The sequence below is a fragment of the Leguminivora glycinivorella genome, chromosome 14 (genome assembly GCF_023078275.1).
Source record: "Leguminivora glycinivorella isolate SPB_JAAS2020 chromosome 14, LegGlyc_1.1, whole genome shotgun sequence".
NCBI classification, from domain to species: Eukaryota; Metazoa; Arthropoda; class Insecta; order Lepidoptera; family Tortricidae; genus Leguminivora; species Leguminivora glycinivorella.
This window is the reverse complement of record NC_062984.1, coordinates 21,979,280-22,267,637: the sequence shown is the minus strand read 5'-3', so window position 1 is coordinate 22,267,637 and position 288,358 is coordinate 21,979,280. Positions and strand designations below refer to the sequence as shown.

General features: G+C 38.6%; 5 protein-coding genes and 1 non-coding gene across 18 annotated transcripts in view; 3 read left to right on the top strand and 3 right to left on the bottom strand.

Moving 5' to 3' along the window:
* Positions 1-81,709, bottom strand: part of LOC125233398 (G protein-activated inward rectifier potassium channel 3-like) — an 84,218-nt gene extending 2,509 nt beyond the window's left edge. The window contains exons 1-6 of one of the 7 annotated variants that reach the window (XM_048139397.1): positions 81,261-81,709; positions 43,736-44,271; positions 8,348-8,789; positions 7,051-7,230; positions 4,212-4,401; positions 1,084-1,208 (exon numbers count right to left, since the gene is read on the bottom strand). In XM_048139397.1, the coding sequence (XP_047995354.1) occupies positions 1,084-1,208; positions 4,212-4,401; positions 7,051-7,230; positions 8,348-8,789; positions 43,736-44,121 (1,323 nt within the window). In that variant the 5' untranslated portion in view covers positions 44,122-44,271; positions 81,261-81,709. Of the gene's footprint in view, positions 1-1,083; positions 1,209-4,211; positions 4,402-7,050; positions 7,231-7,391; positions 7,572-8,347; positions 8,790-17,407; positions 17,894-43,735; positions 44,272-81,260 lie in introns of those variants that run through there. The other 6 variants (XM_048139396.1, XM_048139398.1, XM_048139399.1 and 3 more) reach the window with 6 other exon arrangements.
* An 8,996-nt stretch (positions 81,710-90,705) lies between these two features.
* On the bottom strand, positions 90,706-90,777 carry Trnae-uuc. Its single transcript has one exon. It is a non-coding gene; the product is annotated as a tRNA-Glu (tRNA).
* A 23,507-nt stretch (positions 90,778-114,284) lies between these two features.
* Positions 114,285-116,219, top strand: LOC125233426 (protein yellow-like). The gene is given in 2 exon segments (XM_048139442.1): positions 114,285-115,145; positions 115,148-116,219. Coding segments are annotated over 2 exon segments (1,323 nt in total). The 5' UTR covers positions 114,285-114,361; the 3' UTR covers positions 115,687-116,219.
* A 43,765-nt stretch (positions 116,220-159,984) lies between these two features.
* Positions 159,985-267,685, bottom strand: LOC125233155 (cytohesin-1). 4 transcript variants are annotated; one of them, XM_048139041.1, is made up of 9 exons: positions 267,546-267,685; positions 267,358-267,431; positions 192,398-192,530; positions 172,969-173,167; positions 170,471-170,732; positions 167,686-167,804; positions 167,028-167,139; positions 165,580-165,710; positions 159,985-162,644 (listed from the first exon to the last, which is right to left on the bottom strand). In XM_048139041.1, the coding sequence occupies exons 1-9, from the start codon at positions 267,622-267,624 to the stop codon at positions 162,506-162,508; spliced, it is 1,248 nt and encodes a 415-aa protein (XP_047994998.1). In that variant the 5' UTR covers positions 267,625-267,685; the 3' UTR covers positions 159,985-162,505. The 4 variants fall into 4 exon arrangements, with proteins under 4 accessions (XP_047994998.1, XP_047994997.1, XP_047994999.1 ...); XM_048139040.1 differs by lacking the exons at positions 267,358-267,431; positions 267,546-267,685 and adding exons at positions 260,159-260,387; positions 264,409-264,557; XM_048139042.1 differs by lacking the exons at positions 267,358-267,431; positions 267,546-267,685 and adding exons at positions 260,724-260,922; positions 264,409-264,556.
* On the top strand, positions 209,065-213,378 carry LOC125233154 (uncharacterized protein K02A2.6-like). Of its 3 annotated transcripts, none has more exons than XM_048139038.1 (2): positions 209,065-209,884; positions 213,231-213,378. In XM_048139038.1, exons 1-2 carry the CDS (start codon positions 209,067-209,069, stop codon positions 213,241-213,243), a joined length of 831 nt encoding a protein of 276 aa, XP_047994995.1. In that variant the 5' UTR covers positions 209,065-209,066; the 3' UTR covers positions 213,244-213,378. The 3 variants fall into 3 exon arrangements, with proteins under 3 accessions (XP_047994995.1, XP_047994994.1, XP_047994993.1); XM_048139037.1 differs by lacking the exon at positions 209,065-209,884 and adding an exon at positions 209,909-210,900; XM_048139036.1 differs by lacking the exon at positions 209,065-209,884 and adding an exon at positions 209,909-212,151.
* Positions 267,686-269,158: 1,473 nt separating the features above from the next.
* On the top strand, positions 269,159-287,120 carry LOC125233600 (ubiquitin carboxyl-terminal hydrolase nonstop). Of its 2 annotated transcripts, XM_048139661.1 has the most exons (7): positions 269,159-269,658; positions 270,056-270,291; positions 271,727-271,892; positions 276,373-276,483; positions 276,977-277,116; positions 282,938-283,585; positions 286,934-287,120. In XM_048139661.1, the coding sequence occupies exons 1-7, from the start codon at positions 269,539-269,541 to the stop codon at positions 286,986-286,988; spliced, it is 1,476 nt and encodes a 491-aa protein (XP_047995618.1). In that variant the 5' UTR covers positions 269,159-269,538; the 3' UTR covers positions 286,989-287,120. The 2 variants fall into 2 exon arrangements, with proteins under 2 accessions (XP_047995618.1, XP_047995616.1); XM_048139659.1 differs by lacking the exon at positions 286,934-287,120 and having other exon boundaries at positions 282,938-283,691.
* The last annotated feature ends 1,238 nt before the right edge of the window (positions 287,121-288,358 follow it).

The window sequence follows — 288,358 nt, the reverse complement described above, 5'->3', positions numbered from 1 at the left end:
TACAGCTAAACGTGTTTCGCTTTATGTGTTTGATCGTGGTTCTTGAAATGCTTAAATTATTGGCATCTTTTAAGCTTAGAAATGCTTAAATTATTTGCATCACAACACATATAGGTACCTAATAAATAACTATTTATATTTCGAACATCTCGTTCTTTGCTGATTTCACGTCTCATTATTTGACTACCAAAGCATAATATACGAAGTCGCACAGCGCCATCTATATTTTGTAAGCCGACTTTGCACACCGAATAGACACAATAAAATCGTTGCTGTAGTGCAAAACCAATTGGTCAAAGTTCAAAGTCACCAAATTTTACAGTCTTCGTAAAATACAGAAAATGATTTGCGTGTAATTTTATGGATGGATTGATTCAATAAATGCAAATAGCGTACCAGTACCACACACATACACGTGACATTGATTACGCTATAAATGGTTTAGGGACAATTTGACTTATCGCACCATACTGTACGGCAAAACCAACGTCATTCGTCATGATTCACGTTCATGTGTTATTGTATACTCCATCGAGTTTCATAGAAGGATATGTTTGTTTTACGGATCCTTGTAACTAGTAAATCACTAGTGGTAAGTCACGTTTTCTGATATAGGTATATTTACATACGATAAAAACAAAGTAGCTAGCAACTACGCTGGAAGTTCCCCTTTCAGTTTTTTCTCAACACAATGGGTGGAAGGTCAACCGGAGAGTAATTAGTCATAAATAATTATGTATTATGGGGTATTGGCAACTTGTGTGAAGGAGTGGCGCCATTGCCATTTGTCACAAAAATATTATCTGTAGCGGCGACAGTTGGAACTAATGTGGCTCCATAAGATTTAACATTACGCCTACAAATTGAGGTCTTATATTACAAGTGTGTTTCCATGGAAACCCATACGATTTGACAGTTCGCGCACTTGTAATACAAGGCTTGTACCTTTCGAGAAACGGGCCCCAGGCAGGATCTACGATATTTTCAGAGGCGATGCATTGCAAATATTTTCGGCTTCTACTAAGGAAATTTTATTCCTCGTTGAGGAGTGCATAGGGTAGGTCACAGTTTAAAGCTACAAACCTCATACTCCCCAGTGTCCTTTCTGAAGGACACCATGGTCTCGAAGCGGTGTCCCCACAGGATCTCCGACGGGAGGAAACTGCTGCGAGCCTGCGTCGTCATCCCCGTTGACTCGATCACACCCTCTGCAAACAATTATTATTTAACATTATTTTCTTACAACGTATATATTCCGACCTGTATTCCCATAAGGGGTAGGCTGAGCATATGGAAATATACAAATTTCAGTGCCACTCTTAACAATTGATAGGTTGTATGAAAACTAACACTTTCTTTACACATTTAAAAAAAAAATAAATGGGCTTACTCTTGGCCACAGACCAGCCAAAGTATGTAGCCAACGATGGATTGAGCTCGCCCAGAAGATGCCTGTTCACCCTAGATTTGTTTATAATTTACACTATGTTTGTCGCAAAATTTTAATTGAATTTCTAATTGTATTGTATTGTATTGTATTCCTTGTTCTACATCGTGCCATTCACGATGACGCTGGTTTGAACTGTATGATTTCATGATATTAAAGGTTAGATTTCAGAATTCTGCCTCAATATATTAGCAGCATCTTTAAAGCCTGCAGTGCAGCAGAAGAAGATATTGATACCTACAGGGTACGTACCCAAATGCACGAACGCTTACCATAATATAGTCGTGTGACAGTGCCAGATTGCGTTTCGTTCGGCATCTAGCGTCAATGATTGTCATTTCGGCTAGGTCGGCTGATATCAATTTCTTCACGCTCGTACTGTACTTTACAGTAATAGTAAATCAATAAAACTCTTAACCAGTATAGGTACTCCAGAAGAAAACCGTAATACATATCAAAGACATATATAACTCCGTATAGACAGATAAAGTTTAAGAAAAAAACGTACCTCAGTACCATACAGAAAAAGGTACGGTGGCATAGATGGCATTACACCTTTGGGGTACGCTCAGCTAGATGGCGCTAATATTAATATTGACATTTTAACACAACAAGCTAAGAATATGGGCCAAATTGTCAAAACTGAGGTTCAAAAGTTTTAAGCCTGTGTCAAGAGATGGCAGTCTATACACTGTGATTACACATTTTACTTCAACAGTAACTCTTTATAATACTCGATCCTCTTTGTACATACTCATATAATGAAATCTTACGTCATAAAGATACGACATAAACCCATCTCCAATACGGGATTATTTTTGGCTCATGATATGAGTCATTATAATTAGCTAGCACTAGCGCTGGTAGCACTGACCTTCGCGCATTTATAGCAGAAGCAAATCATTGACTTCTGTATGAAAGGAAAGAACACTGTAGAAAAGTAATAGGTACTTATAGAGTGTATAAGTACCTACCTAGCAGTGGCGGCTGGTGAAAATTTCTACTAGGCAACACTGAGCAAAAAGGAACCTACCTTAACATTAGGTATTAGTAATCAATTTTAGGCAAGCCGGTGGGAATCGTCATGTATGGACCAGCCGCTGCTGCTACCTAGTATGAATATTTATGACCAGACATCGTAATTGCTAGAAGCCATTTTGGTGCAACATTGTCGTGTTACAGGAATATATATTACCGATGCCAGCTGGAATAGTTAATTAGGATTAATAACAGTAATAATTCAGCTCTCAAACAAAAAAAACTAAATCTAAATCGGTGAATCCGTTCGAAAGGTACGATGTCAAAGTTTATAACACCCCGTCGTTAATGCGTCTGGGGTTAATGAGCCTTAATTGATCATCTACATACCAAGAAAACATATATTTATGTATGAATTCCTTCTTCCATGTTGCACCGAAATTGCCGGAAAAGTTACGAAGTCTGATATCTGTAGATGATGCTTCTGGTGATGATGATACTTTGTTGATGATGATGATGAACATAGAAAATGCGACATTTTCGATTGGAGCCTGTATTTGTATTGATACCTGCAGGCTGACGTTGCAATCGGCATGCAGTTTCCATAAAACTTCCATTTCAGTTGCAGTCCCTCTGTATTGTCCCTAATTTTTTGGGTCCGTACCAAAAAGGTATGAAAGGAACCCTTATGGTGCCGCTCTGTTTAAACTAGGAATGCTTTCTATATTTTGTAAACATGGATAAATTTTGTAAACATGCACGTCATAATTTAGATTCAACAGTTATGTTTTGAATTTCAAGCCAAAATTCTATGTTTGAAAACAATAATCGTGATGATGCCACACGTATGTTAGCTATACAATTTACGTTATTTAAGTAGGTAAAGTTCAGGGCAAACGACTAAAACAGTATAAGGAAGTGCCAAAACAAAAACAAAGAAAAACGTTATGTCATGCCACTAAGTATTATTTTGCGACATTTAGGTTCTGAAATTCTTTAATGTAGATGTGACGTGTAATTGGCTAGATCACACACAATCACAATGCTATCCGTAGTATACATACATATATGTGTATATATATATATATATAGGTAGACTACCATTTTTTTCGATCAATTGGTACAGTAGGGTACTCGTACTCCTATCCTGTCCAATCCAATCCTAAATTATTATAAACTTGTCTTCTATTGATGTAGGGAACAAATCAAATAATTTTATTAAATATTGTTTTATTTGTTTTTTTGTCTTCTTTTCTTAATCTAACGGAAAAGTAAGCTATAAATTTGTAATTAGGAATTACGTATAGTTTAAAGAGGGAAGCCCTCCAATAAAAACAAGGGGAATTACATTGTTTTCCTCCCAACAGCCTAGATAATTAAAATAAACAACCGTAAATAGTACAATAAATTCTCAGAACCATCCGAACAACATGTTCTAGGGCGAGATTGAAGTCCACAGGTGATAGGGCGTCCCCTTGCTTTAGGCCGGTCATAACCGTGAACTCTTTCGACAGTTCATTCCTTACTATGACTCGCATTCTACTTTCCCTGGTTGCTGCGGTAATTATGGCTAACAAGTTTTTTTTTGGGGTAATAAAGTTGATAAAAATGGAGTATAGAGTTAGATTATCTCTGTCGATACTGTCGTAGGCCTTTGTGAAGTCCACAATTATCAGTGACTGGCAAGAGGCTGCGCAGGATCGGGACATGTGGCGATTCGAAGGCCAAGATTCACTTTGAATCACTGAGCCAAAATGGTTAGTTAGTTTTATAAATAAATTCTCACCTAACATGACCACGATCTCGAACCTCTCCCTCAGCATATCAGCAGCAGACAGGTTGTACAGCGGCGACTTCTCATTGATCTTGTGGACTATGGTCATGGGCCAGATGAACATCAGCCGGTCCTCCTCCCCATCGGCGCCGACCTTCAGCTCCTGCTGGTAGAAGGGCAGCACCTCGCCTTCTCTGGTGATCTAAAGGTAGACCAAAAGGTTTAGAGTACCTATAATGTTTTACGGATTGCCTCAGAATTTTTTGAATGTTACTTTCGAGGGCTCGCGAAAATTACAGGCCTTTATAGAAAACGTAGGAACTTAAATTTCGATTGATATTTGTTGGATTGGTCAATGATTGATCATCATCCAGATATACAGGGTGAAATAAAAAGGACCAGCTATACAGTGTGTAGTGACTTATGAGGTTATAATTAATAACTTTTAAAACTTTACTTCTAAAAAATGAACTGTTTCATAAATTCCGACTGACGTGATGGTGCTCATTTTTATGGACCAGACAATTTTTTTTCGCTATGCAAAGTATGGCTTCCTTTTTATATCACGTGTATTATTTAAAGATACTATACTCACGAGTAAAGACCCATTTCAAGATTTTTTTACGATGAAAGATCTGAAGATTGGCGAATGTAAAATATATTTTCACCACACCAACTGATAAAGGCTTACTTTGCTATTCGAAAACAGATAGCAAAATTGCATTTTATCCACAAGAGTGCAAAGTAATTTCATACAAATTTTAACTTCATATCTTAAGCTGGCTGGTAGATATTACCTATAAAAGATGATTTTGAATTATAAACATTGAACAAATTGATAAATTTGATTTAGATGTTTTATAGCCAGTATTTTGTTCGTTGTTGGTGTGGTGAAAAATGTTGTGTTTCACTCGGCGGCAAAGTTTGTTTAACCTTCGTGCCTTGAAACCCTCGCAACGCTCAAGATTCCACTTTTTGAACCACTCGCTACGCTCGCGGTTCAATATTGGAATCTTTCGCTTGCTCTGGCTTCAATATTGGCACGTGCGGTTAAACAACAACTTTGCCCCCTTGTAAAACAAATAACTATTCTTGGTAAATGGTGGAATTGTAATCATAATTCATGCAATTTACTGTATTTACAAGTGCATCTAATTCTAGATCAGCTGTTTACGTTATCAAAAGCCAGATCTAAACAATATTTTCCACCAATGAACAATGAATGGGAATGAATATAAATTGTTTTAAATTTAATCCAAGCCTTACGATTATTTGTGTTGTAGGAAGCTTTTCTATCCATTCCCATCCATTTGTTAATGAAAGGGTGCATTTATCGGGAGCCGATCATAAGATCCGGCAGATCGTGAAATTCCTAGGCATATTCAGAACCGAACTTTTTTCGGGCATCTAAAACAAATTGGCTTAATAGGTATAGCGACTATAACATCAAAGTATTACTCAGAAACTTTATGATATGCCAGGTCTTAAGACTCTTAGGATCAGCCGCCGACATATCTGAAGCGTAGGTAAAACAAAGCAACAAATACTGCAACATGCAAATTTAAATCGTGCATTATTTACTGACAAGATAGAATAAATAAGTTGTATTCGGGTAATTGCCATAGAGGGTTATAATCCTCCGTACTCCATAAGTAATTTCACTATTCAAAAATCTATGTTAGGAATTATCAGACAACCTGGGTGCGTAGCCGAATGGCACAAACGCTCACGATACGAAACGCTCGTAGATCTCTATCGCTCTTGCGTATTGGCGCGACAGAGCCAGACTAACTTTCGCGGCGTTTCGTTTTCGTTTCGCGTCAGAGAAATGCCATTCGGCTACGGCACCTGACATGTTTGGAATTGCCCGAATTCTCCTTACTTACAGAAGAACTGAGAAGCAGCACGAAAATTTCCTGTGATTGTACCGCACACCATATTCGTGTTAACGCCAATTCATTGTTCGTGTGGGCTTGGGCAAACACAACTTTACGTCAATTACCATTTGTTTGCTCCATCTGTTGTTATTCGTATTTAAGTCTGTCCATCGTTTACACACGTCTGGAAAATCGGAATGTAGTTTGATCTTTGATTTTGACTGCGAACATATATTTGAAAATTATTTATTGATACTGTATAATGTCTCTACAGACAAATAAATAGAAAATTAGATTGGCTTTATTTTTGGCTCAATATGAAGCTATATGCAAGGAATTCTATTTTGTATTTTAGAAACACTGTGAAAATGCCCCTCTTAAATATATCAGAGAGCCCGAAGCGCTCACAAATATCTGAACCCGCATCTAATGGAAAAACATAGAGACGTTTTCAGATATATCTATTGTACCTATTTTGGGACAGGTAAATGTGCTAAACTAAGTCCACTAAGTTATTTATTGTGGTACCTACGTAAATCAGTCGATTCAATATTTCGATTCTATAAGTGCTGGCTATCGTAACCACTTGAATTATTTGAATTCTTGCGCGTCATATATCATAATTGTTTGATTAGTTCCAGAGCCCGTTGGTATTGCCGACAAAAACAACGCAAATGGTTGTTCGACGTATTAAAAATCCATTAGGTTCGGACTCCAATCATGGCTCTATCGTTTTCGCTTAACCGGAATGAATCTACCGCACAATCACATCGCTAAAACTAGAAGCGAAAATAGCAGTACACATAAGCGTAGGTTAACTTGTTAAGCGGCAAAAGAGAAGCGAGCATGCAGCATGCGACACGAACAAGTCTATAGATGGGTCTAACAAAACACAAGTAAATAAAGTGGTTAAACGCCCAAATTAGACATCAAATGCACATTTACAGCGTTAACTTATACAGTCATGTAGATACCTTCTTCCGAATAATCTGAGCACGGACGTGTGCTTCGAGAATGTGAGACTTGCGAATGTCACCCACTCGGAACAGGAGACAGAACTCGCCGTCTCTCAAACAAATCACCGCGTTCCTCGAGAACAGAAGCGTGGTGTTACGCTTTTTGGCTCGAGCCAGCTTCGCGAATATTAGACCCACCTAAAGACAAGAAAATTACATGAGACTTGGCAAAAGAAGTGGGAGTCGTTTGAACAGTCAAATGACCCGACGTTAAAGAGTGGAGACAGTGCTAATATGCAAGCGTGCGAACTGAAATCCCCAATCACTAACCAGTCTCCGTTTTTGTTGAAATAATATACCTTGCGGCGGATTATCTGAGCTCTTATATGGGCTTCGACAATATGCGATTTCCTCATGTCGCCCACGCGGAACATCAGGCACAGCTGCCCGTCCCGCAAGCAAATGACAGCGTTTCGGGAGTAAAGGAGGGTCTGGGCTCGCTTTTTGGGTCTAGAGAGCTTTGCGAACACGATGCCCACCTAGAATAGAACAACCTTGCTGTTACTGTCGCGTCGCTCGGCGGCGAGGGTCACAGCCTCATGCCTTTCAATTTTATATTTTCCAATGACTGTTGCACTGAAATTACTCTGCAACCACCTTGACTACTCATACTATATTTCTAGAACACATTGAAGTTACTATGCTAATTGCTAAATCGTTAAATTAACGACATCATTTCCACGTGGGATGGTCTCTATAAATCTGTAATAATTTTTAAGAGATCGTCTGCATCACTTGATACGTTTGCAAAACTGGCAATGTGCCAAGTTTATTTTAAATTATCATATTGGCTTTAAATCAGGCAGATTTCTAAATACACACTGCGCAACCGCTATGCTGACGGACACTAATTTACTCTAAAACATGATGTTCAACATCTCTATATGTTGGTTTTCAAAGGAAATTAATGTCTGGTAAAGAATGTCCTTAATCATCATCCTCCTTGCGTTATCTCGGCATTTTCCCATGGCACACGGGAGCCTGAGGTCTGCTTTGACAACTAATCCCAAGATTTGGTGTACATATGTACGCAGCACTAATCATTTTATGAAAGCGACTGCCATCTGACCTTCCAAACCGAAGAGTAACCAGTTCGTCTTATTGGGATTAGCCCGGTTTCCTCGCAATGTTTTCTTTCTCGGAAAAGCGACTGGCAAATGTCGTCAATAAATGTTGAAATATGACATCGTTGTCCAGACATCTTGGCAAAACTGAATCAATAACTACACATAGGGAGTAAATAAATTTAAATTACCATAAATGCTTGAATGAAGACTCCAACAATACTCTGCAGGCACATAACGAAGATGGCCTCCGGGCACTCCTCGTTGGTGGTCCGGGAGCCGTAGCCGATGGTGTGCTGCGTCTCTACGGAGAAGAGGAAGCAGCCGGTGAAGGTGTTGACGTTGTTGAGGCAGGGCACCACGGGCGCCGTGTTGTTGGCCGGCGGGTTCAGGTCCCCGTGCGTGAAGATGATCAGCCACCAGATGAGCGCGAACAGCAGCCAGGAGAGGATGAAGGAAAGCGCAAACACCATGAGCGTCCAGCGCCACTGCGCGTCCACGAGGGTCGTGAAGATGTCCTGGAGGTACCGGCGCCTGCGCTTCGCCACGTTCCATTGCACGACATTGCAATCGCCGTGTTTGAAGATGACGCGCTTTCTCACGCGTCTCGCTGCATAACGGGCTTGACGGTATCTGCAAAACAAACATGATTTCTATTTATTTAGCACAAACCTAGAGACGGGATTACGTCACAGCTTTTGTTAATCGTGATTTGTGTGTTTACTGCCGTTAATTAACCGTGTTACGTCATTTCAAACGAAATTTAAGGTGTTTAGGAAGCAATGACTTAGAACAAACGTCGAAACACCTACATACATCAATGCGAAATTTCGGGGAACCGCTAATTACAGCAGCTTTGATCAAATAAATATTTGTAAATCCCAATAAATGATTTCAGCATACAGGGAATCGCGTTTCAGCCTTCGCAATGTGACTAAATGTTTGCGCAAATCATTAATCATTATCGAAACAACGGAGTACGCTCTGATTGGACGAGTACAGTGATCCGACTGCAATCAGGACGGATGCTGTGTGCGGCGTAGCTAATCGTGAGAGCAAAATATAACACGGTAATTGTTGCACAATAAATAACCATACATATGAGGATATTGTTCGTTTAAAAACCATGAATAATTTCAATTAGATGCAAGCATTATTTATTCACCCAGTAAATATGATGGCGGACTAAGAATCTCAACAGCTCACCACTCCCTTTGCTGGATGTCGTAGAAGTCGACTCCAACAGTTGGGATCTCGTTTTGTTTCGAAATACAGGCGTGCCTTTATAAATTTATTATTACCGCATTAACAGATATCTTTTTATAGGAAACGATGTGTTTTTTGTAAACTGCTGAATGTAAATAGTTGTTGATACGAGTACTACAAAAATTACTGCAACGTGGATACACTTCTGCGGATGTACAATGAGCTGCAAAAGTGTGAATCTATCAATGAATTCATTCATTATTTCTCCATGCAATTTTGCATCTCACTGTACTTAATTGTGAGAAACATTGTTACGATGTAGGTAGTATTAGCCTACAAAACCATATATACTGTACTATTTGAATATAAGTATGTATAGGCAAGATTGGCAAGATAGATTTAATACTGGACTGACAAAGCCCATACAACAAAGCGTACCCCTGAAATGTATGGGCCTTAAAACTCGATGGCGCTGTTTCGCAGCCTGGAAGTGGCCAAAATCATATTTTCCCGAAATATTTTTCTTTATTTTTTTATAGAACAAATGACATGCTTCTTTATTTTTTTTAATATCATGATATCACGTCAATACACATTTTGAAGAAAATAATTTGTAGGCATCATCAGTGTAGTCATGATAGTATTTAATAGGTGGCGCTAAAAAATCGAGGTACGATCTTAGTATGAAGTATGTAAATCCTGCGTAAATAGTCCTTGGTATAGGTTTTCAATTAATATATACAACATACATACATACAATCACGCCTGTATCCCATGAAGGGGCAGGCAGAGCACATGAAACTACTCAAGTTTTCAATTAATACTGCGTAAAAGTAGGGAGCTTAGGTAGATTATTCATAAAGCAGCAAAACGTTTAATGTAAGTGTATGAATACAGGGTGATTCATGAGTCGTGAGCAGGAGTGAACAGGGTACTGGGGAGGGTCACACTGAGCAACTTTCATAATGGGGCAACACTAAATTGTGATATTTTTTTTCTCTTAACTATGACTTAATTGATAGTTAATCATCAATTAAGTCATAATTAGAACGTAATTGATAATTAGCTATCAATTAAGTACTTATCAATTAAGTCATATTAAGAAAAATAATCACAATTCAGTGTTGCCCCATTATGAAAGTTGCTCAGCGTGACCCTCCCCAGTACCCTGTTCACTCCTGCTCACGACTCATGAATCAGCCTGTATATAAAGTGAGGTACTTTAGATTATTTTATCGCGATCAATTCCACTCAGCCCTTCCATATGGCAGAGTGCTTGCATTTTAACGTTATCAGTAGAAAAGCTTTTTAGATAAATAAATATGTATAATGCTTTCTGCAAATGTTATAAAGAAGAAGTTTTATTAAACATAACATAAGTGATGCGAAGGGGTGAAATGAAAAGTTATGTGACGAGAAAGGTATTACAAATGAATGTGGAAGGAATTAAGTAGGTAGCTGGAGAGAAATTTGAAAGGGCCATAATACACGTCGTACGATACACGTGCGAAAAGGCAGTTCGTAACTCGTGTCGATTTAAAACACTCCCCCTGTTCATCATGGTCATGTTTTAATCACTTGTTTCGGACTTCCTTTTTCCGCACTTGTATCGTAATGTACTATTTCACCAGCCAACATACATTACTACTCTGGTGAATTTGTATAAAATTCTTAATTTATGATAAACAAACCTTTAGAAGCTGATGTGGACAAAAAAATTAGGGAAGTAATCTAGTCTGTTAAAACTCTAATTTCAAGAATTTTAGCTAAAATCAAAGATTATAGATTTAGCTAAAATACAAAAGTTAAATTTTAATAAACTGTGAAAATAGATATTGGCTCAAATAGTAGAAACTCAAGGCAAGATATATTTGCTTGAGCAAGTCGCCGGTTGCAAACCTGCAGCCGGTGCCAGCCGACTCCGGTTTTACATTTGTTTACATTCCACAGTCACATTCCGTGGACCTGGAGGCATTCGAGCGAGGCACAATCTTATATTTGTTCCCTTCGTATTTAGACTTAACGCTATTGCTATTGCCGGCCTTTTTTTTTTTACGAAGTGGGAATGCTGTTACGCACGATATGTGGGACTCTCCGTTTCTTTCCCCTTCTCTAGCGAGAGGGGGGAAACTTGGCCCTACCCACTAAACCCACTCCGGCGTTTCATCCTCTGCCGTTCTTGAGGGCGCGCTGGGAGCCATTGACGATCTAGCCGAAATGACAAATGTTGACGCTAGATTAATAATATACTATCAGCTGCAAAAGTGCATGGAGAAATTATGATTGAATTCATTGATACATTCGCCATCCACTTTTGCAGTTGATAGTACAAGTTGCAGGACGTTCTCAAAATTCCGTAAATTAGAATTTTAGAATTCTAGAAATTTTCAGATAATTCTCGTGCAATTTTCCATTGAGAACATTATCTTAAAGATGTATTACGCAATGTTCTCAACAGTTGACAATCGCTTCATTTGCAGTTTATTTACGCACTGGCGTTTATTATCAACTCATTACAATTTGACCCTAAAGCTTGACAATAAATGTACGAAGAACAATATCAAGAATATTCCATGAGAACATTCGCAATTTTGGGCATTTCTGAACTACGCTACATGCTGATCGACACGCAATCTAGCTTTGTCGCTCGAATACGATATCATCGTGAGCGTTTAGTGCATTTGGCTTCGTACCCTGATGGTGCTGCCCTCAATTTGTCGGTTGTTCGTTGTTCTATGTTAAATCTTTTGGATTTTAATTAGTTCCAACCAAATACATATATAACTCCGTATAGACAGATAAAGTCTAAGAAAAAAACGTACCTCAGTACCATACAGAAAAAAGGTACGGTAGCCTAGATGGCATTACACCTTTGGGGTACGCTCAGCTAGATGGCGCTAATATTAATATTTGACATTTTAACACATCAATCTAAGAATATGGGCCAAATTGTCAAAATTGAGGTTAAAAGTTCTAAGCCTGTGTCAAGAGATGGCAGTCTATGCACTGTGATTACACATTTTACTTCGACAGTACCTCTCTATAATACTCGATCCTCTTTGGTTCCAATCCAACTCCAATATGATTAATGTTGGTCATGCCCATTAAGAGGATATGGTAGCGAAAATGCTAAAATGGAAAGGAGCCCCCCTCTCAACTTGGGAATTTTAGTTAAATTACAAGTGCATTTTCGAAAAAAAATTGTCCATTAAGAACAACTCAGTCAAAAGATATTTCAAAAAAATCTTTAAAATCGCCACTCGACTCTTTCCTCCTTCAAAACTTAATCAATCGAACACGAATCGAATAACAATGAAATAATCATTCGGACGTTAATTACCAATCTTGAGTATCACACCCGAAAAAGACCGAATGGCATTTCAGAATATCAAAAAAATCAAAACGGTCCGACACAGATAAAAATAATAATAATCTGTGTTGAAAAAATCATTGCTCTATCTTCAAAAACGAAAACGAAACCGTATCGCCGCGATTAATTTGTGGTAGTCTGGCTCGAATGTGCGACGCGAAACGAAAACGCGCCAATCGCGCGCAATACGCAAGAGCGATAGAGATAGGTATCTACGAGCGTTTCGATTCGTGAGCGTTGGTGCATTCGGCTACCGCACTTTTCCAGCAAGTTTGATTCAGCACGTTAAAGGAATACATTATGTCCTAAGCCAGCTGGCATAGTTAATTAGGATTAGAGCAGTTCCCGGCAACTTTGTACATAGCCACGTCAGCAAATTTTAATTGATCCTATTTTGTTACCAAAATTTAGTAATATAAGTCGACTTTCGTAATATATATACAGGTTAATTGTCATAATTAAGAAAATATAGATACTAGAGAACCTTAATAACGAAATAAAACTTAATAAAATTTCAATTCATCAACAAAATCTTGGTAACAAAATAGGAATTAATAAAAACAAATTTAACTTTTTCCTTAATTTTTGTACAAACTTTTCGAGAACTGCTGATTAGGTGATAACAGCAAAATGTGCCTTAATTGATCATCTACCTAGAAAACACATGTGTATGAATTACTGCTGCACCGAAATTGCTGGAAAAGTTACTGTGATACATCATGGAATCATGATCAGACATGTCTGATCATTACTGCAGCGCCATGCAGGCTGCGCAGGAGGAGGCCAAGATTCATTTTGGAGCACTGCACCAAAACACTTACCCCTTTATTCATAAAAAAGTTACTGAACTGATTATTTAAAGCGTTTTGTTCGATTCTGTCATGTTGACTTATGATTTAACGGTTATTTTTGAAATAATTAAAAATGTAATTAAGACGCTACGGGAGCGAAAATGCTAAAATGGAAAGGAGGCCCCCTTTCAATTTGAGAATTTCAGTTATATATACTAGTGTTATTAACTAGATTTATCGAAAAAAAATTGTCCATTAAGAACAACTCAGTTAAAAGATATTGCGAAAAAATCTTTAAAATCGAGGTTCCGCTCTTGACTGTTTCCTCCTTCAAAACTTATTTAAACAAATTACAGTCAGAAATTTGAGAATCTGAATAACAATGAAATAATCTGTGTCAGACCGTTTAGATTTTTTGGCTAATTGTTACCGATCTTGAGTATCACACCTTTTTTTGAGCTATATTTAAAAAGGCTGATTTCAGAAAGGGTCTGGCCGGACTGCCATGGTAAAATCGCCCCTGGCTAAATATGAAATATTGATATGCAGGATTATTCGTATTGTTACTACATGTACTACTACTGGATATTATGCCTCAAACTATTTCCGTTTACGAAAAAAATTAAAAAAAAAGAAATTTTGTTTTTTTATTTTTTCTTTAAAACCGCGTATCCGATTGACTTGTTCTTTGGATATTTTATAGATATATTAGGGATACATCAATTAAAAAAAATTAACTTCCTGACTTTTTGTTAAGTACATTTTTTTTTTTAATTTATGTTTTAAATATTTTTTTTTTTACCACATACGAGTTAGCGACACCTACTATATTTTCATATAATAATCGCCATTTTATACTCTATTACATATATTTTTATCAAAAATATTAGTTTGGATCAACAATGTCAAAATAAGTTATTTATATATTACTAGTATTACCCTTTAGTACGTTGCTCCTGGAAAGTGATGTATGAAAATTTTGGCATAATTAATGGAAGATTTTTTTTAAATTGGGATATGTAGATTATAGGCCGAAGTTATTTTTCATCAACCCTCCCCACCCCCCCCCCCTCTGCGTCACCCCTCTACCCCCCTTAAAGAGCCGAAAATGCGATTTTTCTCGATTTCTGACAAAACCGATGAAGATACAGAAAAAGCGTGTAGGAACGAAGTAATCCTAAATGAATTTACTATAAATCTCTCATAAACACTTTAGTGCTAGCACTTATAGTTTTCGCGCAATCCGTCACGAAAGTTGCTCCTTTCTGCAATTTTCTTTAAAGAATATTAAAGTGTTCTCCCAAAATGCTTACGAAATTTGTTTGATAGGACTAAAATATTGTAAACTCATGACTATAATAAAATCGGTTTTAAAGAAAAAAATAAAAAACAAAATTTCTTTTTTTTAATTTTTTTCGTAAAGGGAAATAGTTTGAGGCATAATATCCAGTAGTAGTACATGTAGTAACAATACGAATAATCCTGCATATCAATATTTCATATTTAGCCAGGGGCAATTTTACCATGGCAGTCCGGCCAGGCCCTTTTTGATTGGCTCTAGCGTCTTTTAAAATGAAAATATCAAAAAAATCAAAACGGTCCGACACAGATTAAAATAATAATAATCTGTGTTGAAAAAAATCAATGCTCTATCTTAAAAAACCAGGGAGGAAATAGTCGAGAGCGTTTGTATGGAGAATTGACCTCCTCTTAATGTTTAACCTAAACTTTGGTTATTAAATTATTTCTAAATGACGGAAGGTTTTGCTGAACTCTAGCCACTAGCTATTGAATGCACATAAAACTCATAAAGCCGCAATATCTGTAATTTATCAAGTTACGCAATAAAATCGTAAAATTGAAGGAAAGCCGCAAGACATGTTTATTGCGTGCCAGAAAATTATGTGGAATTATTTAATTCGCATTGACAGGTTGCTTTAATGGGTGAATGTAAAGGCGGTTAAGTCTTGATTACTTTAGTAATTGACGCAAAAGTACATATACAGGGTGCCCGGTAATTAATGGACAACCTTTTAACCACCAAGAGGGCACCTTATACTGGTCCAGTAAATCGATCATTCACACTTCTTAAAATTTTAGGTAGTATTAGAATTTTAAAAAGTGTGAAAATCTCGAAAACCAGGCGACTTTTACTAAACCTTAAAGTCGATTTTTCTGGACCAGTATAAGGTGCCCTATTCGTGGTTAAAAGGTTGTCCATGTAATTACCGGGACTTTTACTAAACCTTAAAGTCGATTTTTCTGGACCAGTATAATTGTTTTTATGTATTATAGTTTTCAATTCATAATAGGTACAGTGCGCTGCAAAAGTGCATGGCGAATTTATCAATGAATCAATAGGTACTAATATTATGAGAAATTGTGTGCGTCTGTTTATTTGTCCGTCTTTATCGGCAAAACGGAGCTTTAAGTGGTTTTTTTTTTTTCGTTATAAGAAAAGGAAACTTACAATAAAATTTTGTACTTATCTGCCAAACTGCACAGCACTTATTTTGTATTTCATACAATGATAAAAAAGTATGTAATTTAAACATGCAAGTATGTCCTACCCAAGGTATCCAAGCACTAATCTTATAAAAGTAAAAATAATCAACGACAACAACTTTAATGTTGGGTTTGGAGTAAATAAAAATTTATCAATGTTTTTTTTTATACACCACCTTTGACATGTTTTTGCACGATCTTAACTGATCTGGTACTTTATTTAGAATCGTGGGCACTAAGTATTTTCGAGTACGTTTTCCATAATAGTTACAGACTTTAGGTACAAACAATCTGCGATGACTTGATTCTTTGGTAACGCTTCTTGTTTGAATTTTATGATTTATTGGTCTTTTGTAATCATTAAGTTGATATTGTTCCAAAGCTATGAGCATTGACCGCTTTTCATGCACTGGCAGTATGTTGCAAATCGGAAATAGTTTATTATAGATATTTCTACATGACTGCTTTGTTTTTTTATCGACTAAATATTTTGGAAATCGTACTTAGTAGCTTTGATTCGGTCTAGATATGTAGGAAATGTTTCTATATTTCTCTGTTATATAATATTTTCTTGCTTCGTGATAATTTCATGATATTGTAACTTAATTTATTAATTTTATTTAGCTTGGCATGTGTATTTTCTTTCTTTGTAAATGACGATCCTCATTTGGGAGACACAATAATTTTTATTTGGAATTTATTATGTAATTTTTGACGATCATGATGAGAAGATAAACATAATTTTGACATGTAGCAAATTTACGAGTATAGTGTAATTGTTATCATGAAATAAAGAAATCTAATCTAATCTAATCTAATGTGCGGCCATAACTACTGTTAAGAAAGGTTAAGAAAGTTTTAAGTGGAGATAATTGAAGGGAAGAAGAGTGACACAGGCTACTTTTTGTCTCTTTTTAACCCCCCACTTCCCTAAAATGAGGGGTGGAAGTTTGTATGGAGCATTCAGCCATTTTCGAGTTTAACTCGAGCGACGCCGCGGTCAAAAGCTAGTTCATTCATAATTTCTCCATGCAATGTCGTTCACTGTACCTATTATTTTGAACGATAAATATTTAGAACTTTCATTTATAAGTAAGTACCTACGTAGGCAAACAACTCATCTGTTATTTCTTATAACTACGTAACAAGATAGACGTTTCAATATTTTCAGTAAACAGTTGCCAAACACTTGAGACAGCCTAAAGTGTATTGCTGGCAGCGCTTTGTCTATGATTACTCAGAGGTTTATATATCTACCTACGTATATCTACATAACTTCCAGCTATTTTGACTCTGCCCAATATTTTTGCATCAACACATATAGTGGTATTAGTAAGTAAGAATATGTTTCAGAATGTTTTAGTCATAGAGTAACTCACTTGTTTAATTCTTCTCTCCAAGCAGATTCTGACGAGTTCACTGGTTTCCCAGTCATAAACATAGACACTTGACTTATACATCTTTTCAGTCCTGACATTCTTTCTTCCATCTTGAAATACACTTTCTTTATACCAGGCGACGTGATTTACTCAAAGATTCAAACACTCTTTAAAGCAGTCTTTATAAATACTGTACGTTAAGCTATTTTATCACAATCGGTAGCGAAACCAGCGCTTTGTAATGGCGTATTAACCTAAAACGTTTTATCACACGGGTAAATATGAGCGGCAAATGCTTGCACTAACAGACCGTCTCCACTCTGTCTTTCAGCAGAACATTTATTAGCGATTCACTGAACACTTCCTTGATATCGAACAAGAGAGCCACGTATTTCCGCACCATTGTCCTGAGGGGGATGGCTCGAGAGACTGTCATCAAATGGTGACGCAGTTGTCCTGAGAAAACGTGCAGTTGACTTTCCACTCGGCGCGATTGTGAGGGAATTAGTCCAATAGTGAGCGGATGTTTGATGAAACAGATGCGAAGACGTTCCCAAACAAACAGGCGTCCCGTGCCAACCTGCCGGCGGCGCGCGACGCGCGACGCTTCGGCGCGCCGCGACGTCGCTCTATTTTTTGTGAAGTACTATATCGTTAATAGTACGTAAATGTACTATTAGGTAAATCCATATTTACCTAATAGTACATTGTGTATTAAGGGCGGAAAGTGAAGAATTACGAACGAGAGGTTTGTGTTTGAAGGCCGACGCCGAAGGGCTTTAATAACTCGAGTGTGTAATCCTTCAGCCGCCCGTGATATACACAATGTTTTTCATCACACTCAGTACTAACTACTAACCAAATTTTTAACTAAATGTATTGAAACCTACGCTAACATTTCGAGCATTCGTCAGTCATCTTGTAATTTTTGACAGGTCGTGGACGGCTCCACCCAGATATTCACTTTACCGTCCTAGGGCGGTGAAATAGCTCATTACGTATCAGTATGCAGGCCTGTAATAACACCGTTTACGAGCAAGTGTGATGAAAAAATACTTATTACTTTATTAATCCGTGACATAGCAACGTGCTAACCTTACCCATCAATGTAAATGAGCGGATGGCGGGCTTGGCGTTAATTTGTATGTCAAAATACGCAAGCGAATATAACGCGAACTTGGAACCGTTTGGCTAGGACCATACACTTTAAATTCTCGCATTTTGTACACATTTTTAAGGTCGAACACGGGACCATTATAGGACCCCATTATTTCTATGATTTTAACTATAAAACTCCCGTGAGACTCAAACATATTTAAAAATATTTTAAGCGGGTTACTCACGTGTTAAGTCGATATAGCGTTCGACATGTGTATGCGTAACATGCGTCGCGCTCTCGACATGTAAAGGCAGGGTCGCTACTCTTGAGGAAGATCCTCGAAAATGGATCGAAACATGTCGAACGCTATATCGACTTAACACGTGAGTAACCCGCTTAAAATATTTTTAAATATTTCTATGATTAGTCAAAAGTTTTGTTTTCGTCTCCACTTTTTCGCCAATCTTGATTATTCCATCCTATTTTACTATTCACTATAGCATAAATATCAGCGTTCTGAAGAGGAGCAAAATATTTATCTGTAAAAGATTTACGAGTACATGATCAGAATAAAAAGAAATGTCTTAATGCCTTGGCGCGGGTTCGCACGCGTAGTACTACGTGATTATTAAAATAGCTACGGAAACGTTGAAGTGTTTCGGATAAGAATTTGCTGCCGTCTTAGCTGATTAGTCTCGTGCCAGAGGCATTAGACAATTGAAAAGTTCGATAGCGAATTGTTCGGTTTTAGAACAAGTGTGTTTGAGCATTTTCGCGAGAACAATCACCAAAAATAGTTTTTCTAAGGTCAGGTAAATTGTCATGGTAAGAATCTCGAGCCCTTTCGATCTAGGACAAACAAAAAACAAGAGACAATTTTTTTTTCTGTTATTTTGCATACTTTCCGCTTCGTAACTGTTGTACAAAGTGTTTGGAATATGGTAACGAAATGGAAAAATTAAATTTGGGACGCTTTATTTTACCTAGTAGGATCAAAAGGGCTCGTGATTATAAGTTGAAAAAAAAATTAAATTTACCTATTATTTTAGAAAAAAAGTGTATAATCTTTTTTCGCGAAAATGCCCCTTTAAGACCCTATGCCACGTGGTAAAATTAAAAAACCTGAAAAGAGACCTGTCAAGTTCTTACTTCACTCATCTCATCCTTTTCTAACTATGTTTACTGGAAAACTGTATCTAGCCTAGCATGCGAGTGAAGTGAGATGACGTCACGTCACGGTGCACCCGTGCTAAGCCTGCTAATAAGCTGTAACTGTCTACATCATAAACTCCTCTACCCAAAACCAAACTTGTAGCTAGCTTCTAGTAATTCGTTGAGATATCCTAAAAAAAACCATACATTTCCTACTCCTCTGATTTTTCCACTAAAGGACCACATTTTGACAGGGGAGAGTCTGGCTAACAGCAATCCTGCGTAGGAACTTTGCTTCTGTGGCGACACTGGCGACTATGACGCCGCGCAAGCGCAGGTGTATAGTGCGCATGCGTGTAAATTCGATACAGTACAGTAGCCACGTGAGAAACGTGCTGGTGGTTAGCTGCAGCATGCGGTGCAATTGAACTAAACACACGTGATTACAACCGAGTTTGCGGCTTTGTTTTAATATCACAATGCAATAGAGCTAAAGCTTTAATAGTTATCTTTTTAACTGTTAACTTTTAATAGGATCTAAAACTAAATTTGGTGTACAGTGTACCTACGCGTAATAAGTCTGACACCATGGAACATAACACAAGAGAAATAATTCTAATAAATGAATAGCATTACATTATTTAATGCATTTGTTTTGAAGCGAACACCTAGAAAAACAAATGACGTTCCAAGGGCGTTGAACTTGAAACAAATCGGACTAATAGTCACTCCAGAGCGTAAATAATATGGCGGCCAAATTAATGGAACCACAGCGACGTTCATTTGTTCGACCTTGGGCCGGGATGTTCAGAGTCACCCCCATACTTGACAGAGGCAGGTGCCTTGCAGCGCCTAACTTCAGTGTTTGGCAGTAAGCGCCGGACTGTCTTGGCATTTCGAAATGTTTATTCTGTTATTTCACTCACACACACACACACACACACACATCACATATTATAGCATTTATTCATATGGAATTCTCATATTAAACTCAGTGCTTGCTCAGTGAAGATATTAATACCTAATTCAGATACCTAAGGGACCATCTACACAGGCGACGCACGCGTCGCTCGAGGCGCGCGCCGCGTCGCTTGGGGCGCGTCTTACGTCTTTCCTATACAAAATGTACTGAGGAGACGTTTTTTTTAAATTACACTCGGGAACGCGCGGCGCTGGCGTCCGTTTCCGCTAAGGTTTTTTTTCAATAACACATTTAGAACTAAATAGGTACTACATATCGTCACTACTTTTAAAAAATCTCGTATCTCACGCTGTTCCTCAAAGTTAAAACGCAGTAAGTCTATATGCATTCCATACATACCTACTTACTACAATTTTCTTTTCATTGACAGACGAAGATACAAGTTTTTTTTAAAAGTAGTGACGATATACATACCTAATCTAAGCTGTCAGAGATGGTACATTTAATATATAGGGTATCGGTCCAAATCCGATATCGGACCCGATAGACAATGTGAAAACGCACTTAGAGTCGACAGCGAGCTTGTAAAACCACTGGAATTGCGGGCTACGGAAAATGCTTACCATCAATTAGAAAGGAAGAAAGAAAGAAAGAAGAAATTTATTCACAAAACGCTTAAATTTAGGAGTTACATAGACAGTACGACTAATTTACGCCGTGGATTGCGTGGGCGACGGTCGCGCGATGGTCGCGCGACGGCGATGCGACGCATACGAAATCAAACCTTATCGATATGGAAGTATGAGACGCGACGGCGACGATCGCGCGACGGTCGCGCGACCGTCACCCACGCAAGACACGGCGTTATTGTTAAGCGTCCCTGAAAGGGTCTCCACTCAGCTTAATGTCAAGATACCACTTAAGGATCTCGACGCTGGTCTTCCGTGGAAACCCTTCCGAGAGAGTCAATTATGCAGTCGGTTATCATAACCAGATAAAGAGTCAAACTCTAAAGTGGTTCTTTATTTGGCCAACTCTAAAAGTAGGAGTCTAATAGCAACAAAATTGTTGCCAAAATGAAACGTCATGAGTACTAAGTCCAAACTACTTTCAGTTTCTTTTAATTAGTCGTTACATCCGCAGCTGATTTTCATAATTTTATAGCTGTTTCAGCTTCCGGCAGAATACACGAGAATATTGCACGTAACTACCTAATTTGCAAGATCAAGAGATAAATCGTACGCCTGAGAAAGATTACTATCAAAAACCAATGATTAATAAAGACTGACAGTTCTATAAAAACTCAATATTTTATAGCATAGCAAGACATATTTCAATAGACTGTGTGAGGTGCTTGGATCTCTATTGGGTCCCAAAAAGTCTAAGACATAATGTATCGTGTGTCCATATTTTCTTTAGTCCTAATTTAGTTTTTCTCAGAAACGCGAATCTTTTCAGAAATGCTATAAAACAAACCTAACCTAAACTATCTCACCTACCTTAACGAAAACCCCTTTAACGAAAACCCAAATCAAGAGTGAACAGGCATCTTCTGGGCTAGCTCACTCCATCGTAGGCCACGTCTTTGCCTTTGGCTATAGTCTGTGGTCAAGAGTAAGCCCATTTATATAAAAAAAAAACGACGAAACCGAAGCCAGTCTCTAACAGAAGACAATGTCACCAATGTGAGAAGCACCTAATCGCTGACTGTACATTATCCATACTCATATTATAAAATGGGCAAGTGTGTGTGTCTGTTTGTTTGTCCGTCTTTCACGGTAAAACGGAGCGACGAATTAAAGTGATTTTTTAAGTGGAGATAGTTGAAAGGATGGAGAGTGACATAGGCTACTTTTTGTCTTTTTCTAACGCGAGCGAAGCCGCGGGCAAAAGCTAGTAATTTATATATTTAAATGTGAATGGTGACAAGTAGGACAGCAATGAGGATCGTAGGTAACGTAAATTCCATTTATTTTTGTCTCTCGTACACCAGGAAGTACTCGTATATCTAAAGAATTGCGAGACTCATGACGCAACCAGATTTCCATTGAAATTAGAATATTGATATAATTCTGCCAGTTATTCTTAAAACCGAACTTCGCTCAATGAAATGGACACCAAGAGCTGTTGCCAAGCCGCGTTGACACGTGAGTTTGAAATAGCCGTTCGTAATCTTGGGATCGTCTTTCCGGCGAGTGCGGTGTGAAGTTTCTTGCACGTGAAGTTATCCGTTTTCAGGAATGAAGGTTGCCGCTACTCGCCGGCAGATGGTGTAACTGCAGTTAACCGTAATAAGCTTTTTTTGTGGATAACATAACAACTACTTATTATGTTTAAGAGTTTAAATAGGTATAAAAATGTAATTATTTACTTAATTATGAGAGATGAGCATCAAACTTATAACGACTGTTAATCGCATACAGGAAAGAAAAACGATGAATCTAAAGTTTTCATTTCAGAGATAAATATCTTTAGTAAAAATAAATTCACACATAGTTTATTCGTGATTTGCAGTGATGTGTAATTTAGTATTATTTTAATGTTATTGTTTTACTAAAGAAACAGCAGGATGTTTTAAATCCTAGATGAGAAGTGAAGAACTAAGTAAGGAACCGCAGAAACGGATAGATTAAACTTACTGACAAGGAAAATGTAAAAAAAAAATACATAACACAATATTTCCTATAGTCTGTGCTATAGTTTTATACATACTAATGCATGTTTGGCGGGAGACGAAAGACATTAGTCAATCGCCGATGAGCGCACTTCTTAAAATACGTGCAAAAGATATAAGAATTAGAAAAACACTTTGGGACCACAAGTTCAGACGGTTCAATGTAACCTAAGGGGGTTATATGAGTCATAACGATTCTAAAAAGCCAGGTAGAGATCGGCAAAAAACGGGCACGATGGTAACGGCCAGTCCGATTATTATAGCAGTTAATGGTTTAAATTAAATGTGCGATTTGTTTTATCCATACTAATATTATAAATGGGAGAGTGTGTGTGTCTGTTTGTTTGTCCGTCTTTCACGGCAAAACGAAGCGACGAATTGATGTGATTTTTTAAGTGGAGAACAAAATCTAACCTCTTTATTTACATGAACATATTTACATAATTACCTATATAAGAAACTAAGACTAGTGGAGATAGTTGAAGGGATGGAAATTGGAAAGTGACCTACTTGGAGAGTGAGCTACTTTTTGTCTTTTTCTAACGCGAGCGAATCCGCAGGCAAAAGCTAGTGTACCATAAATACAATAGATAAGGTAACAGTTTAGTTGAGTACAGTTCAACCAAAAAGAGTAAAATTAAAATTGGCAACATTGTAATGTCATCCCGTTCCAATCAATATGTGTGAGAAAACGTGAGAACACTACGATGTTGCCACTTTTCAATTTTTGCTCTTTTTGGTCAGACTGTATAGTCATAGGGCTTACGGAAAAAAACTGCATTATATGCAGAAAGCAAGCCACTTTGCACAGTGATACTAGGGACCAATACAAACGTTTTCATCCGAGGAAACACGATTTTCATCCACTAGAATTCAAGATGGCGGACATTTTCCAAAATGGCGGCCGCATATTTTTAAAAATTTATAGAATCGTAACGGCTGCACCGATTTTGATGAATGGGGTGTCTATCGCATTGTATTGGAGCGTTCATTGATATAAAAAAATAAAGTCATAAAAAAAATTAAGATGGCGGCCGAATAATAAGAAAAATATAAAAATTTCAAACTTTTTTTTTCATTCTCGTGCAATTTTCCAATAAATTTTCTATGATATGGCCACATTTTTATGTATTTAAATTAAACCTGATAATATTATCTACATAATAAAATAAAAATCATGAAAATCCGTTGAGTAGTTTTTGAACTATACTCATTTGAAATGGAGCGCGCGGATTTGAAAGACGTTTTCGCACGTGATGTAAACAATTTTGGAATCATAACGGCTGCACCGATTTTAATGGTTGGGGTAGCTATCAGTTTTTATTAAAACATTTATTTATATAAAAATTGAAATCATTTAAAAAATAAAGATGGCGGCCGAATAATAAAAAAATATGAAATTTTCAAATTTTTTTTTTATTCTCACGAAATTTACAAATAGTTTTTCTACCATATGGTCACATTTTTACGCCGCGCAGGGTATTTAGACCCACAACACGTACAGCGTATTGTTTCGCAGCCTTTTTCACAACCGCAATAAAATTGTCCAAGTATACCATATCTCCCTGTTTTCAGACCACTGCAGTACCCAACTATCATTGTACGTCTTCCAACCCCAGGATGATGGCATAGGCACAGAAGTAATATCCAGAATATGGGGCGTTGTTATACGACACGGAGTGCTGCCGATGTTGGTTAGGTACTAATTTATTTTTGGTGGTAAATAGTTTCTTGCTCACCAAGTTCAGGTGAACTTTTCTAGCATGGCGATTATTCCTCCAGGAAGACTTTGTAGTTACTGCGATGTTTCTATCAAAGCTAGTATAACTTCAGTGTGTGTGCAAACAATGTTTTAGAACATGATTTTTTCCTTTTGTATTGAAAAAAGAAGTGGTATCAGACGTAAAAGCGTAAAAACCACCAATAGCAGTAGTACCTTATACTCCGGTCGGTTATTCTCATTTGAAGTCTTAAGAAAGTATACTAGATAAGAATTGGAAATTTCCCAATATAATTAGCTCCATAGATCACATGCTTAAATGCCAAATTGGGACCGTTCTTAACAGATATTTTACTGAGCAAGCATGGACTCAGGCCTGTTTACCGGTATGGTTTGGCGGCTGAGGCACTCGTAAAGTGTCGTTTTGCCGTCATTCCTGCCTCCATTTACATCACGTCCGATCTCGCACGTAACGCCCTGAAAGCCTCCACGGCTACAAACTGCGAGATAAACTCAACGAAGGGCATGGGACACTCTAGCATCCGTTACCACCCTGAACTCACTCGAGGTCTCACATGAGGCAAAGACCTTTCGAGGCTCTAAGCTAGGTCCAAACCCGAATCTGGCCACTGACTTTACGTCTATCCTTCACCCGAAGACTCCAGTGGTTGATTTAAATACCAAGACATCTGTATCGGAAGATGTGATGATACGCGTGAGTCCCCGTTCCGCCATATCTTTTGCGCGAGGTACAATGAGGCTATCAGCTTCTTCCGGTTACGTTCCTATGGTTTACCCTGAAATAGCAGAGCAAATGTTCTCTGATGAAGTAAATTGTTTAGAAAAAAACCGGCCAAGAGCGTGTCGGGCCACGCTCAGTGTAGGGTTCCGTAGTTTTCCGTATTTTTCTCAAAAACTACTGAACCTATCAAGTTCAAAGCAATTTTCCTAGAAAGTCTTTATAAAGTTCTACTTTTGTGATTTTTTTCATATTATTTAAACATATGGTTCAAAAGTTAGAGGGGGGGGGACGCACTTTTTTTTTCCTTTAGGAGCGATTATTTCCGAAAATATTAGTATTATCAAAAAACGATCTTAGTAAACCCTTATTCATTTTTAAATACCTATCTAACAATATATCACACGTTAGGGTTGGAATGAAAAAAAAATCAGCCCCCACTTTACATGTAGGGGGGCTACCCTAATAAAACATTTTTTTCCATTTTTTATTTTTGCACTTTGTTGGCGTGATTGATATACATATTGGTACCAAATTTCAGCTTTCTAGTGCTTACAGTTACTGAGATTATCCGCGGACGGACGGACGGACGGACAGACAGACATGGCGAAACTATAAGGGTTCCTAGTTGACTACGGAACCCTAAAAATAATCACCACACTTATAACATCAACAGGCAAAACACACAGTTTCTGGAAAAAGTCTTGTTGATTGTCATACTGAACAGTGTCTTCCTGGAGGAATAATGGCCAAGCTTGAAAACTTGATCCGCAGACTCAACATTTATCGGTTAACTTGGTGCGCAAGGAACTGTTTCCAACCAAAATTAATAACCAGCATCCCACCAACATCGCCAGCACTACAAAAACATACGCTCCTTGTCGCAGAAAACAAGTTATTTTATACATAGATATTTCTGAAGCCCCATACAGAAGTTGTCGAAAATTATCTCTGGAGTCCTCGGAAAGAACAATTGCTATTAATACAAATGTTATGTTATGTGCATTTAAGTTCTTTTACGTATTAAAATAAAAATTATGTGATGGTCAAGTTTACGGGGGTTGTCTAAATATACCTAAACTAGGAATAAAAAACCGGCCAAGTGCGAGTCGGGCTCGCGCACAAAGGGTTCCGTAGCAGCAAATATAATAAACCAATAACTTAACCAAAATTACAGTTAAATCAACCTATCTCAAAAACTATAAGAGATACTTTGATCAAACCAAAAATCGTTGAAAGAGTTAATTAGCATGCATCACCTCTATTTTTTTTAGAATTTTATACCCCGTAGTTATAAAAATAGAGGGGGGGGGACATACTTTTTACGACTTTGAGAGCTGATATCTCAAAAACCGTTCACTTTAAGAAAAATGTTTTTTAGAAAACTTTATATCATTTTAAAAGACCTTTCCATTGATACCCCACACGGGTATGTACATCGAAAAAAAAATTTTCATCCCTCAGTTACATGTATGGGGGCCCCACCCCCAATTCTTTTTTTTACTATTTAGTGTCATAATTTTGTAGCGGTTCATACAACACATATTCCCATCAAATTTCATCACTGTAGTACTTATAGTTTCCGAGTAAATCGGCTGTGACAGACGGACAGACGGACAGACGGACAGACGGACAGACGGACATGACGAAACTATAAGGGTTCCGTTTTTGCCATTTTGGCTACGGAACCCTAAAAACTAATAATGTATATAAATACTAAAAACATTGATTCTGAATAGTAATATAGTAAGTTGTGACCAAAATAAATAATCAGTCTTGCGTGTATAGCGGTACCAAACGATACGATTCATCACATATCAAGTGCAAAGACGTCTTTCAAACCCGCGCGCTTCATTTTCAATGCGTATAGTTCAAAAACTACTGAACGGATTTTAATGTTTTTTTGTTTTATTTTCCAGATGTTAATATCAGATTTTATTTAAATAAATAAAAATGTGACCATATGGTAGAAAAACTATTTGTAAATTTCGTGAGAATAAAAAAAAAATTGAAAATTTCATATTTTTTTATTATTCGGCCGCCATCTTTATTTTTTAAATGATTTCAATTTTTATATAAATAAATGTTTTAATAAAAACTGATAGCTACCCCAACCATTAAAATCGGTGCAGCCGTTATGATTCCAAAATTGTTTACATCACGTGCAAAAACGTCTTTCAAATCCGCGCGCTCCATTTCAAATGAGTATAGTTCAAAAACTACTCAACGGATTTTCATGATTTTTATTTTATTATGTAGATAATATTATCAGGTTTAATTTAAATACATAAAAATGTGGCCATATCATAGAAAATTTATTGGAAAATTGCACGAGAATGAAAAAAAAAGTTTGAAATTTTCATATTTTTCTTATTATTCGGCCGCCATCTTAAGTGGATGAAAATCGTGTTTCCTCGGATGAAAATGTTTGTATTGGTCCCTAGTATCACTGTACAAAGTGGCTTGCTTTCTGCATAAAGTGCAGCTTTTGCCCATAATTTCGCCGTAAGCCCTATGACTAGTAGGCAAGAAAAGCATTTAGGAGTATGTGTATGTACAGTGCCTACTTTTATTATTATCACAATTGAAATTTGCGGTTGATATTTAATTAAATGTATTTTGATCGTCAGTTCCGCCCTAGATAATGCTATAAAAACTACACACAAGTTACATTGTACATTGTACCTACAAAAAATAAAATATTTGATGTAATTCTGTTAATTGGACTTGCTGTATTTTGTGAAAACTGTTGTGTGTTAATTTTGGAACTGTATTTTATATCATATCATATTTATTAGAGAAAAATAACCCGTTTAAGAGAATTCGCATTATGTCTCTCTTGTCCTGAGCATAATAAACATAATTTTCATCACACCCGCACTCTAAATGTGCTATTGCACGCAGGCGGAGCGTGAGTTATAGAAAAATCGTCCTCCAAGGGAATAATGAAATTTCTTGTACCGTACTTAACTTTTTTACATCTATTTACATATTTTTTACATTGCGAGTGTGATGAAAAACATTGTGTGTAACTCGGGGAGTATGAAAATTACTAACGAGTCTTTAACTTACTCTCGTTAGTAATATTCAACTTCCTCCCCTTGTTGCACAATGTACTAGCTATTATCATCCTTTTCATATTCCTTTACGCCTTACGGGATACCGGTTTAAAAAAAATATCATCCTGCCCTATAATAATACCATCTATAGATTATGAAATGTATGAATTTTCAGGACATCTAGGACGGCGATGGGGCGACTGAATTTACGATTTTTTGAGTCGTGCCCATTAAATTACCGATATAAAAACCCAATACAAACAATTATACCAATACAAAAAGCCTTCATCGTCAATTTATGTCAATAATTATACTCGTACAAATAAATTGTATCTACATATATATAGTATTTGACTGTTTTGCGGCCGCCAATTCTCGTAGCTGTAGTAGCTACAATAGCTACATACAGCTAGTCCATGTATTTTTTACAGTAAGTAGCACACATGCAAGTATATAAAATAATTGCACTAATTATGTGCTGAGTTCCACGCGTAAAGGATCCTTGGTTACGTTTCAAATGAAGTAAGGACCGTTTTATCAGAATTTCTGTTGAAGTTTTTTTTTTATGGGATAGCAGGAAAACGAGCATGGTTTAAGCGATCACTGCCGCCCATGGACACCTGAAACACCAGAGGTACATACATACATACAATCACGCCTGTATCCCATAAAGGGGTAGGCAGAACACATGAAACTACTAAAGCTTCAGTGCCACTTTTGGCAAATAAGGGGTTGAAAGAAAACGAAACTGTGACATTGCAGTGACAGGTTGCCAGCCTCTCGCCTACGCCACAATTTATATCCCACAGTCGCCTTCTAGGACACCCACGGGAAGAAAGGGGGTGGTGAAATTTTTAACCCGTCACCACACAGGAACACCAGAGGTGTTGGTGCGTTGCCGGCCTTTAAGATGGGTGTACACTCGTTTCTTGAAGATTTGAAGGTCATATCAAATAGAATGGACTTTATTACACTCAAGGACCCTTCAGGCATAGAGAGCCGCATATATACTACTGCTGGCCTAGTCAAAGTGACAGTTGTTGACGTTACGTGGCTATCGAAACGAAGTGTGGCTCTGTCGCGCCACTACATAAGAGCGGTAGGGAGGGCTACGATACCTTACGAATCGCAAGCGGTTATGGTGGCTAGTTACCCCAGGGTGCGTAGCCGAATGGCACAAACGCTCACGAAACGAAACGCTCGTAGATATCTATCTCTATCGCTCTTGCGTATTGGCACGACAGAGCCAGACTACCTTTCGCGGCGTTTCGTTTTCGTTTCGCGTCGTAGAAATGCCGCCCCGTAGCCGAATGGCATTTCTGCGACGCGAACGAAACGCCACCGAAACGCCGCAGAAATGTAGTCTGCCGGCCTAGCCGAATGACAATCGTTGACGCTAAACGCTGATCGAAATGCAGTCTGGCTCTGTCGCGCAAATACGGAAGAGCGATAGAGATATCGTCACTACTTTTTAAAAAACTTGTATCTTCGTCTGTAAATGAAAAGAAAATTGTAGTAAGTATTAAGTATGTACTCGTATGGAATGCATATAGACTTACTGCGTTTTAACTTTGAGAAGTAGCGTGAGATACGAGATTTTTTCAAAGTAGTGACGATATATTGCATTTCTGTGGCGTTTGGCGTCGCAGAAATGCCATTCGGCTACGGGGCCTGGCTCTGTCGCGCCAATATATTGGCGTATACGCAAGAGCGATAGAGATAGATAGTTGCGAAAGAGCATTTCGTGAGCGTCTGTGCATTCGGCTGCGTTCACTGTTAACATAGTAATAGTACCACTCGTGACCATGACTCACCGTTACGTAACAATTAGTAATAGTTTATTCGTAGTTGTCTCATTGTTGTCTGTACGTATCGCACCCATCTCATAAGGAATCAACGGTCGGCGACATCCTTGATCTTACCTCTGAGTGTGACTTTGATATACGCAACTACTACTTATACATATTATATTCATATGTAGAGTCTTTGTGCATACTGCCTTTGTGTTTTTCTTTTAGTTTTCTTGCCATCCATCTGAACCACACAAACAATAACCTAACCAATCTTGAAAAACCCCCGACGATAGTGTACCGATTTTCATGAAACATGGCTAAGAGCACTCCCGACTAACTCAGCTTTTAAACAAACAAAAAAAAATCTAAATCGGTTCATCCGTTCGGGAGCTACGATGCCACAGACAGACACACACATAGACAGACAGACAGATATGTCAAACTTATAACACCCCGTCGTTTTTGCGTCGGGGGCTAATTGGACGGTGTTATGGAATAGCGAACTAAGCGCCAAAATCCGAAAAAAAAGTTATGAATGCAGTTCGGATATAAATGTGATAATCTATAGTATTGATTATTTCTTTGTTGAAAAATCATGCTTACAGCCTTATTTTAAGGAGTAGAATCAAGCGACACGTTAAAATTTGTATGGCCCTGTGTACTAAGTCGTTACGTAAAAACGAATTGAACGCCAAATTTACTTTTACAAATTATAATAAGCGTATATTCTAAATCGCAAAATCGAGTTAAACGCCATAAAGATTTTATTAATTCGTTTTGGTTTAAAGTTTTGATGATTTATAAACGCAATATCGATTTAACCGCCCTATTGGTGTCGTTTAATTCGTTGTTACATATTTGAAATTGCAGGATATTTCGCTTAATGAGAACTAAGTATCAAGAGGTTTTGTTATATCATAATATCTTATGTGTGTAATCCTGGCTAGTACTAATGAATTATTGTTAGTTATAATGCCAATTTTGCCATATATATGTTGATTTGTTTGATATTTATTAAAAAAAGTTGATTGCAGAACAAAACTAAATTGTTAGACGGATTAGTCCTAATCATTGTGAAGGAAAACATTGTTGTTAATTTATTTACAATAGCACTATTTACTCAAATATATGGAATTTTATTTTATTCCAGTATTCACTTTACCTCTAACAATTAGCATTTCAGAATCAAGCGACAAAATATGTCTCATAGTACGCTATGGCAAAATAAATTAACGTCATCGCAGTATTAGTTCAATAAAGAATCAAGCGGAAAAACGTTAATAACTTCGAAACTTGAATAGGTATGGTGTTATTTTTTTATCAATTTAAATTATGAACACTTTTATAGGTTCAATGTCAAAATTAACTTTTTTGCTTCATAAATGAACTTACAACAACTGATTCAAATTTCAAATCTTTCTAGCTCATTTTCTCGATTTCAACTAACTGTCGCTTGATCACTTATTCCATAACACTGTCCAATTCGTAGCTTTTCCAGCAATTCGGTGCAGCATGGTAGAAATAAAGGAATTCATACATGTGTTTTCTAGGAAGATGATTAATTGAGGCTCATTTTACTGTTATTAATCCTAATAAACTATCCCAGTGGCTTCGGACATAGATAGGTACCTATAGAAGAATATATTGTTTTAACGCGGCAATGCTGCACCAATTTTGCTGGAAAAGTTACGATGTCTGGCTGATGAATTGATGATGCGACTGAAAAGTTGAAAACCTACCACCGACATTACATTACATTTTTTTTTTCAGACTGAAATGTAAAATATGTCACTTGTCATTTACATGACCACAAGTCACAAAAAGAAGGCTGCACTTATGGCTTTAGAAATAAGATTATGTTATTTATGTTGTTGCCGTTACTCCTTTTTAACCCCCGACGCAAAAACGACGGGGTGTTATAAGTTTGACGTGTCTGTCTGTCTGTCTGTCTGTCTGTCTATCTGTCTATCTGTCTGTCTGTTTGCCTGTCTGTATGTCTGTGGCATCGTAGCTTCTGAACAACCGATTTAGATTTAGTTTTTTTTGTCTGAAAGCTGATTTAGTCGGGAGTGTTCTTAGCCATGTTTCATGAAAATCGGTCTACTATATCGCGGTCGGGGGTTTTTTCAAAATTTTAATTTTGTGGTTAGGTTATTGTGCAATGTTATTGCCGGTGCCATCATGCCACAACCATTTGAGGAAAACTCAACATTTTGTTATTAATTCCTGAACTTCCAAGAATATTTTAGTATTTGTTAGCAGCTGTTGATAATTTGTCGTCTTGTCTTGTCTTGAGGACAATGTATTTTATAGGTATCGACAATGTTGCTTATTTGTACAGATGATATTGCGTGTCTGTAGTACCTATTGTATTACGTCAGAACTTCCATTGAGGTTTCTTTGTAAGCAAAAATGAATAAAAATAGGTACCTACTGTGTTAAAGGTATTGGTGTTATGAGTTTACGACATAAGCAATATTAACATGCGTGGACGGATGCCACACATAAAACCAATGCCTTCACACATACACGAATGGGCAGAACAAAAATAAACAGACGAGTAATGTAACTATTCGACCTATTCGTAACGTCAAATAAATTCATTTTTAACACTGTGACATATCCGATCCATATCGAATCTAGAGCAAATTTTTGACGTATATTAAAGTTCAAATTAGGTAGAAATTACAAATTTAAAATATAACGATCAATAGAAATTGTCAACCAATGCCTAAACAAACTATTGCTAGTTTAAAATATCAATATTTCAGCTTCAATTTTATTATTTTAAAGGTTGATGGAATCTATGAAAATGAGGAGTGAGATGAATTGATTAAATACTTTATGGATTTAGCCAGTATTGATGAGTTAGAATGGAAATTAAAGACATTTTGACTACAAGGTTTGTTTACATTGTTCATAAATTCTATTGACGGCGACTTTAAGTATATAACGATAGAGACAACGATCAAGTCTAGCGGCCTATTGAACCCGGGTATTCAGCTTACGCGGCTAACGTCTTTACCTCTAGACCACCCGCTTTTGACTAACGCTACGGGCGAACAGTGTATATTATGCTTGCACCTCCCTCCTAAATGATTTAGGCAGAAATTATAATGTAAAGAGATAGCTAAAACTATGTGGCGTATGAAATGAACTTTATGACCAGATTCCAGATACAATTATCAAGACTCATGCAGTTATATACGAGAAATAATATAATGACTTCACGATGACAATATTAGTCATGCTTTAATAATAACACTGAGTAAAGGTAAATATTACACAACTTATTCATGTAAGTCATGTACAATGTCACAAAAAGTATGAGTAATGATTAATGATATTGATGATTTCGTAAGTGTACAACTTCTCGGGCTTAACTTTCTCAAAAAAAAAATCTGACCTTTTTTCACTTAAGGCTAAAGGTAAGTGGTTATAAGCGAAGCACGTTAATGTCCAAAGTAAGAGAACAGGTTTTTGGTCGTTGCAATCTTCGAAATTAATGGTTTTCATTTTTTGACTGTTGACTCGCAAGCCTGAAGGCAATCGGTATATAGATGCTCTGTGACTTTAGACAAACTATCTGTGTTTAGAAGTTTAATTTATGATACAAAGTACCTAATCCCATCATATTCTGGAAGTGTACGTTATTAAAATTTAATATATGCCTGAAGGGACAATTTGTTAAATCTTTGAATATTTGCAAGTCTTGCAACGCTCAAAATTCCAACTTTCGAACCGCGGTTCAATATTTGAATCTTTCGCTTGCTCGGATGGCATTTAAACACAACTTTGTCCCCCTTGCGAAATAAATAACCATAAATCGGCTCTTAGCTACAGACTTACCATTCTACAATGCTCTAATCTTTCCCAAGTATACAACATATAGGTAAGGTAACCCGTCGTGTTATCACGTTGGGTTCGTTGAAGGAAGTGAATGGCCTCGCTGAGTTCGTGCCAGGAATCCGAACCGCGAACAAGGTGCAAATTAATTGTTTAATTAAAATAGAAAGCTGTAAGGTGACAAGTTTTTATTTGACCTTCGCCATGTTGCAGATTTTCAGTTGAACTAAATTTCTTATACTGGCAAGAAGCTCTTTGACAACAGACATCAAAAGTCATCGAACGTCAGTGATGTAAACAAGAAGTAAATATTTTAATTATCCTTATGGGTTTGTCACAAATATGCCCAAACGAATCCAACAGAAGTTAATCAAAGTAATACTGAACGCTACAAATTACTTACAACATTATATGTAGGAATGCGAATATTTCTGGTTCGTGCAATTTCAATGCGTGAATTGACTGGGCATTGCTAAGTACAGCACGAGATTATTTCTTTGCATATTTGCTGAATATTTGAGTTCAAATTACAGTCATATTTTAATAGCGAAAGACACGCAAATGTAGCCTCTTCTTCTTTAACCCTGATCCCACAGAAGATTCTCTGTTCACGTTCACGTTAAAGAATTTGTTAGCATAGAATAGAATAAAATAGAAAATGATTTATTATTTACTTTGTACATATGTATAATGGATTACAAGTACGCAGTTTAAAAATAAATAAATAAATAAATATTATAGGACATTCTTACACAGATTGACTGAGGCCCACGGTAAGCTCAAGAAGGCTTGTGTTGTGGGTACTCAGACAACGATATATATAATACATAAATACTTATATACATAGAAAACATCCATGACTCAGGAACAAATATCTGTGCTCATCACACAAATAAATGCCCTTACCGGGATTCGAACCCGGAACCGTGGCGCAGCAGGCAGGGTCACTACCGACTGCGCCAGACCGGTCGTCAAGTTTGTATGGAGCGTTCCCAATTTTCGAATTTTATATGTTAGGTATACATATTTGTATTGTGATATCACATTATCACGTTGTTCAGAGAATGAAAAGTTACATTTATTGCTGTTTGAAGTGATTTTATGGTTAGTCAAGTGTAATTCATCGTCACATTAAGAAAACTTTACCTTTGTACCATTGAGCACGGTAAATAGCTCAAGCCTTCGTGCACATTGTGCACATTGATGTAAATTGCCAACAAAGTAACCTACTCTTCTTAGAATAACCAACATAAAATCTAACCTTTAAACGAGCAATTCTTGTATAGATATTTATTGATTTATATACAAACTTTAACCAGACCAAGATTTTAGTGCCAAAAATACATACAACAAACAGTTATAAGTCTGGTCCTAACTGCATTATGTATTTAAAAAAATATTGAGCAGCAATGTATTGCGTGCACCTAAGTATTTGACATCTCGAAGACGCGGAACTAATTGACAGTTTATACGTCAAGTCCGCTAACAAACAGCATTCATTGCGTGCTGAATTATTTTGTATGAAAAAATAAAAGTAGTATTTTTTAATTAAATTATATGAAGATTTGCTTCGTAGGGCTTATATTATACTAATAAATCTTTAAATATGAGGTAATATCAAAAATACAACCTGCATTATATTACCGGCGATCTCGGATACAGCTCTAACGATTTCGCTGTATTTTGTGGTGGTTTTCGGGGGTGAAAAATCGATTTTCATGCGTTTTTCTTTCGCATTAGTAAACGCAAAACGGAAGATAATAAAATGGAACTGCGAGCGATGCTACAAATCATATACACATAACATCCAATCTGCGATGTCATAATTAAAAGAAGCATATTTTCTTGATGTTTTCGAGGTACCTACTTTTTTATTAAACTCCTGATGATGGTCAGAATGGAACTCCTCAAATCTGAACGGCACACTTATAGTGACTTTGGTATTTTTATAAGAACAGCATACTTACGTCCAGAACAGTGACATTTGGTTTTTATCCATATATTAATATATACTTTGTATTTTTATAAGGCAAAGTGTGTTTGTCTGCTGATTGCCCCTGGTTGTTCCGTTCGATAATCATTCTCATCTGTAAGTACTTCACTGCAGAAAACAGAGCGACGAATTGACGTCATTTATCACCAGAACCCCAAAGGAAGGCGGTTTTTTTTCTTAAAAATTATCCATATATTTTTTGGGAAAGTGTGTTTGTCTGTTTGTTTGTCCGGAGATACGAATTGACGTCATTTTTTAAGTGGAGATAGTCGAAGGGATGGAGAGTGACATAGGCTACTTTTTGTCTCTAACGCGAGCGAAACCGCGGGCAAAAGCTAGTATTAAATATATCTTTGAGTAAAGTAGGTAAATAAACAGTGCGAGATCATAATATTTAAAACTGGCTTTTCTATATTCCTCTGTATGCCAGTCGAATACAACCACTGGTCCAGCATTCAAGTTGATTCAAGTAGGTAATGTCTTTGACGTCATTGGATCATTGCAACATCGTGTCTCATTACCATATCTCTGACATTACGGACTCAACTCTGTATCAGATCTAATCTGTTCGGATAACTCTACGTCATCAAGTGGACGTGTAAAATATAAAATTTATAATCCCAATGATGCATAAAGATTTCGTCATAATATGTGTTTTCTGGGTCATTATCATAAATATCATAATATACACCGTGTTTTTATTGAATTCCGTTAACTTAAAAAAAAACAAGGCTAAATAATAAGGCTTCGGCCCCACGCACGCCTCCCAAAAGTCTGGGACCCCATGGTCCCGAGAAGAGGAAAGGACATAAAACAAAATAAAAAATCTTTATTTCAGGCAGAGCCCACTTTAAGAAAAGGTTTTTAGATCAAATACAATTAATGTCTTTAAGAAACTAGCGTCTTAACTCTTACGGTTATCGAGTTATTAAGAAAATATTGGGTTGGTAAGAAAGTAATGAGCGAATCATAACCAATATTGTAATTTTTATTTAATTTATTATTTTAATCATTTATCAAAAATATAACGGCCTTCGTAATCTACTACTTGTCTCCATCGTTCTGGTAAAGAATGAATAGCATCGGCGAAGAAGTTCTTAGGTTTAGATTCAAAAAACTCAGCTATGTACTGTCGTAGATGGGCTTGATCATCGAACTTTTTTTCATTCAAGGCATTGCTTAGCGATCTGAACAATGCGTAATCCGTAGGTGCGAAGTCTGGAGAGTACGGTGGATGAAGTATCACTTTCCAACCTAGCTCCAATAGCTTTAGCCGAGTCACTTTTGCAATGTGTGGGCGAGCATTGTCGTGTAAGAAAAAAACTTTAGCATGCTGTGGACGATTCTGACAGATTTTTTGGTTTAAATTTTCAAGCTGATTACAGTATACTGATGCGGTAACAATCATTCCACTTGGTAGGAGTTCCCAGTGAATAATACCATGAATATCCCACCAAACGGACAGCATAACTTTTTCGGGTGAGGCTCTGTTTTTGGTGCCTCTATTCCTTTTTCGTTTGGAGCTAGCCACTGACGTTTGCGTGTGTGATTTATATATAAGACCCATTTTTCATCTCCAGTGATAAGATGGTCCAACCAGTTGAATGTGCGGCGAAAAGACAGAAGTTGTATGCAGATATCGGCACGGCGGTTTAGTTGATCTCTATCAAGTTCGTGCGGTATCCAAACACTGTATTTGTAGTATTTTCCCAACTCGTGTAAATGTGTTTCTATGGTGACATGAGAGCAGCCTAACTTGGTAGCAAGAGTACGACTCGTTAGCCTCGGATCTCCTTCAATTAAGGTTTTTAATTTGGCTACATCAATCTTCACCGGTCGACCAGACTTAGGTTGATCTGATAATGAAAAGTCGCCACTACGAAACCGCTGGAACCATCGTTTCGCCGTGGCCTCAGACACAACTTCAGGTGCAACACGCTGACATATATTACGCACTGCTTCGGCGGCTGAATGGCCAGACTGAAATTCATATAGTAAGCAATGCCTTACATGCACTTTTAATTCGTCCATTTTCTTCCTTATATTAGCTCGGCGACAGCTAGTGAATGACTGACGAGAAACTGTGCGACTCGCCCTTTATATACTTTCGGCCATAGAAGATTCTAGAACTCTCTCAAAAATTTTATGTGGAATTCAATCGATCGCTCATTACTTTCTTACCAACCCAATAAAAATAATTACTGAACACGTCTGTGACAGCCTTTACCACTTCCCAGTGTTACATGTGCCGTCAACTTGACACTAACTTGAATGTTATTCTTAAGGGTCTCTGACACTAATTAATTCATTTATTATGTATGAAAACGATTAATATTATTTTCTGATAATGAACCTAACGACGTGTCGAATTTAACGGAAAACAAACGCGTAAAAAACATGGTGTAGATTATTTCGTCTATTGTATATGGAATGAGGTTAAATAGCTGATAGTTTATGGGGACGGCTAACTGTGATAATATTATCAAGTGGCAGACGAGATAGAACAATTAATGTGAAAACTGGCACACGGATAAAGCTGGTTACACACTTATGTGTCCAATCGTTGCTATCAACGACATTCGACCTTCATGTATTCGCCACGTGGTGCTGCCGTCACTTTCAATGCCATATATTATGTAACTGTTATAGAAACAAAAGAAGGTCCCAAAATTAAAAATGGGAAGAATTGACCCTAGTCTTAAAAAGTTAATGTCATCGCCCCTCCACCACGCACGTTGCCAATATTGATTAGAGTCTGTTCGGAATGGCACAAACTCTCACGACCCGGCCACGACATTGGTCTAAGCGCGACAGCGGTGAGCGGCGGCCATACATTGGAGCCACAGAACACCCCACTAGAAGCCAAATGCAAGCGATATTGTTCGAGACGCAAATCACCAATCCTTGCGGGGTGAGGCGGGCGCGCACGGTGCTGCCATTGGTCGTTTCAAATAATGGCGCGCCTTTATGATTAGCAGTAGGGATGGGAATGGGACATGTCTATTATAGACAATGGTACCGGTACCAGTACTGTGGTGAATTTGTTTTGCAACAAATTATAATATTATAATTAAATTATTTTAAGGCCTAGTTACCCTTCGGGTTGGAAGGTCAGATGGCAGTCGCTTTCATAAAACTAGTGCCTACGCCAAATCTTGGTAGTAGTTTCCAAAGCGGACCCCAGGCTCCCATGAGCCGTGGCGAATGCCGATGCCGGGATAACGCAAGGAGGATGATAATTGTGATTGCATCTCAATAAAAATCATTCTAGTAACTAATAACTAAACTGTGCATTTTTACTTACGTTTACTAAGTTAAATAACCAACTAAATATTCTAAACTAATCAATGAACTAAATACCACTACAGACTCTACAGATTCTAGATAATTATTCACTATTACAAATCTGCTTTCTTTTATATTTCATAAAATGGTAGCACATGGTACGAACGGCAGTACGAAGTTCCCGCAACAGACATAAACTAACATGGCCCCATGCCTAGTCGTTTACGTGAAAGGGATAGCATATCACATTGTTAACTCGGTAAAGAGGGATGGACGCGCCTCGGCGCCGCTCAGCACAACCATATTGACCAGTATAAATGAACTCCGCGGACAATAAACAATATTCAACAAAATAATTAATTTGACTTAACTGTGGAATGTTGTTCCATCTTTTTTACATGTAGAAGTGTTAGAAGACTTGCCACACCACTTTATGCTGTAAGAGACCATTGTTTGCAACCAAAATTGATTATTTAAGATTTTTTCCCGAGCGGACACGGACACTGTTAGCGGGTCGTATACTTGGGCGCTACTGATCGGTGTCGCACGCGTTCAAACTTTTATAAACCTGATTTGTCGTATGCTTGGTGACCGCGAGTCGCCCTGTAAGGGCCATCTTGTTGTATTGATCTGTGATTGGAGCTAGACACAGCGATGGGACTTTTCATTCGCACGTATGGCTGCCGCTCACCGCTGCCGCGCTTAGACCAATGTCGTGGCCGGGCCGTAACGAAACGAAACGCTCGTTAGATATCTATCTCTATCGCTCTTGCGTGTTGGCGCGACAGAGCCAGACTACCTTTCGCGGCGTTTCGTTTTCGTTTCGCGTCGGCTACGGGGTCAGGTGCCGTAGCCGAATGGCATTTCGTTCGAGCGTTTCGTTTCGTGAGCGTTTGTGCCATTCGGCTACGTACCCAGACTATAATGATTCTTAGGTATCTACTTTGTTTAGTTTGGATCCACAATCTAAGAAGGAAAAATATAGTAAAAATTACAATATCTAATAACTAAACACTAATAACAATAAAAACTTAGAAATATCAAAATAAACTATTCCCTGTCGTTCCCGGTGCAAAAGTGCCCATGACGCTCGCAGCGTTTCCGCGTTGAATTACAATGGATAGCTTTTGCACCAGGAACGACTCGGAGCGGGGGCGTTCTCCTTTTTGCCTGAGTCGACGGCCTAATTCGCGTGCAAAGCACTTCGCGTCTGTTCCCCAGCTCCCCGCCGTCTCTACCGCGAATGGGACAAATATGTAGCCCGGGCCAATGGGAAGATATTTTAGGCGTTTCAAGCCCGCTTGCGATTGAGCCGCCGCTCCGGCCGCGTGCGAGGTGCGGGAGATGTGGTAGGCAGCGAAGGTACTGACACACGTAGCGTCCCATACCAAACACCGCCCCCGTTCCCACGGTATTAAAGTCAGGCCATCAGGACGTTTACCATCAGTGCGGCTAAGTCCTGGTGGCTCAACATGGCTCAAGTACCGAAGGGACACCAGCCGACCTTAGGGCTCTCTGGATGGTCTCATCGAGGGCAAAATGTCGCGGATGTCTTCCTGCGCAGCGACGGCAACACAGAGCGTGGTGGCCGTCTAAGAAGTATTATTGAAAAAGGCCAAGTGGCCCTGAGGTCTATGCCAATTAGAATATTGTCAATGAGGCATTGTTTTCGGCTAGCCACGTTTCCTGCATTCGGCTGTTTGTGTGAGGACATCCGTTTCCTTTGCACAAATCTGCATGCGAGTACGGTGCGTGAAAGCGATTGGTGCTTTCCTGGCGCCATTTTGATGGCGCATAATATGTGAGAGGTCTCGATATTTAAAATAAAAACATTTTTCATCACACCAACGTAAAGGCTCTCTTGATTCTTAGAAAACAGATAGCAAAATTTCATTTTATCCACAAGAGTGCAAAGTAATTTCATTTAAATTTTTACTTGATACCCAATGTTTAAAAAATCGCCTTAGTTTCATGTTTTACAGTTAATATTTTCCTTTTTTTGGTATGTTGGACATTTTTGTGTTTCACTCGGTGACAAAATTTGTTTAAACCCTCGCAAGTCTCGCAACGCTCAAGATTCTACTTTTTGATTGTATAAGTCAAGTGTTCTTAATAGTTATTTGTTATACAAGGGGGCAAAGTTGTATTTTAACGCCGAGTGTCGAATTGAAAAACGAGCAAGTGAAAGGATTCTATAGGACAAAACACGTGTTTCCGAGCTAGTGAGGGGAAAAATAATTTAAATAACCATTAGGTATCCTTCCCTCTTCCTTCATAAAATTGTTATAACTCCCAAATAATAAATTATTCTAGAATATAATCTGTAGGTACTTCCTTCGGTTTTCATATTAAGTTTAAAGTCACTTACGATACGAATCAAACGCGATTAATTTACATTACTTACTTCAATTTTTAAGGTACAATTAAAATATTCACGAGAATTTAAAGTGTCTTAAGCTACGGTAAAATACTGGTGATATTGATTTAAAACTAATAAAATTTTAATTTTCTTTGCTGAATATAAATCAGGCATCTCAATAATGCTGAAGTAGCTAATAAATCAGTAGTAAGGCGTTTCAATTAGTTCCAGTGGGTCGAAGTAATAAACGCGACGGCCTTGCGAAGCCTGCTAAGTTCTGGCATGTTCTGGCGAATTTCTACTATGTAGTCAATAGACCTACATATATTAAGAAACTAACTAACTAAATATGGCTTTGCGATCCAAAGAGAATCTTGGCCTCCAAAACGAGAGCACGCCACCTATCCCGATCCTGTGCAGCTTCTTGCCAATCATCGGCTTGTAGCTGACACAGATCCTCCATCACACTGGTAAACTATTTAAGTGACATTAGAATGAGATCTAAATGCCGAATAGAATGATAAGTCCATGGAGAAAATTCCACACGGACGAACAATAATGCACGATTGTCGATTAGGTAATAATGGGTGCCCTGAAAAACCAGTGCCGATGGCGTGTCTATTATGTCGATAGTTAAAAGTAAAAAAAAAAAAAGTTTAAATTAGTATTAAGTTACAAACATTAAATATTAATCTTAGAGTATTAAGTTACGTTTTTGTTTTATATCAAAACTGTATTTAAGTAACTAATGTCTAAAACAATGAGCGCCTCTCGCCATCAAACGTTATGTACAGTTTGGCGAGGATTTCTGTAAACTGTTAATTATAAGTTTATTTTTGTGAATAATAAATTTAAAAAAAAAAGACACGGTCTACGCTGAGCGGCATCCTACATATAGCAGTGATATAGGAACTTGTTCTCTTGTATATGTTGTTATAGCCAATATATATTTTTCCTTTCTTTCTTTCAGAATTCGGCACCAGGCTGTTCTGGACCTGTATTGAATTACAAGTGCATGGAGAAGTCTCTGACACGCCCGACCTATTATATAACCGGCCGACCGACCCGGTATATAACCTCCATAATGACGTCACCAAAAATAAGGATTTCAATTTCAATTAGCGGCAGTAGGCAAGTAATAAAGGCGGCCTCAGCGAAGTCGAATAGGCGCCAGCGTGCTCTTGACCTGTCTACAATGACAAGTGCATGGAGAAATTTCTGACTCGCTTGACCTATATAACCTCCATAATTATGTCACAAAACATAAGGATTTTAATTTCAATTAGCGACAGTAGGCAAGTAATAAACCTGTCTACAATTCAGAGAAAATTCGGACACGCTGACCTAGTAAGTTATTTGTGTACTAGTAAAACCAATTGTTTTTTTATGTCAACGATATTGTACTTAATTTGGAAAAAGTAAATGTAAATGTTTATACCTATTATGTGATACCCACAGTGAAACTTGGTTAAACGGAACAATTTTATTATGCATTCTTAATTTCTTATCTCACTCATTAACCAAATTTCACGTAAGTGCGTTTTCACACTATCTGATACGATATCGGATTTAAATATCCTATAATTAGAGACGCCATCTTTGACATTTGCCTTTGATATCCTGCGTTCATCCGATATCGGATCGGATAATGTAAAAACGCTGTCAGGTAGCCAAATGTAAAACTCACCTAAGTAGAAGGTTAAGGGAGCTGTCATTCCTCGTAGTAGGCACGTCTTTGACGCTGGACGGTTCACTATGGACCCCCCTCAAGGAGAAGGAGTTCCTCAACTGCCGCGGGATCGCCGCCAGAAGTCCACTGCTGTTCCTCCTCTGATGCACGAGACTCTTCGACCGCGTCAGCTTGTTCGACTCCAAGTCCATAGCTTGGGGATGTAAAGAAACTTCTTCGCCGCTTCTAGAAGTGGTGCTCGACGCTTCAGTCTTAATGATAATAGGAACAGTACTCTTCTCGTCTCCTAACAGCTTGTCCCAGGGCGAACCGTCCTGCCCGTCCTCCTCGGAAATAGTCTCGAAGCTTCTCGGACCGACCGACGATGTGGTCTTGTCCGACATGGTTACAAGTTACAGATGAGGCAGCGGAACGTAGCACTACAGACACCAAATGGCACTTCGTCACTTTGGGTTTTTAGTTTCTTGGCAACACTTCACTCTTATCATAATATCCATTTGTAAATCATAATGTTTGGGGTAGAAATGTTGACACTGAAACAATAGAAATATTTTGTTTATTAGAGAGTGACACATGCGATGAAATAAAATTCATAATATCTGTAAGAAAGTATCCCTTAGGCCGTTTTCACATTATCCGATCCGATATCGGATGTCGGAAAGATTTCAATGGAAAAAATCCAATATGGCGCCAGTAATGTATGGGATATCGGTCCGACATCCGATATCGGATCGGATAATGTGAAAACGCACTTATGCAAATATGCAGAATAGTACGTTAGGTACAATATAAGTGAAGAAAAAAGGAAATTCATAACTCGCGTTGACTGAAAACATTCCCTTCGGTCGTGTTTTAATTTATCGCCACTCGTTTCGAACTTCCGGGTGAATCCACGTAAAAGTAACGTGAGTCACGACTTCATTGATTGTTTATTTGAACTACAGCTGCAAATAAAACGATCTATGCATACATATATCGGGAAAGTAACACTTATTTAGAGATAGATTATCATTTGAACTTACATCGTGAATAAATTGAACATGTCATAAAATCGTGACTCATGTTACTCTTGCCGCGGATTGACCCTTCCTCTTTTCCGCACTTGTATCATAATGTACTATAAATGACTGTGTTGTGAACAAACTTCAAAATACATAATATTACGCGCCATACTATGTCATTGTACTTTAATAACGGCAATAGCCGTATTCGCAAATTACGAGCTAAATCGTAATAAGAAACCGTTCTGCTTGAAAGCTGATACATTTATTTTCGTGAGTGAAACCCCCACTTTTACTTTCTGAAAGGCGTTTGCTGAAAAATGTGTTCCGTTAAGAGGCTTTCTATCCATTTCTGTGTTACCTACTAATTAGTTTGTTTAAAGAGAAAGGCACAAAACAGGCATCGCTAATAAGTAAACACCTCAGCTAGGCTTAGCCATTTAATACCTATTTACTCTGTTGTTATTTGTAAGAGGAACCGCTTCATATCCTATTCGAAAACCAAATAAAACCGAACTGGACTTAACTATTTGTTTTATAACGTACTAGCTTTTGCCCGCGGCTTCGCTCGCGTTATATTCGAAAATTGCGGAATGCTCCATACAAACTTCCACCCCCCATTTTAGGGAAGTGGGAGGTTAGAAAGAGACAAAAAGTAGCCTATGTCACTCTCCATCCCTTCAACTATCTCCACTTAACACTTTCGCTACCAAGAACCCGACTGTATGCTCGTAGAAGCGTAGCCGATTACATGGGTTTCCCCGTATGTAGCGAAAATGTCGTAGCGCCGCGTAGAGCCCGGTTTCGAAAGTGTTAAAAAATCACGCCAATTCGTCACTCCGTTTTGCCGTGAAAGACGGACAAACCAACAGACACACACACTTTCCCATTTATTTATATTACTAACTTACTAAGGCCACAGCGGCACAAATTGGTATCGATAGTACTTATACATCATGTACAAAAGTATATTTTACAAAATGAGCTTAATTAATAGTGATACTACTTACAGGCATCTCTCTCTCAATATTATTAGTAAGTAATTAAGTATGGATTCGGAAGCACACTGAGAGCGGCAACAAAACAAAATTGCTAGAACACATATTTCGCAACGCATATTGTGTGGACGAGACTAGTAATCAAATTTCTAGGTAATCACATTTTAACGTTCACCAACATTAAAAATAACAAGCAAAATTTCATATTAGAACGTGAAAGTCATTTCGCAACTCTTTCATAATACCCGCTTCTGCAAAGTCATTGTTATCTCGGTTCATTATAGACTATTTTCTAATCTTATTTCATGTTATAGTATAGGCTTAAGTAGGTTTTAATTGCCGGATAGCCACCGGCATATTTGCGAAAGTGACTCATGTTTCTGCCGATTTCAACTTTGCTTGATGATATCTCGTGACTTGCGGACCTCTGTTTCACGAAACATTTGTCGGGGACAACTGTCACAATTTTTCTATGAGATTGTCACATGTCGGCGACAATGTGTTGGATTGTCAGCCGACATTTGTCACGATGGAGAAATAGCGGCCAGTACTTCACCTGAATAAAAAAAGTCAACCAAAAGTTTAAATTTAAATTCCGTGTCATGACAATATTAAGAGAACCTTTAGTAGGTACAGAACAGAACAGAACAGAGGCCTTTAGCAGGTACGTAGGAGCGATCATGGTTAGCCGTTCACGGTAGCGCAATGTCACTAAAACAGGGCGGCTAGGTACGAAAAGTACGGAAATATATTAAAATAAAATAGAAAGATGCATTATTTGTGCAATATGTTTCGTTAGTGTTTTAGATATGTATATTTCTGTTATTGTTATTATAATTTTATTAAAGTCAACTAAGTGAATTTATAATTGAACACCATAAAACCGTTTAATGACCAACTCGAGACCAAACTTTGCATTTTTTTTTCTATCGAGCCGATTTCATTAAATCGAGTATCGAGTACGTCTATGTTCGTTCGTACGTGTGTGCCCGCGAAAGGATTGTGTATCCGGCCCGCCACCACACCGTGCACCGGTCCTTCAGAATAGTGTGTGATATGCCAGCACTACTGTAGTTAAAATGCATTTTTGGTGTAAATCTGGCCCGCCTCTAAAATTCCTGTATATTTTGGCCCCCAATGAAAAAAGTGAAGTCCTAAGAGCTTACAAATTTCACTGTGTTTACACGGCTTTGCAGGGCCTTCAGCATCACTAGAATTGGCTGTGTTTGCACGGCTACCATACTTAAACTTCTAGTGCAGCGCTGATGTATCACATTTTAAATTACTAACGGAGGACGCGTTTCTTGATACATAAAAAAAGTATTGTTTCGAAGATATGGGGGCGACACTGGCGACGTCAGAAGTTTACATAGCAATGTCACTTACTATAAAAATACTATAATTATACCGACTCTTGAGATCTGCGCAAGGGATCACTCAGGAAAATGACTTGGGAAAAGTGAAAGCATTAAGTAAACATGACATGAGTCACTAGCAAGACATGGAAAAAACTTATTTAATTCAGGTTAGGCAAACTGACTGATTCGGTGCAGCTGGTGGGTTAATAAAATACTTTCGGTAATTATTAGATATTTAAGTATAAGTAGTAATTATTTTAAATTACGTACCTACTGCAACGTTTGTCTCTCATAAAGGACTTGCAAATTTTAGAACACAATACATATACTGTTTAATGCAGTAAGTATACACAGCAACTAACTATACTAACTAGAATGTAGCTAAGAGAAATAAAAAATATATTGTTCAGCTTATCTTTAGTTACAGTTCGGGTAAAAATTTACATTTTATGAAAATTTCCACATGATTCAACGCGGAACGAAATATTTCGAAACACATTTGTAATATGAACCATTATTCTCGGTTGTGACTAATAAAGTCTTTCATATAGACAAAAAGCGACCTTCTTATGCTCACATCGAAATTAGCATTCGGTTTTCTTTCAGACAGTGACACTTCACGTGGTAAAATGTAATTATGCATCTTCTATCTTCTTTTGGCACATTAAATAGATGGCACAAACAGAATACATGATGCCTATCGCCAATGACTAATACGTAAAGTGTTTTCCCGAGCCTCGTTTGAAGACCACCAATCAACATAATTATGTATTATTTAATTTATAAAATATGAAAATAACCTAATCACAAAATTAAAATTTTGAAAAAACTCCCGACCGCGACATAGTGTACCGATTTTCATGAAACATGGCTAAGAAAAGAACACACCCGACTAATTCAGCTTTCATAAAAAAAACTAAATCTAAATCGGTTCATCCGTTCGGGAGCTACGATGCCACAGACAGACACACACACAAACAGACAGACAGACAGACAGTCAAACAGACAGACAAGTCAAACTTATAACACCCCGTCGTTTTTGCGTCGGGGGTTAAAAATAGAGAAATATGGTGGATAGTGGTGGTGGTGGTGAATAGTGCAATTTTCTTTTGTATATCCCGGATGTTTTTCTCTACAGGTCGTGTTTAGGAAATTCATTTCACAGCCAGACTATTTGTGGCAAAAACTTCGTCAGGAACTGACGATTTAAAAGTGTTAATATATATCAACACATCCTCAGGAACTGTTGTATACTCCTAATTTAGATTTTGAAGGCATCTTATCTTACTAATACTGGATCAGAATACCTATGGTCTTTAAATCAGTACACACTAACAAACTTCAAGACATACATAGTATATGAATTACATTCATATTTGCTTTTATGTATATGAATCTACGCAGAAATAGTTACTACAGTTAGCCAGACTACATAAATTAAGTTTTAGACGGAAAATCTAAAACATACATCGATAGGTCAATGGGTAGACTCTATATATATTGCAAATGCATGTTTTCATAGATGAATAGGCCGGATTTAATACTCGTAAACCGGCAGTAACAAATGAGGTATTCGGCATGCATGAAAGAATAATATGAATACATACATACATACATACATACAATCACGCCTGTATCCCGTATAATATGAATGTAGACCGGAAAGCGTCAGAATTAGTAACTTTATACTGGCATATCTCTTCTTTGACCTGGTTGTACATTCCTATCGCAGACAAAAACCATTGTATCTAACACCTAGAGTTTCTTAATATCTATACGTGTTTAAAGATCAGGGTATACTGGTTGATGTGTCTGGTTTGTTAGTTGGAATAACCCTTGGCTCGTCGTATTTTAGATCGGCGCGTCTGCCAAATGTACCGACCGCTCAATCTGGGTCAATGCTCCAGAGACCGCTGACTCGTGGACTCGCAAAAAGGTGTCTGATACTCTTACATGAATTATTATTCGCAAAAAGCGATTAACCGGAAGATTGCGGAGACCATTACCGTGACCGATCTCAATGACTCACTTCGAAAATGGCGATTTGAGCTTCGATGCCATGGTTTTTGAGTCGCTACATGGCTAAAAGACCTCGTGACTTGGCAGACAAAAAAAGACACTAGAAAACGTTTTTTTGAGTAGTACTATGATCGTGGATTCACTTCCTATTAAAGGTTATATGATTTATATTATACCAATGCGGTAATTACCAATTACTTATATAATATAATTGAAGGCAGCGATTTAAAAAACAAACAACTGAATAAATATCTAATGAAACATTGCGAAGTGGGTAGATAATAATACTCAGCCACAATTAATTGCCATACCTAATCAATTGAACTATAAACCAACAGTCATTAACGTTATAAACACTTTAATGGCGCCAATAGCTAAATAACTAGCCTAGAGGATTTATACCGACACTTATCAAGTTATCGTTTCAGTTAAACCAGTATCATGCATGTTTAAAGAGTCTGTTCCGAAAAAAAATACCTACCCAAATATCGTCCTCTCGTCCAAATATCGACTCTCTTTCCACACAGATTCTGTAAACAACCTGAGGCCAACATATCTTGAATTTTACCTATATACATATACCTATATTTAACTAGATCCATCAAGATCTGATATAGATGGAAAATTATTCCTTGTTAGACTATGGGAAGCTGGAAACAATGCCCTCATCAATAATCTCTACAATTATCCACCTTATTCACGATGATTATATCTGCACCTTCAGTACTATTATGTAAGAAATGCTAGAACTTGAATTAATAATATCTAGAAGCTAGAATTAATAATACCGATAAAAACCGCAGTCCACAGACGCAATGTAAGAAAATTGCCATTTTGCGAAATGTCTATAAAATGTGATTTAAGAGGAAAATCTTTGCATAGCTATTTTCTGGAAAACTCGTAAAAATAAATGATTTCTCTTATTACTTATTCATTGTTCTAAGGTTCTAAGTAGCTGCGAATCACGTACGAGAGAAAATTCTAGGTCAAACGTTCAAGTTTACAGCTTACGTAGCCAAATGCACAAACGCTTACGAGGAGGCCGGCAGCGGCCGAAGTAAAAATCGTGATGCTACTGCGAATGCTACACAGTCTTCTCTGTCGTGTAGCAACACAAGAGCGATAGAGAGAACTATCTTCGATACGCCTACGAAGCATACGCCATTGTGAAGTTGGCTAGGTATTGTTTACACTAAAAATAAACTTTGCACTGTGACATATGTGACTATACGTCGATTGCGATTATTGACTAATTTTCCATTTGTGATACAGATACACGTGTCTTGAATATGACTTTTAAAAATTTCTATAATACATACTTATAATCACGCCTGTATCCCAGAAAGGGGTAGGCAGAGCACATGAAGTACTAAAGTTTCAGTGCCACTCTTGGCAAAAAGGGGTTGAAAGAAATCCAAATTGTGACATTGCAGTGACAGGTTGCCAGCCTCTCGCCCACGCTACAATTTAACCCATATCCCACAGTCGACTTCTACGACACCCACGGGAAGAAAGGGGGTGGTGAAATTCTTAACCCGTCACCACAAATGTCTATAATGTAAACTCATTTTAGGTGCCAACTTTATAAACAACATTTACTTTTTTATGTGAAACTAGCTTTTCCTCGCAGCTTCGTTAAATTCGAAAATTGTGGAATGCTCCCTACAAACTGCCACCCCTCATTTTGGGGAAGTGGGGGGTTAGAAAGATTAAAAAAATAAATAATTAAAAAATTAAAAACACGACTGCAGTTTTAAAGCGAACTGAAAAGATGAAAATAATCTTTAGATATGCTGGTCAGTCAACTTGATTAATATAAAATGGAATAATGAGTGTTTAGTCAGGTTCAAAATTAGCTAAATCAAAAGTTAATCTCATGGAGGATATCGTGACCGTACCTGGATATTTTATTTCGATTGCAGTCGGGGGACAATGGACAAAACCTGACATGAAGGTCCCCCGACTGCAATCGAAATAAAATATCCAGGTACGGTCACGATATCCTCCATGTAATGTAAGCAGGTTCAAAATTAGCTAAATCAAAAGTTAATCTCATGGAGGATATCGTGACCGTACCTGGATATTTTATTTCGATTGCAGTCGGGGGACAATGGACAAAACCTGACATGAAGGTCCCCCGACTGCAATCGAAATAAAATATCCAGGTACGGTCACGATATCCTCCATGAGATTAACTTTTGATTTAGCTAATTTTGAACCTGACTAAACACTCATTATTCCATTTTATATTAATCAAGTTGACTGACCAGCATATCTAAAGATTATTTTCATCTTTTCAGTTCGCTTTAAAACTGCAGTCGTGTTTTTAATTTTTTAATTATTTATTTTATTTCTTACATTTTAGTGACCACACAAAACATCCATAATTTTATTTTAATATTTTCTTTACGTCATGGAGTTGGCTCTTGATATTTTAGCATGAAACATGTAGATAACTTTAACGGCGTTCGCTTTTAGTCACTTGTGTTGTGTGTGTTACTTTTGTTCTGTGCTTAAGCACTGACAACATAATATCTATTGCATTGCCATAACTCGGCTACGGAGGGCAGACAGAATGGCACACCGTAACACCAACACTCTTTCTCTGCGCCCCTACAAAATCGGCGCCCGGCGTTGGACTGCGTACGTGGCTTCACCCGACTATGAGGTATGAGGATGATTCCGGCGCCCGGCCTTCTAGCGCGTGACTCTTAATATGATGGGGCCTTCGGTTCCCGGCCTTGGACCGCGGATGTCGAGTTTCACCCGACTCAAAATATGAGGGCGCCTTGGGCGCCCGGCCGTGGATTGCGTGCGTCGGGCTCCGCCCGACTATCTACGAGGGCGCCTTCCGCGCCCGGCCTTCGACCGCATACGTCGGGCTTCGCCGGCTCTATGTATGACCTTAGACCGCGTGCGTCGGGCTCCGCCCGACTATGTATGGGCCGCCTTCCGCGCCCGGCCTTCGACCGCATACGTCGGGCTTCGCCGACTCTATGTATGAGGGCGCCTTTGGCCCCCTGCCTTGGGCCGTGTACGTCGGGCTCTGCCCGACTCTAAGTGTGAGGGCGCCTTCGGCGCCCGGCCTTGGACCACGTGCGTCGCGTTTTGCTCGACTCTCAATATGAGGCCTTTGGAGGCCGCCGGGGCCGGCCTTCAACCGCGCGCGTCGGGCTTCGCCCGACTCTATGTATGAGGGTGCCTTCGGCGCCCGGTTTTTGACCGCATGCGTCGTGCTTAACCGGCTCGAAGTATGAGGGCGCCTTCGACGCCCGGCCATGGACTGCGTGCGTCAGGATTCACCCGAGTCTAAGTATGAGGGCGCCTTCAACCGCGTGCGTCGGGCTTCGCCCGACTCTAAGTATGAGGGCGCTTTCAACCGCGTGCGTCGGGCTTCGCCCGACTCTAAGTATGAGGGCGCTTTCAACCGCGTGCGTCGGGCTTCGCCCGACTCTAAGTATGAGGGCGCTTTCAACCGCGTGCGTCGGGCTTCGCCCGACTCTAAGTATGAGGGCGCTTTCAACCGCGTGCGTCGGGCTTCGCCCGACTCTAAGTATGAGGGCGCTTTCAACCGCGTGCGTCGGGCTTCGCCCGACTCTAAGTATGAGGGCGCTTTCAACCGCGTGCGTCGGGCTTCGCCCGACTCTAAGTATGAGGGCGCCTTCGGCGCCCGGCCAAGGAACGCGTGCTCTGGGCTTCGCCCGACTCTAAGTATGAGGGCGCCTTCGACGCCCGGCCATGGACGGCGTGCGTCGGGCTTCGCCCGACTCTAAGTATGAGGGCGCCTTCGACGCCCGGCCATGGACGGCGTGCGTCGGGCTTCGCCCGACTCTAAGTATGAGGGCGCCTTCGGCGCCCAGCCATGGACGGCGTGCGTCGGGCTTCGCCCGTCTCTAAGTATGAGGGCGCCGTCGACGCCCGGCCATGGACGGCGTGCGTCGGGCTTCGCCCGACTCTAAGTATGATCAGCCTTCGGCGCCCGGCCTTCAACCGCGTGCGTCGGACTTCGCCCGACTCTAAATATTTATGAGGGCACCTTCGGCGCCCGGCCATGGACCCCGTGCGTCAGGCTTCACCCGAGTCTAAGCATGAAGGCGCCTTCAACCGCGTGCGTCGGGCTTGGCCCAACTCTAAGTATGAGGGCGCCTTCAACCACGTGCGTCGGGCTTCGCCCAGCTCTAAGTATGAGGGCGCCATCGACCACGTGCGTCGGGCTTCGCCCGATTCTAAGTATGAGGGCGCCTTCGGGGCCCGGCCTTGGAACGCGTGCGCTGGGCTTCACTCGAATCTTTAAGTCTAGGTAGATATAGCTTAGACGGGGCTTTATGATCGTATTGGCTAATAAATAGTAATGTAGACAATGATTTTCTAAATCTGCCCTTGACGGAGCCCCATGTTGTGGGACTCCTATTCCTGTGCAGTTTGCCCATCGGGCATTTGAATATACCTAACGAACCTAAGCTACCTAATATACGTCGAAATATGCGTTTGGTTATTATGCGTATTTTTTACATTGCTTGTTATAGTTAGTTAATGTTTCAGCGTATAGGGCCATTTGCCATTTTAAATTGGTCAATATGCTCTCTCAGGCTCAGAATCAATAACTTTGAATGTAGAATTCTCACATATTTATAATCTTTTTAGAAAAGTTTAAAGTACCAGCTTCTTGAATCCATACAACAAAATATACGCGAATCCCAGAAAACTACCAATAAGTACCTAATGCCAAATGATCTCCACTTACGAATGAGTATTATGCTATGCGTAATGAGACTCGTCTAATAGTTATTCGGCCAAAGAAGCGGTCGGCGAACCGCTGTTGGCGTGCCGAAAATCACCGTATTTTTCCTCGGAAAATCAGTCGGTACCTGCTTTGATCTGTAAATCGACGCATATTTCTTTTATCTTTATAGTAGTAAGTTTCCTAATAAACAGACGTAGATGTAGATTAAGTTTTCACGTTTTCGACTCTGTTCGCGCGATTCATAATCTATTAACTAGGTCCCAGAATAACACTAGTACCTATTGTTATACCGGATACTTATATGTTTTCTAGTGTCCTCTATCTAAAGTCTTCATTCTAATGTCTCATTCAATAATATTTGTTCTTATTACATTTATTTAAGTTACATATTTTGAAAACTCTTAATCTCTCAAAAAAAGATATAAACGCATATAATGTGTATATATTATTAATTGCCTTTCAAAGCTCTTCATTTTGATACCCCACTCGATAGGTTTGCAAAAAATTTTTTTCAAAACTTTGCGTATTATGACGTAATACGTCCGCCATATTGAATTTTAAGTGACGTCACATATCCTATGTTCATTGGGGTGACGTAAGGATTCCAATGATATATCATTCATTTAAATCGGTTAAGGCATTCAGAAGTTATGGTGGAACAAAGAAACTCACATACATACATACATACAAACATGAACCCTGAAAACAATACACTCTTTTTTTGGGGCAGTCGTGTAAAAAGTAGCCTGTGTCACTCTCCATCCCTTCAATTATCTCCACTTAAAAAATCACGTCAATGTCAGTCAGTTTTGCGGTGAAAGACGGACAAACAAACGAACACACACACTTTCCCATTTATAATATTAGTATGGATGTTATTTTTAGCAAAATTTGCTTAAATTCATATAACATTTTTTTCTTTCTTTTGGCCCCAGAAACGCGTGGTTAAAGTTATGCGGGTTTCTCGCGAGCCACCCTTGTATGTTAAATTTAAAGCCAAAACATTCTTCGGTATCCGGTAAGTCTGTCTCTTCATGGCAAATGATCGTACCGTAAATAGTTAGACTTGATAAGACACACGACTGTCATTAAATCATAATAAACATCAACAAAATCATACCAGCGATGCATAAACTAGATCAACAAGATTAATATGTTTATATTGTTTATACAGGAAAATTCTCATCCGTTACCAGTATCGGGATAGATCGAGCGTTGATAAATCGTTTGTTTACCGAAGAATTACCAGTCGGTCATAAACGATGCAATTATATTATCATAGCTATCAGATGGAACTGCTCGTGGGGTTTCATTCCCATCAATTAACAAAAGATTTTTACCCTGTAAAAACCAATGTACGGATCTGTATGTAGTTGTTCACACTTGGAGGTCGTGTTACGCTGGTTTTTGTAGGAACTGTTCACACCAGCGCGAACGCAACGTCCGCTTGAAACGTACGGAGGAAAACGTGAGGTGTCACACAATGCTTACAGTGTATGGACAAGGGATCTACTCACGGATGAGCGGATTGATTTGTTTTTAATCGCAAATTATTAATTTTGCTAAGTTTACTAGTGCAATACAGGGTGCAAATGATAATATACTATCTCTTACATCAAAAATATTCAATACCAAACAAATTTTCTTTCTCGCACACGTCAACAATAAGTATAGTGACAACACCCAGCAACAGAGGAAAAACAACAGGCGATCTTATCGTTAAAAATAAAAATTAAAAATTAAGTTAAGTGTAAAAATTTAGCATAATCATCAATAGCCGTACCGGCTATTAATGATTTAAAATTACTTTCTTTTGAGATCAGATTACCCAAATGTTTAAGTTTTATTAGATGTTCAGTACTTACAATGTACAAAAAAACCCCCGACCGCGACATAGTAGACCGATTTTCATGAAACATGGCTAAGAACACTCCCGACTAACTCAACTTTCAAACAAAAAAAACTAAATCGAAATCGGTTCATCCGTTCGGAAGCTACGATGCCACAGACAGACACACACACAGACAGACATACAGACAAACAGACAGACAGACAGACACACACACAGACAGACACGTCAAACTTATAACACCCCGTCGTTTTTGCGTCGGGGGTTAAAAAGATTGGATTGATTTTCAATATTTTATTTATTTATTTAATCTTTACACAAAGAAAATACAATTGTACACAAGGCGGACTTAATGCTATAAGGCATTCTCTACCAGTCAACCGTCGGGTAAAACAGAGAAATTGTAGGCGGTGCAACATTAAATTATATTAATTACAATGAATACTCAAGTCAGACTTTTAAAAATGCCTATTAAAATAGCTTTACTAGTTTTACCGGAAAACTCCTTAAAATTGTAGGTAATAAAAACAAATATTAACACGTAGGTAATTTGGAACGTACGCCAGACGTGATTTTGACGCAAAGTCGTGTGAGCTGATTTTTATTGGCAAATAAAGTTTTATGGCCCACTCATGATCACACCAATCGCTTCTTTAAAGTTTAATTTGATATCTTTTTCCCCTCACTAGCTCGGAAACACGTGTTTTGTCCTTTAATACCAGCTGGTAAAAACGCATTTTATCCACTAGTGGTTAAAGTAATTTGACCTTGAATAAAGTCAAATTAACTGCTTTAAAATTGATAAAAGTAGGTGAATCTAGTAATAAAGATGATTTACCACCTGTGGAACTACTGGAAGCAGTGACAAACGCATTTTTTGCGTTGTAGTTTCCTCGCTATAGTGAGGGGAAAAGTTTTGTGTTACACTCGGGTGCAAATGTATTTTACTTTTCGTGTGTTAAAAAACTCGCAAGTTCAGGATTCTATTCTCGAACCACTCGCTTCGCTCGTGGTTCAACTATAGAATCCTTTCACTTGCTCGTTTTTCAATTCCACACTCGGCGTTAAAATACAACTTTGCCCCCTTGTATAACAAATAACTATAACATATCTAATATTAGGGATTTACACAAAACTAAATTATAAAAATATCTCGGAAGTCGAAGTGGATTGCTAAATAAGAAGGGCCGTATGCCGTATGCTTATTGTTTGCCATCGACACATTATAAAAACAAGTAAAATATAAAAGCTATTGATACTTAAGGTATCGTCAACTGTTGAGAACATTGCGTAATTACATCCTTATCATCACTACTACCTACTACCACTACTTATCTAACTACTACTCCTACAACCAAACTACTTATCTTCATTAGCTTAACTGGAAGAGATCCCTATCAGGGATAAGTTCGCCTTTGTACTTCCTCCTTCTTTCTTTATATTTGATGTCTTGTATATTTTTTACTACTTACCTTATCTTAAAAATAATGTTCTCAATAGTATTTTGCATGATAATTTTTCTCATGAAAATTTCCGGATTTTTTGAGAATATTTTGCACAGCTTGTACATTGCTAGTCCGACTCACTGCATTGTCCTGCCACTCCAAAATTAGAGCACCAACGCGGAAAACAACGCACGTATAATATCGTACATTCACAATGAACACGTGAACACTCTGGATCAAGAGTATTTCCGTATATTTGTGAAATGATTTCAACAGATCCAGAACATTGGCCGTTCATTCACCGGAGATAAAACGGACTTTTCGCTGACCCTGTGGCTTCATTGTGCTCGTTGTTGATGTCGCCAAAAATACCGTCTCAGTAGGTATATGGCCTAATATGGCCGTTATAAAATGATGATAAAAATAAAGTAGGTAGGTACACTAGGTATCGGGCTTAGCACACTACTTGGATAAAGTTTATCGCATCGGTGCGTCCCTATCGCACTTACAAATAGTGTAAAAAGGACGGCCTGACGTTATATCGCTTATCGAGCGACCGTGGTTTTATAAATAAATTTTATAAATATTGGGGGACACCTTACACAGATCAACTTAGCCCCAAACTAAGCAAAGCTTGTATAATTATACTATGGGGTGCTAAGCGACGATATACATGGGTGAATCAACTTTTTCTTGTTTGTTATTGCCATGGTTACGGTCCCCTGGGTCACCCTGGTTTTATGCAAAATTATGGTACTTAAACTATGCAAACCTGCAATCCTGCATGTAGAGTAGTGGCAAATTAAATAAAGGGGTTGGTGGCACCAGAAAACTGCATGTTTGCATAGTTTAAATAGCATTATTTTGCATATAATCAGGGTGACCCAGGGGACCGTAACCATAGCAATAACAAACAAGAAAAAGTTGATTCACTCACATACTTAAATAGATAAATACATACTTATATACATAGAAAACATCCATGACTCAGGAACAAATATCTGTGCTCATCACACAAATAAATGCCCTTACCGGGATTTGAACCCAGGACCGCGGCTCAGCAGGCAGGGTCACTACCGACTGAGCCAGACCGGTCGTCAAGTCAGGTTGCCTGCTAGATACAAGTAGTTGTAGTTATACAGTAGGCGATTAGTAATTCAACACCTGAAATTTTCCCCTTGGATTGGATTTGTATCGAAAATAACAGCTTTGTGAAGGAAGTAAAATCTAGATATTATGTACTGCAACTTCTTCGTCGTTTACTGTGATTATTTCTGGAGAAAGTGGGTCAGTTCCTAATTGGGTCATTCTACCTAACTTTTTCTGACCGTACTTTGTCCAGAAAAACTAAGATATTGTATACGAAAATAGCTGAACCAAATCGTAAGAATTTGATGACAAATATTCAGAAGTGAACAATAATCTATGTAAAATGTAATAGCGCAATTTAAATCATCCTGTACATGAACCAATCAATTGGTAAGATGCCTACTCTCTAAAATGTCAGGTAAAATAAGTCCTGCATTGTCCGTCTTTAGCCAAGCGTAAACGTTAGGTAAATTGATCATTATATAGTCCAGTTGGCAACAATTTAGCTAGCACGCAGATTTCTTGTTGCCAAGGTGTCACCTGACCCGAGAAACTTAGAGAAACCTAGGTATCTACAACAGTATTTCGCAACTGTGTGGTTTGCAAACAAAATAAGATACGTAAATACTTGCACGAAACTGTTTATTTAGGGAAGCATGAATGCTGGCTCGTAAGACTGTCAGTTGCATTAATTTATTACGCTGATATCTTGGTGTGATTATTTATTTATCAGACGTTCAGCTTGTCATGATAAAGCTGTCTTTGAAAATATACAGTAGTGTGTACCGTGAGACAAAACAATTGCTGGAAATTGGATGTTTGAACGGTTTTCCCCAAAAATATTTACGCACAGATATCAAAGCGTATGTCTCTTTTCACATCCTGCACTCAAATATTCTATTAAAATAGCGGACATTATAACACAAACGATTTTTCACCGCAGTCAGTCATCGTGGGCACGATGGTGCATGTCAGTTAGTTCTGATATTTCTGACGTACGAACAGAGAAATCGCAACATTTGTTCAATGTTCTTGTACTTGTCTTAGATGTAGATCGAGTAAACAGTATGCTTCCTTGATGATTGCCAATTTCATTGTGAAATAACATACATACATACATATAATCACGCCTGTATCCCATAGAGGGGTAGGCAGAGCACATGAACTACTAAGTTTCAGTGCCACTCTTGGCAAAAAGGGGTTGAAAGAAATCCAATTGTGACATTGCAGTGACAGGTTGCCAGCCTCTCGCCTACGCCACAATTTAACCCATATCCCACAGTCGACTTCTACGACACCCACAGGAAGAAAGGGGGTGGTGAAATTCTTAACCCGTCACCACACGGGCATTGTGAAATAAACACTGGAATATTGGGAAATAATCCAAACATTAGTTGGGTATTTGATTAATCGTAGCTTTACTGAAGAGGCAATGTAAAAATTGCAGAACAATCTCAAAATTTCCGTAAATTACTGGAAATTTACATGAGCAAATTTTCATGCAAGTTGGAATTTGAGAATATTCTCTTTAAGATTAGAATGTACGAGTACATATTACGCAATGTTCTCAACAGTTGCCGATCGCTTCATTTGATGTTTGAGTTACACACAGGCGTTAATTACTCGTATCAACATCAAATGTCATAGAAATTGACCCTAAAGATTGTCAATAAATGTGCAAAGATAAATATCGAGAACCTTTTATGAGAACATTCGCAATTTTGGAAACTTCTCTTCGGTTCATTGCTATACGGATGGCGTTTGTTGTGTAATATAAAATAATTAAAAGTATTAAGACGATACAAGAGGAGTCAACTCTCCATACAAACGCTCTCACTATTTCCTCCCTGGTTTTTTAAAATAGAGCAATGATTTTTTCAATACAGATTATTAATCTCTTTATTCATTTCAATTCTTAGGCTAGGTATTATTCCTCTTTATTTCTTTCAAATCTTAGGCTAGGTTATTTATAATACGAATATAAAAGTAAAATACAAAACCACTTACAAAACAATAAAAAAATATAAACATATTATAAAAAACCTAACCTAGGGTGCCGCCAGCAGCGGGGCAGGGCCCAAGCTGCCGGTGGTTAGGGCTGCAGAGAGAGGAACCGTCGGACTATCCGCGCTGTGTCCAAAATCACCGCCTTCTGCATCTGACCCTTGATCCAACCACCGAGCGAGAGTCTCTTAAGATGTTGGTCGAGACTCTTCGCTATGAGACCGTTCGCTGAAACGACTATCGGGACAATGATCGTTGAATCAACATCCCACATGGTGGTTATCTCGTGAGCCAAGTCTAGGTACTTACTGGACTTGTTCTTCTCGGCTTTCACGAGATTCTCATCATGGGGGATGGTGATGTCAACGAGCACGGCCCGGCGTTGCGGTCGATCTATTATCACAATGTCAGGCTTATTGGCTACAATAGTCCTGTCAGTGATAATAGATCGATCCCAATAGAGCGTGGCACGGCCATTTTCAAGAACTGGCGCAGGTAAGTACTTGTAGTACGGTACTTCGCGGTCCACAAGGCCGTATTGAAGAGCAAGCTGCTGGTGAATGATCCGGGCTACGAGATTATGCCTGTGCAAGTACTCACCGTTAGCAAGATGAGAACAACCGGAAATGATATGCCTGAGTGATTCTCCGGGACGGCGGCATGCCCGACAAATGTCGACCGTGCCGTCCTTCAGGATATATTTCCGGTAGTTGTTCGTCATCATAACTTCGTCCGCAATTGCACAGGCAAAACCCTCAGTTTCTCCGAAGAGGTCCCCGAATCTTAACCAGTTCACCGATGCGAGCAGGTCTACATGGGGTCCCGTGAGGGCCTTGTAGAACCGCCCGTGTAGCTGCTTGCTCTCCCATACCGCCTTGCGGTCCGCAGCACTTAGTACCACAGGTTTGCGCCAGTTCTCTTTCGCCAAGGAGAGCGGCGTGAGGTTTCCGTCCACTGCCACCTCATCACGATGCATCCCACACTCGTTGTTAAGGAAGTAATTCCTGAGATTGTACACCTCACGGTTGTGGAGATTTTTGGCGTTTAGGAAGCCTCGACCTCCGCACTTCCGTGGGATGTACAATCTCATAACAGACGAGCGCGGGTGTAACATACGGTGTGTGGTAAGCAGTGACCGGACCCTCCGATCCAGGGCGTCCAGCTCGGTCTGTGTCCACCTTAGTATGCCAAAGGAGTATGTGAGTAGAGGCATTACCCAGGCGTTAAAGGCGCGCACTTTGTTGCCTCCTGACAAAAGACTGTTAAGGACTTTTGTCAGCCGACTGAAAAAGCGCTCCTTCACCGACCGTCTAATGCCAACATCCTCAATACCCAACGACTGTGACATACCAAGGTACTTATAGGTTTCTGATTCAGAGATAGATCTGAACGACATCGTCTCAGAAAGTTGTAAATTTTCTGAATTTACAACCTCCCCCGCTGTACATGCATAACCGCACACTTATCGACACCAAACTCCATTCTGATGGCGGTACTGAAAACTTCTGTGGTTTTCAATAGCACCATCAGGTCTTGGGTGTTCGGTGCAAATAGTTTGAGATCGTCCATGTACAGAAGGTGAGAGATGACTTCACCCTCTCTCCGAAGCCGGCAACCTAGCCCTGAATCCTTCAGCAGGATGCTGAGGGGATTCAGAGCTAGGCAGAACCATAATGGACTCAGACTGTCACCCTGGAATATTCCTCGCTCAATCCTTATGAAGTCCTGCGGGCCAGTGGGGTCATCTCTGCCTCCTGGTTGACGAAGGACTGTGGTCCACTGCCTCATACATGCAGCCAGGAAGGATATTAAAGCTGCATCAAGTTTATACAGCTCCAATACCCTTCCCAGCCATGAATGAGGCACTGAATCATAGGCCTTCTTATAGTCAATCCAAGCGGCCGAGATGGCCCCCTTGTTCCGCCGAACTTGTTGGCAAATGGTCATGTCTATGAGGAGGAGCTCTTTAGTACCACGGGACCCAACCCTACATCCATTTTGAGCGGGGGCCAGAATGTTGTTAGCGACAATATGCGCGTTAATTTTTGCTCTCAAAATGGATGTAAGGAGCTTGTAGAGTGTAGGCAAGCACGTGATGATAGGCAGATTATTATTATTTTTATCTGTATTGGACCGTTTTGATTTTTTTGATATTCTTATTATTAAAGACGCTAGAGCCCATCGAAAATTTCCAAAAACAGCCTTATTGATTATGGCACAAAAAAGGTGTGGTATCTAAAATTGGTAACAATTAGCCAAAAAATCAAAACGGTCCGACACAGATTAAATAAATAAATAAATAAATATTATAGGACATTCTCACACAGATTGACTGAATCCCACGGTAAGCTCAAGAAGGCTTGTGTTGTGGGTACTCGGACAACGATATATATAATATATAAATACTTATATATTTCATTGTTATTCAGATTCTCAAATTTAGTTACGATTTATTAAGTTTGGAAGGAGGAAACAGTCGAGAGCGAACCTGGATTTTAAAGATTTTTTCGCAATTTCTTTTAACTGAGTTGTTCTGAATGGACAATTTTTTTTCGATAAATCTAGTTAATAACACTAGTATATTTAACTAAAATTTCCAAATTGAAAGGGCGGCTCCTTTCTATTTTAGCATTTTCGCTCCTGTAGCGTCTTAAATATATAATTATATATCTGCGGTGGTTTATCACAAACCGGTCAATGTCATAGCTAAGTTAATGCAACAATTTGCCTGTTAGCTGGAGCTGTTTTAAATCATTTACCTGCACACGCCAAAAACTTACATCATCGCCCATGTTTCCGTTTAGATCATATAGTAACAGTTTTTTCTCGAATTTATCACGAATTCCAGGTAGATACAGTCGAGTTCATAAATATGTGTACACTTTTTCACCTTATTGCAACGTGTTAAGGTGACGAAATGTACACATAATTTATGAACTCGAATGTACTAAACAACTTGACATTCTGCCAGCAACGCCAAGTTCCTCAGATTCATGTCACTTCTAAGAACGAATTTTCATTTTTATGAACAATAGTATATTATTATCTATCACATATAATGTCGTGAGCAGAATACTTATGAGGGAGCATTACCCTGAATGCTTACCGAGTTTCTTCAAAACATATTCGACCTTGTATTGTTTGAATAAAGCCCAGTAGGTATAAATATTTCTGCACGATACTGGAACTCTAATTAAATCAGTTCTAATTATCATTAATTATCATTCGAGTGATCTCAGAATAGAAGAACTTGTTTAAGGGCCGACCGATACGGAACTTAACGCAATGTATAGAGAAGCATGGGAGAAAACAACTACTGGGGTAAGACTAACATTATAATCCTTATATTGTGTTCTTGTCTCGAGTAATAGTTTATTTTACATTGTGTTTTAGCCGGGGTATGAGTATGCACAAAAGGAGTCTTAATTTTTTTACGATTTTGATGGGAAATTGGGTTACGTCGAAGCGTCGAACGCGATTAATTAACATTATTTTACCTTTATTCGGACGTTAAATAGACTAAGCCAGTTCTGCCACTAGTTTGACTGGCAGCCAGTACTGACGCCGATATGGATTACCTTTTTCCTGCCAATGCTGGCAGTGAGCTGTTCATACGAGGCCAATAACAGTATTGTGCTGGCTGCCAGCTCTGGTTTCGTTTAAACCTTGCTACACCAGGGAAAGTGTTGTGAGTAGGCAAGTGTTTCCCCAACATATCGACGCAGAATTGGCTTGCGTCGACCAAACATCGCTCGTTAGAATGAACATGCGTACGGCTGTGTTCAGCGACGACGCGTAAGCGTCTTCATTTTTGGTCAGCTAGGGTGGATTCTGCGTCCGTACTGTCGGTAGGTTTAGGGAAACCCTAAGATGAGAATCTACGCCCTTATCTTGAAGGATTGAAGTTAAGAGGTCGATTCTGGGTCGGTACTGTCGGTAGGTTTGGGGAAACCGGCATCTTCTGGGCGAGCTCACTCCATCGTAGGCCACGTCTTTGCCTTTGGCTAGTCTGTGGTCAAGAGTAAGCCCATTTATAATAAAAAAAAAAACCCTAAGGTGAGAATCTACGCCCTTATCTTGAAGGATTGAAGTTAAGAAGGTCAATTACGGTATTTCCGGACAGATACCTATAGTCCTACTTATTTGTATCTAAACATATCTAAATTTTTGCATTTTTCGGCCATATTGTACTTTGCCCAGACTTACTTGTCTCGACATAATGGAAAATCCATGAATCAATACGCAATTCGACACACCTTCTAGAATTACATTGAAAACAACAGTTTTTATCTATTTGTCTTTCGGTCGACTCGCGTTCCAGTCATCCGATATCCATTCTTGTTGGCAGCTGTGTACTTAAACTTACTTTTTTTTTTTCAAAACAAATTACACAGTATTACAGTGAGACACTAAGGCACTGTGCAATGCATAAAACATGATACTATATTGTTAATACTTAGTGTTATAACGTTAACATAATAAACTTAATAACTAACTAAGACACCCGATCATCCATCGCTTCGCATAACCTCACACATTCATCACATAAGACCTTCCATCTACTGGCAAAAACGTCACAGTCAGGTGCTGATTTGAGAAGCGCATTAAGGTACTTTAAAACGCGAACTAAGGGTGAGTTCCTGTACGCTACAGTGCGCGCTTTGGGAACTGCTAGCAAGTCACTAGTACTTGAATTGAAGTACGTCATTAAGAAAAATAAATGCTTTTTTCATCCTTTTGTATGAATGAACAGCTGAGATAAAACTTCGAGATCTGTATATCAGCAGTATGACCCGGCCCGAACACTGGATCAGGGTAGATATATTTTTGACGCCCCTGTTTTAAAAACTTTTTCTCTAAAAAAAAAAACACTTTTTTACCATTTAGGTTTTTGGCGCCCCGCCCCTGCTACCATTTGGCGCCGTTCTATTCCTCTACCCTTAATCCGGCCCTGCGTGCGTAGCCGAATGGCATTTCTCCGACGCGAAACGAAAACGAAACGCCGCGAAAGGTAGTCTGCCAATACGCAAGAGCGATAGAGATAGATATCTACGAGCGTTTCGTTTCGTGAGCGTTTGTGCCATTCGGCTACGCACCCTGGCTGGCAGCAGTTTGACACTGACATGTCTGATCCATTTCGTACCGGTAGCACACCTCGGACAATGGCGAATAAATATATGAAAGAGGCGCGTTCCTACGCACACAGTCTAAGCTCGTGTAGGTGAACGAGTACCATGCTTGTATGAGAGATATGACAGGTCGAGTGGTCGCGTTCTTGACAGGCGGTAATTGAGGTAAACGAGAGCGGTTGGGCGGCTCTTTCAGCGGGCAGCGGGAGTGGCCATACTGTACAATAGTACTCTTTATTATACTGCCGGTAGCCGCAAGGTTGGGTGGGTTAAGATTTTTTTACTCGAGGACAGGGCAAGTATCATGTAAATCATGTTTCCCTATAAATGTCCAAATTCTCGAATCTGGCCGATTGGAGCGCTTGTAATCTATCTATTTATATATAAAATATGATTGTAGGTAAGTACCCGTATCAGTTGATTACGTCAAAGCCCGTCACCCCACCCGGCGCCACTCACTCGCAGCTAATCGCAAACACATTTGCGATAAACTTTATACCTTTTCAACGATTCTATAGTTTTTTACACTCATTGAGATTGAATGATGTAATTCGCAATTTTATGTATAATCATGGTATAAATAACTTAAAACAGGAGATTTATTATACATATAGATAGACGACAAGACGACAAAATGACTACAGGTACAGAAACTAACCAGGCGGTACTTGGATCTAAATAATTATTATGAAAAATCACTCAGTTTTGAGGGTTTTGATAAGACAACGACGATCGTTTGCACAATCAAACAAAACGCCAGTTTCACAAGATGACTGTTAATTATGTACTTTACTATAGTGCGTTGTATAATTGTCATTTTGGGTTCCTGATATCATGTGTGCGGTGTGCGTCTAGTAATTTCCTGTACGGTTTGTTGGTAATTCTGTCTGTTCTTACTGCCTCATCTTAGTCCTCACGACACAGGCTTGACCTAGTGTGAAGACTACTGTTAAACTAAGTAATATATTGTAATGTATGTACCCAAACCCACTTATGTAAATCTTGCTTGCTCCAATTGTCAATAAAGAAAAGAAATTTTTTGTATTTGTATTTTGGTTAATTTTTCCTCCTCTTATTATTTAGAGCCAATTACCGCTTTTTATGATTTGATCGTGTTGTATATAAACCTACTTAAGGTATGGACCTATGTACTTATATAACCTATATTTATATATTTGTGTTCATGAAGTCACAGACAACATATGTGATCGTAGTGTTGGTAAACAAGTTTCCACGTGGCTAGTCTTTATGTGGTCGACCAATCGCATCAAGATCGCATTGAATTGCCTTCTTCTAGTAGTTCTAGTGCGTAGTATGTATAAAATCTAAATCGTAACATTTCTGCAAGACGCAAAAAGCCAGAGTTCTAAAGATCCTCGGCGTATTTTCTCTGGCCGAGCAAATCCTGAAGAAAGTCCAGGGTACGTAGCCGAATGGCACAAACACAAACGCTCATGAAACGAAACGCTCGTAGATATTTATCTCGAGCCAGACTACCTTTCGCGGCGTTTCGTTTTCGTTTCGCGTCGCAGAAATGCCATTCGGCTACGGAACAGGTCAGACTTTAACCGGCGAGCGTGTAATCGTGTATGAGCTATTATGCTATGTTATGAAAGTGCAAGAAGCGAAAGAGGTATGTCAGGAACGTATAGTAGAGCGGCGAGAGGGTCTCGGAAAAAGTTGATGTGACTGGAGAGTATACTGCTGACAAGTGGTATCGTTGTGATCGGTAGACTTTACTGAGTACGAAATAATGACTTGTCGCATTCTCAGACTGTGGTTAACTATGACGTCACAAAAAGATCGCGGTCCCGGGTTTCAATTTTTTGCCAATTTGTCTAGAACCCCTTATCCAATTTTGAAAAATGAGGTGTCGATTGAAAGCGTATAACATGCTGATTAAGATTTCTTATAAGTGAAAAGTATAGGTTTGTTAGTTATTTTTTAATTAACAATAATGCAAAAAATACTTTTTTTTACTCTCTTTTTTGATTTTTGTGACTCAAAAAAGCAATGAAAACGGCCACTTAGCTAAAAAATATGTTTTTATGAATCATTTAACTACATTATTAAGCTATCTGTTGCTTTTGAAATTTCTACGATCGGATAATAAATAAGCAAACTACAAGCACATACCTGTAGGCGGGGAGTACCGCTTGACGCGCGTTCCCATACATTCGGCGTCTACCAAATTACACCTCGCACAAAATTCGTTTCAAGCAGATATACCTCTAATCTTATTCATTGTAACCTATCAATATTGGTATCATTTGAAAGTACAATTAAAGTACTTTAAGAAACAATGTCAATCATTTTCTTAAAATCAATAATCACCAGTCTGCGGTGGTTACAAAGGAAAAAAGTGGGTATGTAATTTGACTGGTTTCCTAGATTTGATACCCTAGACGAGTTTAAAAGGGGAGGTAAAGGTGACATATGGGTTGTTCTCTGGCCTAAAAGCTACACAGAGGGCCAGGGGAGAAAAAACTAGGGTTTAAGTTTAGTTTTAAGTTATTTTTTCTTTTATTTGTTGATTTTATTGTGTTTAATTTTTTTTGTAATTTTATCAAGGATACACGTTGGTTTCTTTTGCTGAAAATTCACTTTTTTATGAGAAATGTGATGAATTTCATGGCATTTTCCGATAGAGACTAAAATTCACTTTCAAATAAGGCCACATATACATACTTTTACTTATATAATATTAAGGGTAATACCAAATAAATACCGTTTGAACTCAAACGACTTAGAGGTGCGGTTTTTTGACAAAGTAGGTATTAAAAAGTAATCTTAAAATCAAAACGATTAGACTTCGGTCGTTATACACATTAAATCACTAAAATGAAGTTATAATGTTTTAGTAATTATAATCATTACTTTTAGCCACTTTTCTCAGAACATAATTATTCGACAGAAGTCAAGATAACAATAATGCGTTATAAATATGAAATAGTTGTTGGGGTACACTTGTTAAGTACATGCAGCTCCTGCAAATACACTCAGTGTCAAAAAAATCACACATCTCAATCGTTTGCGTTGAAGCAGTATTGACCACATATTAGAGAGCAGGGCGCGCAGGGCACCTCGTAAGACTATGTGTGGCACTGAGGAACCAGTGAAGTCAGGTCTATGGATTGCTACACTGCTGTCCCGCTTGCACTACTCCGCCGGGGCTATTACCCTATATATTATAAGTAAAAGTATGACTATGTGGCCCTATTTGAAAGTTAATTTTAGTCTCTATCGGAAAATGCCATGAAATTCATCGATTTTCTCATAAAAAAGGGCATTTTCACAAAAAGAAACCAGCGTGTATTCTTGATAAAATTACAAAAAAATTAAACACAATATTATCAACAAATAAAAGAAAAAATAACTTAAAACTAAACTTAAACCCTAGTTTTTCTTCCCCTGGCCCTCTGTGTAGCTTTCAGGCCAGAGAACAACCCATATGTCACCTTTACCTCCCCTTTTAAACTCGTCTAGGGTATCAAACCTAGGGAACCAGTCAAATTACATCCCCGCTTTTTTTCTTTGTAACCACCGTAGACTGGCGATTATTGATTTTAAGAAAACGGTTGATATTGTTTCTTAAAGGGCTTTAATTGTACTTTCAAATGATACCAATATTGATAGGTTACGATGAATAAGATTAGAGGTATATCTGCTTGAAACGAATTTTGCGCGAGGTGTAATTTGGTAGACGCCGAATGTATGGGAACGCGTATCAAGCGGTACTCCCCGCCTACAGGTATGTGCTTGTAGTTTGCTTATTTATTATCCGATCGTAGAAATTTTAAAAGAAACAGATAGCATAATAATGTAGCTAAATGATTTATATAACATATTTTTTAGCTAAGTGGCCGTTTTCATTGCCTTTTTGAGTGACAAAAATAAAAAAAAAGAGTAAAAAAAAAGTATTTTTTGCATTATTGTTAATTAAAAATTAACTAACAAAACTATACTTTTCACTTATAAGAAATCTTAATCAGCATGTTATACGCTTTCAATCGACACCTCATTTTTCAAAATTGGATAAGGGGTTCTAGAGCTAGACAAATTGGCAAAAAATTGAAACCCGGGACCGCGATCTTTGTGACGTCATAGTTAACCCCCCCACAGTCTGAGAATGCGACAAGTCATTATTTCGTACTCAGTAAAGTCTACCGATCACAACGATAGCACTTGTCAGCAGTATACTCTCCAGTCACATCAACTTTAAAACTAGACGACTTTTTTCAATTCCGCCGCCTTACTAGTAGTGGAAACCCGAGGTTTCTCCTACAGGAAACAGGCTGAGTGAAGTGACTGTATGTATGTATGAAGTTATCAGATTTAATACGAACATTCCCTGGAACAGTCCCTGTTACACATGTAAATGTTATAAAGATGCCAAAAAGATAGAAAGCATTGGAGTCTCCCACAATCTATCGACGCGGAGTTGACTTTCGCCGATCAAAAATCGTTCGTTTAGTATGAACATGCGTTCAGCGACGAGCGTAAGCGTCTTCATACCAACGAGCGTATTTTGGTCGGCTAGAGCCGATTCTGTGTCGATAGGTTTGGGGAAACCCTACCATGCCCTACGTGCGAATGAAAAGTCCCATCGCTGTGTCTCGCTCCAATGTACGGCCGCCGCTCACCGCTGTCGCGCTTAGACCAATGTCGTGGCTGAGCCGTTAGTCTTGGATACTTGAATAGGTAAGATGGAATGTAGTCGCACTTTGTTGACGGCACAGCATCTTTGTTGCTGGGTAGTTTATTAATCATATACAACTTCCGTACAAAACAGATAAGCAAACTAACTGTGCTTACAAATTACCATTATTCGCTCATTTTACTGGCATATTTTATTACTTAGATCATCAGGAAATGGTTTAAAGTCCGAAGTATTGACGACGATTAAATAGCTAGGATTTTGTAGACCTATGAGAGAGAGTCAATTTCGCCTCACATAGTGTTAAGTGTTATATCTCAAACGGCTTGAAACCGCACTGTAATTCGTTCTGTATTTTTCGAGTTTATCGCGAACATACGCACAAAAAAACAATCAAACACATTTTACTTTTGTTTTAGGTGTTAGTTAAGTGTTGTAAACATGTAGGTATAAGTTGCAGTTGGGTTGAGGTCCGTCTGTGCTGGCCTAGTCTTAGGCCTGAGTGGACGCTTGGAGCGGAGCATGCAGCGTGGCGGGCGAGAGTGCGTCCACCCCATGCTGCGTCGACTCAGTACACTTGTATGAGCTCATATTGTTTGACTTGCACGCCGCATGCCCCGCCCCGCTGCGCGCCCGATGTGAGTAGGCACTAGGCACTCCTCAGACCAGGGAATCGATTTTTGAATTTCCAACGCACGAATTCGCCGTTCGAAAGTCTATGGAAAACGACGTAACGGCTCAGCCACGACATTGGTCTAAGCGCGACAGCGGTAAGCGGCAGCCATACGTGCGAATGAAAAATCCCATCGCTGTGTCTCGCTCCAATGTATGGCCGCCGCTCACCGCTGTCACGCTTAGACCAATGTCGTGGCTGAGCCGTAATGCTATTTTTGAAAAAGGACGGCTAGTAATTTTATAACCAGTGGTAATGACGACTCGTTTTCGATTCTGCTAGTAGAATTTAAATCGCTAGTAGTGGAGATATTATTGAACGAATTTCACGAAATCGAATGGCCGAGATTCAAACATCGGCCTCCAGGCCGCATGAAACAAATGTTTTGTCACAATGGTGACGTAGATCACATACTGAGCTCGAACAACTGAGGTGACCATTGACGCCATTTATTTACTCGTCTATTTAATTACCGCTAACAATTTCCTGGTATATTACATACATTTTAATCATACGTGAATGCCTAGGCGCTATTATAAATATTCAATAGAATAAAATAATAAAATTCTAATAAATTATACTTAATTACACAAAGACTAAAACGTCGTACGATACATGCGAAAAGGAAATTCGTAACACGTGTCGTTTTAAAACACTCTTCTTTTAATTTATCACCACTCGTTTCGAACTTCCTTTATTCCGCATTTGTATCGTAATGTACTATTTAGTAGGTATACGAGTAAGAAATCTTATCGCAAGTACGATTGGGACTTGAGACGATCGTTTTTCATTTTAATGAGTTGTAACTCATCGCAAGAGACATTGCATGTCGTCTACTAGGTCTAGGCCTTTAATGTAGGTCATTTGACTACGTATTTAAGCAAAGCAACAATAAAAATAATAAAAACTTTTTACAAAAAAATACACCCGACTTCAAAAAGAACAATTATCATCAAGAGGAACACTTATCATCAAGAGGTTCACTTTATGAAAGTGCTAGTTTTCGAGAGAAACTACTCGAGCTACTTAAGAAAACACCATACATGTGCCTTTAAAAATTGAGGAGTTCCCTCAATTTTTCATGGATTCCATCATCAGAACAGCTTCAGATTAATATGGGACCACCTTGGAGGTAGCTCCTTCCAAACAAAAAAAGAATTATGAAATCGGACCACGGGTCTCGGAGTAATCAGGTAACATACATAAAATTAACCCGAATATATAACCTCCTTCTTCTTTATTTTCAGTAAAGAAGTCGGTTAAAAAGTAAAATATTACAACCATTCTTTTATATAATATATATGTGTAATTGTGTAAGTAGTTGCAGGTGATTTCGAGTACCCTAATCTTATTTTTTTTTCTTTAAGGCTCTTTTAAACGACGGGAACTCGCACGCGATAGTCATCAAATCTCACACCAAGTATATATGTAGACGATCAACCAAATCATGGCACTAAAAACGCGAAATTCAAATTTTCTATGACAATTAAACCTTTGCACGTGCATTTTCAATCAATTTTTAAGTGTTATGGTATGGCTGGTCAATGATTCCGCCAATGTCACAAAAAATAGCCGTAAGCCCTACATTTTCAAATTTGCCGCCTTTTTAGTGCCATGATTTGGTTGACCTTATATGAGTAGTTTTGAAGTAAAAATTTAAATATTTACTGTTGACTGTACCATGTCGCGTGCGGACATCCATACATAATAAATGCATATCATTGCATAATCGGAATAAATCTCATTCGGTTCATAGAATTATTAGCGCCGCCGTCTGGTATGAGGTAACTGATTTATTAAGTGTGGCCTATTTGAGTAGCAAGAATCTCTTCTTCTTTGTCGTATCCTCATGGCTGAGACACGTGACGAATGTGGACACTCTTCACCAGTTGTCTCCACGCCACTCGATCCTGGGCCTGCAATGTGGTCTTTGTCACAGACGTTATTCTATCTGCCCAAAGTGTGCCCATGCTTCCACTTCTTCGCTTCCTTGTCATGCGTCCCGTGATTGCAAGAATACAATTCATAAAGTCAATTCATTCCTAAAGTGGATACGCACTTTTGTACCTCGACGTACTATTAATAGGGAGCATATTGTTTCCATGCGTCAACCATAATGTAACGAGCATGAGAATATAGTTCACACCACACAACGGATGTTCTTACAATGCCGTATTTTTGGGCCCAAATTACCATAATCACGTTGATTGTGCTGGCTGCCGGTATTTGTGATTCCAATCCGATTCAATATAGAATTATAATATAAGAAATGTCACACGTATCTGACAGGCATTACTTAATATTGTCGATTCATAATAAAGTTCACATAATTCAAGTTTATTGAAAATGGATCATTAGGTAAGTAATGAAACAAATGTTTTGTCACAATGGTGACGTAGATCTCATACTGAGCTCGAACAACTGAGGTGACCATTGACGCCATTTATTTACTCGTCTATTTAATTACCGCTAACAATTTCCTGGTATATTACATACATTTTAATCATACGTGAATACCTAGGCGCTATTATAAATATTCAATAGAATAAAATAATAAAATTCTAATAAATTATACTTAAGTACACAAAGACTAAAACGTCGTACGATACATGCGAAAAGGAAATTCGTAACTAGTGTCGTTTTAAAACACTCTTCTTTTAATTTATCACCACTCGTTTCGAACTTCCTTTATTCCGCATTTGTATCGTAATGTACTATTTAGTAGGTATACGAGTAAGAAATCTTATCGCGAGTACGATTGGGACTTGAGACGATCGTTTTTCATTTTAATGAGTTGTAACTCATCGCAAGAGACATTGCATGTCGTCTACTAGGTCTAGGCCTTTAATATAGGTCATTTGACTACGTATTTAAGCAAAGCAACAATAAAAATAATAAAAACTTTTTACAAAAAAATACATCCGACTTCAAAAAGAACAATTATCATCAAGAGGAACACTTATCATCAAGAGGTTCACTTTATGAAAGTGCTAGTTTTCGAGAGAAACTACTCGAGCTACTTAAGAAAACACCATACATGTGCCTTTAAAAATTGAGGAGTTCCCTCAATTTTTCATGGATTCCATCATCAGAACAGCTTCAGATTAATATGGGACCACCTTGGAGTAGCTCCTTCCAAACAAAAAAAGAATTATGAAATCGGACCACGGGTCTCGGAGTAATCAGGTAACATACGTAAAATTAACCCGAATATATAACCTCCTTCTTCTTTATTTTCAGTAAAGAAGTCGGTTAAAAAGTAAAATATTACAACCATTCTTTTAAATAATATATATGTGTAATTGTGTAAGTAGTTGCAGGTGATTTCGAGTACCCTAATCTTATTTTTTTTCTTTAAGGCTCTTTTAAACGACGGGAACTCGCACGCGATAGTCATCAAATCTCACACCAAGTATATAGACGATCAACCAAATCATGGCACTAAAAAACGCGAAATTCAAATTTTCTATGACAATTAAACCTTTGCACGTGCATTTTCAATCAATTTTTAAGTGTTATGGTATGGCTGGTTAATGATTCCGCCAATGTCACAAAAAATAGCCGTAAGCCCTACATTTTCAAATTTGCCGCCTTTCTAGTGCCATGATTTGGTTGACCTTATATGAGTAGTTTTGAAGTAAAAATTTAAATATTTACTGTTGACTGTACCATGTCGCGTGCGGACATCCATACATAATAAATGCATATCATTGCATAATCGGAATAAATCTCATTCGATTCATAGAATTAATTATTAGCGCCGCCGTCTGGTATGAGGTAACTGATTTATTAAGTGTGGCCTATTTGAGTAGCAAGAATCTCTTCTTCTTTGTCGTATCCTCATGGCTGAGACACGTGACGAATGTGGACACTCTTCACCAGTTGTCTCCACGCCACTCGATCCTGGGCCTGCAATGTGGTCTTTGTCACAGACGTTATTCTATCTGCCCAAAGTGTGCCCATGCTTCCACTTCTTCGCTTCCTTGTCATGCGTCCCGTGATTGCAAGAATACAATTCATAAAGTCAATTCATTCCTAAAGTGGATACGCACTTTTGTACCTCGACGTACTATTAATAGGGAGCATATTGTTTCCATGCGTCAACCATAATGTAACGAGCTTGAGAATATAGTTCACACCACACAACGGATGTTCTTACAATGCCGTATTTTTGGGCCCAAATTACCATAATCACGTTGATTGTGCTGGCTGCCGGTATTTGTGATTCCAATCCGATTCAATATAGAATTATAATATAAGAAATGTCACACGTATCTGACAGGCATTACTTAATATTGTCGATTCATAGTAAAGTTCACATAATTCAAGTTTATTGAAAATGGATCATTAGGTAAGCACATACTTACTTCGGCGAGCTCTTATGAATCGTATGTTACATGTCGATATTGATATGGATAGGCGAGGCCACCTGCGTAATATCTTCCTGATATACAGGCATGGTACCTATTTCTCATATATGAAACACCGAAGTTGCTAGAAAAATTACGATGTCTGATCATAATATATGAGTGAAAACATTCTCCAAAAGAGGAAATTGACAAATTAGGCTGTTCATTGATCGAAAATCTGTGCACAGTGTTAGGCACAAATTATTTGTGTTTCCATTTTCCAACAGTCAAACCAAAATGTTTTTTTAAAGTATTTGATACTGTAGTCTAGGCATTATGAAGTAAGCCGTACAATGTATTTGTGTGTATGACTACAATAGTAGGCGGACGCCAAATGTGAACGGAACTGTAAATTATTCAGCGTCCTTTTGACACTAATAGGTTTAAGGAGACACATTAATTTAAACATTATGAAATTCCATGCGGTGACTAATACCTATATAAAATGATTATTACGATGCAAGTGTAACATTATTAAATCCCCAAGTCCCCACGATTTCATATTCATTCCATATTAGCAAATCGTTTTGACAGTTCTTAAAATAAAGCTGATTTGAAATTCATAATTTGTTACTTTTACTGAATACTTAGAATGGGTCTTTTTTAACAATGAGTTCACCTACGTCGACATTTCAAGGTAAGATTGTACCATCTCGCTGACACCAGTCGTGTCAATCTTCACACGTTTATAGTTTATACAAACAATAGGCAACCAGATAATAAATAGCGACTAAATTGGTGGCAACACTAACAGACTTGTTACGTGGTCCTATTAACTCGGGGTCAAATGGGGCCGACATCAGTCCAACTATTACAATAAATAAAACAATTGAGTAATCATTAGTATCATTACAGATGAAGATAATTAAAAATACTTAGTGACATGTGATATTTTTGACATAAACTGCTGATAGCTAGGTTTATCCGTAGGCAAGGCATCTTTTTTTATGATGTAGGCAGCAAACGAGCAGGCGATTCGCCTGACGGGATGCAGTTATCGCCGCCCATGGACATAAAGCAACATCAGGGGAGTCACTCATGCGTTGGCGACCTTTTGAAAACCTTCTTGAAGCACCCCATCGCCCAATATCATAGCGCAAGGAAAACACCTCAGAAGGTAGCTCAATCCACAACTTATACGTTCTGGGCAAAAACGAGCGAGACCCCTGTTTGTTCTTGGTTTGCCACGTCTCCAGAAAGTGAGGATGAACTTTGTTTGTTTGGCGGGAGGTGCAGTGATAAAAGCGCGACGGTGGCACCAAGTCAATCAGAACATTCCCCTTCTTTTAGTTGGGATTTGATACTGAATTTGTCTAATCTGATGAATAGACACCCATCTCTTGTTTAACGGTTACAAAATGGTCGTTACTTCTGAAGCGTCGTTGTTTCATTCGCTACTTTTGATGCTAACTGTACGTAAAAGGCAAATTCAAATTGAATTAGTTCATTACCCGACTTATTGTTACCATATGTCCCTCCCAAGTTCAATGACTCCTATATTTTTGGCCAAGAACAAAATAACCCCGTTTAAAGAAGACCGATTAAAATGCTTTAGGAAAATTTGTAACCGTCGATGTCCATGGGCAGCAGTGATCACTTACCATCAGGCGATCTGTCTGCTCGTCTGCCTCTTATCTCGTAAAAAATATTTATGGCACCATATTTGTTGCCAGGAGAAATACGTAGGTATAGTATTCGTACCTACTTATTTCTGTTATTACATACATTTGTTTTGGTATTGTACGCCAATAGTACTGATTAAATCAATTTGACCTTATTGAGGTTAAGCATTCGATTCACTCGGCCATTTTAAAAACATGGTAAGAAACGAGATTCTTAACCGATTTTAACGAACATGTTTTGGAAGTGTTGCTAAATTCGGAGAACGATTGGATAATTCTGAATCAGCACAAAAACTTTAAACTAGGTAAGTCACTGAATAGTTATCTATTTATATCTAAGCTGCCAAACATGACTGTATAACTATATCATTGACTTATTTAAGACTTCGTAAAGACGTGCTTCGACAGTACACTAGTGGTATGTTTGAGTTTTAGATAATGCTTTTCGGCCTTACGAACGCCTTTTGTATTGTAGCATTTTCTCTTTGTACAAAAAAGCTTAAACAGATGCGCGTTATGCGAACTCATCGACTAATCGCGAACGTAGCATTCCATCAAAACAAAAACGTTCACCGTTCCTTATCCTCATTTGTATGATCTTTGGTATGATATTAATGACCCTCGGCCAGACGCCGGATGAGTCAGAGGTCCAAAATCTTAAGAAACACCCACCGTTGGGTAACCGTTTTTATACCTCAGACGTGACGCAAAAACGTGACCAACTACAGGTTAATTTTAATTGTTAACGTAACCCAAATAACTGCATAGTCATGTCTACGTAAATAATACCTGTGTAAAAAAAGTATGAAAACTATAATGAATTTATAATACATCCCGACCGACGTTTCGAACTCTTTACAGCGTTCGTGGTCAACGGGTGACGCGATATAATCCGTTTTCATAGTTTTATTTCATGAGTAACTATCGTGAAAACTGAAGAATGTAATACGCATGTTTTTCATCATAGGTATTTCAATATAATTAGTACTACTTAAGTAACAAAAATACTTAGTTTAAAGTTTTAATAATGTACATATTTATGCAAAAAATTGTGCTTTGGGTTTCGGCTATGTTAATGGCAAGAAAGACTGGAAAGTGTGGGACTGAAAATCAGCAGAACCAAAACTGAACAGATGTTCTGCGATTTCGGTGGTCTATCCAGTTTTTCCCCTATTGCCTTAGATGGTGTATACCTACCAGTCTGCTCCGACTTCCGGTACCTTGGGTCATTATTCCAAAATGACGGAAGCATCGACCGTGACGTGAAAAATAGAATAAATGCGGGATGGATGAAATGGCGACAGGTCTCAGGAACAACATGCGATCGACGGATGCCCCTTAAACTTAAGGGGAAAATCTATAAGACGATTGTAAGGCCTGTTGTATTGTATGGATCTGAATGCTGGGCGACAAAGGTGGAGGATGAAAGGAGAGTGCACGTAGCGGAAATGAGAATGTTGAGATGGATGTGTGGAGTGACCAGAATGGATCGGATCAGGAATGAGTATATTAGGGGAAGTTTGAAAGTTGCGCCTATAACGGAAAAGATGAGGAGTGGCAGGTTGACGTGGTACGGTCATGTAATGAGGAGGGATGAGTGTCATATAGGCAAAAGAATGTTGGAGATGAATGTTGATGGATGGAGAGGGAGGGGTAAACCCAAACAACGATGGATGGATTGTGTGAAAGAGGACATGAGAAAGAAAGATGTGAGTGTTGAGATGACGAAAGATAGGGGAGAATGGAAGAGGAAGACATGTTGTACCGACCCCACATAACGTGGGATAAGGGTAGGAGGAAGAAGAAGAAGAGTTAACATTATGAGAAAACACGAATCGGGCAATGTTCCTAATCTTTTTTTTTTAGTATGGATAGGTAGACGTTTGACCACGATCACACCTGATGGTAAGTGATGATGCGGTCAAGGGTGGAGCACGCTTACCTATGAGATACCTATTTACTCTTGCTTAATCCTAATCATATATAATACGATACCGAATATGCTAATGAACGGATATTTACTATTTTTGTTACAAACAATATGTTTAATTTTGACGTTAGCATTCTCCATAATTTAACATAACATCATAAATATTTATTACTTTAACAAAGTAACTATATTTTCAGTACAGATGGTGCTTTTTTTACGCACTAGTGCGAGAAGTGGTTCATTATATGTCAGTTCGAAACTTCGGAGGGCCATCTGTACTGAAAAACGTCGTACGATACACGTGCGAAAAGAAAATTCGTAACTCGTGTCGATTTAAAACACTCCCTTCGGTCGTGTTTTAATTTATGGCCGCTCATTTCGAACTTCCTTTTTTACGCACTTGTATCGTAATGTACTATTATATTCTACTAGTTCTGTACTCGTACTGTCAAAACACGCGAACTCTGCACCCATTTTAATAGCATATACTGTGCAATTATTTTTTCACCACACCAACTGGTAAAGGCTTTCTTTGCTATTCGAAAACAGATAGCAAAATTGCATTTTATCCATAAGGGGCAAAGTAATTTCATACAAATTTTAGCTAGATTTTACCTATAAATGATGATTTTGAATCATAAATATTGAATAAATTGATGGATTTCATATATTTTGATGTTTTATAGTCAGTATTTTGTTCGTGTTGGTGTGGTGAAAAATTTTGTGTTTCACTCGGTGGCAAAGTTTGTTTAACCTTCGTGCCTTGATACCCTCGCAACGCTCAAGATTCCACTTTTTGAACCACTCGCTACGCTCGCGGTTCAATATTGGAATCTTTTGCTTGCTCGGATATCAATATTGGCACGTGCGGTTAAACAACTACTTTGCCCCCTTGTAAAACAAATAACTATTAAACATCACCATTTCATTAAGATTTTACTTATATAATTATGTAATATAAAACGTGAACGCTTGCAATGTCTGTGCTAAATCGCTGCAGAGTTACCCTAGCCTGAGCCTATCAGCCCACTACAACCGTCAAGGATACATCCTGGTTGTGAAATCACTTCACTACATAGTATAAAACAAAGTCGCTTTCTCTGTCCCTATGTCCCTATGTATGCTTAAATCTTTAAAACTACGCAACGGATTTTGATGCGGTTTTTTGTTAATAGATAGAGTGATTCTAGGGGAAGGTTTACATGTAGGTATAGTACCCGTGCGAAGCCGGGGCGGGTTGCTAGTAGAAAATAATAATAACCTATGTTCAAACTTGAGGAAAATTTCAATACGATCCGACGCGTGTCGATCAAACAAAACAAGGTTATTTTATTGACTGATTCTCAGTTGGACGCCTGAACTCATTTTATTAAAATAGATACATACTACATAGGTTGGCTAAATGTCCAGTCAACCAGTTTGAATCCTACTGTAGAACCTTTTCACAGTCAACGTCATAAGTGACTTATATGGCTAATAATGCACGGTGTCAATAAGACAGGGTTCTACCTCTAGTCAGCACATCTCCGACACTGGCGATCAAATGTATGAAAGAGGCGCGTTCCTAGCACACATTCTAAGCTCGTGTAGGTAAACGCGTACTTTGCTTGTATGAGTGAGATATGACAGGTCGACTGGTCACGTTTTTGACAGGCGGTAACTATGAGGTAACCGAGAGGGGGTGGGCGCCACTTTCAGCGGGGAGCGGGAGTGGCCATACTGTACGATAGTACTCTTTATTATACTGTAGTTCTAGAGTGGCCTGATTCAAATTCGTTGACCGTACCTATTATATCTAAGTCCATATGCATTAATATAGGTATGTACTGTAAGAGGTTTCACATACGGAATGAAACCTTTTACAGCATTTTGATGTTTGCTGACTGGCAGTCCCCGATTTGAATTTGGAATAATAGAAAAACGTCAAGGAGAACGAACACATGACGGGGCATTCAGATAGAAGCAGCGATTGAGAGTGATAATTGCTTGTTATTTAGCTCCTTAAAAAAATAAAAAAGATATTGAGTCAAAGTGTGGTTTAAATGTATGGATGCCCTTCACCAATAGGCCGTCTCTCTTACAGTACTTATAGATGTGTAAGTCTAGTCGCCATCATATCGGAGCGGACTAAGTGTTCACAAATATGGAAACACGCATATCGCGTTGGTAATAGAGGCTTGTTCCGATATTTGTGAACGCCCGCTCTTATGTATCTGATGGCTACTGTACATGTGTACTGTTGAAATAGATAGTTCGAGTATGTCTTATTATTAACTAGCTTTTGCTAACTAGAAAATTGCGGCATACAAACTTCCACCCCCCCCCCCCCATTTAAGGGAAGTGGAGGGTTAGGCTCTTAGGGCTCTGTTTTGCCGTGAAAGACGGACAAACAAACAGACACACACACTTTCCCATTTATAATATTAAATATGTATTAATTTCAGAGGTATATTAATGTGAACTTGAATATGTTTTATATATGTACTTATAGTCGAGTAGGCATGCATGGTTTTGATACGTACTCCCTAATAAGGTTAAGTAGGTAATGTAAATATAACCTAAATAAGATAACAAACGATAACGGAGATTACTCACCTTCATATATGGACCTATCATAAAGAAATATTATCGAACGCTTCGCGAAATTTAATTTCACGAAACTGGAATACAACCAAAAGGTTAAAGTTATGCACTGGGTACAAAGTTTCACAGCAATGTACTATCACAGATTTTTACACGCGAAAACGGCACTTAAAACAAATGTCAGTAACACCAATTCACAATTTAGCACATGTTTTGAAAAAAAAATACTGAATACGCGACTTTGATTAAAAACTTTTCTATTTCTTTTTAGGCATTGTACCGCGGAACGATCGAAAGGAACTTGCTTTGAATTTAGAACACGCGCTTTTTAAAATCGCGCGGGAATTCTGGCTTGCGCGCGACGCGTGCCGTGTGTCGGCTGAATGGCAACTGGCTGTAGGCAGCGATCTCCTTCGCTTGTATATTCGCGGCCGTTAAAAAATAAACTACGAGAATGATGAAGGCCCAGAGGAACTGTTATCTAACGTGCGTTTCCAATGCGACCGTTGCGAATCGCTTCCTTTCACGAACATGGAAGAGAATATGACATGTAGGTTAGACATGTTCAAAATGTGTCACCAAATAGAAAAGAGTGGTATCGCACTATTATGTATCTTTCGTACACTGTGAAGTACTTCACTCTTTTAGTTCACTAGTTCATTTTATTTCAGTAGATAAATAGATCCAACACTATTGGTTTCAGTTCTCTCATTCATCGATATATTGAATGTAATGAATAATTTGACTGATTGGTTCTCATTTTATAAATTATATGAAACAAATAAAACTATCTATGAATCGATGTTCAAAGCAGACGTCCTTGTCACTATCTGAGCGATAGTGCATGTAAACGAATAGATAGTTTAACTAAACTGCTGAATAAAAGGAATAAAATGAACTAGTAAATGAAAGAGATCGTCATCCGCCGCCAATGCCCCACTGCTGAGCATAGGCCTTCCTTCGTGTACGCCACTTATCCCGGTCCTGGGCTAATCTCATCCAGAGGTGCCTCGCACTTCTTCAAATGATACATCAAGTGAAGTACTTACTTTATTTGAGTCTTGCCTTCGCGAACTGTCTCATGTCAAATGTAGGTTATGGAATTTTTTAAGTATTCGAACGAGTACCTATCGTAGATATTAATACTCATGAGTGAACCCGTCACTCAGAAAGCCAATCACGCATCTACATGCGGATGTTGACTCTACATTTTTACTTTTAACTCTATTAGGAGAAGTATCTTTTATACATTTCCATTTGGATTTCTACTTGGTTGTTTTGAGAACCTAATCTTATACTTTCACATACATACTTGTCCCGATGAAAGTCCAGTAATGTTACAAACTGATTAGGTAACTTATACTTACACATCTACCTATTTCTAACAGTTTTTTAATAAATCTCAGAAATTATTTAACAAGAGGTCAAATCACTGAACTAAATATTACCTCTAGAGCTAGAGCGTACCCTTCCACTTTAACCCTACCGGATACTGATATAGGCAGTCATACTATTACTCGAGTATCAGATGGATTTTTGAGCTATTGGAATTTTGATTTTATTCGAATTAATCTTTGATTCACGTAATCGGCCGGGAGTAACTAGGCCGCCCGACACTCCAAAGGCTAATGTCTAAGCATCTCCTCTGCATGTCAGTGCGAGCAAGATGAACCTGATGGTAAGTTACTCATATAATCACTCATTTATGTGTCAATCTACTACATATATGTAACTTGTCTACATAATGTTGTGTAAATTTCCATACTATCGTATTAGGATGCCCTGTTATTGATAGTTTATGTGTATGTAATAAATAAATAAATAAAAATAAATAAAATGATAATATACTAGTTTCCTACTGGTCAAATCAGCTTCTTTTTAAGAACTGTCAAAACGATTTACTAATATGGAATTGCTATGAAATACTGAGGAGTGACGTCACGGTCAATTCATTTACTTTATATCTTTCTCTTTGATTTATTTAGTAAATAGAAATTATGTTTAAACATAACTACTGTCCATATTTTTCTTCTAATGAGTGCACTACATAAAATGTTTCCTATTAAGTAATTTAAGTATTGTGTACCTACTTAGCGGTCCTAGCGGAATTTTACTAACTCTAAAATAGAGGTTATGTACGAGTACCTACAATAATTATAAACAAGTCATAATTTATCTGATTATAATTTTATAAATAGGTTTGCACGACAACCACTACCCTGACAATCACTACCCGAACAATCGCCTAAAGAGCCACTTTTATACTGTAAAATATGAGAAGAGTAAATGGTCATAGCCAAAATGCCAATGTTGTCGAAAGAAATCGAAACTTTTGAGTTGAAAAATGAAAGTTAAAATATGGAACCATTCATTTTGCAAAATTAAACTTTTCCTAAACATTTCAAGATGCTTAGTTATGACCAGTGAAAGACGAACAAACAAAACACTACTCAGTCCTATAGTTTACCGAAATATTCATTATAATATATTATATCTCTCAAATAATTCTGCACATTTGTACGCTCATCATCCTCATTCTTGCAAACTTACCCTACCTTCCCTTACCCTACCTTAAACTTAACTTACCCTATGAAGGTCTTCTCAGCAAAAAAAAAATTGCCTATAGATCTTGTCATCACTTTAATGCCATGATAAATAATGATTATAAATAACTTACGACCAAAATTCTTAAAAAAAAATCAATATTGACCTCAACTATCTTGGGGTCAGTTTTACTGGTTCCCGCTGATCCGCCTGTGCCCTAGACGTTGAGAATATGAGACCTCGCGAGATAAATCCTGCAACGGACGATAACCTATAACCGCCGTCATTTTAGCACTTAGTCAAAATAAACATAGTAGGTACATTATTTAGCTACCTACCAGCCACGGTTAGCTTCTTACATACGAACTGACATCCAAATTTTGGCACTAAAAAAGGCTGAAAATTTGAAATATGTAGGGCTCAGCGGATAATTGTCTTCATAAAACGCGTGCCTTCCTAAACTTTGACGTTGGCGGAATCATCGAGCTGTAAGGACGAAGGTTTGTCACGAAACTCATGGGAGGAAAGGGGGTGGTTAAATTCTAGCCAAATTCTATATTCTACCCTCCTTGCGTTATCCCGGAATTCGCCACGGCTCATGAGAGCCAAGTATCCGCTTTGACAACTAATCCCAAGATTTGGCGTAGACACTATTTAGGCCTTATTGGGATAAGTCCGGTTTCCTCAGGATTTGCTTTACCGAAAAGCTAAGTACTAATGCCATTTACAGAAATTAAACATATAAATGTATCAAAATTCCAAAAAGTCGCCTCAAGAAGTGCGCCACAGACAAGTCAACACAAGAAGTGTTGAATAACAAAATAAAATGACGGGGATGTGTGATATTGACACAGGTTGCGGTCGCCGCATTGACACACGGAGCTGACGTGTCCATAGCCACTGTATTATAGAATTTATAGATGATATATGTAAGGACATCCATCTACACAGTTATATGAACAATAATATTTGAACATGACTCTAAATAAATAATAAAAGCATGTTTAGACATTTTTTAACCCCCGACGGAAAAACTACAGGGTGTTATAAGTTTGACGTGTCTGTCTGTGTGTGTGTCTGTCTGTCTGTCTGTGCGTGTGTCTGTCTGTGGCATCGTAACTCCCGAACGGATGAACCGATTTGGATTTAGTTTTTTTGTCTGAAAGCTGAGTAAGTCGAGAGTGTTCTTAGCCATGTTTCATGAAAATCGGTCTACTATGTCGCGGTCGGGGGTATTTTTCAAAATTTTAATTGTATGGTTAGGTTATTGTTCATGTAACTAAACTGCCGGTCTAGCCAAAATGACAATGGTTGGCGCTAGAGTCGCTAGACGCCGATCGAAACGCAGTCTGTCTCTGTCGCGCCAATGCGGAAAAGCGATAGAGACCGATGATAAAGATATTATCATAAGCGTTCGTGCATTTGGCTACGTACCTTGAACTGGACAGGACAACACTCTCGGCATACGGAAAAGCGTAAAAAACAGACGCTACGCACAATACCTGAACTATCTGATAATAGTTATTTGTTATACAAGGGGGCAAAGTTGTATTTGAACGCCGAGTGTGGAATTGAAAAACGAGCAAGTGAAAGGATTCTATAGAATAGAATCCTGAACTTGCGAGTTTTTTAACACACGAGAAGTAAAATATATTTGCACCCGAGTGTAACACAAAACTTTTCCCCTCACTATAGCGAGGAAACTGCAACGCAAAAATTGCGTTTATCACTGCTTCCAGTAGTTCCACAGGTGGTAAATCATCTTTATTACTAGATTCACTTACTTTTATCAATTTAAAAGCAGTTAATTTGACTTTATTCAAGGTCAAATTACTTTACCCACTAGTGGATAAAATGCGTTTTTACCCGCTGGTATCAAAGGACAAAACACGTGTTTCCGAGCTAGTGAGGGGAAAATAAATTTCATATCCTCTAGTAGGTGTAAAGACTGTATCGTTAAGTATGAAGACAACTTTGAGTAGCCGTATTTATTTGCTATTATTTTTTTTTTCTTATAACAAGACATGGGCTTAATAAGGCACATAATAAGGTACACATTTTGTCCTAGAAACTCGACGTAAAGCATATGGTTTAGACAGTATTGACTTAATCCTCCCGAGTACCAATTACGATTCCGGACAAATGCTACTAGAAAATTCACAAAGTGCGTAAAAGACGATACGATTGTGAAAAAAAATTGTACGGTGCGAACCTCAACGACACATGATCCACAAAGCAGAATATCTGGACATAGTCTAGCCACTGTTATTTTAAAAATATAAAGTTCAGGATCTGTGTATGGCGGTCATTTAGAGAATGTGGCATGGTGCTTACTCTAACTCCGACTTTGATGTCGAATTTGACTATCATACACTGTTTATATCGATCTGGTTTAGGCACTGTTCAAACACCACGAATATCAATTAGACTTTGGCCTATGGCTAATTTTTTTATCTGTTTCTCTTATCCTGCTCTCATCAAAAATTTACGGCAATCCGGAACGTTGCTCAAAAATGCGTTTTTTTAAATTATATAAATTCACCGCATTCATTCTGCAAGTACCCAATTGAAAAACCACGAAGAAGACTCTTAAAGAATATATTTTAGCAGCATATTAACCTTTGTTTGTTGAAATCGTACAAAGATTCATTGAAATATTCTCAAATTAAGCCAGATAGGGGTTGTCCGAAATTTATTTGCTAGACCTTAATGAAAGTACCATAAAGTCCCTAAAATAAAAAAAATATCAGACCTTCTTATATTAAATAGTGCTTACCAATAAATACCTTCAGATCATACTCTCGGAACATAATAATACAAAATTATGCACATGTCAACATTTAGACGAGGTTTGTTTTGTCCTTTAGAAATTGAGAATCCTACTGGTCAATGCTCTACTGTAAAGGACCCTAGCGACATTTGTTCAATGTTTCTCGAACAATTCTGTCAAGAAAGTGACTCAAGTCGTACTGGGAACCCTGCTCTGTTAATACTTCGCTCGCACGTTAAAAAAATAGAAAATGACATGGTATTTGAGCAGGTTAACTCTAAAGAGATCACAAGTATGGTTAAGAAACTTAAATCAAAAACATCGAGCGGGTATGATGATATCCCTATCACGATTATAAAGGACAACATTGATGTCTTGGCAGGTCCACTTACATATTTATTTAATCAGTGCGTGGAAAATGCTGTGTTTCCAGACCAATTCAAGATAGCTAAGGTTCTCCCAGTGCATAAAAAAGGTTCGAAAACCGATCAAAAAAACTACAGGCCCATCTCAATGTTACCTACACTGTCCAAGCTGCTTGAAAGAGTGATGAAGGACAGGCTCACTAGGCACCTGTATCTCAACAAAATCATAAATGAGCGACAGTTTGGATATCAAAAGAGTAGAGGCACAAACGATGCAATTAGCACTCTTGTCGCGGACGTTGTCAGTCAACTCAACCTTAAGAAAAAAGTAGCCGGTATTCTGCTTGATCTCAGCTCCGCTTTTGATATGGTCAATCATGACATACTGCTGAATAAGCTGGAGCACTATGGTGTTAGAGGTAGCTCGCTAGCCCTTTTCGATGCGTACTTAACAAACAGGAAGCTCTTTGTAGAGATTCAGTGGACTCAAAATCAGCACGAAAAGGCCTACAGATCACGAATTGCCAACACTCACAGAGGAGTTCCTCAGGGATCTATATTAGGACCTACATTTTTCATTATTTTTACCAACGACCTAATTAAGTACGTTGAGTACAACGTCCTCGATACTACTTTAGTTGTTTTTGCGGATGATACGAATGCTGTTGTAACAGCAAGCAGTATACCTGAACTAAATGTTAAGGTAAATTATGCCCTGGAGACATTCACTAGGTGGTTTCAAGCTAACGATTTGAAACTGAATGCCAAAAAAACTAACGTTATGCTATTTAGAACCACATCCAAAAATAAAGACGCCTTGCAGATCTACATGGAGGGTGACATGATAGATCAGGTAGAAAAAGCCAAATTTTTAGGCGTATACATAGATTCGTATCTGAACTGGAAGCCAGAAGTATCGGCTGTGATAAATGCAGTAAACAGTGCGTGCTATGCCCTCAGAAGTCTGAGAGATGAACTGCAACTGAATCAACTGAAAATGGTTTACCATGCTCTGGTTGAATCAAAATTGCGGTACAGTATTCAACTTTGGGGCAATAGTTACAAATATAACGTACAAGCTGCTTTCATTGCTCAGAAAAGAGCAATACGAATAATGGCAAGGGTTCCACAGGATACACCGAGTAAACAGTACTTTTTAGATTTTAAAATTTTAACTACTCCCAGCCTGTACATATTGATTTTACTCACGGACTTAGTTAAACACTTGCATTTAATTGAAACTTCAGATCAGAGGGACAGGCGTTTAGCTTCGAGGCGTAAAGACTTGCCCCATACAGTGAGCACCAGACTCAAAGTAGTGAAGCATGCGGCAGGTTACCAGGCTATTGTTCTTTTTAACAGATTACCTATCGAGTTGAAGTCTCTCACTAGTTGCCATATTTTCAAAAACAAACTGAAATCTTTCTTGTTAGAAAAGTGTTTTTATTCGGTGGATGAGCTTTAAGTAGAATAAATTGGACATGTCAAATTCTATAAATTACTATTTATAAATATTTATTGGGACATAATTTAATCTCATTATAATCAAATTTTATATCTTTATCGTAAATTGTACATTCTATGTTTTCCTTAGGTTTGTTTTAATGTATAATTATTGTAAATTGATTCCATGTTAGTGTTAAGCAATTTAGCTATAAGTCATTTCAAATACAATGTTATATTGTTTCTTGAATAAATAAATATCAAAAAAATATCAAATATCAAATATCCTTATACTTAACGATACAGTCCTTAGTACACTGCAGCACTGTCGCTTTAAGAGATCGGGCCGCGGGTGATGATAAACATATACACGAAAGCAGTATTTACAGTTTATTTACAACACACAGATGTCAGGCACATCACACAATATCATTTCCACGGATTAACAATTTGAACAACTATTTTACAAACAAATTTATGAATAAAAAGCGCTGCGTAGTAGCCTTCAGCGAGCGAGAATTTTTTTTACTACTTTTTAAAACAAAAGAAGGGCGATAAGCGCAACGGCGCATATGGCCAGTGCGCGCTTCACATGAACCTCCATGGTGCTTAGACCAAGGAGGTTGACAGTGTTGACACTGAGCAAATCGGTTAATTACCGCTATGTCAAAAATATACAGGGGCCATATTTTTTTTTTCAAAGTTGTCCGCCACACTTTTTTTGGATTGGGAAATTTTGATGCGGTTTCCACTTAGAATCGCGAGCTCTTTTAATTCTAATAGGAGAGGAAAAGTGTCCCACCTGTCCCAAGGTTGTTTTCCCATTCCGTTACCAGTTTTTCATACATTTTGTAGAGCGTAACGGAAAAATACCCATGTTACAAGAATGTTGCCTGTGTGGTGACGGGTTAAGAATTTCACCACCCCCTTTCTTCCCGTGGGTGTCGTAGAAGGCGACTATGGGATTTGGGTTAAATTGTGGCGTAGGCGAGAGGCTGGCAACCTGTCACGGCAATGTCACAGTTTCGTTTTCTTTCAACCCCTTATTTGCCAAGAGTGGCACTGAAGCTTTAGTAGTTTCATGTGTTCTGCCTACCCCTTTATGGGATACAGGCGTGATTGTATGTATGTTGTATGTATGTACAAGAAAGTGGGGTGGACAGCTACAGGGATAGAAGTACAAAGAAATAACAGAATACATTCAGCGAGCACGAAAAATGGGCTCTATCTATATACATCAACCGTGACTTATACGACTTTTTAACTCCCCTTTAAAGTCAGTTATAAATTTATGGGCACGGCAAAAGCGTCTATTCTCGTATTGCTCTAGCAAAACGTTAGGATTGTAACAGAAGGCCAAGGTAAATATTATGACTTCAATATGCTACGAAATAACAACCCGAATAAAAACCCATAGGCAAGTAGACAATTTCCTCTCACGAACGCTCCGGCTGTGGAATGAGCTCCCTGCCGAGGTATTCACGGTGAACTCTTGAACTTGACTGAAATCTTCTCGAGGCTGAGGCGTAGGGTTAGAGCCGGCGTAGCTTTATTTGACGTTCATATGCGCATTGTAATATGCCTACTTGGAAAATAAATATTTCATTTCATTTTATGAACTACAGTATGGGGTTCTTCAAAAAAGGAGTGTACAAGTTTCTAATGGGTCGGCAACGCGCATGTGACACCCCTTGAGTTGCAGGCGTCCATAGGTGACCGGTTTTCATCAGGCGGACCGTATACCTGTTTGCCACCGACATGGTATAAAAAAAAAGACAATCGCACATGCGTAGCGTATTGTAGGTTTTCCCAAACCTATCGACGCGGAGCCTGTGTGGTGGGGTTATGAATTTCACCACCCCCTTTCTTCCAGTGGGTGTCGTAAAAGGCGACTATGGGATATGGGCTAAATTGTGGCGTAGGCGAGAGGCTGGCAACCTGTCACTGCAATGTCACAGTTTCGTTTTCTTTCAACCCCTTATTTGCCAAGAGTGGCACTGAAGCTTTAGTAGTTTCATGTGTTCTGGGATACCCTTTATGGGATACAGGCGTGATTGTATGTATGTATGTATCGACGCGGAATCGCCTCTAACCGACCAAAAATCGTCGTCGTTGTTGAACGCATGCATACGTACTATCAGCTGCAAAAGTGCATGGAGAAATTATGAATTCATTGATAAATTCGCCATGTACTTTGCAGCTGATAGTACGTTCATATTAACGATTGATTTTTGGTCATGATAATTTTCACCACTGACTGTACTTTCCAAGGGTTGTAAAATGTTAGAAATACTGCAAAAATTAAGACAAAATCAGAAAAAATGCAAAAAGTATTTTCCCGTACCGGGAATCGAACCCGAGCCTCCTGGGTGAAAGCCAGGTATCCTAGCCACTAGACCATACGGGAGATGTTTAACAGATTGAATTTAAGCATTACAAGAGGCACCTACGGTCAAAAATAAAATAAATGACATAAATATTACAAGATGATAAGTATTAAATAAATGATAGTTACCTTACGTAAATAACAACAAATATACAGCTTTAATGAAAACTAAACGAAATTGAATTGTTCATTTAGCAATCCGCAGAGACATCTACCGACAGATATCCGTACTGACTGCGCCACGCCGCGTGTAGTGTTCGCCCGAGCGTTTTGTCGTTGTAGTTCATCTACTCAACAACAGATGTCGCAGAAATAAAAAAATATATTATTTTGTTGAATGTAGTTCTGGATATTACAAAGTTCAGTCAGAGGTGTAATTACATGTTATCATTAATAATGAACTAATTTATTTATTGGCTCCTCTTGGTTGAAACCATTGAAATGCATGAGATTATAAAATACTTGTTACAGTTGTTAAAATGTAAACGTCATAAAAATACTTCTTATGCGTTCCATACAGGCCACGGGGAGCGACACTCAAAGTGCTCCCCATGACTTTCCGTTCGCGCCGTGGGGGCCATCGTATGACCGTGAGTCAGACTTAATTTCAAACTTTACTGGGCCATCGCTCAAAAATGCACATGAGCACAGTATAATAATAGTACATTACGATACAAGTGTGTAAAAAAGGAAGTTCGAAACGAGTGGCGATAAATTAAAACACGACCGAAGGGAGTGTTTTAAATCGACACGAGTTACGAATTTCCTTTTCGCACGTGTATCGATCGACGTTTTTCAGTACAGATGGCCTTCCGAAGTTTCGACCTGGCATATAATGAACCACTTCTCGCACTAGTGCGTAAAAAAAACACCATCTGTACTGAAAAGAGTATGGCCACTCCGGCACTCCCGCTCCCCGCTGAAAGTGCCGCCCACCCGCTCTCGGTTACCTCACAGTAGTCAGAGTTACCGGCTGTCAAAAACGCGACCAGTCGACCTATCATATAAGTTGTAAGTGTAATAAAGTAATTTAATTTAATTTATATCTCACTCATACCTCATGGTACGCGTTCACCTACACGAGCTTACGCACTGGTCCCACTGCCGACCGCGAGCTAGTAAACTATGAGCTATCGGCTATAAAAACGAACAAAAGATAAGCACTCTCGTGCAAATAAAAGAGACGGCGATATTGATATATCACCGCTGGGCGAGTAATTATATATTAACTTTTGTTCGTTTTTATTACGATTATCTTTTGTTCGTTTTTATAGCCGATAGTTCATAGTTTACTAGCTCGCGTGGGACCAGTGCCTTTATTCTGTGTAGGAATTAACTCGCCTCACCTCGCGAAATCTCGCATATGATGGCGACATTAGTGGCTAGACACAAGATAGCTTCTTAAGCAAGCGTTATCATTAGACACATGTCTAAAAATTATAGCACATACGCCATTTGACACGCTTGGAGACTAGCAGATTCGACACACTCACGTTAAACAAAACATGTTTTTTCATTGTTATCATTCAATGCCCTCTTCTATAACCCCCTTATTGATAAACGTACTCTTAAAAGTTACCAAGCCGATAAAGTTCGTTTGTCCTTTTCTATCACACCAATACGACGGAAAGGGACAATAGTTATTTGTTATACAAGGGGGCAAAGTTGTATTTTAACGCCAAATGTGGAATTAAAAAACGAGCAAGTGAAAGGACTCTATAGTTGAACCACGAGCGAAGCGAGTGGTTCGAGAATAGAATCCTGAACGTGCGAGTTTTTTAACACACGAGAAGTAAAATACATTTGCACCCGAGTGTAACACAAAACTTTTCCCCTCACTGTAGCGAGGAAACTACAACGTAAAAAATGCGTTTATCACTGCTTCCAGTAGTTCCACAGGTGGTAAATCATCTTTATTACTAGATTCACCTACTTTTATCAATTTTAAAGCAGTTAATTAGACTTTATTCAAGGTCAAATTACTTTACCCACTAGTGGATAAAATGCGTTTTTACCCGCTGGTATTAAAGGACAAAACACGTGTTTCCGAGCTAGTGAGGGGAAAATGAACTTTATCGACTTGATAACTTTAGAATACGTTTATGAATAAGGGGGTAAGTATATGTTATCTCTGTTTAGTATCCTAGATAGGTACTAGTGAAATAATATATCTAGGTAAGTACAAAGTATAAAACCAGAGAAATAAGACGAATGGCGTCATATACCTTTTTATCACACTTGCTCAATAAGTGTACTATTGCACGCAGGCGTATCGGACGAAGGAATAGAGAAATCTTTATCTATCCGCTAAAAAAATATCTTTATACTTATTTCCTCTTTTCAATAACCTTGCACACGACTTGCTTTATTAAGACGATACAGGAGGGGTCAATTCTCCATACAAACGCTCTCGACTATTTCCTCCCTGGTTTTTGAAGATAGAGCAATGATCTTTTCAACACAGATTACTATTATTTTTATCTGTGTCGGACCGTTTTGTTTTTTTTATATTCTTATTTTTAAAGACGCTAGAGCCCATAAAAAAATTTCAAACGGCCTTATTGATTATGGCGCAAAAAAGGTGTGCTATTGAAAATTGGTAACAATTAGCCAAAAAATCTAAACGGATTATTTTATTATATACAGATTATTTCATTGTTATTCAGATTCTCAAATTTCGTTACGATTGCTTAAGTTTTGAAGAAGGAAACAGTCGATAGCGGAACCTCTATTTTAAAGACTTTTTCGCAATATCTTTTAACTGAGTTGTTCTGAACGGACAGCTTTTGTTTTGATAAATCTAGTTTTAATAACACTAAGGGCCAGTTGCATCAACCACATTTGACAGACACATCATCGTCACGCAGCAGACGTCTATGAAACTTCCCATACAATAAAATTTTACGAACGCTTTAACGGTGACAGACGGTTTGGTGCAACCGGCCCTAAGTAGTATATTTAACTAAAATTCCCAAAGTGAAAGTATTAACGTCTTAATGAGAAACATTATTATTGAAAACAACAAGGTTATTGAAAAGAGGGGAAAGGGGTTTAGTTAGTCATAGGCGCAAACCAAGAACAAACGGGCCTCTCGCTCGTTTTTGCCCAGAACGTGCAAGTTGTGGAATGAGCTACCTTCTGAGGTGTTTCCCTTGCGATATGACATGGGGTTCTTCAAGAACCAGGTATTTAGGGTTCTCAAAGGTCGGCAACGCATAAGTGACTCCCCTGATGTTGCTTATGTCCATGGGCGGCGATGCACGATGACTGCTTCCCATCAAGCGGCTCGTTTGCTCGTTTGCTGCCTATGTCATATAATAAAACAACTAAGTGTAGGTATGGGTATATTGACCGCGTTACATCATAATTATGCTAATCTTTGACAGCTCGAAATAAGAATTTGATATGATTATTAGTAAAAATACCTTATTGTTGATATGCATGGTAGATCAGATAGGTTATTGACGATGCTATATGTCCACAAAGAAATTATATCGCCAGGACGTTGACTCCATCAATTTCCAAACCTGTCAAAGATAGGATGAGAAATAGAACAAATAAAGGAATTCATTAGGGTGTGCAAACCGGTTAACCGGTTAACCGGTTTTTCGGTTTCGGTTAGACTTTTTGGCCTCTGTTAAAAACCGGTTTTTATAGTCTTTAACCGGTTAATAACCGAAACTGTATTTATTTCTCAAAATTTGGAAAATTAGGCATTAAAAGGTTCAAAAATACGTAATTATTTTATGTTTTGTAATAGTAAAGATTTATTCATTACTTTTCATTGACAATATTATTATCTGTAATGATTTTATTTTAAAAATTAGTCCCGAGTCTACTCAATTATACATTTTATACAATACAGTAGAGTCCGGTTAGTATATTACGACTCCGCATAGACCTAACGTCCAACCTCTTACAACGACATAAGCACAGGTATTTATTTGGTTTTCGTATGTTTTTTTTTAATACCACGTCGGTGGCAAACAGGTATACGGCTCGCCTGATGGAAAGCGATAATGTGATAGTATGAAAGTACATCCGTTTATTACGACTCCGATTTTAACGACCAGCCGCTTTTTCCGACACATTTTACACAGAATCCGTCCGTCAAGTCCGGTTGCAACGACGAGCGACAACGTTTTTAGTTTTACTAGTAAATTGAGGAAACAAAGCTACTTCAACCCGAGCACGGCCCGGCCCCCTGTCTTGCCTACAACAAGTAGCAAGATTACATTGTGGCCATGTAACTTTTTGGGGTATTGCTTTTATTTTACTAGTAAATTGAGGAAACAAAGCTACTTCAACCCGAGCACGGCCCCCTGTCTTGCCTACAACAAGTAGCAAGATTACATTGTGGCCATGTAACTTTTTGGAGTATTGCTTTTAAAATTTTAACAATTTGTTCGCCTCGGGTCTAATCTTATCAGCTAAATAGAACCCAATTTGTATTTTTCGATTGCGTACAAACTAGCTTTACTTACAAATGATGAGCAAGCACGCATACTAAAAGGACTTTTCTAACTAAATAAGTCACAATAAGGTATTAATATTTAATACTATGATAATAATACCCTGTAAATAAACCTATTGATTGAATTGTTTTAGTAATAGAGATGTAGATATTACTTCTAATTAAAAGAAATGAAATTCGTTTTGTACGACATCCGGTTAGTATGACGTAATATCAGCGGTCCCTTGAGCGTCGTTGTAACCGGAGTCTCCGTATATTTCAAACTATTTTTTTTAATACTACGTCGGTGGCAAACAGGTATACGACCCGCCTGATGGAAAGCGGTCACCGTAACCTATGGACGCCTGCAACTCAAGGGGTGTCACGTGCGTGTTGCCAACCCAATAGAAACTTGTACACTCCTTTTTTGAAGAACCCCATACTGTAGAATTGCACACTGTAGGGGGAAGCGGGGCAGATACGTACACCTTTTTTCAAATTTGATTTTAGAGCCCAAAATGATCTTCAAATACATTTTTTTTGTACCTAGTTGACAGCATATTTATTAAGGTATACAAAATTTACGTTTTCTTGTTAATTTTATACCCAGAGTCAGAGATATATTGATTTAAACAAAAAAATGGTATTTATGTAATTCTGCCCCACTTGCAGGGCACTTTGATATCTAGTATGGGACACTTTGATACATCAATTTAGGGCACTTTGATACATATCAAACTGCCCCTAACAGCATGCGTTTCAGAACAAAACACTTAGCTGACCAATGATAAGCCTTTTAAACATTACAAAAAGTTTATTAATGGTTAATTAAGTGTGGTGCTCTTGATACCTACGTACCTACCAGTAAGGTTATTAGGAAAGGTACACTAAAGGGGCACTTTGATACGTTCAAAACTGCCCCAACCCCAACCAAAGTACCCCATTCGACAAATTAAAATAAAATATTTATTAAAAATTTACTATGAAGTTTTAGTTCTAAATAATAAGCCAACTTGATAACTGAATAGATATACTTACTGCTTTTGATAATGCTCATCCATTAAACTCTTTAAATTTGCGGCACCACTCGATCAGAAACACGTAAAATTTTTACTTAGGAACCGCGAAAACACGTTTCGACGCGCTGAGCGGCAACGGCTGACTGGCGAGCGGCGCGGCCGCCGGTACGTCACTCACACATACAAAGGCACGTTTGAGTGTTGCCGCAGGTGTATTTAAGCTTGTAGGTAAGGAGTTAGTGTGGGTGTTCAAAACTGCCCCTTGTGCCTAACTACCCCGCTTCCCCCTACTGTGTGTTTTTTAAAAGAAAGGTAAATTGCTTGTATTACTAGGGGCTCTGGGAGCTGTAGACCTTCGCGACATGCCTAGAAAACGCAAAACTGACGAAACATTCAAACCACACAAGCCTTTTTTAGCAATTTCCGCATTTACCAAATTTCCAAAAACTGGATAAAAATGATCTTCATCGTGCAAGTAATACCTGCTACGATATCAACAACATCAGAATTCTTAAAGGTAATGGTAATTATTGCGTAGTACGGCCATTTTACTAAAATACCTCAAAACCGGTTAATAACCGGTTAACCGGTTTTGAAGGAAAAGTTTCGGTTATTAACCGGTTTTTTAAGTTAACCGGTTTTTGCATACCCTAGAATTCATACATGTGTTTTCTAGGTAGATGATGAATTCCTAATTTTTGGACCTAGAAAACACATGTATGAATTCCTTTATTTATTCTATTTCCCATCCTATCTTTGACAATTAAAACTCATGTTACTGTTAGGTATTAATGCTAAGTAATTAACTATTCCAGCTGGCTTTAATTATGTATTCCATAACGCGACACATATTCTGGTACTGGTTACGATGTCTGGTAAGTCACGTTACTGTTTTCATGACTTCTGTGGCAAAACATCGTTGCGTGTGTTTTACACGCGGCCACGGAAACTCGAAAGAAATCGTTTCCTGTGACCATAACGTTTATATCTTTAAGTATTCATTATTCACGCACGTTCGGTATCAAGTACTAGTACTATAAGGAACTTGCCTAAGGTACCTAATTACTTAAAATAATAGTAGGTTACAAGTGCGGAAAAGAGGGAATTCAAAACGAGTGGCGACAAATTAAAACACGACCAAAGGTAGGATTAAATCGACATGAGTTACGAATTTCCTCTTCGTACGTGTATCGAACGACGTTTAACATTATGTACTGGCCCTTTGAAATTATAACATATGTACCGAGGCACGAAAAAATACGGAACCCTAAAACACCGTATTATTATGTTGCTACCTTGTAAAAATTAAATATTCATGTGGTACCCTCCTAAGCCACAGCGATATAAATAAAAAAAGGAATATTTACTGGCACCAACCTTGAACGGAAAAGTACCTTATGGAAAAAAGCCCCGTTTCCGAATATGAAAAATTAATTGATACCTAACAGGATATTGTTCCACTACTTCTCATCAGTAACCTTAAATATCTAATGGGTCAACTAATGTTATCCATACTAATATTATAAATGGGAAAGTGTGTGTGTCTGTTTGTTTGTCCGTCTTTCACGGCAAAACGGAGCGACGAATTGACGTGATATATTAAGTGGAGATAGAGTCTGGCTAATGAAAGTTGATTCCGCAAAAACGTGGCAATTTCAAAAAAAATTGAGCTGGCAACACATTGATTACATGGATTTATTTTTTATTATTTCTAATTAATTTTTAGCACTTATGGCTACTTTTTATGGTTTTATTCATTATTATTTAAAATAGATTACGCTGTTAACTTTTACCGAAAAGTGACAATCACACTGGCAGATGACAATCGATGATATGACATCCAGAGTTGCAGTTTTAAAAAAACTGGGATCAACTTTCATTAGCCAGACTCTAGTTGAAGGGATGGAGAGTGACATAGGCTACTTTTTGTCTCTTTCTAACTTCACATATCCCTAAAATGGGGGGTGGATTTTTGTATGGAGCATTCCAGAATTTTCGAATTTAACGCGAGCGTAGCCGCGGGCAAAAGCTAGTAAATCTAGTAATCTTATACGTATAATGCAACACCTAATTTAATGCTAGCCGCATATAACAATAAATATGCAGTATGTACACCACAGCACGAGCGCGGAAGACTATACAAGTTTAATATATGCGTCTTATGCCTCCATACTTAGAATTGTTAATAGAATACTTATTTATTCAAACTTTATCGCACAAAATATATATACCCACAGTGTATTATATAAGGTCCTAATTTATTAGATGCAGATATTTTTACAGCTGATAGTACTCGGTCTCTGGAGTATATTAAACCGTGAAACATTATAGCTTTTACGATGTTTTTTTGGAGAAAACGGAAAAACAAATTTGCTACGTAAAAACACCCTGTTTATGTGATTATTAAATGAAAACTCATTGAACAGATTCTAGTACCTCTTTTACGTACCACTTAACTGTAACTGGCCACTTCACGTCGATAAATTAAATACTTGATTGTCAATGTCATGTTATTTTCCGTTGGATTGTGTCGTTTGAAAATTGTGTATTGATAGAGAGGGTCGCCATTTCCAACAATTTTTGTAATTTTTTATGATAATAAATGTTTTCTTTTGTTCATGCTTCTTTTTAAAAATATGGGTAGATTTTATTTGACAAGTTTTAACTCGACAGGCCCAATGACATGTGCAGTTTTCCCGCCGAACCTTTACGATATTTACAACAAACAATAATTGTTGTTATTGTTGACATGACAGACAAGTGTTATTGTGACATGTGATAATGCACATGATGATTTTTTTTAGACGAAATTATAATTAATTTTTTTGTTAGGAAAATGAAATCAAAAAAGTTACATGAAAAGATTTCTTAATTTATATTTAAAGTTAATTATTTTAATGTAAAGTATCATGTGTTAAAATATCTGCAACTAATAAATTAGGACCTTATATACATTGAATAACTATGGATGGAATTTTAACCTTTAAATTTTGTTTTGGCTACGTAGCCGAATGGCATGAACGCTCTTGCGTAGAGATGGGTAACTACCCAGGTAAATACCCGACGGTGGGTATTTACCGGGTAAATACCCGATATTTACCTACCCGCGGGTAAATACGCGGGTATTTTCATTTTTCTTCCAAATTTGGCGTTTTTAAATGGTGTTTGGGCTAAAATAGATCAATTTAAGTCAGTCTTTGTAATTGTACACATAATGTTTTTTCAAATTGGGAACGAATAGGTTGCTATGAGATAAAATGTGATTTTAGTGTATCACTCCAACTATAAAAATCGTGTAATATCATTCTCTGACATACGGAAATAATTTCAAATGCTTTTAGTATAAATTATAAGTTTGATAAATTAAAACTGTAAATAAAAATATGTGAATAAAAATATTTAAAAAAAATATTTTTCAAGCTCATAACTCATACATAGTATGTTTTATGACAAAAATGCATATAAACTTTTTTGTAGGAAATTGTGTCTACTTTATTTCGTACATACAATACTTTTCGATATTAATGACAGTTTCCATGAAATATGAAAAAAATACATTTTACCCCCCCTAACCCCACCATAACCCCCTCCAACCAGTACTAGGAAGTTTATCTTTATCGTATAAATACGACTAATTAATACAATCTAAAAATCACACATAAAACATATTTTTTTAATTATTTTTAAAAATATACATTAAAACTTCTGTAAACTTAATTGTCTATTTGACTGAACAGTTTTGTTTTAAATTGTGTATAAAAATTACAACCACTAACTTAGTATTTATCTCCATTTTAACACAAATCAGCATGTCCAACATGAAATGAATCTACCCGTCAATTTGGGTAGATACGGGTAAATACCGGGTAGATAGGTATTTACCCGGTAAATACCTGGGTGGGTAGATTGGGTATTTATTTTATTTATTTATTTATTAACCAGAATTAACCAGGTGCCGTAGCCGAATGGCATTTCTGCGACGCGAAACGAAAACGGAACGCCGCGAAAGGTATTCTGGCTCTGTCGCGCCAATACGCAAGAGCAATAGAGATAGATATCTACGAGCGTTTCGTTTCGTGAGCGTTTGTGCCATTCCGCTACGTACCCAGGGGCGACCCATTTTTCCATTCAATTTCTTGAGTTTCATTAAATAATATTTCCACTACTAGCGATTTAAATTCTACTACTTAATAGAATTGATAACGATTGGTTAATAGCACTAGATTCCATAATTCTAGCGCTTCTGAGCATTTCTTTTTTTTTTGCCAATAATTTTTTTTTTTATTGTTTTAGGGAATTTTAGGTCAATTGTACTCAGAATCACGAGTACTTTCAATTTCAATCTCACTGGGAGACAAAAAGTGTCCCAGAATTTCCATACATTTTTGTTACTTTCCTCCTTTGTTACCCATACAACATGTACGGAAAATGGTAACAAAATAAGAAAAAATCGTATGGGACAATTTTTTAACTACTAGGATTGAAAAGGCTAGTAATTCTAAGTAGAAATAGCATATTTTTTTTCAAAAATATCACACTTCATAAAAGTGGCAAAAAAAAAAGAAATGCTCTTCTATAGCAAAAAATTCATTTCACCGTTGTGCATGACTTTTCAATGGCAAATTCGTGCACTCGAGATTCAAAAATCGGGCCCCAGATACTCAATAATATTTATTATGATCAATGTCGCATTACATGTACCTAAGATTCCTAAGAACATATTAGACACCTGACCAAACAACGTGTTTATTATGTCTATGTACTACACTGCTAAGTAATCTTGGTTTTTATCTTTAATGATGAGAATTGTCTCTATAGAGAAATCTATTCACAGGGCTTGACACTCAGCCAATTGTAATCAATGAGTAACACTAAGTTGATGTAAGTAGGTACAGTCAGTACCAAAAGTAGCGGATCAAAGAATTCTTCAGAAGTAGCTAAATATAACCACTGAACAAAAAGAAGCGGCCAAGTGCGAATTGTAATTTTTTTTTATGAAATACTTATAAAAAGCTCTTTTATTTGATATGTAATGTAACAATGTAAGTAATTAATAAAACTTTGAGTTATAATTTCCACTTTTGGGGGAAAAGTGGCCCCTAATATGATTAAATATTCTTTATTTAAATTACATGTCCGTCTTTGGGTCACAGGTTTACATATGTGTACCAAATTTCAAGTTAATCGGTTCAGTAGTTTCGGAGAAAATTGGCTGTGACAGACGGACAGAACAGACCCACGAGTGATCCTATAAGGGTTCCGTTTTTCCTCTTTGAGGTACGACACCCTAAAAATGTGTGTCATTTACATTTCTGACCGGCGAACTGTACAAATTTAAGATATTTTCACACCAGTGTTATAAACATTTATAACAGCCCAGTGTAGGAGCACCATAAGAGCAACGATATGTCTTTTAATCAAATAAGAATACTACAGCCAAAACACAAACTTTCCGATTACTTCGTTTGTAAGTTGGCAACCGTTTTCCAATAAATCCTACAGAGTAAAATCTAGTTTCTTCAAGAAATGGAGAAAAATTTTCAAATTCAATGTCGCTTAGTTTTGGAGATTTTTAGGGTTCCGGATTATTTTCGGAAATAATCTCTCCAAAAGTAAAAAAAATGTGTCCGCCGGGCACCCTCTACTTTTGAAAAATAAGATTAAAAAATATGAAAAAAATCACAAAAGTAGAACTTTATAAAGACTTTCTAGGAAAACTTTGAACTTGATAGGTTGAACAGGTTTTGAAAAAAATACGGAAAACTACGGATCCCCACACTGAGCGTGGCCCGACACGCTCTTGGCCGGTTTTCTCCATACAGTGAAGAATGATTATGCTTCGGTTTACTACTACATAAAACTTTACCTTTGTCGTAACAGTAGGTATATAAATTACAAACTCATTGAATTCTTCCTTTTTACGTCGTAAAATACTACCCAGCTTGCTCAATCATTGCATAAGCCTCTAATAGATTCACTGACTATTTTTATTACGTCGTTATGCGCATAAAAACGGCAATTGTACTATAGAGTTCTTTCACACTCCGTTTAGTTAAACCTAGTTTTAAATATAGCTCCGTTTAGTTAAGGTTATTTAACCTATTAGAGCGTTTTCACGTTATCCGATCCAACATCGGATGTAGGAAGGATGTCAAAGACAAAAATCAAAGATGGCACTTTTAATGTATACCTACTTGTATAGGATATCCATTGGAAAAGATATCCATTGTACCTACCTATTGAAACCAAAAATCACTTACATTTTCCTTTTACGCTATCAATCAATCAATCAAATTATTTATTCGTAATAAACTTAAAACTACACAATATGCAAAAAAAACAGTAATTATTACTAAAACTACAAACGTACAAGGGATTGATAAGTTTATCACGAAATGGTCCCGACCGAGTAACGTTTCACGCAAAAGAAATCGCGGGCTGCATAGTACATATTATATTTGAACTTGCCCAACTCGTAAATGATAATACGTAAAAACCATACTACGTAACAACTACGAGTAACCCACAACACGTAAAAACCACAAAATCGTGCCTCTTTCATTAGTGATACTTGTTAAGTCGTCATATGACCATCACAGGGTCAATTTACGTTGTTTGCTCGATCAATAATTATTTAGAGACCAAACAGACCTCGATAACGAATAACAAGGACATTCTTAGTAGATGTGAAGCATATGAGGTGTTTGAACTACATACATAATATACCTACAACCTGTTTTTATTTATGTCCGGAAAACTTTAAAGCCCGCTCCAGATTATGCGCGCGAATCATGGCGCGACGCCGCGAACGCAAGTAGTGTGGTTTCGATACGCGGAAAGTTCCACACTCCAATTTTTTTTTATAGTCTGGAAGGTTCTTTAAGTCAGTTACAATTAATTTCACTAAAAAACTTATCGAGTTATTACTCCCACTCCCACTATTCCCACTGCTGGGCACAGGTTCCTCTCACGTATTTTAAGAGGGCTCTGGCTATAGTCCGCAAGCCCAATGCGGATTGTCAGTACCTACTACTGTATAATTTTTGATAATATTTGGGATATAATTTCAAGATCGTAATCCAAGATAAGATACTTAGTTATAATCGTCTTTTGTGCCAAATTTCGTCAAGCATAACAAATGTAAGTATATTTTATTTTACATTTTGATTAGATCATGTAAACATCAGTGATTCACCCAGGAACAGGATCTGAACCTTGGCCGACCACTGACTCATCTCACGGAGAACAATAAAACTCATGAGTGTCATTACGTAGCTAATATATTTATTAGAATACATTTATTCTATAAGGTTTCCTGTCGGGCTAGCCGAAGTATAGTCAACCAATTGGAACCCTAGGCCACTCTTCAACCATGTCAAAATGACAAGCAGTAAGAGATCTCTTACAATCTGATTTATAACGTCACTATGACATAGTTCTACAGTGGCCTAGGGTTCCAATTGGTTGACTGTACCTACGACGTAGTGACCGAAACGCAGTCTGTCTGGCTCTGTCGCGTCACTTCGATAGAGAGAGAGCTAGCTACGACACCTTATCAAAAACGAGCTACTGATTTAACAACTCTTTTACTAGACTTGAATATAGAAGAAGTTTCAGAATTTAACCTATTAGGCCTTACATTAGACTCACATCTCAATTGGAAAAGTCACGTTGATAAAATCTGCTCTAAATTATCTTCTTTTCTCTTCGCGTTGACCATAATTAAATCTAACACAAACATGTCATGCGCTTTAAGGTAACGGCGGCTATCAACGCGGGTATCGAAATCGACGTTCATTACCGCCGCATTTGCAAATACGCATTTTATAGGCAAACCGACCAATTTCTTAAAAAAAGTTACTCACACAAAGGAAGCCTGTTTAGTTTACTAACGCACATATAGGCGATAGAGAGTGTGAATGAAAGAAGACGCTCGCTATTTGACAGTTTTTGCCACGGGGCCGCGAGAAGAGGTTGTGTCATACTGCCGTGTGACGCTAAACCTAAGTGAACTCCAATCTCATTTAGTAGTTTACGTAATAATTATGGCAAACAGGTGAAAGTTATGCATTTCAAATTATTGTTTATAGTTTTCTACATGACTTCTGAGTACTTTTTACGTATTGTTTAGCCTGGAAATAAAAAAATAAAAATAAAAATAAAAATACGTTTATTACCATAACACAAAAAGAGTACAGCAATGGAATAAAAAAGTAATATGCTAATTCACTTAAGCTAAGCAAAATAAGAGCTAAGTACATTTTTTTTCGTGCTTGGTAAAAGGATTCAGGTCTCAACATGTGTTTAAAGTGGAAATTAAAAGACAGCGGTATTACTGTGGTATACCACAGTAATAGTTAAAGTAGTGATATTAGTTCTTTTTGCTTTATTTTAAGTATATGTGATCAGTTATATAATGTCTTACAGTTGTTTCAATCTTGATCTATTCACGCTAAGGTAATGGCGCCTATTAACGTGGTACTTAGGCAGATTTCAAAAGATACCAAAAAATTAAGGGTATCAAAGCTCATTAACGACCACAAATATTTTTTTTATGGAAGAGTATTTATTGAACTATTAGTTTTGAAGAGTTTTAGGATCATTTTAGTTTATTATATGTCATAAAATGATTATTGAAGCCAACATACCTAAATTTTCTATTACCGTGGTAATGAACAGGTTGCAGTTCTATTAACGCGAATTGAGATTTCATTACCGAGGGTATGAATGACAGTGTTTTTCTGCCATCGGTAAATAGAAACCCATCTCAAAATTCGGAGCTTAATACCGACGGTTGAATATACAAATTATGACAAATACATATACCTATACTATCCTCCTTTATGAATACCCACAGAAGACTCAGTTTCACCTAAGAAATCTGTACTTACGGTACACTAAATGTCATATTTTGATACAAGACTAATATGTCGCTCGGTAATAGATACTTCTATAGGAACCCATTACCGACCCAAACAAATATTGCATGGATCGGTAATAGATTCTTATATATTCTATTACCGAGGGTTATCTGATCGTACCATCGGTAATAGGCATAAATTGGAGTATTATAAAATCTAATTCCGACCCATAAAAACAAAGTCATACAGATGTATTTTCATTACAAATCAAAATAAAATATTGCAACCTTATATTAAAACCAAGTTTTCATAACTGGTAAGTAAGCATCAGACTTTATGTCAATGTTTAAAAAAATTGACAAATTAACGGTTTTCATAGAAACTACGAAATCAGTCATGAAGTTTTTGCTAAAAATTAAGGTTTTGTTGAATAATTTTCATACCGCGTAAATAGTTCTTTGATAGCGTGAATAGATCAAGATTGAAACAACTGTAAGACATTATATAACTGATCACATATACTTAAAATAAAGCAAAAAGAACTAATATCACTACTTTAACTATTACCGTGGTATACCACAGTAATAGAATCTACTCACGAAATGGCGCCTTTCACCGCTGTCTTTTAATTTCCACTTTAAACACATTTCCAGGCTAAACAATACGTAAAAAGTACTCAGAAGTCATGTAGAAAACTATAAACAATAATTTGAAATGCTTAACTTTCACCTGTTTGCCATAATTATTACGTAAACTACTAAATGAGATTGGAGTTCACTTATGTTTAGCGTCACACGTCAGTATGACACAACCTCTTCTCGCGGCCCCGTGGCAAAAACTGTCAAATAGCGAGCGTCTTCTTTCATTCACACTCTCTATCGCCTATATGTGCGTTAGTCAACTAAACAGGCTTCCTTTGTGTGAGTAACTTTTTTTAAGAAATTGGTCGGTTTGCCTATAAAATGCGTATTTGCAAATGCGGCGGTAATGGACGTCGATTTCGATACCCGCGTTGATAGCCGCCGTTACCTTATCAAAGAACTATTTACGCGGTATGAAAATTATTCAACAAAACCTTAATTTTTAGCAAAAACTTCATGACTGATTTCGTAGTTACTATGAAAACCGTTAATTTGTCGATTTTTTTAAACATTGACATAAAGTCTGATGCTTACTTACCAGTTATGTAAACTTGGTTTTAATATAAGGTTGCAATATTTTATTTTGATTTGTAATGAAAATACATCTGTATGACTTTGTTTTTATGGGTCGGAATTAGATTTTATAATACTCCAATTTATGCCTATTACCGATGGTACGATCAGATAACCCTCGGTAATAGAATATATAAGAATCTATTACCGATCCATGCAATATTTGTTTGGGTCGGTAATGGGTTCCTATAGAAGTATCTATTACCGAGCGACATATTAGTCTTGTATCAAAATATGACATTTAGTGTACCGTAAGTACAGATTTCTTAGGTGAAACTGAGTCTTCTGTGGGTATTCATAAAGGAGGATAGTATAGGTATATGTATTTGTCATAATTTGTATATTCAACCGTCGGTATTAAGCTCCGAATTTTGAGATGGGTTTCTATTTACCGATGGCAGAAAAACACTGTCATTCTTACCCTCGGTAATGAAATCTCAATTCGCGTTAATAGAACTGCAGCCTGTTCATTACCACGGTAATAGAAAATTTAGGTATGTTGGCTTCAATAATCATTTTATGACATATAATAAACTAAAATGATCCTAAAACTCTTCAAAACTAATAGTTCAATAAATACTCTTCCATAAAAAAAATATTTGTGGTCGTTAATGAGCATTGATACCCTTAATTTTTTGGTATCTTTTGAAATCTTCCTTAAGTACCACGTTAATAGGCGCCATTACCTTATCAGTCTACCACGCATATGCTGAAGCTTGGCTTCGCTATACACGTTTACGAAGCGCAAACGATTGTGACGTTGTCTAGGTAAGGCAAGGTAGATCACTAGCCTTCGGGTACTAGGAAAACCTAGATAGCCTAGGTCAGGATGACAGTAACATCTAATAAGGATTGAAAGGCTTGCCAGAGAGTTTATGGGTTACATTAGTAGCGCAACCTGTCACATATGCGTTTATTTTGACGATAATGCATCGCTTATTCTTTTTATCTTCGTCTATTTATCTACGACGCAAAAACGACGGGGCGTTATGTTGTTTGACGTGTCTGTCTCTCTTTCTGTCTGCGCGTGTGTCTGTCTATCGCATTGTCGCTCCTAACCCGAACGGATGAACCGATTTAGATTAAGTTTTTTTTTTTGTTTGAAAGTTGAATTAGTCGGGAGTGTTCTTAGCCATGTTTGACGGAAATCGGTCCTACATCGATCAGGGATTTTTCAAAATTTTAATTTTGAGGTTAGGTTTTTACCATGTGCGTGTAAGGGTTAATGATGACTTTTTATCCTGCAGAGTTAGTTTAGTCCGACCTTAGATTGTTTATTGCCCTGTCATCGGAGCATTTATGTCATGAGTCATGAAACTCATAAAACAAACACCGATTTATTCGCTATTCAAACATAATGTTTATTATCTTTAGAACAACATGTTTATGCTTATTTGTGTACGTGTTTACTAACATATGAAACCATCCATATTACGCGTGTAGAAAAGAATGTGGAAATATTTGTAAAGAAGAAAAGTACAGTCGGTCAAGGAAGTCATGGCACTAAATAATGACGCGAAATTTAAATTTCCTATGGGAATTAAACCTTCGCCCTAACATTTTCATTAAATTTTTAAGTGTTATGGCTCATCTATTATACCGTCAACGCGGCCCAGACAACTATACATATATAAGTAAGTATTTATTATTATACTCTTTATTTATTTTCTTTCTTAGGCTAGGCTGTTTATAATATGAATATAAAAGTAAAATACAAAAACACATACAAAACAATATAAAACACATATAAACACATTATAAAAAACCTAACCTAGGGTGCCGCCAGCAGCGGGGCAGGGCCCAAGCTGCCGGTGGTTAGGGCTGCAGAGAGAGGAACCGTCGAACTATCCGTGCTGTGTCCAAGATCACCGCCTTCTGCATCTGGCCCTTGATCCAGCCACCTAGCGAGAGTCTCTTAAGATGTTGGTCGAGACTCTTCGCTATGAGACCGTTCGCTGAAACGACTATCGGAACAATGATCGTTGATTCAACATCCCACATGGCGGTTATCTCGTGAGCCAAGTCTAGGTACTTACTGGACTTGTCCTTCTCGGCTTTCACGAGATTCTCATCATGGGGGATGGTGATGTCAACGAGCACTGCCCGGCGTTGCAGTCGATCTATTATCACAATGTCAGGTTTATTGGCTACAATAGTCCTGTCAGTGATAATAGATCGATCCCAATAGAGCGTGGCACGACCATTTTCGAGAACTGGCGCAGGTAAGTACTTGTAGTACGGTACTTCGCGGTCCACAAGGCCGTATTGAAGAGCAAGTTGTTGGTGAATAATCCTGGCTACGAGATTATGTCTGTGCAAGTACTCGCCGTTAGCAAGATGAGAACAACCGGAAATAATATGCCTGAGTGACTCTCCGGGACGGCGGCATGCCCGACAAATGTCGACCGTACCGTCCTTCAGGATATATTTCCGGTAGTTGTTCGTCATCATAACTTCGTCCGCAATTGCACAGGCAAAACCCTCGGTTTCTCCGAAGAGGTCCCCGAATCGTAACCAGTTCACCGATGCGAGCAGATCTACATCGGGTCCCGTGAGGGCCTTGTAGAACCGCCCGTGTAGCTGCTTGCTCTCCCATACCGCCTTGCGGTCCGCAGTACTTAGTACCACAGGTTTGCGCCAGTTCTGTTTCGCCAAGGAGAGCGGCGTGAGGTTTCCGTCCACTGCCACCACATCACGATGCATCCCGCACTCGTTGTTAAGGAAATAATTCCTGAGATTGTACACCTCACGGTTGTGGAGATCTTTGGCGTTTAGGAAGCCTCGACCTCCGCACTTCCGTGGGATGTACAATCTCATAACAGACGAGCGCGGGTGTAACATACGGTGTGTGGTAAGCAGTGAGCGGACCCTCCGATCCAGGGCATCCAGCTCAGTCTGGGTCCACCGTAGTATGCCAAAGGAGTATATGAGTAGAGGCATTACCCAGGCGTTAAAGGCGCGCACTTTGTTGCCTCCTGACAAAAGACTGTTAAGGACTTTTGTCAGCCGACTGAAAAAGCGCTCCTTCACCGACCGTCTAATGCCAACATCCTCAATACCCAACGACTGTGACATACCAAGGTACTTATAGGTTTCTGATTCAGAGATAGATCTGAACGACATCGTCTCAGAAAGTTGTAAATTTTCTGAATTTACAACCTCCCCCCGCTGCACATGCATGACCGCACACTTATCGACACCAAACTCCATTCTGATGGCGGTGCTGAAAACTTCTGTGGTTTTCAATAGCACCATCAGGTCTTGGGTGTTCGGTGCAAATAGTTTGAGGTCGTCCATGTACAGAAGGTGAGAGATGACTTCACCCTCTCTCCGAAGCCGGCAACCTAGCCCAGAATCCTTCAGCAGCTTGCTGAGGGGATTCAGAGCTAGGCAGAACCATAATGGACTCAAACTGTCACCCTGGAATATTCCTCGCTCAATCCTTATGAAGTCCTGCGGGCCAGGGGGGCCATCCCTGCCTCCTGGTTGACGAAGGACTGTGGTCCACTGCCTCATACATGCAGCCAGGAAGGATATTAAAGCTGCATCAAGTTTATACAGCTCCAATACCCTTCTCAGCCATGAATGAGGCACCGAATCATAGGCCTTCTTATAGTCAATCCAAGCGGCCGAAATGGCCCCCTTGTTCCGCCGAACTTGTTGGCAGATGGTCATGTCTATGAGGAGGAGCTCTTTAGTACCACGGGACCCAACCCTACATCCATTTTGAGCGGGAGCCAGAATGTTGTTAGCGACAATATGCGCGTTAATTTTTGCTCTCAAAATGGATGTAAGGAGCTTGTAAAGTGTAGGCAAGCACGTGATGGGTCTGTAGTTTTTTGCTTCCGTGGTACTACCGGACTTATAGAGCAGGAAAGTAACACCAGTTGTTAGGGAAGGTGGGAGAGAACCAAGATCGAGGGCTTGTTGAAATTGCGTTGCCAAACGCGAGTGCGAGCATCGAAACCATTTTAGCCAGAAGTTGTGCAATCCGTCCGGTCCAGGACTTTTCCAGTTCTGGGCCGTACGGGTAGCACAACTTACGTCGTCGGGGCTGATGGTGATAGCCCCCATAGGCTCGATGCTCTCGCACTCGCGTTCGACAACGGTCATCCACTCACCCTCCGTGTGTTCGACGGGCACCGACCAGATGCTACGCCAGAAATCAGACATGGCAGTAGCATCCGGCAGCCGCACGTCAGACACACGAGGGTCGGTTTCCTCCCACCTTCGGTATACTTTCCTTTGGTCGCTTTGAAAAAGACGATTCTGCTGGAATCGGTCCACACGCTTTCTGTAGCGGCGAATACGGCTTGCCCATGCATAGACTTTCTGCTTCAGGAAGTCGATGCGCTCTGTGACATTGGCCAAATAGTCGCGGGGCCTGATGTCCGTCCCCGCGAACGCCTGGTTCACAAAGCGCATTACTCGGGGGCGATTATTACCCCCTCTGAAGCAGATCAGCTTTGCAATGAGAGTCCTAAACGAGTTGATACGACGCTCGATCCGTACTTGCCATGCAGGGACACCTTCGGCGGTCCTAGTTGCACGGTCAGCGTCCGGAAACTTGACTCGAGCAACACGGCACGCCGCGATGGCCCCGCAGTACATGATCGAGTGTGTATCATCTAGATCTTTACTAGTCCGCATATATGGATCTAGTAAAGCATTTAAGGCTCCTATTAGCGCTAGATTGCGTCTATTCATGGGCAGACGTGGTAATCGTGGCCTAGGATTGCTTGTGGAGCGATACTGCGTAATCGCCTCTTCCAAAGACCTCCTCAGTTGCTCATTGGCAGGCTCACTCTCGTTCTGACTCGCGAAGTCCCCGCCGTCGTTACCGGAATCAACCCGCGGCGCCTCCGGTGCCAGGTCGGGTTCGGGCACCGGGTCCGGCGACATGGCGGGCAAATCCCGCCCCGAGGCAGGGTCCGCGCGAGTAGCGAGAGCCTCCTGGCGGAGCCGATCAAGTGTGGCGTCATCCAACCGCTTTGACCGCTGAATGACGCGCACCTGATCCGATAGCCGCTGCTCCGATACGGTGATGGATGGCTCGAGTGCCTGAAACAGAGGCAGCATTCTCGAACGGTACGCGGATAGCCGGGTTCCCCCCTCTGTGGCCCCGTAATAGGCGCGCATGACATTCTCGTTTATTTCTCGAGTCCATGTCATGCGACGCACTACACCACCGGCAGCGGGAGCCGTGGGCGGGGCAGGATGTCCCGCAGGCCCCAAGCGTGCCGGCAGCGGTGGCCGCCCTCGTCGCGCAGGTGGTCGTGGCGGCGGCGGCGGCGGCCCGCTCTCGTCGCTGGACCCGTCGGTGTCGGGCGCCGTGGCGAAGTCGTCGCCCGACGACGATGCGGACGGGGAGCTGGACGAGGCGGGCGGGGATGGTGGGCGTGCGTTTCTTTGTGCCGCTTTGGTGCGTGACCTCGTTAACATTTTCACAAATTTCACAATGCACTTATCGCCGTTTGACAGTTCATGCTGATATCCGTGTATTTAGATAGTATAGTAATTCGTTGGATGTTCTTCATTGTACATGATTTTAATGTAGCGTAAGAAATACACAAAAACTGAACCACAAAAACCAAGAACGGCGATAAAAATACTATAAAAATAAATAAAATTGTGAAAATTTATCCAAAGACACGTCCGTCAGTGTCAGCGGTTTTTTTATTATTATTATTATTATTATTATTTATTAATCAGGCAGGCAGTTATAACAACTGATAGTTGCCTGTATCCAACAATTCTTTCTTAAGATGTGTTCTTTAAATTTGTTAAGTAGTTATCTAGTCGGTTCTTAAACTGGTTAACATTCAGATGGAAGAAATATGCTAATATATTTATATTTGTATAGGGACAAAAATTTAACAAGCCACCACACCCAGTCCTCCATTCCAGAATACTCACAAATTTGAACTTGGCAGGTTTTCGTGCTGTACGTAATTAAATTTATTAGGGCCACTTGCACCAACAAAAATAGAAGGTTAACCCACCATTTTACATGGAATTTGACAGATGACAGCCCACTAACCCTGAGTTAAGTGGTTGGTGCAAGTGGGCCTAATAATAGTTATTTGTTATACAAGGGGGCAAAGTTGTATTTTAACGCCTAGTGTGGAATTGAAAAACGAGCAAGTGAAAGGATTCTATAGTTGAACCACGAGCAAAGCGAGTGGTTCGAGAATAGAATCCTGAACTTGCGAGTTTTTTAACACACGAGAAGTAAAATACATTTGCACCCGTGTGTAACACAAAACTTTTCCCCTCACTATAGCGAGGAAACTACAACGCAAAAAATGCGTTTATCACTGCTACCAGTAGTTCCACAGGTGGTAAATCATCTTTATTACTAGATTCACCTACTTTTATCAATTTTAAAGCAGTTAATTTGACTCTATTCAAGGTCAAATTACTTTACCCACTAGTGGATAAAATGCGTTTTTACCCGCTGGTATTAAAGGACACGTGTTTCCGGGCTAGTGGGAAATTTTAATGGAAAATTTAATTACGTACCCACTAACTAACTTAGGGTTAGTGGGCTGTCACCTGTCAAATTCCATATAAAATGGTGGGTTAACCCTGATGGTGTAATTGGCCCTTATATAATTAAATTAACCGGCCAAGTTCAAATTTAGAAGTATTCTGGAATGGAGGACTGTGTGTCGTAGCGCTGGTGAGTCTTGGGAATGACAAATGTTAACCAGTGGATTGGATTCGGCTGTTGATGAAGATGATTATTATGATCGATTTTGAAGTGCATCTAAACTTGGCATTCGATTGGATTTCTTGGGCGAACAATTAGCCGATAGGAAACTGACCCCCTTTTTAACAGGTAAGGTGTACTCGGGTAATTCCGAACGTCGAAAACCGTCAGCAAATTCCGAAAAGGGACCCTTATTACTATGGAATCACGGGTGATTATCATTTGAATTTCGGAATTTTCCGACGGTTTTCGACGTTCGGAATTACCCGAGTACCTACACCTTATGTTTTTTGTGGAATTTTCTTTAACTCGTTTACGTTTTATAAATATAAAATGAATTTTCGATTTTATATAAAATGCTAGACATAAATAGGTTTATTTACCCCTGTTTCCCAGACAGGTAGGCAGAGACCTTGGATTTCCATTTACTAATAAAAGATCCTGACAAAACACATGCATTAGTTTGTAAATAATTCCATATATATTATTATTATTGACAAGCGCTTTACGGTTTTTATCATTATTTCTAGTAGGTACCATAAGCAGGTAGGTATAATGTGATGTATTGTATAACTTTATCTCTAACTTGTTTATATTTAAATTTTTTTATCAGGCACTAAATTAATACACTGAGCACATAATAAAAACAGTAATGAACAGAGAATAAAATATTAACATTTCACGCGAATTTAATTTCAGAAATCTATTATTGTACCATTCCTAAGGTATTATAAGGGCTACAGCTACATTAAGTATTTATATGCTATTATCCCTTACTGCAACACTGTTTAAATTCCAAATATAACAGTTACAATGTACTGTAGTGAACCCATACCCGTGAAGTAAACTAATTCTAAAGTACCCTAACGAGCAAATCCAATTGAATCGATTGTTAGACCCTTTCAGACGGGCGACTAGCGACCCTTCGTCTGGGTGGGTGGGGTGAGAATCGCGACCTTGCAGAACCCTACCCGGAAACTATATTTGAATACATATGAGATCTTTAAGTTACTTTTCAGTTTAAAATTTTTGTTAGAATGAAAACAGATAACGCATATTTTATTAAGGGATAATCTGATAGATGCGACTCTACTGCGCTGCGCTTGTTATAATAATGTTAGGTAGAGTTGTTATTATTAAGTCCCGCGCAAAGACAAAGGTTAGCCAGTAGAGGCAGAAATGGGTTATTGTTGTTTGGGGTCCGTTTGTTTTGTTTGTTGGTGTTGTGTGACGTCGCGGTGTTGTCACGACGGCGGCGGCGCCTCTTGCCGGCGGCGGGCGCGCTCTCGGCTCAGTCGCATCGCTCGCGCCGACCGCGCCGCTCGCGACCTCCCGCGCCCACCGACATGCTGCTCGCCGCCCTGCTCGCGCTCGCCGCCGCCGCGGCCGCCCAGAACGAGACGCGACCCCCGCCGCCGAGGCGCGAACAGTTCCGCGTCATCTACGAATGGAACGCCATCGATTTCGAATGGGCCTCCCCGGCCGATCGGGAGGCCTACCTCAATACAAGCAGATATATTCCTCAGAACGTCCTAATATCTGGAATAAGCTTCTACGGCGAAAACCTGTTCCTAACGGTGCCGAGGATGATGCGCGGGGTCCCGGCGACGCTCGCGACGATCCCGGTGGTGCAGAGCGACACGGCGCCCAAGCTGCGCCCGTTCCCTAGCTGGGACGCCAACAAGGTCGGCGACTGCGAGGCGCTGCAGTTCGTGCAGAACGTGCAGGTGGACCGCAACGGCGTCCTGTGGGTCCTCGACAACGGCCGCGTCGGCACGCTCACCGACAAGCCCGACTCCAAGTGCCCGCCCTCCATCGTCCTCATCGACCTCAAAACCGGCAAAAATGAGATGCAACGATTCCCGTTAAATTCAGTGGACAGCACCACCACGTACCTCAACGATATCGTCGTCGACAACCGCCGCGACGGAGACTACGCTTACATCACGGATAACAGTGCCTCCGATCCGGGTATCATAGTTTTCCGCCGCAGTGACAGCAAGTCGTGGAAAGTGCGCGATTCGTATTCGATGTCCGCGGTTCCCGAAGCGACCACCTTCCGCATCAACGGTACCACGGTGGACCTGCCCGTCAACGTGGACAGCATCGCGCTCGGGCCGCAGTTCCTCGCCGGGAGACGGTCGACCGCACCATCTACTACTGCCCGCTCTCCAGCTTCCACATGTACGCCATCAATGCTTCAGTTTTGCGAAACGAAACTGTCGGGCAGAGGGACGGCGCTCTGCGGTCGCACGTAGTCGATCTCGGAGTTAAGGCTTCCCAGACCGACGGCATGAAGATGGACGCGAGCGGCGTACTCTACTTCGGTCTCGTGGGCAACTCGACCATCGCCGAGTGGAACACGAGCCTGCCCTTCCAGCACGGGCAGAGGACGATCGCCCGCGACGCCAACTACATCCAGTGGGTGGACCGGTTCGCGTTCGACGACCACGGCAACGTGTACGTGGTGGTGAACCGGCTGTTCAACTTCATGAAGAACGATGTGTCGCTGAGCGACGTGAACTACAGGATCCTGAAGTCGCACACGGGCTCGCGGAGCTACGTGTTCGCCGAGGAGCTGGCGGCGCCGGGGCTGCCGGGCGGCGCGGCGCCGCGGCGCGCGCTGGCCGCGACGCTGGCGCTGGCCGCGCTGGCGCACCTGCTGGCCTAGTCTAGTGCTCGGCTCCGTCTCCGGCCCTGACCGTGATGCATTGTGCGCCGCTCTGACTGATGCGTATCGTTACCAAATATTAAGGTTACCTTGACCGCGCGGTCGACCAAGTGATAATGTGAATGAAAGCTGTGCATATCTTGACGAATTAATATTATTTATAGAATTAGGTGTACAACGGTGACCTTTAGCCGGGTTAGAGTCGTGAGGAAGACGCTCCCCGCGATAGGTCGGGGACGCATTGCCAAAGCTGCGCGACTCGAACAATCAACATTCCAGCTCTTTGTATTAAGTTAAGGCGCTTCGTATGCGTAATATTTATTCATTAACACATCTCTAATATATATAAAATATTACCATGATATATAGCTCAATTCAAAGTTCTCGGAGTGTATAATATGAATGGTATATAATACCTGATTGTGTAAAATAACAATAGATACATTTGATAGGTTATTGTAACTAAAATTGTAAGAATGGGGCGTGAACGTGACCGTATGTGTATATTTAAAACAATAAACGTGTTTATCATATTATTGTGTTTGCTGTTCTTATTGCTCTCATTAACTGCTGTCTCGTGTAAACTATAAGATAGCACCTAATCTGCTGGTGATATATATATGTATTTCTTTTTCCAAGAAAACATAGTCACAGAATGGAATATACACATTTTAATTATTTAATCGTATTTGATTATGTACAGCGAACGTTATTATTTAAGCTTTTCTACGGAGTCTCCTTCAAAGATTTTTTCTATTGCTTTGATTTACTTTTTGACCATACATATATCAATTAAATGTCTCCACTGATGTGAACCGGGACGGACAAATAACGAAATAAAGCCCCGTTTACAACATAGGTATAAAATTAATGATAAGTAATTTAGGTTCAAGTTCAAAGTGTTTTATAAAACATAGGTACAGTTTACAGTGGTGGATAAAATCATAAATATGGTATCAGGCGTACAAAAACATGTCCTTAAAATAATTCTTGGAATAACTTTATGTACCTACTTACATACCTATATCCATACTAGTATTATAAATGGGAAAGTGTGTGTGCCTGTTTTTTTGTCAGTTTTTCACGGCAAAACGGAGCGACGAAATGACGTGAGTTTAAAGAGTGAAGATAGTTGAAGGGATGGAGAGTGACATATGCTACTTTTTGTCTCTTTCTAACGCGAGCGAAGCCGCGGGCAAAAACTAGTAAATATATATATCTCGAGATTCTGGTATTATGTAGCTAATTATAACCTTCATATTTTACATATTTTCGATTTGCTACGATTGGCTAATATAGGTAACTCGATGGGGGCGTCTGGCCGTATAGTGCCTGTCTGGGAGCCTAGCCAAGGAAACTTAAAAGATAAAAAGCGAGATGAAACTTAGATAATGTACCTCTCATCGCATCTCGCATACCAACAAAATCGTTTGGACGCTAAAACGACGGGGTGTTATAAGTTTGACGTGTCTGTCGATGTGTGTGTGTGTGTGTGTGTGTGTGTGTGTGTGTGTGTGTGTTTTTTTTAGGGTTCCGTAGCCAAAATGGCAAAAACGGAACCCTTATAGTTTCGTCATGTCCGTCTGTCCGTCTGTCCGTCTGTCCGTCTGTCCGTCTGTCACAGCCGATTTACTCGGAAACTATAAGTACTACAGTGATGAAATTTGATGGGAATATGTGTTGTATGAACCGCTACAAAATTATGACACTAAATAAATTAAAAAAAGAATTGGGGGTGGGGCCCCCATACATGTAACTGAGGGATGAAAATTTTTTTTCGATGTACATACCCGTGTGGGGTATCAATGGAAAGGTCTTTTAAAATGATATAAAGTTTTCTAAAAAACATTTTTCTTAAAGTGAACGGTTTTTGAGATATCAGCTCTCAAAGTCAAAAAAAGTATGTCCCCCCCCTACTATTTTTATAACTACGGGTATAAAATTCAGGAAAATCTATTAGAAAAAAATAGAGGTGATGCATGCTAATTAACTCTTTCAACGATTTTTGGTTTGATCAAAGTATCTCTTATAGTTTTTGAGATAGGTTGATTTAACTGTAATTTTGGTTAAATATTTGCTGCTACGGAACCCTTTGTGCGCGAGCCCGACTCGCACTTGGCCGGTTTTATTCAATAAAAGTGAAACAGTTTTTTTACATAACACCGTCAAACTGTAGAACAGTTTGTTAGCTGGAATAGGCTCCCTGTGTGTGTGTGTGTGTGTCTGTTTGTGGCATCGAAGCTCCCGAACGCATGAACCGATTTAGGTTTTTCTGTTTGATAGCTGAATAAGTCAAGAGTGTTCTTAGTGATGAAAAAATCGGTCCACTATGTCGGGGTTTTTTTCAAAATTTAAATTTTAGTGTTTAGCTTATTATCAACGTTCAGTAAGTATCTACTAGTAATAGTATAGTAAGCTGCAAAGTAAAGGGAGTAATGTGACCCCGTGCATAGGCTACATAGGGTCCTTCAACGTTTTTACCCCAAAATTTTAATAGAAAACCGTCCTTATTGCATATAACCTAACCACAAAATTAAAATTTGAAAAAAAAAACCCTCGACCGCTACATAGTAGACCGATTTTCATGAAACATGGCTAAACACTCCCGACTAACTCAGCTTTCAGACAAAAAAACGAAATCTAAATCGGTTCATCCGTTCGGGAGCTACGATGCCATGGACAGACATACACACAGACAGACAAACGACAAACGTCAAACCCCGTCGTTTTTGCGTCAGGGGTTAGAAAGCCACATAAGATCGCAGGCGAGTCAGTTAGGTGACCTGCTGTACTCTTAACATCAGAATCAGAATCAGAATCAGAATCAGAATGGTTTATTTTCATAGTTATATTGGTTACAATTAATGTCCCTGCTCCCATCGAGTCTCAGGGGTGTATGCTTGCTTAAGTCTAGGTGAGATCAGTGCAAGTGTGGTGTATCTGATTTATGATAGTTACTTTATATAAGGACAACTAGCATTGATAATTCCTTGTTGTGTTCTTAATAACTACTTAAAACTAACTTACAATCTATGTGGCCTAGGAGCTGCTGATCTTATACTGAGCGGTCTCCTGCGGTCCTGCCTGTTAACAATATAGGGGATATCTCCATTCTATGGTTAGTGAGCAGAGGGTTAAATTGACCGTAGCCGAGGTATGCGTCACCCGGGGTATCAAGGTCCGCTATGTTCAGCTGTTTCAATTTCTCCAACATGTCTTGATGCAGATCGTGGACACGAATATGCCACGGGTCCCAATCTAATGTATCCCACAGCATTTCAGTAGGCGTGCGTCGAGGGAACTGTGCTGCTGATTTTAAAGCCATACGATATTGCCTCTCTATTTTGAACAAGTTTGTTTTGCTATAACGTGGTAGAAGTTGAACGGTACCATAGTCCAGCACCGGTAACAGACATGCTTGAATAATGGCAAGTTTTACTGTGATGTCCGTTTTTGCGTAGTAGCCAATGATTGAGCTAAGGGCGCCTCTTATACGCTTTGCCTTTGTCGTTACCAAGTTCGTGTGTGGTCCCATCGTCATCGTCTTATCAAAAATGACTCCGAGGTACTTCGTTTCTTTTTTATACGGCAAAGTCTGGTCTTTCAGTTTAACCGTTGGTTTATAACCCCTTTTTCTGGTAAACATGATGCACTCTGTCTTTTCAACATTGCACTTCAGTCCCCAACGCCTATAATAATCAATGACAGTTTCTACTGCCCATTCTGTTCTGGTTGTCGCCTGATCTGGCCGGGCTGCCCTGTTCAGCACACAGAGGTCGTCTGCGTCTTGGCTAAGTCGTCTCTACCGCTGTTTTTGTTGTTAAAACATTCAAGTATTAGGCAGGTAAGTATCTGCACAAAATAACTTAACATATACATACATATAGCGGCAGGTGTCAGAACCAACCACAGGGTGTAATCGCTAACGCCGTGGCTTGCGTGGGCGACGGTCGCGCGATGATCGCGCGACGGCGATGCGACGCATACGAAATCAAACCTTATCGATATGGAAGTATGAGACGCGACGGCGACGGTCGCGCGACCGTCGCCCACGCAAGACACGGATAAGTGTAGCCAGGCGATTATTATTTTTTCTACTCCCGTACTGTTATTCTTCAATCGTCATTTACTCGTACCTATCTTTAAAAACCCTACATAAAAGATGTCAAGCTCAGTGTTCAGTTGGAGGAATATAATACATGGATGATACATGACATATATATCTATAGATTCACTCATACACCACATCAGTCTAGTTACTTACCCCGAAAACGCATTTGTAGAAATGTGTTTTTGAGTTTTAACGTACTGCCACAGAATATATAATAGTACAAGTACAGAAGGCCCACTGCTTTAATGTTCACGAAATGCCGCCTTTTTAAATACCTACAAAATTCTTACAAAGAAACGAGCCGCACGTGCGCGGCGTCCGGTGATAGGGTTACCAATGGATTCAAACGAATTAATACTCACATAAAATGTTATACTATTATATTCAAGTCTTGGGTACTTTCTAGGTATATATACTGTATTTATATATTTTGTTCAAGTTCCAACATCACAAGCCTTATTGAACTTTTCCGTGGGACTTAATCAGTAGGTAGTAGATCTGTGTAAGAATGTCCTATGATATTTATTTTATTCAATATGTCTATTTAACTAAATATTATTAGCATTCCACACGCGGACATCGCTTACAAAAACCTCGCGACGTACAGTAACAATAGAAAGAGCGAACGTTCATTCCATGAGAACGCGCGCCACCCCGGAGTAGGCCGCGAACTCGCGGCCGCCAGGGTGTACTTGTAGCGCGGTAATAGAATCGCGGAGTGAGCCGCCCCTGGTACTGCGCTAGATTGACTATCAACTTAACAACCGACAATTATGGGCATGGTTGCGTTAAATAACTGTGTTATAGACTGTCAACCAAATCTTAGCACCAAAAAATGGCGCGAAATTAAAATTTTCTATGGGAGTTAAACCTTCGTCCCTACATTTTCAATAATTTTAATGTGTCATGGGTCGTCGATGATTCCGTCACCGTCAAGGTTTAGGAATGCAAAGGCACGCGTTTTATGAAGACAATAGGCTAGTTTCCTACTAGTCAAATCAGCTTCTTTTTATGAACTGTCAAAACGATTTGCTATTAAATATGGAATTACTATGAATTCATTTACTTTATATCTTTCTCTTTGACTTATTAAATAGAAATTATGTTTAAAAATAACATCTGTCTATATTTTTCTTCTAATTATGTGGTGCTTTATTTCGTGCACTGCATAAATTATTTTATTTTAAGTGTAGAAAACTAGCCTATTGGCCGGTGGGTGAGCCATACGTTTTTAAAATTTGGTTGACAGCCAAGATTTGGTTGACCGTCTATAGATTAGGTAGACTCCTTTAAAAAAAAACCACTTGCTGGTAAACTGGTAACACACCGTATAAAAGGTTGATACACTGTTAGTCAATACTGTAGTAGTAAATAGTAATTGATCGTAAACGGTGTTTCGTTACTTCCACTCTTCTCTATAAGGCATGATGTATGAAAAAAGGCAATGTGAAGTGAGGCGTAGGAAATGTGCATTGGAACATATTTTTTGTTGTTGGCAAAGTAATTAATACTTAGTCTGTTTTGTGGCTATGAAAAACAAACCATAGAAAAACGAGGTATGAAATGCTCCTTTCTTTCATACATGAAAACAACGTATGGTGTAAGTGTTTTATAATAATTGGAAAATTATGTGAATCTATCAAAAAGTCATCAGATTTTCGGAGAAACAGAAATATTGTAAATTTACTTTCAGCGACCGACTACAAGTCTCTGCTCTCCATATATGTACATATATTATATACATTGCTTCATGTACATATAATTTAACTAATTATTTTGTCCGGAAGCAAATGGATTATATTTTATCTTCTTCCTACTGTATGATTTAACCACTATACCTACATATCGCAAAATAAACTAGGTATATATTATTCTTCAGATACCTACTTATTAATATTTTCCATAATGGCATAGGCGCAATATGAATGGAATGGAAGATGAATGGAATGGGTATCATGGAAGCTATTTGTAAAATTTTAAGATCCTATGTACATAACTTATACAAATAAACATCTTATCTTATCTTATCTTATGAATTCATAATAATATTAAAACGATCGGCATTTTTAATAAGTTCCCAATATCACATGACGACCCTTTCATTCGTCATGTTAATTTCTCCACTGTCAAGTATCTTGATAATTACTTGCAATGCGACACCGACAAGTATCAAACAGGTTCGAGAAAGCTTGATGAGTTAGATCAAGTTCGGCATTCAACTGGTCTGATTTGACAAACAATTTTTTTATCTAATACTTAAAGAAAGTAAAAGTATGAAAGAGTAAGTATGTTAATGTAATAACACGTATTAAGCGTTTTTATATTAGGTAGATAATGTGTCAAATCGTAAGGCTAAGTGTGGGTTTTAAGTACCTAGATTTAATATACAAAAATACTTTTTATCGTAATTATTATTACCAGCATGCCCCCTGAACCCGCGTCGTGACGGGATTAAAAATTTCACCACCCCCTTTCTTCCGTGGGTGCCGTAAAAGTCGACTGTGGGATATAGGGATATGGGTTAAATTGTGGCGTAGGCTAGAGGCTGACAACCTGTCACTGCAATGTCACAATTTCGTTTTCTTTCAACCCCTTGATTGCCAAGGAGTTGAAAGAAAACTGAAACAACACTGAAACTCGAGTAGTTTTATGTGTTCTGTATTACAGGCGTGATTGTATGTATGTATGTGTGTATGTTATGAGACTAATTTAGCACTGTGCAACTGAACATAGTTCTAGCGTAACCAGCCCGTAAAAAGCAATCACGTTCTAAAACCTGAACACTAGAGCATAAACCAATACTTACCCTTTTCAGTGTTTAATTGTTAGTCATTACGCTCAGCGGCTGGCTGTTACTGTCAAAGGAGTTTGACCGTGAAGGTCGAGATCGGCATTTGTTTTTGTGACCATCTCAGTCAGGCGTGTGAATGGTAATTTGGAGTTATCGACAGGTGTGAAACAATTAGAATTGAAATAAACCTCCTTGCAGAAAACCGCAGTCAAATAAAATTAGATCTTACTTTTATACAGAGTGTGTATTCCATACGTGCGAATATCATAAATCATAATAACAACTAGTATCGAACCTAAGAAGTCTAATAACAACATTTTTTTTTGAACAAATGAGATATTTATTTTAATACATAATAATTCAGCTCGCAATGTATTACGTCCACATCAATTAGCGTACCTACCTACACGTCATTACGATATGACGTTTATGTCATGTCAAATTAAGTTGGACGGCTGTAGCTGCTTGGTCAGATTTAAAAAAAAAAAATTTACTTACTCTTAATCTCTTCTCTTTCTTACTCTTAATTAATGACACTTTATAACAAAATGATTATCACAATTCGCATGATCAGATACTATAACTGGATACATTATTCGCCCGTATGGAATATTGGAATCCACACGCTGTATTGTCGGTAGTGTCCCTGCTTCCTGCCTGCTAAGCCGCGGTCTAGGGTTCGAATCCCGGTAAAGACATTTATTTGTGCGATGAGCACATGACAGATATTTACGTGTTTTAAGTATGTATGTAATATTCACTTAAGATATATGCGCTCGTGTTTCAAACTGTAACGTTTCATAGTAGCTTCATTCTTAACTGAATGATATTTGTACAGTTTTCTGTGGGTACACTCATTTGCCTTCTTTGTTGTTTGCAAATAAAGCATTTGTATGAGTGTTCCATAAAGATGATCTCACTATGTAAATGCCTACACATTCATTGTTAATGTCACAATAGTAATACTTATTTATTAAATTTCTATCCCGGTTGCACCCTTTTTTTATACTACGTCGGTGGCAAACAAGCGTACGGCCCGCCTGATGGAAAGCGGTCACCGTAACCTATGGACGCCTGCAACTCAAAGAGTGTCACTTGCGCGTTGCCACCCCATTAGAAACTGGTACATTCCCTTTTGCTGTGTTAAATACCCAGCAAAAAGCTGTGTTAAATGCTGTGTTAAATACACAACAAAAAGGATTGCACAAGTTCGGGTTCGGGTTGCCGACGACTCAAAGGACAATAGACGGAATAAGTCGGTTCCGTAAGTCCTCCCGTCATCAGCACACCGCACCCTCGTTGAGCTCTGGCAGCCTTACTCACCGGCAGGAACACAACACTATGAGTAGGGTCTAGTGTTATTTGGCTGCGGTCTTCTGCGGCGGTGGGGTTGGGGGAAGGCGGAGGTACTTCCCCAGTTGGGCTCTCTCTCCTCAGCATTATTATTCCTAATTGATTTTGGGCTTCCATTTCGCATGATCGGGTGTGTCGTCTACTGAAACGTCGCACGTCGCACAGGCTCTCATGTATGTATGAAGTGTTCTTAGCCATGTTTGATGAAAATCGGTCCACTATGTCAGGGTTTTTTTTTTAATTTTTTTTTTTATAGAAATTGATATGTGCATTAGAATTGGAATCCAGTTTCCATTCTATCTATACTTATACTACTACTGTTCCGGATTGAAAATCGCACTAGTTCATTTACCACAAAGTTACCAACAATAACACTAGGCATATCTAACCTTAATTTTCTTAGAAATATTTTAAATTATTCGCTATATGGTCATGCATCTTGACCCACATTATAAATGTTTGAGGAAGCACGGTGGATCACTTGGCAATGAGATTCTAGTTGCATAGCAATGTTGTTTCTGCCGATATGTATCGCGGATGATAAAGTACATACATATCCTAAAGCATTGCAATACACGATGTTACATGAGGGAACCGAAAGATTTTAACTACACATTTCTGAGGGCAAAATAAAGATAAAATGTTATATGGCGTCAAGCAAATTTTGCAAAAAAAAATTTTTGTATTTGTTTTTTGTTTCATTTTATTAAATGTATTTTCACATGAAAATTAAATTTTATTTGGAAAACTGGCACTTAAAATAAAAATTTACAGTTTTTTTTCTAAAAAACACGCTTTTTTGTAACGAGTCACTATAGTTACGATTTTTGATATATTGATAGCAACGAAGATTATGTCCGCTAACGGCATCATCGCCATCAAAACAGCGTTTTGTTCTGAGGAATAATATGTAATTGTGATTTTTAGGGTTCCGTACCAAAAAGGTACAATAGGAACGGTACCCTTATGGTGCGACTCTGTCCGTCTGTCTGTCCGTCTGTCACATTCCTAAATATCTCGAGAACTACTAATGCTATCAACTTGAAATTTGGAATAGTTGTGAACATTGTAAACCTCTACAAATAGAAAGTATTTTTTTTAATTTATTTTAATTGTAGAAAATGGCCAAAATTAAAGGGGGTAAACTGGAAATGTCAAGTTACTAGGTCAAGTGGGGTATCGTTAGAAAGAGTGCAAATGGAACGTAAATAAACTATTTTTTATATTTATTTTGTTGTGAAAAAAAAAATTGTTTGAAGAAAAATGTAAAAAAAATACCGTGTTACAGTTATATGAAAACATTAGATTATTTTAACTAGTTAGTTTGAAAGAAAGTTTGTACGGAACCCTCGGTGGGCGAGTCCGACTCGCACTTGGCCGTTTTTTTTTAATGCTTAAAACCCTGAAAGTAGAAAAGTTTTAATAACATTTTACTCTTCTAATTTATGATGAGGAATACGCCATTAAAATAATTCGGTTTTCGGTGTTACATTCGGTTTGTATGTATAAGATTATGTTGGTAGAAAATTATCATACGAATTTGAATTGTGGCTTGCAAAGGTGACATTCTATTAAATGCTCCGTTTCATTTCGTTCAAAATAGACATTTAATCTATCACACTATGTGGCAAAGAGGCATAGGACATTTTTTAAACGTTCAGTTTCTACTCTTTAGCTATTCCGGTAAAGTAAAGTAAAGTAAAGTAAAATTTATTCATTGTTAACTGTGTACATAAGATGGTATGATATACAGGAAATTCGGTATCAACAGTTGCCCATTTCGAGCGTACAATATTCTTAAAAAACTACTGACTATATTAGCTTACTGGCTAACTTATAATTATTACCCGGGATATTTCAGAAAAAACTCATTTAGGTCGTATAGAAAACATTTTCTATCAACCAATTTTTTAACTTAAGCTTATATCTATTACCCTCCAACATCTTTATCTCTTGAAATCTCTATTACATTATATCTTGAAAACAATGGCAACCAATTAAGTTTTGTGAACCGTGACTGCGAACTCATATACCTACTAAATCCTGATCAGAAATATATGACTATACGCGCCATGTTGCGGAATTTCATCAGTTTTTTCATACTATACTGTTAACTTTGTAGCCTAGCCGTAAGTACTGTGCGACTTTCGTTCCGGAGGTCGCGGGATCGATCCCCGACTCGCACCAATGAGTTTTTCGGAATTTATGTGCTAAATGTCATTTGATATTTGCCAGTCGCTTTTCAGTGAAGGAAAACATCGTGAGGAAGCCGGACTAATTCCAATAAGGTCTAGTTTACCCTTCGGGTTGGAAGGTCAGAGGGCAGTCGCTGTGCCTACGCCAAATCTTGGAATTAGTTGTTAAAGCGAACCTCAAGCTCCCACGAGCCGTGGGAAATGCCGGGACAACGCAAGGCGGATGATGATGATACTGCAGAACTGTCAGAGCATACATCAGAATAACAGCGCCCTCTCGACAATAGTCATATATTTCTAAAAGACCTAAAGAATTCCAACACGAACACAGAGACGACCCAGAAAAGACCACTCTGGAGACAGGACTAGGAGAGCCGACCCCAAATAGAGATGGGACTAAGGCCTGAAGAAGAAGAAGTCATATATTTCTGGTGAGGCATTTGCGTTTTGTTGCTAAATACAAATATTAATCAATAATTATGTATGCACATCCTAAAACGGCATCAAGAAGTGGGGTGACATCACAGCATGACGCAAACGAAACGTGTTCCAAATGCAAATGCACGGAACAACTTAGTTCATCCACGCAACACCTGCTGACGAAGATACCATTTAATTTGTGGCGTTTTCATTTGTTTTGACGACTGGTCAGTGTGCGTAGCCGAATGGCACAAACGCTCGCAAAACGAAACGCTCGTGGATATCTATCTCTATCGCTCTTGCGTATTGGCGCGACAGAGCCAGACTACTTTTCGCGGCGTTTCGTTTCGTTTCGTTTAGAAATGCCATTCGGCTACGGCACCTGGCCAGTAACTATCTAATCAACAGACTATTTATGAGAATATTCACTGTAAATTTAAATATCTGACAATAAATCATCATTATTAATGTTTTATATAGGGGGTGTGTGATCCTTACACTGTTGTGTAATTTATGTAACTTTGTGGGCGTATATGAATAGGTCAATTACATCTACCGACTGCATTTGGAACAACTTTGTAATTCCACGCAACACCTTACGAAGAAAACATTTATTTGTGACGTTTTCTATCGCCACTCATTTCGAATTTCCTATTTTTCGCACTTGTATCGTAAGTTCAACAATTTTGAACTACTTCGATTGTGAAAAAATATCAATTACAACTATCCTTGTCGTGTAAGCTGCCATTAAAACGATGCTTATCACAAATGTCATCAATCATTTTGTACTACATCACCTAGGAACTGATGATTGATAGAAGTTCCATCGAATCAGATATCAGGCTGTGTTGGTTTACTTAGGTTACTATTAGCGTTCGTTTGGTGATGGCAAAACAAGGCAATTTTTACAATAACATCAAGGCTATCGATGATAATTAGGTATTAGTTGCTATAAAAACGAGTAACAAGTTCTCATAATAGCTCGCCATTGGAGCGAAACAATGGGTGACACTGCCGGGCGCGTAGACAAGTTGCCAGTCGTACGCTCCGCAGCGTATTGGACTTGGGTATTTGCGCGAAAAGAGATAGCTAATAATACATTACGATACCAGTGCGATAAAAAGGAAATTCGAAACGAGTCGATAAATTAAAACACGACTGAAGGAGTGTTTTAAATTGACAAGAGTTACGAATTTTCTTTTCGCACATGTATCGTACGACGTTTTTCAGTACAGATGGCCCTCCGAAGTTTCGACCTGACATATAATGAACCACTTCTCGCACTCGTGTCGATTTAAAACACTCCCTTCGGTCGTGTTTTAATTTATCGCCACTCGTTTCGATCTTCCGTTTTTACGCACTTGTATCGTAATGTACTATTTCATCGCTCCTCCCGAAAATGCCCATTTAACGCTCTCTCTATCGCTGTTCCATAGAGAGAGATAGCCGTATTAACTTCGCTACGAAGCGTGAACGATTGGCAACTTGTCCACGCGCTCTAGTTTTTGCGTGAATCGCGGAACCTTCGCTCTGTGATGACAATCACCGTGAAATCATTTTTCCATTGCCCTTTTTTGATTAGGCATGGTAGTGCGAAAAAAATAATGAATAGATACTATACAATTGTGTATTTAAATATGCAGTGCCGACTTTAGGTTAAGTACCGTTTTTAGGGTTCCGTAGTCAACTAGGAACCCTTATAGTTTCGCCATGTCTGTCTGTCCGTCCGTCCGTCCGTCCGTTCGTCCGTCCGTTCGTCCGTCCGTCCGTCCGTCCGTCCGCGGATAATCTCAGTAACCGTAAGCACTAGAAAGCTGAAATTTGGTACCAATATGTATATTAATCACGCCAACAAAGTTCAAAAATAAAAAATGGAAAAAAATGTTTTATTAGGGTACCCCCCCTACATGTAAAGTAGGGGCTGATATTTTTTTCCCTTCCAACCCCAACGTGTGATATATTGATGGATAGGTATTTAAAAATGAATAAGGGTTTATTAAGATCGTTTTTTGATAATATTAATATTTTCGGAAATAATCGCTCCTAAAGGAAAAAAAAGTGCGTCCCCCCCCCTCTAACTTTTGAACCATATGTTTAAAAAATATGAAAAAAATCACAAAAGTATAACTTTAGAAAGACTTTCTAGGAAAATTGTTTTGAACTTGATAGGTTCCGTAGTTTTTGAGAAAAATACGAAAAACTACGGAACCCTACACTGAGCGTGGCCCGACACGCTCTTGGCCGGTTTTTATTTTGAAGAACGTGTAGGAAAAGCAACTTTTAACGACCGGTCTGGCCTAGTGGATAGTACCCTGCCTGCTAAGCCTTGGTCCTGACTCCTGAGTTTGAATCCCGGGGCGCACTGAGAGAAAATACAACCAGTTTTCATGTTCGTTCAACAAGTTTTTTGGTTAAAATAGCGCCTACGTGCTCTTTGGTTCAAACAACAAGCTACTTGTCATTTGAATCGGCAATATATTTGAATCAACAAGTCGATTTTATAAAAACAACCTGACACATATTGTTTTAAACATACGTTTGGCTGATTCAAACGGATAAACCGCAACAAGTCGAACTTGTTAAATTCACAATGCAAATTTCTCTCAGTGCGTTTATGTGTGATGAGCACAGATATTTGTTCCTGTCATGGATGTTTTCTATGTATATATATAAAAAATGTATATTATATATGTTGATTGTCGTTATCTGAGGTGAGTACTCACAACAAAAGCCTTCTTGAGCTTACCGTGATACTCAGTCAGTCTGTGTAAGAATGTCCTTATTTATTTATTGAGTGAATCGAGTTGTCATGAACATTAAAATAATATCGTCTAAAAAGGTCATAATAGATCTGTTTTAAAACACCTCCGGATATACCTGACTGACAATAGTTGTGTCGAAGGTCGCGGCCTCACAGAAATGCCATCGGTATCGGCAGACGGCATTCCTGTCGAGTCGTCTGTCTGTACGCTCTTGAATTCCGCATCCTAGTACAGGCTAGACATGGCCACAGTACTATCTAGGTGTAGGCTATAGTCATGAAAGTTTTGAATTATTCGCGGTTCGTTTCATTAGACTTATATTGACCGGGATATAAATATCGGGAGGTCAACAAAAATAGTAAAGGTCATCACTATACCTAGATATTTTTCTGGCACGAACGAAGTGACACTAGTGACTTCCTTCCGATATTTAGTTCATCGATAACTTACATTATAATATATCATTAAATTTATTATAATTATGTCATTAATTATTGTCGTAGCACTGAATCTTGAGTAGTTTTATGTGCTCAGACTACCCCGTTTAGGGAATACAGGCTTGAATTTATGTGTATATAACATTATTGTTTTATATAAATGTCACGTGTTTGAAAATAAATGGACAATAATAATAAAACTAAAACGAACCATATTTTAATAGTTTACATATTTTTTTACATGATTATTCAAGAATTTGTATTTTGTAGGAGGCAGGGCATAGCGAATGATATTCCGCTTTGTGTGGTAGGGCACAGCACAGCGGATATCGTCTCGCTCGAATCTGCTCAAATTTTTGTATGATCAAATTTGTCCAGAGCCAAAAGTACTAATATTTATATTTATACCCAAGTAAAACAATAATTGTACAATCATTGATATATTGTTGTCTGTATGTTGTACGCCATGAAATTAGCCAAAAGTTTTCAACACAACTGTGATGTAAAGTTTAAGGGTAGAGAAATTATGATAGAAAGTTTATTTTTTTATGTCGGTGTATGAAGAATTTTGTCCAGTACTGTATATAAGTCTAATATACGAAGTCAATAATATACTTACTGAAGTCAATATACCCGACGGCCCGATCCAAGCTTTATTACGTCAAAAATTAGCTCATAATACGATATGGTGTACCCATACTATGGCTTAATTTGCTAACAAACATAGTTTCATGTTTTTACAAAGTATATCCTACTCTTTAAGTATGAATTGTTAGAAAATAATAAACAAATCCCAATTTACAACATGGCAATCGAAGTCGGTGGTCACTTTTTTTGATATCGGTGGTCAAAATATCCACCGAAACCACGGAAATCAACACCACTGATATCAAATTTTATCGCTTTTTTGGAGATAACTGGAATAGCATGCATGATACAGAGGAGATGTCATAATGACGAAATAACATCCTTTCAAGGATTTATTAGTACCTTACATAACGACAAATGCACTAAAACTGTGAGAGTAAATTGAACCACCGAATCTTAAAAAACATGGGACCAAACCCAGCGAATGACTGAGAAACCTTTAAAAAGTCCCCTTTATGAAACGCTACTGCATCTCCTCTACACTGAATGGTTAAAACATACCTAAAACATACTATATTTGTGCCACTATGTCCCTGATCTAATAGCATTTCAGTCTTTTGACTCAAAAGTGATGTTTCCTCATGTTAATCGTCACTGTTATTGACAACATGTCCGATTCGTGTCGTTTATTTTCTTTTGTTCTGTACAATTTGCATAAACTTGTTTGTTTGCGATAAAGTGACACACTTCAGAACTTATTTAAAGCTAATTTGAATGTTTGAGCACAGATTAATAATAAGTTACTAAGTTTTTGTTCGTAAAAAAACTATGTTTTTAATGAACATTGAACGCGAAATCGTACCTTGTTTGCGTCTATAAATATTTAAAAAAAAATATTTTTGTAAATTACATCCGTATATTTTTCATTTTATCTTAGAATTTCATTTACTTTGCACATAGAGTAAGACGAATATCGGCATAGTTTGGCGATATATTAACATCTCTATATCTAACATCGACACTTTGCTTGTACATCACCATTCCGTGACCACGGCCAGTGCAACCTGGGCGAAACGTCGGAAGAAAGGTAAAAAATAATGACTTGTACTTTTATAAGTATATTCTGTGATAATGACTCATTAAGTATTATTTTATCACGTTTGACTGATGACGTAAGTGACTTTGAAGATGAGAACAATACGCGAGATAGTAGCAGATTTAATTTAGACCGGCTCTATTTATTATAAAAAACTTTTATTTCGTTTATGACGTTTCGGCGCACTCAAGCATAGCCCACACCATCGCGTGACCACGTCCACGTCCCCACATAAAACCGAATAATTTACTACGCTACACTTTTACTAGCGGCTTATTTTTAGAGCATGACTATGCCCCATTAAGACCCTTTTCGTGCCAATGCAACATGGTATAAGAAAGTATAAAATAAACTGTCGTCGAAAACTTGCAATCTTGTTACCTACTTACTTATTATCAGGCCAGCATTGGCATTTCTACGACGCGAAACGAAAACGAAACGCCGTGAAAGGTAGTCTGGCTCTGTCGCGCCAATATGATAGCGCGCGATAGAGATAGATATCTACGAGCGTTTCGTTTCGTGAGCGTTTGTGTATTCGGCTACGCGTGCGCACGCAGACAGGGGACAAATACAAAAGCACGAATTCGCCGTTCGAAAGCGTGTGGAAAACGAAATGCTGTGTATTTCTGAAAAAGGACGGCTAAATTTTTACGTGATTTTTACATAAATCTAGTGGTAATGAGCCACTTGTTTTCGATTCTGTTAGTAGAATTTAAATAGTATTGGAGATATTATTGAACGTAATTCAGGAAATCGAATGGTCGTCATTTAAAATTGCCCTTTTTATTTATAGGCCAGGGTATAAATAAAATAAGTATTAATTATTTAGGTACTTGTAGAACCAAAATAACTTGTTTAGTATAAGTACATAGGTACTTACAAATTTTTAATGTGACATTTCTCTAACTAAAAAATTCTAAAAGAACACGAACGGAAATGAATTTCATATTAAAGAAAGCGAAATAACGAAACAACACACGAGGTGCATTCTTGACATCAATTATATAGTTATTCTCTTTGCCATTCTTTGTACAGTCAGCAAAAAAGGTATAAATACAGGCAAAGGGCCAAAAATATGTATAGAGAACTTTATTGCCTGTACATTAAGGTGTGTATACATGATTTTGGCACTTTGTCTATATTTACAGCTGTGTTGGTGACTGTATAAGTAAAATATTTGGAACCGCCTCGCGGCACGCTTGCCGGCGAACTTAGGCGAAGGCTTTGCTGGAAAATCAATGCTACTGTCTACAGCGGGTAGCGCTGGTAGCCTAGCGGTAAGTACGTGCGACTTTCGTTCCCGAGGTCGCGGGTTCGAACCCCGGCTCGCACCAATGAGTTTTTCAGAATTTATGTGCGAAATGTCATTTGATATTTGCCAGTCGCTTTTCGGTGAAGGAAAACATCGTGAGGAAACCGGACTAATTCCAATAAGGTCTAGTTGGAAGGTCAGATGGCAGTCGCTTTCATAGAAACTAGTGCCTACGCCAAGTCTTGGGATTAGTAGTCAAAGCGGACCCCAGACTCCCATGAGCCGTGGCAAATGCCGGGATAACGCAAGGAGGATGACTGTCTGCAGCGGGTCTTACCACACAGGGTGACATCGAAATCGACATATTCATTAAATAATTTGCTATCATACTTAGGTGTACGAGTAGGGTGTAGGTAAATAGTTCAGGGTCAGGGGCCGATTTTTGAGTCTCACTGTCACTAAAATACCGGTTGAAAACGGTGAATTGCCTATTTTCAGTGACAATTTTCTGAATTCGAACGCCGTGAGACTCAAAAATCGGCCCCAGGAATAAAATTGGTTTCAAAAAATTAACTTTAATATTCGTAACTTTTTGGGATCTTAACGACTTAATAAAGAAAAATAATAAAACTTTCGATTCACTTTTATATCGATACATACCTACATATTGTCGATACATACCTACATGGCTCCTTGGCTCGTTGGGTCCAAGACATCCGGAAAATTGCGGGTCACAAAGTCATAACTGGGGGCCGATTTCTGAGTCTCACTGTCACTAAAATACCGGTTGAAAACGGTGAATTGCCTATTATTTTCAGTGACAATTTTCTGAATTCGAACGCGTGAGACTCAAAAATCGGCCCCCTGGATGAGACTAGCTCAGGGCCGGGAGAAGTAGTAGAGTACATAGAAGAGAGGACAGGGGGGTTACCATGACGTGCTAAAGCCGTTCAGTTTAGGATGAGAGAGAGGGACGGAGCTATGTAACTGCCATAGCTGTGTCCCTTTCTCTCAACCTAAACTGAACGTCTTTAGTACGTCATGGTAACCCCCCTGTACTCAGTAGTGAGTGATAAAGGGCTAATATGATAATGATGATGACGACGCATGTTGCAGTGGGTGCTTACTTAAATGCCAAAATAGGTAGAGACTAGAGAGCTATTAAAGATATGCAGAAATATAAGCTGAAAGTGACGAAATTTATACCATCGACTGCGTATTTTTTCCAAAAAAAATATCACGGTTTTCCTGCAATTATCTACTTTAGAAAAATGATGTCAAACGGCTGTCACAGATCCGACGTTTTCATGCTTCACGGTCGCTGGATTTTGCGAAAATTCATCTAGAATGAGCAAATATTGGTTGGATTAGCTAAACCCGTTAGCTCCCCCTGCTCCCAAATGCAATTTTTGCACTGTACGAACTATTGGTTCGTAGACATTGGACTCTTGTTATTAAGTAACTAATAATAATTATAAAAATATACTCATTAGTTCTTAATCTACAGTGGTTTAAAGTGAACTCCAAAATGAAGCATTTTCGTAAATTTTCTAAAAAATTCTTAGAGAAAGTGTAAGAAATGTTATAGTATGCTATATAGTAAACTACTCAATAAGCCCTTTCTTTTGATACCCTTCACGGCATGATTTGATAAAATTTTTTTTTTTGTTTGTATGCAATTTTTAATTGGGGGGAGGGGGGACGGGGACCACAAAACTGCTTGACAACACCTGTTTAATATGATGTCTGGGACCTATACAATATATATCAGAAGTCAGAATGAGGTGCGCTATTTTTGCAAACGAACATCCTCTTGGAGCCTGCTCTAATATACAAAAGCGTCTAAAACAACACTACAAACGGCGTAGTTTTATTTGACGTTCATAAGCGCATTGTAATATGCCTACTTGGAAAATAAATATTTCATTTCATTTCATTTCACTAATCGAATTAATATGACTAAATAAGGGACCAATGCCCAATAAATGACAGTCAACTTTTATTGACAATGAAATAAGATAATATGTGGCAATGAGGAGGCACACTTTTATCCCGCCAGGCGGCGCCTGTCTAGGCATATCACTGTCATTCATATCATATGTGAGAGAGAGAAAAACATATCATCTTCTCGCTCTCACGTATGGACTAATAGGGTAGCGCCATCTGTCATAAACTTTGAGTGTGCCTCCTCATTGTGGCATATGTTGGATTGGAACACTGTCGAAGACCTCGGCCATTTTTTTTTTCAAAGTTGCCCGCCCCACTTTTTTTGGATTTGGACATTTTTGTATCGTATGACGGACAGACGGACAGAGTCGCACCATAAGGGTTCCTGTTGTACCTTTTTGGTACGGAACCCTAAAAATGGTAACGGAATGGGAAAAAAGTCTTAGGACTCTTTTTTTCTCCTATTAGGATTAAAAGACCTCGCGATTCTGAGTATAAAATACACATGTTACAAAAGAAGTGGGGTGGAAAACTTTGAAAAAAATGGCCCACCTACTGCTGGTACTTTTTACCTTTCATGAGTTATGTCGTAAGACTAACCTATATTTTGATATACATACATACATCATACATACAATCACGCGGCACGCCTGTATCCCATACAGAGGTACCTAGGCAGAACACATGAAACTACTCAAGTTTCAGTGCCACTCTTGGCAAATAAGGGGTTGAATGAAAACGAAATGGTGACATTGCAGTGACAGGTTGCCAGCCTCTCGCCTATGCTACAATTTAACCCATATCCCACAGTCGACTTTAACGACACCCACGGGAAGAAAGGGGGTGATGAAACTCTAATATAAAAATTAATATTTTGACATATCTTGGAATATCTTGATATACTAGACACAATCTCGTAGTCGTACAGAAATCTTGGTGAATTGGACAGCTGCAGTCGACTGACAACAATCTGACGCCATTTGTCCGCCCCGACTTTGTAATAGAAAAGAAACACCTTTAAGTGTTCCGTAACCAGATAACGAACATAACAAACTTAAACACGCAACTACCGTAAAACGAGACTATTATAATAAATAATAAATAAATAAATAAATAATATATTTCATTATACCGGGTGCCCGGTAATTAATGGACAACCTTTTAACCACCAAGAGGGCACCTTATACTGGTCCAGAAAATCGACATTAAGGTTTAGTAAAAGTCGCCTGGTTTTCGAGATATTCACACTTTTTAAAATTTTAGGTAGTATTAAAATTTTAAAAAGTGTGAAAATCTCGAAAACCAAGCGAGTTTTACTAAACCTTAAAGTCAATTTTCTGGGCCAGTATAAGGTGCCCTCTTGGTGGTTAAAAGGTTGTCCATTAATTACCGGGCACCCTGTATAAATATTCAAGAGGTTATACATAATAGCGTTTCGTACTAATATAGCAATACTCCACCGAAACTAAGTTTCCAAAATTGCGAAAGTTCTCATGGAAAGTTCTCGATATTGTTCTTTGCATGTCATTTCCCAGCTTTAGGGTAACTTTCTATAGCATTTGGTGAGTTGATAATAAACGCCAGTGTGTAACTCAAACATCATAAAGTAATCGTCAACTGTTGAGAACACTGCGACACCGCCTAATCTTAAAGAGAATGTTCTCAAAGGCAACTTGCATTAAAATTTCCTCATGAAATTTTCTGGTAATTAACGGAAATTTTGAGAATGTTCTGCAACTTTACTAGTAATTTGGCAGCTTTTGTTTGATAGGTGGGAACTTAGTCGACTTTGAAAACCACCAAGCGCGGATCCAGCTTCGTGCGCAGGAAGGGGGGGGGAGGGGGGGTCACGTGGTCTATTTATATGGCCAACCTTAGCTCCAGGGGGAGGGCGGGGCTTTGGGAGGGGGTCATGACCCCCTGGATCCGCGCCTGGAAACCACTACTCTAAAACTAAAATTGTAAACATACTCCGGTTATTCCTAAGACATTTAATTCTAAACCATTGCACGAACCGGACACAACACGTTCGCATATCAAATGGTACAGCATAACCTACATAATAAATAAACAGTGGTCAACACAGTGATGACACTGATGACATAGTAGGGCCGCAAGGTAAGCGCCGCGGGTGTGCGCGACGTACCTTGTACGATTCCACAACATTAGTCAACAATATTATGTATATAGGTACTAGCGACCCGTCCTGCCTTCGCATGGAGAGTAAAGCATAAACATTGGTACTGTATTAAGTTTTCCTCAAAATATAGACATATATCTCGGACTTTTTCCATGCTTACCTTTTGTCATAATACTTATGTGTAAATAATTTTCTGCTTCGCTCGCGTTAGAAAGGTAGCCTATGTCACTCTCCAATCTCTCCATCCCTTCAACTATCTCCACTTAAAAAAGCACGACAATTCATCGCTCCGTTTTGCCGTGCAAGGCGGACAAACAAACAGACACACACTTTCCCATTTATTATATTAGTATTAGTATGGATGTGTAGTTTTTTCACTGTTGTAAATATACCATGAATAAATGAAATTACTTATTTATATTTCTATAAACGAATAAGGCAGCGTTTTCAAAGCTTTATATTTTCCGCCTACAAATCCACATGAAGTTCAAGTAGTTTTCGAGTTTATTATCGAGAAGGAACTGACATACAGACAGACGCGGCGGGAGACTTTGCTTTATAAGGTGCAGGATAGATGTTATGCTCACTTGTAACTTTCGCACACTCTTAACTCAGTAAACTAAACAACTTTAAAAAGTACCCTGTAACATCAGCTTAGAGCTTATTCTCCAAGTAACTTATTTAAATTAAACTTTGCATTGCATATGAAAGCTTGCAGCAGATGTACTTCGATTAGTTGTGTACAATTCTATAATCGCAAAGCAACCTTGCGCCCAAAACTCCACACATGTGTGTCTGTCTAAAAGTGTGTGTGTCTGTTTGTTTCTCCGTCTTTCACTGCTAAACGGAGCGACGAATTGACGAGATTTTTTAAGTGGAGATATTAGAAGGGATGGAGAGTGCCATAGGCTACTTTTTGTCTCTTTCTAACGCGAGCGAAGCCGCGGGAAAAAGCTAGTATCTTCGGCGGATTCATCGACGAGCCATAATACTTAAAAATTGATTAAAAATGTGGGAGAGAAGGTTTCATTCCCATAGAAAATTTGAATTTCGTGCCATTTTTGAGTGCCAAGATGTGGTTGACTGTTGTATGAGCATAGTCGTGTCTTATAGTTCGAAGTGAGCCGATAGTTTCCAATCAAAACAAAGCTATTTATTGAATTGTAAATATAGTTAGTTTACTAAACAACGAATTGTTGTTGGTGGCATTCTACCCGTTTGTTGTGAGTCACAGACAATAGCCGAGGGCACAGTATAATACAGTATGGCCACTCCCGCTCCCCGCTGAAAGTGCCGCTTACCCCCTCTCGGTTACCTCACAGTTACCGACTGTCAAAAATGCGAACAGTCGACCTGTCATATCTCACTCATACAAGCATGTTACGCGTTCACCTACACGAGCTTAGACTGTGTGCTAGGAAAACGCGCCTCTTTCATATATTTGATCGCCAGTGATGTCCGAGATATGCGAGGGTGAGCGGTCGAGCCTCAAATATCACAGAATGGTCAAGTCGAGCAATAGGGTTTTGGGAATTTAAAACATTCGATCTGTCAGCTCTAAACACCTTCCTTTGAATTGTTATATGTATAAGTAACACACCGCCCTTTCAGCCCTATCTCGTTATGCGTCATAAATACTCGTGGTGTCAAAGATAAGATAATACCTACCCAAAATCACCGTAAGTACAAGTGCATTTAAAAATGAAGAAATTCTGTCAACTCTTCATGGATCCCATGATCAGAACAGTACCATCAACTTGGAGGCAGCTTCTTTCGAACAAAAAAAGAATAATCGGCAAACATATATATAAAAAACCGGCCAAGTGCGAGTTGTAATCGCGTTGCAAGGGTTCCGTGCACTACAAGAAGGGCTTAAGCGCCTCCTTTTTAGTAGGAAGTGAGTTTATATGTAGGTAATAGTTATTCAAACGCGCTCACACAATTTCAAGAGATTTGGTAACTCCTTGCAGCTGCAGTGAGTGAAATTCGTAATTTGAGTTTTTTTCTTTTAAGTCCGGTTTAAGATTTCTAATAGGTTTTCCTGTAATCTATAGATTGAAAACTATCTCGTGTATTTTTTGAAAATTTTACGCTTAGTAGTTTCGGAGATAAAGGGGGGGGGGTGGTAATTTTTTGCCTATTTTCTTAAATTACTTTACTAAAAATTATTAAAAAAATGTATATTTTTGAAATACTTATAAAAAGCTCTTTCATTTGATATGTAACACAATAATAATATAGTTCTAGAAACTTTGATATTAAATTTTCAATTTTACCCCCCAAAAGTGGCCCCTATAATTGAATTTTCTTAATTTAAATTACATGTCCGTCTTTGGGTCACAGGTTTACATATGTGTGCCAAATTTCAAGTTAATCGGTTCGGCAGTTTTGGAGAAATTGGCTGTGACGGACAGACAGACACACGAGTGATCCTATAAGGGTTGCAAATGTTCCGTTTTTCCTTTTTGAGGTACGGAACCCTAAAAAACACGAAACCTAATAGAACGTGCTCAATCTGGGTAAAGAACTAAAGAATAAGTCGGTTTAAAATGTCGGTTAAACTTCTACAGTGCCCATAATAATTATGTATGGGGACTACAATGTTGCAGTAGAAAATTTACTGCTTTAATTTATTATTTCTGGGTCAATCAGGTATCTCTCTTATAAAAAGAAATATTTCGCCAGTACACAAATAGCGCAACAATGCCGTTACTTCAATAGACATAATAAACTTAAGAATTTAGCAACGAACGATCAGTTGGTAAATAAATAACTATTCGGTGTTGCTTCACCGATCAATTTTGACGTAGGAGTCAGCGTGTCAGTAGGTAATGGTAATACTTGGGATGATAGAGTGCGTTTTCACATTACAATCCGATATTAATCATTTTTGTGTAATTCGACTGTAGTGCGATATCTTTCACATTATCGAACAATCCGAGATGGTATTAATCATTTTTATATTAATCATGTAATGTTTTTTTATTTTTCAAAGGAAATGCCTGATTAAACATTTAGTATTATTTTTTAATTAATAAATTCTAATTTGATCTCAGAACATCGACCAAAACTAGGATAACTACATAGAAGAATATTTTACACAGTCTTGTAGATTAAGTTGTCATTGTCATTAATAATATTCACTTAGCCTTGCAAACCAAGTCTCGCCACTGACTCATCAGTATTGAATAAATTATCCGCTATACTTTATTAGCTCAGATGTTCCTAGTTTTTCGCTTTTCACGGACTTCCAAAAACTTTAGCGTCGCCCCGCGGGTACCGGGCAATGCTGACAACGCGCGGGGCGGGGAAGCTCAGATACGAAATAGTTTAAAAACAAAACATGACAGTTTATTTAGATAATATATGTTATTTATGAGATATTGTGACGAATCTGGTGTTCCGTGGAAATTTTCACGCGTCGGAGGTCTAGGAGTTTATTGTTGAACACAAATTTTGTTTATTACTTTTTGCTTTAAAAAAATATTTAGGTAGGTATAAAAGATTCATTTTTTACCTTTTTCCGTAATCTGGTAGGTAGTTTGGTGTTGTTTACAACTTTACACCTCCATTGAAACTTCGCTGGGACATCAGTCTTCCGTGGCGACGGCCGTTGCAACCTGGCCGAAACATCGGAAAAAAGTTAAAATAATTATATTTTATCGCATTCCACCCATGAGTGACTTTAAAAATATGTAGGTACAAATTTAAAGTGTTGTTTTACAAGGGGGCAAAGTTGTTGTTTAATGTGCCAATATTGATGCCCGAGTAAGCGAAAGATTCCAAAAACCTATTAAGTATTTGATTACAATTCGTTTCCGTCTAAATAAGGTTGAACCATAAATCATTATGTATGTATGTATGTATCTTTGAAGCCTAATTAAGCAAACATTGTGTACCAAATAGGTGTAGCGATCACAGTTTGATTGTCTAGCTTCAAGCTGTTAATCAGTAAATAAAACGTGTCGATTGATGACCGGCGCGAGCAACAGAATATTTTGATATATTTATAGACGGCCAACCAAATCCTGTCACTAAAAAATTCGCTCTTATCTTACATTATCAATCAATTTCTAAGTGTTATGGCTCGTCGATGATTCCGTCAACGTCAAGGTTTAGGAAGGCACACGTTTAATGAAGACAATTGGCCGGAGAGCCCTACATTTTGCAAATTTTTTTAGTGCCTAGTTTCGGTTGACCGTGTATAAATCAATAAAATCTCGTATATTATTAACACTTCCTGAACATGGCCTTGTTAAAATAATACTGTCAATATATTGATCGTTTTACAAGTTTCATGGTCATGGTAGTGTGAAGTGGAATGACATCAAATGAACCAGCGAAGTATTTAGTCATTCATATTTTGTTCTTTCTATGAAACCACATAAGGCCTATAACCACGAAAATAGAAATGCATATTTCGTTCTCTCTGTCACTCCAATTATGTCCTAATAAGAAGAAAAGAGAATTACACTCCAACACTGGCAATATCAGTCAGCATATACCCTTATTACGTCAACGTTTCATTTACAGCATTGAAATTATCCGACCAAGAGCGTGTCGGACGCTTAGTGGGGTTCCGTAGTTTCCCGGGTTTCTTTGTTCAACATATCGAGTTCAAAATAATTTTTCACCACACCAACTGGTAAAGGCTTACTTTGCTATTCGAAAACAGATAGCAAAATTGCATTTTATCCACAAGAGTGCAAAGTAATTTCATACAAATTTTAACTTGATGTCTTGAGCTGGCTGGTATAATTTATGTGTAAATGATGATTTTGAATCATAAATATTCATTAGATTAATAGATTTGATTTAGTTTGATGTTTTATAGTCAGTATTTTGTACGTGTTGGTGTGGTGAAAATTTTTGTGTTTCACTCGGTGGCAAAGTTTGTTTAACCTTCGTGCCTTGAAACCCTCGCAACGCTTAAGATTCCACTTTTTGAACCACTCGCTACGCTCGCGGTTCAAAATTGGAATCTTTCGCTTGCTCGGGTATCAATATTGGCACGTGCGGTTAAACAACTACTTTGCCCCCTTGTAAAACAAATAACTATTCCTAGGGCCTTTATAAAGTTCTACTTTTGTGATTTTTTTCATATTTTTAAAACTCATGCTTCAAAAATTAGAGGGGGTGGGGGACGCAACTTTTAACTTTTAGAGCGAAAATAACTTTTCCGAAAATATAAACAACATCAAAAAATTATTTATATTACTATTGAGTCATTTTTTAATCACTTTTGAGTCAATAGTTGCCACATGCAAAAAGGTGTACATAAACGGTGACGCCTCTATTCATTTCTACTTTTTTTAAGTGTTTATTTCAGTCAAAAAACTCTTAATCTATTATTATTTAGATTCTAATTGAGTTAGGTCTAATTGAGATCATGCATTAACATAACAATTTCAAAGTTAGTATTATAATTCATACATACATACATACTATCACGCCTGTATCCCATGAAGGGGTAAGCAGAGCACATGAAACTTCTAGTTTCAGTACTCTTGTAAATAAGGGGCTGAAAGAAAACGAAATTGACATTGCAGTGACAGGTTGCCAGCCTCTCGCCACAAATATATTCTACGACACCCACGGATTATAATAATATAACTTTCTATATTTATGTTAATTCAGAGATTAGGTAAATTATTCAGCAACTTTCTTTTATATGCCTTTACTATTTGCTTATCTGATCTACACCGTGTTTTTTTTTGTTTTCCGTTAAATTCGACATGTCATTAAGTTCGTTATCAGGAACCACTCTCTGTATATCACTTTTAGTTAAATTCGCAAAAAAATCTTTTTCACCGTTTTCATACATAATAAATGAATTAATTAGTGTGAGAGACCATTAAAAATACTATTCAAGTTAGTGTCAAGTGATTGACGGCACATGTCAAAACAAATAACATTGGGAAGTGGTAAAGGCTGTCACACACGTGTTCAGTAATTATTTTTATTTTTTTAATAACCCGATAACCGTAAGAGTTAAGACGCTAGTTTCAGTTAGAGAAATTAATTCTATTTGATCTAAAGAACCATTCCTTAAAGTTAACGGAATTCAATGAAAACAGGCTGTATTTTCGATGATTGAATCATATGGAAATCTATTCAAACCGCGTGGCAAGGCACTTGTCCATACTCTTTTGCCATACTCATTAGTGCTGGTTGGTAATACAAAAGTTGGAGGATTAGCTAAATTTCTCAAGTTGAACTACAGTATGGGATTCTTCAAAAAAGGAGTGTACAAGTTTCTAATGGATCGGCAACGCGCATATTATGTGACACCCCTTGTGTTGCAGGCGTCCATAGGTTAAAGTGACCGCTTTCCATCAGGCGGACCTGTTTGCCACCGACGTGGTATAAAAAGTTTTCTGGTCTTCTTCTTTTTGTTAAAATTAGAAGTTTACAAATATATATAGGTACTCTATTAATACATACACATTATTTGTAATAAATTGATAAAATACGAGTACCTACCTACCACAGCTTGCATGAAATATAGGTTGTAACGAATTAAAGTTAAGGAAAAGTAGTAATATTAGTTATAGGTATTTACTTAGAAATGTTTGTACCTACTCATCCAGTTCAAGGTTGGTCAAATACTTATTAATGAGTCAATAAAATGACATATTATTCTCTATTCATCCACTCGTCACCACTGTAGCTGCCGTGAGTTCAGAATACTTGTTACCAGACGTCAATTTTCCAGCAATTTCGGTGATCAGCAAGCCAGCTGGAATAGTTAATTAGGATTAAGAACAGTAAAATGAGCCTTAATTGATCATCTACTTAGAAAACACATGCATGTATGAATTCCTTTATTTCTACCATTCTGCACCGAAATTGCTAGAAAAGTTACGATGTCTGATGATCACAGACGACAACGACTAAGGGCCACTTGCACCAAAGAAAATGGAGGATTAAGCCACCATTTTATATGGAATTTGACAGATGACAGCCCACTAACCCTGAGTTAAGTGGTTGGTGCAAGTGGGCCTAATAGGTACTAACGAATGTGACAACATTGACAACAGAATTTCTGACGAAAGCAGAATGGAAATGGGATGGAACTTGACAAGAAACAATCCAACCAAAGCAAGGCAAATTAGGCAAAACAATACAGCTTGGCAATAGAGTAGAAATTGAACTCATCATCCTCCTTGCGTTATCCCGGCATTTGCCACGGCTCATGGGAGCCTGGGGTCCGCTTTGACAACTAATCCCAAGATTTGGCGTAGGCACTAGTTTTACGAAAGCGACTGCCATCTGACCTTCCAACCCGAAGGGTAAACTAAGTAGACCTTATTGGAATTAGTCCGGTTTCCTCACGATGTTTTCCTTCACTGAAAAGCGACTGGCAAATATCAAATGACATTTCGCACATAAGTTCCGAAAAACTCATTGGTACGACCCGGAGATCGAACCCGCAACCTCCGGATTGAAAGTCGCACGCTCTTACCGCTAGGCCACCAGCGCTTAGAGTAGAAATTGAACTATTTTATTTATTTATCATATCAACGCTTACTGTTCTCATACAAAAGTGACTCAAAAATTAATTGTTACGCGCAAAACGGTTTACATATAGTATTTCTAGTCTTTTTTTACCAGGCTGTATGATTATGACCCCTAATTAGCATTATACATAGATAATTAGTATGAAAACGTTCGTTCTATATGGATGTACCTACATAATACATAAACAATAATATTTATTACCTACTAGCAAAGACATATGTAACTCCGTATAGACAGCTACAGTCTCAGAAAAAAAACCGGCCAAGTGCGAGTCGGACTCGCGCACCGAGGGTTCCGTACAAACCTGCATTTGATATGAATTTCAACTTGATAGCTCTACGCGTTCATGAGGAAAAAAGTAATAAGTTTATATTTATAAAAAAATATATATTTTGTAATGTAACTAAAAATTTAAGGTTTTTGGAATTTTTCCTTTATGTGTGCTATAAAACGTTGCTTCATGCCAAATTTCAAGATTCTAGGTCGACTGGAAGTACCCTTTAGGTTTTGATTCCCTTGCGAGTACTTGCGAGTTTCAAAATATGCAGCTTAAATTGCTGTTTCTTTTGATTGCGTTGACATAGAAGTTTGATTTTGTTACAGCTTAAAGGTATTATAGACCTGAGTATTTGGTATGAATTTCAATTTAATACCTCTACGCGTTTATGAGGAAATGGGTAGTAAGGTTAAAATTATTAAAAAAAAATATATTATGTGATGTAACTAAAAATTTATGGTTTTCGTAATTTTTCCTTTATCTATGCTATAAGACGTTGCTTCGTACCAAATTTCAAGATTCTGAGTTCACGGGAAGCACCCTGTAGGTTTTGATTCCCTTGCAAGTGTCGAAAATTTGCGGCATAAACGGCTGTATCTTTTGATTGCGTTGGCTTAGAAGTTTGATTTTTTCACAGCTTCAAGGGACAGTAGACCTGAGTAATTGATATAAATTTCAGCTTCATACCTCCACGCGTTCCTGAGAAAAAGGGTCTTGACAGACGGACGGACGGACAGACGGACAACAAAGTGATCCTATAAGGGTTCCGTTTTTTCCTTTTGAGGTACGGAACCCTAAAAACGTACCTCAGAACCATATAGAAAAAGGTACGGTGGCCTAGATGGCGTTACACCTTTAGGTGACGTTCAGCTACATGGCGCTAATATTAATATTTGACATTTTAACACATCAAGCTAAGAATATGGGCCAAATTGTCAAAACCATCAAAACTGAGGTTTAAAAGTTTAAAGCCTGTGCCGAGAGATGGCAGTCTATGCACTGTGATTACTATTATTTTACTTTGACAGTAACTCTCTATAATACTCGATCCTCTTTGCCTACTAGCTAGCTCGCTTGTTGAATATGCTAGAAAACTTTGCGTTTCTAAAATTATTGCTGCGGAATTATATCGATTATACCATTAAATAAATTATACCATTTAATAATACTTAGGTACGTATTGATTTACTTTCAACAAACAGGGAAGGATGTTATTATTATTACCGTCATCAGTATTTATTAGTAGGTACTTGGTAGGTACCTAAGAGCATTTTCGGATAAACGCGCTCTATCATTTTATCCTATGGCAGCTAAAACTACAGTACACTGAATATACATTATACAGCGTGTGGATTCCATACGGGCGAATAATGTATCCAGTTATAGTACCATCAGACGAATCGTATAGGATAATCATTTTGTTAAAAAGTGTTATTAATTAAGAGTCATCATCCTCCTTGCGTTATCCGCCGCATTTGCCACGGCTCATGGGAGCCTGGGGTCCGCTTTGACAATTAATCCCAAGATTTGACGTAGGCACTAGTTTTTACGAAAGCGACTGCTATCTGACCTTCCAACCCGAAGGGTAAACTAGACCTTATTGGAATTAGTCCGGTTTCCTCACGATGTTTTCCTTCACCGAAAAGCGACTGGCAAATATCAAATGACATTTGCCATTCGCTTTTCGGTGAATCAGAATCACACATAAATTTATTAAAATTATTTTTTTAAAGTGAATTGAAATTTAAACGCATCCTGTTTATCTACAAATCTACTACAAATACGTGAGTGTGTTTAGTAAAACGTCCCACTTTGTTAGTTACCATTAAGGCGAGATTTACTTGTATCTCTATATGAATAAACTAACATAGCGGCTTTATAGCAATTGACAAAGTGGGACGTTTTCCCGTGCACACTCACATATTTATTTATTTATCTTTAACACAAACACATTCAGCCCATATATTCGTGGCTTCTGAATATCGCTGTTCTATAAGTGAAGGTTTTTAAATATTCATACCGCGGCGGCCAGAGGCGAACTTCTGTTGCCGCGAGTCAATATTGATATACATACATATATATATACATACATACAATCACACCTGTATCCCATAAAAAGGGGTAGGCACAGCACATGAATTACTCAAGTTTCAGTGCCACTCTTGGCAAAAAGGGCTTGAAAGAAAACGAAATTGTGACATTGCAGTGACAGGTTTCCAGCCTCTCATCTCACCTAAGTACGCCACAATTTAACCCATATCCCACAGTAGATTTTTACGACACCCCCGGAAACAAAGGGGGCGGTGAAATTCTAAACACGGGCCCGATCAAATAATCATAATGTCATTTGATATTTACCAGTCGCATTTCCGTGAAGGAAAACATCCCGAGGAAACCGAGCTAATCCCAATAAGGCCTAGTTACATTTCGTGTTGGAAAATCAGATCGCAGTCGCTTTCGTAAAACTAGTGCCTACGCCAAATCTTGACATTAGTTGTCAAAGCGGACCCCAGGCTTCCATGAGCCGTGGCGAATGCCGAGATAACGCAATTGACTCTACAATATTTGTTACTTTACTTCATTTTCTTGGCTTTTCTTTTATCATCTCGTGACTCATAGGCAATTTAAAGGAAAGGTTTTTCCGGGGTATTATATAGGTATGGAAAACCTCTGGGTGACTCAAATGCTGTGATCGATTCCAACTATAGACGGTCAACCAAATCTTGGCACTAAAAAAATTTTTTTATGAAAATTATATTTTCGCAACTACATTTTTAATAAATAAATAAAATAAATAATAAATATTGGGGACTCCGATTCGAACCCAGGACCGCGGCTTAGCAGGCAGGGTCACTACCGACTGAGCCAGACCGCTCGTCAAATTTTTTTTTTACGGCTCGTCGATGATTCCGCCAACGTCAAGGTTTAGGAAGGCACGCGTTTCATTGAACCCTACATTTTTCAAATTTGCCGCTTTTTAGTGCCAAGATTTTACAATAAAAGAGATAATAATAATACTTTAAGAATAACAACTTCTTTATGTTGTTTACTTTGATTGAGTAATTTATTTAAAAACGCCCCCTATCCAAGATATAGTAATTGCAATTACTATAAAATAGCAGTAATCAAGTATTTATGAGGACAATCATGTTAATGATTATTAATAAATCAATAAAGGTCACAGCCATCCTGACTGCGAGGTAAATTCAACTATTTAATAGATTTTTTTTTCCATGTTTCAAATTGTAAATGTCAATTTGATAAAGTACTTAAAGTAGGTATAGTAAGTAGGTACCTAAACAAGAATCTAAACATTGATATACTTAAATTCCTAAAAAAATAAAATTATAAAATGCAAGTATTTAACCTGGGCAGGTGGTTCAGTAAACTTTATAGGTACGTTCAAGACGTTTAAAATAACATTAGCACTGGTGAGGCTGTTGAAAGTTAGTCAAAATCGATGCCCACTTAGTTTAGTAACATGTTTTCATCATTCTTCATCCATACCTAGGTTACTTTATGTTTTCAGGGTTCCGTAGTCAACTAATAGGAACGCTTATAGTTTCATCATGTCTATCCATCCGTCCGTCCGTCCGCGGATAATCTCGCGGTGACCGTTAGGACTAGAAAGCTTTTGGTACCGCAATATGTATATCAGTCACGCCAATCACGACAACAAAGTGGTAAAATAAAAAGTGGAAAAAAATGTTTTATTAGGGTAAGTACACGTAAAGTGGGGAGTGTTTTTTTTCTCATTTTAACCCTAACGTGTGATATATTATTGGATAGGTATTTAAAAATGAATAGCGATTTCCTAAAATCATTTTTTGATAATGCTCATATTTTTGGGAAATAATCGCTCCTAAGGTAAAAAAAATGTGTCCCCCTAACTTTTTGTTTAAAAAATATGAAAAAAATCACTGAAGTAGGACTTTATAACGACTTTCTAGGAAAATTATTTTGAACTTGATAGGTTGAATAGTTTTTGAGAAAAATACGGGAAACTACGGAACCCTACACTGAGCGTGGCCCGACACGCTCTTGGCCGTTTTTTCAATTTCCTCGGAGGAATCACTGCATCCTGAGTCATAGGCTTAGACCTAGTTCAGGAGACTGAGACTCCTAAGTTGTGAAGTAGTAAAGACAGAAGACAGAGACTCCTAATCTACAAACTTAATAACAATTAATTGTCACTTAAGTAGTTATAAAAGTGTAGTTTCATGTAGGTGTTATTAGCAATTTAAGTTCAAGTCAATAAAGATTTTTTTTTAGAATGACTCTATTTTTGATATTGTTCGGTGAAATGATTGTGGTAACGTTATTTTAAATTAGAATAGAAAGCTAATAACTTACGACACGTGGAAATTTTCCAACCTCGCTGGTTTCCTTTGCAGAGATGTTTGTTGATGATGTTAATATGATCAGAAAGAGCAGCAGGTTATTCTTTGACGGCGACATTTACAGTAACACTTAACCATGTTTTCTTTTGAATGTCCAGCAGTAAAATTTCATAAAAACTAGGTACCTATTTATTACCCAAAATGCCTACAAGTAAGTCCGGTGTGGCATCTCTTGTTTGGCACTAATTCGAAACGTAAGCATGTTTGTTTTAGGGGCCATATCACTCATAACACGAAGGCAGTAAAAATATATGTCTCATCAATACAATAATTGTTTTGTAACATTAAATACTGTTCTCTAGCCTGGTATACAACACGAAACAACCCGAAACTAAAGTTAAACGCAATTTCTGTCATTTGTGAAGACTGTCAGAAACCCTGTGTGAATTTCAAAACGGCCAGTAAGTATCACACCTCACACCATAGAGGTCCTAAGATCAAGTCTGAAGGAAAGTGAAGAGTATTTTGGAAACGAGTCCACGAAGACTCTTCTCTTTCAAGTCTGAACGAAAACGAACGTAGTCCGGCTCTGTCGCGCCAATACGCAAGAGCGATCGTGATATCTAAATCGTATTCGTGACCCCATACGACGTTTCCGACGTCAAACGAAAACGAAACGTAAGTTACGCCGATAGGGATGACTCGTTTCGTCGTTTCATTTACGCACCCTGGGTACGTAGCCGAATGGCACAAACGCTCACGAAACGCGAAGATATCTATCTCTATCGCTCTTGCGGATTGGCGCGACGCGCGACAGAACCAGACTAACACAGAAATGCCATTCGGCTACGGTACCAGAATCTATTAAGCTTTGAGAAATCAAGCCTAAATCAAAGAAACTCTTTATTAATTTAATTTAGTAGCATGAAATACCGTGTAAACAGACATTTCTGGAATGAATGAAGAATGTCTAGGTAAGTAACTGAATTACCTTAAACTGTAACTGTTTGGTAATCGTTAATTGGGTAATAGTAGAGCTACATAGCGTAGAGCCGGATGCCCTCACTTAAACAGATATTCATTATTGAGTGATTTATTAGCTACTGCTAATTCTTTCGTCAATGTGGATAAATTCGGCACCAAAAAAATAATGAAAGCCAAAGAAGCCTTAAAAAATATCAAATAATTTCGAACTTAATTGTACTTACTCGTAGTCTGTCCTTCCCTTTTCAATATGATCATTGATCAATACTCAATGTGACCTACTTAAGAGACTGGTTTCTACCCTAATTTTAGTCCCGGCAAACAAGAACAAGCAAATACAATATTTACTTATTGGTATCAGCTAACAACTGTTAACCCTATGGTAATATAAGTGCCATGATTTGGTTGACCTTCTATAGGTATAAATACATAGAAAGCATCCATAACTCAGAATCAAACTACATAGTTGGTAATCAAAATCTAGAACACGAATAAGCGCGGTTTAACAAGGGAATCTAGATTTTGTTTAACATGGATTTCCGCAAAGTAACGCCTGATTCCATCGATTAAACTGGGTCATCATCATCATCATCAGCTGGACATAGGCCTCCCCCAAAGATTGCCACAATGACCTGTCCTGCGCCACCCGCATCCAGCGGACTCCTGCGACCTTCACCAGGTCATCAGTCCACTGTTAAACTGGGTATTTGGTACTTATTCTAAATCTTATTCTAAGTCTGGAAGTACGGAAGTACGAAATTACAAAGTTTTATAATGATTGCAGTTCTCGTGTTCGCTGTTGTTATCGCAACGGAGGGCGCCTGTAACGCTGCGCTCTCGCAATGCATCTCAATGCCATCGCCCGCGAGTGAAAACGCCTTCAGATGCAACCTAGATAAAGGCCTTATTTATTTAACAGTGTTTGAGAACCATTCATTTATACACTACTAGCTTTTGCGCGCGGCTTCGCTCGCGTTAAATTCGAGAAAATTGCAGAATGCCCCATACAAACGTCCACCCCCATTTTAGGTAAGTGGGGGGTTAGAAAGATACATAAAGTAGCACTTTCCATCCCTTCAACTATCTCTACTTAAAAATCACGTCAATTCATCACTCCATTTTGTCATGAAAGACGGATAAACAAACAGACACACACACTTTCCCATTTATAATATTAGTATGGACTAGCTTTTTCCCGCGGCTTCGCTCGCGTTAAATTCGAAAATAGCGGAATGTTTCGTACAAATTTCCACCCCCCATTTTAGGTAAGTGGGGGGTCAGAAAGAGACAAAAAAGTAGCCATAACACTTTCCATCCCTTCAAATCTCCACTTAAAAAATCACGGCAATTCATCACTCCGTTTTGCCGTGAAAGACGGACAAACAAACAGACACGCACACTTTCCCATTTATAATATTAGATATTAGTATGGAATCCATACTATGGATTACGTATGGAATTACGCCCCTCAAAGTAGGTACTTACTTGCCGTACTCGATGCATCTGCGTCACGTCGGTTAGTTCGAATATTTTTAATTATATTTGTCTTCAAGTCTTCATAAAGCGCGTGTGCTTCTTGAACCTTGATGTTGGCGGAATCATAAACAACATCGATGGAGCTATAACACTTAAAAATAATTATGTTGATGTCTGCCACATTCTAGAAATCCAGACTTTGAAATAATCCCGACCCAATGCCTTGGCAAGCCCTGGACTGGACTCCGCAAGCCAAGGAATCACCAGGAGGTTACAATATCCAATTAGGACTATGTCCTCCTTCTCTGACAAATAAAAAGAGCAAGCTGTGCCTTTGAGTAATTATGTTAACTAGAGAGGGCACCTCAACTTGATTTTGTGTAACAACACTTAGAGCTGATCAGCACAAACGCGCTTAGTCTGTGCCGAACGGCTGTGGTAGATTGACGTATCGCAATGAAAAATATTTCGTCTAAATAATGCCGTCATGTGTAGTGAGGTACTGTACAAACTCAGGAAAATGTAACAAAAGCCAAGGAGTGACTTTTCATACGTAGGTTTACTGCATTTTTGTTTAAACACGCTTACTTTTTAAAAAATGTATCAATATAAACTCATGCCGAAGCGCCATGTTGCGGCGGCCATGTTTCGTTGAAACCAAAGAGTAAAAAATGCAACAAAAGCAGACGTGACAATATCGCAAGTTAGTTCAAGTTTCCTATCATACATTAAATTATATACATTTATCGACGCAAAAAAGGTTATTTAATTATTATTGTCAGAATTGCAGTTTTCCGACATGTCGGTCTATAACAGATTCTCAATACGCGTGTCGAATTTCATGTAAGTATGTAAATGTAAGTGCAGTACCTAACATGCCTGAATGAATTTGGGTAGGTAGACGGTCAAGCAAATTATGAGAGTATAAAAACGCACGAAATTCAAATTTTCTATGGGACGATAAACCCGCGCCCATACATACATGGATGTAGATAAAGTTATGTGTGCGACTATAGATAATTAGGCATTAAAACACTCATGTTATCTTATTAACACAACAAAAACAACACTCATGTTTTAATGCCTACCATTATGCAAATGTCACATAAATAACTAATATCCAGTTGCGGCTACGTGTACACATGTACGCTCAGTCCGTATGCAGCTTTAAAAAATGTGGGCATTTAAAAAAAATTGGGACTCACAGAGTTGTTAAAAAAAAGTTAAATCGCTGTCAGTTTTGCAACGATAATTAAGCATGGAATTTCAATAAAAACATCGTGAATTATACTAAGCTATAATCTAAATTTAGAACGTGAAAAAAGTTTTAAATACAGATTTCAAGCTTGATTATCATTACAAAACTAACAGCGATTTATGTTTTTTGTTAACAACTCACGCTAATTGAGAGTCATAAATTTAAAAAATGCCCATGTAAACCCATGTCACTTCTATACTACGACTTCTAATCTATGCACTCTATGCAGGGCTCATCATCGCGACCGAAAGGTCGTAAGCGCCGAGTAAAATCGTAGCGCTTGCGACGTTACGGAAGCAGGCCATTGGTTCACACCCCGCCCCCTCGCCCCGCCTTCAGCTTACAGGCTGTGACACGTTCGTTGTTTGCTATAGCTCCTCTATACGAAGTAATAATTACTCAATGAGGTTTCTGGCCCTCATTAGTGCGACAGCGGACAACCAAGCAGACTCCGTAGCCGTATATGTATCAATAAAATAACTGTTTCAACACTTCTAACTCGTATTAAAAAAACAGAAACAGCATTTTCAAGATTTTACGACTACCACGAGTATGAATTCACTACACTGCAATGGCGGGGTTGCGATACAACTCGATTCCCTACGGGTTCCCTAAAATTCTCCAGTATCTGTAGAAGTCCATACAAAACAGATCCCGAAAACCCTCAGGTTTTATCAACGAAAATTTTCACGCCACGCCACTGGTAGCCGTATGGCATTTCTACGACGCGTAACGGAAACAAAACGCCGCGAAAGGTAGTCTGGCTCTGTCGCGAGAGCGACAGAGATAAATATCTACGAGCGTTTCGTTTCGTGAGCGTTTCGTGGGCGTTTGTGCATGTTCTGTGGGCGGCTACGCACAAAGGTATATCAAGAGCCCTCAAGACTCTACACACTACATTTCTAGAGTAGCTGATACCAACAGCGTGTTATACCGTCAAGAACGTTCTAATCATAAGTACAGTTTATATTTAATTGAATAGCATGCATTGCACAAGCAGTTTCACTGGCGTCGGAAAAGGAAGCTTCGGGCGTCACGGTCGGCGGAGCGCCGTTAGGAAAAATGTGTTACTGGTGCGTACAGCTGATGGTACACTCCGCTACACATTTACTGTTAAGATATTTTTTATAAGAAACAGATAAATCATTTGACCATAATCTCACCGGCCTATTACACAACAGCAAAGACATATATACTTAACTCCGTAAAACAGATAAAGTCTAAGAAAAAAACGTACCTCAGTACCAATACCATTCAGAAAAAGGTACGGTGGCCTAGATGGCATTACACCTTTGGGCTACGCTCAGCTAGATGGCGCTAATATTAATATTTAACATTTTAACACATATCAAGCTAAAAATATGGGCCAAATTGTCAAAACTGAGTTTCAAAAGTTTTAAGCCTGTGTCGAGAGATGGCAGTCTATGCACTGTGATTACACATTTTACTTCACAGTAACTCTCTATAATACTCGATCCTCTTTGCACAACAGTGACAATTGTCGCTGAACAGTGGCACTTCGTCCGCTTCGTCGTTCATTGCCTGTTCAACAAGGAAATATTGACGCTGAGTAACAATGTTACTTATCAATAAAGATCGTTATCAAGGTGCACTTTTCGTGGCAAATGGTACGGTTGGCAAAAAAAAACAAATACTTACAATTATACTTTAAATACATATTCACTTTGTTCTTAACTACAAAATAAATGCTTTCCTTTTTAGGATTACACCTCTACGGTACAGTCAAGTGCAAAAATACGTATCGAAATAATCGTCTCATAAATATGGTACTACGCTCTTATTACACCGGACTAAGATGCTATAGGACATATTTTTGAGTAAGATGTGTACACCCATATTTTTACACTTGACTGTACAAAGCTTTTTCCAACCAACTATATATTTTTAAAACAAAATACGTCAAATTATATCGTAAAAATACATTACGCGAAGTGTATAATATTATTTTAATCCAAATAATCAAATGCACTCTAGATACGACTATCTAGAATTGTTATTCAAGTAGTTCAAGTCAAAAGTAATGCGCGAAGCCAAATCTGTTGAACAAACTTTAGTTATTTATTCAATGTACGAGGGACGTTCAAAAAGTAATGAGAATGGATATGTTCCTGTATCTTGATTTAATTTTTCTTAACTTTTCCATGTAGCAGTACATTTCCAAGTGAAATTGCATAATTCAAATTTTTACTACTTTCATTTGTTTTTCTTTGATATGTAAATAATTGACACAAGGTGGGGGATGAAAATTTTCAGTAAAATAAGAGCATGTTTTCATAAATATTTGAGATGTCGTGAGTTCATTTCTGACATGAATATCAAAAATAATCATACTTTAAATTAAAGCTGGGTTTATCCTTTGTTAGTAACAGCAATAAAAAAAGTTCGTATAGATACATTTTCAAGCGGTATGGTATCCAAAAAAAATATAGGTGCTGTTTTGGGTCATGTTCACGATTTTTACAGATTATCACGAAAATTGAGAATATAGATTGGAAACAAAATTACGTTAGTATTAAAGAAGAACATACAATCATTTTAATATTAAAAAAAATATTAGTCACAATAAGAACATTTTAAACAAACAAATAATAATGTTTTTGGCCTTCAAAATGACAGTCGACAGGGCCGAACCCTCAAATTGCCGAGGTTTGCCCCCAAGTTGCTCAAGTTAGTGTATTTAAAGCTACAAGTGACATACCTAATATTGAAGGCAATATAAGGATCATTAATATTTTATACCCGACCTTTAAATAAAATTGTAATATAATCGCTACTCTGAAGTATAATGAAGTGAAGTGCTTACTGACATGGTATTTAGACTATCGTTAAGATTTTAATTTTTAAAGGGGGCAAAAAAAAATAATAATTGAAAAAATTAAATATGTAAATAAATCACAAAAGAGTTACTTTTAATTATAAAAATATAAGGATACTTACATTCTTATGTTTTAATACTGATTATCATTACTTATTGAACGCCCCTCGTAATTTAGATAAGTCATTATAAATATGTATATATTTCATAATTTGTTAAGTATATGGGCCATTTTTATTTTCAAAGTTGTCCACCCCACTTTTTTTTTGATTTGGAAATTAGTATGTGGTTATCACTTAGAATCGCGAGCTCTTTCAATTCTAATAGGAGAAAAAAAGTGTCCCCAGATTTTTTTTCCATTCCGTTACCATTTTTTCATACACTTGTATGGCGGTAACGGAAAGGAAGGTTCGAAAAAATGTATGGAAATCTTGGGACATTTTTTTTTTCTCCTATCAGATTCGAAAGAGCTTGCGATAAATCGCGTAAAAAATACCCATGTTACAAAATAAGTGGGGTGGACAACTTTGAAAAAAAAATGGCCCATATAATGTTTTAAATACTTGTGTATTTGTTTTTTTGTCAACCATACGCTGCCACCGATACAGCACGCTGATAACGATCTTTACTTATCAACCCAGAAATACGAGTAGGCGCAGAATTTTTAGTGTCGTGTCAATGTCACTGTGGTGAAATAGCCCACTGATGGAAAGTGCCGATACAGTCTTGTAATTATAGGAATCGCTGGTCCCTGAATAACACAGTGAGTATTATACATTGTTTGGTACCTACACTTAACTGGATAGCCACCAGCGCCATCTAACGGCCAGTAGCAACACATAACTTGTAAACAAACGAATCTCGCGCTTAATTTCGCTAGGTTTTCGTTCACTAAAATACCGGTTGAAAACGGTGAATTGCCAATTTCCAATTTCAGTGACAATTTTCTGAATTCGAACGCCGTGAGACTCAAAAATCGGCCCTTTGCCCTTATTTTGTGTTCATGTTAAAATTAAAATTGTTAAATTAGTTATAACGGTCGCCGCTAGCATTAATAATTCCATTATATTAAGTATATTTCTGACAGCCAGCTTTGTAGAAAAGGAATAGGTAATTGTTGCACGGCGTGCCAAGACATGCATTGCTGACTGTACATATTAATTCACTTTATACTACACTGATTGAGCGTTGTCGTTGCCTACATTTTTTGCTACATTTCCGCCCACTTGCACCACATTACACATGACTAATGTATACTATGACAAAATGCGGATCCACGCTGCCAATGCTGTTTCACGTAATACTTTAGGCACACCAGGGTGGCTAGCCGAATGGCACAATCGCTCACGAAACGCTCACGAAACGAAGCGCTAGTAGATATCTATCTCTATCGCGCTTGCGTATTGGCGCGACAGAGCCAGCGGCGTATCCCTTTCGTTTGGCGTCGGAGAAATGCCATTCGGCTACGGGGCCTGGTCTCGGACACTGGCGATCAAATATATGAAAGAGGCGCGATCCTAGCACACATTCTAAGCTCGTGTAGGTGAACGAGTACTATGCTTGTATGAGTGAAATATGACAGGTCGACTGTTCGCGTTTTTGACAGGGGTAACTGTGAGGTAACCGAGACGGGGTGGGCGGCACTTTCAGCGGGGAGCGGGAGTGGCCATACTGTAAGATAGTACTCTTTATTATACTGTGCTTTAGGTGGGAGAAGATTGAAGGGTTTTTAACCGATTCTTTGCATGTTCCATTTTCGAAAACAACTTGTCGATCTTAAATGGCAAGGCTCTGTGTCATACGCCACACGGAAAAAACCTTGACGACACGCCTCTTGTCATCCGCACAGAAACGGTTAATGAGGGGTACAACCTGGTGAAAAAGATTAGAAAATGATACGGGCGCCACAGTCTATGTAAACCGTTTGGCATTTGGCAACTACTGAGTCACTTTTGTATGAGAACAGTAATAGTTAGGTACTATGATAAAAAAAAAAGTTCCATTTCTACTCGTTTTTTCCAGACTATTATTATGTAGGTATCAGGGTACGGGTTCCCTTAAATTCTGCAGTATCTGTAGAAGTCCATACAAAACAGATCCCAAAAACCCCTCCGGCTTTACCAACAAAAATTTTCACGCGTCGCCACTGGTAGGTATCTAGGTATGTTAAGACCATGAGATATACTTCATTGTAGTGAACTAAGAAATGTTGAATTAAATGTAAAGAAAGAAAACGATTTTTTTAAATAAAGATATTTATGTATTTCGATCTTCTTACAAAATTATTTACAACACCATTATTATGCAAATATTCAATAAATCATTATAAATCATACAAATGAGATAAATTAACATTTAAGAGGCGCATTTACAACTTATAACTATCACTATGGCGTCATCCATATATTACGTCACAGTGTAAGGGGGGGGTGGGTGTCATACTAAATGTGACAATCCCTGTTAAAGGGATACAAAAAAGCGTGACATAGGGGGGGAGGGGTCCAAAAACCTGAAATTTGGTGTGACGTAATATGTGGATGATCCCTATTTAGGCTAGTACAGATCGATTAGTACGGGGCTACGTGAAAACCGAAATTCGCAATTTTTTTATCCTGTCACTCTAATTAAAAACTTAGGGTCTTCCCAAACATATGGACGCGGAATCGGCTCTTGCGAATTTCAACGATGGCGACGCGTAAGCGTCTTCATACTACCGAGCGATATTTGGTCGACGATAGCCGAGGTTTGGAGAGTCCCTGATTAAAGCGTTTATGGGAGTAACAGAGAATGATGTTCAAAAATTGCGAGTTTCGGTGTTCGCGATAAGTCTCGAAGGCTAAGGCGCGCGCGGGTACCAACGTGTGTAATTCATGTGTATTTCATTATTGAAATTTGTCAGCGTTGCCGGCCTCGCGCGCGCCTCGGCACCTAAGTCGTCACTCAAAAACACCTGGCAAAACGGTCGCACATCAGGCAACGTACCAATCTACGAATGTTGCAATATCAGTTTCTTACGTACTAAATTGACTCGCCGCCTGAAATGCTACCGTTTGTGTGCAATGCATAACTCATTCAAGGCCATTGATTAGTGACTCTCCATGTCTATAGAGCCCTTACGCTTTAGTTACAATAAGACCTGAAATTACATAAAAAAACAAATATAGTCAGTCAATCAAATATTGCCACTAAAAAAGGCGCGAACATCAAATTTCCTATGGGAATTAAACCTTCACCCCTACTTCGCCCCGACAAGGTTTCAGGCATGTGTTTTATGCAGAGTTACAGACAATTGACCAGTGAGCCCTACATTTTTCGAATTTAAAGACAAGATTTGGTTGACCGTCTATAAATAGTTATTTGTTATACAAGGGGGCAAAGTTGTATTTTAACGCCGAGTTTGGAATTGAAAAACGAGCAAGTGAAAGGATTCTATAGTTGAACCACGAGCGAAGCGAGTGGTTCAAGAATAGACTCCTGAACTTGCGAGTTTTTTAACACACGAGAAGTAAAATACATTTGCACCCGAGTGTAACACAAAACTTTTCCCTCACTATAGCGAGGAAACTACAACGCAAAAAATGCGTTTATCACTGCTTCCAGTAGTTCCACAGGTGGTAAATCATTTTAATTACTGGATTCATCTACTTTTATCAATTTTAAAGCAGTTAATTTGACTTTATTCAAGGTCAAATTACTTACTCACTAGTGGATAAAATGCGTTTTTAACCACTGGTATTAAAGGACAAAACACGTGTTTCCGAACTAGTGAGGGGAAAATGGTCTTTATTGCACTCGAAGCGTAAGGAACCTTTACACATCAAAGCCACAAGTATTTAGACCATTGAGTAAACTGCGAACACAAGATCTTAAATAGTTTGTAATTGGTCGATTAGTTTCCTATTCGGCGCATACATAATTCATGCGACGTGTACCGGTGATGTCATTAAATATACATACAACATTTATCACAATAACAAACACAGGTTTGAAGGACGATGATCCATCATTTGCATGTTCTTTGGAGACGCAAAAGACGTGGATAATGGAGCGATGAGGACGTAAAAAGCACGTCGTTTGAGAGACAATGAGTGAGATTTAGTATACAAAAGTATTGGCGTGTATGTTTGATGATATGTTGGAGAAATAACTGAAGTAATTTGAAGAATTTTGGTTGATATTTGGGTGAATCAACCTTTTATAGTCATAAAATGAGCAATTTCATCATGAAACACATTAAAAAGCAATTATGATATATTTTTTGCAACAAATTTATATGTATATCCTAACTACGGAAGACCAGCGTCAAAGTATCCAAGAGGTATAGTTCGGGAAATATAATTTTCATGAACGTTTACTATATGGTGTCGTTTAAACACAATGAGGAGGCACACTTGACATTTTATCCCACCAGGCGGCGCCTGTGCAAGTGTCTAGACATGTCACTGTCATTCATACGTGAGAGAGAGAAAACGAATATCTTCTCGCTCTTACGTATGAAATTCTTTATCTGTGCAATGGACTAATAGGGTGGCGCCATCTGTCACAACCTTTGAGTGTGCCTCCTCATTTTTGTGCCAGTTTTTGTTGTAGAATATTATTATTTAAGCATCCTGAATAAAAAAAGTTGATTCACCCATTTATATAATATTGACAGAAAAGGAATTATTAGGTAGATAATATAGTAAAAGTTACATTTTTGAGTGACTAAAGAGTATGCATGATATCTAACACTAATGAAAGGCGCCTCAAATAATTATTGAGAGGAATGTGAATTAAAATGGTGGCTAACAAGCATCCTAACGCGTCCATAACGTTCCATTTAAAATATTTACACTGCAGACTGAGAAACTATACTACATTTTTACACTAAACTGATTTAACACTAAGCTATTTATACAAACATTAATTTACACTGTCCTATGGTAGGTTAATCATTAAAGTAATACTTTCATCAATACGTAACTTCTTTTTCATTTAATAACAGAAACTCGTGTTAAACCATGTCCTGCCATTAGCAACCATCTTGATAAACGTAATTTATTGTCAAGAACATTGCATTTAAATATAAAACATTAATATAATTCCAATTAATAGAAATTCTCATACAGACGCAAATTATCTTAAATTATAATTTGGCAGTACGCGCGTACAATGCACCATGTATTTACTATTTTCAATTCAAATAAATCGTGTAAAATTTACACTATCATGTGTTCAGTCTTTCCTTCGTTATATACATGGACGATACTCCGTCGCGGGGCGCGCGACAAAACATCGACAAGTGACATGATGTTTGTCGCGCGCCGAGACACGGGGCCAGCAGTGTGGGGTGACAACGCGATACGAGACAAGTTAGTCGCTGTCGCGGCCGCTGTCGTAGCGAATATCACAATGATTGTCTGACTACTGACTAATCATTAACTACTCTTGTCGTCTTGTTTTGGACGTCATCTATTCATAATTATGGGCGTATTATGGCCGTATGTTTAAAGCGAAACCATTTGTCATGTGACATTAGCATGATTATTTGGTTGTTTATACATTTTAAAACTATTCTATCCGCCGCCGTATTAGTCTCATCAAATAGAAACGAAAGTGTTTGATATCCGCTCTGTAGACGGAAGTATAGTAGTATAAAAAGTGCAAGTAGCACAAGATATTTCCCTTGTTGGTAATAAATATGAATAATTGCATAAATATTCAGCTGCATCGAAGCTGCACGTTACATCGCGCTAACACGGAAACGTTGTAATAAGACGGAATCAACGCTGAATAAGTAATCTAACATGTGATGTTGAGTAACATGTTTCAATACTCGGACACTACACACCAAAAGTATAATTTACAACGCGTGTGTGTTTCATTAACCATAGTTTGGGTAAAACGAGCTAGCAAACAAAGGAATCTTTTATTTCGGTAGACTAAACGCTCAACTATTTTTCTGTTCAAAAATTGGTCGTAAATATTTTTTATCTTTTCCCGACATAATATTTTAGTGCTCGCTAGTTGATATCAAAAGAAAGATTGACTCTCAATATGTATGTATGTGAGAGTTACTCTACAGGATAGTATGTGGATGACCTAGCACTATTTTTACGTTTTTACATTATCCGATCCGATATCGGATGTAGGACCGATATCTTATACATTAAAGGCGCTATTTTTGATTTTTTCCTTTGAAATATTTTCTAAATCCGTTATCGGATCGAATCGGCTCAGCTCAAAGGCAAGGAAATAAAAAGGAATCCCATTACAGAGAGTCAAAAAATCCATATTTACAATGAGTGACCGGCTGTGCCAGTGCGGTGAATGCACGTCCGCGGCGGTGCCGCTCTCTAGTGGCTAAGACCGGCGCCAACGTTACTGGCTTCGTCTAAACCTAGCTTTATTTTGCGGCGACCGATGGGTGCTGAAATAATCCATTACAGTGAGTCGGAGAGTTGTCCCCAGACACCTATTGGTTCCCATAGTCTTAAATCATAATGTATTGTTTGTCTGTATTTTCGTTAGTCATAATTTGATTTTTCTCAAAAACGCGTAACTTTTCAGTATTGCCACAAAACAAACCTATCCTGACCTATCCAAATCTGAAAACCCTGAAAAGTTAACCGTTTCAGAATTATGACTAATGATAATCTGGCAAACATTATATTATGACTTTCGATTATTATGTCAAAGAACGGGATCTGGTGGTCCGCGTTAGTGTGGTGGATGCGCTATGAGCTAACAACCGCGACTCCACTCTCTAGTATGATATCCTCTGAGATACCGTCGCGCCAATCACGTGTTAAGCCGTGCAGACCCAGCCAAAAGGTAGGAAAAAAATCTGCTCTTTAGTATGATATCGCCTGAGGTGGGCGGTGTGCGATAGAACGGTGTATGCGCAATGAGCTAACAACAACTGCGACACGTCCACGCTTGTCCACTCTCTAGATATCCTCTAAGGTGGGCGGTCCGTGCTAGTGTGGTGGATGCAGAATGACTATAGTTTGGTGCCGCTCTGTAGTATGACATCCTGTGAGGCGGTAGAGGGCGCTAGTGCGGCGGGTGCGTGTGGTTATGCTGCGCCTTCTTCTTGCGCTGCGCCAGCATGTCGTAGAAGGGGTTGTGGCTGATGGAGCGACGTAAGCACTCTATCCACTCGTCACGCTCTTCCGCCGCTGACGCTGACATTCTGTAAGAGAAATGTTGAAGTTAGCGATGAAAACGGCGATTATAGACGTTTCATTTTTCCTATAAATTGCATGTAGCTTTCGAAAAACAAAGTGTAGTCTGTCTGACAAACATAGTCATATACGTATAGTAAAATCTGGCCGACTTAGGGCCGGTCGCATCACACCGTTTGTCACCGTCAAAGCGTTCGTTACATTTTATCGTATGGGAAGTTCTATAGACGTTCGCTGCGTGACGATGATGTGTTTGTCAAACGTGGTCGATGTAATCGGCCCTGATATTGTTTATTTTACATGTAAAAGAATTTAAAACTTGAGGTGGATTCGACCGAAAACTTAAAAGGAAAGATACCGTATTTTGTTGAAAGTACAGGGGCGTTTGCAAGATATTAGTAGGCCTAGCACATGATTGCCGCGAGAGTATGTCGTCGCGAGCTAGATGGCACGTCTTCTTCTAAGTGTATCCATACTAATATTATAAATGGGAAAGCGTGTGTCCGTTCGTTTGTCCGTCCTTCACGGTAAAACGGAGCGACAAATTGTCGTGATTTTTTAAGTGGAGATAGTCGAAGGGATGAAAAGTGACGCAGGCTACTTTTTGTCTCTTTCTAACGCGAGTGAAGCCGCGGGCAAAAACTAGTTAATGATATAAGGACGGGTAGTGTATCTCTCGGCGGTCATGTGCTAGGCCTACTGATAGCCGCGACGCTTGCGCCGCCGCCGCCGCCGTGCGCGCCCCCGCGCCGCTAGCGGGGGGCTCCGCGCCGCCGCCCGCGCGGCCCTACACTAACGGCCCGCCCGACACATCGCTCCAGGCGCGGCGGCGGTGAGCGGCGGCCGTACGTGCGAATCACAACTCCCATCGCCGTGTCTCGCTCCAATGTATGGCCGCCGCTCGCTCACCGCTGTCGCGCTTACAGCGATGTCGTAGCTGGGCACTCGCGGCAGAGATAGAGCGTACCTGTAGACGGTGTGCTTGCCCTCGACGACCTTGCCCTCGGAGTCGGTCTTGCAGGCCTTGATGAGGTCGGCGCGTGTCAGTGGGCACTCGCGGCAGAGGCAGAGTGCAGAGTGTGTCGTGTACCTGTAGACGGTGTGCTTGCCCTCGACCACTTGCTTGCCCTCGCCCTCGGAGTCGGTCTTGCAGGCCTTGATGAGGTCGGCGCGTGTCAGTGGGCACTCGCGGTAGAGGCAGAGTGTAGAGTGTGTCGTGTACCTGTAGACGGTGTGCTTGCCCTCGACCACCTTGCCCTCGGAGTCGGTCTTGCAGGCCTTGATGAGGTCGGCGCGTGTCAGTGGGCACTCGCGGCAGAGGCAGAGTGTAGAGTGTGTCGTGTACCTGTAGACGGTGTGCTTGCCCTCGACCACCTTGCCCTCGGAGTCGGTCTTGCAGGCCTTGATGAGGTCGGCGCGTGTCAGTGGGCACTCGCGGCAGAGGCAGAGTGTAGAGTGTGTCGTGTACCTGTAGACGGTGTGCTTGCCCTCGACCACCTTGCCCTCGGAGTCGGTCTTGCAGGCCTTGATGAGGTCGGCGCGTGTCAGTGGGCACTCGCGGCAGAGGCAGAGTGTAGAGTGTGTCGTGTACCTGTAGACGTGTGCTTGCCCTCGACGACCTTGCCCTCGGAGTCGGTCTTGCAGGCCTTGATGAGGTCGGCGCGTGTCAGTGGGCACTCGCGGCAGAGGCAGAGTGTAGAGTGTGTCGTGTACCTGTAGACGGTGTGCTTGCCCTCGACCACCTTGCCCTCGAAGTCGGTCTTGCAGGCCTTGATGAGGTCGGCGCGTGTCAGTGGGCACTCGCGGCAGAGGCAGAGTGTAGAGTGTGTCGTGTACCTGTAGACGGTGTGCTTGCCCTCGACCACCTTGCCCTCGGAGTCGGTCTTGCAGGCCTTGATGAGGTCGGCGCGTGTCAGTGGGCACTCGCGGCAGAGGCAGAGTGTAGAGTGTGTCGTGTACCTGTAGACGGTGTGCTTGCCCTCGACCACCTTGCCCTCGGAGTCGGTCTTGCAGGCCTTGATGAGGTCGGCGCGTGTCAGTGGGCACTCGCGGCAGAGGCAGAGTGTAGAGTGTGTCGTGTACCTGTAGACGGTGTGCTTGCCCTCGACCACCTTGCCCTCGGAGTCGGTCTTGCAGGCCTTGATGAGGTCGGCGCGTGTCAGTGGGCACTCGCGGCAGAGGCAGAGTGTAGAGTGTAGAGCGTACCTGTAGACGGTGTGCTTGCCCTCGACCACCTTGCCCTCGGAGTCGGTCTTGCAGGCCTTGATGAGGTCGGCGCGTGTCAGTGGGCACTCGCGGCAGAGGCAGAGTGTAGAGTGTGTCGTGTACCTGTAGACGGTGTGCTTGCCCTCGACCACCTTGCCCTCGGAGTCGGTCTTGCAGGCCTTGATGAGGTCGGCGCGTGTCAGTGGGCACTCGCGGCAGAGGCAGAGTGTAGAGTGTGTCGTGTACCTGTAGACGGTGTGCTTGCCCTCGACCACCTTGCCCTCGGAGTCGGTCTTGCAGGCCTTGATGAGGTCGGCGCGTGTCAGTGGGCACTCGCGGCAGAGGCAGAGTGTAGAGTGTGTCGTGTACCTGTAGACGGTGTGCTTGCCCTCGACCACCTTGCCCTCGGAGTCGGTCTTGCAGGCCTTGATGAGGTCGGCGCGTGTCAGTGGGCACTCGCGGCAGAGGCAGAGTGTAGAGTGTGTCGTGTACCTGTAGACGGTGTGCTTGCCCTCGACCACCTTGCCCTCGGAGTCGGTCTTGCAGGCCTTGATGAGGTCGGCGCGTGTCAGTGGGCACTCGCGGCAGAGGCAGAGTGTAGAGTGTGTCGTGTACCTGTAGACGGTGTGCTTGCCCTCGACCACCTTGCCCTCGGAGTCGGTCTTGCAGGCCTTGATGAGGTCGGCGCGTGTCAGTGGGCACTCGCGGCAGAGGCAGAGTGTAGAGTGTGTCGTGTACCTGTAGACGGTGTGCTTGCCCTCGACGACCTTGCCCTCGGAGTCGGTCTTGCAGGCCTTGATGAGGTCGGCGCCGCCGCTCGCGTACAGCTCCAGGCAGTGCGGCCGCTGCCGGTCCGACGCCGGACGCACCTGAAACCACATCCGACATAAATATCATTCTTCAAAGCTTTACTTAGTTTTTAAGCTTTGCTTAGTTTGGGGCTAGGTTGATCTGTGTAAGGTGTCCCCCAATATTTATTTATTTATTATTTTATTTAAACATATTTTTACCAAGAAAAGGAATAGCTACAACTTTATCATTTACTGTGACTTCCACACTACGCAAAACCTGTATCGCGGAGATAAATCCTCCTTGCGTTATCTCGGCATTTGCCACGGCTGATGGGAGCCTGGGATCCGCTTTGACAACTAATCTCAAGATTTGGCGTAGACACTAGTTGACTGCCATCTAACCTTCCAACCCGAAACGGTAAACTAGACCCTATTGGAATTAGTCCGGTTTCCTCACAATATTCCTTCACCGAACAGCGACTGACAAATATCAAATGACATTTTGCACATAAATTCCGAAAAACTCATTAATACGAGCCGGGGTTCGAACCTGCGACCACCGGAAAGAAAGTCGCAGGTACTTACCGCTAGGCTACCAGCGCTTCTGAAAGATAAAAATACCTATCCATACTAATATTATAACTGGAAAAGCGTGTGTGTCCGTTTGTTTCTCCGTCTTTCGTGGCAAAACGGAGCAACGAATTTTCGTGATTTTTCAAGTAGAGATAGTTGGAGGGATGGAAAGTGACATAGGCTACTTTTTGCGTCTTTATAACCCCACACTTTTCTAAAATGGGGGGTGGAAGTTTGTATGGAGCGTTCCTCAATTTTCAAATTTGAGCGAAGCCGCAGGCAAAAGCTAGTAATCCATAAAAGAACCTATATACCGGATGTCCTGAAAACCGATGCCGAAACGGGAAGAGGTGATAGGACATCTCATTAGCCAGATGCGCACCTCGCGAAGCACTACCTGCCACTCGCGACAGCTATTTTGAACAGCTGACCGAGAGCCGATATCCTGCTTTTGAGATTTTCATTTAGAAAAAAAACATACTCCAGAAAAAAACTGTTTTTTTTTCACGGTTTTTTTTTCATGTTTTTTTCAAACCAGAAAAAAAAACCGCTTTTTTGCAACCCTAGTAAGTTGTCCCCAATATTCAATTCAATTCAATTCAATATTTATTGATAAAACTATAATTTTACAAGTCATAATAAAAACAATACATTACAATCATTATTGATACACGAGTTACAGTTCTTACACATTTACTAATCTATTGTTAATCTGTGTGTCCACCAGTGTCATGCATTTTATGTCTTGAGGGATTTGGTTGTATATTTTCGGGCCCATTTATTATTTAATCCTGCTTTAAGTTAGTAGATTTAGTCACTTACAGATATATTTTCAAGTGGGATGATGCCTCTCGGCTCCTTGTCCGTCGTGTACTCGAAGTAGTACAGGCAGTTGTCGTTGAGGATAAACCACCGTCTCTTCCACGACTTGTATCTGCAATTCAAACAATAACACCGTTACAATTTGTAGCACAAGGAATCAATTATTATTATAAAGAATATTTTTCTTCTTTGCTTACCTGGTTATGAAACGGGATTTTTTTCCTCGTAGAAAACCATTATTTTTTGCAGTGCTGCAGTGTTCATAACCGACTAAGCTAAGAAGAAAAAAATCTTCGTAGAAAACTGCATACAGTAATGGTTTTCTTTGAGGAAAAAAAAATCAGGAAGAAGAAAAGTTCTTTCCCTGAAAGTGAACGCAGTCGACGCGCGCGAAAGAGGATAGATCGCGCGCTGTCTATGCAACTTTGACATCCACCCGCCTTCGTCAGTTTTCCGTGATCATGATGCATGCAACTGCGTCGAAATATCGGGAGCTCGACAAAAATCAAAAAGGTAATCACGGTCTATATCACGGTCAATATAAGTCTAAAGAAAAGTTCTTCATAGAAAATTCCTTACAATAATGGTTATCTATGAGGAAAAAAATCCCATTTCATAACCAGCAAATAGTAATAAACGAGTATGGTTATATGCGCACCTGCCGCCCTGCTTCCACAGCCAGCCCTCCTTGTCGGGGTTGAAGAAGGTGTGCATGAGGTCGTTGCCGTCGTCCTCCGGGATCTTGAACGGCTCCGTCTTTATAGACTCGTATAATGACTGGAACATAACATAAACATAACTTAAAGTAACAAGATAACATGGGATAAAATCACTTCAATATGTGCACTTAGGGCATTTTCGCGGAAATAGATTCAAAAACTTTTTTTCTAAAATAGGTAAATTTTCCCACTCACGAGCCATTTCCATTCTCCTATGCGGCAAAAAGCGTCCCAAATTTAATTTTTCCATTTAGTTACTAGATTTCAAACACTTTGTACAGCGATTACAAAGTGGAGTATGCAAAATAATAGAATATTTTGGGACCATTTTTTGTCTATTGTTTTTGTCATAGATCGAAAGGGCTCGTGATTCTGAGAGGGAAACACATAAAATATACCTATCTTAGAAACAATATTTTTGGTGATTCTTCTTGCGAAAATGCCCCTTAACCAAGTGCACTAATGCCAAGATTTGGTTGATCTTCTGAGATACATTCAGGGCGCACGCAATTTAAGGTATAAAAGTTGTCGAATGGGGTTGCCAAGCTTCTTTTTCACACTTATACTGTCCTAACAATAGAGCTCATATAACCCGGCAACCTTCAAATCAAGGGAACAGGCATCTTCTGGGTGAGCTCACTCCATCGTAGGCCACGTCTTTGCCTTTGGCTAGTCTGTGGCCATGAGTAGGCCCATTTACAATAAAAAAAGACATGCCCCCGTTGTAAGTTTCCGGATACTGTAGCGATGCACTTAACTTGAGGCACAATTTAAAATAAATGAATATTTAATTTAAACAAAATACCGTAACGGGATTATAAAGCACTAGCGTTTGCCCGCTGCTTCGCTCGCGTTTGAAAGAGAAAATAAGTAGCTTATGTCACTCTCCATCCCTTCAACGTTTTGCCGTGAAAGACGGACAAACAAACAGATCACACTTTCCCATTTATAATATTAGTATGGATTCACACATACACGGCCAACGAAAAGGAAAAAGCCTTTACTATGTGGATTGTGTATTGAAACTGATGTAAATCACAAATATACTTGAGACGCAATTTAAGTTATAAAGTAGTCGATCGGGATTATAGAGCTTCCCTTTCACACTTGTGTAGGCGTAGCAAGAGGGAGTGAGATAGTAAGACCCCGGTTCAGTTTGTAGATAGTGTACTGTAGTGGGTGAGATAAATGTGGTGGGGCGGTCGTAAACAACCGCTTTATAGATAACAGAAATGTTTGCGTCATTAAACGATTACACGAGTTAGCATTAAGGTAATTTAAATATACGGTTAATTTAAGAGAACACAGAATATTTGTAAAAAAGCAGTAACACCCCCCCCCCCCCCCTCATTAAAATTATGGTCGTATTAAACTATTTAGTTAAATCATGTTTTATCCCTTTCTCATAAATACATAAAACTAACTAGTATGGCTCTGCGATCCAAAGAGGATCTTGGCCTCCAAAACGAGAGCACGCCACTTATCCCGATCCTGACGGATAACGAGCAACTATTATTATCTAATTCAGGCTTTATGGATAACGCCATAACCATAACATCCCGATGAGACGGTTAACGTATTCACGATGACTAACTGTGACACATTTCACTAATGATCTTCAAACATTAGATACAATTTAATCAGTGCGTGAATCATTACTTGTTATAATGAACTATTTAAACAATAGGTACTTCCTTTTTAGGACTTTGTTCTTGTATTGTGTAAGTAGTGGTCGAATTAGACGAAGCCTACTTCGTGATGCCTAAATTACGGCGCCAGTCGGTTTCTTTAAAGCAAGAGTAATGTCTCTTCTTCTTCAAGACCTTTCGGAGATAACACGTTTTGTCATCTTCAAAAAAGTTACCTGCCAGATTACGGCTAAAGCGAAAAGTTCATCTCAGAAAATTCATACTATCTCATAGATAAGCGTGCTCCACCGTAGACCGCATCATCACTTACCATCAGGTGTGATCGTGGTCAAACGTCTACCTATTCATACTAAAAAAAAACAAGGTGCCTGTCGAAACACATCTTTAGACCGTTTAGACGACGACTATTTTCAGCCGCCTAAATCTCGCCAGCTAACCGACTTTGGTCGTTTACACGGAGCCTTTTCAGCGCCACTCATTCATTACCATGCATGCCGCCACAGCCGAAGGTGTTTTTGCGCCAGTCTTTCTATGTTAAGATAGCAATCATTTGAAATGAATTCAGGAGCTCTGAAGTTGAAAAAACAAGGTATAATCAAAATATGCGCGACTTGAGAAAATACACGCCATAAGTATTATCCTTAATTTGCTTCATGGCCCGGTAATGGGGCGTAACTTCTTCGAGTAAAATTGCACCGTAACCCCACAACGCGTAAACCTAACTTGATTGACGTTGCAGGGCACTACAGTTTTGGAGATATAGGGTACGCTCTTGTGCAGAAATTGTTTTGGGTTGTTACTTCAACTTACCAAGAGCAATTCACGTGGCAAGTCCCCTCCGTTGCTAATCCCCCTGTTCATAGCGACGAACTGTTCAGGGCCGGGTTTCTCCTTAACGCTAGGGTTGTGTTGCGAGGTGTTTAGCATGATGTTGACTTACCAAGAGCAATTCATGTGGCAAGTCCCCTCCGTTGTTGATCCCTCTGTTCACAGCGATGAACTGTTCCGGGGCGGGTTTCTCCTTGACGCTAGGGTTTTCTATGTATAGGACATATTGATCACAATGATGACTTACCAAGAGCAATTCATGTGGCAAGTCCCCTCCGTTGTTGATCCCTCTGTTCATAGCGACGAACTGTTCAGGGCCGGGTTTCTCCTTAACGCTAGGGTTGTGTAGCGAGGTGTTGAGCATGATGATTGCGAAGCTGAGCACGTAGCAGGTGTCCGCGTTGGTGAAGATGTCCGGGTTGAGTTGGCAGTAGCGCTGCGCGAAGCACTCCATCATGCGGTCGATCTTCTGCGCCTCGCCGGGGAGACGGAAGCTCCACAGGAATTGTCTGGAAAATAAGATGGTAAAGATAAGTATAAATCATAATTTATGCCTGATAGTCACCGAAGGTGGAAACTAAGGGCCGGTTGCATCAAACCGTCTGTCATCGTAAAAGCGTTCGTTAAATTTTATTGTATGGTAAGTTCCATAGACGTCTGCTGCGTGACGATGATGTGTCTGTCAAATGTGGTTGATGCAACTGGCCCTTAGTCCTTAGTGAATTTCTCGAGTCTTTAGTACCTACAATACGGGCCCTTCTAATTATAACCTCACTTTGAGTAAATTACTATATAAAATCAGAGACCTCTCAGGTTACGAGCAGTTGTACTAAGATACCTAGAGGGAATAATGATTGTAACTCATTATAACGAGCCATATTAAATTAAATTATTAAAATGAAATAACTTAAAACGAACCAAGTATGGACTTATTGAATTACTCATTCCAATCTAGCCTTGTAGATGAGCATTTTCAGAATTTGGGACACCCCAATTAGCGTAAGTTGTTAACAAAAATTAAATCGCTGTCAGTTTTGTGACGACAATTAAGCATAAAATCTGTCTAAAAATTTACTTTTTTCACATTCTGAATGTAGATTATCGCTCAAAGTTAACACAAAAACAATGTTTTTATAGAAATTTCATGCTTAATTGTCGTCACAAAACTGACAGTGAGTTAATTTTTGTTAACAACTAACGCTAATTGGGGGCCCAAATTCTGAAAATGCCCAGATATAAAAGGCAATTTTCCCGGACAACATCGAAAATAATGAAAATAATAGTATTTCCAAGAATCTCGTAATTCGCCGGCATGTTTACCGTGACGCTGGCGCCCGGAGCCAAGGAAAATAATCACGAGTAGATATACGATCACCTGCCGCCGCTCCAGACTTCGAGGCGACTTTTACAACACCCGGGATGTAAACATATGTATCTTGATTAAAAGCTACTGTGTAAAAATGCCAAGAGACTATTTCATTTTAAAATGCGAAAATACTTTTCACTTCAGCAGCCGGCAAGAGCTTACTTTGCTGCGTGAAACCAGTGAGCAAAATAGCTATTTGTCCGCCTGGGTCGGACCTTAGTACACATACCTAGACAGAAAAAAAATCAACCTCGTTCTATGGAGTTTAATACGTAGCTTTGCAACTTAGTTGGACACTCAGAATAATAAAGAGTAGGTACTATCGTACAGTATGGCCTCTCCCGCTCCCCGCTGAAAGTGCCGCCCACCCCCTCACGTTTACCTCACAGTTACCGCCTGTCAAAAACGCGACCAGTCGAACCGTCATATCTCACTCATACAAACTTGGTACGCGTTCACCTACGTGAGCTTAGAATGTGTGCTAGGAACGCGCCACTTTCATATATTTGATCGCCAGTGTCCGAGGTGAGTTTGCGCTATGTCAATGTCCGATTATGCCCTGCTTAAGCTGCCCTTACCTTACTTATTTAGTTTCACTATAGAAATATTTATTGTGGAAGCCAAGCTTATAAATTAATATTGCAACTGCAAACAATTTGTGGGCCGCCGGCAACCAACATAGCCCGCCGTTATAGTTTTCATGGTGTTATATTAATATTTGTGCGTTTAAAAGTATGCCACACGTGGGTTGTAACCTGGTGCAAGCAAACAGTAGCAAGTTTCAATCAATATTAGTATCAAGAGTCGTGTGCCCTTGAATTAGAATCCGGACCGTTGCATGCATAATCAATTGAATGTATTTACACGATGTCACAGAGTAAATGTGTGATACTCGGCTTAGTTTCCCTTACAATTCTTAATCGTTTTGTTATTTCTGTTTGCCAGTGTTATGAATAGTCCGGTCCACATAGAGCAGCGTCGCAAGGTATTTTCTTTGTGCTGCAAACGGGCCACAAACGTGTCACGGCAGATTGGTCGGCCGAGGAAATCGCGCGCTGGTCGCCCTGTGTGGACCTGGCTAATCTAAATAATTATGATAACTTAGTCAACTCTTATGCTTGTCGCTCATCGCTCATCTGACTGTGACTCGGAGAATCGAATACCACATCAGAGACGAAAAAGTCGCTGCACTTTTAAAACGTGACAAGCATTGGTGACAATATGGATTAGACAGACGATGCCGGTTGCACGTTAGCAATAATATTATGATAGTAAAATGTCTATAAAACTCTCGTGAGACTCAAACATATTTACAATATTTCAAAGCGGGTTATCCATTTCCGAGGATCTTTTTCAAAATATAGTAAAATGTCGCTCACCGTAGCGCCTGCACCAGGATGAGGTCGGTGAAGTCGTGCAGCTCGACGAAGGCGCGCAGCACGGCCTCGTTGAAGTCCGAGCGCTCGCCGAGGTAGTCCCCGATGGCCGTCTTACTGAGACCCTCGCCTTTGTGGAGGAACTGCGCCACGTCCTCGGGCGTCCTCTGGAGAAGACCGTTCTCGTACAGGTATTCGATACCTGGAAAAGATAAGTTATATATATATTATTAATTAGCTAACTAAGGGATCAGCAGGATCTTCTGACCTGACACAGGCACTATATATATAAAGCATAGTTAATTTAGAATTGGTACGCGATGGGAGGAATTTAATTTTTAAATGAAAAGAAAAAAGTAAACAATATTTTTTATTGCAGAATATAAAAGATCGTTTATTAATTTATAGCGTGTCACATATATTTCAATCATTCAGTATGTTTATACACAAAATTACGGACTTTTCTGAAAATAGTATTCATCATCCTCTGAACAAGATTTTCATCCATCTTTTTTGTCTGTTGATTCCGTGTGGACCGCAAGGAGTGGATATTTTGAATTATTTTGCCACTATGATTTAATTGTCCTTTAATGAAATAATGATTTGGGCAATAATTATTGCCTAGTAGTTTTCTAGAAATTCAACAATTTAGCAATCATTGACCCAGACCAAGGGGATTTTTCACGTATTTGTTCACAGTGCATTTTCGCCGGTCAACGTCCATCATCAATAACTTACAAACGCAAAAAGTTAGATCAACCAAATTTCTAATATAGAGTTATCAACGTATTAAAATTAAGATGTGATTATAAGTTTTAACTTCTGATTAGCAGAAACGTCTGCAATCGATGCCACTAGGCTTAGAATAAATTTAAAAGTGGAAAATGTCTGCCTTGGGTGAGACTTGAACTCACGGCCTCTGGATAAATATTCCAGCGCTCTGCCAACTGAGCCACCAAGACTTCAACCAAGCCAGCGAAATTTTCCTACTACTAATTTATCCAGAGGCCGTGAGTTCAAGTCTCACCCAAGGCAGACATTTTCCACTTTTAAATTGATTATAAGTTTTTTTTAATTTTTAATATATATTTTTTTTATTCGTCGCTAAACGCGTGCCAATACTATGTTAACTATGCTTTATATATATACCTACCCCCTCCCAACTGAGGGGGTACTGAAATATTCTCGACGCTGAGGCGTAGGGTTAGAGCCGGCGTAGCTTTATTTGACGTTCATATGCGCATTGTAATATGCCTACTTGAAAATAAATATTTCATTTTCATTTTTCATTTACCTGCTAGGAGATCCTTATCTATGTATATTGTATGTTTTAGAGAAATAAATATTTTTTCATTTAAACATATTATGACGACCGGTCTGGCCTAATAGTCGGTAGTGACCCTGCCTGCTAAGCCACGGTCTTCTTGTGTAATGAGCACAGGGTGGCTAGCCGAATGGCACAATCGCTCACGAAACGCTCACGAAACGAAGCGCTAGTAGATATCTATCTCTATCGCGCTTGCGTATTGGCGCGACAGAGCCAGCGGCGTATCGCTTTCGTTTGGCGTCGGAGAAATGCCATTCGGCTACGGGGCCAGATATTTGTTCATGAGTCGTGGATGTTTTCTATGTATATCGTTGTCTGAGTACCCACAACACAAACCTTATTTATTTATTCATCAAAAACCGCTTCCCTAAGCCTTCTTAAGCTTACCGTGGGACTCAGTCAATCTGTGTAAGAATGTCCTTTAATATTTATTTATATTAATAGGTTAACAAACCTGTTTAAATATGTTTCATAAATGCAATTATTTGTAGGTATCCGTGCTTGACTGACGAAGTTGTTTACCAATGGTTGCAATAGCATTTCAATACCTGACGCATCAATGAGTATATTATTATGTAAAAACAATAAGAACGCGATGACTCGACGCATGTAATTTAACGTATATATTATTCGGATACCGACGGCAAGAATGACCTATTAATCTCTGCTTAAACTAGTCAGTCAAATGAGTCAATAATGGTACAAAGATATTAAACAGGTAAATAATGTATTAAGGGCAGCAGCTACATGAGGTAAGTTTCTGTAGATCAACCAACTCAGTGAGGATCGGGCAGTCAAGAGGGCCTATTTGGATCGTCCAACTGGACGCAGTTCTACTGGCCATCTTACGTAAATATCGTTGGGCGGATAGAGTGGAGGCAGATCTCCGTGAACTCGGCATCGGCGAGGGCTGCCGTGATGTCGCTCTGGAAAGTCGCGTGCTCTTGTGTTACTTTTGTGTGAGATATTAAAAAATCATGTCTATAATTCACTTCAGCCTGCGGCTGTCGCGAATTATAATACTCATCAATATCCCTTACCCCCCCTTGTTGCACAGTGTACTATAATCGAGTAGAAAATAATGAATTAGTAGACCTACGTACACCTGTTCGACCGCTCTAGCTACCTGCTTGATCCCTGAACAAAACCTACAGAGTTGAACTGAGTTATGCATCATGCCGTAAGCAAGCAACAACATGAATCATCTCACGAAGTAAATACGTATAATGTATGTTTGTGAAACTGATATTTATTAAACAACTGACGAGATTAATTGAGGTATCCATAAGAATTATCATTTTTTTTACACAGTACCTTTAATGTTGACATCAATCCCCATACATTCCTGAGATTATTAAACTCAATCTCACCTAATACGTTGACTTGTTTTATACTTTTTCTTCACTTTCCTCTCTTATATCGGAAAGTGATATTCATTTATGTGTACAGAGAAAAGGAAAATGAGATTTACGATCCCATTTCTGTTCGTGAACACTTGAATATTCAATAAGACGGCGCGATTCGAATCATGAGTGAATGGAAAATAAAACAGACGCTCGAGAGACTTTGAAGCCCTGGAGGTTTCGTGAATGTGTTGTATGAGAGTAACGTGTCTGGTATATTATTTGATGCGATTTACCTGACAAAGAAAAAGTGGCTCTGTGCAGGATATGCTTTCATACCACATAAATAGCCTTTTCCAATAAAAACACAATGAGTGTCAAAATAGTAACCATCCACCGCAGAAGCCGAACGGCAAAAGTATTTCGCTATTCAAAATGCAAATGTACAATAAAAACCTAAAATATTGTTCAAACAGTCGCCGTCCAAAAAGTTTTTGTCAAAATATTTAGCCATGAATGCAACACTGGGAGCGTCCGTTAGTTTTTAGCCGAAAGCTGGCTTTTATAATGTTCGCTGTTCAGTGCAGTACATTAGGGCTGAAACGCGATACTGAATTTACAAGCGTTCGCTCCAAGACGAGTGGCTCTCAGGAAATGTATTCTTGTGACTCGCCGAGGTCACTGCGAAAACAGTCAGTGATTCCTACCAGGCTAGCGTTAATCACTGGTTTATTAAACACTATTTACTGTCAGATTACTTATTTATATAAAATCAAATCTCCACATTAGAGCAATTAGGCCGCGTGACACAAATAGGCTAAGAAGTAACTAGTTACTCGTATCGTGCAAAAGGGGTCGCATAAATGGCTCTGATGAGAACTGCTACTCAGCGACTACATCCCGCCTGATATCTTGAGAGCGGTAACTGGCGAGGGACATAAGCGAGCGAACCATTAAGTTCGTGGCGAAGGCAAACCGGCTGATACCGTGACAGCAGTCGGTGACGAACGAGGCAAATGGCCGGACGAACCATGAGCATATTAAATTCGTTGTTCTACCCATAGCCCCACTTCTTCATCTTTTGCTGCCACTTCTAGTCCCGCTTATACTGGCGTTTCCACGCATAGCTCGTTGGCGACGGCAGCACGGCGCGATACCGTGAAAGCAGTCGGTGACCGGCGCCGCATGCACGCATTTCCGCCGTGAGTGCACCCGGTATGCCAACAAACAATGCATTGCAATTTATAACGAACGCGTTAAACCGCATTTTGAAGAGCTTTACGTGGTGGTAAAAATAAAACTTAGGTATGTAATTACGCAGTGAGTTGCGAATTATTGAGAATGAAGTAAATTACTTCAGCTACGTAATTGCCGATTGTTTTGCAATGTATAATGTAACGTAACATACATAATATAAGTAAGTAAGTAAGTAAATATTCTTTATTGCACCACAAGGATAACAGATTACAAATAGCAGACATTAAACATAGGTAGCAACAGGCGGTCTTATCGCTCGCTTAATATAATACCGAACACGAGCTTACAATTAAAGCTGTATTTCCATTAATAGTATGAGTATATTAGCTGAAGCAGATTTTATAAAATAATTTTGAAAGTTGAATACACATCGCTCAAGCTTATGAGACGACCCGAATACACATCGCTCAAGCTTATGAGACGACCCGTAATATTCGTAGTGGTGATGACGCTTTAAAAAAAAATAAAACAGCGTACAAAAGGCGAACTTAATGCCGTAAGGCATTCTCTACCAGTCAACCATTAGGCAAAGCAGAAAAGTTGTAGGCGGTGCAAAACGTGATTAAAACTAGTTAATTTGGTACTTTTAGGACACAATACATACAACCATAAATAATACATAATACCTACCTCTATATAAACATACACAAAATACATACATAATATTAATACAAATACATGTAGAATAATACATAATTATACATAATATGAAATCAGATGCTATGGTGAGATTGAGATGGGATGATGATAAGTGCCCTCCGAATTTCATGGCTAAACTAGAAGTATAATGGTGCTGGTTACTTATCGAAGAAATGCTGTATCGTCCCCGGGCCCCCGCAATCTCACAAAAAGTTTACATGTTGTAAAAGTTTTAATATTAAAATAATATTTGTTAAATTGAGTTTCCTTGATATGAAATATGATTTTATCATTTCAGATGGGCGTATCAGTATGAGCTGTGCCTCCTACGCAGTGCGCCTAAGTTTTACGTCACACAGCCTCCCCGGAGTACCCTATATTCACACTGAGCGCCCTGAGCAGAGCTCAGGCAAAACATTGTGGCCTCCAGATGGGTAAGAATTGTACATAATCAGAGCTCATGGTCTACAATAGTTCTTAATGGGGGAACGGGAATATGTCTAGAACCAGTAGGCGTAACACCTTTGCCAGAGCCTGAATCACGTAGGCGGAAAATCTTTAGCGTAGTAATATAAACGCTAATATTGATTCGGGTATTCAAAAAAATTTAGGCACCAGACCGTTTGACCTGAGAGGAAATTTATTTAAATTTGCCCTGTGTAGAGGTCAGACAGTCTACAAAAGTACCTGTTTTACATATTATTACGTGCCTATGTCGGAATCCTAAGAAAATATTAACTAAATTTATATTTGTTAGTACAGCATTCGTAGATAATAAGCCAATCGTATCTCTCTCTCTATTGTGAGATCTGTGAGTGCCACAAAGAGCGTAAACTACGATTCGCTCCAAAGCGTGAAAAATTGGCCTCTTGACTTGCCAGACAGCCTAGTTGCTAATGCTTATCATCACAATTTCTGAAAAGGTCATTTCGTATTTTGCCATGCATGTCACATGGGTGTTGGTAGAACCAGAAACAATGATATCGATAGTGCAATGTGACCTTTAGTTAGTAAAATGTTCATGCTGTTTAACATAATGGCAGTTAATAAGTGGTGATAATTATTGTGACTCAGTAACTGTAGGCACAGTCGCACAGCAAATAAAGGCGCCAAATTGTCAGTAACAAAACATAAAATGTCTTTCTCCGCAGTAAGGTTAGAGTCCTTTAACGACGTCATTATTATTCGAGAAAATATGACTTGTCTCGCTATCTCTCTAACGCAGTTTCGCATCGGTCGATACAGGGCATTAATCTAGCTCTTAACACGTTTTTTGTCGATATATTTTTCTGCTAAAGGTCATTAGTATCCAATGGAACCGGATTTATTTTTATGCCGGGAATATATTGGCATGGAAAATGCAGGCGGTATGATGGATCATCGTCGCTGCGGAACGGAGTCTGCAAACGATGTGTGACGTCTTGAGGCGACGATCTTGCTCATGAACCATTACTTACTGGATGATGGAGCATGTTAGAAGTCAAAACTAATAATAAAGCATAGTTAACATAGTATTGGCACGCGTTTAGCGACGAATAAAAAAAATATATTTAAAAATTAAAAAAACTGATAATCACATCTTAATTTTAATACGTTGATAACTCTATATTAGAAATTTGGTTGATCTAACTTTTTGCGTTTGTAAGTTATTGATGATGGACGTTGACCGGCGAAAATGCACTGTGAACAAATACGTGAAAAATCCCCTTGGTCTGGGTCAATGATTGCTAAATTGTTGAATTTCCAGAAAACTACTAGGCAATAATTATTGCCCAAATCATTATTTCATTAAAGGACAATTAAATAATAGTGGCAAAATAATTCAAAATATCCACTCCTTGCGGTCCACACGGAATCAACAGACAAAAAAGATGGATGAAAATCTTGTTCAGAGGATGTTGAATACTATTTTCAGAAAAGTCCGTAATTTTGTGCATAAACATACTGAATGATTGAAATATATGTGACACGCTATAAATTAATAAACGATCTTTTATATTCTGCAATAAAAAATTAAATTCCTCCCATCGCGTACCAATTCTAAATTAACTATGCTTTAGTAATTCAACTAATTTATATTTCAAGTTTCAAGAGTAAATGAAAGGATAACGGCGTGACTGAATAACTTGATCGAAAAGTTAGGGTCTCCCGAAACCTATCATGGCGTACTAGAAGAGGCCTATGGTCAGCAGTGGGCGATAAAGGGCTGACATGATGATGATGAAACCTATCGACTCGGAATCGGCTTTCGCGGACCAAAAATCGTATACGCATGCGTTCAGTGACGAGTTGACGACGACGCGTAAGCGTCTTCATACTATCGAGCGTATTTTAGTCGGCTAGAGCCGGTTCCGTGTCGATAGGTTTGGGGAAACACTTCTTCTTCTTCTTCACCCTAACTCATCGCAATAAGGTAAAAAAATGTACACATATTTATGAACTCGACTGTACCTATTTCTATCTTAACACCTTGGTGGACACCAAACGCCTATAGGCTTAACCCCTGGAACGCCGTTGTCAAAAATTTGCTACTGAATTAATAACCTTAAATCTGTTAATTACAGTTTAAATTGTCTGGGACAGATCTGGAACAAGGCAGTTGAGGGGTTAATCCTATTAGTATTGTTCTTTCTATCGAGTCTGGAGTACTATTCTGCAAGGTGTTAAGGCACTGGTCCAACCGCGAGCTAGTAAACTATGAGCTATCGGCTATAAAAAAGAACAAAAGAATATCACTCCCGTGTAAATAAAAGAGACACGGCGATGTTTATAGTTACTCGCACAGCGGTGAGCTATCAATATCGCCGTGTCTCGTTTATTTGCACGGGAGTGATAATCTTATCTCGATAGCTCATAGCTTACTAGCTCGAGGTGGGACCAAGACTATCATATATTCTTTCCAATTTATTTGGGTAAATATTTTTAAGCGTCCGTCCACTGTAAACGAGCGTGCAACAGGGCAGTTGTGAAACATTGTAATTGTAAGATAGTTAAGTGTAGCACAGGAGCCAGAGAGGAACTCTACGATCTTGCGGGACCGGAGACGCCACTTAACGATAATGGATGAGTCGAATTGGAAGTCACAATTTTTACTCTTCCCACCGGACACAAATTCCCGGTACTGGAAACGCATCGCTTTGTTATGGGGCAAATTTCCGTAACGTCCGAAAATAGGTAGTTTAAATGGGCGTTTTCAGAAAAAAGTTGCTCAACGGCTTTTTAGTGGTGGTATGGAGATTTGAACAACTATTTTGAATATTTCGTCTTGAGGATTTTTACGTGCGTATTATCTCACAGAAGTATTTTAGAGCTAAGGATAGGTGAGCATGTCTTTTTTTTTTGCCATTTTTATTTTAGGGAATTTTAGGTTAATTTTACTCAGAATCACGAGTACTTCTGAGTAGAAATAGCCTGATCTTTTTCAAAAATATCACATTTCATAAAAGTGGCGAAAAAAAAGAAACGCTCAGGTACACTAGTCATGGAAGATTTGTGGCCTAGACTATCTGTCTTACTCCTAGGTCGGCGGTTACTGTTCACCAAAAGGCGGGCCGTATGCTTGATTGCCACCGACAACATAAACAGTTACACGTTCGATTGGCCTGTATGTTTCCATAAATTGCCGTGACGAGGAAAACTCAAGTAGGTAAACGTAATTTCCTGGCGTGGCACTAACGTAGGCTTTAATTATCATGTGCCACATCAAGGTTACCCTAGTTAGTTCTAGTGACTTGTTAAGAGTAGTTTTTTTTACTATTTCTTGTAGATTAACTAAGTGACAGTTCCTTTATGGACGCGGACTTGATCTTTAAATTAGGTACGTCCAATTTAACGCAGACTACCAACGAATCCCACAATCCTGTTACACACATTTCGCTGCTTTCTTATATACAATTCTGACACAGTTATATTACTAGGTAATAGTTAGGTACTAGGTACATTACTACAGTACAGAATTCGGCAAACCGCAGTCACACACAACACAACTTTTACTCTAGTTCTTTCACAACTGAAAAGAACATTTGCGGCTCTTAAAGTTTCCTAAAACTGGTGAATCCTGCTGAGGTTGGCACTTTTTCTCAATAGTTTGCCAACCCCCGACATTACAGGAAAAATGCAACTTCCAAGAAGGGAAAGTTCAACGAATCAATTACGTTTCGTATCACCATATTACAACGGTCACATTGACACTGACAATTTGACACTGTGCCTATTTCTGGGTTCAAAAATAAGACCATACTCAGTGTCAATATTTCCTTGATGAACAGGCAATGAACAGCGAATTGTCACTGTCAGGCGACAATTGTCACTGTGGTGAAACAGGCCATTCTGCCCGCTCTTGCTAGATCTCGATAATATAAACGAAATCGCAGCTTGTTAAATTCACAGCAGCAGAAACGCCGACACAAATGGCGGTCGCATTGCGACTCAAATAGCAACTGGTAACTATGTAGGTATTTAGTATTTCTACGAACGCCTGCATCGCCAGAGCCGACAGCTCTCTTTGATAATTCAGTGAAATGATAAGAGCATATAATACTAGAGAGCGGACAAGCCGCTAGCGTACGTGTCGCGGACCGCAGTTGTTAGCTCATTGAGCATACAGTTGTCGTTGTGTGCGTGCGTGACGACACGACTCGCTGCTCGTTCGCATCTACAGACATGGAAATAATGCGCGTGTGTGGCAAAATAGCCCAATAGGAGCGTCTGTCTTCAAATGTGTGTAGGTTCAAGAACTTGCGGCGTATTCAATACAAATCACATATGTGGTTAGGTTCAATACAAATACAAAAAGTTTATTTCATTGCCAGACATAGATAAAATATAGGATTAAACAGTAGGTATAGTTACATACAGTACCTACGGTTAGCAACAGCCTCACAATCCTGTGACGTGGGGGTTCAGTGAAGTACCAGAAGATTAATCAAAATGGCGATGCGAAGAATACAGATATAACATATAACACTCTATCATTACCACTGTATTCATAATCATTAACATTGTATGCATATCAAATGCACATTCGAAGTGTCCTGCATAAGCACATAATTTAGTGAAACCACATGATGTGCCATCGAGGCAGTGAAATTATTTCCCGGGGGAAAGAAACCCTCAAAGTCACGTGCCATGCGGGGCATTATATGAATTATGCATCGTCATTGCATATTCAAAGAATAAGCTGAAATATTCTTATAAAGCCTGTTATATTTTATTATAGGCACAAGTGAGAGAGACAGGAAAGTAACACAGCACTTATACATCAAAATCATGTGCATGAAAGCATTTGCTGATAATAATTAGTTTGTAAATAAACGACTTCTAAGCGGATTCTAGGCTCCCATGAGCCGTGGCAAATCGTCACTACTTTGAAAAAAAAAACTAGAATCTTCTTCTGTCAATGAAAAGAATAATGTAATAAGTATGTATGCAATGCATATAGACTTACCGCGTTTTGACTTTGAGGAGCAGTGTGAAATACGAGATTTTTTCAAAGTAGTGACGAAATGCCAGGATACCGCAAGGAGGATGATGATGATGAAATAAACAACTTCTAAGATGTAATCTTATTTTTATTGAAACACGAAATAGGATTAAAAACGTATCAATAAAATAACTGTTTCAACACTTCTAACTCGTATTAAAAATGCAGCATTTTCAAGATTTTACGGCTACCACGAGTATTCACTACACTGTTACCCGTCTATTAAATTAAAACCTAAAACAATGGTGGTATTAATACGAACCGCACGTGCTAATAATAAATAAAGTGGGATGCGCCAAAATCAGAATGGCCAGTTAGTACACTGTTTATACCGGCTCCGACGCAGACTTGGCAGGTTTGCGACGCTGCACTAAAAACAAACTGCCGTCGAAATAAAATATTGCTTGCCAAATGTATGCTAAACAGATCGAAGCTAGGAATACAGCCCATTTAATGCCCCAAAGTTTAACCCCCTTATTCATAAACGTTCATTAAAGTTATCAAGCCGATAAAGTCCGTTTGTCCTTTTCCGACGTATTGGTGTGATAGAAAGGGACAAACGAACTTTATCGGCTTGGTAACTTTAGAGAACGTTTGGATGCTGATAAGCAACAATGTGTCAACCCACACGCCAACCATTTTGAGAAAATGGCGTCTAAAGATTTTTTCTCATTTTTTTGTGTTTCTCTTAAAATAAATTGTTTTTTATATAGATTGTTGTGTTTTTCAGCTATAATACGTTCATTAGTAGTGATTATTGTAGCTTAATTTCAAAACAAACTTCAATTTGACGAAATAATGCCCTTTTCTTTTATTGCGAATTGTTCGACGACGTCAAACTTTTTCAAGACTGTGTTATGATACTTAACCCACTTTTGCTAATTGTTTAAAAATATCTATGAGCCTTAAATAAACATGTTAAAGCACATAAATTGTTATTGTAAAATACTCTACCTATGCATATTTTTAACTTTATAAGTGTCAAGTAACATATCAGTCATGGTCACTTATGTTATTAGGTATAAATAATAAAATAATAATAAATATTATAGGACATTCTTACACAGATTGACTGAGACCCACGGTAAGCTCTCGAAGGCTTCTGTTGTGGGTACTTAGGCAACGATATATATAATATATAAATACTTATATACATAGAAAACATCCATGACTCAGGAACAAATATCTGTGCTCATCACACAAATAAATGCCCTTACCGGGATTCGAACCCGGGACCGCGGCGTAGCAGGCAGGGTCACTACCGACTGCGCCAGACCGGTCGTCATGTAGGAATCAATACATTATTTATTAATCAAACCTTTTAATGATTTTTCTACTCCCGAACTGTTATTCGTCATTTACAGGATTGTGCGTATCGAAAAAACTGAAAACGCATTGTTTGGTTCTGTAATCATGGCAACGCATTGCATTAACGATACTGCGTGCGTGCGCGGGAAGGCTTTGGGCAGCTGAGCTGACAGTGCAAACCTTTGCAATACAGGAAACAGTGTGAATTTCGCGAGAATTATTAAAAAAAAAAAACTATTAAAAACTAAGTGCATGGTCTTTATAAAAGTATTATATGCAATGGTGTTTAACTGACTCCAAAATACTCGTGGAAAGTACGCCACTCATATTTCTTGACCTCCTTTAAACGCGCGTTGAATAAAATACTATAAATTAACTATTAGAGTAATTATCATTTCTAGACACATATTTAAATTATCTGTGCTTTTTCAACAAATAATCGTTACAAAAACCAAATAATCATCTTTAAAAAAAATAAACTACTTATCTAAAAAATACAACAAAATATTTTTTTACGCTAAGAAATAGACTAAGTCATTGAAATTAATAACTCATGACTTGTACAAGAACAAAACATAAAATATCTTTAATAAAATAATAAACTACCATTCAGTAAGTATTCAAAAATCAAACAATATTTTTATGCATACATTAACACGTCTTAATGTAATTAGTAATTATAAAAAAAATAGTAGCTTATATTAGATTTTTTTATATAAACACGTACTTGTAAAAAATGTTTGCAAATTATAATAACGAATATGTATATTCATGACTTAAAATGTTCAATTTCGTACTGAATTTACCATTCATGTGCAAAAATATACTAATGGACTAAGTCATAACTTATTCAAACATAAATTAATATGAACAGTTATATTTTACAATATAGTGTCATGGTACTTACACCAAAAACGAACAATTTATGACCCGAATATAATTTAACAATAATGATTTATGTTTTATATCACGGGTCGTAGCATAAAACAACGAATAAAATATCATTTTGCAATAATCATTCAAGTCTCATAGTGGGTAACTAAGTATGTCATTTTTTGCGTTTTGCAAGAATGAGTCAAGTGTAAAAAAATCGTTGAGTCAACCCTCATAACACATTATTGTAATTTAAATATGTCTTCTGCCAATTACTATAATAAGTTAAGGTTCTTGACACATTAATGCAAAACAGGCAACACACGATAAAGGATTTGTGTTAACCTTTTTTTTTACTTTTGGGATAGTAAAAATTTTCAAAATGAAAAGGTCAATTTTGCAAATAGAAGTTTAAAAATCCAGCTATAACATGGCATTAAAATCTCATTTTTTTAGTTTTTGTGGGTTGACACATTATTGCTTATCACCATCCGTTTATGAATAAGGGGGTAAATCTGTGACAGCGATTTGAGTGGCTGGACGCAGAAACGATTAAACCGGAACTTTTTAAAGGCCGAATGTGTTCATTGTCAATCATCAATATCATCATCATTATCATGATTCATCCTTGTTGACGACGTTAGAGATAAAAGCTAGTCTAACACAATAATCTTAAAATCATTAATTAGTTACAGTTAAACAAGTTTTCCGTTGTATTAAAGAAATCATTGTTTACAATCAGCGCTAACAATAATCAATGAATCTTTTCAAAAAGCGTAAGACGGAATGTAAATTGTAAAGGTGCTTAACTTTTCAAACTTAAACTCAACATGTAACACTAGAAAATAAGAAAACTCAAAGTACACGGTACACAAGCCTTTCAGAGCGACGTCATTAAGAAATTGTTCAGGTAAGGGAGCTTGCAGACGTTCGCAGAAGAGTGTATTCAGAGAAGTTGGCTCAGGGCCTCGCCGCCTGCCAGCTTTGAGCTAGTGTGCGCGCGGCCTAATTAGCTCGCATGAAAAGATTAAGCTAAGACGTAAATTAATAGTATGCCTTTACCTGCGAGATTAATCTTAAGACTATTTGCCAAAAACGTGTTTGCCAAACGAGTGTAGTCAGTTTATCTGACCATGTTGTGATTTGCACTAAATCTGTGAGAAAAAGATAAAAGATAAGGTCAAGCGGGGTATTTCCGACTACTTACTAAAATATAAAGTACAACTTTGACTGCCTAAAACGGTAATTTACTATCTACGGTAATTTTTCTGAAAATGTATAGCTTTCATACTGTAAATTAGTCATTTAAGTTTAATTTTTTCTGAGCCTTATCCAAAAATATAGTTTTGGAATACTTGAAAATGCAATTTTGATATGAGATGGCAGACTAAAAGAGTTTTAATTACCCCGCCGAGGGATAATTCCAATTGGTCTCACTGGTCACTGTCAAAACGATAGAGTGCTCCTATATTTGTGAGAGCTTCGATACGCCTGCACAAATGTAAATATAAACCTAGAAAACTACACGAATTCGTCTGATTCAATTAATTTTCTTGAATTACTAGAGGCAGTATTTCTCAGTCTTAATAACCGGACACCGATACATTAACCGTCCACCGGTCATGTTGGTCAAGCGGCGACCGCAGAGATTCATAATTTCTTGTTTACTATAGCGGTACGGCCTTGCGGTGATGTAACTGTTATTGGAGAATTATTTAATACTAATAGCTGATGAACAAGAGTGAACAAGACGATCACGTCCTGATTTTGATAAAAATTGGTAGGATGATAGATCATGATCGAGCATTAATTGAATGCACGAAAATGTATAGAAATTTGTTCGGACATTTTGGGAAATACAATTGATCATGATCAATTTTTATCAAAATTTTTATTGACCATCTTTAAGATGCAGACAATTGATCATGATCTTTTTATTGACCTTTTAGATAGACTTCCTTTTCATCACCCGAGAGTAATAGGACAGTAAGTACTTGCAACAATAGATAGTCATCATCATCATCCTCTTTGCGTGATACTGGGGTCTGCTTTGACAAGTAATCTCAATTCTCAATATTTGGCGAAGGCACTAATTTTTAGGAAAGCGACTGCTATCTGACCTTCCAATCCAAAGGGGTAACTAGGCCTTAATGTGGAATAATCCGGTTTCCTCACGATGTTCTCCTTCACCGAAAAGCGTCTGGAAAATACATTGATACGAGGCTAGAACGAACGAGCCGCGGTTCGAACCCGCGACCTCCGGATTGAAAAGTCTAGCTAGCCTTACGCTAAGCTGCCACCGTTTTTTTTATAAATAAAGAATTGATAAAGTATTTCTTAGAATTGAATTATTAAAAATGCGTCATCAGTCCTTGGGTGCTTTCTCTTCAAGAGAAAGGCGGCAATCAAGTGGCATTAAATGTGATTCAAAACACCTGTGAAGGGATTCGTGTTAGTAATGAGAATCCAGGTGATTGTCGCGGTAATGGCGGGATTCTTGGCCGGCCAAGCAATAATCGTGTTCCCATAGTTTAAGGCACGCATGCGAGTTATGTAGAGGCCAGTGGTTTTTGCTATTGTCTTAGCAAGGCTTAATCCTGGGTTATATAGGAAAAGGGACCACATACAAATCCAGCCAACATGCGTAGCAATGCCAATTAGGCAGCACCAAGCGTCAATACTTCGTATTGATGTATTGAAGTTAGTTGGTGGAGGAACAGGACATTTTAGAAGGAACTGACATTAATCAAAAGATATTTCATGACGTGTGAATATGAGTGAATGAGTCAGAAAAAAGGCACTCTTTCTTCGGGACTTTTACTGGATTACCTACCTAATTAAGTGATACTGATAGGTGATTTGAATTTTTATTTTTCTTTCCTAAATTCAGGTGTACTCGTACTGTACATTTATACATGCACGTAAAGTATACCAGTATCGTTATGATTAGTGATCTCCTATCACGCATACTTGCTAGGCATAATGTCAAGGTCCCGTTGTGGATGAGCGTTGGGAACAGAGACCGGCAGGATAATTTGCACGTGGAAGGTATGCTAGGCCTTGCCGTGGGAACAGTGCACCTGTCTATCGCGTGAATGCCTTCGAAATGGGTGGCGTTCCGCCATTTTTATTAAGGCTATCGTGTCATTATTATCGAGTAATGACTATTACTCGTGTCTTAGTGTATTTCATTATTTAATTTACTAAGGGCCACTTGCACGAACGAAAATGGTGGGTTAACACGAGGGTTAACCCACCATTTTATATGGAATTTGACAGATGACAGCCCACTAACCCTGAGTTAAGTGGTTGGCGCAAGTGGGCCTAATGCTTCCTGGCGCAAGTGGAGTGGAATGATATTGAACTAGTCGCCCAAGATCGTGAAATGTGGAAGATTCTTATGAAAGCCTATGTCCCTAATGAGGAATAAAAGGATCACATCATCATCATCATCAATGCTTGCTAGGCAATTTGCCATATTTATTATTAACTAGGTTTTGCCCGCGGCTTTGCTTGCGTTAGAAAGAGACAAAAAGCAGCCTATGTCACTCTCCATCCCCTCAACTAACTCCACTTAAAAAATCACGACAATTCGTCGCTCCGTTTTGCCGTGAAAGACGGACAAACAAACAGACACACACACACACACAGTTTCCCATTTATAATATTAGTATGGATTTATCCAGTTTATATTAAACAACGTTCGTCGGATAAAAATAATACGTGTATATAATTTCACAATTGTGCAATTAATAACACACCTACTGTGTTTTTAAGAAGTTAATAAGCATAATTTTGTGATTCATAATGTGAATAACCGCATTGAACTCGGGAAAACCGCTCGAGGTCACATTCTTTTAATATAGTTACCTACTCGAGTGGTAATATAAATAAGACTCGTTAACATCTCGACAGTTCGACAGACCATACAAAGCTTAGGGATAGCTTACCAGCTCGCGGTGGGACCATTGCCTTAGGTACCAAAGAACCTATAGCTCTACAACATGACGTAACATCATCAACAGCGCTTGCGGCTTACAAATACATGAACCCTTGGATGATGCAAAACCAAGGAAAGTATTTAAGAGCGCTTTCAAAAAATCTGCTTGCTCGCATTTCGACGCCGGCGGGGCTGGCGTGCGCCTGTGTGCAGACGCACACTATAACCAAAAGCATAACGATTGTAGCCTGCGGTACAGACATAGCGTGCGATCCTCTTCGAACCAACCTTACGTGCGGCTAGAGCGAAAGGAATAGCATTCATGGTCGGTACCGCCACGCCGTCAGTAGCGTTGCGGACTAACCATTATTGATACTTGCGTAAAAACACCACCATATATATTACATATTTGCATACATGATTTCGTGCATAAATACTTGACCTTTTAGTTTAATTATTAAACTTATCACAGTTTTTCTATTAAAACGTGTGTAGCCTTGGAAGAAATAGATTAAAAAACTTTTATAATATAATAAATTGTGTACATATATAATATTGTCTTCTGTCACCGCGATAGTTACTCATGAAATAAATTTATGGAATCAGATTATATCGCGTATAATGAATATAATCCGTTTTCTTAGTTTTATTTCATTTTGTATATGATATGTTTTCAGGTTCTTTTCGGTGAAGTAAAACATCGTGAGGAAACCGTACTAATTCCAACAAGGTCTAGTTTACCCTTTGGGTTGAAAGGTCAGATGGCAGTCTCTTTCGTAAAAACTAGTGCCTACGCCAAATCTTGGGATTAGTTGTCAAAGCGGACCGCAGGCTCCCATGAGCCGTGGCAAATGCCGGGATAACGCAAGGAAGATGATGATGTTTTCTAGGTACATAATACATATATATAATGGAACTAAGATCGGTTTTCTTTAATTTTAAGTAGTTTTTTTTATATTTAAAATGTGTTTTTAGGGTTTCGTAGTCAACTAGGAACCCTTATAGTTTCGCCATGTCTGTCTGTCTGTCCCTCCGTCCGTCCGCGGATAATCGCAGTGACTGTTAGAACTAGAGAGCTGAAATTTGGTACCAATATGTATATCAGTCACGCCGACAAATTGCAAAAATAAAAAGTGGAAAAAATGTTTTATTAGGGTACCCCCCTTACACGTAAAGTAGGGAGTGTTTTTTTTTTCATTTCAATCCTAACGTGTGATTTATTGTTGGATATCGTTTTTTGATAATATTAATATTTTCGGGAATAATCGCTCCTAAAGGAAAAAAAAGTGTGTCCCCCCCCCTCTAACTTTTTAACCATATACTTTTTTATAAAAATCACAAATGTAGAACTTTATAAACTTTCAGGAAAACTGTTTTGAACTTGATACGTTCTGTAGTTTTTGAAAAATATGGAAAACTACGGAACCCTAAACTGAGCGTGGCCCGACACGCTCTCGGCCGGTTTTTAAATATTATGTTGTTTTAATTGCATGGAGCACAGGAAGGTCCACATCTATGTATTAGTTTTTTGTAAGGAAATACAACTCTACGCTACGCCTACCTGCTTTAATTAACTGGTGACACACTGAGACAGTGGATGCGCCAGAGTATAAAAGAGTGATTACCATCTCTTGTCAAAGATCTTGTTGAGACGAACCAAACGAGCCCAAACACGGAGTGGTTCAAGACCTGGTTGATGAATTCTCTTGACTACCTTCCAGCTTCATCATCAGATCCTGGGTACCATCTCTTGTCAAAGATCTTGTTGAGACGAACCAAACGAGCCCAAACACGGAGTGGTTTCAGGACCTGGTTGATGAATTCTCTTGACTACCTTCCAGCTTCATCATCAGATCCTGGGTACCATCTCTTGTCAAAAATCTTGTTGAGACGAACCAAACGAGCCCAAACACGGAGTGGTTTCAAGACCTGGTTGATGAATTCTGTTGACTACCTTCCGGCTTCATCATCAGATCCTGGGTACCATCACCTCTTGTCAAAGATCTTGTTGAGGCAAATCAAACGAGCCCAAACACGAAATGGTTTCAAGAACTGGTTGATGAGAACTCATGACTACCTTCCGGCTTCATCATCAGATCCTGGGTACCATCACCTCTTGTCAAAGATCTTGTTGAGGCAAATCAAACGAGCCCAAACACGAAATGGTTTCAAGACCTAGTTGATGAGAACTCATGACTACCATCTGACTTCATCATCAGATCCTGAGTACCATCTATTGTCAAAGATTGTTGAGACGAGTCAGTAACCTAAAATGATATTCAATAATAAATAATACTTACTAAAAATATTAGTCAAGTTAATTAGCTAGTTACCAAAGTCGTCAACCCAAGGATCAAAGTTTTCGGTCGCAGTATACATGCAACAGTACAGGCAAACACGCACACAAGTGCGGCTTTGGACACGGCGGGTGCCGCACACAATGACAAAATAACTTCGCGATCGTGGAGCCGCGTGCGGAGCAGATTTGCAAACGTCCTGCCTCTACAAGCTCTGCCGCGGTACTGACATCGCAAGTGCGCGTAACCGGTAATAAGGAGGCATTTTTAAAAAATCGTCAAAAATATTAAATTCCAATTAATAGAAAACTTTTGCATAAAATCTGTTTAAGTAAGCGTTGCAGATTATTTTTATATTAAAACTACTTCAAAAACACGTATGTTTTCGAAGAAATTGACACTTATTCTGAGGTGATTTCTGAAACAAATTGGATTCATCATATCCTCATTTACTCTATTCTAAAGCCTTATAACAAAGAAGTAGTCTCAGAAGATTGTAGTACAGGATATACATAATACAAATTTACCACTTGAAGCATTCAAAACTATCCAAATTTTACAAATTAGACGGACTAAGTCAGCACTTTTCGCGGGATTTCCTAAACATGCACCAGAAAAAAAATCATAATTAATTAAGTGAGTTAGTTTTTAAAAATCCAGTCTCACAACATGTAAGTTAAGAAGATGTCCTAATCGAATCCTGAACCTAATAAGTCTTTTAGATGACGGAAAGTGTAGCATTTTGCCGACTAAAACTATCAATTTTACATTATTACGACGTTTTCGTTGAATGCCCTCTTAATTGAGCTCATATTCATATTGAATTTTTTCCTGCCGATGCTCACCTGTTTGGCCTTGCTGTTCTGTTTGCACTAATTCTGCCCGTCCAGAGCTTCCAGCTCCGCGACCACCTCGCGAGCTCATCATCGAGATGTGTATAAGACGTGTATGTCTGCCTGTGCTCACCTTTCTTGGGGTCCATGTTGAACTTCTTCCTGCCGATGCTCATCTGTTTGGCCTTGCTGTTCTGTTTGCACTCCTCCTGCCCGTCCAGAGCTTCCAGCTCCGCGACCACCTCGCCGAGCTCATCTTTAAGTTGCTGAAACAATACAAAAATATTTATGAAAACTTGCACGTACAACGGGTAACTTATGCATATGTAATCTAATCTCAAGATATATACAAGATGTACAGTAAGAATTACGAGTCCGACATATCCCGTTCGAAGTTCCCTGGCTAAGCGGGATGCATATTTGCATAAATGCACTTTAGGTATATCCACGTCAAAAGAAAAGAGGATGTAATTTACTTTGAATCAACATTTTGGACTAAATTTGACAAATTTTAAAAGTTATTAGTTCAGAAAAATATTTTTCAGTAAGTTACATGTATGGTGTGTTTTGGCACTATTTGTAAGGCATTTTTTGTATGGTCGAGCTTCATCCATCTGTACTGAAAAACATCGTACGATACACGTGCGAAAAGGAAATTCGTAACTCGTGTCGTTTTCCGCACCTGTATCGAGACTGTGTATGACACAATATAGGATACACCTTTAAAAACTTTCCGTACGCATGAACATCACATTCTTCATCACATTTCGTCTACTCAAAGGTTAGCTGGAAGAAATCCCTTAAAGGGATAAGTTCGCCTTTGTACTGTCTATCCTGTATCATATTTGTGTTTTGTGTTTTGTACAATAAAGAGTTTGTACATACATAGGTACATACACACACGCATCGCAGATTGTAACAATAGATACGCAAATAATATCGTTATGCATATTAAATGGGAAGTTCAACATACGCTTAATTGATCATCAAAGCTACCTATTAGAAAATACCTCATTAGGAATGCATAATTTTGCAGGAATTTCTATTGCAGGCTGCGACTGGGCGGCTTGGACATGGACAATGAGGTGCTCTGTGCAAGCTCCAACGCGCTTAGTGCAAGCGTTTAGTGCATTTTAACGGATGCATTCATTTGAAATACACGTTAGGTATTGCAAACCGGATTAATTTTTCGGATCGCAGGGAGCCGCAATCCGGCTTAATACATATATCAACGATAATTAAATGCCAGTTAGATCTAGTTTTTATGCGTGATATAATTTTGCGCCGATCCCTCCAAATAATAGGAAAAGGGCAAGTGAATGAGGATGATGATATTTTTGGACTTTTTAACAATCAAATAAAAGTTAACAGTAAAACGAGTAAAATAAGAACGTTAATCTCACTGTAAAAACGAAATTTGATATTTTTACTATAATTTGGCAATTAATTTAAGACATTTGATAAAAATATAATTTTTCCGTTCGTTATTTATTCTGTTAAGTAGATAAGTTCCTTCCCTGGCTTTTAAGTCATCTAAAGTGTTTAGTGCATTTCGTATTTTACCGGATCCAGTAGATCCGAAAGAGTTCAAATTAACTGATCCGGTTCGGCGGAGTGCAATCCCAATGCAAGACTATCTATTGCTAGCCTTATTTAATTAAATATTTTGAAATAGGCTTGTATATGGTATACCTATTCTTTTGTCCTCTGTTGCAGCACAATACATGCCTATTGCCTAACCATACCTACTTTGATAATTTAATAGGGACTTGGTTCAACCGCAGTCAATTGTTTGTGTTCTAATGATAACAATATTATTGAAACCAACTGCGGTCGAGTTCAATGTTTCAAACCGTTCTGTTGAAAGTGTAATTAATTAATTAGATAAACGGCAAATATTGGACTAATCATAATCACAGTCTGCCCTAATTGGCCCCTCTGGGTTGGAAATGTTGGAATCTAGTCACTTAGTGCGTTCATCCAGAAACTTCCTGCCCCGCACATCTAAACTGAGGAATGAATTGTCGCCAGCGGTATTTCCGGACCGATACGACCTTCAAACTTAAAGAAAAGAGCGTACACGCATCTTAAATGCCGGCAACGTACTTCCAAAACTTCTGGTGTTTTGGGTGTCTGGGTGTCCATTAGGGTGGATCAAAATTTCATACCTAATGCGGGGGCTGAAGATGTTGATTAAAAAAGCTGAAATTTTGCACAAAGGCTTCATAGACTAAGGGTCATTGATTGATACCTATTAGGTTTGCTAATTCCAAAAAAGTGTTTTTTTGATCCACCCTAGTGTCCATCGTCAGCAGTGATCGCTTATCATCAGGCAACATGTCTGCTCGTTTGCCTCCTATCCTATCCCATAAAAAAAACTTCTGTGAGAAAGTTTTGAGCTCCGTTTTAAGTTTATTAGTTGCATGGTGGCCGATCAGACCCCAGTCCTATAGAATTGTCAATAACTTTGTACCTACTGTTGAATTACCATATTATAGTGAAAGGCTAAATAGACATAATTATATAGATAACTTACTAATACACTGGAGTTCCACCGAATTCCGAAATATATCAATTTCGATTTATTTGTAACATTGATGGTTAGAAAACTTAGAACTAGCCCAGAATAATTTAACAATAAAGATAAATATGCTAAGCTGCATGAAAGCCGATGTTTACAGCTGTCAATCTGTCATAAATGTTTTCTAGTTAAACCAACTAAACAATAAGCTCCAAAAGTTGTCTCATAACAATTATTGTTTGTCCTCTAATTTGCACAGGGAGGAGTTACAATGGAATTAATAGTTGAGGCAAAAACGTTCGCAAAGCGAAGGCGGGCAATTAGAGGGGAGCAAATTTACGTAAACTGAGGGGATCTAATTTTAGGAGAACATGACCTTTCAAAAATAAAACTTTAGGGTCTAGTCTGTTTTTGATGTAGGTGGCATTTTAATGGAATCTTAAAATATCGCACGATAATGTACAATTGTACATGGCTTATAAGAGTTATAAGTTATAATGAAAAGAGAGTTTAAACACGTTTGAACCCAGAGACTGTTCAGTAGGAATCTTTTTAAAACCATCAGTGGTCTATTTCACAACAGTGACTATTGGCGCCCGATTTTGATTGATATTTCAAAATTGGTCTCTTAATGCACCGCCTACAATCTTCTCTGCTTTGCCCAAAGGTTGACTGGCAGAGAATGCCTCATGGCATTAAGTTGTTCTTTTGTGCAATAAAGTTTAAATAAATAAATACGATATAATAATGAGAGTGGAGTGGTGACTTGGTGAGCCCTAGTCGGAGGGTTGCTTGCGGACGGCATGCCTTCGTAACAGAGCACGCTAACATAATTTGCGGTCCGCTACCTACTCCCCTGAGGCACGATACCCCTAGACAATGTCTAGACAATGGAGTAATAGCAAACATTCTAGTGCACCCGCAAAGTGCTTCATATTTCATACCACAAAACTCTTGGTTCTAAAAGTTATGAGATATTTTTGCAGGAAGAAGCACCTACACTCGAAAGTAGACGTTCTGAATTTTGAAGTAAAAGAAGTTTCTTCTTAAGGACACAGATAAAAAAGATGCAGGGCATGCATACAAACAAATAAGGGGTAGGAGACACCGAGGAGAATTGTGGCAACTTCGATTCTTGGGAACTTCTTAACTATTAGCAAACCCGAAACAGCGCAAGTTTTTTGGTTTACATCTCGGGCTTGCAAACTAGCGCTATTGCGAACTTACTGATAGTTAAGGTGGCTCGCTTAGGTTACCCGAAGCTCAGGCTGCGTTAGATGGCGTTAATCTGCAAATTACCAGTCTTATTTTTTTTGTGGAGTCGTACAGGCATTTATATACTTTCAATTATGCTTCGCGAACATTTAATATTAAAATTGACGTATACAACAAACATTCAACTTCTCATTGTAACGTTAATCCCATCAATGTAAATAAATTTACTATTTTACAGTATTTTTAAGTACCACTCACACATACAAACAGTGTTTTTGTATCCCTTCTAGTCGATAATTTCACGCGGCGACAGCTTGTTTAAATAGCCTTGCGGTAAATACGTGCCATCGCATGATTTGCATGGAAGTACTGGGTTCGAATCCAGGACTTTTTCTCTTTTTTTTTAATACTACGTCGGTGGCAAACAAGCATACGGTCCGCCTGATGGAAAGCGGTCACCGTAACCTATGGACGCCTGCAACTTAAAGAGTGTCGCATGCGCGTTGCCGCCCCATTAGAAACTTGTACACTCCCCTTTCCTGCGTGTGCATAGCAAAAAGGAGTGTACAAGTTCAAAGGAGGGTTTGGGTTGCCGACGACTCAAAGGACAATAGACGGAACAAATTAGTTCCGTAAGTCCTCCCGTCGTCAGCACCCCACACCCTCGTTGAGCTCTGGCAGCCTTACTCACCGGCAGGAACACAACACTATGAGACACTATTTTTTGTTTTATTATTATACATAAATGTATATGTACTCGTACAGTAGTTACTGAGCGTTTTCCACAAAAAGATTAAAAACCTATTCTCTTACATGGTAATAATTTTTGGGTTCGTCGAACTCAGAATTTCTAACATAATTATCCTAATCTGATATTTTAAAAAATTCCAAAAAAGTATAGATAAATTTTAGTTTCTAAACTACGATTCGAATGATTTTTTTTTCTAATTGTTTATTTTCGATGGAGCAAGGGTATTCAAATCGCTTTTGAAATCTTAAATTAGTAAATGAAAATGCAATAGTTAACTGAGTAACGTAATGCTTTAAAAACTCAAGTGGACTTTTTTTATCTAAGGAGTAATTTCGATAAAATATTATATTTAGCGAGGGTATTAAAAGTTGTGTTTTATATCTCAACTTAATAAATAGAAAATCAAAATGACAATAAAAATATCAATAGGTTCTCTAAGATAAAATTGATACTAATTGATACCTTCGGCTCTCTATTCTTGCTCGGTCAATAAAAAATACGAAATTTATATCAAAAAAAATACAAAAAGTTTATAGAATCCTGGGAATCGAACGCACCTTCACGGCGTGACAGACGACTGTACACCAACGACGCCATTACATAACACGCTGTTCCCGACGAAATTGGGCTATACATATATAATTATTTAAATATAAATAATAATGTCAAATCCATACTAAATATACTAATATTACAAATGGGAAAGGGTGTGTGTCTGTTTGTTTGTCCGTCTTTCACGGCAAAACCGGAGCGACGAATTGACGTGATTATTTAAGGGGATTTAGTTGAAGGGATGGAGAGTGACATAGGCTACTTTTTGTCTCTTTCTTACGCGAGCGAAGCCGCGGTCAAAAGCTAGTTTATTATAAATGGGAAAAGCTGGTTACCCTATAATCTGAAGTGGAAGAATTCGTTATTTCACCAAAGATAATGTGTGTTTGTTTGTTTGTCCGTCTTTCACGGCCAAACGGAGCGACGGATTGACATGTTTTTTAAGTGGAGATAGTTGAAGGGATGGAGAGTGACATATGCTACTTTTGTCTCTTTCTAACGCAAGCGAAGCCGCGGGCAAAAGCTAGTACAGCACGGGTAGCATGGTCGCGCGATAGACGATAAAATATCAGGCCGTCCCTGTCGCACTATTAGTAAGTGCGATTATAGAGACGGCCAGATGTTTTATCATTTATCGCGCGACCATAATTGCCTGCCTGGACCAGATTATATTGATGATAATTATTATTTGTAACCATTTAGTTAATATTGTCTTCAGTTACCGCGATAGTTACTCATGAAATAAAAACTATGAAAACGGATTAAATCGCGTATAATGAGTTTAAAATTCATCCCGATGTTTCAAACACTTTACAGCGTTCGTGGTCAACGGGTGACTGAGGAAAAATTACAATGTGCAAAAGCTACCCATATTCTTGTATATAACCATTTAGTTGTTGAAGAAAAACATTCACACAACAATAACATAGGTCAACCAGCTCAGTAAATGCAATACTTTACTAATACTATGCCCACACTATGACCTATGTATAATGTATTATACCAGACGTGTAATATTTTATTTTATCAACAAAGGCATAATAAAGGATTGTATTGTATTTTTGTATGAAAATAAAAAATAGGAAAGCAATATAGTAATAGTCAAATATTCCATTAAAAAAATAAAAAATACTTAATAAATCCATAAAAGTTCAAATGATTAAAAAAACTTCGGACTCGAACCCACGATCTTCTGCATCATAGTCGGTCGTTTGACCGAGACGCCATTTCGATTTACATTAGCAGTGTCGAAATACACGATATGTATCTTTGTTGACAAAATGCGTCATTATTTCTGAGTCTGCTTGAGTTAACTAAACCAATATCTTTAAATAATTACTGTCAAGAGCCAAATGTCACTGATGACAATGTCAACTAAAAATGCGCGAAATATGACGGCTCTGTGTCTGTACACAAAATTTGGCACGCACATTTACGTAAAATTAATAAAAAATTCACAAGGATTTGTCCATGATTTCTGTATGAAACAATGTATTTCATTCACTACCGCGACGACGGATAATGTACTCGTATAGTAGATGTATGCGCATATTTTTATTTAGTTGTAGTGTGCGGTGACTAAATAAATGGTAGATGTTTTTTGTATGGAAAGCGAGCCACCTTAATAAGTTCCCAAAAGTCGACGTATCTAAGTACATTTTACATGTTTAGTTATATACTTCTTTTGTTTAGATGTGCGTGATGTGGGTACCACGAGTTTTTATATGTTATACGATAAAATCGATAGCGAGAAAGTCGCGCAAAAATGTGTGTAATTTTATTTTCTAGAATGTAGCCGTTTGGAGACGCTTTTCATTTTCTAGACATCAATAAGTAACAGAAAAAAAAACATTTACTGTAACTTCACAGCTTATAGTAGGTTAATACAAAGAATCTGAACGTATCACAGTTGATAAACCCACATAATATTTTAAATGTTAAACGGTCAAGTGGTGTAAAACCTTAATAACAACATCCTTTACAAACACGGCTTTAGGTACCATACAGATAAACTTATCCGTATATAATTCCTAGAATCATTCTCGCAGTATTGTATAAAATAAACGTCATTTAGTTAAACCTACGCGTTTACCCAAGGCAAAGCGAATTGGCGGATAATAAAAGGAGCAAGTTGAATGCAGTTGTTTGTGCGCTCGCAAACAAATAAGGCACAAACAATGTCATTACAGAAAAGGCTTGGGTTCGGCGCAGGACACAGGACAGGCCAGGGTACCTACATTCGTGGCCAAATGCTTAATATAATAATATTGTTATCGTAGCCAGCTGTCTCTATCGCTCTTCCTTATTGGCGCAACAGAGCCAGACTGCGTTTCGATCGGCGTCTAGCGTCAACGATTGCCATTCGGCTAGACCGGCAGAACAGCTGAATAAAACAATAGGTACCTGCTTGGAAGCATTAAAATAGATTGACGAGTGCGGGCAGTAAATGGCCATCATTTCGTCAGAGAAGCACCAATATAGTCGAAAATTTTATTAATAATGAAAGAGAGCAATTTCATCGCTCGGTATAAATCTTGCCTATGTTTAGTTTTACCCAGAGCCTAATAATGAAGAGGTATCAATATGTAAAAAAACCGGCAAAGAGCGTGTCGGGCCACGCTCAGTGTAGGGTTCCGTAGTTTTCCGTATTTTTCTCAAAAACTACTGAACCTATCAAGTTATAAACAATTTTCCTAGAAAGTTTTTATAAAGTTCTACTATTGTGATTTTTTTCACATTTTTTGAACATAGGGTTCAAAAGTTAGAGGGGGGGGGACGCACTTTTTTTTCCTTTAGGAGCGATTATTTCCGAAAATATAAATATTATCAAAAAACGATCTTAGTAAACCCTTCTTTATTTTTAAATACCTATCCAACAATATATCACACGTTGGGGTTAGAATGAAAAAAAATATCAGCCCCCACTTTACATGTAGGGGGGGGTACCCTAATAAAACATTTTTTTCCATTTTTTATTTTTGCACTTTGTTGGCGTGATTGATATACATATTGGTACCAAATTTCAGCTTTCTAGTGCCTACGGTTACTGAGATTATCCGCGGACGGACGGACGGACAGACAGACATGGCGAAACTATAAGGGTTCCCAGTTGACTACGGAACCCTAAAAACAAATCAATAATTAAAAAAAATGTAAAAACGTAAAGTAGTTAAGGCTAATACGGATAAGTCTGTCATAAAGAGAAGTGTGTCTGGCCTTCATATTTGGCCTGTATAACCAATGCAGTAATGTATATACAAAATACCTTATGTTGATATTTTTTGCCTCTGCCGATTCAATCCTCAGTATCCTCACTCGCAATCGCAAACCCACAGGAATAACAACAAAAAGGGTCGCCCAAGCCCGGCGGATACAGCATCGTGACCATTTTGAACCTCGCAACAAGGTCGACAACGAATCGGGTGTCTATAGACTTATCAACACGTTTGCAGCCTAGTTTAATAAGGCCTGTCTAGACGCGTTTTTTCAGCGCAGCAGGTGCGTGGATTCCGTGGAGAAATGCCCCCGGCTGAAGGGAGCTTTGGCGGTAATAAAAGAAGATATACTGAAATTACGACGACCCTTTGCTTAAGAAGGGATAAAGCTGGGGTGAGTGGCTTTTAGACATGTTTGGATATGTGGTAACGCATCAATGGCAGAATTTAGAATAGATGGAGTGATAATCTAAGAGAAGTGAACTCTTTATTTAAGTTTAGATGGAGTGATCACATGCACTACTTACATATAGAGGTAGTATTCATATCCTAGGTATCCATACTAATATTATAAATGGGAAAGTGTGTGTGTGTTTGTTTGTCCGTCTTTCACGGCAGAACGTATTTAGCGACGAATTGATGTGATTTTTAAGTGGAGATAGTTGAAGGGGTGGAGAGTGACATAGGCTACTTTTTGTCTCTTTGTAACCCCCCACTTCTCCAAAATGGGGGGTGAACGTTTGTGTGGAGCATTCCGCAATTTTCGAATTTAAAGCGAGCGAAGCCGCGGGCAAAACCTAGTACTACATACAGTAGATAGCACCAAGAATTTCGAATATTGATCCGCTTATACCTTTGATTTTTCCGCTTTTGATGCAGACGACAGACTGTATCAATATGCGCGAGAAGGACAACAACATAATTACGCGATAGGTTAGGATATATATAATATTTAATATAGTGGCTGTCTACGCGTTATTTTCCATTGTAGCCTTCAAATCAAGGGTGAACACTACTGAACAGGCACCTTCTGAGCGAGCTCACTCCATCGGCCACGTCTTTGCCTTTGGCTAGTCTTTCTGTAGTCTGTGGCCAAGAGCATCAAGCCCATTTATAATAACAAAAAAAAAATTCTGTGAAATACTTAATTTTATTTATTTATTTAATCTTTATTGCACAAAAGAAAATACAATTGTACACAAGGCGGACTTAATGCTATAAGGTATTCTCTACCAGTCAACCTTCGGGCAAAACAGAGAAATTGTAGGCGGTTAATGGTTTAGTTACATGATCTAATAAATAACATGTAACATTAAGTTAAATATCGTAATGCACTCATTATATTACCGACAAAACCAGCCTTGTATGATTAAATAGTTTGGCCTTTACCTGCATTCTCTAAGCATGCACGTTGCACCAGAACACATGCAGCCTAGTCACGCGATTGGCTCATGACTAAGACTTTTTGTCATTCCTGTTCACGGCATTTAAGGATATGCAAGGACTAAACTAAGGCCTGAAACCGACGCACTACATTCCAGTAGCTTTAGTCTGCGTACAATTAAAGTCACTCACAAGTCGAACCCTATTTTGATTGATCAACATTATTTTACCTAACAAAAAAACACTTTTCTTTTTTAATTTTGTGTACAAAGCGCGAGAACTTAAAGTGTTATACTGCGTAAAATTGTTGACAGACTTAGGCCACTTGCACCAACGAAGATGGAGGGTTAACCCGAGGGTTGACCCACCATTTTATATGGAATTTGACAGATGACAGCCCACTAACCCTGAGTTAAGTGGTTAGTGCAAGAGGGCCTTAGTCTAGCTTTGCACTAACACTGACTCTGATTCAAATAAAAAAACAAAGAAGGCTAATTTCATTAATATCTTTATAAAATAAATGAGATATTTGTGATGACATTATCGCACTTTGCCATTGTATCACCTATTATTGCATCAGCGATTTCATTCATGTGGTCTAGCATCTTACACTCTTGCGCAGAAGTATGAAACGAAGAGCACAAGCTAAACCGTCATGTCTATAAAATGTCGTTTTTTAATTCCGTGATTTTGATTATTTTTTTAACAGATTACCTCGCTATAAACTGAAATAGATACCATACACTAAAGAAAAAGCGATCAAGCCCACTGGTGGCGAAGCCAGGAATCGAATCCGAGTCTCCAGTTATCGCGGCTGATGTGTTCGACCGCTACACCACCCCGACCGCCGAGGTACCCGTCGAAATTTCTCTAGTGTATGTTATCTCTGAAGGCTAAAGGATTCATATAGGAGGTGCAAGCACACATTGCTCGCCGTTAGAGTTGGTCAAAGGCGCCTAGCCTTCAGAGATAACATACACTAGAGAAATTTCGTAAAATAATTTGATTTGTTCCGTGCATAGATTACCTCGCTGTACAATTTATACCATTCATTAATAGTTATTTGTTATACAAGGGGGCAAAGTTGTATTTTAACGTCGAGTGTGGAATTGAAAAACGAGTAAGTGAAAGGATTCTATAGTTGAACCACGAGCGAAGCGAGTGGTTCGAGAATAGAATCCTGAACTTGCGCGTTTTTTAAAACACGAGAAATATAATACATTTGCACCCGAGTGTAACACAAAACTTTTCCCCTCACTAATAGCGAGGAAACTACAACGCAAAAAAATGCGTTTATCACTGCTTCCAGTAGTTCCACAGGTGGTAAATAATATATATTGCTAGATTCAACTACTTTTATCAATTTTAAAGCAGTTAATTTGACTTTTTTTCAAGGTCAAATTACTTTACCCACTAGTGGATAAAATGCGTTTTTACCCGCTGGTATTAAAGGACAAAACACGTGTTTCCGAGCTAGTGAGGGGAAAATTAAATTACATAACACAAGATCAAGTAAGACGTTACATCGTATTGATACTTTCGCTATAAACGTAAAGCTTTCACCGCTATCAGTTATCAAGTGAATGCGACTGCTCCGTGTCATCTGAGCACATAATGTAACAATAGTACTTTCACTGTCTGAAGCGCTGGTGGCTTAGCTGTAAGAGCGTGCGACTTTCAATCCAGAGTTCGCGGGTTCGAACTTCGGACCCCGGCTCGTACCAATGAGTTTTTCGAAACTTATGTACGAAATGTCATTAGATGTTTGCCAGTCGTTTTTTGATGGAGGAAAACATCGCGAGGAAACGGGACTACTCCCAATAAGGATTTACCGCTTCGGGTCAGACGGCAGTCGCTTTCGTAAAACTAGTTCCTACGCCAAATCTTGGGATTAGTTGACCTCCAGGCCCCCAGGATCCGTGGCGAATGCCCGGATAACGCAAGAGGATGATGAATACGTTCACTGTCTGTAGCCAAGTCTAGTCCGAAATACAAGAAGCTATTTTAGTCGTATTGGATGCAGGGTTGTTATTCCCGTTACGTTTCAATATCACGCCGTAAATACATCTTATCTCGTAGCCAATAAGGTCGTCAGATGTTCAGATAATTTGGTTGACGAATACCTAAAGCCAAAGAGGATCGAGTATTATAGAGAGTTACTGTCGAAGTAAAATGTGTAATCACAGTGCATAGACTGCCATCTTTTGACACAGGCTTAAAACTTTTGAACCTCAGTTTTGACAATTTGGCCCATATTCTTAGCTTGATATGTGTTAAAATGTCAAATATTAATATTAGCGCCATCTAGCTGAGCGTACCCCAAAGGTGTAATGCCATCTAGGCCACCGTACCCTTTTCTATATGGTACTGAGGTACGTTTTTTTCTTAGACTTTATCTGTCTATACGGAGTTATATATGTCTTTGCCTAAAGCTAAACAATGAGTGTGATCTCTGACTACTTACATTCGTTATATCACTCTAAGTCTTGTTATACTGGCAGATCTAGAACGATTGTGGCTATATTTGACGAGGGTCGAGGTCAGCAGTAATTCAAGAAAGTAAAAAGATCACAAGGAGACAAGTGCGTGGAACAAACGCAGTAAGCCGTATCGTTAAGAGGATACGGTAGCGAAAATGCTAAAATGGAAAGGAGCCCCCCTTTCAACTTGGGAATTTTAGTTAAATATACAAGTGTTATTAACTAGATTTATCGAAAAAAAATTGTCCATTAAGAACAACTCAGTCAAAAGATATTTCAAAAAAATCTTTAAAATCGAGGTTCCGCTCTCGACTCTTTCCTCCTTCAAAACTTAATCAATCGGAATGAAATTTGAGAATCTCAATAACAATGAAATAATCTATGTCGGACCGTTTAGCTTTTTTGGTTAATTGTTACCAATCTTGAGTATCACATCTTTTATTGCGCCACAATGAAAAAGGCCGTTTTTGGAAATTTTTGATTGGCTCTAGTCTTTAAAAAGCAGAATATCAAAAAAATCAAAACGGTCCGACACAGATAAAAATAATAACAATCTGTGTTGAAAAAATCATTGCTCTATCTTCAAAAACCTGGGAGGAAATAGTCGAGAGCGTTTGTATGGAGAATTGACCCCTACCGTATCGTCTTAAGATTAATTGCAGTAGGGCTGTAGTAGTATCTTGTCTGCCGTCGGTCAAAGATAAACCGTTCTCGTTCAAGGGTATGCATGTCTAACACTTACATGTTGTAGATAAGAGTGGATTGAAATAGCAGAGTTTATCTGGTCATGTTTTACGAGCGACAAGTTAATTATAAATACTGTTTTAACCAGAATTTTGCTTCTCCAATCTCCATTATATCAGTAATCATTTATTGCTATCATAGGTACATAAGTTGGTACATTTCAGTATAGCACATCTGTGAACCCTGTAAGGGCACTGCAAATATAATTCTTAATACCTATAATACCTACATGTTTGCTTATTGCTAGATCATTTTAATGTTGTAATATATTCTAGTTTTCAAAGAATTCCTTCATGTTATAGTAACTATTCTGTATTAAGTATTTCGTAAGTTTCTTGTTGAATGAACTGTCAATTTTTTCTTCTTTAATGCTTATTGGTAGGTTAGACTTTGATGACATTATATATAGACTGGAGCTATGGATATTTAAATTTGAAAATTGTATTTCGCGGGCGTAAATTTTTGGTACTCGGGTCTTTTGGTAATGGGAACAGATGACTGTGTTTTCTTTTGAATTTGCATATCTCAAGTATGTATAATGAGGTATATTCACAAGGCTTTTTAAAACGCCTAAACGACCTGACATGACCTAAGGACACGACGTAGATACAGTTCTGCTATGTGTTTTGAGATTTCTATAGGTTAAGCACGTTCATATTGTCCAACACCTCTCAAAACAAATAATTTCATAACTACGAGTGGCAACGAAGCAAGCAATTTCTATTGAAATTCTCGATGACATCTCAGAATCTCAAGCTCACAGCTGGAACTATGTCAAGTGCTACAAAGATGATACTGAAACCAGTGAAACCTAGCGAAAGACGCCATCTGCATGTGATTTAGTAAAGCGCAGCGTATTTCATACTGACTTATTGAGTATTTTACGCTTTATATGGGAGTTTGTAATAAAAGACTGCTTGAATGGCGACGATAGGGAGAGGAAAGTCGTCAAAAAAGAACACAGGTGAGCTGGGCTGACGATATCATAAGGACTGCTGGGAGGAAGTGGCTTCAGATCGTACAGAACCGTTATGAGTGCCGCATGTTGAAAGAGGCCTACACCCGAAGGGTAGAATCAGGCTGAAGAGAGAATGAGTACTTTGCTCTGCATATAGGACTTTCCATGGAACTAGCTGAACGCCTACGACAGCAACATTGATGATTAACCATTGGCAGTCCTTATGTCTTCACAGTGAAGGTTTAAGAACAGTCAAACAGTGCCGATGTTACATCATGGTTGTGATTGGTCGTGTCGGCTCATTTGGATGCGACGCTAGTCGAGGCAGTAATGGGCAGCGATTAAGTCGCTAGTATAAATAACCGACGGCGACACGAAATGCAGTGTGGAAAATAGCAAACACGTGGTTCGCCTTTAAATGCCGTTAAACGGTGGATAAAATATCGAAGCTTAAAGAACGAAAACAAACAAAGATAAAGTTCTTAATATAGTTATTCTTAATGATCCAGCTCTATCTAGTGAATCGTGTCAACATAATCGCTAATTTCAGCTCATACTTATTATTAATGTCAGGTCGTGATAAACTGATGAAAAGTATGAAGATAGTTATAAGCTTCGTTGGGTCATAGGGGTGATGCGTAAACCTAGGCTAAAAGCCTAAAACCATTAGTTTCAGTTGATTGCACGTAACTCCCTGACGTTTTTTGTTAAGACACGCACTATAATGGCAACCACAAAGTATATTCGTAAAAGAGGTTTAGTGTAAAAACTTCTTAGTGGTATTTTATAGTTTTTCTTCGGTACGAAACTGAACTCTATAATTTGAGGAATTCACAATATTTTTAAAAACATTGGAAGTAGCCCTAAAACTACTGAGCAAGCAGAAAATTGCTAATTATTAGACTGACCCGATAAAATTACATCACCATGCACTTTCTCGATAGTTATTCTAAATCAGCCGGATTATGCAACAATATAATATTAACAGAAGAATCGGGGTTTATAGAGCGTGCCAAATTAAAAGAGCAATTTTCTGATTTGGGCATAACAATAATCCGAGAGACAATAGGTTGTGTAATCAATTTGCGACATGTGGCATGAGATACTTCCAAATTGATTCCGAAATGAGAGTATCTAGTTCAACAGAACCGAACATTGGACATCAATAAACGAGGCGATCATTCAAACGTAATAAAAGGACCCACATCATCGAGTCAAATTGAAAGGTCAAAGGGAGATAGGACAATTAAAACGTATAAATTCTTAGAGGAAAGACGGTTCTTCGTTTTAAAAATAGTTTAATGCCATCGCATGTGAAACTAATTAGTTTCAGAGTACACATGGCGCCGTGCATTAGCTACCTGACTCCGCGTTGATAATAAACAACTTATCTTGATGAATGTAGCCGTACCTGACAACACATCAATTTTATTTTTACTGGCGGCAGAACCGAGCACTCGGCAAATGATTTCATATTACTCTGCACTCTGGGCACGTATCAATTCAAAAGCCATACGTACAAAACATGCATCTATTCGAGAACAGTAAATGCGTGTGGACAAAATAGAACAAGGGAGGGGTTGGAATGGCGCGGCACGTGACCCACATAGTTAAAAGTTTAAAATTGCCGGCGGGCACAAGGCGAATACTAACGCCGGAATTCAATGACCTGTAAGCCTTCGTACACTATATACTATATCTGGCTGTGACAGTACGCCCACATCGATCATCGCTTGCGTGGGGTTTCATCGGCATAGCTAATAAATTGGGATTTACACTTGTAAATCGGGGCTCAACTGATCGGGGCGGCTTTTCGATAAAAAACTTCGGCTTTAACAAGCTTAATAGGAGAGGAAAACCGAGGAAAAGGTGGATTGATTGTGTGAAAGATGATATGAAACGGAATCAAGTGAATGATGAGATGACAGGCGATAGAGAGGTATGGAAGAGAAGGACATGCTGCGCCGACTCCAAATTACTGGAATGAGGGCTGGGACTGGGAATGATGATTAGAATTTTTATTTTTAGAGTTAATGTTGATCTCCATGATAAACATACACTTTAAATCAATTCAATCAATAAACCTAAAGTATACCTACGTATTAAAGAGCCCTCATATTTTCCAATCTTGTTATTCGTGCAATCTTCGTCGGTCCTATTGAGATAGACCATAAATCTATATCAAGAGGAGATGCATGAGCAATCATACAATTTAAACTGCAATGGACTATTTGCAATTTCGCCACCGACCGCCCGTTGCCGATTGGCCGTTTATTGACTTAGCGCATTAGAGCAGATTGTTTAATTGCAAGCAATACATCTGGTGCAGCTAATCTCCGTTAAATCCCAGAGGCCCATTTAGAACTAGTCTCGTCCATTTGTATGTAGGTAATCTAAATAATACAAAATGACAATGAAAACTTGAATGAATCTAAAACACGCTCATATTTCTCGGAAATCAGAACCATACCCATACCGAAACTAAAATAGTTGACATGTCAGTCTCAAAAATAACGTTGTAAAATGATAATGGAAATGGTTTATTCGAAGAAACTAGGATTACATTTCGCAATTAAGGATAATTAACTCATTACCGTTTTTGTGGTCGACTCCTATAACTACTTCTGTCATGGGTTCTGAGTTCTGAGAAAGAATTTTCTATAGAAATAGACTTAGTCGCTGCTCACCACGCATGAAATAGCATTTTTGCCAAGTTAGACGCAAGACAGTAGAGATTGGAGTAAACAAATCGCTGTAATATTTTAAAGTGCTGCAGTGCACGTAAAGAGAGCGAACACGCAAATCCTTAGTATATGCATGCAAACCGAGCGCGGGCGCGGTGTCGCTCCCCGCGCACTTCTTTGTAAGTCAGTAATAAACGGACCGTCGACTGAACTGCTGTGTTTCCTTTACGCTCACAAATACCTCACTGGCGACGAATCTACCCGCGCGTGTGAAAAAAAAAAAAAAAAAACCGTTAATCATGGCTTGTATCGGAAGTCTTACAGTTTTTGACCATAATTCCCAAGAGTGGAAGATATTCCATGGAAGACTGGAACAGTATATTATTTTAAACTCAGTCGAGGACGCCAAGAAGGCACCGTTATTACTCACTCATCTATCGGATGAGACTTACCGTCTGGCTACAGACCTCGTTCATCCGAAGAAAGTGGAGACAGTTACGTTTGACGCTTTAGTCGAAGTGCTTGATAAGCATTTCTCGCCGAAAAGGTGTACTTTCGCCGATAGGGAGAAGTTTTTCGAGGCGAGAAGGACCACAGGAGAAAGTGTCGAGGGATGGGCGGCGCGAGTTCGCGGATTAGCCGTGCACTGTGAGTTCGGTAGTGCACTGGACATGCTTCTAGTCAATCGTTTTGTGCTAGGCATGAACGTAGGCCGTGAACGAGATCGCTTATTCGAGCAGGACGCGACTTCACTTTCCTTCGCGAAGGCCTTGGAGGTGGCTCAGCAGGCGGCGAGTGCGCGCCATGCCCGGGCGACGGCCACGGAGTCGGCGGCGGCAGCACTCGTGAAGGAGGAGCCGGTGTACCGGGTGAGCGGGGCGAAGCCCGCCACCGACCGCGGGCGAGAGGTTCGCAAGTGTACCGTGTGCGGCATGAAAAATCACGAGGCTGAACAGTGCAAGTATAAGGGTTACAAGTGTCAAAAGTGCGGTTTAGTTGGCCATTTAAAAAAAGTGTGTAAATCAAAGTTATCGAGAATTAATAATATAGTGCAGCAAGGTAGTGATCTTGCGGATGAGGCAGCTTGCTGCGAGGAGTGTCAGAACTATAGATTAAGGTACGTTTCTATAAAACCTATTGAAATTGACGTTAAGTTAGGTGACGATCTTGTTACCATGGAGCTCGATTCAGGGTCAGGTACCTGCGTCATATCAGACGCTTTGTATTATGATAAGTTTTCTAAATACGAATTATTGCCTTGTAATGTCCGTATGTGTTTTTATAATGGTCATAAAATCGCACCTTTAGGATATTTTAATATTGATGCCACTTTCAACAATAACACTAAGTGTATAAGCATTTTTGTGGTCAAAGATGGGGGTCCTGGTTTATTGGGTCGCGATTTTATGGCAGCATTTGATATATATTTCACTGCTAAGATAAATAAAATAAGCGAAGACATGGATATTAATAATTTGTTAGAACAATATCCTAAGCTATGGCGCGATGAGCTCGGTGCATTTAATAAGTTTAAAGTCACTTTAACATTAAATAACAAAGCTAGCCCAAAATTTTTTAAGCCGCGACCTATACCTTTTTCACTTAAAGGAAAAGTAGAAGCTGAATTAGACAGATTGGTAGGTTTAGGTATTTTAGTACCCGTCAACCATTCCCAATACGCCACTCCAATTGTACCAGTGCTCAAAGAAAACGGTAAATTACGAATTGCGGGGGATTTTTCGGTTACTTTGAATAAGGACTTAGTGATAGACAAGTATCCACTTCCGCGTATAGAGGAAGTATTTGCTAAGTTGGGCGGCGGCGAGCACTACAGTAAAATTGATTTAAAGAATGCATACAACCAGTTTGTGTTGAGCGATGCGTCCCAGGAACTCACCACAATAAATACGCCAAAGGGTTTATTTAAATATACACGTCTCGTATATGGCTTAGCCAATGCCCCGGCTATTTTTCAAAAAGCTATGGAGACGTTGTTGGCGGGGATAGATGGAGTGAGTTGCTGGCTGGACGACATATGTATTACGGGTCCCAATAAAACTGACCACCTTACCAGGTTACGCGAAGTATTGAGTAGACTAGACGAAGCCGGTCTCCGTCTACAGAAAGAAAAGTGTGAGTTCTTCAAAAATAGTGTTACTTATTTAGGATATACTATAAGTAAGGAAGGGCTTAAATCCAGCAAGCACAAGGTAAAAGCAATACTTAATGCACCGGAGCCTAAAAACATTACAGAGGTTAAACGTTTCTTAGGCATGGTTAATTATTACAGGAATTTTATTCCAAACGCATCAAGCGTATTGAACCCGTTGCATGAATTACTGCGGTCGGGAGCAGAGTGGGAGTGGGGCGAGCGGCAGCGCCGCGCTGTGCGAGAGGTGCAGCGCGAGCTGGCCTCGGAGCGCGCGCTCGCGCACTTTGACCCCGACGCGCAGCTGGTTCTGACGGCTGATGCGGGCCCCGCCGGCCTCGGCGCTGTGCTGTCTACGCGCGATGGGGAGGGGGTGGAACGGCCGCTGGCGTTCGCTTCCAGGTCTCTGACAAGTAGTGAACGCAATTACAGCCAAATAGAAAAAGAAGCGACGGCTATTGTATTCGCGGTGAAAAAGTTTCATCAATATTTGTATGGCCGTAGTGATCCTTTTATTCTTAAAACGGATCATCGTCCGCTCGTATCGATATTTAATAATAAAACTGGTATTTCAATTACAACCGCCTTAAGATTACAAAGATATGCCATTATTTTGTCCGCGTACAACTACGTAGTACAATACATTTCAAGTGGAAATAATTTGGTAGCCGATTATTTTTCTCGAGCTCCCTTATCAGAGACCCGCTGTGATAGCGATAACCAGTTCGACACATTTACCTCCCTACATTTTATGAATGCGATATCAGCAGCGGTAACATATGATGAGATAACCCGCGCCACGGGAAATGATACCGTATTAAAGATGGTGATAGGGTATATGCAACATGGTTGGCCGCGTAAGATAGTATGCGATCAAATTAAACCTTATTTCCAATGCAAGTCGGACTTGCAACTGGAAGGTGGGGTCTTGTTACGGGGCCATAGGGTCGTCATTCCAATGGCACTTAGGGAGCGCTTGTTGAAGGAACTTCATAGTACGCATCTAGGTATTGTCAAAATGAAGAGTAATGCTCGCAGTCGCATGTGGTGGCCAGGTATTGACGCAGATATCGAACGCTGCACCGGCGCGTGCGCTACTTGCATTTCGTTGCGCGCCATGCCGCCGCGAGAGGCGCCACTGAGCTGGCCGCGGCCGCCTGGAGTTTGGAACCGTGTACATATCGATTACATGACAGTAGGGCAACGGGTATATCTCGTGGTGGTCGATGCATTCAGTAAGTGGCTAGACTGTGTGCACATGAATAATGGCACAAGTACACAAGCACTTATTTCTAAGTTAAAATACTTATTTTCGTATTTCGGTATACCGAATGTCTTAGTTTCAGACAATGACGTCAAAATTAATTGCACCGAGTTCAGACTGTTTTGTAGCAACAATGGAATAAAGTACATGAATTCTCCTATATACCACGCCAACAGCAACGGCCAAGCAGAGGTTACAGTTAGAAATTGTAAACGAATGATAAAATGTATATTAAATGAAAAAAGTTGTCAACATAAAGTTAACGATGCCCTGTATGAATACTTGTTTACTTATAGAAACACCGAACACTGTACCACAGGGACTAGCCCCGCAAAATTAATGTTTGGTAGGAATTTACGGTCGCGCCTTGATTTAATTTTACCAACTGCTGATAAAAAGAATACTGAGCGCGCGCAGGTACCGATCGAGCATCGTCGGAGTTTCGACCTCGGGGACAAAGTTTGGGTTCGGTGGTACAGTGCTCGAAAAGAAACTTGGCAGTTAGGTGTTCTAAAGGAAAAGGTTGGCAATAAAATGTTTAAAATATTTATGTATAAATATAATTCTTATTGTGTGCGTCATCTGGACCAATTGCTAAAATATAAAGGGCCTAGGGATAGTTTCACTACTGTTGATGATTTAGGGGACGTGGATGTACCTACTCAACCACCTGCATTTCCCTGCTCGCAAGGATCGGAACCGTCGGTAAATCGTTCTAATACATCTGAGGTTAATAAGGAAAATGAGCAGTCCGGTGAGTCATCCCGCGAGGTGACACGGGAGACGCGCGCGGAGGAAGAAATGTGGGCGGATTGTGTCGGTGACGGCGGCTCCCCGCCGGCCTCCCCGAGCGAGTCTGCGCCGGGGACGCCGGTGCAGCTGCCGAGCGCGGTCGACGCACCGGTGCAAGAGGCCGCTGAGTCGACCGCTCTCGCGGAATCTTCGTCGAGACGTCTATTGCGTCCAAGGAAAGATGTTAACTATAAGGTTTAAACATAAGGAAATACTTGTTTGGTATTTTATTAAAAATTGTTATTTCTTTGTCAATAGGTTTCAAGAATAGTGTGGGAGAAATGTAGTATATGCATGCAAACCGAGCGCGGGCGCGGTGTCGCTCCCCGCGCACTTCTTTGTAAGTCAGTAATAAACGGACCGTCGACTGAACTGCTGTGTTTCCTTTACGCTCACAAATACCTCACTTTCCCCTATTAATTCGCTTTCGCAGTACTTTGTGTTTAGCTTCACGTTCGCCTAGATCCGTAAGGAATTGTGCCAAGATTGTAAGAATCGGAGACATTTTCTAATAGGCATAAGTTTGGGGTCTGCCCGCAGGGCATGATGAGCGCGAAATGATGTCACCGAGACATAGACTATCCGTCCTTCTGTCATTAACAGACATTGTAACTATTCCAGCAATTTCGGTGCAAAACTGTCGCTTTAAAAGAATATATACAATATATCCGAAGCCAGCTGGAATATTTAATTAGGATTAACAACATTAAAATGAACCTTAATTGATCATCTATACATAGAAAACACATATCGTCACTACTTTTAAAAAAAATTGTATCTTCGTCTGTCAATGAAAAGAAAATTGTAGTAAGTACGTATGGAATGCATATAGACTTACTGCGTTTTAACTTTGAGGAGAAGCATGAGATACGAGATTTTTTAAAAGTAGTGACGATATGTAATGTATGAATTCCTTTATTTCTACCATGCCGCACCGATGTACGATGTCTGGGCATAGTGGTCATTAATGCAATTCGATAAGGACGTGTGATTTAATATGTCGCGGCGAAATACTGTTGCGACAATCATGTGCTAGCCCTGCTCGTTACAGAGAAAGTCTGCAAAACACGTGAAACCTAACTGTAGGTATTATTTCGGCCGCGAAATAAAATTGGTCAGACTATTGTTTGCGAAACGAAACTTTCTATTATTCATTTTGACATTTTAAAGATACAACCCTGGGAGTTCCATTTACCAAACAGATTGTTTTTGTCCTAAAATTTGTTAGAATGTCATGCAGCCTGGCAATATGATGCTTGCAATTTTTAGAGTTATCGACGTGGATATTCATGACATTTCTCACACTGACATACTTGCCAGAACTTAACGGATTCTTTATCCAAATAGAGTAGACAAATGTCAAAATGCAGGCATCATAAGCCTACAGGTACTTTATTTACGAGTAGTCTAAGCCTGCAGTAGGTAATTGAAGAAATCGCAAACACTATACTTATACACGAGACAATTGAGACAATTTTTTGCTGTTGCTCGGTATCACAATGACATCCTGTAAATTATTTTAGATAACAAAATTTTTCTCTAGCCCGTCTGTATATCGTATAATGGAGGCACGTGTACGCGCTTGACATCAACAACTTTTAGCTAATTGAACTCAGCAAAGTCGATCTTAGGGTAAGGTCACGGTATAAGGTTACACAAACAAGAGGGCAGTTGCACGCCCTTAGCCTCACGTGAACCAACAAACAACCCTCATACGGCCCATACCCCAGTAGGGACGTGCCGTTCCCGAAATTTTCTACAGAACAGAGAAATCTGTCGGAAACATTGTCTGAAATTTCTGGAAATGTTATCTGAGAGCTAAAGTCTCTTTGTCGCAAATTCAACAAATGTTTATGATAAGACAAATAGATAATTTAGAAACTTGAACACAAATACTAAGTAATTTTCAGGGTAATATTAAATAATGATAATATTTGATTGAAACCGGCAGTAAAACAACTAAAACATCACAAAATTCCCTAAATACGTTATTTGAAGCAAAATATGTAAAATAAAGAAAAGAAAGTATGAAAATTTCCATAAAAAAAATAAGATAGTGCACTAAATGCTAGCCAGAGATAACGTTCTCAAGAAAGTTGGATTTCTTCTGGAAATTTCTCCGGAAAGGAATTCTCAGAAACAAAAATATTCTCATCGACACATCACCATACCCCAATGTTTACCTAATTATGCCCCTTCAGAAACAGCTCCTTAATTTTAACAGCCTACTTATTATATTCAGTGTACGTAAACAGGAAGTTCCTAACTTGTTACAGACATGGTTTAATGAAGGTGTGTTCTTAAAATATGAAACACATGAATTTGATGAGGAAGAGATCATGGCGGAAGTTAAAACCAAACAAATACGTAATTCAGTTAGAGATGAGCACTGTATAGTCATCAGACGTTTAAGACACAACAGTATAGATTAGACATACATAGATCGTGATTAGTTGAATACCTTTATCATTTTTGTCGAGCTCCCGATATTTCAACAGTAGTAGTTTCCCGTGATCATGATGCATGTAATTTAGAAAGGTAATCACGGTCTATATCCCGGTCAATATTTGAAAATAACCGTGAATCGTTCAAAACTCTCATGATATAAATACCTGTAAATATTGTGAATATAAATACACAATCTCATAACGTTTGGACATGTAAAAGTAATTTTGATAAAGACTGACTCCTATTACAATTTACAACTTGTACCGTAAAATTTTGAATATAAACAAAATTGTTACCTTTGTCATTACATTCTAGTAAAACAACAAGTTATTAAAATAACAAACCATTCCCAACAACTGAAATGTATGCGAAATAGCTGCCTTTTAACCGGTTATACGTTGTGCATTACTTATAAAGTAGGTCTAACAATAGGTCCCAGGTGATTACTCAAGCATTAATGACGGGCCATCGACATCGGCCTAATGGGCCCGCTAATGTATGCCAAGTTATAAATAAAATTGAGTTACAAGGGTTCGAACGTTTACCAATACGTCAATGTATAGGCAGGACGCTTAGTACGAGGAGTTTCGTACATTGACCTATACGTTCGTATCTCGTTCTGCCGCGTATGCAGTCTGTTAATACCGCCTGCGTCTGGGGCGGAACAGTAGGCCTAGCACATGATGGCCGCGAGAGTATGTCGCCGCGAGATAGATGACACGTCTTCTTCTAACTGTATTAATGACATAAGGACGGGTAGTCTAGTCATCATGTGCTAGGCCTACAGGTAAAGGTAAAAACAAGGGGGTCAATGTCCGATATTCCTTGTGTTATGTGTGCTTTTCCACTGTCGTCCACACTGCTAAGTAGCATTTTTAACCCGCGACGCAAAAACGACGGGGTGTTATAAGTTTGACGTGTCTGTCTGTCTGTCTGTGGCATAGTAGCTCCCGAACGGATGAACCGATTTAGAATTAGTTTTTTTTTTGTTTGAAAGCTGAGTTAGTCAGGGGAGTGTTTTTAGCCATGTTTCATGAAAATCGGTCCACTATATCGGGGTTTTTTTCAAAATTTTAATTTTGTGGTTAGGTTATGTTAACCCTATTTGCAATACGTAAGAGTCAGTCTGAGTGTTGCGGTTTAGTACTTATATTACCACGTCAATACAATGCCTGCATGATCTGAATCTGACGTCATGTGGGTGACCTCAACTTAAGGCGCGAAACTTACACATGCTGCATTTAGATTTAATATACTGTCGGTTCATAATTATGTGTACATTCCTTTACCTTAACTAGTTGCAATTTTAAGGTGAAAAGCTGTACACATATTTATGAACTCGACTGTACAAAATTAAAATAACAACTCCCAAAATACTCGACGAAACTTAATTAGTTTAAATATTCTTACAATGGCTGACTTGGCTAAGATTTAATTATTTATTTAAACTTTATTGCACAAAAGAACAACTTAATGTACAAAAGGCGAACTTACGGACTAGATTGGCAGCATTCCTAACTACCTAAACCTATACAAATATGTACATTCATAGTTAATGTTTGTCGTGATCATGATCGAACGCCGTACAAGGCCTTGAGAAAAATTGTTTCATTAAGGGTACATATTTGCTTGATGACGCCAATGGAGACATTATTAGTAGGTTCAAATGGACACGATGACGGTTCTTGATAAAGAGATATTTACTAGTTTATAAGCAGTTTTGACCAGTAAAACCTCTAACATAAGGCATTGTAGATATAAAGATAAAACGCTTCTATTAATTGAATTATTAATCCTTTCAATTAGGATTAATTACGTGTACATTCGGAATCTGTTCATTGCGGTCAGTTTACAAAATGACACTCATTAAAATAATTACCAGCGGTCTCATTATAGCCATGAATTAAATTTTGCACAAATTAACACGTCCTATATAATCTGAAGATCATTCATTATCACTAGTTTTAAAATTTCTAGCCGTCCTTTTTCAAAATTAGCATTACGTCGTTTTTCACAAACTTTCGATTCGAACGGCGAATTCGTGCGTTTGAAATTCAAAAATCGATTCCCTGTTCTGAATTGCATACGGCTTTGTATTTGTAATAATAATTGCCTCTACGCAGTACGCATGAACAGTAATAATAATAATAATAATAGATTGTACATCCCACGGAAGTGCGGAGGTCGAGGCTTCCTAAACGCCAAAAATCTCCACAACCGTGAGGTGTACAATCTCAGGAATTACTTCCTTAACAACGAGTGCGGGATGCATCGTGATGTGGTGGCAGTGGACGGAAACCTCACGCCGCTCTCCTTGGCGAAAGAGAACTGGCGCAAACCTGTGGTACTAAGTACTGCGGACCGCAGGGCGGTATGGGAGAGCAAGCAGTTACACGGGCGGTTCTACAAGGCCCTCACGGGACCCGATGTAGACCTGCTCGCATCGGTGAACTGGTTACGATTCGGGGACCTCTTCGGAGAAACCGAGGGTTTTGCCTGTGCAATTGCCGACGAAGTTATGATGACGAACAACTACCGGAAATATATCCTGAAGGACGGTACGGTCGACATTTGTCGGGCATGCCGCCGTCCCGGAGAGTCACTCAGGCATATCATCTCCGGTTGTTCTCATCTAGCTAACGGTGAGTACTTGCACAGGCATAATCTCGTAGCCAGGATCATTCACCAGCAGCTTGCTCTTCAATACGGCCTTGTGGAACGCGAAGTACCGTACTACAAGTACATACCTGCGCCAGTTCTCGAAAATGGTCGTGCCACGCTCTATTGGGATCGATCTATTATCACTGACAGGACTATTGTAGCCAATAAGCCTGACATTGTCATAATAGATCGATCGCAACAACCGGGCCGTGCTCGTCGACATCACCATCCCCCATGATGAGAATCTCGTGAAAGCCGAGAAGGACAAGTCCAGTAAGTACCTAGACTTGGCTTACGAGATAACCGCCATGTGGGATGTTGATTCGACGATCATTGTCCCGATAGTCGTTTCAGCGAACGGTCTCATAGCGAAGAGTCTCGACCAACATCTCGAGAGACTCTCGCTAGGTGAATGGATCAAGGGCCAGATGCAGAAGGCAGTGATCTTGGACACAGCGCGGATAGTCCGACGGTTCCTCTCTCTGCAGCCCTAACCACCGGCAGCTTGGGCCCTGCCCCGCTGCTGGCGGCACCCTAGGTTAGGTTTTTTATAATGTGTTTATATATTTTGTATTGTTTTGTATGTGGTTTTGTATTTTACTTTTATAATCATATTATAAGTAGCCTAACTTAAGAAGAAAGATAAATAAAGAGAATAATAATAATAATAATATTTATTTATCAAAAGAGACACACGTTTACATGAATATCCATCAGACTCCAAACTAGGCTGAGCCTGTATTTTGGACGTCTGCGAGAGCGAGTTGACAACTACATAATTTTATACATAATTAGATTTGTAACAACAGTGCTATTATAGCTATAGGTAACTATACAAACTAAATTATCATTAAAACTAATCTAAAATCTAAGTTAAATAGGTTCTATTACTAATATTATTTTCATTTGGGTGTGTACACTTGCGTGTAAGTCTGTGTTTGTGTAGGTAGTGTAAGTGTGTTTGTGTGTGAGTGTGTGTGTAGGAAGCTTATCACAAGGTGTTTAGGTTAAGCCTTAGCTGTCAGATTTTCCGTCTCAGCGTAAGATAAACTATGCAACCATCTTGTTACCTGGAATTTGACTTTTTGCACGGACAGTGTTTTAATGTCTAGGGTCCTGCATATATTGTTGTAGGTGTAGGGATGTGCGAAGTCCGGGGATTTCCTGGCCAACGCCGACCTAACTGGAGGGAGAGGGGCTTTGAAGGTTCTCTTTAGTAACATATCCTTATACGACGGGGAGTTCAGAATGGATCGGTGGATACGCGTTACTGCTTTTAGGATGTAGAGCTGCCTCACCCTTAACAACTTTGACTCAGAGTACAACCTATTTGTAGGGAATCTGAAACGTTTTTTGAGCATGACTTTTATCACGGCTCTTTGGGCCCGTTCCAGTGTTATCATGTGGCTTTTTCCTGTGCCACCCCAGACCGCAATGCCATATTGTGTAATGGACTGGCACAGTGCAAGATACACGAGGCGCAGCACTTCACGTGAAGCGCAATCCCGGAGCCTCTTTACGACGTAAATTAGCTTCCTGACTCTAGCGGCAAGGGTGGTAATGTGTTGCTTAAATGTGAGATGTTGGTCAAATAGAAGTCCCAGATACTTCACATACGTGCACCTCGTAATGGCTTGACATGAGCATGATTGAACAGGCGGATTTGGTAGGGAGTCTGGATTTGGTACACACGTATGAAATTTAATAGCACGGTCTGCGGCGGGAGTAGAGGTTTTTGTTTTTGAAAAGGTAACAAAGTTAGTTTTGTCTACGTTTAGCGTAAGTAGGTTGTGGCTTAGCCAGGAGGCAACTTTCGCTAGTGCACTTTCCGCCTTGTGGTAAGTTATATCCCAAGTTTTGCCATGCACCAAAATCACAGTGTCGTCAGCGTAGCATAAAATTTCTGTATCTTTAAGTATTATGTCGAAAATGTCGTTAATATATATAATAAATAGAGTTGGGCCCAGGATGCTCCCCTGAGGGACCCACAAAGAACTGGACGCTCATCGCTATATAATTGGTCAAGTTTTACTTTTTGACGGCGGCCGGTTAAGTAGCTAGTCAGCCAGTCAAGGGCTGTGCCCCTCATACCCATGTGTTCTAATTTTTTCAGAAGAATAGTTGCTGAGACAGTATCGAACGCCTTGGCAAGATCTAAAAATAACCCTAGGCACATATTACCGTCATCCAGATGGCCAGATATCTGATTAGTAAGGAGCACGGTTGCATCCTCTGTCGACTTTCCAGCTCTAAAACCGAACTGACGGCTGGAGATCAGCTGATGTTTTTCTAAGTATTTTATTAATCTTGAATTAACTAGCTTTTCGAGGACTTTTGAAAAAACGCATAGCAACGAAATCGGCCTATAGTTACATGGTGCATCTTTATTTCCATTTTTATAGATCGGAGTTACAGAAGCAACTTTCCAACTGTCAGGGAAGCAGCCGGACTGAAGACTGAGATTGCAAATGAAGGTGAGAGGCTCGAGAATTAATTCTCTGATCTCTTTAACAAACCAAGGTTTAATGCCATCAGGGCCTGGGGCACTGTCTGATTTGAGATCGGAAATAATTTTATCTACTTCGTACTTATCCGTAGGATGCAAGTAAAAAGAATGCACAGCTGAGCTGACGGGCTTGTACTTCGCTGCTAAAGATTCTTGAGTTTCTGAGAGCTTAAATAAAATTTGATCTGCAAGTTTCCTTCCATTTTCAGCAAAATACTCGTTACAGTTATTGAGACACTCCAATTTAGATTTTCCATTAACATTAATCAGATATTCCGCGTCGCTCATACGGTTTGGTTTCTGGCAAATAGTTTTAATTGATTTCCACAGTTTTTGAGGGTTGTTCTTATTATTGTTCAGCTCTTTGTTATGGTATTCGTTTTTTAATTTGTGTAGTAGATTATTGAAAAAGTTTCTGTATCTTATGTACGTTAAGCGTAAGATTGGATTTTGTGGGGCAGCTCTAGATCGTAGATGTAACCGGTCTCTGTGTTTCATGCAGCGTAGTAATCCCGGCGTGATCCACGGCTTAATGGTAAGTTTTGATCGACTTATTTTGACAGGGTGAGTATTGGTTTTGATTGCGTTTGATAACAGTTGGTCAAAATTAGAGGTTGCCTCGTTGACATTATTTTTGAACATTTTTGACAACAGTGAACGTGTTAAGCTACATTCTTGCAAATGAATAAATGATTTAATGATTTACAACGCATATAAATTGGAGCTCATCAGGTAACAAATATCGAAACACTTCAATATTTGACAGCTCCGATATAATATTTATAGTTTTCTGAGTTATTATCATTATCACTTATCAATGGGCTTTGGAAATAACAAACCAGAATAACGATAAATATCCCAACAAACGAATGCCAAAGAACGAATAAAAAGAAGTCACCGGAAGTAAGAAAGATAAAAGTAATACACAGCAATCGATAAAATGTAGGTACTTCCAGCTTCCAGTAAAGTCGGTGCGTCATTAGAAGATTGGAAGTGACTTGCCCTAATGTTTATCAAGGCCAAGGGCTAGATGGGATGGCGCCGGAGCAATAAATACTGTATATAATATAATATGGCCCAGATATTAAGACGTTGAAGATAAGAGCCCTCACAATTTACGTAAAGGCCGTGTATTTTTTGTGCTTTCTTGTGGCCTAGTGATATTTACGACTGTGGCGAAGCGGTCCGTCTGCCAATGCCATTTTTGGATGAACTATGATATTTGCAAGGAATTTTGGTAACAGTTTGGTTTAAATCTATCTTAGGCATGTACAGACACGGCGTAAAACAGTCAACCAATTGGAACCCTAGGCCACTCTACAACCATGTCAAAATGACAAGCAGTAAGAGATTTCTTACAATCTGATTTATAACGTCACTGTGACATAGTTCTACAGTGGCCCTAGGGTTCCAATTGGTTGACTGTACATGTTTTCTATCACCCAACAGTCAGTGGTCTATTTTACAACAGTGACATTTGTCGACGGACAGTGACACTTCGCCGTTCATTGACGTTGAGTAACTATGTCACTTATCATTCTTATCAACGCAGAAATTGTCAGTGTCAAGTGTCATGTCACTTTGGTGAAATAGACCGCAGATCTTGATGATTCGATCCGTGTACACATTCAACTCAACATATGATTTATGAGGAATAACAATAACTTCTAAAGAAATTAATTATTGACGTTTAGTTCCAGTAGCAGCGGTGAACGCATACCACATAATAATCATAACGCCATTGTCATGTCCCGATGCATATTCATGAAACAAATAAATACATACTAACATTCCTTTGATAATGTGATACAGAAGTGAATTAATCTTGGAAAAGGAGGCCAAGAACAATTGCACGCAATCATGAAAGTGAGTGTTGAGAACGCTGAAATATCTCACTCAGAATAAACTGATTCACTTGCAAATATTATCAAAAGGGACTTTGGACATTAAAAACAGAAATTAGTAAACAATATACATATTGAAATGGATATCACTTAACTTAGGAGTACTTAGTACGACAACGTTGCGAACTTAGGAGAAAGATCTGTAAAACACCTCCGTAAGGCACTGGTCCCACCGCGAGCTAGTAAACTATGAGATCGGCTATAAAAACGAACAAAAGATATTCATTCCCACGTAAATAAAAGAGACACGGCGATGTTTATACGAGTAGTTACTCGCCCAGCGGTGAGCTATCAATATCGCCGTGTCTATTTTCTTTGCACGGGAGTGCTTATCTTTTGTTCGTTTTTATAGCCGATAGCTCATAGTTTACTAGCTCGCAGTGGGCCTAAGGAATCAAAACAAGAGGGCAATATTCGACCTAAATTAATAGACATCTGCCTTATACTAGTATAGCATTTTTCTACATTTGTCGTTGTTAGATATCTGTAAAGACAGCTAAGAAAATCAATTATTTCTACAATCATAGAATAACCCGGAGACTAATAAGCGTAGTAGGCATAGCTACTGTACAAACCAAATTGATAAGAAACGTAGCCTATTTGGTGAGTGTACACAATATCATCAAAATATTCCACGCCTTCCGAGAAGATATTAAAGCATCTTGCAGACATTAATTTATCATAACGCCACTTAATTGGCAGTCATAAATGTCACTCGCCGTTACTGATTAACAATACTGGCGGGATAGTTTCCCTGTCCATAAAACTACCGGCCTAGCCGGGGTGACTATCGTCGACACTATGTAGCGATTGAGAAGCAGTCAGTCACAGAAGAGCGATAGCATAGATTAAATATAACAAGATCATACCATCCCATACATTAAAATGCGACCGCCTACGAACGCGCTTACACTCCACCACACATAGATGGCGTCACAAAAAAATGCCTTGTTTCCACCGATTCGAGCCATCACAGAAGAGCGATAGGGAGAGCTTGATACGATACGTTTACGACTCGTGACGTTGGCTAGGTACCCTGATACCGTAAGTTAATCAAGAAGTTGGCGAGGCGCAAGATTCTATCTGTTGTAAGTTTTCCAATCTCTTCCGGGATTAGACACTAAGTTTGAACATGTTGTGACAACGTTATAGCGCAGACTTTGCCATTAGCAAAATTGAATGGAGTCAATGTAACGCTGCTAATCCATACTAATATTATAAATGAGGAAGTGTGTGTCTGTTTTTATTGTCCGTCTTTCACGTCAACGGAGAGACGAATTGACGTGATTTTGAAAGTGGAGATAGTTGAAGGGATTGAGAGTGACATAGGCTACTTTTGGTCCCTTTCTAAAGCCCCACTTCCCTAAAATAGGGGGTGGAAGTTTGTATGGAGCAATCCGCAATTTTCGAATTTAACGCGAGCGAAGCCGCGGCCAAAAGCTATATAGTCGGTGTTTTCGAGTTATGTCCGTCTTGACATTCGCTATTTTGTTTCTATAAGCATCAAAACAACATAGTATGACATAAGCATTGATTATGAGATAGTTGATGAGTATGACGTTATTTCTCAACTCGTACAGGTTAACCTTCATCAAATGTGATTGAGCAAGCATTTACCTTCTGTGACAGACCGGTAATTCCTGAGAATGTTCCAGAACTTCAGTAGGTATTTTGGATAGAATAAGTTATATAATATAAACTGCCAATCTCACACCAGAGGATACCGAAGACCAGGCAAAGTGGGAGAAAGACTAAGCAGGAAAGCGGACCCAGGGCGGACGCCAAGCCGGGAAGACGCTAGCTTGAAGAACCTGAAGAAGACAATAAACTGCGTTGGCTGGACACTACGATGGTGATTTGTTTTCAATTTATGTGACGTACCTAAAAAAAATCAAGCAGACCACTGGATCCAAAACATGCAGCACTTAGACTACTAATAAGTGTAACTGTTTGTATTCTATTCTAATGCCAGTACTAGTATTGTGCAAAGATTAGACCGTGGAACGCTACAGGCTGTATTTGCATATTCAATCACACTTACTCAAGCGGATATTTTTAGTTCGTTACACACATTTAACACGGTAAACAACCTACGTATTGGCTATGGACAATATGGACATGTATATTATATAGTCATCAACAATCGTACCTATTTAACAGATTGCAATTTCATGAGTGGTTTCAAAAGTCAAAGAAATGTATCTCTGTGTTCATACAATAAAGAAATCACGTATATGAGTATGAGTCAGTAGGGGGGAAGGCAGGCGAGGCGGTTCAATTTAATATGTATTGTCAATTTGTCATATTTGTTTCTGAGAACCGTCTCGTAAGTTTAAAGAATGTGTCTGACATGCATTTATCCTATGGTTTGTGATTTTGGATGTTTAAAATATTGTCGAAATTGTTGAAACCCTGTACTTAGACACAGCCCCTAGGCGTCTTTCTTTTCTGACTGACGCAGTGTCCTCGAACGGTAAATAGAGTTCAAGAGAACTTAGGATTGCAAGAAAAGTTTTCACAACGTAGGTAACAAGTCAGTTGAACCGATTTATGAATGCTTCGGAGGCATGGCCGTCAAATGCGAACAGGAGCTGAGACGGAAGATTTATTAGTTTTACACGGTCAAGAGCTACCGAGCAGTGATTTCATCGGCTTCGCGGGATCGCCGGGACGACTGGAGGTCGTAAACGCATTGTATGCGACGCATGCCTCATTCAGACCCAATAAACCGTGACAGCCAGTAAACATAAACCTAAATATAAAATACACATTCTGATGTGTCCTCTGATGCCTGGCCACTCGCTTGCAGTAGTTGCAGTATTTGTCTACACTTGTAAGTAGCTAGGAACAGTTTTTTTACTGACTCAATGCAGCCAAGCTCATTGAGTCCTCCCACGTCAAAGTTCGCGACTAGGTATTAGAAGTTTTAGAACCAGATATACATACGATAAGTTTAGTTCGCGAGTGGAATGTGCATCTTACTGCGTCAAACTCGTTCTGGACTTACCTGTAATAAAGAAAATAGCACATTAAATTATGTTCGTTATTAATATCTTTTTTTATTATACCACATCGGTGGCAAACAGGTAAACGGCCCGCCTGATGGAAAGCGGTCACCATATCTACCAAAATATATGTCAAATCAAAATTAGTATTAGCTTTTCATAAAATTATACGTTCTCAATTTTTCTTGACTGTTCAAGGCATTTGTATTCCGTGCCACAACATGTCAAGACTTAAAAAAAACAAATATCTTTCTGGAAATGTCAGTAAATAAACATAATGTCTGTCCACTACAATATTCGAACTTGGACGGATACAGTCAGTTCATTTACATTTACAGCGTGCAGCGTTCGGTGCTATCGCTTTGATCTAATACTTTTATCAAAATTACTTTCTCTCATACTCCTATTTCTTCAAAAAGAACTGAAATCTTAAACCTTTCGAATTTCCATCCAATGTATATCTTCCCACCCAACGAGTCACTTCAAGTGTAGCAAGACTTGAAAACATTATTCACCCTTTCCAGTCGCGCAAAAAGATTGTATTAATTCATCATGCTGATTTCTTATTTCCTTTCCAGTGGTTGAAAAATTGTTCAGTGTTGGGAAAGAAACGCAGGCAGAAATAATAACGGCAAAGTGAGGCAGACTGCAGTCACAACAAGACGAAACAACGCACAATGGGTTCATATTTCCGGTGCTCTGGCTGTGTATTCCCATAGCAGCTCAGGAAAGTGTGTTACTGTTGGTTACGCAAAAAATATTTTTCGTAAAAATACTCTTTTCTGTCCAGTGCATGTTCCCAGTTCATATGGTCTCCATGTACATATGAGTCAGAGAACTCGTTTCTGGGTTGTCTTGAGTATTTACTCGTTAGGTTGTCTCGATCCATATCATTCTTTACGTTGTTCCACCAAGTAGCAGGTTGGCTTGATAAAGGTAGAACTATAGTACAACCTGAGATAATTCTGGCTAATGTTATGGCATCGGCAACAAGACGCTTGTTGCCGACGTTTGATGCTAGCGCTCACAGACACAAAAATAAAAGGAACTACTTCTTTACTTTATTTCATAAAGCTGCGCACCTATTACAGTATTAGTAGCTGTACTTGTGCCACGCACAACCAAATCTTTGTACATATTTAACAATCTGCCTTGGACATTTCTTGAGTAAGTAAAGGTTTCGACTTCAAAACTGACTTCTAATCTACTTCCGAGATTCATAAGGATATAAAGAGGAGCACGAGACGTTATATGTATTGGCAGTGATAGACGGTGATCTACCGGGACTAATTTGTCCGCTAAGCGATTGTAACAACATCCCTGAACAACTTCGTGAGCCCAGCTTCGCAGTCCAACAATCGGCTTGTGAATTAAGGCCGATTTTTGAACCTGGCAACCCGCCAGAAGGGAGACATTAAACAAATTTATACCATCCAAGCGTGCTTGTCGATAGACAATAATAAGTCTCATTTGTTGGCCCAGTTTCAGCTCGCTAATGTGGACGAACCAGTTTATTTAAACTGATTGAAGATTTAATTGTTGACGGGTGTTATAGCCATCAACGATTTCGCTCATTATCATAAGTGTACAGTCAACCAATTAGAATCCTAGGCCACCCTAGAACTCTGTCATATTGACAACGTGATTTCTATAGAAGTCAGTGTCTTTTATTAGTCTAGGATTCAGAGACTGTACATGGGTGTACTGAATGCATCGTTTAGGCCTCTATCGCGTTTCGTAAGGTTCGCTTATGAGCAATAATGTTGTATTAACACCTATACTTCCTTTTTGTATTTCGTGGCATGTGTTTAATTATTTTTTTTTTTTTCAAGGAACTTACTGATTAATTCTCAAATCAGTTCTAGTTATCAATTATCACCACGAAATATTCGGTAGTTAATATCTAACCTTATATACAAGTGTGACCGAAATAGTTGGTTCTCGAAAAAAAAAGCAAAAAAATCTTTAAAATAATTCGGTACAGAATCTGAACTCCAGCTCCTTATCAATCTTAATCACACTCAGATAAGATTAAACTAGTATTATGAAAAAGAGAAAATACGAAATAGAATAAAGATGAACAATTGAACATAGTACACTGTTGCCGCTGCAGGCCAGTAAACTAAACTCACATAACCTTTTTGCCAATAAGCACATGATGCTAATTAATTTCAATTAAGCGATGGAGCATAACTTCCTTCGAACAAAACAACTGGAACTTGTACACTCCTTTTTGCTGTGTACTTAACACAACACACATTGTACTTAACACAGCAAAAGGGAGTGTACAAGTTTCTAATGGGGTGGCAACGCGCATGTGACACTGTTTGAGTTGCAGGCGTCCATAGGTTACGGTGACCGCTTTACATCAGGCGGACCGTATACTTGTTTGCCACCGACGTTGTATTAAAAAAAAAAAAAAACAAATGTCCACGCTCCGATAACGGACGAGGGTTAAATCGGAAGCAAAAAATAACACGGCTAGAGCTGCCCGCTTGCTGGGTATGCTAATATTGCTAATGCCGGGTGTGTTAAGTAGTGTTGCCTGGCTCTTCGGCTATAAGTTAGGTTTTCTTGAACAATAAATAGTCACATTTTTACTGCTGATTCTTTCGATATAAAAAAGAACGGTCACGCATGTCACTGGGTATCAATGTTTCGATAATTTCGAAAAATGCTCTTATCATCAACTGACAACACTAGACTTTTTTTCCCAAGTAATGGCAATCAACGTGCAGCCCGTTTGATGTAGAATCTCCGTTTAGTCTACTTGCATATAAAAAAAAAAACTAAATATAATAAATTTCAGAACTTTCTAAAGAGTATACCTACGCTTTTTCTATAACTCCCGATCGATCCACCAGCGTGCCGTTCTGCACATTTACTATGGCAGTGCGATGAATTGATGAAAAATACCTAAATATAAAAACTTGCTTTGTCGGTCCAAAAAATAAATCCCCGGATAAAATGCACTCCCACCCCTAGCGACGAATGAGACAGTTAGTATGGGACGGGGAGCCTCCATATGGAACGCCCTGCCCCCATAAATTTACAGCCGTCCAAATTCGACTGAGTGATATTTGAAACGCTAATAAATAAAACTCCATCTAAATTCCGAGTTGAAAGTGTAAACAGAGTGATACAAATGGCAGGTCTAATTCGATATCGAGTAGGCTACATTTTGAACAGATATATTTGTTATTTATGATGCTTTGAGCGGATTCCGTGGAAAAACCACAAGTTTTAGGCAGTTGAAAAATACGTCCCGATTTATGTTTTTTTTTGTAGCATGACGCTGAATGATAGCTCGATTTACTATGAAAAGGCTCCTAACTGATTAAGTATGTAGTATCTTTCTTTTATTTAACTAAGTATAAAGTAGGTACATACTACGTCAACATATACCTACAGTTTCTATTACGTACCTATTGAAGAAAAAAGAGCTCTTTTTCTCAGAGACTTATAAACAAATTTTTAGTCATTAAATTCAAAAGTGAATATCACATTTATCACTGTCAAATTTAACTACCGTAGATATTATTTTAATGTACATCATGTTTCCCTGTTACAATCTACATAAACACTTCCTTCACTAATTAAATTCTTGTAAGTAAATTCAACAAAATTACTAAAGCAATGAATACATTTCGCCGAACTGCATATTGCAATATGTAAATGCAAGATTAGCTCATTTGAATCCATTGTTTCCTAATGCACAAGATTTAAAGTACTTTGAACTGCAACTTTGACGAAGACTGCCATCAAGTAATTTGACAAATTGAAATGGAAATGTATCAGGCATATCTTGATATTATTATAATCAGACATCGAAACTTCCAGCAATTTCGGTGCAGCATGGTAGAAATAAAGGAATTCATACATGCGTTTTCTAGGTAGATGATCAATTTATTAAGGCTCAATTTACTGTTATTTATCCTAATTAACTATTCCAGCTGGTTTCGGACATATATATTCCTTTAACGAGGCAATGCTGCACCAAAAATGCTGAAAAATATACGATATCTGGTTATAATTGACAATTCTGATTACAGTAAACTTTTTGCATTTTCAACGACAGAAGTTTTGAGCCCACGATATTTGACCACCACATACGTAATGACAGAGTTCAGTAAACTAGACTAGAATGTATTCAATCCCATTAACTTTTTACTGGCTTCTTAGCGGATTACCATTTGTAAGGCAATCAATTATGAGCACGGAAAAGCTGCTTAGCAAAAAATGCAGGAATGTGAGGTTACAACCAAGTCGAATGTAAGTTTCACTTGAGTTTCAAGTGGTGCGATAAAGAAGCCATATGGTAAAACACGTGTTGACAAACGTTCGCTTCTGTGTGACCCTGACCGTGAATCTCATTTTGTGTTTTCTAATGTTGTTGCTATTTCTGAATCTTTTCACGTAACCATTTTTATACTTCGATCACGATTCTAGTGTCACAGTAATGAAAGTAAGTAGTGTCACAAAAATAACATCTCCTTTCCGTCTTAGACCTTTATATTTTCCAAAATAACTATTGATACTAAAATAATTCTTCGGTAACAGGGCGGGTTCTTGCCTTTCTAAAATTTTAGGGGTTTACTGGTCACACGTATTTACATCTAACAGTGCAAAATAAAGTGATTTTTCATGTTGTCATCCCAAAAAATACTAGAAAGTGATAAAGAATCAAATCTTAATAAGTATGATGAGGATAACTAGGTACTTTGTTTTGTCTCCGCTGTATCTTTTTTCTGTATCTCTTGTTGAGGTGTGCCAATAAAGAGTATTCTATCTATCTATCTATCTACTTAATTTTGTAAACGGTATCAATCAACAAAATGCGACTACAATACGCCTGCATTTCATTGAGCCCCATCCCTGGCCGTTCCCCTAGCTATCGAGTATAGTTTACGACACCGCAGAACCTCAACGCTAGAACATTTAATACAAATAGCCCTTAAATGCTGGTCGTGACAGTACGAAAAAGGGCAATTACCGCCCGTTACCGAGGGAAAGCGCCCCGTGGGAGATGGGAGCTTGTCCTTACGAAACGACTCCACAATGTGGATCGCTTCGTTACGCTACATTGACAACTAAACGAGCCATATTGTCTTATTCATAACCCTCTGTGATGACTTTCAAGTCTAAAATGTAGTTTATAACGTGTTTGTGTCTGTCCCGGACATTTTATCAACATTAACGTTTGTTAGTAAATTTCATATCTCATAAGTCTTTAGAACGATTTCGCACTAATACGTCCGATCGGGATCCGTCAAGATCCGACCTAGCCGTAGAACTATTTGTATGGTACATAGGACTTTACGCACTACATCCGATCTTCATCATCCGATTTCTTTCCGTCATTTCGCGGATCTAGTGCATAAACTATCAAACAAATAGTATTTCAACGGATTCGGATTGGACGTGGAACATTTTTTTTTTTAATCTGGATATGGTGGAAATAGTTTAACATGTCAAATAAAATTACTATGAGAAGTAAGATCCCAGTCGGAATCGAAACAAATAACAAATTCACAAATACACACGTTACTGTTCCGTGCCTTTGATGTCATAAAGAATTTCTTTACAGCTTTACACGAGCGTCGCTTATGACGAGAAGGCAATTTGTTCATATTACTACGTACTAGGACGCCCCTTGTCGAGAAAGCGTCTTCTAGTTTATGATTCTGGATCTGGATACAATTATAATGGTAATATATTGCCGACAGCTACCTATTACGATATTTATAATACGACTATTCGTGGTAGTTTAACTAATTGAGAGTATTGAGACACATGTACAGTCAACCAATTAGAATCCTAGGCCAATCTAGAACCCTGTCGTATTGACACCGTGCTTTATTTGCTATAGAAGTCAGTTCGACTTTTACTGTGAAAGGGTACAGTTGCCTAGGATTCAGATTGGTTGACTGTACATTAGCATAAAAAAGTTGTTCATACAACATGAAAAATGCCAAAACCACACACTATGTCAATGTAAAAAGAGGTCTAACACGCCACTTGTGTAAACACCGATATTTCAGTAACCTCATTGCATGCGTGAAGGTGATATATTAAAGCGGGTACAGAAATATTGAATCCACGTACACGTAAGGCACGTAGGTGGCTTCCGTTCGTCAGCTACCAACTAATCGGTGAATATCCGTGAAATGATTGTTATCTGACTTTTTCTCGAATCTCCCGAAGGCGTTAGAATATTCTGAGCACGTACGTTCACTGCAGACTACGGATATCCAAGTTTATATTAGAAGTCGGCTCGAAGCTAAACTTTTTGTGATTCAAGGATAAACTGTAAGCACTAAGTTCGTTTACGGTCAAGGTTATGACCGACCGGTCAGTGTCAAGGTGGTTCGATGGCCACTTGGTGACTTGGGTCGCCCGTTGTTGACACCGATAAAGCCGTAACTCATTTGCCGAAATCACCCATGCCATGCATGGGCAAACACATGAAAGTGTTTACTCTAAGACAGTATTCGTTGGGTCGGTTTTGAGAATTTCGAATTAAACATTAGACCTTTTGATGCTTAATCAAGTAAATGCATTAGCAACTTGAGTATAAAAGGACACTAAGCAATTCCTAATAGTGTCTCTTAAATACTCTTAGGATGTCCCCATCAAACCTATCGACGCGGAATAGGCTTTCGCTGACCAAAAATAGCTTGTTAGTAAGTTAGTATGAAATATGAATATGCTTACGCATGGGTTCAGCTGTCCGACGCGTAAGCGTCTTCATACTAACGAGCGATATTTGGTTGGCTAGAGCCAAACCCGCGTTGACGCCGTTAATGCGTTCACTTTATTGTATGGGAATTTTAATAATTGACTGCTCAGTGACGATGTTCAATCCGGTAGTTGTGGTTGGTGCAACTGGCGCTTAAAGTGACAAGTACCGTAGACCGGTACTCTCTAAAGATTCAACCGAACGAACAAACATGAGCGTGTTAAGTAACTAAATACAAATCAATTAATCTCCGCGTCAATACTAGAGCGGTAAGGTAGGAAGCAGGAACGAGTAGTTCTCGGAAAGAGAACGCCTTGTTGCTGTCGCCAACTCACCAGACCAGTTCCAACAGAACCGGATAGAAGAGAAATCACTTAGAAAAATCTTCAATTATAAAACAAGAGCGTGATTTGGCAAAAAGTCGTGGAAGAAAATGAAAGAAGCCTGTAAGAAAATTAATTTCCAAAGTTTGAAGGACTCGCGAGTCTATCTTGGAATAATCCGAACAATGGGAGATCGATTTATGTAAATCCGTGCGTTCGAATATTCCATTCAATCTGAACATGGTGTAATGTCACGCTATTACACTATATACATCGGGTTGGCTCGCCAATACACACCGCACGTCCGTGCTCCATCACACTCCGACACCGACTGCCATATGTACTCGAGACACCTATATACTACATCCCTTTCTTGTTTTAATTTTTTTTTTATAAATATTTAAATAATAGGTCAATTTAGTTTTAATTCAAATACTTGCCATGCTGTGCCGTGTATCTCTTTTTTTTTTCTTTTTAATGAACTACGTTTCTTCTAATTGTCTGCCCACTTTCGTCATTCCTAACTTGATCATCTCCGTCTTTACCACTTAGTACTGTATGTGAAGTAGTTATAATTAGGGATTAATTTTCTATCTTTAGTCATATGTTTAGGACATTCCGGTCTGAGGGTTGACTCAGAGCGGACGCTGACCACCACCTGCAGTGTATACTCAAACATACTTGTGTGTTTTATTAACTACAATTCCTAGATGTCAGTCTCCCTCCTTCTTCTTTAAATCTGTTACCTTTTTCAATTCAGACTGTTTTGAAAACTAGATTAGTACATTTTTTTATATACATATATGATTGTTTTTTTTTCTTTCTTCAATAGCATACAAATCATACAATATAATTGTACAATGCAAGCATCGCACATTTCTCGCGTCAGCATTAAAATTAATATAATTATGACTTGATTAAAATTGCTTTGCATTGCTTGATTGCATTTGCATGCATTTAGTTATGTTTTATTGCAAATAAATAATGATTGATTGATTGATCGCTGTATTTGCGATTACGCTATACATCGATTTATGCATTAGTTTATGTTTATACGTGCTCCTAGCTAGTACTCAGTATACCTTGGTTATCAATAAATTTATAAGTGTATCAAAAATCAGTGTTTCTATCAAGACTACCATCAACCATCAAGAATCATATCATCTAAGGTGTACGGCTCGTACAATAATATTTCACTAATTTCATACCTTTTCATGATTTACATTATTATTATTTTTTTTTTTAATAGGTCGCTTGTCAGGCGTCTAATGTATATTAGGTAATTATTGATGATAACATTGATAACTGATTGTATCGGCCCTATACTTCATTATATGCACCTATTATTGCTAGTAACTAGTAAATAGTACATATAAGTATTTAGTTATAGAACCTAATGTATCTGGAGCCTCGTCTGCCGACAAACCATACTCTGGTTTGGCAGAAGATAAATTTAGTTGTAGGTTTAGTTTTTGAATAAACATTTATTTCATTTTTCATTTTATCTAATGCAATTCATAATACTTACGGATATTATAATGTTTAGTTAGATCTACTCATAAATTTAATTATAAATTGCAGTGCATAGTTATTAAAACTTTTACTGTCTACTGTTTTTTTTTCTGGATCGAAAGGGCTCGTGATTCATTGCATTGTAATACATAGAGATACTATATAGAATATGCATTAAAATCCTATTCAGGGTCACGTATCCACTTTATCGTTTTATTGATTTTGTTTCATCATGATCAGCTTTCTTTCTCGTAGATACTTTGTACCACACAAAGTAATCAACGATTAATTTTCTAAAATAGATAGCTGTTCATATACTATTTAAGAAGTGCTTACCCAATTGACCCAATTATACTAACATCCGAATTATATCTACACAGTATGTATATATTTTAGATAACACTTTTCTTTTAAAGTATTTTATCAACATCTTTTTTTTATTATTATTATCTCTTTATCTATCTTAAGATCTTAACTCTTAGGCTAGGCTATTTTATAATATGATTATTAAAGAAATTACAAAACCACTTTTTTTTTTTTTTGGCTGATTGGCGATTGACCATAGTCACACCCGATGGAAGGTGAAGATATAGTCGAAGATGGAGCTCACCGATTCAGTAATACTTAGCATATTCACTTTTATCTTAAAGAGACCGAGGTCGTATTTTTCTGGGAACATCTATGGTGGGAGTGCATTCCATTCCTTTGATAAAATATTATCTAAATTATTACCCAAATATTATCTCCTTCATTTACTTTCTTTGCGCTGTTAACCGAACAAATCAGCATGCCCATTTACAAGGCATCAAGTCATACTGAAATTGACCGGAGTAACAGGAGTAACCGAATACTTATACAGCTCACCGAACTACGAGGTAACTACCTCGTAGTAGGTAAGCAGTGTTTCTCCCCAGGTACCACGATTTGAATTTGTTTTTGCAGCTGTGTCTTTAAATTCCTTCAGGAGATGTTATATCTTGACAGACTCAGCGTTTATTTATGTGTCACACGGAGAGAAAAACAACTAGATTTAATGTTCGTTCAACATTTCTATTTTTTTTTTTTTTTAAATTGCGCCTACGTGTTCTTTCATTCCAACTACAAGTTTGATGTTGTTAAGTGTAGTTACACTTCCTTCTACATTTTTTTTTATACCACGTCGGTGGCAAACAGTTATAGGGCCTCCTAATTGAAAGCGGTCACCGTAACCTATGGACGCCTGCAACTCAAGGGGTGTCACATGCGCGTCGTCGACCCATTAGAAACTTGTATAGTCCTTTTTTTTTTTTAGAACCCCATACTGTAGTTCATCGGGGAATACCTTGACATAGCTCATTCCACAGCCGGAGCGTTCGTGGGAGGAAATATTATTGTTTTTTTTTTTTTTTTTTTAACCAATCTTTTATTTAAACCAACAAGTCGATTTTGTAAAAGCACATGTCACATATTGATTTAAACATAATGTTTGGCTGATTCAATAAAATATATTTTAACAAGTTTGACCTTGTTGTTTGGTTCGTACAAATTCGACTTGTATCATCAATATTGTGATTTATTCCCTTTACTAAAATACTATTGTTTCAAACAGATAAACACGCAACAAGACGAGTTTGTTAGATTCACAAGGCAAATTTCTCTCAGTTGTACCCTTAACTTCACATCCGTCTATCAATCCATTTATATATAGAATAGAATCATGTTCCCTAACTTCTAAATAATGTGCATTGTAAGTAGTTAGGTACCTAGATAATTGACGTGAAGCATTGAAATCTGTGATTATTTAACATTTTACAATCACTACAGACAAAGCTGATTCAGCCGCTGATTGTTGTCCTTTTGTTCATTTTCTTGACCAGACGAAATAAGGTCACTAGTGAGATTTCAATATCCTCCCGTGAAATTACGCAAACAAGTTCAGCATTTTTTTTCCTTATTTTTTTTTTCTATATTAGTTCAATAGAGGCTCACAGATCCATTAGTTTATTTGTTTTAACTGGACACCTGACTTGTATGAGATTCACCTACATGAATCTCTGCAGTATGTACCTATTACCCTAACTGATAACGAGTACCTTCAGTACCAATATATTTTTGTAATGATTTTCAACTGACGTAGATTGTCTTGGAAAATCTATCATAGATCAACTTAAATAGGCATGTCTTTCTCTTGAGGTCACCCATACTGACAAAGCCTTGTTGACGGTAAGCAGAGTTAGCAACTTCTTTTTTTCCGCGTTGTTGAAATGTATCAAGCGTTCGCTTAATTTTATTCAATTCAGCTGCACCACTACGTGTTTTTTTTATATACAATGCAATGTCAAACCAATGAACTGTCTTTATTTATTTTATTTTTTTTTCACTCTTTTCACTCTGATTGACGTTAGCGGCATCTAGGTATATAAAGAGTGCTCTTTTCCAGCGCTCCTACCGAACTCCTACTGATGTAGGATCACCTTCGCTGTCAAATGCCTCCAACGACAATTAAGAAGCCATACTGGACTTTCTTGGGGCAACCTGTACCCAATCAATTTAATGATTCTAACTAACACAAGTCAAAATATATTATATTGAAAATATTTCAACTTATGCTATCTCAAAGTACTCAGTCATTGTACTTGAGTGTTTTACTGGGGTAGTTGTCTCAGACTCTCAGGCACTGGATGCCTTGGTATTTTTTTCTTTCCTTTTTTTTTTTTTTTTTTTTTTTTTTTTTTTTTTTTTTTTTTTTTTTTAAATTGCTGTTTAACTATGTTTACAACAATTTAATGACCAGATAAATATATCTGCCTTAACCAAGGTATGTTTTTTTTTCATTTATTTTACATGACAATTAAATGTCCAGATTCAGTAATCTGCTGGTTCCACATATATCTATATTTATCCTCGTAAGGCTAAAGTCATGTCAAATTAATGACCAGATACATTTTATCTGCTTTGAATGAGCCGTGCACACTGTACAGGTCAGGTCATTGTTATTCTGTTACCAGTAGGTTTTTTTTTTTCATGACAATTTAATGTCCAGATTCGGTAATCTGCTGTATTAACTAGCTTAATAACCAGAATTTCTGTTATCCAATTCACACACATGACAATTAAATGTCCGATACAATTGAATGTACAGAGTTGCATATCCGTTTAATGCCTCTTTTTTTTCTGCCGACTTTACTGGTAAAGTAATTTAATACTTAGATGGAAACTGCTTATCATAAGTGCTTCAAAAATGTATTTTTTTTTTCTATACCGTGTTTTTTTTTTCGTTAAATTTGACACGTCGTTAGGTTCATTATCAAGAACCATCCTGTATATCACTTTTAGGTATATTTAGCACTTAATGTGAACCCATCTGGTTTTCTGGTTTTTAAGTAATTAAATACTCAGATAAAACTGCTCGAAATCGGCGTTAGGAATGTTTACGTAAGTCAATCCGCGACAAGAGTATTAGTCATGATTTTATGGCATGTTCAATCAATTCAAAAGATTCACGTTCAAGTGATAATCTATCTCTAAATAAGTGTTACTTTCCCGACATATGCATAGATCCTTTCATTTGCAGCTGTAGTTCAAATAACCACTTAATGAAGTCGTGACTTACGTTACTTTTACGTAAATTCACCCCTGTAAGGAAGTATACTTAGGTAAGTATTTATCTAGTTTGTTTTGGTTTTCACCTTACTCTCAAACATCGACTAATGCTACCATAGGACATTTAAGTGTCATGGTTGTACAACATTTTATCATTCAAGTAAATGCCTTATTTAGGTAAATAGCTTAACCATTTATAAATTTAGCAACATCACATAATTTTGTGTATTAAACCAACCAACAGGTAGATGGTAACTTCACTAATTAAAAATAAATATCATTTCTCTTGGTTGGACGGAAATTATTGTAATGATTCCGGGCTGTGATTTATGTAAATAATAAATCAATTTTATAAACCCACTACACATAAACTCAAATAACATTTTGGTACCTAAAAACATTTGGCAATCTAGGTAGGTAACCAAACCGTTTACTAGGTAGGTAGGAGCCACACACCGACACCTGTATAGGCATGACAATCTAGGAAGGCTGGCCGTATGTTGTCAATTGCCTCAAACATTTTATTAATTACATCTATCGGTTACCTGCTTAAGGTTTATATTCGCACGGTTGAAAGAAATAACATTTCATTTATTTTTATTTGGTTTTGACTTAATTCTTGAAAAACTGCCGTTATAATCATTTCGCTTTGTAGTATTTAATGAACACTTTCATTTAGCTTCATTACGTTCCGAAACTACTAAGAATGCCAGTAATTTAAAACGGCAGGTAACCAAACCTGTTTACAAAAAGATAACGGTGCATCATGGCGCATCGTTACTCGATTTTATAGGTTATGTTACTTAATGGTACAGTGTTCAAATCAAATCAGAAAATCCATGCTGAAATAGGAATGAAGCTACCTGGGCGCCGCCTGTTTGGATTTTAAGTGAAACGAAGAAGTACATACATACAACATACAATCACGCCTGTATCCCATAAAGGGGTATGCAGAGCACATGAACTACTAAAAGTTTCAGTGCCACTCTTGGCAAAAAGGGGTTGATAGGAATCGAAACGAAGAAGTATCTAGGCTTTATTAAATTTGGTTAAATTTCACTTCAAATAATGAACATGAAAGTTGGTGACCCTAAATAAACGTGTTCTCTTTTCTCTCAAGAGCGCCTATTCGATTAATCAAATAATCACTTTTACATACGGTACATAATTGAAGGAGACACAAATTTCTGGGAGTAAACAAGTCTGTTAATCAAATTATAGAATTATAAAAGGGTGTCATTGCACTTTTTATTCAAAACTCCCCTTTGTCGTCCATAAATTGGAGAAATATAAGTTCCCAAGGAGAATGACCGGCGTATCGTTATGTTGTGATTTTTTGTCGTTTCGTTTCAAAATGCAAGTGGAACCAGTCGGAGTCAGTGACCGTTCGCTTGGCAAACGCGCGGATTCAATCCGCATGAAACAATCAAAGGGTTATAGGATGAGCTATATGTTGTTTACATATGGATATAAAATATCTGGGCAACCGAGCTTCGCTCGGTTCTATTTCGTATCCTTGACATGTGTCGCCATCTAGTTCAAAAATGAATAGTACCTACATCGAGCGAAAGAATTCTCAGCCTTAACAACACAACTACTGCACACGAGATGGCGCGCATTTCGCCACAAAAACTCAAATAGTGTATTTTCTATTCGTTTTAGCCTTGACCTGTGTCGCCATCTAGTGTTTGCAATAAATAGTACTTACATCGACCGAAAGAATTCTGTCTCAACAGTACAACTACTGCACACGAGATGGCGCGCGAAGAAAAACGCATGAAAACTCGAAAATTCGCGTTTTCCGGGACCTAAGGATAAGTTAGACCGATTTTTCACCCCCAAAAACCCCCACATAACAAATTTCTGCGAAATCGTTAGAGTGGTTTCCGAGATCGTCAGTGTAAATAAATATATATATAAATAAATAAATAAATAAATATACAAGAATTGCTCGTTTAAAAGTATAAGATAAATATTGCATCATTGGATGCTTTGGCTAGTCAGTATGCAGAACATTTTTCGGCGTAATTAATATTACGCTGACTGATTTGACATATGTGAGTGTGTGAAACTGTGAATCCCAATATTTGTTCCTGAGTCATTGAGGTTTTTTTATGTATATTAGTATTTGTATATTATATATGTATATGGTTGTCTGAATACCCACAACACAAAACTTCTTGAGCTTAAGTACTGTGGGACTCAGTCAATATGTGTAAGAATGTCCTATAATATTTATTATTCTCGTGTTATTTATTGAGCGATTATGTCTTTCGTTGATTCCGTTTTTGATCTAGTTTTTAAGATGGTGGTTATATGTACATTTATCCAGTATTTAAAGTTCACAAAGTCACGAGTACATAATGTAATTTAGGCATTAATGTGATTTCTTTATAGATTACTTAATACCTGGCCCGCAATAGAAGGAAATCATTAACACATTTCAAAAGAAAATATGAATGGCAATGCATACATTCTGTCAAATATAGGTACGTGATGTGCAGAGTCTACTAACGTAACAGTTACATCAGATAACTATTAGTTTGACATTTAAACTAAACACTGTAGTTATGGCACGTGTAACATGATCATTAAATGAAAAGTCATTATAGGTAATTTTTCTAATAGCGTACACTTTTGAACTCAGAGTTGGCATTTCGTAGACGTTATATAAAACTGCGTTTTCACTTAGCCGAATGCACAAACGTGAGCGTTTGTAAGCGTGAGCGTGAGCGATAATATCTCTTTCGTAGCTGTCTATCTCTATCACTCTTGCATTTCATAAGTTACAACTTTAGTGATCTGATGCCGTAGCCGAATGGCATTTCTCCGACGCGAAACGAAAACGAAACGCCGCGAAATGTAGTCTGGCTCTGTCGCGCCGATACGCAAGAGCGATAGAGATAGATATCTACGAGCGTTTCGTTTCGTGAGCGTTTCGTAAGCGTTAGTGCCATTCGGATACGCACCCTGAACAGTTTTCTGAGCGAGCATTCGTTCGTGCACCGATAAAGGTTTGGAAGTCAAGTGTTTTCATCTGCGCACGAAAGGTCGAATACTCCCTCAGAACAGTCAGAACACTAAGTGAAAACGCAGATTCATAATAATTCAGTTGATATACGTCCCACTACTGGGCAAAGGCTTCCTTTCATGATCGAGAAGAGTTGCTTATAATCAGACTCCCAACAGTCCCAACATTAGAAGCGAGTTGAGGAATACAAATTCATACGCGAATTTCTACGCGGATGCAGATAAGTATCACGACATTTTCGTTCACCGAAAGGCTAATAAATAACTAACAAAAATTCGGTAAACCATTTAATGGTATTTTGTACAGAAATACCGAAACAACCCTTACGAGCCAGGATTAAAATCCGCGACCTTCGATTTGAAAGTCAGACGTTAGATATAACGGCTACCAACGCTTTTGTAATACGCGTTACATAAATGTCGGGCAAATTGCTTTAGGATTTTAATTGGGATGGACCAGAATATCTGCCGGCCTAGCCGAATGACAATCGTTGACGCTAGACGCCGATCGAAACGCTGTCTGGCTCTGTCGCGGATTCGGAGGAGCGATGGAGATAGACAGCTACAATAACGATATTATACTGAGCGTTTGTGCATTTTGCTAGCGCTAGGTCTATTCATAGATCCGCAATCAGTCTGACGATCTTGGCCATCATTTGCCAAACCGCGATTGGCATTGGATTCGATAGCATTAACCTCGATTGAAGGGGTGACGAAAAATGATTGATCAAATCAGGACATAAGTTTATTATGTGTGGGAAAGTTAACAACATAACAAAATAGTGGGTCGTTGCTGAGACAAAAGATCTTAAGATCGATTATAAATATAATTTCAGGAGAAACCAGCACAGTCCTTCGACAAGTTAAAGCAGTGGGACACCACTATCAAATCGTACAAAGATTCTTCTTTCTGTTCTCGTCGTCTAATGAATATACAGGAGTACGAAATCATAAGTATCAACAGTGACAAAACTTTGCGGATATTCTCAAAATAAGAATTCTACTCAAACCGATCGATCTTCAAAAACCTTTTTAAGATCATGGGTTTCACCAGTCCCACGTCACAAATTACTACAGTCATAATGGATTAAACCCGACTTTCTCGCGAAACAAGTTGGTGAGTCACAGCAGACTTGTCCCCCCCGCAAGGTCAACACCCCCCCTTAATGACTGCTATTTCTGGTTCGTCTTAATGCCATCTGCTGCATGTGGCTATACTTAGAACTGAAACAGTAGTTCCAATGCTGCGCTGTAAAGAGCCCGTTCACATTAGTGCGTACTGCGTTTAATTAAATTAATGCGAAATGCTAAGTAATGTCATTTAGATCGCTATAAACCAATGTCACTGTTATGTCATCGTATGACAAAAATTATGATACTGCTGAGAGTTATACAATACAACTGCCACGATGTCAGCTAGGTCTCGGCGGCAGATTGTATATAAACACTTCCTATAGCACAGTTCACATTTGATGTTTTGACAGATAGTTAGTTACTAATATACCTAAGATTAAGTTTCTTGGGGTGCCGAAAGGAAAAACTGTCCAGAAATATGAGTCCTTGCCATCCTTAGTCGATTCAGGGACAATGCCAACGATTTTCACGTTTCACCATATACCTAAGAATGTCATTATCTGGCGGATATTTCGATCGGCCGCACACACTAACTTCCACATCCATACTATCAAATGAACCAAATGTTAGTCAAATGTGACCGCCCTCTAAATAGAAATAACAGATTATATAACATCTGTGTAACATTTTTATAACGTAAAGAAAGCTATAGATCAATAACAAATCGATGTACACCATCTTTAAAACATTAAGAGATATATTTATCAAATATAATGACGCCGATGCAACATTAATAGACATTTTATTTGCCATTAAACTTTTAAAAGGGTACATATTTGAAATGAAACCTTTAATGTTGATTGCTCTGAAAACTTTCTCAAGTGAGTTTACATCGACAGATATAAACAAGGGTAAATGTTAATAAACATGAATATTTTATAGTATTGGTATAAATATTACTTGATTGTTTTTATTATAATATGTCACGAATGGCAAATAACATTACGATACAAGTTCGGAAAAGCGGAAGTTCGGAACGAGTGGCGATAAATTAAAACACGACCGAAGAAGGGTGTGTTTTAAATCGACACGAGTTGGTGGGTGTATTGGGCAATAGCAATAACCCAATAGGAGCTTCCGACTACAAGTGTGTGTGTGTGTGGGTTCAAGAACTTGCGACAGGCGTATTCAATACTAAATGGCCCTAAATGTCCCATCTCCTTCCTTCCTACATAAAGATGTATATTAGTATTTCTGGAGACCACAGTCAGACAGGTATAGCACTCAAAGTATTTACGGAAGAAACCGTTTTGAACGCGTATTACAGTAGTTAATAAGTGATGCTCTGAACGACGTAGATCGAAGGCCGGGTTTCTACTCGCTTCCCTTTCAAGTACAATTCGAGAGGGAAACGATCTTTAGTTTCCTAACTTTACACGTGTACCACGTGACCTAGTTTATTAAGCCAGATCAGGTGGTAAGGAGTGAAGGACACAAAACAAACAAACAGCCCAGGATAGATTGTCCTGGACTATTTCAATAGTGATAGTGACAATTGTTGCTGGACAGTGGCACTTCGCCGTTCATTGCCTGTTCAACAAGGAAATATTGACGCTGAGTAACAATGTTACTTATCAACCCAGAAATAGGCACAGAATTGTCAGTGTCAATATTGTCAATGTCACTGTGAAATAGCCCACTGGCGCCAAGGACCCTAACTGAACTAGACAGGGAATAGAGTTTCTTGCCGGTCCCATAGTGGATACCCCCCTCCCAACAGTCCCAACTGAAGGGGGCCTGAAATCTTCTCGAGGCTGAGGCGTAGGGTTACAGCCGGCGTAGCTTTATTTGACGTTCATATGCGCATTATAATATGCCTACTTAAAAAATAAATATATCATTATCATTTTCATTTTCAATAGTAGTGAGGGGAAAAATAGTTCGCCTAGGACATTCTCGGCATACACCGAGAGGCATCCTGATCCGATATTTGTAATCTGCTAGTGACATTTTTGAGTAATCTACATTTTTGACTGCGACAACGTAGGTTTAACACGGATAATTTGGTTTTTATGTCCGGATGTCCTCTACTGTCTACTCTGCAGTTTTTGCAGTCGATTTTGGCCGATTGTCGTGAAATTTATTTTTTTGGAAAGATTTCAAAATGCGGAAATTATAAAAGAATCAATCGATAAAGTTTTTGGCGCGTAACACCATCGTGAGTTTACTATGATAATGAATCGACGAAGAACAAAAAACTAACTGTTTTTCAGTTTACGTCTTCTAAGCATTTAGCAAAGTTTACAACTCACAGAACCAGCCACCCACTAGTAAGCTAATTACCAGACATCGTAACTTTTCCAGCAATTTCGGTGCAGCATGGTAGAAATAAAGGAATTCATACATGTTTTTCTAGGTACTTAGATGATCAATTAAGATTCATTTTACTATTATTAATCCAAATTAACTATTCCAGCTGGATTCGGATATATCATATATTCTTCCTTTAACGCGACAATGCTACACCAAAATTACTGAAAAAGTTACGATGTCTGGGCGAGCTCACTCCATCGTAGGCCACGTCTTTGCCTTTGGCTAGTCTGTGGTCAAGAGTAAGACCATTTATAATAATAATAATAAAAAAAAATGTCTGCTGATTACAATGACATGAGTTAAACTGATATTCATATTCGCGAGCTCAATTCTGTATTTTAATGAAATAATGAATAATATTATCGTTCGTTAAATAATTCGCACAACCAGACAATTAAAGAATATCAAGGTTTTTCGCAACGAAGTTGTGTGAAATCATAATAAACCGACATTACAAGATCATGAAATTTAAAGCATCCTTATTAGTATGTTTAACTCTAATTGGGACTGAGGATATTTTATTTTCGCTAAATTAGTTTTGTGGCCTCGTTTTTAGGATTATATATGTATTTATGAGTAGATTTGAATCACGGTAACATTCGCGAATTGTACCATCAGCTTGTATAAATTTCATTTTTGTATTTACGTTTATTTGTATGTGACTATGGTTATTCCAGTCAATTCGACAAAATCGCGACTTTTCCTTTCACTTACCAAAAGGTTTAATTAAAATAAAGGTTTACTGATTTAATTAAAAATAAAACATAAATTGATTCGTAGGTATAGTCGTGCACACCACACAACGTTATTTGTATTTATTCTTTTTGTAGTAGTAAAAGCGTGGGACTAACTATTCGTACAAGGTGCTTGAGATAAGACGTCTCTGGATTCTCGATCCTAATTAATCTTATTATACACAAACAAAAGGCTACTTTGCTAGCCACTAGCCACTTTATGACGTTACTCCAATGGTTCATGTCACGCTAATTGGAGTAGTAGGTATATTTCATTTTCAACCAAATGGCTATTGTGGCCTCGTTTAATTCAGATATTGCGTGAGTGGATCTGGATCAGGGGAAGATTCGCGAGTGTGTGACAATATGTAAAGCATGCTCGTCACCTGTGCCTTGTCACGCAATGGCTAATAAACACTGTTAGCACACGTGAGCGGTTATAAAGATTACTTAATACTGGAGCAGATTCGCCACTGTCACTTTTGCAAGCAAGAACCCGCCTGGTGGACACTCGTGAACTTTGATCAGATGCCGGAGAACCCGCTGGGCGGGTTCTTGCCATACAAGCGGGCGCTTATAAATGATGACCGAATTTATGTACGGTCACAGACTTTAATTGTTGATCCACTTCTAGCTCATTTTATACTGGACATTTCACAGTTAAGCATAGTTAAACTGTGATGTTCCAGTAGAAAATGAGCTAGAAGTGGATCAACAATTAAAGTCCGTGACTGTTCCTAAACCTCTACAGTGCAATGTTATTTAGATGAAATTAAATATACTGAGGCACTGGGCAGAATATAACCCTAACATAGTTTTATCAATCATAATTTTACACAGACGCAATCTCAAGAAAAAAAAATAAAAAAAATGTTTATTAGAAAAAATGACACAAAATTTTACAACTATATCTGTGGTCCCACACTAGGCGAGGCCTGTGTCGTGGTGACCGTTCTACAGGAACACAGGAATAGAGGAATAGTATCCATTTAACCCTTAATTTGGCAAAGTCCGGTGGGACCAGGTTGGCAAAACGGACAGGTGATATTTCGCTTTTTAGGTAGAATTTTATTTAATTTAACATATGGAAAGAGACTCTTTTATGATACATGCTTTGTATAAAAATACTATTTGACCACTGTCAACACTCGTTTGACAGTTACTCGTCAAGATGGCACCGCATCAGAAGTCAACTGTTTTTAGCAAAATATTTATGCGTTTTTCTTTTGGTTTTTGTAAGAACAGGGTATTTCTGTTGTATAAATAATAAAATATATTACATAATAGTTGCAAGTGGTTATGTTTTCAATTTATTTCTCAATTTCTAATACTCATAATCATCATCTAAACAAGTTGTCCGCCGCACCGGACAGTGCCAAATATATACTAAATACGATTTGTCCGCCGTGGCGGACTATGCCAATGTTGCGGTGACACGTGTTGTAACAAATTATTATATTGTTTTGTTTATTATTTTGATTTTCTTGTTTTGGTGGCCTGCTTTTATGCTTAGATTTTTTATTTAATCCAACAGCGTGTGGTGCTGGACCAAGCAGTTAAAATTTTGGCACTTTTAGGTATACGTAGTGCGCGGATATTGTGAATGTTACATGTCGCGCGAGGGGCAATAAACATTAAAGAAAACCGGGTAGATCAAAATTTATAATTTCTTTGTCTGCCCCGAACATTGATATAATTAATTTCGGGTAGTTTTGTGTTGTTTACATCTTCGACGACATTTTGCTGGGACATCACTGTCACATCAGTCTGTCGTGATCACGGCCTGTGCAACCTGGCCAAAAAGTCGGAAAAAAGTTAAAATAATGATATTTGACTATAAATATGTGTCAGTTTGATTTTCATACAAAATTATTATATTTGTTAATTTTTAAAATAAATATATGTTAAGAAATACTTGTTTATTTTAAATGACCGTATGTTTGGCAGTGTCCGCCTCAGCGGACATATTAATTTATCCCAATATTTGGCAGAGTCCGCTGTGGCGGACATATTTTTTCCAAAACTAATAAATCTAGATTTTTTAAATATTTTTCGGACGCTTTAAAAACACCTGTTATTCAATATATTAAGTAAAATCGGAAAATTTATGTCACCAGAGTCTCTGCCAAATTAAGGGTTAACGCACCAGACGACTATAGAACTTCCTTATAATAAAACTTAACGAACGCTTTAACGATGACAGACGGTTTGATCCAACCGGCCCTTACTCAGGCTACCCGAATTTTCTATCTGCCTAAATATTTCAATCTAAAGCGTATCTCTATCTATCCATTGAAGTGGTAATTCTTCAATACTCAAGTCAATTTTCTCAATGCACATAACAATTGCAGCGAGGGCAGCGACTATTTAATTTGCCAAGCCAAACACCAGCAATATTTATTTTCAGTTGGCAGCACAATAACTAAGCTAGTAGCCAAAGACATGTATATGTTAAAAACCGTAACACAATGAAATAAGATGCTCTAGTCACTAGTGAAAACATATTCGACCTCGACTTTCAAGAACCGGTGCAAAAACTCCCAGCGGTAATGAGCTAATTTTAATTATTCAAACGTGAAACAATATGCCAGGTGACGCTTTGCCTTGTAAAAATACACCGTAGGTCTAAAAATACACCATAATTTTAGAAACGAAAGCTCCATCTGTATTTGATGTTAGGTTGAAAGGCAGTATGGAAAGTTGCGACGGTTTTCCATTAAATAACGTCACAGACATTTATTACGAGTATTATTTATTTGACGACCGGTCTGGCGCAGTCGGTAGTGACCCTGCCTGCTGCGCCGCGGTCCCGGGTTCGAATCCCGGTAAGGGCATTTATTTGTGTGACGAGCACAGATATTTGTTCCTGAGTCATGGATGTTTGCTATGTATATAAGTAGTTATATATTATATATATCGTTGTCTGAGTACCCACAACACAAGCCTTCTTGAGCTTACCGTGGGCCTCAGTCAATCTGTGTAAGAATGTCCTATAACATTATTTATTTATTTATTTATTTTATTTATTTATTTTATTATTAGTCAGTTGAATAAATTATTAATTCTCGTAACACGATGTTAAATTAGAGGTTTAACCTATCGGCCATTTATTTTAAGACTAGAAGTAAAAAAAAATAGACATCAATGTCGTCACTCACTAGTACTCAATTTATGAAACCGTAAATTTCAATAGCGATTCATACTGAATATAGTAATAAGTTGGTCGTAGGTCATGAATGTCATGATAGATAGTACCCGAGGTGCTCAAAATAATGTCAACACTACAACGCCTGAACAACACACCAGTTCAGATTTTTGACGACTGTAGGAGTAGTTCGGTATAGCGAGCTCCAGTCTGCATAGACACGCCATTTTGTTTCTATACCATACTACACGTCAGTGACCCCCTTATCGACTACGTTTTTGACGCGCAAGGTTACAGCTATCGATACAGACCTGCACCTCAAACATCAAATTCTATTTTTGTACACATGCAAATGCAATACGACAGAAATCCATGTATTTTCCCAACAAATCTACAGCAAATGCACAAAAGGAAATGGCTTGGAGTCATGCATGCATGACCGCGTCTTTTGTGTGAACTTTTATATCCCGCCACGAGGGTGCGGAGTCAATAGCATTGCTACCAGTTTGAAAACTAGATGTGGACGCGATAACGAGGTTTAACTTTGAACAGCCAACTATATATTTACCTACATATGTCGCGGGTCGGGGTCAAAATTCTGTCTCAAACTTAAAAATATCATGCAGGGAAGAAAAAGCGTCAACGTCCACCGGTGACAGAACCTGGGACTCGAAAAAATTTCTTAATTCCTCCATTTCATTAAACTGACCGGGGTATAAGGCCGTGATTACCTTATTGATTTTTGTCGAGCTCCCGATATTTTGACACTTACATGCATCATGATCAGCGTGTTACTTGTACTTTTATATATTCTGTGGTGTTATCGGGAGCTCGGCAAAAATCAAAAAGGTATCACGGTCTATATAATGCTCAATATAAGTCTGATGAAAATAGCCGTGAATAATTCAAAACTCCTCTATTTCAGATTGTGGAATCAATACCTACTTATGTCTACACTACCTTTCTACCAGAAGCATATTTAGGACCCCCTCCCTATTACATATGAAGATTTCCACCAATGTTAGCGTTCCTACCCAAACCTAATAACGTACTCAAGTGCTGAGTTTCAAGCCCCTCTCAATACTAAAATTATTTCAGAAATTGTTCACGATCCTTATTTGCCTTATTTTCAAAATAATTGCTTCAATTATAATGCGGGTTCGTGAACTTTTAATAAACAAGGCCTATTTAAGGTAAAATATGGGCGTCATTCAGCAAAGTTCACTTATTAAAGCCTACGGTTGCCTGAATTAAGTTAAGCCGAAGGGAATCCGACCCCTGAGCTAGTATAATAGCTGTGTAAACATGATTAATATCAAACATTTGCTGAAGGATATTAAATATTAAATATAAGCAAAGTAATCGAGACTTTTGTTTACTCATACAGCTCCGCTTTATCTATTAAATTAGCTTTACTTAAAACATGAAAGATTGCACAAATATACGAGTAGATATCCCGCAGAGATCCTGTTAGCTTTTCTAAGAATTAATACGCCATATTAACACCATGGCTAACCGATACTATATAAGTAGAATAGACAAACAATTTTCGTTGCAACTTTGTAAAAAAACTAGACGTTTACAAAATACTCGACAATTTACTATGATTAAAGGAAAACCCCTAAATATAGACTGGAGAAACTCCATCATACGCAAAAGCAAATAAAGAGTAAATACATTCCATATTTATTCCTAAATAAACCGGATGACAGTTGAAAAGGGCCTCCGAATCAGAAAACCAATATCCCGCTATACTCCTAGCTAGTGACATCGACACAAATCTGCCGCTTTTATGTGTTGATTGGATTTCAGCTTTGTGATATCGGAAAAGCCATCTGGTTTTAATCATCAGAGATTTAAAGTAACATGCTTTATTGGAGACCTAAATTTTTTCGTATTTATTGGATAACTTTTAGGGTCTCTCCAAATATATGGAAGCGGAATCACCTATCGAAACGCAATCTGCTCTAGCCGACCAAAAATAGCTCGTTAGTATATATATATTATAAAGACGCTTACGCGTCGTCGTCGCTGAACGCATCCGTACGTATCGTTCATACTAACTAACGCCGTGTCTTGCGTGGGCGACGGTCGCGCGACTGTAGCCGTCGCGTCTCATACTTCCATATCGATAAGGTTTGATTTCGTATGCGTCGCATCGCCGTCGCGCGACCATCGCGCGACCGTCGCCCACGCAAGCCACGGCGTAAGCGATTTTTGGCCGGCGAAAACGGATTCCGTTCCGCGTCGATATGTTTGGGGTTTGGGGAGACCCTTACACTTACAGGCTTTGTCAATAACTTATTTCAATTGTATGGAAAGTGGTTGTTAACCTGATTCAGTTAAATTTCTCTCGTATTTATAGGAACACAGCTCGAAGGTTTTACCGGTAGTACGTTGTTCGGAAGTAAGTACCGCCGTAAAATTCACGACACGAGCTATATAAAATACGCGGCCATTACTTACCGGGCAATTTTTACTAGGCAGTAAAATACTGTGTCTAAAATTAGCTCATGTTTGTATAAATCTTTTGTTAGTGACTTTAATGCTTGACAATGACAATGGAAAGAAGTACAGAGGTTCAATAGAGTTGATAAAATGAGTTGCATAATTTGAATTCAATCATCGCGTTAACATGCGACATGTTGTACAACTTTATATACAATTAAACTTAGTAAGGCTTACCCTACCGTAGCCCATAGGAAAAAGGTTAAAAACATTGAAAACACCATGACTAAATAATATCTTTGCTATTTGCTCATCAAATCAAATGCCCTTACCAAGATTTGAACCATTGGCTAGGCTTCATTATTCAGGGTTCCTATAGGCCAAATCGTTTGTTAAATACCACATTGTCAGAATAGGTGCATATAATTTGATTACCAAAACAATATCGTAGATAATGGGTCGTGAAACTATATTGACGCCATGTGACGGCCATTGTTCTAACATGTGCACATTATTGGGTCGTACAAACATTGTTAAGGTTTAGTATAGGTACAATATACATGACATAGTGCCGACATACGGTAGCACTTCAATGTGCTTGGAAATAAATTAGGGTATACTTTATTCCAAAACTGAAAATTCACTTTTAAGAAATCAGTGACCATGTTCATGGAAAAGTTTTTGAGCAATATTAATTAAGCATGAAGAGTATAAATATTTACTATTTACCATCATAGTTTTCAACTTTATCTATATTTGACAGATTTTCAAATTAACTGTTTTTGTTTTTTACATTCTCGTGCCTAATTAAAGTTTAATAAAAAGTGTTTCATTATAACTAATACGTTCCCTAGTTAAATGTAGTTTTCTATATTTTATTTTACAAACAAAAATTTACTGGTCAAATGTGTGTACATTTCGTAAATCGACCTTGTGACTAGATAGGTATTTCATCGCTTTACGTCCAAATATTAGCAGTAAGTAGTAAACAATGATTATGGATGTTATGAGAAACACATCTGTGTATTCTGTGATGTCAGCTCTGTTTAGATGTCCTCTTTATGTAGGGTTGCCGGGTTGAACAAAAAGTGTTGTGTTATATCGTCACCAAGACTTACTAGACATTCAGTTTTCGATCGACATTTTTATTTATTTATCTGTTATTTTTTACAATCTTGCGTTTTCCTTGTGTGATATTAATAAATTATCTTAAAAAAAGAGAATATCGTAGAATCTTCACCAAACCAACTTCTAGAAGTCAGAATAAGCTATATCCAACTTCTAATAGACGTTAAGATGGCAAAACATTCTTGACACTCGCTAGTGGACGACTCGGGCTATCTTGATAAACGAATAATAATCCTAACATTTCCCTGACATGTCAGGTCAATCAGGGATAAGTTTTTCTGGACGACAACGAGCGACCCCCGAACATTTATAAAAACGAATATCGGGTAGTTTGGTGTTGTTTACATCTCCATTTACATTTCGCTGGGTCGCCAGTCTTCCGCGACCACGGCTAGTGCAACCTGGCCAAAACGATGGGTAAAAGGTAATAATGTTATTTTATCGCGTTCAACCCGTGTGTGTCTTAAAAAATGTGTACAAAACGCGAGAACTTAACGTGTTTAAGTGTTATATGACAACGAGCGACTTCGCTTAGGTCCCCGAACGAGTTCGTTGCAAACTAGTTTTAGTGGGCAGTTTCCGCAACTCCAAAACCATTGTGTATATTTCATGTGACGTTGCACACTAATGGGCTTCTTAATAAACACGTTGATAACACTAACCCTGACACCTACCGACAGTCCCTCACATCATCATTCTCTTGTCCTCTTCCCATTATTTGGGGTCGGCGCAGCAGATTTTCCTCCTCCATTCCTCTCTATCAGCCGTCATTCCCATACTAACACCTTTCACTCATATCATTGTTCACACATTCCATCCATCTTTTCTTAGGCCTTCCACTACCGTTGTCGTCATCCACCTTCATATTTACCACTCGTTTTATAACATTGCTTTCATCCCTCCGCATTACATGCCCATACCATGCTAATCTACTTCCTCTCACCTTCTCTGTCACTGGCGCTACTCTCAGGCTTCCCCTTATATACCGACAGTCCCTCACAATCCTGAAAAAGCTCAACTCTTTGCTAAATTGTGAGAAAAGGAAGCCCTAACATTTGATAACCCTGCCATTTCCTCAGACAACGTGCTCCAATTGCAAAAGGATTGCAACAGCGATCGCATTCTCATCCATTATCCGTCCGACATTCGCTACCCGAACCGTCGTTTGTCTTGTTTGATAAACAGTTTGCAACTTTTTTTTATTTATGATGCGTGTATATCACTGCACTTGTGTTTATTTTGCACTTGTCTAAAGTTCTAATATAATTGTCCAGTCTATTTTTGAGACAGTTCACTGACGGCGCGCTAATAACAGTAACAGTTACTGGTAGAGAGTTCCACACATTAACTTTGTTCGTAAATTAAACGCTTTGGAGAGAATATTTTATAATATTGTTTTGGCAAACTTAATTTGCTATGCCTAATTGTTTATGTAGATGCGCAAACTTATGATTATTAATTATGAATGTAAGTAAGATCTCTGTAAACATGCTGGGATGGGAACCTCCTTGCGTTATCTCGGCACTTGCCACGGCTCATGGGAGCCTGGGGTCCGCTTTGACAACTAATGCCAAGATTTGGCGTAGGCACTAGTTTTCCGAAAGCGACTGCCATCTGACCTTCCAACCCGAAGGGTAACTAGGCCTTATTGGAATTAGTCCGGTTTCCTCACGATGTTTTCCTTCACCGAAAAGCGACTGGCAAATATCAAATGAAATTTCTTTCGCACATAAGTTCCGAAAAACTCATTGGTACGAGCCGGGGTTCGAACCCGTTACCTCCGCATCGAAAGTCGCACGCTATTACCGCTAGGCCACCAGCGCTTTCTTCGCATCACTAATGTTCATAAATGTATAATGCACTATTTGCACTACGGGTCTCCATGTATAAAAGGTCACTTATCGTGATTATGATGCAATAAGTGCGTGTGCAAACTTATGAGAATAAGAATAAGTATAATTTCCAACATACTACCTAATATAATACATAATGTAAGTCAACAGCAGGCATGCGGGCATTGTAAAGTCAATATTTTCTCAGCTCATATATCCCGGCGTTATTTAATCTCTTTACAAACAAGGAGATCAGTAAAACAGTGGTTGCAACAAGTGGGGCTATTATGTTACTGTGTCCACGCCGTCCCCTCGTTGTCTGCTATAAGGTAATAACCAACGCAGCTTAGCCGTTGGCGTTATTTGTGTCGACCTGAGAAGACTAGCCAGGTCTACATTGCAAAAGACCTAGAACGCAATATTACTACTTTTTAAATGACCATATAGGAAGGTTAGATTCGTTAGGTAGGAATGGCCTAAGGCCAATCAGCCGGATTAACCGAATGGCAATCGTCGACGCCAGACGCCGACAGAAATGCAGTCTGGCTCTATCGCGCTATACGCAAGAGCGATAGAGATAGATAGCTACGAAAAATATTTTATCGTGAGCGTTTGTGCATTTAGTTACGTACCCTGCACAGAATAGAAGCCCCGCGGAAGCGGGGCTTCGTCGATACCGCTTTAAAGTTAAGATAAAGCGAAAAAAATATTGTAGGCATATAAAACCTGCCAAGCAATAAACTTCTCTCATACGAATTGGTGCAACAAAACCATTAAGTGTTGTCTTGAACCTTGAAGTCAAAAATACACAAGTTGTTGTAGCGTCGAGTGCGTCATAGACGGTAGCAATAGCATTAGCCTACCGGCCTAGCTGTAGAGAATCGTTCTGGCTCTGTCGCGCCAATACAGAAGAGCGATAGAGCAAGCATGCTACAATAGCTACGGAGCGTAAACGATTGTGAAGTTGGCTAGGCACCCTGTTAACTAGCGGATGCGGCTTCCACTTTGTAGTCGGGTGCAGCCTTCCTTGAACGCTTCGGATATCTTTAACACTATTAAACACATTAGTGTCCGGATTCCATTAAAACGATTTCTGCACTTTCTAAGGGGTGCTAATTAATGAAATGAATGTGGAGCTTTTTAATAAAATTTTCTTATGAAACATTTTTTATTGCAAAATATTGTCTTCGGTTACCGGCGTTACCGCGATAGTCAGTTACAGCAAATACTATATAAACTCTATAGAGTTAATACGTGCAGCTTGTGACGTTTCCCATACAATGAAGCGGCAACGATTTTAGCAGCGCCATCTAGCGGTACGAGTTGTTCAAAGTAGTTTGTCAGTATAGGCGTACGTAAAACAACACAAAATGCGATTACTTGATCTACTTTAACATTTTTAGACGGAATAAAACAAAGAAATAAGTGTGTGACTTTTTTAAATTTTAAACTGTATGAACTAAACTATTTTGATCAACTCATGCCGCTAGGGGCGCTAATAGTATCGCGTGTTGCCAACTTTGGCACCAAGCCGCACGTATTAAGTATTAACTCGTAGAGTACGCACGTACGCACACACACGCACAATAGACGGGGAAGATACGGGGGTCTGTCCTATGCATCCCGAAACTGAACGACCGACCCGTAGGAAAAGGGGCCCATCTGAAAACCAGCGCTGGGTATATGTACCTATATATCTGGCAACAAGCTGAGACGGGTACCCATTGCCTAAGCCTACCAAATGTTTATCTGTAAATATAGTTTAAGATGTAGTTGATGTTAATTTTAGGTTTTTTTTTTATTATTCTTATTTTACACCGGTCAAATCTTACATGAAAATCGGCTAAAAAAACAAAGTGTGATGTAAAGCTGGATTTTTGGTATGTTATTTGGAGTCCTTGAGGGAATGTAAGACTATATTTTGCAAGCAAAAAAAAAGTGTGCTAACTTCGTAATTTAAAAAAAAAAGTAAAAAAATCGGACTTTTTTTGGTTTTTATTTTTTTATTAAAAAACTGTGCGTTTTTGGTCAAAAGTTGCTTTGTAATGTTGAAAGCGCATTAAATTTCAAACAGTTTGACATATTTTATATCAATGTCCGTCAAATAGTTTTCGAGATATGAAGCGTCAAAAAAGGTTAATTTTTGACACATTTATAAAATGTAGCGTTTTGCCAATATTTTTAGATAAATATCTGCAAAATACTACATGATATATATATATTGCAATATAACATTGTATAAAATTTATTTTGCTTTAGTTTTAGTGCAAATAAAGGTCAGTAAGACGAATAGTTACTTTGGTAAACAAAAAAAAATCTATAAATAGAGAAGCCAAGAGTCTGGTAGATTGGTTAAGGTAAAATAGTTTACGCTAAAAGTTTTAGGTTGAAAGTGATATCTATTCGATCTCACTTTCTTTGATATACGTTTATCTGAAAAAATTGTCTAAGCTAACTTTGCATCGATTTGACTATTACTAATGAAGAAAGAAAATACAGTAAAATTTTGAAGTTTAGTAAATTAGAAAAATAAAACAGAATTAGTTACATTTTACTTTTTCCTTTTTGAGGGTCCTGGTCCTGCATCTTGATGGCACAACTCCTGTAGTGATAGAAAGTCCACTTGAGTTGTATTTGACCACCAATTGCTGTGGAATAAACTACGGGAACGGAAAGCGCCCACGCCAATTATTAAGATACTGGAGAAGTGGTATTCCCAGCAGAAGAAAGTAGTAAGATGGAAGTCAACTCTGTCCACAGCCAGCGGGCTAAACTGTGGCGTGAGATAAGGAGGCAGTATGTCTCCGGCTCTCTTCAGCGTGTACATGGATGGGCTGTCGCAGGCTTTGACCAGTACCGAGGTTGGCTGCTCCATCAATGGGCAAATGATAAATCACATCGCATATGCAGACGATATGGTCCTACTAGCACCATCTGTGGGAGCTATGCGTAAGTTACTTGCAGAATGCGAGAGATACGCCAGCCAGCATAACATGAGATACAATCCGGACAAGTCTGAATTTATGCTCATGGAGGCAGCACATATGCCCACACATGTACCACCTCTTTTGCTTGATGGAGTTCAATTGCGGAGAGTACACGAAGTCAAATATCTTGGCCACATCTTGTTGTCCAGATTAAAAGACCAGGAGGACATAGAAAGGCAGAGGCGAGCCACCGCAGTAAGGGCAAACATGTTGGCTAGAAGATTCGCCAAATGTAGTGACAGCGTAAAAAGACAGCTGTTCCTCAGTTTTTTTACAAGCGTGTATAATGTCGAGTTATGGTCCGACTACACCTGCGCGGCGGTGAGAGACCTGCGCGTGCAATACAACACATACTATGTACTGCTATTTCGTTAAACGGAGAATACTATGATTCAGGCACGTCCACGACAACGCTCGTGAGATTGCATCGATGTTATTGACCGTCAGTGATATGCTTTAAAAACCAGTCCGTACAAGAACAATTTCGGAACAATCTGATTCAATTAATAAGGGTTTTCTACTCGTAAATATTTTTTTCCGCCAAGCGGCGATCCTGAGGTCTTTCTGACCGTAAACTTAACTTACTAAATAAATGTTGATTTGATATACGCAAATATGTGTCTGAGTAATACTTGAACAGCCCCCAAATAATAATAATTCGTTCTCCGCTACGCCTCCTGTAAATATATGTAAACTATCCCATTTGGCCATTACCATCCACCGATTATTTCTGATCCAGTTATACTAGACTTATGATATAATCATATTTTATTAAATAACTCGCACTCTTTTGGTCTTAAATGAAAGCTAGTGAAATGTTCTACATTTTTATTTTACAATTTATGTAATAGCCTGAGTTGTTTTGCTGATATCTGTCTCAAAATATTAGCAAAACGAATATTTTCATAGAAAGGGGAAAAATGCTCTTTTTTTGACGCTTCATATCTCAAAAAATATTTGACGGACATTGATAAAAAAGATGTCAAACTGTTTGTAATTTAATGCGCTTTCAACATTACACAGCAACTTTTGACCAAAAATGCATAGTTTTTTAATAAAACGGCAAAAACCAAAAAAAGACTGATTTTTTTACTTTTTTTTTTAAATTACGAAGTTAGCACACCATTTTTTTGCTTGCAAAATATAGTCCTACATTCCCTCAAGGACCCCAAATAACATACCAAAAATGCAGCTTTACATCACACTTTGTTTTTTTATTTCTCTTTTTGACCAGTGTATTTCTACTGCTACATTGTTTAAGTTTTTTATCAATTTTGTTTCTAATTTTTTTTCTCATGTATTTGTGTTAGTAGTTATGGCAATAAAAATATTTTTATTTATTTTATTTAGAGTTTATATAGTATTTGGTTACAGTCACCGGCATAAATAGGTGATGATTTGTATACCTTGTCACATTAACGTCTTATTTGTAATGTCATACGAAATTGTCAAACGAATAAACCGACAAGGTACAGAAATCATCACAGTTCTTGCACATCTTAATTTTTTCTCAGTCACCCGTTGACCACGAACGCTGTAAAAGTGTTCGAAACGTCGGGATGAATTGTAAATTCATTATTCGCGATATAATCCTTTTCCATAGTTTTATTTCATTTTTTATTGTTTTTAAATCGTTGTCTGGTTTTATGGTGACGATGACGAGATGAGTTTCCAAATTGCGAAGAAAATTTAATTATGCAATATTATTACGACTACGGTGTAACAAGTTAATACATAACAGAAATTAATTCTTTAAGTGCGTAATCTAAATTGATAGGCCTATCAAAAACTATATTTGCGATAATAAAATCAAAAATGTCGTATCATAACTTGAGTTATCTCTCCATTCAAATAAGATTAAAAAAAAAACATTTTTGGCACAAGCTTTTATCGCCGACTGTACCTTTCTTTCAACTGTTTCATAACAGAGTTCCTATGACCACCTTACTGCTCCATCATCAGATCAGCTCCATGATACCATAATATTGCATTGTCAGTCACGTAATTTATATATGTGTGCAAAATTTCAGCTCAATCGGAAACCGGGAAGTGGGTCAAATTTAGCTTCTAAGTTTCGACGCACACTAACATACTAACAAGGCAAGTTGAATAAAAGTTGTAATAAATAATACGGCTATACACATCTCTGTATGTAGGACTGACTCAGACACTGTCAATAGCGCTGAATGTTTTTACAGCTGGACTCCTTTCGATGAGTTCCGCGTATCAGCCGCTATCGGTACTAGTACTGATAACGGAAAAACAACTCATGTTAGCGCGCAAAAATAGTCTACGTTTCTACAAGCCATTACGTCAATCATCAACTGTAGAGTGACGTTGACGATGTAACATCAGCTGCAGGTATTATGGGTGCAACATAAACAATAGGCTACTAGACTCTTATCGAATTTGGCACAAGAAATTATTGTTTCCTGTAGTATTTGACATAAGAAACCAATTTTTATAGATTTTGAGTATTAAAAGTGTATCCTGGCTACATATTTTCGATTAAAAATATGTGTAACTAATATTTATTTTAACTTTGGCCACCGAAAACGCTGTCAGACGTGTAGTGACGTCATAGAACCTAACTTCATGCCGAGTCAATCACTGACATGATGAACTTTATGCCTCATAACTTAAATGTCAGAAAATTTTGTGCTCAATTCGATTTACGTCATGCGCAGACAATCTATAAATTAACATGGCTAATGAAGTTTTTGCCTAATTAAGTTAAAGTAAACTTTATAAATGTTTTTTTTGTGGTTTTCAAGTCGTAATAAAATATGGTAGTATTTTTTTTCGGTTAATTGGACAGTAATAAATAATATAAAATTGACTTTAAAAAAGGGTCAAGTAGCGTTACCTGAGCGATCGAGCTTCGCTCGCAGTTCTATTTTCTAGTAAAGAATTTCGCCCATTTCTCAAAACATAGATAACTGAAAATGAGAAGATTAAAATGTAATCAGACTGTAATGAACCGTAATCCGCTCTGTTCTCGAAAATGCTTATTTTTTTACAATCCTTTAAGCGAGCAATATTCTTGTATATTCGATCTCGGAAACAGCTCTAACGCTTTCGCTGTGTTATGTGGGATTTTTCGGGGGTGAATTTTCGAGTTTTTACGTTTTTTAGGGTTCCGTACCTCAAAAGGAAAAAACGGAACCCTTATAGGATCACTTTGTTGTCCGTCTGTCCGTCCGTCCGTCCGTCTGTCAAGACCCTTTTTCTCAGGAACGCGTGGAGGTTTTTTTACAATAACATAGAACTTCGAGCGAAGCTCGGTCGTCCAGTTGGCTGTTCTTTAAAGTTCGATCAAATCTGGGCGGCTATAGTTAGTTATTATGGTTAGAAATTCGCTGTTAAAAGAGATATCGGGGTTGTGTGAAACATAAATTAGGTAAGTAGTGGAATAGCCAACGCAGCGAGAGCGTCATGGATGCAGCGTGCCTGGAACAGTGCCAAGTCCACGGGCGCCACGTACGTCTAATGTGACATTTTGCGTAACCTAAGCTTGGAAAATATAAGAGTTGTTTTAATACTTTTCGAATGTGTCATTTAGGTTTATATATTGTTGAGACTCCACTTCCAGTTAATCTGACAAACAGTAGATAGTAATACATAGCAGTCGCTGAGCTCTTAGCCACTTACTTTATAAATAAACAGTGTAATGGAACTAATGGAGCTCATTTCAAGTACTTAATACGCATGAAGAGCGGAATATTAATAAGTAAAGAAAGCAAAGCATTACAGACCAGTCTAGAAACAGAGGTCAAGTCCCAGGCAGATCTAGTCTTGCCGCGTGGTTGCGAGTCCTTTCGCCGGCCCAGGGACCCGTAGTTTGATGGCGAGGGTTCCTCTCGCCGTCTTCTCCCGCCTCGCCGCAGTGATGAGAACCAGTTGGAGACCGAACCCCGCCGCTCCTCTTCCACCGGGGGCCCGGCTTTGATGAACATCACTTCACGAGCTCATCACACGCTTACGCTTAAAGCCACGGACGATTAGGAAACGCAACTAAGGATATAATGTGACTGTGACCTCGCCGTCCCGGTTAGGATTGGGGAAATTTTGTCAAAAGTCAGAATGTAAGCACAACACAATATACGAACAATGGAATTAAGCGGTGTACGAAGAATCCTAATGAATAAACATACCCATTGCACAAGCATGAAACCAAAAGAATGAGTTGGTGGTGCGGTTTACCCGAGAGTGCGCAGGCAGAACCAAAACTGCCCGAAGAATCCTATCAAATAAACAACTGATTGCACAAAAAGCATGACCTAGCGTATGATAGTGAAGACATGTAAAGCACAGACAGACCTGGTCATAGTCGTCGTCGTAAGTGCTGGTAGCCCGGGCCAGCCGCGCCAGCAGCGGCCCCCACAGAGCTTCGCAGAGCAACCTCACATGTAAACACATCGCCACGCGCCATACACTTCCCAGTAAGGAACGCACGGTACTGAAGATAGCCGCGGACGCTTGGCACTTTGACAACTCTACGAACGCTTATCTTTCTTTTCTACAAGGTTGTCACACCTGAATTAGCGTTTATCAGTAACGTAAAAACAAATGGTGATTCAGAATACTACGATTATCTGTATTTCGAAATGACGTTGAATGAGCGCTAAGGCAGAGTACATAAATGGTATTTTGGTAAGATTCGTAAGTTGGCTAGTAGTTAGTGTACAATTTAAAGTAAACCTACATTATAATTTTATAACAAAAACACCCCTGTTTGTATGACTTTCATGTGTATATACATATCGCTAAAATATTTATAAGACCAATATTAAAAAATCATGTTATTAGACTGGAAAGAACACAAATGGACAGTTCTGTTATCAGAGTGGGCAGCAACTGCGGAAGCGACAGAGGAAGCATGATAAACCGATGAATCGCGAACATTGTCCGAGGGAATGCAACAGCGATGACTCAGTTGGAACCACGGAAAGCCGGTAGGCATTTCAACGATCGAATTCCGATTTCGTACCAGAAAATAGAGCTTTAGGCAGTTGTCCAATGACAATTCACTTTAGGGGCATTTTCGCGAGAACAATAAATTACCAAAAATATTTTTTCTAAGGTAGGTAAAACCTACTCAGAATCATGAACCTTTCGATCTAGGACAACCTAGACAAAAAAATTCTTCCAAAATATTTTATTATTTTGCATACTTTCCACTTTGTAACCGCTGTACAAAGTGTTTAAAAAATGGTAACGAAGTGGAAAAAATAAAAATGGGACGCTTTTTCCGCCTACTAGGTTGGAAAGGGCTCGTGATTCTGAGTAAGAAAAACATTAATTTTACCTAATTTAGAAAAAAAAAAGGTTTTTAATCTTTTTTAAATGCCCTTACGACATCCGGGGGAGTGGCGAGAAAGCGACTATTTTCTCGCACTAGAAAGGACAAGGAGTTTTTCTAAGTGAAACCACTCGTCCGCAAAGAAAGTCTGTTTTCTGACTAATCATACATAATTATATTCACGACACAGTGAAGGTTGCGATTTGCGTAACGCTAAGCTGTGACCCCACGTGAAAACTTGCTTGACAAGCATGTCGTGAGTTGGTTGAGCTTTAAATTCTCAAGGTTAAGGCTAGTTTTAATTTAGCTTTCTAAGAAATTCTTATGCAAGCACTAACAGTACAAAAGATCTACGTCAGCAAATTATTCTACACACAATACAACCCTAGGACTTGTTTCCCTTGCCGAAAACCTTTCAGTCTTAAAGAAGATTGCTGGACTTAAGTAGACAAAGGAAAAATGTGACCCACAACTATCTTTCTGTCAATAATATTATGTTTACAAGTTAATTAAATGTAAACAGTCATGAGCTCCAACTGAGTGGGACAAAAGGTCATTGCTACGAGTGATATTGGTATGATAATAAATTACGACCATTTTAGGTATATCGTCGGTTGACAATGCTGACGACAAACTCGTAAAAGTAACAAATACCTATTTAAACAAATACCATGCCTGTGTGAATAGTACAAGTGAATTAGACAAATACACAAAAAGGACAGGGTGTTTGCAGAACACTGATTTTGGTCCGGTATTATTGAATAACAATTAGGGTGCTAATAATGTAGCAGTTCCAAGTCATTGTATTAGCGTAACGTACAATTACAATACACTGAGCCATTTCAATACATTATGAGCCATGGCGTGACGATTGTTTTTAAAAGTCAGATGACACAAACTACTTTAAACCAGCTTCCAAAATGATATTGTGTACCCAACGTTGTCACCTAACGATATGATTTATGATGCCAAGCGGACACCGGGGTCCCATGAGCCGCGGCAAAAAGCCGGGATAGCTTGAGGAAGATAACGATATGCTCACATAATGCAATATGTATGCGGCCATAACAACGTCACTGATGCAAGTAATGAGTCCTGTGTTTGACGTCTAATGACTGTTTACTTGAATTAAATTGATGATTATGGATTGACATAGCGTTGAAAATATTGACATTAACGGTATCGTGTCGTGAATAATTTCTCCTTCTTTTGCTCATTAATTTTGTTTAAAGTGTAATATCGATAGCTTATTATGCAGTAAACTAATGTTATAGTGAGAAGCTGATGAAGAATTAATCTCGAAACTCGTTTAGACCCCTTTTTTGTAGTCAACGGCCGATAGTCCACGTGCCCTTGTAAAATCTAGCTATCAATTTACAAGTGCCAACTACCGAACACTGTCGTACTTACCGTACCAAAATCTAAAACAATTAGCTTATATCACCTTGACACTGGCAAAATATAATACCAATGGGACTGAGGCCATTTAATTTTAAAAATCTAATCTAAAGAGCATTAGAATAATGAGAATTATTTATAGACTCAATATATTAATTATTATGTGAATATCTACTAACACAAGAAACTATCAAGAAATACAAATTAATGACAAAGACAGACAGTGACATTACATGTAACTGGGCAACATACGCTCGCATTTTTCAGGAACTGAAATTAGTTCAACACAATACATAAACTCACACTCATTTTGTGAGGACAAACTGCTCAAGTTAACTCATTGATTATAAAAAAATAATCAATAATACGTACGATATATAGCAATGCGGATGTTTTCGCAAGTCTAATAGTAAACAAAAACCAGTTGATATCAAGAATTCTGATAGAAATCTTGTTCAGGAAAAAACCTACGGCCGAGTTGTAGAATGCCCTGCATGGAACTTCCTACGCATAATATCTGCATAATGAGCTCATTATCTATTGCTTCCACAATACACTAGTTAGCCGCTAAGTAGACTACTTGTACTTTATAAGTGCTTATACTTTTTTCTTCGGAATTAGAAAAAACTAAATAGAAGAAAGTATAGTTTTCATATAGGATTTATTATGTGAAATATACACAAAAGTTACGTCAAAGAATGATACATTTGGGACCTCATTTTTTTGGGACTTTTGCGAAATTCTCACTATTTCGAAAAATACGATGTACGTATGGAGCTTACCTAGTTACAGAATGATTTGAATAAACCCCTTATTATTGTAAAAACAAGTAAATCTAGTCAGCTGCTAAGTAGACTACCATATAGTTATACTAAGTTAGATGCTTATCACAAAACTGCAGAAAAATTTACAACAATAACCAACCATAGGCCGGTTTGCGTACACGTTGCACAAAGCACCCCTCGCTACAATTGCCGATCCCTTTTTTATACAAATGACACATCCCCACTAACGTCAAATCTTTAGCCATCTATCATCATTCTTGATACGTAAGTTTGCTATGATTAACAACGTTCCTGTAACGCTATAACACCTTAGTGCCCGAAGGTTAACCAGTCTAGGAATGCTCTTTATAAACACTGCATTGAACTCGAAAACAATATCCAACAAGGAAAATTGTCATGAAGACTCAACAATAACTATGACGTCTCTAATAAACCTCAACATTAAACATGTTTTTTTTATTGACACAGGTCATAGGACACCTGGACGGCGAAGTCATTCACATATCCATAAGACACTTACTGGACACAACACTGGGGTCAGAATCCGTCAAAACACTTTCACAGAGTACACAGTCCCTTGACACTGCGGTCCAAGTGACAGCTGTATGCGGTAAGGGGCGATAACGCGACGCGTCCGCGCGTCGTGGCGGACCGTCTGATACTAACTTACTACACTACAATACTATGAGCCAGTGCATTCATGGCTTACGTCAGACTGGTCGCGTATTGAATGAAAAGGCTTAGCAAGGATGTCGGGATGTTCAGGAAGGGTTTTCTCTGCTTTGTTAGTATCCCAGTAGTGGTTTTAAACAATTTTTTAGTAACTTGTTTGCTTTTTTTTTACTGCAATTTTTTCTACTCAGGGCTCCTTAGAGGCAGAGGTCTGACTATTTATAAGTTACTGAAGTCACGATTTAGAGGTGTAACTGCCAGATATTTTCATTTATTTAAATTACTGGCTTTTGCCCGCGGCTTCGATTAAATTCGAAAATTGAGGAATGCTCCATTCAACCCCTCCCCCCCCCCGCCATTTTTGGAAAGTGGGGGGTTAGAAAGTAACAAAAAATAGCCTATGTCACTCTCCATTCCTTCATCTACCTCCACTTAAAAATATCGCCTCAATTCGTCGCTCCGTTTTGCCGTGAAAGACGGACAAACAAACAGACACACACACTTCCCGATTTATAATATTAATAGGGATTAAGATATTGTCTTCTAAACAAAATCGTTGTTTTGATGGAATAAGTTTGCCGTTGTAATTAAATGCATTATAAATTTGTGACAAAGATAAGTAATTTGATTTCAGATACATAAGCGTGAGAAGACAGTGTTTTGAAGAAAATTTAAATAGATCGGTAATCCGTGAAGTTTACGAGGAACACGAAAGTGTTGAATAAAAACTAGATCATTGTCAAAGGCGGTTTTTAGGTTTCCATAGAAAATGAAAAAGGTGTCATTAGGAAAATATTGAGGCTAAGAACATTGTCCTAAGGCAATTAGGCATCTGTCCAGATTTTGACTGAAGTCTTTGATTATATAAACATAATCTCTGTTTAGGAAGAATCTGTTAAACATTAAATTGTGTTAAAACTTTGTTAAGTGATTAAAATGCCATCAATGCAATGAGTTTGCGGCACTTGCATTGGAGACTATGGGTCCTTGGTCGTCTGACACCAACATTTTTATTAAAAAGTTGTCGGAACGCCTTATAGGTGTCTCGGGGGACCAAAGAGCGGGTTCGTTCTTTGCTAGGTTGAGTCTGGCTGTGCATAAGGGAAACGCCGCAAGCATTCTGGGGTCTATGCCAGAGGCAGAGGATCTGAGGGAGGTTTTTTGTATTTAATTATAACCTACTTGTGTTAGTTTTAGTCTTTAGGGTTTTAAGATTTAATTTAAGTTAATTATAAGATTGAGATGTTCAAAGTTGATGTTAGAAGTTTGTATTGTAACATATGTTTTTGAATAAAGACGATATCAAATGCCATCATTGTTAAATTATTTAACAGCAATTAATGTAAAAAGGATAATTTACGTGAAATTACAGGTACTTCACATAAAGTTATTGAAGCATTGGTGATGTAGCAGTGAAGACTGTGCAACTTTCATTCCGGAGGTCTCGAGTTCAGACCCCAGCTTGTACCAATGGTATTGTCATTCACTATTTTTCAGTAGCTTTTCAGTAAGGAAAATAGTTAAATCACTTTAAGGCCTTTAGGTCTGTAGGATTTCATATTTCACAATTGAGTTAACTCATAGTTAACCATATTTGCATAGGGTTTACAATTACAACCTCTGCCACACTAAACTTTAATTCTCAAATAATGATACCACTTAACAAGAATCTGAACTGTAAATGATCCATGGATTTTAGTACAAAAAACCAGTTATTTAAAGCATCAACAATGTGGATGACACAGATGTGGATGTCTCCATAAGGGTTACTTGCATCATCTATAATATCATGTTTCTAAGAAATGACTTAGGCACTCATCCTATCAAGAGTGAGTAGAGTAAGCATTGTGCCATCGCCAACTCGCTTTTGATGCTCACATATGAACATCTGCACTTTTGGAACAGTAACAGAGTTCAGCTTCTTCATGTCTGTGGGGATGTTAACCTGCACATAAATTAGTAGCCATGGCTCGGCCCAGGCAGGAAGTTTGGCCAAGAAAAGCATGTTCACGGCCGAGGCACATTAGACATTTGCCACACAAGGACATGGCCTCCCAACATGCCTCGCTGTGTGTAGGCTAACCTATTACTGAGTAAGCAAGAAGTTTTCAAACAATTTCATCACCTTCACTTTCGGTTCAATAAAAGTTGGACAAAAACTGATTATTAATATTATTGCTGGGCATCACTGATGGTATCACTTTTCTATTTCAGGGTAGTTGTTATTTAATATTTAAGATTTAATACTTTTGTGTATGTTATGAAAATCGTAGTAAGACCCACCAAGCACCCCATATCCAAATACATACAAATTTTCTTATTTTTTAACTTCTCACATTACGGAATGCAGAAGAGGAAACCATATGAAAAAAATAATCGCGCCATATGAGAGGTAAAAGTCTCCCTATTTTTTGTGCTCAACCTGTCCCCACATTTTGATGCCAGAAGTCTAGAAGGAAAACATAGTGCCAGTAAGTAGTCATAAATTATGACACAAAAGCAGTATGTCACAGGTGGTTGGGGATTAACGGATTAACCATTAAGTAATTGCCACAAGTGAAACAAAACTTGTACCAGATCGGATTCAGTAACGGATTGTGTAGTAATTTTCAAAGCATTTCTGGTAATTACACATTCAAAACTGTATGCTATATTGAACATCCCAAGTCATTATTTAGGCTCAATACAGCTATTGAGTAGCTTCCTTCACTAAAATAACATTCTGCTGACGCACAGTTGGCAACTTGGCACATGAATAACAATCGCACAACGTAAGAAACAATTAAATAACACTCACCTGTATTTCTAGCAGCAACTCAGTTTTCCGACGACGAATGTCTATCAAAGTCTTCTGCTGTTCAGGTGTCAGCTCTGAAAACACCACATCAACCATCAGCTAAGCATTGAGGTCAAGTTTTTAATTGGAAAACAACTAAAACTAGTTCTGTGATATACGTATACACTAGAAAATAACAATCGTAATACCGGAATGAGTAAAATGATCTCCATGATTGCTCGTTGTATTAGTTCCTCCAAGGGACAAATTTTCAAATTCACTTATCATTTCTTAACTAAACGATATTTTAAAAAACAATCAACAATAGTTTACATCGTTATTAGTGGCGGGCGGCCATATTTATTATTTACTTCAATCAAAGCGATGTAAGGAGTACCACAGAGTACAAAAAAAGTCATCTGTTCAGTTCATATCAAAGAATATAAATAATACTCACTAGGTTCGTATTGATACGCGAACTGAATTCCGGATTCGGCATTGCAGAATGTAGGTTAAGAGGGTGCGCACACGGACAACTTTTCGAAGCAACTTTTTTGTCGCGGCCATGGCCTAGTATGAAAGTGCGCACACGAGGCGACGCAACTTTTCATACAAATACGAAAGTCGCCGAGCAACTGTGTCCCCGTGGGCGCGCACCCTTATAGATATATTTTAGGATTACAGGAAAACCATCCACGGCATCCACAGCCAGGGTTACAGAAAATTAATTTCCTGTTCTATACCTAGTAAGTATTTAAAATATTTCTATTTAATCACTATGGTATGAGCATTGTATTCGATTGAACTTCTTGACGGCGTGTTTTTAGCTCGATTAGCACATATTTATTTACCCTCTGAGTTTCAAAGTTCAGTGGCAGTCGCTTTTTTACATAATAGATTTTACGCCAAATTCTGAGTTAGTTGCTGTTGCTAAAGCGGACCCCAGTATCTCATGCGTCTTGGCCATAAAAGTATAATAAAATTAAAGCGTCTTGGCTAAATGCCGGGATACCCCTAGGAAGAAGAGGAGATACATCAATCAATCAATTTTGCAATGCCTTTTGGCCTTAAGTCCGCCATTTGTACATGTTTCTTTAGTTGTGCAATAAAGTTTAAATAAATAAATAAATTTTCACCAAAGTTTAAGAAATATCTAAACCTTTGATAATAAACTCTCAATTCGGAATTGCATACAGTATAACAAATTGTCTTATGTTTTTTCATTCTGGTTTTATCAGTTTATTAGGATAATTTCTCAGGATAAGGCCGGCAACAGACAGTCTTAAAAATTCATAATCTTAAAAAAAAAATTGTATGCAAATTGACAGTTCAAACTGACACTGACAGATCTGTCAGTGTCAGTTTGCATACAATTTTTTTTTAAGATTATGAAAATTAAGACTCGTCTTTTGCCGGCCTAATTCTGATTTAAACTCTGTAAAACTGGCCTAATTCGAGTTCGCGTCTCTTTTCTACTGTGTGTTTTGGCCTTAAATTATTAGTTTCACCATAGGCTTCCCACAGACAGTCTTAAAAATTCATAATCTTAAAAAAAACTTGTATGCAATCTGACAGTTCAAATCTGTCAGTGTCTTGTCAGTGTCAGTTTGAACTGTCAGATTGCATACAAGTTTTTTTTAAGATTATGAATTTTTAAGACTGTCTGTGGGGAGCCTAAGACTGTATAAAATATTGTCCATTCCTTTGTTTCTATCTTATCTGTGAAATCAAACGTCACATGTCAGTGTCACATTGCTGCCATTGTTGTCTTTGTCACGTCACGGCATCACGGACTCTGCCTCACCCCGCCCGACCCCTTCTCTTCTCTTTTGTGAATCCGTACCGTTCGTGATACGTTCGTGCTTCACACCGTGCCATATTCGCCTGCGCTAGCCTCGGACGAATCGAGATCGAGTCGACTGCCCGGTTCAGCAAGCAAAGCGACTGCGAGTGCTAGCCCATCCCATGGTCGTTTGAGAGCTCAGAGCTCGCTTTGCGTTTGCGTAGCCCTGCAATAACGCAAACGCATCTTGTTTCTTCTTCATATTCACATCAATATCAGCTCGTGTTTTATTTTTCGAAGAATTTTTCTTTTGTGTTGAATTAAAACGTGTGTCCAGTCAGTGTTATTATGATTTCGGTATAAAAGCTTGCGGCGTAGAAAATTTAGTTTTGCGTCGCCGGTGTTATACAAACAAGAATATGAATGACAATGGATGCATTCACCTAAATAATTTTAAGGCAGCCAAAGGATCTAATCCTTACAAGATAGTGCATGCATTTTTCGTGTCTTGCACTTCATTAGAAGCTAGAAAATACAAGGTAAGCGTTGAGAAGTGATTGGCGTTGTTAATCTCGCTTAGGTACATTGACATTTATAAGAACAAGCATTTTGTTTTTAAGACATTGACAGAGTTCTGAAACAATGAAAAGTTCGATATTTTAAAGATTTAGTTGCGTATATTTGATATTATAGAAGTAATCAGCTGGTGTAATACTTATCAGCTGATTGGTAATCTTTGACCTCAAAACAGCTGATCATTGTGTAGCATTGTGTTTGTCGCGTTCGATGCGGCGTGATGTCGTGACTCACACGCGCAACGAGATTTTTAAGAATTATAATGATAAATTTTCTTATGTTAATACAAGTCCATACAATAAAGTTACTTCATCTTGAAACAAAATGAATGAATGAAAAATATCAATGCTTTTTTTTCAGGCCACATCATGTCTGTGTTTCACATGTGGCCAGCCCGGGCCCCGCATGCATTCCTGTCTGCATTGCATATTCTTTGCCTGTTACGCAGGCCACATTCAGGACCACTCGAAAACTAAAAAGCATTTCCTCTATGTTGATTTGAGCTATGGAAATATATTCTGTGCTCAATGCCAGGACTACATTTATGATAGAGAATTGGCTGAAATTGCTTTGAGTCATCGGCTAAAAGAAGCTAAGTAAGTAATTGGACTTAAAATGAATTATTGCTGTATATAACAGAATAAATATTAATAAGGTGCCATATAATTTGAACTGTGCTATACAGGTGTTGGGAGATATGCACACATGTACTGAGATAATAGATAGATAGATAGAATACTCTTTATTGGCACACCTCAGCAAGAGATACAGAGACAAAACAAATGATTATAAATAGAGGAGAGGCGGTCATCTCTACCAGACAACCTTTGGGTAGCGGAAATAAAAAACATAATGTACGAAATGAAAAATCATACTTATTCTAATTTCCAATTAGATAATTATTAGTTGCTCAATTGATTTTTATATGAATACTAGCTTTTGCTCATGGCTTCACTTGCATTAAATTTAAAAATTGTGGATTGCTCCATAGAAAAATCCACCCCCCATTTAAGGGAAGTTGGGAGTTAGAAATAGACAAAAAGTAGCCTATGTCACTCTCCATCTGTACAACTATCTCTATAATTTGTCACTTCGTTTTTCCGTGAAAGACGGAATAACAGACACACACACACACTTTCCCATTTGTAATATCAGTATGGATTCTGCATATTGCCTTAGAACAGGATCCTCTTACACCGTATGGGACATAGTTTTTTCTAGTGGTTTCATGTGCTCTCTGCCTACTCCATATGAGAATGTAGGTGTGAGGTTATGAATGTATGTATATAGCTTATGTCAGGTAACAACCCTGTAGGCCTAGCACATGATGGCCGCGGGAGTATGTCGCCGCGAGATAGACTACCCGTCCTTATGTCATTAATACAGTTAGAAGAATATTTCATATCACAGCCTTTTTGTGCTATCAAATTTAAATCTTTACTCTCTAGATAACCTACATTAACCTCTGATATCAGCAATGATGATGTAAATTTTTACAGCTATCTGATGTTTTGAAACTCTTCTTATCTAGGGTTTACTTTAAGATTTTTGTGCCTTATTACAATTATTGGCTTTGTTTAGAACAAAAATGTTTCATATTTCATGGTTCTGATAGCCTAAATTTAAAGGGTCTGTTCTCTAGTGCTATAACAATACTTAATCTGCTATCCTATTCTAAATTTTCTGAAAATTTGTAGATATCAAGGCATTTTTCTCTGTCACATAAAAATATGAACTAAAATTGATTAAAAAAAAGTATTTACACATGGTTACAAACTCAACTGTACCAAACCTAAAGTTTTAAATTATTTGCAGTTAGTTTCATAGTTTCATTAGGTTTATATTGACTGGGATATAGACTGTGATTACCTTTTTGATTTTCCAGTCAATATAAATCGAATGTACCAAAACTATCTTGTTTTTGCCTTTAAGATCAAGATGGCATAAAGGTACCTAATCTCTCTTGAATTTTTCTTCAGAAGACATATACTTATGGACACTTAACATAAATATCTTATTTTTATCTTGAAGGTCCCTGGGCATCGGCGCGCCATTCATGCCATGGCTGCCTAACGCCAACGAGGCGACGGCGCTCCGGCGCCTCCGCAAGCGGCGCCTCATCAGCCCCTCCACCACCATAGGGCTCCGGGGGCTGCAGAACCTCGGTTCCACCTGTTTCATGAACTGTATCGTACAGGTATGTATTTAATGTGACCTTGTGTCACACCTTGCGATCAAATATATGAAAGAAGCGCGTTCCTTCGCACACAGTCTAAGCTCGTATAAGCGAGCGCGTACGCTTGTATGAGTGAGATAAGACAGGACGACTGTTTGCGTTCTTGACAGGCGGTAGGTAACTGTGAGGTAACCGAGAGCGGGTGGGCAGCACTTTCAGGAAGCAGGGAGTGGCCGTATATTGTACGATAGTACTCTTTATTATACTGTGCTTGTGTCTTGGAGGCTGCAAAGCATTATGCCGTGGTATTTTAAAGAGGAGGCTGTATCAAGACAGTGCATCATCAGCCCCTCCACCACCATAGCTCTCCGGGACTGCAGAACCCAGTTCCAGCAGTCAGCTGCATTGTGCAGGTGTGTATGCACATAATTTGTTCTCGGACGAGGCGACTATAAGAAGACGATATGTCATCAACAAAGGTTGGACAGGGTGAGCTATTCTGAACTATTCTCCCTATAATATGACTTTGTCTCCACAAGCTTCCATGACCTTGTGTTCCAACAAACCACCATATATTTTCAACATGTTAAAATGTTAATTGTTTTTTTTTTAAATTATAAATGGGCTTACTCTTCAGACTAGCCAAAGGCAAAGACGCGGCCTACGATGGAGTGAGTGAGCTCGCTCAGAAGATGCCTGACGTGCTTGTTCACTCTTGATTTGAAGGTGTTTTTGAAACACAGTTTTTAAATTTTAAACCCAATCTGACCACATGGTTGAGCTGATAATAACATTTGTTACCTGTTCTGAAAAAAAGGCACTCAAGTCAAGGCACAAAGGGTTTCAATCTTTTATGTCGAGCTAAGACCCAAAGAAGGTACTACAAGCTACGAGTAGGACATTTTATACCTGGTCATTTCAAATTGATTTTTCAGATTAACTGTCAGAAATTTATTAGTGTTTAGTATACTGACAAATTTCGTGTAGGGTTCAGTGCGTGTAAACTAGGGTTTGCAAAAACCGGTTAACTTTAAAAACCGGTTAATAACCGAACCTATACATTCAAAACCGGTTAACCGGTTTTTAACCGGTTTTGCGGATTTTTAGTAAATTACCGTACTACGCAATAATATTACCATTACATTCCAGAATTCTGTTGTTTATGATATCGTAGCAGGTATTACTTGCACGATGAAGATCATTTTTATCCAGTTTTTGTAAATTTTGTAAAATGCAGAAGATGCCACAAATGACTTGAGTGCCCATAGTGTATATGGCGCTTAAAACTGTCGTGACTTTACTGTGATAATCACTTTAAGAACTAAATATTTGTCAGTTGTGCGTTTTCTAAGCATGTCGCGGAGGTCTACTCTACAGCTCCCAGAGACACTAGTAATATTTACAAGGAATTAACGTAAGAAAACCAAGATCTTAATTTTCCCTCACAGACTACCCAATACATGGATGATACGGACATATAGAGTCCGGATATAACCACGCCCAAGGGACCGCTGAGATTACGTCGTACTAACTGGACGCCGTACAAAACGAATTTCATTTCGGTTTAAAGATATGTCATTTTATGGTATGCGTGCTTGCTCATCACCGGCAAATTACTGTCGTATATCGTAATAATAAATAGTCGCATTCCTTGTACCTCGATTTACGTAACTAATATGACAATCGATTTTTTTATTATGTAAAACTAGTTTATACGCAACCGAGAAATAAAAAGTGGGTTCTATTTAGCTTATAAGACTAGACCCGAGGCGAACTAATGGTTAAAATTATTAAAACCAATGCTCCAAAAAGTCACATGGCCACAATCTCATCTTGCTACTTGTAGGCAAGACAGGGGGCCGTGCTTAGGGCGGAAATAGTTTTGTTTCCTCAATTTACTAGTAAAAACGTTGTCACTCGTCGTTGTAACCAGACTTGACGGATGGATTTTGCGTAAAATTACGTCGTAAAAAGCGGTTGGACGTTAAAACCGGAGTCGTAATAAACGGGTGTACTTTCATAATATCACATATGAAAATCAAACAAATACCTGTTCTTCCGTTATTCGGTTATTGTAAGCCGTTGGACGTTAGGTACATGCGGAGTCGTAATACTAACCAGACTCTACTGTATAAAATATATTTTTGAGTGGACTATACTATGACTTCTTTAAGAAATTCAGTGCAGGTGCGTAATGTTGTCAATGAAAAGTATTCTAATCAAGAGTGAACAGGCATCTTCTGGGCGAGCTCACTCCATCGTAGGCCACGTCTTTGCCTTTGGCTTAGAGTAAGACCATTTATAATAAGTAAATAAATAATAAATAAATCTTTATAGTTACAAAACATTGAAGAATTACGTACTTTTGACTCTTTTTTATGCCTTATTTGGTCATTTTGGGAAATAAATATAGTTTCGGTTATTAACCGGTTAGAGACTATGAAAACCGGTTTTTAACCGAGGCCCAAAAGTCTCGGTTAACCGGTTTTTCGGTTAACCGGTTAACCGGTTTGCATACCCTAGTGTAAACGTATATTACAAATTATCTAAATAAGATAAAGTTATGCTAAGTAACTCAAAAAAAATAGCAAGTGATTTAACATTGCCTTAAAGTGGTAAGACATCGTTTTTTTATGATATTTTGTGTGATAAGATCTATCTATCCTTTCTGGAAACATTTTAAAATAAATTAATGAAAATGAAATGTTTAATAAATGAAAAAAAAGCTGATTTGAGAAATCACATAAAGTTTTGAATGACAAAGATTTTTTATCTTTTTCGGATCAAAAGGGAAAAATGGTACCCTTATACAATTATGTACTTTCTTGTCAATCCGTTTATCTATTTGTCAATATTCTTTCGGAAAAACCCTATACTCAAGTGTACTGTACCGTTCCTTGAAACTGTAAAAAAACCTTATTTCTAAGTAAATACAACATAGGTTAATTGAGTTGAAACAAATGTACACTCTCAAGGAAGTCAAAATTAATAGGGTACTTCCGGTTGACCTAAACTATGAAATTTGGAAAATAAATCGTATTACACCATACATCAGTACATGGTTATTAATATAGTTGTGAGAAAAAAAAATGTAAAATATACACGTTACCTTTGGTGTTCGAGCCAGACTAGCACTATCCGGTTTTTTCAAGTTAAACATGCATAATGAAAACTTATTCAATACATAAATGTTTACCACATTGAGCAACTTTGTAACTGAAATAACCTCCATTCATAAAAAATAATGGATTAAATATATTATTATAGTTGTAATATATTAATAGTAATATATTAATAGTAATATATAATAGTAATATATTAATTTAATCGAGTTTTTTATTATGGTATTGTGTATTAGGCGTATAGTATTAAATCGTGGTTTTTCTGAAATAATTTATTCGAAAATGAATTGATACATTACAAATAAACAACAACACAGTTAATTCAAATCATATGATTAAATAACCATGTGACGATAAAGTGCACAAATTGTTTTTTGTTTCTTAAGAATAAAATCTAGTTAAGTGATTGTAAGACACATACCGGTTATTTAAGACTCAAATTATAATCGCTATGTAACATATTTATGAAAAAATATTTTTTTAACATTATATTAACTGAAATATAATTTCAAGTTATTTCTTAATGTATGCAAAAGTGAAAATACTTATGCCATAAAAATATTGATTTATTTATGTTCAATAATTGCAGAAATAAACCGTTTTTTTGTGTCTCCTGTAAAGTAGGTTAAAAACACATAGCGAAATTTGCACGCGCAGCGACGCTATCTTGTTTATGTTTAAAATTACAATAATTGTAAAGAAGCATTAATAACAGGAAAACAGGTTGTCAACAACTTACAGAGGGGAGGAAAACGTATCATTTTCATGTGTAATACATATTTCCGGTTGTTTAACCATGTAATGATCTATATTTAAAGTCAGATACAGGTCGAACGCAATTAAAAAATCTTTATTTACCTTTTTTACTTCGGGAAAAGAAAAATAATTATTTTTAACTGCGTTCGACCTATATGTGTACAAAACTCGACGACTTATGTTTTTTTTTATATATAATTATGGTTAGTATTTAAATTTATCATTATTTTTTGACTAAGTTGTTTAAGATTATTTAAATTCCTTATTTATTGTATTATTGTTTTTGTATTTTTGACATGTATTGTTTATAACATTAAAGGTTTTGAATAGAATTGAATTGAATAAATGTAACGATCTATTATTTAACGTAACCGTGACAATATTACTCCTTATGCTCAAACGAAAATGTTTCACCAGTTTCACCACCTCTGTCGCTTGGCTTACGTAACACCTCGGACAATGGCGGTCAAATATATGAAAGAGGCGCGTTTCTACGCACACATTCTAAGCTCGTGTAGGTGAACGCTTACCATGCTTGTATGAGTGAGATGGCGGGCAGTGGCCATATTGTACGCTAGTACTCTTTATTATACTGGGCTTACGATAAAAATGTATATTTTCAGGCCCTGATCCACACGCCTCTTCTCCGCGACTACTTCCTCGGTGAGAAGCACAAGTGTAAGTCGCAGGGCTCCGGCAAGTGTTTGGTCTGCGAAGTGTCGAAGCTGTTCCAGGTAAGAATCAATCCCATAGATGATACAATTTCTGCCCCGCACAGCTAAACTGTGGAATGAACTGTCGTCTGCGATATTTCCGGACCGATACGACTTTCAAACTTGCAAGGAAAGAGACACCCATCTTAAATTCCGGCAACGCATCTTCAACACTTCTGATGCTTCGGGTGTCCATGTGCGGCCGTGATCGCTTACTATGAAAGAAATACAATTTAAGGCTGTGTTGCCTTTATTAAACAACTCGAAAATGACTATATGAGTGTCGGTAATGTATTTACATTTTTCACTCCCTAATTTTATTTTCATAAATGAGTTACAACTAAATCTCCGATCATTGAAGTATTGTTCATATTTTTAAAACTATAGTGTACAAAATAATATGTGGTTCCAAAATCTGATAACATGATAATTTTAAATTTAAGCGACAGCATGGGACATTCCAATTTTCGATAGAAAAAGAAAAATATGTTAAGTGTTCCATTGTGTATTGCAGGAGTTCTACTCTGGCGCGAAGACCCCGCTGACGCTGCACCGCCTGCTGCACCTGATCTGGACGCACGCGCGCCACCTGGCGGGCTACGAGCAACAGGACGCGCACGAGTTCTTCATCGCCACGCTGGACGTGCTCCACAGGTGACTAGTCCCCCCGCTGTGTGCTGACCCCACAGGTTACTGGTCTTGGATGCACCTGGCGGCTACGAGCAGCAGGGGCCCGTTTCTATACAGAATACAGAATACAGATCTTTATTGGTAAAAAAGTATTTTACAGGTCATATTTATACACAATGTTTAAAAAATATAAATTATAAAGTGAATTATCATTTTAATTTAACACTTACATAGATAATATACATTCATCGATGCTATAGTATGCCTTTTCTGTGAGTAGCAGTTTAAGTTTATTTTTAAATATGTGGTCACTTTTCAAATTTGTTATATCTGAGGGTAGTGAGTTGTACAAGGTTGGCCCCATGATGCTGAGTGACCGCCGTGACTTAGCGAGTCGGCGCCTCGGGGCTAGGAGCCGGGGGCGTCGCGCACTGTTTGATTGTTTATAATGTTGAATATGTGTCCTAATGTACATACAAGCGGCTAGTATATATACACACGGCAGAGTAAGTATTTTGTGCTTCTTAAACAATTGTTGTGCCGGATAGTCAAGTGGTTGTCCGTCAATTATCCGAATAGCCCGTTTTTGCATTTTAAACACTCTGTCTCTATCAGCAGCGGTTGCCCACAACTCTACTCCCTGAGTTAAAATCGAGTGAAAGTAACCATAGTATGCCATCTTTAGGTTCTCTATTGATAGACTACCGACTAACCGAGACAGAGCTTAACATGCTGAGGCTAGTCTATCACAGGTCATTTTAATGTTTGCCGCCCACGTCAGCCCCGCATCAAGTGTGAAACCTAAGTACTTAACAGTATCTACTTGTGGTATTAACGTGTCATTAAGTTTAATATTTAGTTCAGTTTTTATTGTGTGTCTAAGCTGAAAGTGCATTATGTTGGTCTTTGCCAGATTCAGTAACATACCGTTTGCGGAAAACCATTTTTCTATTTGTTTTACTACGTGACAGAGATTTGATTTCAAACTATCGAAGCAGTCAGCGTTAACAATGATACAAGTATCGTCCGCAAAAATAACGTATTCTACGTCTGGACAAGCTGTCGTTATGTCGTTAGCTAGGATTAAAAAGAGATTATTTCCTGCGACTGATCCTTGAGGAACTGCGCTGTTTCCCGTAGACTCGAGCTCAGATTTAGAATCCAACACGTAGGTTCGTTGCATCCTGTTTTCTAAAAAGGACGCGATTGTTTTGTGGAAGGAACCGACGACACCGTACTCCACAAGTTTTTTTAGAAGGAGGGAGTGGTCAATGGTCTCGAAGGCGCGTGACAGATCACAAAAAATGGCAGCGACCTGCCTCGAGCCCTCGAGATGGCCTAACACCCTCCCCACCACGTCCCGCACTGCACCTGTTGTCGAGCGCCCCGGCTGATACGCATATTGCTGGCTATTTAATAACCCATTCAATGTAAAATGTTGCATTAACCTATTACTAATTAGCCGCTCAAATATCTTTGAGATAACGGGAACAAGTGATATTGGTCGGTAGGACTTAGGTAAAAATAATTCGCCTTTGCCTTTGTATATGGGTTGTACTTTTATTAATTTTAAGACGCCAGGATAAGTGCCCTTTTCGACACATTGGTTAAATAATGAAAGGATCAGTGATAACACTAATGGAGGCAAGCAATCTATAATTTGCGTAGACATGTCATTTATGTCCTTAGAGGTCTTGCGTTTAATTTTTTTGCAGGCTGTAATCATTTCACTTAGTGAGAATGGAGTAGAAATTAGGTGGGGGGGAGGTTCATTCAAGTGTTGTAAATAATTTGACAGGTATAGGAGCGCAGTGTGAGTACAAGGTTTCGAGTTGTTTACGTTGGCATCAACATAGTACCTATTCAGCAACTCCGCGGCCGAGGCGGCTCGTGCGCTCTCGCAGTCCCCAGCTGACTTGCTAACGAGAACGTCGATTGCGCGGTTCCCGTTTTTATTATTTTTGCATGTTTCCGACGATATCACTCGCCATATACTTCGGCACATATTATCACTACTCTTTGCAGTTTGATCGTTTATATAACGTCTACGTACGTTTTTTAACAGCGCCCAGTACGAGGGTTCCGTTTTCATAAGCTCAGACAGTGACTCAGCATCATCAGGATTTCGAGAAAGATTATTTTTTAATTTACAAATGTGTTTACGTTTACTTCTTATCAGATCGGTAATCCACACATCATTAGATGATTTTACAGGGTGATATTTGATTGGAAAATATATGTCAAAGTGATGTTTAACTACATTTATTACAGATTCCATTTTTTTATTTGGACAATTAGACTTTTCGAGGACAGACTGCCAGTTATACATGTCGAGGCTACGAGAGAATTCTTGCTTTTTACATTGTGTAAATTTTCTTTTTAAGGTGTGAGATTTTGATGTTAGTTCCTTAATAATAATTACACTAATTTTTACAGATAAGTGGTCAGATAAATTCATGTCATTACAATATATTTTCAATATGTTAGACTTAACTATATTTGAATAAGCATGGTCAATACATGTTTTTGAGGTACTCGTTATCCTCGTTGGCACATTAACTAGACTCTTAAATCCACAAATTTTTAAATTATCATATATCTTACTTGAGTTGTTACAGTTTGTTAATAAATCAATGTTGATGTCACCTACGATCATTACTTTATTATTTTTTATAGCAGTTACATTTAGTAATTCATCAAGTTTAGATAAATACAAGTTTATATCACCGTTAGGTGGCCTATAGATACATACGACGATTAGGTCTAGTCCGATACACTCGATGGCGCACACTTCAAACTGCATTTCGACTGAAAGACTGGTCACTTCCTTGCGTTCCATGGTCAGGATGTCGGCCGCAGCATATATGCAGACACCACCGCCCATGCGCGATGGTCGGCAGCAGTAGTGTGCTCGTAGCTGGTAATTTAGTATATTCACCGAGCCTATCTGACCTGACTCGAGCCAATGTTCAGACAGGCATAACACATCAATTTTATCCTGGAGTTGGAGTTCACTTTCTAATCTGCATGCTTTATTTCCCAACCTATTTATGTTTAGGTGCAGTATGTTTACCTGTCTATGACTAACATCCGGTTTTGACGATGGTGTTTTCATCGGAGGGAGACTGGGTCTCCCTGTGGCGGAGAAAGGGCCTCCATTCGGAGATACTCGTGTTTATAGGCCACACAGATGACGATAGGAAATTATTATATACGGCAAGTGGGATACCTATTTTAAACGAAGTGTAACTGTCCCGTTTTGGTTGTATTTGTTCTACCTTATAGTGAGCTCCGTCATGAATGCTATTTAGATGGTTTTTAAGACTCTCAACCGTCGTGTCCTTCTTAAAATAACACCCATGCAGAAACTTATACACTTCCACCCCTTCGATGGATGCGTAAGTCGCAGTTCCCTTTATCATAACAGTCGATTTTCGAATTTTGCGACGTTGATGGCGGCTTTGAACAAGTTCAAAATCATCATCAGCTATATCTGGGAGGCTAGGTTCTAATTCAATTTTCTTTGGTGATTTATTTACATTTTCATTAATTTTATCGTGATTTACTGTCGTTGTATTAATTTTATCGGTGGATTTTTTTTGCTGCGGGTTGTTATTCACTTCCTGAGGCTTGTCAATGCGCTTTGCCCGAAGGGTCAGTTTGGCTTGCGCGGCTATTCGCTGTCTCGTTTGTGCGGCCGCTGGTCGCTGCGCTCGCGTAGGCGCCCGTGTGGATGCGGGAGCGGGACGGCTTATCGGTGTCGACGTATTGCTTGTGTCTACCGGAGTTGACGGCGTAGACACATTCTTCTTGTTTAGGATAACGGATTTAATTTCACAAAATTCACTGTTTAAGCGGTTTATTTTGGTAACTATGTCACTAAGTTTTTGTTCAATGGGTTTAAGTGCATTCGCGATGAGCGTTTTTAACATTTCACAGTCGATTTGAGACATTTTAGAAACGAGTTACAAGAGTACGTAAATACGTGTTGTTGATTCTAGTCCCCCCGCTGTGTGCTGACCCCACAGGTTACTGGACTTGGATGCACCTGGCGGCTACGAGCAGCAGGACGCACACGAGTTCTTCATCGCCACGCTGGACGTGCTTCACAGGTGACTAGTCCCCCGCTGTGTGCTGACCCCACAGGTTACTGGACCTGGACGCACCTGGCGGCTACGAGCAACAGGACGCGCACGAGTTCTTCATCGCCACGCTGGACGTGCTCCACAGGTGACTAGTCCCCCGCTGTGTGCTGACCCCACAGGTTACTGGACCTGGACGCACCTGGCGGCTACGAGCAACAGGACGCGCACGAGTTCTTCATCGCCACGCTGGACGTGCTCCACAGGTGACTAGTCCCCCGCTGTGTGCTGACCCCACAGGTTACTGGACTTGGATGCACCTGGCGGCTACGAGCAGCAGGACGCACACGAGTTCTTCATCGCCACGCTGGACGTGCTCCACAGGTGACTAGTCCCCCGCTGTGTGCTGACCCCACAGGTTACTGGACCTGGACGCACCTGGCGGCTACGAGCAACAGGACGCGCACGAGTTCTCCATCGCCACGCTGGACGTGCTCCACAGGTGACTAGTCCCCCGCTGTGTGCTGACCCCACAGGTTACTGGACCTGGACGCACCTGGCGGCTACGAGCAACAGGACGCGCACGAGTTCTTCATCGCCACGCTGGACGTGCTCCACAGGTGACTAGTCCCCCGCTGTGTGCTGACCCCACAGGTTACTGGACTTGGATGCACCTGGCGGCTACGAGCAGCAGGACGCGCACGAGTTCTTCATCGCCACGCTGGACGTGCTCCACAGGTGACTAGTCCCCCGCTGTGTGCTGACCCCACAGGTTACTGGACCTGGACGCACCTGGCGGCTACGAGCAACAGGACGCGCACGAGTTCTTCATCGCCACGCTGGACGTGCTCCACAGGTGACTAGTCCCCCGCTGTGTGCTGACCCCACAGGTTACTGGACCTGGACGCACCTGGCGGCTACGAGCAACAGGACGCGCACGAGTTCTTCATCGCCACGCTGGACGTGCTCCACAGGTGACTAGTCCCCCGCTGTGTGCTGACCCCACAGGTTACTGGACTTGGATGCACCTGGCGGCTACGAGCAGCAGGACGCGCACGAGTTCTTCATCGCCACGCTGGACGTGCTCCACAGGTGACTAGTCCCCCGCTGTGTGCTGACCCCACAGGTTACTGGACCTGGACGCACCTGGCGGCTACGAGCAACAGGACGCGCACGAGTTCTTCATCGCCACGCTGGACGTGCTCCACAGGTGACTAGTCCCCCGCTGTGTGCTGACCCCACAGGTTACTGGACTTGGATGCACCTGGCGGCTACGAGCAGCAGGACGCGCACGAGTTCTTCATCGCCACGCTGGACGTGCTCCACAGGTGAGACAGCCTCATATTAGTGCGTCAGGTTTCAATTGTGTATGCCTTTTTGACACTTATTATAACCAGTGCTGTGGCAATCTGTCATTTCAATTGAAATGATATTTCCGAAGTCGATAAAAATCTTGTAAAAACCTAGTTAAAATGTAGAAATAATTAAATACTATGAAAAAAACAGGTTTGTTAATAATATTAATGAACAAACCATGAACGTACTTTTACCGTTTTGCTCCTTAATCGCTCTTTAATCGATTCAGCCAATTCGTAAATAATCGCTAGATTTGGCAAACCTCAGTCACGCGACAACATTTCCATCTCCATCATTTAGATGGCTGGCAGTCCTCCGTTTTCTCCAGAAACTTCCTGCCTCGCACAGCTAAACTGGAATGAATTGTCGCCTGCGGTATTTCATAAAGTGTATTTGAAATTTCCCAGACACTGCATGAACGGCGTCGAGGAGCACACAGAAAAGACAGAAAAAGAGACGGGTCGCTGTAATTGCATCATCGACCAGATATTTACCGGCGGCCTGCAGAGCGACGTCGTCTGCACCTCCTGCTCCGGAGTCTCCACCACCATCGACCCTTTCTGGGACATCAGTCTCGATGTAGCCGGCCCTGGGTCGCTACAAGCCTGTCTCGAGAGATTTACCCGGGCTGAGCACCTAGGATCTGGTGCCAAGATTAAGTGCTCCAACTGCCGAGCGTACCGCGAATCAACTAAACAGCTCACCCTCGAAACGCTACCCATAGTAGCCAGCTTCCATCTCAAACGCTTCGAACATTCTTCGCAAATCGACAGGAAGATATCCACCTTCGTATCCTTCCCGGCCGAATTAGACATGACTCCCTTCATGTCGTCACACCGCAGATCTGTCGACAGTGGTGCTACAGACAATAACAATGCTCCAGAAGGGATATTCGAGGATAATAGATACTCTTTATTCGCTGTGGTGAATCATTTGGGGTCGTTGGACGCAGGGCACTACACAGCATACGTGCGACAGATGAAGGGCAGCTGGTTCAAGTGCGATGACCACATGATTACGCGGGCTTCGCTCAGAGAGGTGCTCGATAGCGAGGGGTATGTACTCACTCTATGTTCTCTATACTTGACTTCTTTATTATTCTATTGTCCCGGTGCTGTAAGTTCACATTTTTGACACATGACAGCGCCCACAAAACGTAAACTGGCGCGACCTAATGAAATTTTAAATAAAATCCTGTAATAATATTTAAAAAAATAAAGTTCTTAAAAACAATATATCGCTTACTTAAAACATAATCTAACACATGTTACATTTTTCCGGATCATTGTTAGTGAGTATTTTACGATGTTAATTTATCACGCAAGATTTACTTATTATGTCATTTATCATTCATTTTTATTTTTAAAGTAGTGCTGTGGCAGAGTCTGTCATTTCGATTTAAGAGGCCGTCAATATCAAAAAGTAGAAAATCGTAAAATTGGTAGTTTTCTACGTCCGGTTTTAGTTTCAGTATATACTTATTGATAAGAAAAGCACTTGTTTTAAACAGCGCGTATTCTTATCTACAAAATCAGTAGTTAACATCAAGGAAAAGTTACTCCCTGAATTAATTATGATTTTTTTCCTGACGCTAGTTTAAGAAAACCCGCAAATAGTGCTCACCTCTGAGTGAGCTGAGCTCAATTTTGTATACTTTAGGCTGCTAAAATTGATGCTGTCGCATTACTTATATCCTAAACTAAAAATTCAGTAGTTTACATGTGTGTTATCATGCTACTAAAATACAGTAAATGGAAGTTAAACGACATCAATATTTGTCTAAAAATACTTCGAATCAAATGGCAATTACTTCGAAAACCTTTTAGGCAAACAAAAGGCTTTCTTGATAATTATAAACTTTAAGTATGTGTATGCAAAATAGTGTGTAATACAAATCAGGAAACACTTCCAATTTTAGATACATACTTACTTAAAGTTGTAACTAAAATGCGGTCGGCCCCTGTCGGCATCTTCATAAATTTGAATATGTACGACCGTGTTTTAGTTTTAAAATAATGTTATTTTATAAGCTAGATAACTGGACTACAGAATTATTACCTTTCATATTTTTCCTTACAAAGAGAACGAATAAAATCAATGTTGAATATAAACTTTCGTAAATTTTCCATACAAACGTCAAAACTGCGAACAGATTCTATCGAGTCAGACGCCCGATCGGGCTCGTTCGAAGCAGACGTGTCGCCAAATTTGCTCCAATGACATTTGTTTTTGACACTGGAAATCATATACGGATACAAAAAGATTGCCAGTGCTATGAATGTATTCAAAAGTAATAAGGTAAATAAATATCGTCACGTCTAAAAGAGTCTCAGTTTAAAATCGTTTTTTTTGTGTTGTTTACTACTTATTATTGTTGAGAAATAAAAAAATATATGTAACTTTAATACTTATCATTATAAGAAATATAGGTATTTTTTATCTTCTAAACTTTATTAAAATGAAAGAGTTTTAAAATTAATTTTAACTCGTTGGACTTTATTTTCATTATACTGGTCACATTATTTAGTGTGTCGGTGTGTGTAACATTCTCTTTCGCGAAGAGACATTCAGTGTGGTGTATGAAAAAACTAACAGAACTAATCATTATAATTATATTCTATAAACGATTATTTACGTAAATGGCGAAATTATTAATTGTAATAATATATTATCTTATCACAAAATTGTTCTGTATGACTTACCTTCTTACGTTCAATATAATTTTTAAATGGTGTTTGCACACGGGGCACGTAACCTTAGATTCAGACAACTTTAACTAAATTTTGAAAATTATTATTTTAATGAAGAATTCTATATATGGCAACAATTTTACATGTTAACTGACTGTCAACCACTGTTCATACATAACCTCAACCTTTGTCTCAGTGCATTTATAACGGATGTTATAATGGCTAAACCGATCAGGAACAGTGAATTATTTTAATTCATTCGGAAAAGGGTTTAACCATTTATAATTAGAATAAACGGAGCACTGTTTTTTACACTAGAGTTTTGATTTTATATGGTGTTTGCACAAATTTATTTTGAAAAATAATCGGAGTCAATTCGTGTGAGATGGTAACACTAAATTGACACTGTCCGCAATCTAAACACGCGGCAGCGTGTCAAGCCAAGTTCAAGTAACCGAACTGGCAGACAACATCGTGTGTAATATTACACGAACTATTTGGAGCTTCTATGGGCGTCCTCACAACAAAAACTATTTCACATAAACGTCTTAAATTTGGCTCTTATATTGATATTTGTGACATACATATTATGTGCCTGTCGTGATTGTTTCACCGGATGGTCTGATCGGAAGATTAGATCATTTCGTTGGATCTCCTTCTTGTTTATGTCTTATTATTTGTAACGTTTATTTTGTGTGTGTGTTAACGAATAAATTAATTATATTCTATTCTATTATAAAAGTTATAAGAAATGATATTTTATGTCATCAATTGTCATAAAACATTTTGAGGACTGCCATTGAACTTGGCACCCGTTTAGATCTCACTGCTTTTGTCGTTGACGCCAACAACCAAGGCATATATAATATTGAACTTGGCTCATATTTCCCTTTTTTGGTTTTGATGGGATTTTAACGTTACATCTGATCTTCAGTGAAACTATAGACCTGTCTTAAGTTCCTCTCACTTAGGTCACTGACCTCTTTCAGTAAATTGCGGTAGTGTGCGAAAAGTATGTTGGTGAGTGTGACGTGCGTTAGTGTGTGTAAATGGGGTAATTTGACAGATACTGAATTTTTACCCATCGTGACGGGCTCTTAAATGACATTTTAGTAAGTTGATAGAAATCGTATATTTGTTTAAGCGCCTCCTTGTACATAGGGCCTAATCGATTCAACCAATTCGTGAATAATCGCTAGATTTGGCAAACGATACGTCTTAGCCACATCGCAACATACTTAAAAACAAATGTGTCAAACATGAGAACTTACAGCTCAGCCACAATAATTTAGATGTATCGCATAGCATTACAATCTCGTTTACATTTGGCCCGATATGGGACGTGACATTACGTCTGTGGGCACAGGCAGATTGGTAGGAGAGTTGTGTTGAACATCTCTGACTTCTTTTTCGAGTTTGACGGCGGGACAAAACAAAACATGCCCAAATCTATTAGAATCCTGGCTTTCGCTCGAGTTACCACAGTAAAAAACCACTAGAGAGCCTTTTCGTTGGTTTCGTTTCGCTATTATTCTAATTGATTTTTAATTTTTTTATTTGCCAAAATACAGTAGGGTGGTTAAGACCTTTTGCATAGAATGAAATAGTTCTGTAATAATTGAAATTTGTGTATAATATTGAAAGGAAAATAACTCAAAACAACCAAACTATTTCAAATTTATTTTTAATTGTGTATTTTTTTTTATTCGACAGATATCTCCTCTTCTACCACAAGACTGTACTGGAGTATGAATGTGAGAACTTATAAGTTAATCTATAAATTAATTTACCATGGTGTGACCAACGGCCTTCGTCAAAAGTATTGAGTACACATTTTCTACAAAACTATGGAGGGAAGTATTTTTTTTATTTGTAGTAGAGCATTTCTTTTTTTTTGCCAATATTTATTTTTAAATTGTTTTAGGGAATTTTAGGTCAATTGTACTCAGAATCACGGGTACTTTCAATCTCACTGGGAGACAAAAAGTGTCCCAGAATTTCCATACATTTTTTTACTTTCCTCTTTTGTTACCCCATACAACATGTACGGAAAATGGTAACAAAATAAGAAAAAATCGTATGGGACAAATTTTTTAACTACTAGGATTGAAAAGGCTAGTAATTCTGAGTAGAAATAGCATATTTTTTTTTTCAAAAATATCACACTTCATAAAAGTGGCAAAAAAAAAAGAAATGCTCAGTAAACAATGGCGTGCAAAATAAAAGAAAATTATTTATGTAACTAAAAAATTGTTACTTAAAAGCATCTAGCTATCATGTTCAGCATTTTTTTTAATAGTCAAATAAAATAATGTTAATTTTAAACTCCTTTTTAGTTATATTTATTTCGTATTTATTTTTATTTTTGCGGTGGGATAAAATTAATTGCATGTAAAAATACGCAAGTAATTATAACAAACTGATTGATTGCACGTTAAGTTAGCAAAGGAAAGTTCTAGTTTACGAGTAACATGGATTTCCGCAAAGTAACGCCTGATTCCATCGATTAAAATAATGTTTCCTAAAAAATTGCAAAGTTAGTTTTTTACAAAGGATACTTAATACTTTACGAAGTATTACATGGTGCTTGCACATGGCGCATACAACTTCTGCCATTGTCCACACAAATAAATGAAGATCCGTACAGCCTGGCAAAAAGAATAGAAACTAACAGGGGGCGCCACTGTCTATGTAAACCGTTTTGCATGTGGTAACTATTTTATGAGGACAGTAAGTGTTGTTATGATATAAAAAATCCATTTCTGCTCTTTTTTTTGCCAATCTGAAAGTCATGTTTCAAAGACATGCGCCGTGTGCAAGCACCACGTATAAGTCCGTCGGAAGTTAAGATGTGCTTTGAATATAATTATACAAAAGTATACTTTTAGGTGTGCTGTAATCTAATAAACGGACATGTATTAATAACATATGCCATTATATTATTAGAATGAGACATGTTGCGACGGCTTACCGGAGTTTAAAGACTCGAGTTTGCAATATTTTTACGCCCCGAGTTACTCAATACGTTTTATCGCGATTGCCACAAAACAAAAAAAAAATAGAAACAAAGGTAACTATGGTACTTGACATTTCATAACTCCCTCGGGAGAAAGATTTTTCTATAACTCCCGTTACGTC

Bases quoted from the DNA above. Each gene is read 5' to 3' on its own strand.
- LOC125233600 (XM_048139659.1), top strand. From the start codon at position 269,539: ATGAATGACAATGGATGCATTCACCTAAATAATTTTAAGGCAGCCAAA. The intron at 270,292-271,726 runs GTAAGTAATTGG...TTTATCTTGAAG, and splicing joins CATCGGCTAAAAGAAGCTAA to GTCCCTGGGCATCGGCGCGC. The intron at 271,893-276,372 runs GTATGTATTTAA...GTATATTTTCAG, and splicing joins TCATGAACTGTATCGTACAG to GCCCTGATCCACACGCCTCT.
- LOC125233154 (XM_048139036.1), top strand. From the start codon at position 209,943: ATGGAGCTCGATTCAGGGTCAGGTACCTGCGTCATATCAGACGCTTTG. The intron at 212,152-213,230 runs GTAAGTGGCTAG...CTTTGTCAATAG, and splicing joins CGTGGTGGTCGATGCATTCA to GTTTCAAGAATAGTGTGGGA.
- LOC125233155 (XM_048139040.1), bottom strand. From the start codon at position 260,359: ATGTTCATCAAAGCCGGGCCCCCGGTGGAAGAGGAGCGGCGGGGTTCG. The intron at 170,733-172,968 runs GTGAGCGACATT...CTTATTTTCCAG, and splicing joins ATCCTGGTGCAGGCGCTACG to ACAATTCCTGTGGAGCTTCC. The intron at 162,645-165,579 runs GTACACGACACA...TTTCTCTTACAG, and splicing joins GGCAAGCACACCGTCTACAG to AATGTCAGCGTCAGCGGCGG.